The 264,524-nt window shown below is 42.1% G+C and overlaps 2 protein-coding genes across 3 annotated transcripts; one reads left to right on the top strand and one right to left on the bottom strand.

The window, feature by feature from the left end:
- Positions 1-30,653: 30,653 nt before the first annotated feature.
- Positions 30,654-203,760, bottom strand: TTC7A (tetratricopeptide repeat domain 7A). The gene is made up of 20 exons (XM_030235497.2): positions 203,586-203,760; positions 200,863-201,026; positions 199,153-199,321; positions 182,531-182,661; positions 180,380-180,501; positions 173,924-174,002; positions 170,743-170,903; positions 170,245-170,308; positions 160,285-160,422; positions 159,808-159,891; positions 148,963-149,067; positions 139,808-139,925; positions 133,798-133,855; positions 130,342-130,414; positions 123,840-124,000; positions 87,621-87,737; positions 83,766-83,863; positions 78,641-78,775; positions 67,629-67,831; positions 30,654-32,251 (listed from the first exon to the last, which is right to left on the bottom strand). Exons 1-20 carry the CDS (start codon positions 203,743-203,745, stop codon positions 32,030-32,032), a joined length of 2,562 nt encoding a protein of 853 aa, XP_030091357.1. The 5' UTR covers positions 203,746-203,760; the 3' UTR covers positions 30,654-32,029.
- A 1,610-nt stretch (positions 203,761-205,370) lies between these two features.
- Positions 205,371-210,522, top strand: MCFD2 (multiple coagulation factor deficiency 2, ER cargo receptor complex subunit). 2 transcript variants are annotated; one of them, XM_009091323.4, is made up of 4 exons: positions 205,371-205,511; positions 206,268-206,419; positions 207,101-207,260; positions 208,324-210,522. In XM_009091323.4, the coding sequence occupies exons 1-4, from the start codon at positions 205,440-205,442 to the stop codon at positions 208,453-208,455; spliced, it is 516 nt and encodes a 171-aa protein (XP_009089571.2). In that variant the 5' UTR covers positions 205,371-205,439; the 3' UTR covers positions 208,456-210,522. The 2 variants fall into 2 exon arrangements, with proteins under 2 accessions (XP_009089571.2, XP_018770882.2); XM_018915337.3 differs by lacking the exon at positions 206,268-206,419 and having other exon boundaries at positions 205,391-205,511.
- The last annotated feature ends 54,002 nt before the right edge of the window (positions 210,523-264,524 follow it).

The following is a 264,524-nucleotide window of genomic DNA, read 5'->3' as shown; positions in this document are numbered from 1 at the left end:
ACAGATATACAACTATTACTATAGAAACATGCACAATTTATTACAGCTGCTAATGTACTTTTTTAAACCAGAAACAGCAGTGATAATGCTTGTGTGCATTCTGCCTTGTGCCTGCCATACCTAACTCAGCCATGGTCTTGGCTGTATTTCTTACAGTAGACAGAGAGCCCTTTTACCTTTTTGGGCTAAATCTATTTGCTGATCAACTATCTTTAGGTGCCACTAACTTCTAGATATCGGATGAAAATGAGAAAAAGGGTTTTTTTATCCCGAGTTATCTATGCTTTGCCATATTTATAATTCTAGATAAAATAGTATTTTTAAGAAATGAAATAAGCATCACTACAGTTCCTCAGTGTTTGTTTGAAAGTATAGCAAAGGATTGTATTAATACCAATTATCGTGGGACATACTCTCTCATTTAAGTAAAAATTAACATTTTATTTGGAAATCATTTAGGATCTCATTAACTGCTCCATGCCAGGTAACCTATTTCAGTAGGAGAGCTGTTCTGAGTAAACAGCAACTTCCTAAATAAGTTACAGATACTGCTATTATACAATAATTTGCAGCAAACTATCTCTAACACTTCTAATGTTGTACTTTTAGCCTTGGAATTTCAGCCAGGATCTGGAGTGCTTTGTGGACAAACTAGAGCTGCTTGGCTGCTGATTTGGAGAACACATTTACACTTTGTGTTTATTTTGCTGTGTAGCTGTTTTGTGCCAGAAATGTTCTCATCTGACCTCAAGCTAACAACCAGTTATAAATGGCATCTGTGCTGAGGTTTTCCATCGTATACCCCAAGTAATCTCATAAGCAACTGCTCCCCTTCTAAATTTCATCATCATCACCATAATGACACAAACTGATGCACTAGTGCAGTGCCACTGTGTGTGGGAGCTAGCTTTTCAATTTCATAAATGCATGTCAGCATCCTGGGAATGGCTTAGAATACAGCTACGGTCAGTAAAAGGATTTTGTAAAAGCAATGGCTCTGTGTTCTATATTCATTCTGAATTATAAACATGGCAGAATATACACAAGTCCTACTTTCCAGATGTTTTCCTTATCCTGGTATTAACTGTTAGGAGAAAGCTCTGTGCTATTAACAGTCTCAGGTCTATTGCTAAATGTCAGCTGCTCCACGTGTAAGAACTTTTCTTTGTCACTTCAACATTTCCAATATTCTTTTAATTAACCCCTCCCTCCAAAACAGTCCTTTAACAGTCACGATCCCAAGGGTCTGTGACTCAGGATTAAGGGCTTCTGGGATTTCTTTCTGGGGTCCTGTGTCTGAAAGGACCTTTCTCACCAATCACCTTTACTTAATCATCCCCAGGTCAAATTTGCTGGACTTAAAAATGAAGGGCCCAATCTTCTGTCAGCTCTTACTCAACAAAGTCTCAGCACTCCTTGGTTTAGCTCAGGGAGAAAGATCATGGGCCTCCAAAGACCAGTCTGATTATGCTTTTCCCCTTCCCTCCTGCTCACCACTGAGAGCATAACCAGGTCTCTGAAGCTGACATGCAGTCCCCCTGCAGCTGCTGCTGAGGGTCAGATTGGTGCTGCCCCAGGGGCTCAGGCTGCCACCATGCAGCAGGGAAAGCCTGGAGCTTGGGCATTCAGCTGCCACTGTTGTGCTTGTCAAGCTCCTGCCTCAAGCACTCCAGCCCCTTTTCTGCAAGCCTCTGAAACTTGTTTTTGCAGAGCTTGGTCACCGCAGTGTTTGTTTCACCACTTGAGTGGCATCGTGGCCTGTGGATTATGTCCATGGCTGCCTTCCCTCAGTAGCTCTGCTGCTTGCTTTCCCCAGCACACCAGAAACTTGAGTTTAGCAGGAAACCTTACTCTTCCTTGTCCCAACAGCCGAAAGTAATCTCCCCCTTGACCTTGCTTGACCATTTGGCCTTTTCTTTGATGAAGGAGAAGGCGTATAATTTACAAACCATTCCCATGTGGCGTAAAAACATCCTCTAAGAGGATTTGTTCCTATCTCCCTCAGGGGACCAGTACATTTGAATATGCCAAATGTCTCTGTGAGTGTTGGAGAACCGTGGCAAGCCTTGCCACTTCTCTGGGAGGCTGCTGCAAGCTGGTTGCAGTTGGTGGCTATCAGGTGTGGTATTAAGATGCTTGTACTTTCTTATGTACTTCTCTTCTGAAGCACACATAACAGCTATTGCTAACCAGCAGCAATTGAACCCTTGTCCTGGAATCCCATCAATGAAGCAGTATTTGTAATGGCAGGATGCAACAGATGCTCACTAGCTTGTAGGCTGGCACATGCTCTACCTACTTCCACAGCCATCTAAGGTCAAAAGGCTTCAAGAGCCAAGAGAAATCTATTCATACCATTCTAAGTGTGGTGGCTAAGGTCCAGGTAAGGAGAGCCTCAAGCAGGTATCTTTAGACAAGCAAAATTCTCTGTTTCCCATCTATATTATGACAACTAATAATCTGCTTTTATGGGTAGTCATTAAACAAATGATGAATCAGTATCAATGTGGTTTACATGCCGTGCAAATAACAGTAATGGTGGATGTGAGATCTGCCAAAACTGGGGTCTATTTTGGACAGCTGACTTTTCCAAATTCTTTTCATTCATAAACCCGCTTTCTTTAGTCATCTGCAACCTCTGTCATGCTTTTCCCTTGTTGCTCATTCTTCTTTCCTCTTCTCTGTCTTGTCCATAGGATTACACTTGGCATCCTACCCACTTTTATTTCAAACATGCCAACTTTGATCTGTCTGATCTTTTATTCTAGCTGACCAACACAACAAAAATTATGGCTCAAAACTTAGGGAAAATGCTGCTGAAGTTTAAGAAAGAAATCCAGTAAGCTTCCTTCTTTTATAATTACTTACTGTATTTTGTGTTTACTATTTGTCAAAAGGTTGATCTTTAGAATGCAGGATTCTAAGCTTCCCATCCTAGATGACAGGAGTATTTGATGGCACATTCATTTATTCAGGATGATGAAGGCTAATTCTTTGTTAGACTGCAAAGGAAAGACATGATGCAGATTTTTTACTGTGCATCTCATGACATTTTATATTTAAATGGGACTTATGTGGTTCATGAATTGGCCTTAAATCATCTACATGCTGTCACTAAGCATTTTCTTAACAGCTGTTCTTTCCTTTAGTTAATTACTTATCAAATGTCAAAATGTGATGGCTGAGTGAAATGTCCTGTTATCTGAGCAAACCCTAACTTAACAATCATTTTCTGCAGACAAACAAAATTAAGTGCTACATGAAAAATCACGAGACATTGTGACTCCACAAAAGCTTCATTTTTATGCCTGACTAAACCTGACAATCAAAAAATGAGGGAGGGGAACAGGGAGAGTGAATAAATATACATTGCCCTACCTAATGGTTATGAATAGGCTCAGGATGGACCTCAGCTGTTGGAAGAGCAAGTTGTGGGTTTTTTTCTAGAGGCAAATATAAAATCCTTTTATGGAAGATTGTAATTCAGAATTGGCTGGTGAAAATTGTTGAGGGGTTTTTCAGATGAGTATTCAAAAATCTGCTCATATTCAACAAAATGTATGTTTTCATTCAAGATGGGACTAATTACTGAAACTTCTGGAAAAGCAGACATGACTGTAATTACTGACTAGCATTACCTATATCTTCTGTGTCTACAAAATTATTATTTGGATTTGGTTTCGAATGGGGTTGAGGATTGAATTATCTGTTCAAAAATGTAAGCTTCAGCTCATTTCCCAATAAAAAAAAATAGCATAGCCATTAGAAAGAAACATATAAATACAAAGCAAATGTATTGCATAATATGCTAAGGCTATTTTAGTGTGCTTTTCCTCTTCACAGAGTTGCAATGTATTTTCTTAATGGCAGAGATCAACTTCCAAATATAGCTAGGAATGCCTTTTCTGGATTGCTTTTGATTGCTTCGATTGCAACAATTTCAACTTTGGGCTTAAAATGAGGTAAGAATATGCAGAGGAAAGCTTGAGTTATGGTGCAGTTTGCTGTCAATGTCTACAAACAAGTGATATGGATAGGACTTCAGTTTCATATTAAGATGAACTTCCCTAAATAATGTTCCTTGTTAGTTCTCCTCTAACCCTGAAATGACAGGAGATGCTAAAATAACATGAGAATTTTATACCAGTGTCTATCAAGTCTAATCTAATCAGAAATAAGCCTTTAATGTGTCACTGACAAAAAAAAAAAAAAAAGAAAAAAGAAAAAAGTGAGGCCAGAATCTTGTTATATATAAACCAAAGCGCTTTAGCTCAATAGGATGAGTCTACATTTATTTTAAACCTTGCAGTTATTTCTGTGAATGAAGAGGGGGATCAGAGCATCTCAGGAATGAAATCTCCCTTTGCAGCTCTGCTCTGGAAAGTGTAGCTCTCATTTGCACATCTAAAGTCCTCCGGTTAAAAAGCTCTAGTGAAAGGAGCAGAGAGCCCTGGCTGAGCCCTGCAGCAGCTTGAGCTGTCCAGCAAACAAAGGCTGGAGGACCACGGTGAAAAAAAAATATGCCAGGCAGTGTTTGCTCTGAGGACTGGAAAAGCAGGTACCGGGATGTGCTGCCTTACTCTGGGACTGTGTTAACTCACAAAACGTGAGTGTGACTCCCTGGAGAGAGAAGAGCAAGAAAGTAGCATAAAAAGGGGTTAAATCCCTACCAGGCATCCACAACACCAGGCAGGGGAAACTGAGGCAAGGGTTGTTGCCTGCAGCGCTGTCAGCAGCTGTATTTTCCCTTCATTCTATATTTAAAAAGGAGTTTATTTAGCACTCTTCTGTCAGCTCCTTTCCCTCCCTTCTGTGCCTGTTAGGAGCGAAGTATGGCCTATCATGGCATTTCAGGGAAGACATTTTCTTTTCCAATGCCCTGAGCAAAAGGAAATCTTTCTCCTTTTTGTTGCTAATTGTACCTAAGAAAAGAGTTACATCTACTGTTTATAAGGAGCAAATTATTCTGTGAAATCTGACTGCAGTCTAAACAATGATGAAAAATTTAGGAATTAGTAGTGATGCACTGGAAGATAATGAAGTTCTCAACTTCTTGTTTATATTACAGTATCCATATGTAATGTTTGATAATGTATTTGCTGTGACATTGACACGATTATCTGCATCAGTCAAAATGAGTGGTAATTTATAAACAACTGTGATTGGAATACTGTTCCATGGCAATGAGTTATTCTCAACAAGAAATGTTCCATTAATCAATCTAAGAGACTAAAGGGCAGGGTTAAAAAAAAAAACAAAACATCTGCCTACAAGTGCTAATGATGTTTTTAAGCAATTTTTTTTCCTGGTATTTCTTCAAAATGCTCACTTACTTTGTAACAAGTATTCATAAGAAGTTTCTTCCTTGTGTATTGCTTTCCTTAAAAGCGCTTGCATCAATGAAAATATATATATATATATATATATATATATATATATATATATATATATATATAAAAATAGTATGGAGGACTCAAAAATTAAGACAGTTCTTTAAAGACCTCTTTGAAAATGGGAAAGAGCCCTGAACAGGAAAATAACTGTCTCCTTTTACTCTAGGGACTGATAATTTGGCATATGCTCTGCAGAATGTTTTTCCTTGGTTATGTGCTCATTGTATGAGCTGCACCAATGACTTGCAGGGTGTGTGGCACACTGCAAAGCCAGGCTGCTAGAAACCACTGTGTAAAGTGAATGTTCCTCATCAGCATCACTGCTCATTCTTCACTGCTTGATTGGGGTGATCTTGTGCTTTCCAAGTGCTGTTATGCATGCTGTTTGTTTAAAAAATCAAAGCAGCAGCAGCAGCAGCAAACTTTCAGTGCATCGAGATGATTCACATCACAGCTACTGGTGCTCAAAATATTGTGAGCTACATATGGTAAAGAATACACTTTAAAGGCATTTATCTCACACCAAAAATCTTCTGTTGTTGATGGGCAATGCAAGGTCTGTGAGTCACCCACCATGCTTCATCACCATGGCTAATACTTGGAGAACAGGAGCTCCCCACGGAAGCTGTTGTGTAAGGTTGATTTTAATAGCTCCTTGCTCAAGCCTACCTTTTTGCATAAGGTGAGGGCACCTGCTATCTCTGCCACTTGAATAACCCCAGTGACTTGACTGAGAGGGGAGCATGGGGTGTTGTGAAAGCCTGGCTCCACCAAAGCCAGCGGTAAAACCCGCCCTGCGTGCGGGGAGCACAAGATCTCACCTGCAAGGTCTCTCTGCTCAGCTCTGCCAAGGGAGAGACGAGAGTCAGGGGCCCAGGGTCCTCCTGTGTCCTCACTAGGTGAATAGGGTGAAATGCTTGGCAGCCATGCTGGCACCAGTCTTGAACTCAGAGGTATTCTTTCCTCTCCTTGAGTCTCAGGTGCTTTGTATTCACTTTTATGTAATCTGCCATTTTTGTGACTCAGGCTGAATCCTACTTTCAACCAAGCATTTCCACAAATTGGTGAGTTCCAAGCCCTGCTTCAAATCTATCAGTGCAGGAAGCAGATCTTGCAATCACTTTGCTGATGTGCAGAGGTGCCAGGTTTTGCTTAGCTGGCTGTCCCCTGGACAGGGAGGAGGCTGCGTGCTCCTCCTGGGAAGGCTGGCATCGATGGGGCAGAGCAACAGCCGGGGCAGGATCCCTGCTGCAGCTCATTTGTAAAATTGGCCTCGCAGTGCTGTGACTCAGCTGGTTTTATTTGTGGCAGAAATGCAAATGTCTGGCCTCCGAGGCAGCTGCTACACAAAAACTTTGTTCAGCAAGCTTAGGAACACAAGGCTGCCGTGCTGTTCAGGTGCATAAGTCCCTGAGTTTAATTCAGATTTTACTCCTAGCTGGGGCTGTTCATCCCCTCTGTAAATGAAGACATCTTATTTGGGTAGTCAGCACGGTTTTAGAGCAGATCCTCAGGTTAGAAAACTTTGACCTCAAGTTTTATTTACAGTGTAGGACTCTCACGCAAATTGCAACACAGAGTGGGGGCGGGGGGGAAATACAACATCTGGTGGGGTTTTATAGCTTCTACTCTAATGCATCATGGCAAATCCATTTAAGTAAGCTGCACAAAAACATCATCACTTCTGCTTAATTATAAATCTGTTGCATATAATTTCGGGTTTTGAAAATGAATATGAATAAAGAGACTTACCTCTAATCTATATTGATCTCTATCAAGAGATGAACAGATGATGAACTTAAACCATCCAGTTCTATTCCAGTGCATTTCCCATCTGCACAGAAATGGAAAAATGTTTACTGTAATTAAGACCTAACACTTCAAGTAAACAATTCTGGTGGTGAAGGATAAAAAAACCCCAAAGCAGTAAAAAGAAAAACCACATGTGAGAAAATGTCACTACAATTTGCCAAGGTCAGCTGGCACCAGAATACAGAAGGCAGGACATGTGCTCATCAGTCTGAGTAATGGGTGTGTTCTTCCTCTGGGCAAAATGCATAAAGGTGAGCATATTGCTTAACAGCTTTGTCTCCTCCAAAGTGGGGATAATAGCTTTCTAAAATGTGTCTGAGAACACTGGGTTGGTTTTTATGCTGATGCTGTATTAGTCAGAAGAAACAATCACTCATCTTCCAGGTCTATCACTGCATTGGGAAAGAGACACAACTGGAGTGCTGGGGAAGTGATAAAATTCCAACATATGAGTGCAAAAAGGCAAATGACATTCATCATAAACTGCAAAGGCCAAGAGGGCATTAACCTCTCTTCCTTGTGTGAAGATTCTTGCTGACTTAGGTTTATAAGTATCACAACATCTTGAAATTTCCATCTGCCAGGAAAGTATTTACTGCTTTTAGTGGATGAAGAATCCCTCAATGGAACAGTGGAACAGTATGTGACCTGGTTGCTACTTGTGAGTCCTGCAATCTGTCACTCTTGTCTGCCTGGATTTGGAGAAAAAAGATCTCCATTTCCTCTACTTTCAGCTCCTCATCACGTGTCTGATGTAACTTCTTTGTGAAGTATCTGAACAAACAACTTGATTAACATGATGACCACAGGGATGTACACCCAGAGATGGATCAGGATGTATATCCAGTCTTAGTGACTATGGACTTAGTCTACTTATCCAGCTGTGAGAAGGACTCATGGACAAGGATGAGACCATTTTCAGCTTAGCTAAGGATGAAGACATCCAAGACTTCCTTTTCAGCTGTGACTTGAATTATCACCAATGTCTGGATGCTCAAGGTGGCTCTGGGATCAATCAGCATGTGCTGTATGTATTCCATCCACACCTCTGAATGGCCCTTCCTTTGAGGAATGTATTTAGAAAACTGCAAATCACAATCCAATGATTCTTTCTCCAGAAACAACAATCATCACAGTACATTTATTTCTTCCTTGTAGAAGGATATATATACACAGCTATTTTTTATTCCTCACATCTGAAGCAGCAGAAGATAATTATCTTATTTCAATGTCCTATTTCAATGACATCCTGCTTTATGATCCTATAAAATTCAAAACAACATGAAAAATCCTTAGATGCCTATATCGTGTTATATGTAAAACTTTGTGCATTTAGAGCCAAAAAGTTTAAAAAGAAATCCAGTGTAATTTGTTTGTGCTTGCTTACTTGCATTACTTTTCAGCTTGAATAATGCCAATTAGATGGTTTCTGATTATTTCACATTGAATTTCACTGCAGGCTCCCTCTGCACCAGCACAGCTCTTCAGTGGTTCACTGGTTGCAGATCCTGTGGGGAGAAAAATTATTTCTTTGTTGAAAGATAAAGTTTAGTCTGGAATTGGTTTAAATTGCTGCTGCCTGTGGATCAATCCTGGATTTTATCAGAGACTCATTAACATGTCAGCCCTGATACTTTGGATGGTATGGATGCTGTGGCAAACCTCAAACACAGATTGGGAATCCTTGTAAAGTCAAATAATTAAATCCCTGACCCACTGAGTGCCAGGAGTGAGGAATAAGTAAAAGAGAGCAAGGTTAAAAATGTAAGTGAGTAACTGAAGGAAGAGTTTGGGAGCAGTGACTCAGCCAAGAGCCAGGGAATCCCACACTGGCTCATCTTCAGGGGGTGGCTTGAGTCCCACTGGCACACAGCACACCATGGCCTGGTCACTAGTTCCACCAGGGAGGTAACAAAGGGCTGATGCTTTTTAAAATGAGTTCACTCTCAGCCTGGGTCTCCTCCTGAGCCTGTTGCAGAGGTTGGTGCCCACGCTCCCCTCTAAGAACCTGAGTCGGTGAGTAGAAAACAGGACTGTGTGTGCTTGTCAGTGAGCAAAATCCAGAGATCTTCCTGGGCATGTTCTACTGCACTTTCTGTTGTTGGAGGCAGTGTGGCTCAGCAGTGGGGACTGAAGAGCTCTGGAGACCATGGGCAAGTAATTTCATCCTTATGTTTCTTTGACTTCCCTACACATCAGCAGAGATGGCTGCTGTGGAGGTCACAATGACAGTGGCTACTCAAGGCATTAGTGCCATCTAGACATGGCACAAGAGAGGCTGGGCTCTTATTTTGATCGTTCAGACCCTTTTGCAGCACAGCATTCTTAAAGGAAGTCCTTTTCTAATAGCCCTGGAAGTTGGCCACTCATTATTCCCTTCAATGCCTTTATTCCATTATACCATTATTCCATTAATACCTTCATCTGGTATTCCTTGGGTTTGGTTTGTGTGGGCAACAATAGGGCCTGGAAGCTGTGGTGGCTTCCCAAGCAGCAGGAACTCCTGCAGGCTGGTTGAGAGCATGTCATCTCCATCAGCTTGCAGAGCAGCACCAGGAATACAAAGGAGGAGGGCAATGCCACCTCTCTCCAGATTCCTGGGGGATTTCTCACCTGGGGGAACCCTGGAGGGGGTTCAGGGGAACTGCAGATGAAGAGGGAATTAGAGGGAGTTGTAGGCTCAGAGGAAGAAAAAAAATTCATGGCTGTGGGAGGAAAAGCAATTGAATAAGTTCTCTAGAAAACCTGAACAGCCCTCTGGCAGAACACGTAGAAATAAGCCTGAAAAGAAATTGCAAGAAGCTACAATTAGGTAAATGTTAATCAGAAAAGAAGGCTCTAAACTTCAGGTAATGTACTTGTTGATGGCAATAGAAGAAGGTGAAAACTCTGCACATTTTATTTTCTGGCCTGATTCTAGGATTGTACTTCAGTCTATGTATAATTTAAATTTTTGACCTCAGTGGGAATACTTGTGTTCTGAGAGCCCTGCGTGTGTGTTATGTGTCTGCTGGAGCCAAGGGCTCTGGTGGGAGCAGTGCTTTCTGTGCTGGTTAAGGTTGCTAAAGTGTTTTTAATGCTATTTTTGCTCTTTCTCTGGTTCTTACTATTGCTTGCAGCTTTCTGAAACTTTATGTACTGAGCTGAACTCTTCCAGATGGTTTCCTTTTGAAACTGGTTTCATGCATGTGGGCAAGAGAAAAACCAGTTCAGCCATTTTAAATCAGGAATGGCCTTTATTTCCATGCACTGGTTTTAAATAGTTCAGAAATGCCTTCTAACCCATACCGTTGTTTCCAATTAGAGGTCAAACTTGCAAGGTGTAAGAACCTTCTCTCCTGAGACCTAAAAAACTGAGAACTTCACTGATGTAAAGTTTACCTTTATTTGATTTGCTTTTTATTTTTAATAATTTTCTTGAAGTAGTCCTAAAAATGCAGAATGCATTGTTCATAAATTGATGCATTGTGTCATGTTCCCAGTGTTGGTGCAGTTTTAGATTTCTGTTTAGGTGAGTGAAATAAATAACTGGGTCCTAATACTCCAAGTGAAGTTGGACATGGCCAAGGGAAACTATGGAATAAGCTTTTGAAATTACAAAATGGTACATTAATATAGTTCTCCTCCATGGGAAACTGAGCAAAGTCCTGGAAAACTTTGTATTAACAGAGAGGGGTTGGTGATGCAGGGTGTGTGTTTGCCAATGGCAAGCAGAAGCAAGCAAGAACCTTCCTGAAGGTGTTTTATTTATGTGGCTCCTGGTGATCCCCAGGCAGGAAAAGCTTTCTACACAGTGCCATGGCTCAGACTCACTCAGAAAACACTGAACTGCTTTTAAAAGACAGTCAAATATTCTGCTCTTAATGTGGCAGTGGAGTCTGCAAGGTGGCTTTGGTGCCCCATGTGTGACTGCCTCATCTGCTGACCGCTGTTAGCAGCACCTGTGCCCTGCTCAGGCACCGTGCCAGGAAGGTGTCCAGCTGCTGAGAGAGGGAAAATCCCTTGGTTCAGCTGATGCTTCACATCCTTCTCTGGTGGCACAGTTTCCTTGGTAGCAGTGGAAAGGGTCACCCTGGTACTCTGGGTGAAATGGAAAGAAAAGGAGAGTGGGTGCTGAGGTGTGCCATGTGCTCAGGCCACCATCCAGAGGGTGGTGCTTCCTCAGGTGACTCCTTAGGCCAGGAGTTGTCACCCTGCACAGGGAACCTCTGTGAACGAGTTACAGCAACACAGAAACACTTCCCCCTCAATTCATTTGTCTCTCACAGCTGTACTAAATCTTCCTCCCTGTGGAGTTTCTCTTGGCTGGCGTGATGATTTCCATTTAGCCAGGAGAGGAGGTGGGTTCCCCTGGTACACCCAAAAGAAAAGAGATACTGTCGTGTGTCATTGCTTTTCCATGTGGAAAGACCCAGGAGAAGGAAGGTGGGGCAGATGGGTGTGACCTGCCTCGAAGGAGAGCAAGGCCAAGTGAAGAAATACGGGGGTGGGAGAGCCACCCTTATCAAACATCATAAATCGCTTTCCTTGTGACACATCAAAGCAGAAAGCTTTAATATCTTCTGGTATTTCTTGCTACAGGAAGGCTTCAGAACAGCTGGGGCAATCCTGAGCAGACCTCCCCCAGCATGAGGTGGGACTGGTATCTGCTCTTGTCCCTGGGATGAAGGATGCCTTTGCATCCCGTGAAGTATTTGTAGTGATGTGATAGGCTCTGGTAATCAGTACCTAGCTAAGGCTAAGAGATAAAATAGAGTGGCTTACTGCACCCAGCATGTGGGAGCCGTTTTAGACACTGGCAGGAGCGTGGTTGAGCACTTATCAACCACTCCTGCCTGTGCCCTGCTTCCCATTTCTGCAGCGCGGTGTTCCTCAAGGGGCAAGGGAAGGAACTTGCTGCTGGGTCTGTGTGCTGCCCAGCTTGCCTCCAGCTCTGCCTTGGTGTTAAGGAAATGCATTGTATTTCAGCCCCTGTGCCCTGGTGCTGATCTGTGGACAAATTGCATTGCCATTCTCTGTTAGCAAGCCCAGGCATTATCTGCTTCAGCTGTAAACACTGAGAGAAAGCTCCTTGTGGCTTTACAGCATCTAGTTCAGGGTGAATCCAGTCCTGAATCAGACTTTGGACTGTCTTGAAATTTGAATAATGCTAAAGGTCACTACTCTTGTGGAGATTGGGAGAAACTTGCTCCCAAAAGAAGAGGGCAGTTCAGGCAGCCATCTGCTGTGTTGTGAGCACTTGTAATAGGGAGACAGCCCGAGACTACCTTTTCTTGTCAGTCCCTGTAAGTAACAGATTCCTTTGTGCTCCATGTAAATGGCCGGGACAAAGTGTGTGTAGAAGAGCCTGGTTATGCCTACAAGCTGTGTGCCACTCCTTAGTGCCAGGAAGAGCAAAGGTTTCTTGACTTGCTTTACTGCCAGACCTGCCAGGACACATCTGCCTGGGAGATCTTTTGCTCTTCTAGTACACGGAGAACCTGGGAGATCTTTCAAGAGGCATTCAAAATGCTAGTTCAGAAAAGGAAATCAGGTGAGGATGCTGCAGACAGCCTGATCCTTTCCCTGTTTGCAGCGCTGTTAATTCGGTGTGTCTCCCTGTGGTCAGCAGGGTGCCAGCCCCGCAGAGTCAGCAACAGCCCTGCTGCGGCTCGGTGGCACATTCAACGGCCCAGGGAGCTGCTGTCCTTCCTGATAAGCGTCCTTGGCCTTTGTTCTCTAAGCGAGATCCCAAGATCCCAGTTCTGAAGCCCCCTCCCCCCTCCAACCTGCTTGCCCCAGGGTGGAGAAGTCAATGACTGTAGTTGCTCTTGTGTTGCCACCAACACTTCAGCTATTGTCAGCTGAAGACAGCCCTTGACTGGTGCCAGGTTAAAGGCTGGCCTTTGCTCTCAGGTTACCCCCATGTGAAAGGATCTGCCGTGCCTGATTTAATGAGTGTCCCTGAGAAGCGGCTACACTGTCCTCTCCTTCCCTGAATGGAAGGAAAAGACCGATGAATAACTCAAACCCGCAACCTGATCTGCGGCTTTGTTGCCACCAATTATGTTTTCTGCTACTGTAACCCTGGGGTTCCCCTTCCAGCGGGTGAGGTGGTTCTGCTGCTCCCTCCTCTCCCTCCTGCAAACAGCCCTCGTGGTCTGTGATACGGGTATTCCCACTGGGTAGGGAAAACACGTTCTCTGATGGGTTTAAAATCAACAGATACCTCTCTAAAATAGTGCTGAGTAGAAATTGATGCCTGTGAGCTGGGTACAATGAGCCTCCTTGTGTTGCTGTTTGTCTGAAGGCGGCTCCCATTGTCCGGACGTGGCTGCCGGGTAGGCAGCAGGGGATGCATGGCTGAGTTTTCTTTATAGTTGCTTTCAAATATTTATCTGCGGGAGGATAATGGGAGAGCCGTGTTTCCTCTTGTCGTCAGAATTTCAGAAAGGATTTTAATCCCCTGTGCTCCTGCTGCTCGTGGAGCCCTGACAAAAGTGGCTTGATGCTGCTGGTGCAGGACAACCCCTCCTCCTTGATGGCCCCCAGCAGGGATGTACTTGGACTTAGACTGAGCAGCACAGAGGGAAAGTTTTGGGAACTTGACTGAATCTGCGTTTCTGAGCCACAGGGTACAAGAGAGCAAATAGGGGCTCCTGCTCTTTATCCTCTTCTTTTCCCTGTGTTCCACCACTTCCCCTTTGTACTGGTGAGAAACTGAGGGAAGTTGGAGGATGCACAAGTCTTGACTTCAGTGTGAGATGCAGGTGTCCAGCACATCCCAGCAATGAGCACCGATTTCCCTCTTGCCAGCATGGCCATTAATGTGAGCTTGCCTTAAGAAGATGTGGACCTGACTGCAGTTTTTGTTCCAAATGCTTATGACTTATGAAGGGTTTCAAATGTATTGTTAAAACCTGGTTTAAAATCTCAAAAGCTGCCACAGGTCTGGTATACTGCTCAGTTTTAAATGAGATTACACTGCCTGATACTCCTTACAACAGGTCTGTCCACAGGGACTTCCTTAACTTGCTGTCTGCTGATCACTGCTAAGTGCCTCATATTTCCTTCAGTCTGAAAGTCTTCTCTTCCTTTGCTGTACCTCTGTGTGGGTAATTCAGGGTTTTATTGTGCCTTTGGAAGTAGGGAGCACTGCACCAGCTGGAGCATCAGTGTGCCTGGCCTTTGCCTTAATGATGGCGTTCTAGGCTGGGAATAACAGAGATAAGGATCATGTAAGGTTGCCTTCTGCCTCCCCAAGCCCTCCCAGTGACAATGTGAGCTCTTATAACACCATAAAACACAGTTCAGCAATTACTGTGCAGCTGGGGGCAGAACCTGCAAGCAGCCTGCCTCTGCTTCTCACTGTCCCTTTTGTGAGGCACAGGCACTGCAGTGATGCTGGGGCACGGAGCAGGGCATGCACAGTGGCAAGGAGCAGAGCTAAGTGTGTATTGCTGCCTTGTGACATGCTGCAGGGGCAGCCACGTTTCCACAGAGCAAGTGAGAGAAGGGGCTGCAGCCTCCTTCCACCATTCCAGGGTTTTCCAGAGCTGCTACTCCTCCTTTACTCAATGCATCCCACCCCTGTGCCAAGCAGGAAAGCCATTCTTCTCCCTGAGTCCAGACATGAAGTGAAATTCCTCTGACAGCCAAGGAAAGGCTCCTTTAGGTGCAGAAAGCTGCTGTGAGCTCTCCCCTCAGCCTTCTGCAAAGCAGCCGCCAGCTGCTGGGCTCAAGGGTGCGAGGAGGAGAGCAGGGCCCATGTGCTCACATCTCTCTCCAGGCCCAGCTACCATCTAGCTGGGTGCTACACTGCTCTGTGGCTCACTGGGCCAAAGTACAGCCCGGTGATGGGAAGGGAAAAAATTCCTCTGTGAGATAACTGGGCAGTAAAACCTTGGACTGTCAGGTGCAAGGCAGTTTGAGGTACAACACGGGGGTTAAGCTTTGCTCTATTGAGTGCTTGATAAAATAGTGGGTTGATAGATACCAAGATGGTATCTAAAATCATATAAAAGATTGTGTGGGGTTTTTTTTCAAAACAGGGCTGTTCATCAGTATGTGCACATGTAGCAGTGTGTCAGGGGAACACCTAAGGCTCTCTAGATAAACACATCACTCCTCTCCACGTGGGAGGAGCAGCCACAGAACTGCATCACACCGAGCCCTGCTGGGTGCTCCTCCATCTGCAGCCTACTTGGTATGCAAAGACACCTTTCCTGCAGAGAAAAGGCTTTGATTCACCCAGGTCCAGATCCCTTCATCAGCATTGCAAAGGTGCCCAGAGCCTACACAGCAGATGCCCTTCTGCTTGGTTTGATCATCAGCTACATTTGTGATCCTAGCAGAGATAATCTGCAAAGGTGTGTTTATTGCTTTGCACTTGGCAGATAGGGATATGCCTCACACTTGCACAAACATGCCCTTGGCTAAAGTCTGTTGCTAAGCAATAGTTTAAGATAAGGAATATATACAAATTCTCAAATGTTCAAATGTTAGGGCTTTAGGTACTCATAGGAGAGAGGCATAGCAGCATCTTGCCTTTGTCCACAGCCCCCAAAAGGAATGTTCATCTTTATTAGCCTGGGAGCAGCACTAAATTGTAAGGATCTGCTTTGTGTTCCCCCTCCTGCAGCCAGCTGCAGCGCACAGCAGAATAAACAGGTCAGATGAGTAACCACTGTACTCCTCGTCTGAGGTGACAAGGTACAGACAAAGGACAACTCCTTCTCCCTGTGCCTTTATCTATGGCAAACTTTTGCACATGGAGATCATAGAATCACAGAATAGTTTGGGTTGATAGGGACCTTTTAAAGTCTTTTAGTCCAACCCCTCCTGCAGGGAGCAGTGACATCTTCAACTGGATCAGGTTGATCAAAGCCCCTTCAGCCTGACCTTGAATGTTTCCAGGGATGGGGCATCCACAACCTCTCAGGGCAACCTGTTCAGTGTTTTACTGCCCTTGTTGTAAATAACCTTCTTCCTTATACCTAATCTAATCTAACCCTACCTCTCCTTCAGTTTAAAGCCATTCCCTTTGTCCTGTAACTCCATGCCTTGTAAAGACTGTCCCTCAGCTCTCTTGTACCCTGGAAGGTGCTGTAAGGTCTCCCTGGAGCCTTCTCTCCTCCAGGTTCAACGACCCCAACTCTCAGCCTGTTTCCATAGGAGAGGTGCTCCACCCCTCTGAGCATCTTTGTGGTCCTTCTCTGGACTTGTTTTGCTGGGTCAACATCTTTCTTGTGTTGTGGGTTCCAGGCAGAGCAGAGCAGAGGGGCAGAATCACCTCTCTTGGCCTGCTGCCCACACTGATTTTGATGCAGCCCAAAATACAACTGGCTTTCTGGACTACCAGTGCACATTGCCAGGTCATGTCCAACCTTTCATCCACCAAATGATGGGGAGGAGCCAGAGTCTTTCACTTCTTTTCTCTCTCTGTCTCTCTCTGCTTCAGTGCCTGCCGTCCATGTGGCCCTTGTAGCTACACCTCGGTAGCGTGTCTGTCACCCACACTCCTTGTTCCCCTCAGCCAGTGAGTCACTTCACAAGCAAAGGGGAACTCCTCTGCTGCTCTCATCTCATGGACTGTGTTGCCAACTTGGGCTGAGTGCATCTGAAACTGAACCTGCTTCTGCATTCTCCACCTGCCCACAGCTTTGAGTCACTCCCTTTCTCCTCATGCCCCCTGAACAGCTTTCTCTGCTTTATGGCCTGCTGTTGGTGGATCCAAGCAGAGCTGTGGGGTAGGAAGTGAGCCCCATCCCTGCCTTTCAGCAGGAGCCTCATGGAAAGCTGCCTTGTGCTCTGCTCTGCCTGTTTCTCCAGCGCATGTGAGGAAAAGCGAGTGGCTGCAGGAGCTTGGCAGCAGCAGTGGGCATGAGCTGGACCGACACGCAGGGTGCAAATAGAGTCATAAAGTATAAGTGGCAGTGTGATGCATATTAAAGCAATTTGCAGGGTAATGTTTCCCTGGCTATATTCTTAGTAACAGAGAGAAGTGATCTTCCCACCTTCGCTGTGGGCACGTTACCACGCCAGCTCAGAGGCTGCAGGGCTGGCTGCAGGGCTGGCTGCAATGCTGGCTGCAGGGCTGGCTGCAAGGCTGGTTGCAGAGCTGGCTGCAGGGCTGGCTGCAGGGCTGCAGAGCCCTTCAGAGCCTGGCTGTGCATGTGCCCCATCCCTCATGGCCAGCCTGTGCCCTGCAGCTCTGCAGTGTGCAGGGGCCCTGTGCCATAAAGCCACAAGTGGGCACATGCCATCTCCTGCTCCTGTCTCTCAGCTGCAAATATAAAAACATGCCCAAGAAATGACTGTGTTCCCTCAGGAATAAGGAAGGGCCAGCCTGGCTAAACTGAGAGGAGAAAACTGTATATCCATGAAGTTGCTAACTCTTTATTTGGGAAAAAAGAGCTGTTTGTCTGGTGCTTCTTGGACCTTTGGCTTAATATTTAAATGACCTTCTCACAAACCTTCTCCAGCTCCTTCCCAGAGAAGACAGCAGTTACCATTTCCTTTCATTGGCTCTTGCTTCAGAGCAGAGATTCAAAAGCTGGGCTGCAGCTGCCCTCTCCAGTGAGGCCACAAATGGAGCAACTGCACTTAAGCTCAGGAGATTTTAACCCCTCAGACTGCAGGGTGGGTCACTAAAATGCCAGCTGGCAAGAGGTCCAGTGAGCTTCCCTGCAAAATATCCTACAGCAGGTGAAAGGTCTTTCTCTCATCTGCTCTTTCCAGGTCTGAGACTCTGAAACTCTGGCCATGGGATTGCCTTTTTATCTCCTCTCTCCCTCTGTGCCAGCACAGAAGATTTGTATTGCAGCAGGGGTGGGCAGGCCAGTGGAACAAAGGAAAAGGAAGTCTTTTCTTTTGGTATATCCACATGGTTCCTCCAAAAGCTGTTGCCAAACACCACCACCATAATTTTCTGCCCATGGCCTTACTTGGCAAGCTTCCCTTTCCCAGAATCACAGCATGGTAGAGAGTTTATGTCTGGAAACCACCTAGCCCTATGCCCTTCTCCAACCAGAGCAGGTTGCTGATCTGGAGGGGTTTTGTCTGTTTCCAAGGGTATGGCCCACAGCCCCTCTGGGGAGCCCATCCTTGTGCTTGGCCACCCTCACTGAAAGAAGCTTGGTTTTATTTTTAAATGGAATTTCTGGTATTTCACTGTTGCCACCAACACAGCCTTGTGTGAGCTGGGCCAGGAGTTCCTGCCTTCACATATCTGCTCAAAGAAGGATTGCCCTCCTTTTTGTGCTGCTTCTGGGATGCTGCATTCGTTCCCTTGTCAACCACCTGCCCTCATCTCTCCCAAGCAGAAGGAGATGGCAATATTTCCTTTTGTTTTCCAATGGATTTAAAAGTCTGCTTACATGGTTCTTACAGGCATGTAAAGCTGGATGTGCAGAACATCATTTAAAACATGAGTTCATCTACTTGGTGTGTGCTTTACAGTCCCTGGCAGTGGTGTTCTGGACCACCTTCATGCTTTGCTGCCAATTTCAAGGCATTTTGAAACCATGCCCTACCTTTCCTGCAAGAAACTTGTTAACCTGCTAAGAACACTATTATTGCACAGCCTCTAAAGCCCAACAACACCTGTGTCTGGGTTGCTGTTAACCAACATGGCCAGACCTTTCCTGCATATTCTCCTGGGAGGGTTGATCATGGAAGTTACTTTTGTTATATCCAATTCCACTTAATATATCTCCAATTTTCCTGTCTCTACACCAAATGTTACATGTTAGGGAGCCTCGAATAACAGCTGCTGCCACTCATGTTAACTGAGAGGAGCACAAGACACTGAAGTGTCTAGTTTCTCATCACTTACAGGATGGATAAAAGTATCTGTTGTACTGACTAGTCCATCAAATATGAATGATGCAGATAGAGTGGCTGTTTACACACAGCGATCTATTTTAGTTAAATTGAAAACACACACAGGGGAGAGTTTCAGCTTTGAGGACAGAAAACACTGGAAACGTCAGGGTTTTTTTTTTGTTTGTTTCATCTTTTCTGTTTGCTGGTAACAATTAACTCTTAGGAGTGCCCAGTCCATGGCTAGGAGAGGATGAGCTCTGCTCTTCCAGGACAAAGATCCAGATATCATTAGCTAGCCAAAGAAATCTCACAAAATTGAGGGCAAGGTGCTTGTCTTCTTTTACCATTCTAATTTTACCACAATACTCAACTCTTTTGTACAGCATTAACATAAGCATTTACAAAGCCAGTCCCTCTGGAGGGTGACAGCAATTGTTTTGCTTAATGTTTAATGGCTTCCTCTCCCTCTGGACTCTGTGCCAGGGCATATTCTAATGAACAAGCTCTGGAAGAATATTATAGCCTCACTTGATCTATTAGGACACTTTACATGGAAATTTATTTTGCACTGCCATGGATTATAGAAACACAAATTAAAGATACATACGAAGTAATGCTTGCAGAGAGCATTGTCTGCAGCAAACTCATTAGGAGAATAAGTTACTCTGTAGAAAGTCACTTAACCTTTGTGGATTTCCTGGTACTGTGTTTATTAATGCCCTTGCTTTATTTTGAAATAATATCTCTGTGTCTGAAAACATGTTTCAGATTTGAAATTTAACGTACAGCATAAAAGTTTCCTATAAACATGCTAATGGAATTGAAAACAAAAAGTGAGGTCTCATTCTGCACTCCTGTGTCCATGCACAGAAGAGTATGGATGGGCTCATACACATCCCTGTTCAAAGACTTTTGAAAGCAAAGCTAGGCAATACAGGGCTAAACTCCCTCAGAGGAGGAAAAGGAAAACAACAGCAAGGCTTTGGTTTCCATGGGCAAACGTTAATTCCAGCGGAAGGCTTCTCTGAATAGCCTTTATCAGGATTTGTCCACCAGGCTCAGCGGCCAACGTTCTGCTGTGGAAAATATTTCTTCAACAGCAAATGGAGATGGAGGGAAATATCAGACTAACTGTTTGGCAAAAGGTCTGCTTCAGTAAGAAAAACAATGCTCAACATGCACGTGTTTCTGTCAGGAAGGCAGCTAGCAGGAACATGGCAGCTCTAGTAATTTCTCAAGCAGCAAAACCAGGATGTCTGGGTACAGAGGAACCCACATAGAAGCACTTGGCTGCAGGAAGCTGGGTGTGCAGAGAACTGCACCTGGAGATATTTTCAGTGCCAAAGCCTCGCTGAAGCTTTACGTAGTATTTTTGTGGTAAAAGAAGCAAACAATTAGTCACTGAAAATTGAAGTGACCTTGGTAACCTGACTGCTGACTCAGTCTGTGGCCCATCTTCCACAATGGTAGAGTTCCCAGGTAAGTGAGGAGAAGCTCTTGCAGATGCCTATCAGGGTGACTCACTTGCCATCATGTTTCTGACTGCACAGACATATGGGACTACAGAATGAAGGCAATGGAAAAATTTGGTTCAGTGGGGTTTAAGTCCATAGCCTTATTTCAGGGACAAACTATGGAAATGAAGGCAGGTGGTGATGCTGTTGTGTGTTGGAGCAGATCTGTTATTCCTTAAATCCTGTTGTGGTTTGGAGTTTGACCCTGCTTCTGTGGCACAAAGCTGCTTCTGCCTTTGCTGTGAGAAGGCCTGGCATTGTGTGCATGCTGCATCATCCTTGTATCTTCTACAGCTATAATTATAACCCTGCAGGCTAAGTCAGTAGAGAACAAAGATTCCTCACTTCCACTTGGAGCTTCCAGGTAATATTAATACAAATAATAAAACTTTGGCCTTCAGGGGAAAGCTCCAGCACAAGGCTACTTTGAATAATTACACCTATCATAAAAGCCATGGCGTTCTGAAATGAGCTGGCAAGCAATATTAACCTGATTGAAACTCCAGCCTCCTTACACATTGGAAGCCCTGGAAATGACTGCAAAGGCATTGGGGTGGGCTGCAGGTTGGTCCCAGAGCCGTGTATATTTGCTTCTGCCCATCAGCAGCTACTGCTCTACCCTTTGCACATTGTTGGGTCAATATGGAATGGTGGCTGGCAGGGGAAGGAGCTGCAGATACTGGAATGTGGATGTGGAAGGTGCTGCAGATACTGGAACGTGGATGTGGAAGGTGCTGCAGATACTGCCTGCAAAGTAAGGAGGAGCCCTGGGAGCTGGTGGGGGGAGGAATGGATGAGATGGAGAGAGGAAGATCCGAACTCCTGCAGCCTCTGTGCTCTGGTGTTCCATGTCCACCTTGGAAAAGGAAGCAGCTTGTAAGGAACTGCTAATGCAAGATGGAATATGGATCAACAGCCTTCAGTCTCCCAGGAATTACATGAACAGTCTTATTTATTGCTGGAGCTTACAGGAGGTTGCCCCTGCATATTGGGGCTGTTAGATTTCTTAAGAGCAATACCAAGCATTTCACACAAGGGCTGAAAAACTGAAATGCCAAGTCTATAAAAGGTCCTCACCTAAACACATTAATTTGCAAAGACAAGTGAAGCAAAGTTACATGTTTCTGGTGGAGACTTACAAGAGGAACATCCCTTGTAACTATTTAGATTTTTCTGCTCTAGGAGCAAAGGGAGAAGGTGATGGTGAAGTCAGTGAGAGGTAAGTTGTCCTTTTCTGAGGGAAAAGCCGGTGAATTTTAAAACAGTTCTTTCTAGTGAAACCAAAACTGCTCTGATTTTGAAAGCAACTTCATAGTCCTGGAGCTAGAGTAACAATGATTTGTATGTTGAAACAAAACATAACTTTAGTTTTAGTTATGTTTTAACTGACATAACTGATAATCTTACTAACATGATCTGATTACAAATGAGTGTTTTCTAACTGTAACAGTGAAATTCTACTCTTGAACAAAACCACTTGGTGGATATTGAGCATTTCTTTACACATTTTGCATATTGAAGTTACAGGACCCACTGGATGTGGATGAAAAATTCTGGTTTTGTAGTAGGTTGGTAACATGTTTCTCTGATGGTGGATGATGGAAGCACAGCTCTCAGCAATTTGGTTTTCCTGGTACAGTTATTACCATGACTGCAACTGTGCATACACAGGTTTGAGAAAATGGACAGACTGTCAAATCCATGGATCAAATGTTCAGAGAGATAAAAGTTAAAGACACTTTTCAATGCAATAAGACAGCTGTTAGTCTCTAAATCAGTAGTGAATGGTGAGCCCTATATGAAAAATCCTCTAATTGTTTGATGGCAAATTATTTATGTTCCTCATTTTTACAGATGTTTGGGGGTTTCTTTTTTTTTTTTCCCCTAAAGCTCTTCAACATGCACACATTCCCATCTTCCACCTCACTCTCCCAAATGCAATCATCTCTGTGCGTGATTGACCTAAGTGATCACCATGGTTTCCAATTCAATTCAGGTCCCCAAAGAGGCCTTTTAATTAAGAAGCTCTAATAGAATCTCAGAGAAAAGTTCTAAGTCCCCAGTCTTCAGGCTGTGAGCTACAGATCCCAGGGGTGTCTGTGGCCAACTAGTACGAGACCCTGAGCGTGTCCTTTGTGGAAAGGTCATATTCCAGGCAGAAATCTGTGTTAGTGAATCTTACAGATGTAGACATCCCATGGAAAATTCCTGGGGAGCACAGCAAGCTGAACATTTCTATAGCAGGCTGCTGTTGAGCAGTGGGTAGTGACCAGGAGAGAGGGGAGATGGAAGCAGGTGTGCATGGAAATGCCTTCATATGAAATTCCAAGTGCAGTTTGTGCTCAGCCCCTGTGAGGTGCTGAGCCTCACTGCCAGTGCTGCAGCCCAGGGGAGTGGCTGGTGCTGCACCCACAGACCTTGGCTGTGCTTTGCTACATGTAAAAGTGCCCATGTTTTGGTAGCAGGACCCAGTCTCTTTAAGAACCAATTTCTACCCAGAAAAAACCAGCTGCAGATTTTAATCACCATGACTGGCACTGCAGAAGTGTGATTTCCAAAACTGCTTGGGACTGGTCTCTGTTTATTTCAGTGGGGCCAATCCCAGCCTGTGTGCACAGGTGTGCAGAGCAGCACATGCTGATGTTTACTCAGCAGTTGGTACTGTTCTCCAGGAAACCACCTGTGCTTGCTGGACTGTGGATGCAGTGTTTGGTAATGTTATGCAGAAGCACTTGAGAACATTTTCACACCAGGAACTTCAGTATTAGGAGAACATGCAGGAGAACAAAAAGTGGAACTGGAAAACACTTCTAAACGCTTGCAAGCATGGCATTGGCTGAAAAGTAAAGTCCCAGAAAACAGAAGCCACATATAGAACTTGAGATAACTTTGATGAATAGTTCTTGGCTGGAAGACAAAAAGAAAAACTTAAATGTTTCTGTATAGATTGTTTCAGGATTAAACATCTTGAAGTTTTGTTTCAAAATGCTCTCCCTTCTGGCAATTCTCTCAAAACTTCTGGTCATATAAATCTCAGTTACTGAAGATACTGCTTGAGGAGTCCTGTCAGAACAATATTTTGTTTAATTGGAAGCTTTTTAAAGCTCTTTATTTAGTTGAAAATCTCTGAAGTTTTTCTTCAGGATGTAGCTTGAAATAATTTTTATTTTTTTCAGCTTACTACTACTCTGTTAGCCAGATGAACAGAAAGGACTTTGCAAGTACCTATGAGGGGATGATGGGAGAACAGAGAAAAAAAAAAAAAAAAAAAAGACAAAAGCTTTGGCTGTGATAACTCATCCCCTTGGCACAGCACTACTCCAAGGCCAGACCTGGACCACCTGTCCAGAGGAACCAAGGTGGTGTCCAAGGTACATTTCTGTACCTTGTAATTGCACCAACCTGTGCCTGATGTGGGCCTCTCTGATGATTTATAGAAGTCATTTACAGAGCATTAATATAACAAGTGAGTGGAAACTTCCATTAACTCCTCCTCCACAGAAGAGACCTTGAAAGAAAAAGGGGTTTGAAGGAGGGCTGTGCCATGCTGCGACTCGGGTATGGTAGTCAGGGGTGGGAGGCAGACTGCAGAGAGGAGCAAAGCCTGAGTCACAGTGAAGCAACCAGTTCTGCACAGAAAAACACCCCTCTGTCGGCTCCACTCCTGGCAGAGTTGGTCTTTCATCTGGTGAAAAATGGGGATGAAACGCCTGCCTTGCTACCCTTCGGAAAACACTCCAGTATCCTCAAAGGGGATTTAAAAGCAGCATCATTATAAGTGGGAAATGAATTGCTCTCTTGCTGGATTTAGCAGCTTCCTGTTTTGGAAACCCGAGATGCCATCTCAAATTTCTGTTTGTTGTCAGGCTGGAAGAAGAGACTCAGAGGCTGCAAAGCCTCTGGTGAGGCAGTGCTTCATTTGCTAATTGTCTCTGCTAGACAATGCCATTTACACTGGGCACAAAATCACCTCTAACCTCCACTGACCAGAAAATCGCCATATCCTTAACTCCCATCCTTTTGAAACAGCACCCAGCACGGCAAACCTGGACTGCCTGTGTCAGCCTCTCTCACTGGACAACAAAATACAGGGATAATTATTGCTGATTCATTCACAAACACCCTGGTTTCCAGACATAATTACAATATCATAAACAACTGCATTATAAATAAAGACATTTGACTTGTCATGCATAATGTAATGAAGCATTTGCTTTGAGGACCGTGCTCTTTGACAGGCACAGGATTGGCATCTGCCCTAAGCACGCTGTGGAGGGGTCTGGGTCCTGTGCTCTCTGGCTGGACTGGGGCCTCTGGTGCAGGGCAGGCAGAACTGAGGTTCAGAGAGGTCTTTGCAGTCAGGAGGCTGCTTGGCATCTGCTCTTACTGTCACAGACTGAGGTTTTTACATGTTTCTGTCAGAAAAGCTGGTGAAGCTGGGCTTGGCCTCTGTGAGAGCTCCTCAGCAAGGGAAACATCTCCTGTTTTACAGTTTTTATTGCTCTTCTGGTTTTTTAGGCCATGTTGCAATGCTTGCCACTTTTGCTGTATAAGATTCAGGTGTTCTGCCTACCTGCTCCTCCTCCTCCATTAGCCAGATGACCCCAGCAGCTGCACCAGCTCTAAATGGGATCAGACCTGAAAGTCGCAGCTCTGACACTCAGGACAATGACCTGCAAGGATCTTTTCCTCCACTGTTTAACACTTGCTTAAGTTGGAGCACTGAGAAAGCCCTTGAATCTTGCCCTTCAGCTGGTGGATCTGCGGGGATGTTTTGGCTGTGAGATGTTGCTCTTTTGGAGACAACACAGCACAAGAAACTGGCTTGACAGCCACAGCTCACCTAAATGCTCTCATGGCTGCTAATGGCAACACAGTAAGCCAGTGTTGCCCAAGTCTATTTTCTCTAACATCAGTCTTTAAAGAGCAGCAGGTTATTTTTCCTTTGTTGCAAAGACTGGTTCAGGCACGTCTGACTGGGATGTGACATTTCCTGAGGGATGTGGTTAAAGACAAAGTGGTGCTTTGGTGACTCCACAAAAATCTGATTGCCTGAGACTGTCATGGAAGAGAGCATCTGGGAAGCAGCAGTGCTTCTCATCTCTTCCCTTGGGAAGTTTATGGGACTGCTAAATATCAGGAACTCCTAAATATATGGACCTCACATGAAGCAGGAATATATTATATGTATCTGAACATTCTGGTGCAGAAAGAAATGGAGGTATGAATCAATTATTAAAAATGATATAAAATATATAATAAATTATTAAAATTTATTAAATTATTCTTAATGGCCTTTCAAGAGTATTGTGTCAAAATTATCACTGAAATGCAGCTTGGTTCTCTGCAAGGGAAGAAGTGATTCTGTATTAAAGGTGGAGCTCCCAACACAACTGGAGCTCCTTCCAGCAAAAATGGGGGGGGCAAAAAGGTCTATTTTCTTCCCATTTAAACAGAAAGGGAATATTAAATGTCTGTGTGATGCAGAGCAGGTACCAGGCAATGACCCAGCATAAGGTACCAGCAAAGATGAGTGGTCTCCTCAGAGGGCACTGAACAATGAAATTCTCCAGCCTTTGCTGGGGCTCAATTGCAGGCCTCCAGTTGGGCTCCAGCTTGGAGGGGACATGGAAGCCTTCTCCCTCCCTCCCTGCCTCACACCAGTGCTTTGCTCTCTCTCCATATCAAGAGAAAGATGGGGGAAAAGATAGAGCCAGTATTTCATTCACTTCAATTTTCAGTTTTTAAGACTGTATGAGCAGCTGAAGGACTTAAATCTGTTACTGCCACAGAGGAACCTCGTTCTGCTTGATTTATGCTGAGTACACTCATCAACCAAAGCAGCCACAGTTATGAAGAAATGTTCTTCAAAAACCTCATCCTTAATCTCATTTGAGTATGAAACTAAGGGATGGACTTTTTAAGCTAGGCCTCTTGAAACCTGCCCAAAAGATTAATGTGTAAATGCACAGAATGCTCTGGAAACTCTTGAATGGAGACATTTTATTTCCAAATAACCACAGGAGTAACTGTTTGTAGCAAAAAAGATGATTAATGGCATTGTGGCCAAAGTAAGGTAAGTCCCTCAACTTGACAGCACAGTATTTGCATGTTACCTCGATGTTAGAGTTTCTCACACTACCTTTGTTTATTTTTACTGGATGAAGCACAAGAAAAGCATGATGCTCGCTTAAATCTCCACAAATCCAAACATCTGAAGCTACATTGCTCCATTTTCCTGGCTCTGTTCCTCTCTGAAGGCACGCTGCTTGCATGCTCACTCTCGTTTTTCCCATGAACTACAGGGTGTAGGCCAAAATACCCTTTGCAAGCGGTAACTCCTAGGCACATTGGGTTCCAGTTAATAGAACAACTGGACATTTCATAATGCTTGAAGCATCTGTGGCATGATTAAAATCAGCAGGAAATATAAGGAGCAATTTTTGTTTTCCACAGGGTCAATTTTATTAAATTCGGTGGAAATATCATACAATGACCAAAGAAGTTACAAGGAAAACTGACTCTGCCACCTGTGACAACAGTATCAGAGTGGCATGTAGGACATGCTTGGATGTACAAAAGCTGAGCACCTCTCTATGCAGTGGCTCAGGGAGGTTCTTGTATCATCATGGGCTGCTATGCAATGGTGCAGTGTTGCATCCCCATCAGAGGCTTAAGCCACTGACTGGCATGTGTTTCTGTGGGAAAACCAGCTGGACCTTTTAGAAACCAGTCACTTGGGAACCTGCCTTGATTTCCTGGAGCTGAAGGCACAAGCCAGTTCATTAGAAGCAAAGCTGGAGAACCCATCTTGGCAACTGCTGGGTCAGTGGTTACCTCCCCTCCTGCCAACATGGACGATTCAGCTTTCCATTTCTGGGAAAACAGCCTTCTGTGTGATCATGCACGGACATCCTGCAGCACTGAGCAGCAACTCAGCAGCAAGGAAAGCGTCCCTGGGAGCCAGACTTAGGGAGCAGTCTGAGGGTCACTGGGCCAGCACCAGTGACAGGTGCTGGCGAACAAGACCCTCTGGGCTGGTGGCAGCAGCCACCCTGCAGGTGGCAGGCGCCAGGGCAGGGCTGACAGCACCCAGATGGGTGCCACAGCTGTCCCTCTGGGCACAAAGCAGCTCCCCTTAGCCAAATAAGGAGGGAGAGGCGTCTCAGCTCCACATGCCCATTGCATAATTGTCAAATATGCCCGTAATACAATTGAGTCAGAGGGAATTATTGCTGCAGCACAGTTGCTTTGGGAAGCCTTCCTCTTGTAGGCTGAACTGCAACTATCAAATCTCTGTTGGTTTGGCTGAAAAAAGATCATGGCAGTGATGTCTTTTCACTAAAAAGGACTGTTTCCCACTTTGCTGTCATTAAAAAGAAATACAAACTAGCCAAACTCATTCTTTACCAAGACTCTCTGAAAATGGAACATTTTTTGGACAAAATAACTCCAATTCAAACTGCAGCAGCCAGTGCTGTGCCTGCTTTGGTACCCAGCCAGTGAATTTTCCAGTAAACACCCTCCAGGACTGTTCTCCATTTGGATTTATTAGTCATTACCAAGAAAAGATAATTAGCACTTGTGAAGCATTGTGATAATCAGCAGCATGAAGTGTTTCCAATAGAAACGGACGGGGTCCGTGCGTGGCGCAGGATCCGCAGCTCCGCTGTACTCCCTGTACGGAATGAGCGCAGGCTGGGCAGACCTCAGCTGGGGAACGCTCGGAACCAACTGCTCCAGTGGCGCTAATGACACTTTACAGGGGATAAGGCAGGGAGGGGAGCTGTTCCCTGGCCTGTTGGGCTTCTCCTTCCGTTATCCTGGAGGCAGAGTCACTTTTGTTACAATATGCAATCCTCCTTGTTGGTCAAAGGCAACGGCACATACCACTCCTTTACTGCACACCAGGAAAATAGAAGGTAATGATTTTTTCTTTTTGCATGCACTCTGCCAAAAACCGGAAAAGAACCTTGTGGTGGAACAAGAGGACCATGATACTTTAGGCAATGATGTGGGCTTTTTATCTTCTTTCAAAACTATGAATAAGAAAACTCTGTTAAGACTCAAGTCAGTGCTAAAACTTGCAGAATTGGTTCCCCAAAGTTATTGTTCCCCAAACTTCCATTACTTATGGTCTGTAATAATCATATGAGACATGGGATATAAATCTTCTGTTCTTAAATCTCAAATCCTGAGCATTAAGCATGCCAGGCTTCCCTGCCACGCCTATTACAGAGCTCAGGAAAGTAAGTCTTTCAGATTTATCAACACTGCTATCTAAATAAATACTACAATACATAGGCTTGTCTGAAGCAGTTGTCTTTGGGTTTTTTTATCTGGAAGTGTGAAAAAAATCCATGCTGAGTGAGAGAGGTAGCATGTAAGTTTGGGAAGACTTTTGTTTTGATGAGCATGATTAACAAATATAGCTGGAGGATTCACCCCCAAAGTATTTGTAAGTCTGCAACAACCACTCTCTTTCCTGCATTGTACAGAGCATTTCAAACCAATACAATACCCTTCCAGCCAAGAGGTACTTTGCATCCTTTGGGAAGCATGCAGGAAATCTCAGGATTGAGTCCAGTATGTTCAGTATGTATGCAAAGTTCTCTATCTGCAATTGTTGCAGAGGCTGTGGTGTGGTGAGCTGGTAGAGGGTACCATAGCCCTCTGATTCCTGTTGATGATGGCCTTTACTTATGCACATCTTCCCTGCCACACGGGGAGCAGAGGCTCTTAGGACTGAGATTCCAATGCCAGCAACACTCATTAACGCACACAAGGTGGGACCACCCTGGCAACATCTGATTGTTGATGCACTCAAAGTATTCATTAATGTTTGCCCCTCTTCCAGGAAGATGAGCGCTGTGGCAAGTCTGATTATCATCAGGATGAAGTTTGCCTGATCGCAACAAACACGATGGGCTGGTGGCTGTTCACAAGCTACGTGCGCAGAAGCAAATGGATCTGTGAGTGTTTGCTTTTCAGCTGCTGCTGGGAAACAGGCACCCCCCTGCCAGGTCACAGCCCAGCTACGTTACAGACCTCTAAAAGCAGCTCCTGGGTGGCAGAGGTGGATGTGCAGCTTGCACTCCAATAGCTGCCCAGTACACAGAAGTTGCTATGGCAGTGCTTTGCAAATACACATCGCACAAGGGAGCGGCGAGGCGCGACCACGCGGGCAGGCTCTTGCTCTGTGCCTCACACAGAAGGTTCGCTCCTGCCCTGGGAACGGTGGGGCAGAACAAACACCAGAACATAATATTTATCTATATGTATCTCTGCTTAAGTCTATTGTCAGATTGCATCTGACTGTGAAACTGGGCTTAGAACACCTGGGTAACAATTTACATATTATGTCAACAACAGCATCTCTCCCCCTCCCCTTCCCTCTTTCCCCCCTGCAGTGCAGAGTGAGCTGACTTCAGAGCATCCTTCGCAGCAAAATGTGTCTCACTGCATCTTTTTGTCTTCTTGAAACTCCTTTAATTCTGCTACTTTAACACCTACTCTCTCCTCTGCTGCTAGTGCTATTGCAAACAAGGAATGTGGTTGGGAAACACCATCTCCTTGGAAACCTGCCCCAGGCCTAAAGAAGTCCTTCTGGGTGCCTGTGTGACACTGAAAAGCCAGAGGACTCATGGGCTGAGCACCTTTCACAGCTGGGCTGCTTTCACTTGGAGTGAAATCAGCCTACATCAGATCTGGAATCCCTCAGTGAACAGATAAATAAGCTGGGCTATTGCATCTGCATCATTTAAGGGGAAAAAATAAAAATATTGTCCTGGAGTGCACCAGGCTGCTGCGAGGAACCCGAGAGCAGTGTGCTTCCCTTGGTGCAGGCATCTTGAGGGAAGGCTGGGGGCGGGAGTTCTCCAATGGTGTGGGCTGGGAGCAGCACAAGGGCCCAGCTCTCCATTAGCCTGCAGATTTCCAAATAACTGTAAACAACACTGACTTCAAGTCTGCTGCCAGAGCCTCAGGCTCTGTAAGAAACAACGCCATCTTATTTATTGCCTGAGGATATTATTATTTCCAGAGTGAACTAGTTGTGGATCACAATACTGGGCAGAATTATAGTACAAAGTGTGCTTTAGTGCAAACTTACTTACTAAATAGTCAGAAATCTTTGGACAAAAATGGGCGCAAAGCCCCAACCTCTTTTTATTCTTTGTAGAAAAGTGCAGCAAATTGTTGCATCATATTTATCTTGGGACTGGTCTGGTCAGGGCTGGCTCTCATGCGACAACACAGTCCAGCTCCACCTCACTGCCAAGGCCCTGGGGAGGTCACACAGAGCTAAGGAGCAGCTCAGCAGGGGCTGTGCCAGCTGTGTCCCCTCCCTGGCCATGCCAGCCATGGGGAGGCTGTGTGGATCAGAAGCTCCTCACTATTACACCTGATAGGAGATGCAAAATGATGCCATTGAAGGCTCAACTCCGTACCTCTACTGTGGAATTTCTATGGACAATCCAAGGATTTAGTTTGAAGGAAGAAGCAGTCCATATACACACATACTGCCTTCAGCACGCTTTCTCTTAAAAGACCGCTGCCTTCTTTTGCATCATCAAAAGATGGACATGAAAATGGTTTGTGCCAGGAATGGTAACGTGGTAGAGCACAGAGTTCAGTCACTATATACTGGTAAACACTATATTCCTCGCTAAACTGATGCAATAGGTGATTAATAAGAATGAAGCTCAGAGCTTATAATTAGTTACTTCATGTAAGGCCTTTCAATAAATATGTAAGGGGAGATATTTATGTGTTTTTAATACTAGTTCAAGTGTGAACTGATCTGGTCTTTGGTCTTACTGCTTTTGTGAGTTATACTGCAATAGCAGCTATATTTTTAAAAAAGTATTTTTAATTTAAAACTAAAATTTAATTTTAAATTGATCTAGGCAAGTACTACACTAAATACAGTGAGCATATACAGTATATAAAAGCAAGGCAGGAAAAAGGATTATCAAAATAGATGAAATAATTTTGTAAACAGCATATATTGTATGTCTATTTGGTGCAAGTGTCATTCTTGTCCTGTCAGATCTGTGGGGAGACAGCCACATACTTAAACACAACTTGCTCAAGTTAGTTGGTGAATTTACTCCTATTTAGAGCATTTCTGGGCTACAGTTCAGGGCTTGGGGGTTCTATTTTCAACCAACACTGAAAGGTGCAAGTGCTTTGAACAGCTGTACCCTAGCACAATCTTTCTACAGTCACCTTGAACCAGCACTTTGAAATAAGCCTTGCTATTAACTTGAACAGGAGGTTAGCCAGGCACCTGGGAAGAAAAAGGCATTCTCTGTTCCTGCCTGTCGCAAATTCTTCTTCAGTTTGGCTTGTGTAAGCTAAGCCTGTAGACCTGAGTGCCGTCCTGGAATTACTTAGCCCAGTTCCAGGTTACAATGGCACTTTTTCTTGGGCTTTTTCTTTGTTTATCTGCTTGGTTTTGGTGTCTGTCCAGGCAATGCAAGTGCTTAGCTGCAGGGAGCAGCTTCAGAGCTCCCTGGGTATGACGGTGAATGGAATGACAGGACTGCTGGATTCAAGGTCCAGGGCAGTAAGGAAACATTCGATGGCTGCTTCGTTTTTCCCCTGAGCCTGCAAGACCTCTCCAAGGCTGTTCCAGGCAGTGTGGCTGGTGGTCTGGATCCGGATGGCATCTCTGAGGACTTTCTGGGCCAGCTCCCTCCGCCCAAGTCGGCTCAGCACCAGGCCCTGCCAACAAACAAGTGATGAGCAGTTAACAACAGCGCTGAAGAGAGGAAGAAATGGATCACCTCAAGCTCCCACCAAGCTGCCCTCTCAGAGCAGGCACAGGAGTCCTGTGAAGGGGGCATCTCCACCTATTTCTGAGGAATAAAAGTGACCAGTTGTTAAGTTCTGTGGTTATTGATAGTGATGTGCTCTTTAAATAGTAACTGTGAAAATAATTTTTTTAAAAAGCAGATTCAGAGTCAGCTGTGCAAGTGCTCCTGCTGTGTGTTACTGGGAGAATGTTTACTGGTGCTATACAGAAGAAAGGTTACAGGCCCTTTAAGCATCCCTCTCTCCTTGCCCAGAAAATATACACAGGTTTGACTACAGCCAGTCTCTGAATTCATTCCTGCACATCTGCAACACCCAGCTGAGGCTGAGGTAAAGTCTCTCATCTCCTGCATCCTGACCACACTCACATCTTTCTTCCCAACAAACAGGGGGCAGAGGGATGTGGTCTCCACCCAGCCTTCTATGGGCAGGCTGTATGTAACAGCTCTGTCCTCCTGCACTTCAGTGTAGATCCTAAAGCAGCGTGGGGGAGGAGAAGGATGGAGGAACCTTGTTTAAAAAGCTGTCCTTAGGGTAAGAAAAGACACAAGTGGGTGTAACCATCTGGAAGGAACGGGAGGGGGAGGATGAAAGAAGTGTTAAGAAGAACATGTTTTCCTATAGGGCTCTCATGGATGTGTCTGAACCCACAAAGCACCTAATTAGCCAGGATCCCTGTTAATTACACAGCAGTCAACCACACTGAGCCCAGATGGTCACATGGGCTTTGCAGGCCACAACATATCCACGGCATTTCTTTGCTTCCTCCTGAAGGTGCACACGCCAGGATGAACTTTCCACCAGCTTCATCCAGGTGTGGCCTCTGGAAGAAGCAGCCAGCACTGCCATTCACCTGCCAAGCTCTGCATGGCCTCTGCCCACATTCACCCATGGAAATGCTGGCGAATGAAATGACTGCCTGACTTCATGCTCTTCCTGGGACAACGTAGTAGGTGGATGCATATATATGAGGAAAAGCATTAGCTTAATCTTTAATCTGTCTAATTGCTTTTAGTGCATACAACAAGTAAATTTCTGATGAAAGAATAGTGAATAGTGAAGGGGTTTTTTTATTAGAAATAGTGAAGGTTTTTTTCTCTATTTTGTTTTGTTTGCTTTTACAAAAGTACCATTAAACACAGGGTGCATCAGCATCCTTAAGGGCAGTGATAGTACTAATACCTACAGAAACACATTAAACTGCCTGAAAGAAATATTAAGAAACAGCCATTTAATCAAATATTGGCGGTGCTATGAAAAACTTCACTGCCTCCTTCTTGCCCATAACCTTGACCTGAATAATCAACTCAGTATCAGATCTGATCATTTAGAGGTACAGTGGGGGTGTCCTTTCTTTAGGTTCCTCTCTATGCAGGAAAACGACAAGACAACAGGGTGTAATCTTAGGATCCCCCTGAGCGCAGGCATAGGTGGCCCAGAGGTTCCCTGGTGGGAGAGGCTGGTTCCCCTGGAGGTGGCTGTCTGGAGATGACTGCAGGCACTAATGGCAGACTGCAAGGAATTTGTGCAATTATAATTTGAGTCACCAGCTTGACAGGGATAATGAGGCATAGAAAGGGCAAGAAGTGTGGCCATAGCAAATCTGCTGCTGAGCCAAGAATAGACAGGAGTTATCTCAGCTCAAGTTTGTCCTCGACCACAAACCCACTCTTCCTAAAATCTCTTCCTGTTGTGCTGACCGAGCAGAGCTGACTGTGCTCTCTGGTGGCGGGGGAGGCAGCGCTGTCCTCACCCTGACACTAAGCAGCATCCAGCCTCTCAGTGCTCTCCGAGGGCTGCTGGCCCTGGAGGCACAGGAGCCAGCGAGCCCGAGCAGCTGCTGCCTGTCATCCCTCTCCAACGAGGAGGGGAATTCCCTGCCCGGCTGACATCTCGCGCCTCTCAACAATGCATGCAGTGAAATCCACCTCGTCGTAAACTGCTCGTGCAGCACAGCTCCCTCGCATGCCCCAGCACCCTTGCTGGTCAAGAACCACAGCCTGGTGTGGCTTCCCTGCCGTGGCTCCCCAGGCTTTGCTGTGCCTGTGCTGGAGGCCCAGGAGGAGCACTGTGCTCTGCACACCCAGCTGCTCTGCCTGCCCACCAGGAAGTGCAGCTCAGGTAAAAATTTCCTCTTTGGTATTCAGTGCTTTCAAGCTCGCCAGTTTGGCTGAGAAAACATCTGTGAACCCTCAGAGAGAGCTATTCCAGGCTCCCCAAAGCCAGGGGAAGGCCTCCTGTTGATGCTGCAATATACTGCACAGATGAAAAACTGCTCTGCTTTTGGAGGAAACATTTGCTAAAGTAGTTTGAGATTTTCACCTCCTCCTTGCTTGCATCACAACTGTTGGTGCCAAATGCTGCCCAGGCCTGTGGCCCTTCCCAGGCATGCCACCATCCTGCTTCCCCCTTCAGATGAGGAACAGCCCCATGCCGTCTTCCTGCACGCATGCCTGGACGTCCACGCAGCGTGGGCACATGACCCTGGGCTCCAGGCCTCAGCCCAGGTGGAGGCTGGGGTTTGGCCAAGCCAGGTCTGCCAAGGCTCTCCAGCCCAGCACAGAGCCAGTCCTCTGCCCAGAGTGAGCTGTGACAGATGGTGTCAGCCTTTTAGCGAGGCTTAACTGAAGCGGCACAAATACGCTGCTGATGTTTAAAGGACAGGTTGAACATCATTAATTCTGCGTGCAGGAGAGTTTCTGGTTTTGCATTTCCTCTCTCCCCTCCTCCCCACACCACTCCTTGCAAACCACAAGCATTTTGAGAGCTGGAGGCTGAACAAACCTCAAAGCCTCAGGAAGATGCAGCACTGAGCACTTGAGTTTTTGTTTCTCTGAGGTATTTGCACTTGAGAGCTTCTCCTTGCTACTGAATTTCTCATTTCCCCATGGAGTCTGGCTTGCTATAAACAATGCCTGCATGTTGTTGCTATGTAGGTCCAGCTGGAATCTGCCTACAGTGCAAAAGAAAAAAATTATATCTAAATTCAGAAAGCCACCCACTGACAGGCAATTTGCATTTTTATCTGGAAGATTTTTTTTTAAGAAGATTTTTCTAATGAAAGTTCAGCTCCTGAGTTTCTATGGAAACTCATCTGCTTGGTGTGCATGCATAATTTCATAAAGTCAGATCTCAGGAAGAGGAGCAATTAGTATAAATACAAGCAGGAATGTGATTAAGGGTTTCATCCTCTTATTCCTGAAGATGGAGGGTGGGACTGGGTTTGTTGTCTTTCCTCAGTTTCTATTTGTCTTTTTGCCAAAACAATGCAGAAACTGGTGTATAAGGTAGCCTGACTCCTCTGCCACCTCCTGGCTAACACTGGCACATCTCGTTTTGCCCAGTGATTTTCCTCCCAAAGATGACAAGTACCTCTAAGTATGGCTCTCTCTGTCAGTGGTGTTGGTACTGAGTCAGACTCTAAGGAGCAACGAGGACAGGCTTATTTTTAAAACTCAAGCATATTATAAATAGTAAAAAAATCCCAAACCAACTCAAAAGGTGAGTGGGAATAATTTTTCCCTCAAACTCCTCTGGGCAGCCCAGCCCCTTGTGAGCCACACACACAGGCATTTCATGTCCTGCTTGCACCAACACAGCTGCACAGTGCTGGGGTGAGAACTGACTGACTGACTGACTGACTCACTCACTCACTCACTCACTCGAGAAGGTCTGAGGGTAACCTCCACAAATCAATTTGATTTCTTCTTAAGGTCTAAAGATGTACCTTGGCTCTTGTAAACACAGGCAGAATGCTGAGGGCAGAGCTCAAGCCAGACTGTAAGAGACAGGGCTGAGAGCTCTGGCAGAAGCTCAGCTGAGGTGAAGGGCTCCGCACGGCGCGACCGGGACAGTCTAGCAGGGGACGAAGGCTGAGAGGGGACAGCGAATCTGGTCTGCTGATTTAGTGTGCCTTATGCTGACAGCTGGACTCCTGAATTGATGGTTTTTAATTTCAGGGAACAGAGGGTGCCTATGGGAAGCTTTTTCAAAAGTATTTTTGACCTCGTCTGCATGCAAAACAAACAAAACCTAAACCACTTCTATGGTGACACTGGGCTGGACTCCCTTGCCTTCAGTGATGTGATACTTAGTAACTGATACTTGAGTGAGGCTATTTTTGTTTTAGAATAGGAGAGCCATATTTCAATTTAAGTTAGATGAGAAAAAAGTGACTTATTTTCAATTTTCACTAATAAAGAAAACGCTCAATTTTCACTAATAAAGAACATAAGCCATACTTGAAGTCCCACTTCTAGAAGGTCATGAAATTTCTACCTGTGCCTTTATTTCCTTAGGGTTTGACAAAACCTCTTCAAATGTTAGCTCTTAAAATTCCCAGAAAATAGTGCAGGAAAGACATTATGGAAGACTACAAAATAAGCCTCATGTACAAGCTGAGTTTATTTTTAGTAAAGAAAATCAAAACTTCCTTTGCAAATGTTTAGTTCAAACACCTGTATGAGCTGCAGGGAGTTGTCTCCTTCCAAATAGGTGGCACAGATTAGCTCATTCTTTCCTTTAGGGCTTGTATTGGAAAGACATGTCCAGAAAAACACTTCATTTCATTCCTGGAAGGTTGCTTTTTGTTGTATTTGCAAGGTCATCTCATTTCTGGAGAATTTGTATAGGTGGACTAGACTCTATCCTTTACAAGTGGATTTTAATAATCACATTAAATGCAAATTCTCACTGTCTCTTTGCATAAGACTCTAATTCCAAAGTGAGGTTATTTCTGATGCTTGTCTCCATTTAGCACAGCATTTCTGCCTATTATTGTCTGAATACCCCAAGAAGTTTCCAGAATTAATCAGACTTTGCTGCTGGGCTTCCTTAAGTGCATTATTTAATTAATTTCAAGGTAAATGCAGTATCCTTACTGTTTACTCCAATCTGTAACATGGACATGTCCCTTGTGGTTAGTAGGAGGGTAATCAGCAGCTGGCAAAAGCAGGGCATGCTGCAGAAAAGTGATCATTCAGAAGTGTGCTTATTCAGCGGAACCCTACAAAAAGCCTTTCAAGATGCACTTGGCATTTGGAGATAACAGTCTATGTAACAGAAAAATCTGCACTGCTACAGGGCAGCACACGCTTCTGTAATTATTTAGCAATCAGAGCAAGTTGTAAGCAAAATCTCTTGCATTAACCATGAAATATCAGTGTCCTTTTAGAAAATGGCAAAGATTAACCCCGGAAATCCTAGGTCTCCTAGAATAAAGAAACACATATAAGCAGCCAATTGCTCTGTGATTCTTTCCCCTGACATTCACGACCTTTACATCTCTGAAGAGCCAGGATTTTTTTTTAGTTGTGAGCAATGAAGTGAGTTTTTGTTGCGCTGTCACTTAGTCACGCAGTGCCTGGCAGCGTGGAGTAGCTGATCACCCATTTTGCTGAATCAGCCCAGGTTATGGTGAACCTGAGCTATACATTTGAGCTCTGTTTCTGAGAAGACACTGTAGGAGTACAGGGAGCAGTCAGGGTCCTCTCACTGAACTGAGTTAGAGGCCACATCATAATTTGTTGCCCTAACAAAGGATGACTGGGATTGACTCTGGGAGAAAGCTTGTCTTTCAGTGTTTCTGCTGCCTCCTTTGTTGAGAGCAGCTTTTCCTCCTCTTCCTTCCCCCCCTCCATCTCCTCTGCCCAAGCTGCTGCATCCCCTGTCAGTCAGTGACGCTGAAGTGCTGCATTTGATAAAGCAGAGGAGGGGAAGGAGAAGGGAGGAGAGGGAAGGCAGGCAGGGCCACTGCAAAACACAGAATGTGGAAAGGAGAAACGAAGGAACGGCACTGGTGGGGGGCAACTGGCAAGCACCAGGAAAAGCAAAAAACCTGAGACTGCATCATGATTTGTAGGACTTGTACACTGCCCGTGGCTTTTAAATCGGTAGGCTCAGCCTGGAGACTTCAGCTCCGGTACTGCAGGCACCAAAAGGCAGCCGAGCCTTTGCTGCTTTAACTTCACTACAGCCTCTTTTTGTGCTACAGAGGAGTGTGAGGAAAGGGAAGAAATGAGACTGCAAGGAGGTATCAGGAGAGACAGACTACCTGAGTGTGAAAACAGCAACAACTAAAGCCCACCAGAGACCTGGGCACATGGATATGCTTTATCAATCACAGTGAGCTTGCAGGGAGAGAAGAAAAAGCAGAAGAAAGAAAAGACCAAAAGTGGTGAAGTCCTGAAAAGAGGGACATTCCCCCCCCACCCTTAGCTTGCCAGAGTGTTTTCCAAGGCAGTGAATAATTGCAAAGGCAGCATCTTGCCCAGGCCCCCTGTGAGGCCAAGGCACCCCCTGCCCTGCAGAAGGGAAGCATTGTGCCATGCTGCACACTGCCTTCTGCTCAGGCTTGCTGTCTCTATTGAGTTCATCAAATGTTAGCAGGGATGTTTCTACTGTGTTTGAAGCTTAAATGTGATAAAACATTTATTGACATAAAAAGCAAACCCTAAGGCAGCATTTCAAACCAGGAGGCTCTGATCTCTTCACAGGGAGGCTCATACAAGCCTAGGGAGAATGAAGAGTTTTTCTGCCTTGTTGGATTGTCGTCACTTAAGCTTCATGCAAAGCAGAATCATCTGCTGCATGCTGAATATTCTCTAGACAGTTCTTCCTTTGCTGAGACCGACATGGAGATGAAGCAGAAAGCAAGGAAACCTAACAGGATGCCTCAACCATGTATCTGAGAGTAACTAAATCCAGTATTTGTTTCACAGTCTCTTTTCCTAGGGAAGGAGAGATTTCTCCCAGCCCTGATCTTAGCAGTTGTCACAGTAATGTTGCAATAGGGAACACAGGAGATTCAACTACGACTCAGGCTCATGGTGTCATCTGTAAAAATACGCACCAAAAGAAGGTCCCAAACTAATCATAAATAACAATTTAGAACACATAATTTATAACATAAGGTTATACAATTCTGCACTGTACTGGCTTCCCTGGCAGAAAGCCTTGTTGAAATTAGTGAGATTCAGCCAAATATATCCAAGTGTTTTAAAATCTGTGCAGAATTGAAACTGATAACCATCAGCAAAGAGAGAAAAGGCATGTAACACACATGCAGGATGTTGAAGAGTGGCAGGTGACCTGCTGGCTAAAGCACTTGACTAGAAAGCAGTAGCTGTGCTCCATTGGCTGCTAATACATTTCACATTGAATAATTTGTCATTACTCAGAAACAATTCTGACAGCAGGGACAGAGTCAAGGGACAAGCTTTGGGAAGCAGAAGTCCTGGGTTTAAGTGTTCTCAGGCTAAGGAGGCTTGAGAACTTGCCTCTCCTGTGCCAGGGAATACATGCTAACTTCTAGCAAATGTTTTTAAGAGGGTAGGGCAGCTGTTAAGTGCTCCCATTGCCCCAGGGGAGTAAAAACTCTGCCTTTATTTTGGTAGTAAGCAGGTGCCTATGTTTTGTTGCACCTAACAAGATGTTGCTGCAGATAGCTGGGGAATGTCTAGGCTTAAGAATTGGACACCAAATTAATCTGAACGTCCACAGTGTGCTGTGGCTGAGGAACAGGGAACTTCTGCTTTCTTAGGTATGCCTCCAGTGCCAGTGCTGGATCTTTCCCCAGCTTTTAATGCCCTGCCTTGCAACAAAGGAGGGGCCTGATGCACACAGCTCCTATGCATGTTATCTTTCCCTCTGCATACAGAGTACATCTTGTCTGAATGTGTGAGTCATGAACAGGCTCTCACAGGCAACAGCCTCAGCTCTGCCGAGGGTCTCTGAGCCTCAGTCCCACAGAACTTATGGCCAGAGCAAGTGTTGCATTTGGTATGGCACTGGGGAGGGGCACAGTGCAGCGAAGACATGCTGACAGAAGCACACAGCATGCCAATGTAGATTACAGCAGATGTCTCCTGAAAAGAGAGCCGAGGTATTTAAAATATCTTAATTTGCTTAGTTTTCCACTACTGGCAGTCTCTGGGAAAGCGTGTGATTAATGATATCCTGCACACAACTACAGCCGGAGCCCCCGTGTGCAGTATCACAGCTGAGCGCTAAGCTTGGCCGAGCTGCTGGGAAACACAGCGAGCTGGGCAGGAACACACTGCTGTGCTCCAGCCAGTGCCTCCAAACTCTGCTCCAGTGCCTCTGATCCCACAAGGAGGATGTGTCCTTATCGTCTGTCAACACAGAATCTCTCCTAAATCACATACCTCTGTGTAAAAAGAGATGTTGCTGAATTACAGTTTGTTTTTTCTGTTACATGCTCAAAAGAGAATTAATGAAGACACTCCTTGAGAAAATAAAGACCTGATGAATACTACACATTACATTAGTGTAAATGGAAGCTCCAGCAACACCGGAGAGCTGTGGTGTTTCCATGTTTCCCATTTGTTTGGCAAGAAGGGACTTCTGCTTCCTTCTTTGACTGTGGCCAGCTTGGTATGTATCAGGATAGCTTGCTGAAAACCTGGAAGTCTTGCTAATTCCCACGCCCCTGTTTGTGCAGCTGTGTCTTATGTACCAGGAGGCAGAACACTGCTATTGTGCTGCACACTATTTTATTTACTGCATTACCACAGTCTATGACTCGGTTCTGTCCTGTGATAACAAGCAGCCTAAATAGCACAGAATTTAAACTAATTATAACCGGTTTCTTTGTTTATGAAAAATAGTTTTTGAAGGTTGAAGTATAAAGGGGATAGTCATTCCACCCCTTCTCCCTTCTGACACTTCCCTGAGCACTCTCTGAAATACCATTTATGAGTTCAGCTGCAGACCAACCTGACTACAACAATTTCTAGGTTTTCATTTGATCTTGGAGCAAAGCACAACAGGAGGACAATACTGCTTACTAAAAGTGCAGTGGTATCTTGAGGACTGTGTATAGGAAACCATACCTAACACTAGTAATTACCTAGAAGATCAGGTTGGAGCTCAGTTGAGAAGTATCTGCTGCAGGTTAAGATCAGGCCAAGGATAATGTCTTTAGACCTGCATGCAAGTTTTATTCTCCAGGGATGACTGAACTACCCCAGGATCTCAATGGGTTTAAGAAATGTATTGGGTTCTTCTCTCATAAGGTGTTACAAACACTTTGGAGAAGAGATCAGAGAAGAGCTGGGGAGTTCTGTCTTGCAGGATTTTACTGTGGTTTCTAAAATTATATAAACAGAGCCTGAATGTGATAATGAGCACCTCAGGGACACGGAGAATAACTTACCATAACAGCGGAAAGCAAATGATTGGCACAGATAAACAGGAGCTACAGATTCCCTGGAAACGGGGATAATCCACCTCTGAGAAGCAGAGCACCAGCCCTCCCGCTAATGGACTGAAATCTCTGCGCTGTGCACTGGATCAGATTTGCTCCTTTCAGCGACCCCAAATGCCCCAGCAGGGCTGCCTTTCGCTGGTCCGGAACTGCGCAGTTCCCCCCGGAGAGGAAACGGCCACTCCGAGTGTGTAAGTGACGGCTTCACTGTCAGGGAATCACTTATCACCCCGTTTGTGATGGCTTCACTGTCTCCCTGGATGGAGGAAGGAAGCCTGCTAAGTGCAGAGGAAGAGAACGGGCAACAAAGCAGCAAAACAACGCTGTCAGCTCCTGAGTGGTGCTCAGGAGCCCTGATCCTGCTGCACTACCAGGGATCCGCTCCGGTGGCTGGGCTACAGGAGCTGCCAGCTAACCAATGGATTTGCTGTGAGGATGGCAGTGGGGGAGGGCGGTTTCTGCAGCAAACAGAAATGAGGAGAACAAAGTGTTTGCAATTCCTTGGACAGTGAGTGAGCTGACACACAAACTTATTAACGTGAACATGCAAAATGCTCATTTCTCCTCTGGGAGCCAGTGACTAGAGGCAAAGCCAAGTTCTCTCCCACAAGCTCAGCGGCTTCAACACAAAAAATTTGAGTTAAGAGGCTGCTCTAAGGATTGCTTTTCCCCAAGGAGAGCTTAGAGCAGTTATTTTGGGATATCTAAAGCACAAGAACATTCCTGGGATTCTGCAGTAAGCTTCAGAGTTGGGAAAACAGAATTTGCTAACAAGCCATGGCTTGGAAGGAGACTACCAGTCACCTCCAAAAGCCAAATGTTGCTCTACTGTTGTCCTTCTTGGTGGAGATGCAAAAGGTATGTGCTGGACAGGCACCATATCCATCAGGTGAGCTTCTCTTCGTGTCAGATTAGAATTAGTGCTGGTGGCTCTCTGCAGCCCAGCCCATAACCCACCTGTGTGATTTTGCAAGGTACTGGTGCACTGACAGGCAGAAGGCAGCTGTCCTGAGTTCCCTCTGCATGACTGGGGATGTTTCCTGCCACCACAGCCTCACATACAACGAGCTGCAATCACCAGCTGGGGAATTCCAGTGGAGAGCACCATCCCACAGGAGACTGTGCTGATGGTCCACCAGCAAGTGCTGCGCTGCTGATGTGCCATTTTTGGAAAGAGGTGTAACTAGCTATGTCACCCTGCAGAGCAGGCTGAAAATAGGACTGCACTCACAGTGCCATGTGGCTCAGTGGTATGTCAGGACATGTATTTTTAGGAAATTCCTCCTTTGGGCAGAAAGGGTGAAGAGCTTGGCCTTGTTTGCAGGCTGCTGGCTTTGCCCAGATCTTTCATTCTAGAGTGTGGGAGCATGTCACTCACCAGTCAGTCTGTAGAGGCTTCTAGAGCCTGGATACAGTGCTAGTCCTGGTTACCTGCTGATCAAGGTGGCTGTGAAAGGGTAAAAGATGACTGGTCTGGGGCTGTGCTTTTATTTGTTTCAATGCATGCATGCTTGCTGTCTCTTTGCTGGTGCTTTCAGAGAGGGAACTGACCTCCAACAGAGCAGGGACAAAGAAAAAGGTAAGGAAGATCAATGTCTTGGGAAGAGTATGGTCCCTGAGGAGGAACAATAAAAAAGTGCCTTTCAGAATGAATGTGTGAGGGGAATAAGGAGCTCAGAGAAGATATCTCATGCAGAGAAGAAACAGAGGGAGAGAAGAGAGAGAGAGAAGCAGATGTTAAGTAGGGAATTTGCCTCTGGTGAGGTACTTTCTGGGTGCAGCATAATGAAAAAATGCAGTACACCTCCAGGCCAGCCAGTTACTGATGCACAGACAGTGCTGTGAAAAGGACAAGGCAAGGCAGGGCTGGATTCAGAATCAGCGTCTGACAGACACTTGCTGGCTTCCTCTTTTACCCAGAACATCATTCCTCTCAGGCAGCATGTGTTCAGCTCCAGCATCTGGGCTGTGATTTTTTGGCAGCTGCACAAAATCTCTGCTATTAAATCCCACCTGCCAGTCTCATGTCTGCTCCCAGAGACCTTTGCCTATTAGCAAATGTTTCAAAATCACACTGCCAGGCACAGCACATCATTCTACAATCCTACCTCAGGCAAAAACCCTCATGCAAGGACTTCCTTTAACTTCAGTGGGCTGCAGAAGGGAAAGGCTAGAGGACAGACCTCTAGATAACAAGCAGAAATATTCATTTAGGTCATGGCTTGCACTGCATTCCTTTCAGCACTAATGTGAAACAGCTATTTTCCCCCTGAATCATCTGAATAATACTATTTTGTCTGTGACATTCTAAGAAGCTTTCTTTTGAGACATGTTCCGTGCTACAGCTGCGCAGAGAGAATTTGTGAACTTTGCTCACTGGAATCTGTTCATGTGAAGTTGTTCTTCCTCTCTTTAAAATTCTTCCCTTCTCTTGCTTCTTAGTCCCAGATGAGCAATACTACCAGAATGATGTGTGCATACTCTATGTTGCTCCACTGGTCAAACAGTTCTTAGTAAAAAAAGGCAGAAATACAGCTTGCTCATCTATCTTGGGTAAGAAATCTACCCAGAGAAATAACTGCAGTTTTTAATTCTGCACAGGGAGAAAGGGCAGAATAAACTTCCACATAAATCATCTGCTGTTATATTTCACAATCTGATTTTCCCTGGCATGAGCCTAGGCAATGAGTCTGTGCTTCTGGTGCAAAGGACAACATCTCCTGGAGATGAAATAAGCTACTTGATTATGGTATCTCTAAAATTGCAAACAAAAGAGACAATCAGTGCTTTTTGATGTGGACATCTGTCAGCAGAGAAACAACTGCTAATTGTCATGTAATAAGCACACCAGACACTTCCATAGCAGTCATCTTTTTGGAAGTCAAGCATGAAAAAAATGTTACTCATCCAAGCACCAAGCATATTTCGTCTGAATCTGGCTGCATTTCTGCAACTGTTTAAAACTCCAAAGTGATACAATGCTTTTTTATAGACAGATACTTGAGATCAAAATACTTAGCCAAAATAAAGCAACCAGTAATGGTTTTTGTTGGCATGTGGTTATCTAGCTTTATATTCTAATATTTGCATTTTAGTTTTAGAAGCAATGTAGGTGTAGCAAGAAGAGGTGCTGCCATCTCACATAAATATAAGCACGTGGGATTTGTAGAGAATTGGTTCAGCAGCAGAACTATTCAGTTGCACTTCATTCACAGGAGTCCTTGCTCCCACAGAAGCACTGTAGGAGCTGTCAGTTTGGCAGCTCCATGGCTCTACATGAGCTCTGAGCAATGTTAAAGCAGTGCAATGCTGTCTAAAAGCCATGTGAGGGGAGGAATAGCTAATTCTCTTTGTATGAAAGGATTGACTCCAGACAGCCTGCCAACTATAGAATCCATACACGTCATTTCCTAAAGCATCTGCACACCTCCCTTGCAGGCATGGGCTCATCAGCCCATCGCTTATTTGAAGAGAATGGAAAAAATAGTTGAAACCTCTCCAGGAACAACAGGTAAGGGGATGTCTTCTAATGACTGAGCCAGGTTTGAACCCACCAAGAACTTCTTTGGGGTATCTGTTGTTTAGAAGGCACCCAAGCTGCCTGCACTACAGACTGGCTGTTTGGTGGTTCCGTAATTTGGCAGTAGTCTAATGATGGATACTGTATTTGGAACAAATTTTCTTGAGAGCTGCCAGAGAACTGCTTGATCATCAGTTAAGTGGGTAATACCAATCTCTCATGATTTTCAGCAAACCAGTAAAAAACCCAACTGCCTAGACTTAAGCTGCAATCACACAGAACCATACACATAAGATACATTTTAGCACTGCCCAGAGTCCTAAGCAAGAAAATCAAAATAACAAACACCATGAAACCTTTTTTACCGGTACAGAGTGAATATAACCCTTACTGAGCAATAAAACCTCCAGCACAGTATCCATTCCCTAGCCTAGCAAAGCCATTTCATTTTAATGAGCTTGGTTTGCCTTTGTCCCAGGAGGAATAGCCATGGGTATATTAAATGAACCAGCCTGCATTTTTGAGGTACCCAGGGAGGCAGCAACATGGAAAAGACCCATGGTGTCTGGGGAGCACAGGAGACAGAAAATGAAGAAAGGGGCATCTTCAGTTGCTGTTGTGTCAAAGGCTCAACAAAACACAGACTCCAGCAGCAGCAGCCCCTAATGGGGATGATGTACTTGTAAAACATTTACATTTTCAGCAGGATGTTTCTAATTAAATTCAATTGGTATGCACACCTGCTGGGAGTGACTGCTCTGCACCTCATCTCCTGCTTCTACTTGAGCACAGAGGACGCAACTGCTGAGGCTACCACACAGCACTGTGTTCCTTTTGTGCAGACAGTAATTGAGAAAATGGATGGCAACAGCCTGTTATGTGTTTGCTATCGTTCTAGGAAATGCTTTATTTATTTTTTTTTTTTTTTATTTTTCCCTCCAGAGCATCACAGGTTTTACAGCCCTTTTACAAGAGTGGGTGTCTGACAGTGCTTTGTGCAGTTTCCTGACTGCAGGATATGAGGATTGATGCTGGTATTAAATCCCCCAGGTCCAAGGAGGGTACTGGTACAGATCCTGACTACAATCAGATCACAAGGCAAAGGATGGTACTGAAGCATACCATGATTGGTAGTGCAAGACAGAACAGCCAGCTGTCACTAAACTCCTCTTAACCTGCTTTATGAGCACAGCCTGACTCAAACATTTTAGGAAAGGGTTTTATTGATACTGTGTTATATTGTCTGAGGCATTTATGGTTCTGCCCAGAAAAGTCTGAGACAACCAAACCTTCAGAGAAAGCTGCTAAAACTGTGGACAGTCAGCAGGACTTCTGGCTTATCACTGCTGTCCTCGGCTCCCTTTCTGCATGTTTAGGGAGCCAGCAGTTGTCAGTGAGATGTAAGTCATACCTCAAAAGAATACTTGAATGTAATGGCCTTGTTGTATTGCGGCATTGCCCTGCTGTGAAATGAGAAAAATGCATTTACTGTGCTGAGGCAGCAGGTCAGCATCCCAAATGTTCTCCCCTCCAATAGGCTCACTGGGTCAGAATAATTCTGTTTTGGATTGTACAGGACAGTCTCCTGGGTAACACGCTTCACAGCAATGCTTGGGGGGAACACGCCCTTGAATGCAAGGCAGTCAATGAGATTTATAATTACTGTGTTTTATAACCTCGTTCATTCAGGCAGGGAAGGATACTGCTGAAGAGAGCTCAAACAAGAGAAATCAGCAATCTGCAGCTAGGGAAATAACTGTTGTTAATGTGATTTGAATCCCAGATGGCAGAAGGCCCTCTTTTGTCAGCTGTGCTGTCCAGAGTCACACAAAAAAATGCACACATTAGTTTTAAACTCAGATGGCTGTAGGATGTGGAACTCTGACTTCAGCTACCCTCTCCCAGAGAAGGGGATGTAAAATCCACTCTGTATCACTGAAATCTTCTGACTTCATTAAGCAAGGTCTTGGCTCAAGGCCAGGTCCCAGCTGCCCCTGCAGTGATAATGACCACTCTCCCCCAGGGTGCTGGGCACAGGCAGAATCCAGCTGCATTTTCACACATGCACACATGTAAATTGTCTGAACATGGTGGTGTTAACGCTTTTGGGATGGCAGACTGAACCTATAGATGTCTCATCAACAGCGAGCCCCATGCAGAATGCATTTTATTTTTGGAAAAGCCTGGAGGTAAAAAAAAAAAAAAAATCTCCTGGTACAGTTTATCTCATGCTTTGTTTTTGAGTGTCCTTGATGCATAACAGCATGCTATCATCTCTAAAGATTAAAAACAATCCCTTCTTATTGCTCTGCTGGGTATTTTCAAAGAAATTCATGCACAGATGAAAACAAATAAAAACAATGCCCAGTGGCTCTGAAGAGATCCTGGGCCTCCAGTTTCAAGTAGTCTGGAGACAATTTTAAACATACACAGATCTACTAAATCCTTAACTATGGCTCCAGTGAGGACATGCAGGCAAAACTTCAGTAGCTTTAACAGGGTGAGGCTGGTTAAAGATTTTCAACATCATCTCCATTTCGTGGTTTTTAGGGTATAGTTTAACTAAGATCCAGAGTTTATCACATGCAACACTGGATTTTCATTAGTTCTTAAATTGGAGCTTCAAGTTATATAACACCAACTTTGTTCAGGCTTGGTTTAAACAAAAATTCAGAGTAACCAGGTTGGTTTTCATGATGTTAGTCTGGTGGTTTGGATGGACTATGGCAAGGGTGGAGAAAGTCACCCTCTTAACATCAGTGCAGGACTGGGGCCCAAAATGACTGAATTAAATGCAGTGTAAACTGAAAGGGCCTCAGGCACTGATGAAGGAACAGTTCAGCTCGCTTCAGTTAACATGTCTTTTGCTTTTACCCACTTGGCTTCATTGTTCTGAGGATCTGGCCCATTACAAGAATGAAATCCCACCCCCGGCCCCTGTTCTGCTTCCAGCTTTTGCTGCTGGCTATCTCTGATGGACAGTTGCAGGAATTTCTTAAGGAGAAATCGATGTGGCACTGCTGCACTTAGGAAAGTCTGAAAATAGGCTTTTTTCTTTACTTCTGCTTTTGCACTGGCCTTGCTCAGAGTGGAAAGCATTTTGCCAAGCTGTACTTGAGGGTTTGGTTTTTAATGGCTGGGCAAAATCATTCACAAGATCACCGTGAAGCAAAATAACTCCAGATGGAACTAACCTAAGATGTTTGGGCCAAACACACAAAGTTGAGTATAAGAATATTGATTTAGGGGTGTTTGTGGTATGGAGGATAACAGAGATAATGCTGAACATAAAACCATGATCTCTTGATGATAAACAGCCCCACAGTGCAGTGTATCACAATACACAGAAAGGAGGACACAGCAGGTCATGTTCAGATTATACCTACTGCAGACTTCCATTGCATTTTTAGAAAATCCCTCATTTATTTCTAAATTAACCTTATACCTGCTATGCATTGCCTACCTTCTTTACTGCAGGTGAAATTCCTTTGCTTTTAAGTCTGTATGCTGTCTGGGTGTTGAAGCCACCCTCATGTTTTAAATATAAAAAAGTGTCAGCAATATAAAAAAGTGCCCCCATAGCCTTCCTCACCCTCTTTAAGGCATTAGACTGGTTGCTTGGCTGTGTTTGTTAACCTTGGCCATCCCCAATGCTTTGCTGTGAGGCCAATGCTGCTGACCACACTGCTGTTAGTTGGATGCTTGTGGTGTAAAAGCACTACCAGCAGCATTTTAGATGTACAGCACTGCAGAGAGGCAGGTACTTTCAAGGCTTCTTTACCTCTTCTGCTTTGCATGGGGATTACTGGAAGCACAGTGGCTTTGGTTAGGGAGAGTTAGTTTTATCTTGTCCCTGGTTTACCTCTTGAAGTTTTCCCAGCATACCGGGAGAGTTGTGGAAGCATCAGATTCTTGTGTTGCATGCAGAGAGGGACAGCAATGTTCAAGCAAGGTTATTCAGGCCTGTCAAAGCTCTATGCAGCAGTCCTAGTCACCTGGGGAAGGGGGTGGCATCCACACCCACAGCTGTTTCTCTAACTCCTGTCCTTGAGAAAAACAACCCAAGCCTAGATAAGCGTTAAAGGCAAGCGACAGACTTTTATTCCTTGTCCCAAGCACTGAGATATTCTGCCACAGGTACCTAAAAGTCATCATAATTCCTTTTAATTTGAAAGGTTTCACCTTTCACCATCTATGGTATCTGAGCAAAGGAAGTCTCTCTTAAAGGGAGCTCTCTTCTAACTGGAGATGGGGAGAGGCAGTCCTGGTTCTTCTCAAACTGCGACAGGCTCCATGACCGCTGAGATGGAAAAAGTTTGCAAATTGTCTAGTTCAAAGTATGCAAAAATAGCAGGGCTGCAATTCCAACAAGGCTGCTCTTCTGAACCTGTTTGATGACAGCTTGTGAGAGTGAAAACGAGTAGTGCAAGACTATTGAGACTTAATCGATTGTAGAATTTCAGCTGTATGAATTGATTTGAAAGGATTGTGCTACGTGTATATATCATGTCTAGTCATTCCTGCCTGCACTGATACTACATTATATGAGCATTCTTATTCCAGAGACGAGCTGCATTGATAAAATCACTTAGTACAGCTGACCAAGCTAAAAATAAATACATAAAAAATAGGCTGTCTTTTGGCTCAAGGATCTCACATATACACACCATTTTTACTTTGTGATGCTGCTATTTTCGTTGCTTCTATTTTATATTTTCTGGCTTGGGAAAGCTAATTTCAAACAATAGGTTACTTGCATACCACTTCCTTTGATTGTTCTTCCTTCACTAGTCAAAGTGAGAGATAAGTTAAAATGATACATGCTTCAAGTTAGTCTGGCTTGCTGTGTCAGCCAGCAAATAATATAGAATATAGAATTTTTCAGAGAACACAAAACCTATGAGCTAAGAAAGTTTTCTAATCACTGGTGTCTATGGTGAGGTTAAAAAAATAATTTCAAGTTGAAGAAATGTGAAATTAACACCTATCTCAAATATTTCACAAACATTTATCATTAGAGGAAAGCAGTCTTGAGCTTTCGAGGTTGCTTGGTAAACATATTTGTTGTATTCCAGGAACTGCAAGGAATGCTAAGGTGAGCATTTCTGCTCCCGAAGCCTGGAATTCTCCAGGGCTTGTCTGTTTTATTGGCCTCTCTCCACATTTATTTACTTTTTTTGCTCTCAAGGCAAGGCAGTTTTCAGGCAAACAAGATACCAAATGGTCCATGAACCTAGTGCCGACAATACTGCAGGCAATTTTGCTCTTAATGTGCATGAAATATGTGTGGAATCTCTTACTCTCACTGAAGTCACAAGGAGAACTGGTATCTGCTTGTACTGCAAAAGCCTGTCCTGAACTATCCTCACATAAATAATCTCAGTTCAGAAAAGATATAAATGCTGTGGGGTCTGGTTGTGTGTTAGCAAATCTATAAGCTTTCCTACAACAGCAAGCTTTGAGCCTCACAATGCAGTGAGGGATTATACAGGACTTTAGAAATGCTTCACTCTGGCATTTGTTTAATGTGACCTAGCTTCATTTGTCTGTATTAGTGACTACTGTGCTCTGCTGAGCTGCAAGTGACAGCCTCAAAGACAAAACACCTCTGCTGGCCAATCTGCCGCAATAATTACTATAAAAAGGAATTATATGAAGTACAGTGACATCTTCAGAAGCTCTATATATTTTGCTAGATACAAGGGAATAATACTGCTTTCAATCCCATTAGAAGTGCCAAACCTGCTCACCATTAGCTGCTTTGGGAAACACTGGCCAGGGGAGTATTTACCTAAGGATGAAGCTAATCTTTCTCCAGGTTTAAAAAAACTGCCACAATGTCAGAGCAGCTTGAGAATTTATTTTAGATGCAATTCATAGCTTGTCCTTCACTACCAATTTGGTTTACCCAGATTGGTAAGTTATGCCAAATATGCTGAACAAGTGCTGTATTTTGCTTTGCAAGGCAAGAGACAGTGGGGGGGACCTGTACATTAGGGAGAGGTTTGACTGCTTAGGCTTGAATGATGGTGATGATAGGGTTGAGTGTTCAGGGTGAGAGTCAGAAGGAAGGCCAGCATGGCAGATATCCTGGTGGGAGTCTGTTATGGACCACCCAATCCAGATACAGAGGCACACAGAATATTCTATAAGCAACTGGAAGATTTAAACCTTACAATCACTATGTCCTTCTTGTGGGGACTTCAACTTACCAGATGTCCACTGGAAATACAACAAAGCAGACAGGAAACAGTCTAAAACAGTCTAGGAGTTCCTGAAGTAAGATTCCTGGGGTTATTCGGGCTGGAGAAATGGAGGCTCAGATAAGACCTTATTACTCTGAACAACTACCTGAAAGAAGGATGTAGCTAGGTGTCTCTTCTCCTGAGTAACAAGTGATAGGACAAGAGAGATTGCATCAAATTGTGCCAGGGCAGGTTTGGGTTAGATATAGGAAGAAATTCTTCAACAAAAGGGTTGCCAAGCATTGGAAGAGGCTGCCCAGAAGGCTGCAGTGCAGTCACCATCCCTGATATATTTAAAAGATGCATAGATGCAGCCCTCAGGGACAGGGTTTAGGGGTGGACTTGGCAGTGCTGCAGTAATGGTTGGACACAGGGATATCAGAGGTCTTTTCCAACCTAAAGAATTTCATGGTTCAGCTGTATTCTGCTTCTTTAGTGCTGGTTCATGTCATGTTCAATGGAGGTGTTAAAATCTGCAAGACACAGACAGACTTGGCAGGTTGTGGAGAAGGACAGGGACCTGTTGCTTGTAACACAAAGAGAGACAGACCACAAGACTAAGTTTACCACTGAACAGCAACAGCACGTGCTGTGCTGAGATATGGAACAGCAGCTTCTCCTGACCCTCAGGGGTAACAGGCCCAGACACACGAGAGCCAAAGCAAGGATGGCAGTCTCCCAGTGCCTGACAGTATTTGGGTTACATAGTGAGGTTTTGGTAGTGTGGGGGCTAAAGGGGTGGCTAAGGTCAACTCACCACACTCCATTTCAGGTACCCAGCACTGCCCTCACTCAGCCTCCAACTCTACTCACTTCAAGATCACAAACTGCTTACAAACAAAACGTCACACTTTCAACAAATGAGACTCCTCCCTCCTGCCCTCAACTGGCTAGTTCTGCAAGCAAAGTTTTCTTTGGAATCTGGCTCATACTTTCTTACTTTGCACTATCCTGGGGCACAGCCCACTTCCCAAACAGCCTTGGGGTCCTGTCCCCTTTTCAAAGCACCAGACCCCAACCACTCAAGTGTTTTCAGGTGATGCAAGAGATGCTCCTTTCAGTTAGGGTTTCATAACCAAATCTGAGCCTGCTAAAAGCAGCTGATATTATGCTTCATGTAGCTGTGATGTACACGAGTACATGTGTGTACACAGAGACACACACAATGACACCATGTAAGTTTTGGCCCTGCTGTAGGCCACAGAGGATGACAGAAGCATTCTAGCAGCTCACCTGATTATGAACAAACAACAAAAGCATAAAATCACATCAGGGAGTCTCCTACCAAAGGTGTCTTTCTCCAACAGCTTTACAATAACTGGTGAATTTTCAAAAGGCCTAACTTGTAAAAAACCCCAAACCTAAGCACTGTGTGGTTTCTGGTAGGAAGGGCACTGTGAGTTACTGAGAAATTCAGTCATGAAACTACAATCTCAGCATAACTCAGAGATGGCAGTTCTTTATCTTATTTAAGCATTGAAAAAATTTAATTTTCTACTTATTCTGAGTGTTTTACTTGCTGTAAGTGGTCATTATGTGTGATTCGTGTCTGGCCCTTAAGAACACAGGTCGTGCTTGTCATTTCTGTGCCCCAGTCTCCCTGCAGCTTTAGGAGGAACTGCATTTGCTGAACAGTGATGTTTTGCACATGGGATGCAATAGCCTCATGCAATTGTACAGGCTGGACACCACCTGGGGAGAAGTAGCTCTGCAGAAAACGACTTGGGGATGCTGGCAGACAAGTGAGCATGAGCCAGCACAGCACCCATGCAGTGCCCAAGGCTAATGGCTTACTGTTGCTGAATTAGGTAATGTACCACAGCAGGCTGAAATTAAGTATTTCTTTCTATTTGCCTCACATCTAGAGAGCTCTCACCAGTTTTGGGTTCCCCAGTGATGAAAAGAAGATGACAAACTGGAGAAGGATAGATGAGGGGCCACTGAGATGGCTCTGGAGCCATGATACTATGAAGAACTTGAGAGAGGAACATTTATTCAGCCTTTCCCTCTCCAGGCTAAGGAGAGATTCAAATGCCACCTTCACCTATCTAATGAATGACTGAAAGAAAGACAGGACCAAACTTTTCTGAGAGGTGCTCAGTGGCAACAGATTAAGGTTATGGCAAGAAAAATTCTGGTTGAGCAGCTATTAAGAAAAAATTCTTAAGGAGTAGAACTTCTCAAGCACCAGAACTTGTGCCCAGACCAGTGGAGGAATAGCCACCCTTGAAAATACTCAAGGCTCAGCTGGACACAGCCCTGAGCTACCTCTATCAAATACAGATATTTGAAGCTGACCCCACTGTGAGCAGGAGGTGGGACCAGATGACCTCCATAGCAAAGGTCCTTTCTCACCTGAATTCTTCTGTGATTCTAACGTGCCTCAGGACATGTGTGCTAAGATATTAAGAGCACTTAATATATCATCACTGGTGTCCGGTATCAGCAACACTTTCATCAGCTGGAACACTGCCGAGCTGACTCAAATACTGTACATCTTGTCTAAATGCAATTAAAAAAGGCACATGGCAGATTCTGTGTATCTCAATTAGCCTTTTACTGTGCACACTGACATTTAAACTCAGCTGAGTTGGGGGTCTGTTCCCCACTCAGTTCAGAGTTTATGTAGAGCTCACCTGGTTCATTGTAAATTTTACTAAGGCTCTCAAAATAAGGCTCTCCTTCAGAGTCATATTAACCACAGTTTAGACTTTGAGGGATCAGAGCAAAGCTCACAAAGTGCAAACCTAGCAAATCAACCCTGAAAGATTCATGTTTCTGCATAAAGCAGCAAACCTCACACACAGCTCCACAGACCTGATTCTTTTATTGCTCTGCTCTTAGGATGAAAGAGGAGCAACGGGGCAGTGATGTCTCTCCACTTTGGTAACTATTATTGCAACGCTAAGTGCTAGCTCCTATCACTCCTGGTATCTTGTCTGGGAAGTTCTGCTACAGCATTTACATTCTTATCTTTGTTTAGTCAATGCTGGCAAATAAAAGCATAAACAAATAATATCCACTGTACAGCCTGGCAGTACTGAGATGCTGCCATTTATGTTCCAGTTGATTTTTATTTGCAGTCTCTTATGCTGGTGACAATCTTGGAAAGCAGGTGCAGCCTGGTAAGCGAAGCAACTGAAAACGGATGTTTTTATGAGTCTGCCCTTTTTACTCAAATGCTGAACAGGTGAACACAAGCAAAGGGAGAACTGGGCTAATTATGAAAACATCAACGCAGTAATTTCTCTGAAACAAGTCCATGTATTTTACCTCATTTCCTGCCTTAGGCCATGCACTAGGGAGATACGCAACTGCCTCGTATAATTTAAAGAGGTATGTGATCTACACAAACATAGGCACCCTCTTTAATTGCACAAATCTCTCTCTGTACCTTCAGGGAAGAACAGAGGGAGATTTCCACAAAGCAATGCAGAGCAGCAGTCTTACAAAAGGAGCTCTGCCCCAATGCTGGAGAATCTCTCTCTGGATAACAGGTAGAAAGTGTGACCAACTCATCTACCTGAGCCAAAGGCTGACAACTAGGCAATGTGAATTTTCCCCACATAAATCAAAATTAGAACTTCAGACTCTCAGAATCAAAGAAGTACAAAAGTCTGCTGTTTAGTTTATTCCTTACCCAGCCAATGGCTATTAAGTGAAGTGTTACCCATCTCATCCATTACTAGTAATGAGGACTGACTTAGGCAAATGTATTTGGCAACGCCAGCGAACTGCAAAACTCCAGAGAGTAACCACAAGTTAAAGATGCTCCAGCCTGCTTCTGATTAAGAAGCTCCCAGTTGGTATGCTGTGCCCAATGATTGTCTCCAGTCCATGCCCTTCCAGATGGAAGAAAGGATCAGCTAACTGGTCATAAATCTCCCCACTGAAAGGTGATTAGCTTGAAAATCCCCTGTTGTTCTGTCAGAAAGCCATAGAGGAGAGGTGCAAATCTATTAAATTACATAAGGTAGAGACACATCTAAGAATACATGGCATTGGGTGATACATGGAAACTACCATGTTATACCTTCAGACAGCTCATATGAGTATTTCTTTCCAAATTACCATTCTTGCCATCTAATTCTCATTAGACTCACTCAACTGTTCCATTCATGTTGTATTTTTCCTCCCAAGGGATTAACATTGATTTTTTTTGTCTTGAGCACACACAGCAAGGTCATACTGTTTCCTACAGGGTGGACTCATTCAATGAAGAACTACACAATTAAACCCCACTTGATGTTATTGTCAATAGAGCTTAGTTACCACAATGCTATTTAAGAGAATTTCCATGCAGCTCTCCTGAGTCCAGCTACATCCATCATTCCACTTCACAACACACTAGACACTTGACAACTCATTAAAAATATATGTAAAAAATGGAAGTCAGGGCTGCATCCCAGGGAAGCCCTATTAACATTCAAACTCCACCTCTAATTTAAAAAATAAAAACCAGCAAAATAATGACAAAATGCTTCTGGGAATAGAAGTTCTCCAGCAGAAAACAAAAACAGGAAGGCAGGATAGCAAGTAGGCCTGTAAAACACTTTTAGCTGGATAGTCTGCACTTCAGGTCACAGGTACATTATTAATTCAGTCACTGGTAGGCTGGGCAGCCTGAATAGGCAACCACTAATTTGGGTTTGGTAAAGCCCTACTTTTGGGATGATGCAGTCTCTCCTTCATAACTTGATCAAGCTCCAGTGTCAGAGGGGTGAGACTGTTTTTCCCACATCATGACCTAGAAGGCTGCTTCAGAACCTCTCTGCACTGGTGGCTGGGAACCCTCTTCAATCTGCAGCAGCAACTTAGAGCAAACAAAGCTGCCTCCTCTGATGCAGCTTTCCTCTTCTCACAGCATTCCTCCTTTGTTCCCACATGGATCTGCAGAGAGCAGATGTATGCCTTCCCAGCCTTTGTTTTACTGTCTTGACAAGTCAATCTCTCTCTTGCCCATCTCTGATGATCACAGGTCTTTCATTTCCCTGTGGCTTCCCCCCTGCACTCCATCTTTTTCTAGCCAGAGAGTCTCTCAACTACCTTGGGGAAAACATAGGCAAAAGTCACATTAGCAATATTAAACAGCAGCTCATTGATAGACTGGAGCTTTATAGAAGCATGAGGAAGGACAAGAGGAAAAAAACAAGAGGAAAAAATGTTAAAAAAACTATAAAAAATGCACGATTTTACATGTTGCAAAGAGCAAACAGGAAACATATACTAAGTTTCTGACTCAGGAGTTGAGTTCTCCAAAGAGCTGAAGACTTCCTCCCAATTTCTTGGTCCTGGATTGCCTGTTCTGTTACTTTCAGATACTCCCTTAACACCACCGGAATAAGCTTCTGACCTAAGTTCACTTATGATTCTTAGTGAATTTTACCTTTCTTTGATAAAATAGTGAATGAAAAGCATTGAAAAAAGCCATCTGGGGCAAATCGAGGTTGGGTTCCTGTCCTGCAGAGATCTACAAGATGGAAAGAGATGAAAAAGGAAGAAACATCCTATGGGAACAGCTAATGAAAGAAGAAAAAAATGTTTTTAACTGTCTCTGAATGGTCAGTGCTTTACCCTGGTATTTTTAAAGTAAGCAGCAGTCTATGCTTTTTTCTGTCTCTTCTGTTCCTTCCAATTCTTTCCCCTCCCCTTCCCTCTTATGCACCTATATATCACCATCTGCCTGTTCTCCAAATGTTCTGGAGAAATGCAGTGCATTGAACAGAAAAAAAAAGCAGTGAGAAAAATTGCTCACAGCATATAGGGACTTACCCACACTGAGGGAAAACTTATGGGGTGGGCTGAAATGCTTAATTGTTCTGTACTATCAGAGCAGTCCAAAAATATCCTGCTGGATATTAGGACTTAGCAAATTCACCCTTGCAGTGTTTTCTTGTTCACTCCATATTAGGTAGACCTAAGAGAGTCCCAGTGTCCGTAGCTCTCAGAGCTGCAGGGCAGAAGACGTCACTGGTCTTCCTCTGGGTGGCTCAAATCTCCTGTTGACTGTCACTATTACTTACTTAAGGAAGGAAAAGGAAAAAAAAGGCACTTCATTCAAGGTTGCTCCATTTTTGGAATTGCTTGTAATGACTGTTATTCTAATGCTGCTTCTACCTTTAGGTCTGTCATCTCTCCCTTAAAAACCCAAACCCTTTCTCACCAGGGAAAAACTGCAGACCTGTACTGGTACAAGGATGGTCTGCTTGTACTGAATTTGCAGAGCAGGAGGATACATTCACTGCCAGAGAAAGGAAGCACCCTCCCTCCCCCTGCAAAAAGCTATTTTTTGCAGGCGTTGTCATATCTTATCCCCAGGAAGAGGAGAGGGCTGTGCTAGAAAGTCGTCAGAGTCACATTTGCTTCTGTTTTACTCTGTCCTTCACAGCACCAGTGTAGCAATGTATCCATACAGTTGAGGGCAAGGCACAACACACAGGCACAGCAGACTCCTCTAATGAAAAAAAATCCTTTCTAGAGGTAGGAAGAGTTTGCAGATCTGTCTCCTAAATCCCACTCCCACCAAAACGATGTTTTCACCACTACTTTACAGTTAGGGACATAAGGGTACTCAAAGCTGTAAAGCACATCATTTGTGCTGAACAGTTGCAGTACTTTGTCTAAAATAATTTGTGGTCCAAAATCCCCCATGAATAAAGGCATCTAGACATATAATTAGAATAAATAAGATTTTGCGCTTACAGCGTGTCTGTCATCTGAAAGTACGTGCAGATATTAATTAAGCTCCACAAACCCCAGATGAAGTAGATTAGTAGCTTCATCCCTGTTTTACAGAGGTTTAGAGTAAAGTGTGACACATAATCAGAGCTGAAAGTGCAGCAGGGATGGCTGTGCCAGCGATGGTGAGAGCCAGGGCTCCACCTCCTCTCCAGCCTCTCCACTGAATTGCCTTCAATGGAAAATGACGGAGTTGCAGCTCTTTGCTCTCTGGAAGTGAAAGGCACACCCTGTTGCACAACAGTAGCAAAGCCCCAGCCTGAAGTGCTTTGATAAATACCAGGAAACCGTGCTTAGTTTGGGAAGAGAAACCTGGAGCTCGCCTGCTCTCCAACATTTGCTTTGGGTGCTCTGTGTCTCTTTCGGAGACACCAAGAGATGCCCTCTGCAGCAGCACCCCCACACAGCCCCAGGAGCACAGCTCGTGGCTGCTCAGGCCTGGAAGATATGCTCTAGGGAGTATCTGAAGTACTTTAGTACATACAGTACATGTAGTATTGGTTGGCATATTTCTGTGTCTATGCATTCTTGCTACAACTCATAAGCCACACCAACCTAGAATCACACATACAGACTGTAATAAAAAACTGCAGTCAATACATACCTTCAAACCTTAAAATAACTGTCTCTTGAAGCAGGTGTTTCATTCTGTTTTACATTTTACATCTGACACCATACAAAAATATTTAAAGTAATGAATGTAAAGTATATGTGTATTAAGGAAAAAACCCCAGACCCTTAGAAAGTATTACAAGTAAATCTTCAGTGGTTTTGTATGCTGAAGAATACTTAAAAATTTATTTTGCAGGCATTACGTACTGCAATTCAAGTTCTTATGACAGCAGTTTCTCAAAGATTCCTCTTAAGTAGTAGCTGTGATAATGAAAACTATTTCTCAGTATCACAAAAGTAGTACAGCTGTCCAATTCCTCAAAATTGTCCAGTCCTTAACTCTGCTTACCACCTTTGCCTAAGCAGGAGCAAGGGGAGCAGCAGGAAGAAGTCTCTCCAGAACAGACAAAAACAGGTCATTCACTGTGTCTCTCCAGACACAATTATCCATCTAATTACACTCAGGACAAATGCACAGTGTCCTAGCGACCGGGGCATGCATTTTAATTGTCATGTTCAATTCTCTGTACACAAATATAAAAAACTGAGCAAGAAATGTCGCTAGAAAATGGAAACAGACCACAGCATACCTATTTTCAAAACAGGCAACAAACTGGGTACAACTACAGACACAAAGCAGCTCCTTAGCTAAATTACTCCATTAATGTGAAAACTAAGCTCTTTTGTTCTCACATTTAAACATAGAATGCATTCCAATTTCAGTATTCAAGGTAAAAATGGTTTTAATTAGCATGCTAGCTATCTTACAAGACATACAGACCTTGGTATGATGGAGCCATGATAATTTACCCATGCAGGGAATCTGCCCTGTGATTTATATCACTACTGCATGGCAGCATGAAACAAATCCCCAAGGAAGTAACACATGTCATCCTTGAAAATATTAAGCAATCAAGCCATGTTTTATTACGTGAATGGATGCCTTTGAAAACAAGGATGCATGCACCATACTGTGAGGCAAAACGAAATAAATGAACAGAAATAATTCATTTCCATGTACTAATCAGTAGAAACTGTAGTCTTCAAATTACCCTGATGCTACCAAATGCGAGTCTGGAGACAATGGGTTGACTCTTCTACTAAAACGAACATGAAATTGCATCCTAAGTACACAATGAAGGCCAAATTAAACAGTCCAAGACTTTGCAAAGTCTTTTTCTTTTTATTCAGCCCTTGCACCCAACTGAACAATTAAGAGCAGAATATTTAAATAAAGCATCATACAGTTTTTAAACACTCAAATCTAATCAAGAGCCATGCACTTGTCTTGGGCAAAAGGAACATAATCTATAAAAAAATCTGTTCTCAGTCAAGCTCTTCAGCTTCTAGCACTACCAGCAGAGCAAGATTTGTGTTCTGCCAGCTGAAAGGATGTCTCTGGCAAGCAAAATTAAGTTTGTATATATAGCTACCTAGCAAAGACTAGAGCTGCACACTTGCTGGCTGTGCTGTACTCACAGACTGGGACACCGACATCTCTGCAAGGACCTGAGACAGGTGTTACACTGCTTACTGCTATTATTTATAACCACACATTTATCAGAGATGCTGACCATTCAGAAAATAAAATCCAGCCCCTACAGGCATGAGGAGATAGAAACAGAGCTTTGATAAAAAATCAGGTTAATTCAAACCAGCTGAAATAGAACACTATTTCTAGTATTTCTATGAAAATGGATATAGATATAATTACATGAGTAAAAGACTAAGGGGTGGAGAGGGTTTTTTAAACACTGAATCTAAATCACTGCCTTTGAAGCTAAGCTATTTTTCTGTAAATCCATTATTTGCTCTAGCCTGCTCATCTTAAGAAGAACAGTAAGAAGTTCAGAGAGAGGTAAAAGCAATAATGAAAGGAATGGAACTGGTTCAGTGACAGATACCTGCAAAGTCAGTAATGGGAAGGGGATGAATAAGAATCAGCAGTAAGGTATGTCTTCCAAAGTGAGAATAAGGTCTAGAAGTGTGGCTAAGAAGAGCTGCATCAAGAACATAGAGAATTTGGCAGTTCTTTGTACAGCAGAAAAGACACCTGTGGGTCTCCTTGCCAAAGGGTATTGTGGATGATGAAAGCTCTAACACAGGCTCAAGACAAGCTCATGAAGGAAAAATCCACTGGGAATTACTATGCAAGTACAATCCACCTCTACTTTGGGATGTCCCCAAGCTAAATCCTAACCTTAGAAGTAGCACATATGCATGCCCTGGCCTCATTCTTTCCTAGGCACTTCTTTGCTGCTACTGGTGAGGAGTAGCAGCTGAACATCTGGCCTGACCTGATACAGTCATGCCAATGTTATGTTGAGTATGTTGAGAAAAAATTCCTGGTAATAGCTTCAGATTCACTTTGGGGAGGGGGGGTGATGGCTGGATGAAACACAGCTTTGCAGAAAAGGACTTGGTGAACAAGCAGCTGGCCACGGGCCAGCAATGTGCCCTTGCAGCAAAGGCAGCTCACAGTATCCTGGTTTGAATTAGGAAGAGTGTTGCCAAAAGGCTGAGGGAGTTCATCCTGCACCTCCACTCAGCATTGGTGAGGCCACACCCAGAGTACTGTGTCCAGTTCTGGGCTCTCCAGTACAAGACATGGACACACTGGAGAGAGTCCAGGCAAACAGATCAGGCATCGAGATCAGCAAGAAACTGGAGCATCTGTCATACAAGGAGAAGCTGAGAGCTGGGACTGCTCAGCCTTGTAGGAGAGAGGGGAGACCTTATCAGTACAGTTAAATATCTGGTGGTGAGGTTCAAAGAAGTGAAACCTCTTAGAACTTCTCAGAGATATCCCGTGACTGAAAGGGCACAAATGGAAACACGAGAAATTCCATTTAAACATTACTCAAAGGTTTGTTTACTGTAAGGGTGATCAAACACTGGAAGAGATCGCACAGAGGTTGATCCGTCCTTGGAGCAACTTGCCCAGCTGGACATGGTCCTGGTACCCTGCTCTAGCTGAACCTGTTAAGGAGGGAGCTGGAATAGGACTACAAGATCCCTTCCAGCCTCAACCATTCTGTGATTCTGGTATGTGCATACTATGTCCCCAACTGCATTTACCACTAATAACTTCTCCCATACAATAACCAGGTCTTCCTGTGGAAAGGCCACAATCTACACTAACCTTGGAAAACGATGGTCACCAAACAGCCTACAGTCAATTTGTTGGCCCAGCTTAGGTGACTTAAACCCAGTTTGTTTTCCCAACTTCAGTTGGAGAGTACTCTGTGACTGTGAACCCTTCCTGAATGGCTGCCAATCTTATGTTTCATGGTGCAGATGACAGCCAAAGAACAACTCTTATGATTAGCACAACCTTTGTTAGCTGTGTATTCCCTTTGATTTTGTTATGGAGCAAACCAAATGTGATCACAAGATTGTGTTTTCTACCCATTTAAGTGATCACAACAGACCACGTTATGAACAGGGACACATTAAGAACAAAACCCAAAATATAGCAGCTTTGTTTCGCTATCAAGGATAGGGATGAGGTAGTGCAGACAACTACACCACATTCTGGTACCAACCTTATTGCCCTTGCCCCAACCTTCAAGAGAAATAAATCATGACAGCTTTCCACTGCATTCAGTAATATCCAAGTATGAGTCAAGCAATTTTTTTGCTTTATTTTGATGGTATTTTTTTATTGTTTTCATTAAATCTGGGACAGCGATGGAGATGAGGGTGCCCATTTCCTTCCCTTTTAAAATTGACGATTCTTTCTCTTCCCTGAACTAAAACATGTTGAGAATTGCTGTGACTTGACAAAGCGCTATGTGAGCTGCACACTGGGCAGGAGTCTTCCAAGTATCTCAGTATGTGTTTAGTTTAACTTGCAATATCACATATAGAGCCTTCAGACTCAAATCCAATGTGCTGGCATTGATTTTCTCCTCCTCTGAATCAAAAACAAGAATGGTACTGAATGCACAATGGCTGGGAACTAACAAATTTCAGTGTCTTTCTCCAGTTACATACAGGTAGGTGGATTTGTGTATGGCTTTAAATGGAGGTGTCATCTGCCCCAGCTTATGTTATATTTTCTGACTTGGTTGAGCGCATGTCAGTTTTGTTATCACCATCCCAAAGCTGTGTATTGCATGATGTAATATAATCAAATTTGGTACATACTGAAGAAAGCCATAGCTACTTGGTTGTAGAAATGTGCTGTCACAGGTCACAGTGTGAAGGATATATGGACTAAGCCCTTGTTTCCAGACCAGCAAAGATACCTGCTCAATAGAAACTCCATCAGCCCCCAGGAGAGAGAAATGCTCCATGACCCTTGCAAGCAGCCCCCAGAAGGAGCCCATGAAAGGGAAGAAAGAAACAGAGCTGTTCTAGTAAAGGAAGGAATGATAGAAATTTTTGAGACAGCGTCAGGAGCAATGTGGAAAAAGAAGCCTAGCCAGTTGTATTTATTAAAGAAACGATGGTCTCATAGGATGTACAATTTTTAGGGGCCAACCCAAGCTAATTGTTTCTGGCAGCAAACAGCTATCTAACCAAAGGAGTAGCAGCCCACCTCACCAGGATTATGCTTCAAATAGCCCCGAAAACTGGTTCTGTGTGTCTCTTTCAAATGAAAACAAAATTCCTCAACAAATATACTTCCTTAGATTAGGTATTAGCCAGTAGTACTTCCTCTGTAAATGCCAATGGTGGATTCCTGATACTGGCTTAAGGATCCTGTGACATCACTCAGAAACTCTAAGTGTTACAGGAAGCAGCACAGCTGCTGTGTGTGGTATTTTCAAAGTGCCTGTGGTTTCCCATCCCCAGCACTGGACACAATGTGCCAAAGGCCCCTGGGACAAAGCAGAGCATGGCACCCACCCCCTGGGACATGGCTGGCACTGCAGTGCTGCTGCATGGTGCTGCTCTGCCAAGCTGCAGCGTGCTTTATATGGAAAGCACACTGATTTGACTGCTATTGTAAACACCCTACAGTCACAGCAAAACACAGCCATTTTCAGCTGCACAGAGACAACTTGTGCGTATTATGGTGGTGACTCTACCCCGAGTAAAGGTGAAGTTACTGACACCCAATGGACTCATTCATTGCTAGATCTATGCCCTTCATTTAAAGCCAGCAACACTCTTCAGGTTGGAATTTTCCAAATATAGCTTTGATAACCCAGTTCCAAGAGCCCAGGGGAAGAGACATGACTACTTTGCTAATTGATGCTGATACACCAGGGAGGCTCGGCACTGTCTACAGCAGAGCTCTCCCTTAAAGTGGACTAGGTCAGTTGGATGGCAATTGTACCAAGCCAAACAGTAATTCTCACAAGCAGATCTTCTTTCTCGAAATTATTACATATCCACAACAGTACTACCAGAGTGGGAAAACAATGTATTCAAACTGGGGGGACCAGCACAGAAACATGTGTGAATTCAATTACATCTGCCTGTGGACGTGTCTTGCATCATTTCAAACCCCTTGGATCTAGCTCATAATCTAGTTTGCCCTCTTGCATAATCCAAGACATATATTTCTCTCTGGTAGGGGACTGAACATACTGTGCTCAAGAACTTGTATTTTTAATAAAAGTACAGCTAGTACTTGGCTAATACATACATTTCAGAATGACATTCAGTTTTCTTCTGATGGCCTCGAGGAGATTCAGAATTTACCACTTGTCACAATACATTCTCAATTGCATAAACCCAGTCTTAAGTTCTCCATGGGGACAGTGTCTCATTCAGTACACAGGACAAAATCACTTAGCTAGCAGCCACTCAATATTTTATTTTCGCCCTTTTTATTTGATGTATAGCCCTGAAAGCCTTGTTTACTGCACATTATTCCTGCTCTATTCTGAAGGCAGAATGATTAATTTCTTTACAGACATTTCTATACTGCTCATCAGATGCTTCTAACTTGTTATGTGCAATTTCCTAGCTTTTGGAAAAGCACATAAAGGAATGCCATTATGTGGCACCATATAACTACTGCCATGATTCATATCAGCAGGGATAGACCAGACCTCTGCTATCTTAGCTAACAGGTGTGAACCACAGTCTGCCAGCAGGGCCAAGTTAAAGGAGGTGAGGTACATCTTAAGCAAGTTATTTTCATTGATATTTGCTGGCACCAGGATGGGAAGATTCAGAATCTTAAGGAGACTGAAGGGCATGAAAAGGAAGTACTCTTATGTGTTCCTGCCCCTTTGTCATTTTCCTTAGACTGACCCCTTTAATTCACTCTTTCCAGCATGCCCACCCCTCCATCCATGTGTCTTCTTACCTATCCAGTCCTATCTGGCATTATCTATCTTACCCTATTTTCTACCTATCTGTATTTCTCTCACGTTTTCAGTTTCTTTCCTCTTCCCTACTTGCTTACAGACTGGGTCTCTGTCCCCAAATTTCTCATCTTACTGTCTTTTTCAGCTCTTCTGAATTTTACATCCATCCCTTAAATAAAACCTTATAGAATACTCTGAACTGGAAGGGGCCCACAAGAATCTCTGAGACTGTCTCTTGGTCTCACACAAGACAGCCCCAAGAGTCACACCATGTGTCTGAGAGCATTGTCCAATTGCTTCCTGAACTCTCTCAGGCTCAGTGCTGTGACCGCTTCTCTGGGATGCCATTCCAGGGCCCAACCATCCTCTGGGTGAAGAATCTTTACCTTATATCCAAACTAACCTTCCCTGACACAACTTCAGGCCATTCCCTCAGGTCCTGTCACTGGTCACCACAGAGAGAGATCAGTGCCTGCCCCTCCTCTTCCCCTCATGAGGAAGGTGTAACTGCAAAGAAGTCTGTCCCCAGTCTCCTCTTCTCCAGGCTGAACAGACCAAGTGACCTCAGCTGCTCCTCATCTAGCTGCCCTTCAAGACCCTTCACTGTTTTGGCTGCCCTCCTTTGGACACTCTCTAACAGTTTAATACCCTTCTTACCCTGTGGCACCCCAAACTGCCCCCAGCACTTGAGAGGCCACCCCAGCTCAGAGCAGAGCAGGACAATCCCCTCCCTTGCCCAGCTGGGGATGCTGTGCCTGACGTCCCCCAGGACAGGGTTGGCCCTCCTGGCTGCCAGGGCCCTGCTGACTCGTGTTCACCTTGTCACTGACCAGGAGCCCAGGTCCCTTCCTGTGAAGCAGCTTTCCAGCCTCTCATGCCCCACGCTGTACGTACACCCAGGATGGCCCTGGGACAGGTGTCCTCATGAACCCATGCTGGCTGTGCCCAACAACTGCACTGCCTTTCAGGTGTTTTTCCAGATCTCCTGGAATAATGTCTATCATTTTACCAGTCACTGAAGTGAGACTGACAGGCCTGTAGTTACAAGAGTCATTCTCTTGCCCTACTTGAAAATTACTGAAGTTTGAGGGGAATAAGCACTCACAGACCACTTAAAACTTTCAGAAATACTTACCTGCTAAGCATATACGTGCTTTTTAAAGGTTACAACTTGGATAACCTAAGAAAGATTATGGTCAAAAGCACATTCACATGTTACCCATTCCTGACAAAACCTGGAGATAACAAGGCACCATAAAGAAGATACTGCAGAAGATTATAAGGTCTTTTCTTTATCCTCCTTTTCAGAAACAGCAAAGCCATGTTGGAATGACATTTTCTGAAGTAAACTGGGCCAGAACATCTGAGATGTACAACTTGGAAACTTTTATTCCAAGTTCCTATAGTTTCAGAAAATTGCAGACTTAGAATGTGGTTATGTCCATAAAATGAGACAAAAATGAGAGCTAGAAGTATCATGTTGGCATCTAATTTGATGGCCTCTCTGGTACCAGCAATTCTGTTAAATTATGACAGAGCAAAGAACACCATTCCATCTAGCTTGGTTTTTACTGAGTGAATTTGTGAAGGCTGTATCACAACAACAAAGTTATATTATTGCCCCATATAAGCCTGACATATGTACAGCAGTCTTGTAATGTTCTCCTGACATGCACCAGCTATTCATTTGCTATTTTTGTACTGAACATTTATTATTATCAAATATCTTGCCCTTTGCCTGTAGGTTCTACTAGTTTTGCTAATTGTAAATTCACTTAATGTTTGATCTCTTGTACACTGATACTCCTTCAGTTTTGGAGTTGCCAGCAAACCTCATCAGGACCAAATCTATGCCAGGAGACACAAATATGCTAGCAAAGACACAAAGCAGTCACATGGATATAGAATTCCTGTTAAAATTACGTTAGTCAAGACAAACTTCTAAAATTACTCAGAGACCTGTAAGGGCTACAGTTAACAAGAGACAGCACTGATGAAATATGATTAACTGCTCTGATTTCACATGAGAACTGGCTTTTGGTTTTCCACAAAGCTCCCTGTATAATTATTATTGTTATTAAGCTCTAGGCCCAGTGTCTGGAAAACAGTTTTGTGCTTGGTGCCACACAAAAAGAATACTTGCTAGGTAGGAGTGTTACCAAAAAAAACCCCACAAGTGTGGAGTCCCTGCCCCTACACAAGGCTGGAACTAAGCTGCAGCTTATAACAGTAACAGATTCATTTTATTGTAAACTCATAGTTTATCTTGATTTTAGCAGAGGCAAGAAACCAGCCCAAGTTTTACAAACCCCATATCTCTCTATCTGTAATGATTTAGTTCTGATCTTTCAACTTTCAAACATCAGTGTTTATTTAAAATGCATAACAGTTAGTAGGAAAAGCAGCAAAGACAATGTAAGTGAGCTGACTCCCAAAAGTATCAGCCTTTGTCAAACAAAAATATTTTCTTTTGACACAAGTTCTAATTAGTTTAAAAAAAAAATCAAACCAATCTTAAAATAGAGGTTCAAACTACCCACTTCATTCTTGGAATGGTCACTTGCTCTCAGGATTAGGAAGACAATGGCATCCAGAGCAAGCATAAGCCCTCTCCCCTCTTATTACAGTTAATCAGGAACATAAATACTATAATGGAGCTAAGCCCCTGCAAACTCACCAGGCTGTGCATAATTTCCACTCCAGCTGGATTCACGGTGAGAGCTTCATCATACAATTGCTTAGCCTCCTCCAAATTGCCTTTCATCTCTGCAAGCCTCCCACGCATGTACAGTACAGCATGAGATGTGGGGAAAAGACTAGCTGCCTCCTGGGTACAAAAGCCTGCTTCTTTGAGATGCTGCTGTTCCAGGAAGAGTTCAGCTGAAGGAAAAACAAAACACCAAGCCATAAAAATAAAGCAAAGAACACCCTGCCATTAGATGAAATGAAGCAGAGACCTTTCTTCATATTAATTATATATCATCTGACTTAAGCATATTAAAATATGAGGCCATGAACCTGCACAATGCTTAGTACTATGGTTAGTGCTTATTATCATGACTGGATTCACTGAATGTATCTTTTCCTAATGCTAAGGGATCTACACAGATGTTCATGGACAACTTTGGGTGGTGTCCTGACAAAGGCCTTAAGAATTCCTCCACTGGGAAGGTAAATAGTGCTGAACTGAGCCCTAAGGTGGCTACTTGGACTCATCACAGGTATTTCTAAATAAGCTGGGGGAGAAAAAAGAACAGAGGAAGCTATCACTGTCTACTGAGAACTTCAAAAATGTCAGAGTAGGACACATCTGAGCTGGACACTAGATAACTTAGGAGAGTACTTTCCCATTTAAAAAGACAACTAAAAGTGTTTTTCTCTTCTTATTTGGCAAGTTTATGAGACAACTGTCTCTTAATTTTTTAGAGACTGTTAAAATCAAAAGGCTCTTATAATATAAACTTATTTATATTGTGTATTCACCCATTTACATCCTCATCCATTACAGAAAAACAAAATACAGCTCTTGGAAGAGACTGCTCACTTACTCTCTTGAAGTACCAGCAACTATCTTAGTGGTTTGCTCAGAAAAAAATATGTAACAGTCATATTTACGTGTTTGAATGTCAACTTGTTAATAAAATAATGTCTCATGATAAATTTCATAACATATCTCATGGTTGAACTTTAACATTTCTCAGGATTTGGACTAGATAATTGTGGTGTTGGACTGGATAATTGTTGTAGATCCCTTCCAACTGAAATACTTTAATTCTTTCAAAAGGTCAAAAAGTGATCTCAGTTTTCACTGCCAGATGTAATTGAAAAGGGAAGCTGTTTTTATATATAAACACATACACACACATGTAAGCATGCATGTAGATAAAAGAATTCTCTTCATACAGGCAGACATTGCTCTTTGGTCCATAAACTGTGTTCTACATGCTCTCATTGCAAAAACTCAGTGTCTCTCTCTTTATTTTTTTTAACTGATGTCATGCAGTAAGTATTGACAGTTCAAGAGTCCAATTCAAAATTACTAATTCAGGCTCTAGATTTAGAATAACAATTCTGAAATTAGACACAACCTTAAATGTCCTGACTTTTTAAGGCAGTGAATATTCTTAGGAAGTCTCTGTGAGGGGGGAAATTAGAGTGAAAATTCCTCCTGAATATCTTTGAAACTGCAAATTTGAAACACTGGGAGACCCAGATGCCTGTGGGGACTTGGCTTGGTAACGTGGAGCTTGCTAGAGGTGAGCAGGGAAGCATCTCAAAGGCAGTCCCCTGACCACAGGAAGGCTGCACCTTGGCCTATGAGACTAGGATCATAAATGGCATTTCTACTGGCACACCAAAAATGATTCTGTAGTGAAATGACAGCATGGCTGAACACCCTTCCACTTCTAAGGTGACCTTTTTAGAAGAAGGGTGAGACACTGTTGAGAAAATGCTTGAATATTTCTCAGCCATTCCTAGGTTGTGGTACAAGATAAATGTCATTCTCCAAGGCTGTCAACATGAGCAAAATATTAGTTCCTTCAGAAGAGTTATACTCTTTCAGAATGACTCATCCACATTTCTTCCTGGTTAATCATAAAATCTCTGCATGCATCCCTTCCCTTGGCTCCAAGAGGCTGCAGCTATCTATAATAACAGAAGGCAAGGCCATGTACCTTGTCAAGCTGAATATGTGCACAGCCTTATGCAAAAATTGGTGGGAGGACAGTATTTTCCTTGCACTTCCAAGGAACAGAGTGTTTTCCTGCCAAGAGCTGCATAGCAGCTGACGCCATGCATGTGGCATTAATGAGCCTGGGGATGTGCAAAGTGACACTTCACAGCCTGAAGATGAACACTCTATCTCCAAAGTTTGCACAAACTTAGCAGCACAAAAGAAGGGGTGAAATCCTGACACTGTTTGAAGTCAGCAGAAGTTCTGGATACTGCCATACTTGAAGCTCTATTAGCAACTAAGAGCATCATGTGACTTGTTTCATTTCAGAAGAGAACTGGGAGCAAGCAGGTTTAGATGTGAAATCATGCATGGTGCTTCAATGCATGCAAAATAGAGAGGACTTAGTCTTTCTATGGTGTCTGTAAATCTTCTTCAGTAATAACAATTATTTGGAGGAAGTACAGCAACACAGAATCTAAATAAGAACTACAAATTGTATTTTATGGTATGGTAATGTAGCATATTAAAGTTCAGTCCATTTCTTTGCAGGCTCAATAGTCAATAAAAATGATTTAATGGTGTGGGAGTCCTAATTTGCATAAAAAAGAATGAGAGGGGTGCCTTTTGGTTATGAAAGGAAAGGAGTGCTAAAATTTTTAGCTATCTAGCTAAAAATAGACATGAAAGGACATCATTTAGGTCTGCATTAAAATGTGTTTTCTGTAAACTCATTTTTCACTTCTATTACACACTCATTTTATTTACAGATTAACAAGATATGCTTATGTAATGTGGAATAAAAACACAGCTAGAGGCAGAAATCAAACTCAAAAAACAAGGACCTATTAAATTTACTATGGTAAAACTCTCAGTGGTATTGAAAGTACTGAAACACCTGCTTTCATGTTACCTGGGTTAGCAGCTCCTGACCATTGGATTAATCAGCCATTTCCTTATATAACCTAATTTTGCTGTAAATAACATCTAACCAAATTTGCAGCCCTTGTGAGGAAATTCTGTTATAGAGACTTGGCATTCAGTTCCACTTCAAAGCAGAGAATACCTTCTCATGCTGACACAGGTATTTAGTATCTGTAATTCTTATCCTGTGAAAGGGTCAATGCTTCAGGGAAACCATTTATGAACCTCTCATCATTGTAGTAGATTGTTCTTGGTACTGACTTTCTTCAGAGCTTTGAATTTTAAACCAAGCTTCCTTGCTCTCTCTCACTTAACACCATCTCCATAAAAACTTCAATAAATTTACATTCTGTTTTGACCTAAAAGCTCTCTGAATGCCACTGAGCAGAGAGATGATGATCCTGCATGTACCACTCATCTACTATTCTCTCTGGAGTAATGATCGAAACTCTGAGTGTGAATGACATTAGGGAATATTTCACCACTCTCACCTACAGGAAAGAGACAGTGCACTGCATGGATGGGCCAAGACAGGTTAAATCTCTCCTTGCATTCAGTTTTTGAAGCCTGTGCCTGCCCTGAGACCATGGACAGCTGACTTCAAGGCTCAGCCTAGCGTGATTTTTTCAGATCCAATTTTGTTTCCCATTTGTGCTCTCTTTTGCAATACTGTGCAAACTATTCTGCTGCTCTTCCAAACAATTGCTGTCTTGTGGTTATGGCCTCTTCTGTCTGGACTTGCAGCTGGACTGATGCACCCGTTTTAATGCTGGGCCCAGTCCCTGAGAGCAGCATGCCTCTGCATTGAGAATATTATTAACTTCTATTACAAGCTCCTGGTTCTTTCAGCTATTTCTGCTAGCATTTAAGTTCATCTACAGTGGAGATCCTTAATCAAGTGAAAATTGCCAGAAGCATATCATCTACTTGCTCTCCAAACACCCCTAACAAACACACAGACCAAGAGCAATTCCCAGAACACTGACAAATCTGGGTGTCCTACAGTCAGCCCCTTTATTTTGTCCAAGATAAAATTATTTGCAGAATTTTGTTAGGGAGTCCACCAGGGATGTAACAACAGTGTAATCCAGTCATGTCTGCATCACACTGTTGTCTGAGAAACAGAGCTGTTCAACATCACCTTAAACACTGACTCTAATCCTCATTTCAAAGCAGTGTCAAGAGTGAGAGTGCTTGTCACTGCAGCAACAATTTTAACTCTAGCCTAAATAAATCAAACAGAATTGAAATGTTTTTCTGCAATGTGAACAATGCAAGAGTTAAAATTTTGTTACTTGTCAATTATGTTTGGTATTATCCAAGAGGTAGCACTTAACTCCCACAAAGCAGACTGCTCCACATCCCTTGGTTGTGTGTGCCTGATGCATCTTAAGCACTCTACTCTCATCCACCCCAAAAATGATACTGCATGGTGACACAGCCAGGGTAACAGCCAAATGCCCAGCAGGATGGTACAGTGCAGAACAGCCCTTCACACTCAAGAAGGTGAGAGCATCTGTGAGGGTGCTGGAAGGTGATTTCTGTTCCACATCATCTGCCTTCAGGAGGTATTAATGCTTGTCACTGCAGGAGCCCTCAGCCCGCTGGAAAGACCCACCCTGAGACAGCTCTGCCATCAGCAGTGACTACTGAGCTATTACCATGACAAAGGGTCCCCCTCTCGTTGCTGACAGATGAGGTTTAGTCATTGTTCCATGCTATGACACCACCCTGCATGCAGTAGCTTGACAATTCATGGCAGATTAGACAGAAGATTCCTCCAGGCATATCCTGACTACAATAATTTCATTTGATGCAAACGTTTGATACAGAAGTGAAGGACAGAAACTGCTGCTTGTTCCCATACACCTGAGCTCAGCCACTTGCTCTTTTGAATGAGGCAACAGATTTACACCCTCTCTTTGCCTGCAAATGGAATTCCAGGGACTGGCTTCAAGTTTCCAAGCTTCAGGTCTCACAGGGCCTGAAATGACCACCAAGCTTCTTTATTTACAAATGCAGTATTAGAGTGAAGGTTTTTGGAAGGAACACATTAAGTGCCACAAGCTACCTTCTACACTAAATGGTGCAGTCAAAACATGACTAACAGCCCAGTCAAGTAAAAATTCCTATTTTCTGTCTCTGGTATGAAGAAATGTCCTGCCTCCTTCATGACTGTGTACATTTTATCATTTGTCCAAACTTACTGAGCAGCTGAGAAAATGCTGCTTTTCGGTACCCTCAGTGCAGTGCAACAGGTTTCTCTCCATCTCTTGGCAAATTTTCTACAGAATGCTAAACAAAAGGTATTGGTAGCTGCTGCCTGTTTCCATCACAAGTGAGTGTTCAAGACACATGTGAATGTTTGCATGTCCCAGATTTTGAGAAAAGGTATGTGCTCTTTGACGACTGTCAATGCCAAAGAATTACCAGTCCACAAAGTTTCACATCCTGCCCCAGCAATGAGAAATAACCAAAAGGTTCAGGAATGGAGGAAGCAATCCCAAATGCCCTGTACTGACATAAGGCTGCAAGAATCCTTTTGACTTTTTAAATTTATTGTTGACAGAAAATAAAATAAATCAAACTGGAAAGTGTAGAACAAAACTTATTAATCCCTCTTGAGAATGTTCAGATGAAGGGAAATGGGGAATTTGGTGATCTTTAGTCTCTACCACAAGTCAAGAACAGACCTTGCTGAACCAGGAAGCTGAGCAGAATTGCTGCTGGCTTCTTAACTTCATTTTGAAGGGGACAAAACCAGTTCACTTTACCATTTCTATAACCAGCTGAAGTGCTCCTAATCCCTCCTAGTAAGTAAATACTGCAGGGGAGCCATCATTGCAGGACACTTTTATTCTCCTCAGAAATGGAAGTGTAGGACTCTCTCCTGTTCCCCCTCACCAGGTTCCAGCTTTTCACAGTACTTTGTGTCACGGTAAACACACAAAAATTAGCAACATTTATGGAGCTCAAGAACTCAAAAAGTGAATGGGGAAGTTCTAAACTTGAAATTCTAAAATTTGGAAGCACTTAAAAAAAAGAAATAAAAATAATAGAATTGGCTCAACAACCAGTGCTGCATTACAGGACAGTATCTGACCCAGCCATTCTGGCAATATCAATAAAGATGTCTCCCTCCCCTGATTAACACCTTTAATATTAGAGCTGGTAACTTGGGGGGGCTTAGGACTGCTAAAAGCTTGGAGAAGGAGAAACACTGAAGTGCCCATGTGCAGGCTGTGCAAACACAAGCTGTGCTGGGTGAGCAGGGGGCAGCAAGGGAGGGCCTGGCTGCACCCTTGGCTGCTGCCAGGATCTGGCTCCATGGCATGTCAGAGACTTCAGCCCACTGGCCTCAACAACACTTTCTCGTGGAACAAAGCCCATCTCCTCTAACACAGCTTTTTCCCAGGAACTGGCCCATATGGAATAAAATAAATAAATCACAAGTGTTTTGCGAAAGGGAAAAAAAAAGTTCCTGCTGTACATAACTCGGGGGAGCAGATGTTTTTCCATTAGCTCACTGTTCTCTGCTGCACTGGCTCTCTTTGCATTTCTTTTTTGTAGCATGTTCAGTAGAAACTATTTTTCCTAGGTTAAACTTTAGCATGTTACTGAGACAGCAGGTAGCCCACTCCAGCCCCACTGTGAGTACATGGAGTATCCTTGTCATTTTTCTCTAAATCCTCCTTTAAATTAGCCTTAGGGTCTACCTGGTGAGGTTCACAGGCTGAGCTTAGCAGGCATTTAGCCAAACTTAGATCAAATTACCAGACCTACTTTGCTGTGAGTGGCCATATTTGGTAAAGTATTGGGTTAGTCAAGAAGCTAAATTGTCAGATATAAACTACTAGTAAAGACAAACAAAGTGGACCTTGTAGTTAAAAGTAAAGCTTAAAATAATACAGTAACAGGAGCTAGAATATTAGAACTCTTATTAAAACTGGCTTGTAGCATTCTAAAATGCTCTGTATAAATAGAGCATATGGTAATTACTGCCTGGAAATATAATCACACATACTTTGGATAAAAAAATCATTCCAGTTACAAAGAGCTTAGAACTATTAACACTATTTCTTTCCAATACTGACATGCTTTGCTCTCTGGGTCAAAAGTGATCTTATAAAAATGCCGAATGAAGGTAAATTTTGGTCGTAAATTTGAAGGATTTCAAGTACATTTTCTTTAGCCAAACAGCATGACTCTATTTGCTAAACAAAACGGAGGAGTACTGGCATGACTGTTAGAAATACTAGCACTAGTAATCTCTAGGATTCCCCTTGCAGCTCTTCCTGCACGAAGAGGGAGGAGTTAACAAGCTTTACCAGGGCCACCGAAGTTCCTTGCCTCTTCTCAAACTTGAATTCAAGCTCTCAGCCAGGAAAAGCAGAACAAAGAGGAGAAATGAGCATAAGGATTGCATAATGAACACCTCTCCTGGAGCTGCACCACCACAGCATGTGCACTGTAGCACTGTTCCTAAGTACTCCCTGAAATGAGCTGTTTCTCAGACATGGGGCCAAGAATAATGTTTAGGCTCATAAATGTTAAAGTGTTCCGAGATGACTCTTTTTAAGCAGCCATTATATTCAAGAGGACTAAGGGGGTTATTGTTAAAAGGGACCAGACAAGCTGTGTTAACAATCTCTGCTGCAGAACACTTGGAAATAGAATATGCCTGTTAGTATTCCAAGCATGCCTGCTGCAGGGGACGTCTTTAGTCTTTGAGGACAGCACACTGCTCTTCCAAAGCTGTGACTACCTGTGCAGAAAACAGGAAGATGTGGAAGCCCACTAAGGCAATGTGCCAAGTTCTGTGCTGCAGATGACTGTACTCCCAGGTGGTCCTGTAAGAGATGGCTGGACATGAGATCAACAGTGAGAATTAAGAGTTTTATTTTGATGCTTGAAAGAGAAAGGACTCTTTCTAGAGACCACAGATCCATCAAGCAGCTCTTTGTTTACAGGAGGCTACCAAAAATTACCTTGCCAAAGATCACTAGGCATGCTGCAGGGAAAGACAAGGTACAGCATCTGTTACAGTGCAATGCATTTTGATTTAGCAGCTACACATCCAAAGATGGTGCTTTATTGTCTTCCCTACAAAACTATGCTGGTCACAAACCCCCAAAAAATTACAGATAAAGTCACTAAGTGTATGCTCTTTTATGGGTGAAATAAGTATCTTTATCACAGCACAAAAGGGATTAACTATTTGCACAGGGTTCACAGCCTTCCCTTCAGCCACTCTTAAGGGAACACACATATTCTCATAAGCTAATTGTGAAACCCGTTAGAGAACAAGGGGTCTCCAGCTTGGAGGGACTGAGGACACTTCTGCACAAGGCAGGAACTCCCAATGCAGCTGCAGCTGGAAGATGATACACTAAGGATACCCCTAGGTAAGCATCACTGGACAGGTACCGCCCCCTAACTTCCCTTTTGGAAGTATATGGGCTGGCAGTGTGGCCTGGCCTGGCTGCTGGAAGGCTGCAAGAGCAGCCCTGTGTAGCTGTGGAATAGCTGGTTTTGTGTGCCTCTTCCCAGAACTTCACTGCACAAAGTTCTAACTGGACCAGCTGGTTGGCACCATTACCTTTCAGGCCCTGGGATATGAGAAGGCATGGCAACTGCAATGGCTCTAATGGCACCCAGACACCACTGCAACCTGGCACTCTCCATCCCTACCATGCACAGAGACACAGCCAGCTGTGTCCTGTGAGGGTCTGAGAAGGACGGATGCTTCGTTATAAATTCACTGTAGTATGAGGTTAGGAAATTGTAATAACTTTATCTAAGAATTTATGAGTCACACTAAAAAGGTCCAGGTGTTAATGACAACAAAAACAACAACACACGAGTCATTTCCCAAAGGTGGATTAACGTTTTTTCCCTTTGGAGATAGGACACTGAGGTATGGAAAAGTTAGGCAACTTGCCTGGAGTCACAAGATGAGTCACTGATTGAAAAAGGACAAGTCCAAGCTAAACCTGATGAAAATCTACAGCATACTGATGCAGACCTTCCACGAATATCAACTGACTCCATAAGCAGGCATCAGAATATTACACTAATTGCCTGCTGCTTTCCACAGCCATTAATTTTGGGGTAAGCTGTAATGTAAAACCACTTGTAAAACTACCTCAACTTCCTCTAACCATGCACGTCTGTTTAATTTGTTGTCTATGAAATATCTGTTTTGGAAGGTACTTCTTACAAATATCCTTGTTCTTCCTTTCCCCTCCTTTCAGATGGGAAAGATCCTAGTAGTGAAGGTCAGTGACACCCTTTGGATTATTCCATTCACTGATCTCAGCATAAAGCCAACCCACTTCCAAGAAGTCCTCTAATTATTCAGGCACTGTGCCCTTCTCCACAGAGAGCAAAGACTACCCCAAATACCTGCACCTCTCTTCATCCCTCAGGATACCAGAATCCAGCAGCTTCCACACTACTGTGAGAAGAGAATGGCCAGTACCTCAGCAGGAGCTCATTAAGCTGCATCCATAACAATAACTGACTTTGGTAATGAAATTACAAAGCAGTCACAGCACATGTTTTCAAAATATCAACCCTGAATCGAGTCCAGCTAAAACTAAGCATGAAGCAAAACAAAGGCTTACATAGTGATAAGAGAGAAAAGTTACAGCTTATAAAAATAAATTCTATCTAAAAGAATTAATTAACACCTTTCACAAAGGCACTCTATTCACACTGAAAAGCAATCATAGCAATTCACAGCAAGCACTAGGTCTTTATTGCTTTTGTCTTTTCAGACAGCAGCAAAAACGTAAACTGCCTAGAGCAAGCTGCAGGATGATGGACAACAGACACCTGACTTCTCATCATAATAAACTCCACTCATTTTGCTCCCCACCAGCCCTCTCTGCAGCCTTAAATCAGGAGTATAAACTGAATAAAGCACGATCTTGCTGGTGATTTTGAAGCCCACAGCACATCACCGAAATTTACATCCACACAAGTCATTAAGGCGAACACATGTGATTAACTTAAAGGATGATGCATTCTGTAAGGTGACTTCTTTTGTTAATATTAATCAAATTGTAGCAAAAACAATGTCATATATTTTGTTCTAGAACTAAAGGCTAATTGGTAGGAAATTACCCACAAAACCAGCTATGAAAATCTTTGCTGCAAAGCAGGGTGAGACTGCCAGGTCTTATGTGAGAACTGTCAATTGCATAGATTAGAGAAATGAGAATTTGAAAGGTTCCCCTGCATGAAGAATAGAAAACTATCAGCAGCTTTCCAGGGGGTTCTGCTTTTCTTTCTGCATTGCAAATGGTGAGACATCTAATAAGCAATCACAGCACTCAAAGGTAATTTCAAGTGCACAACTGTGGGCCCAGTTATGGAAGAAAAACTGTGACTCCTAAAAACAAAATTACAGGGTTGGAACTCTTATCAGTTCTGAAACACTGGAATGCAAACAGCAGAATGTGCTGGGCAACTCTGCTCCTCAACAAATGTCCTACATAAAACCCCTCCATGGGTTTGGAGATTGCTTATGGGTAGAGTCTCTCTTCACTGTTTTCCCTTCATGTGCTCTGTTGTAGCATCTTTGCATTAGTGTCTCCAACTGCTACTCAACCTACAACACTCTGGGAGGTTCAGAGTGGAGGACAGAGTGGAGAACATGCTCTTTCTAATAATTTTCACTTAAACCTCAGCAAAGATTGGAATACTTAAATCACATTTAAGACATGGTTTGCCCAGTCTTATTACAGGGAAGCATTTAGTAAAAAGAGAATGAAAATAATTGTCCTTATGAACTACCATTTGTTAGTGAAGAACTACCTACCCTCTTTTTCAAAAAGTATATTATAGTGATGGCTAAAGTTTTCTGTGTGTTTTGGAAAAACAAAAGTGAGCTGAGAAATCACACTACTGCAGTTTTTTTTGGGTCAAAATTAAATAAGTGGTGTTTCAAAAACCATCTGGGATAGGCAGATTTTCTGCTGGAATAGAGTGATTTTCAATTCATAATTTCTACTACTCTGTTAAGACTTATGTAATTTGATTCATCACTGGAGGGAAAGAGGAACTCCAGGTAGCTCAGGACTTACCAGCTTGTAGCCAAATTTGTTCAAGAGTTGTCCAGAGCTTCACAGGTCCCTGCTTCATTGTGCTGCTCTGCATAGTTATTTCAGACATGGCCTGTTCCAGTCTTGATGCAGCAAGGGAAGAGGCTCGTTGTGATCCTACAAACCAAACAAACAATGATATTTTATACTTCTTTATGATATTTTCTTGACTTGTTAAGGCAGTGGGTCTGATCCTCCACTCACTGCATTGGTTTTATGTAATAAGAGCTCTGCTGAATTTTGGCATGGCAAACTGGAGAAGTATGTTTTATAAAAGGTTAATTTACTGAAAAAAACCCACTAAATTATCCAAAAGCTGCAGCTCAAACAAGCAAATTAAGAGACAGTAATTTTATAAAGGTCTGCTTAGCATTCATCAAGGAAGCAACCATATTTTCGTTGTTTAGAAAGAAGAAGTCTAGCATCAAATATGTTCCACAAATACCCATTTTATAAGCACAGTCATCATACAATTACCAAATGTGCCCCTCTAAGGTAAAAAATTCATGCAGCATTACAAGGTAGCTTAGCCCCATTCACAAAGCACACACATTTCAAGTGACATCAATATTGTTCTACTGATTTAGAGGCAGGGTTGTTTTTCATTTAACCCTGGGGAGCACAGAATTCACAGCTTTGACTATATTAACCTTTAGCATGCACTGTAACATTTACTCAAGAATAACATATTTGGTGCCCACACCTCTGGGACAAAACATCACATCAAAAGCTTATCCCAGGAGGGCTGCATGGGCAGAAATCACATTCTCCAGTAAAGCAAGTGGGATCATACTGGTGAGCCAACCTCTCAGAGGGGTATCAACATGGTGGTTACAAAATAAGAAACTACAAATTGAGATTTCAGAGTTGACTTTGAGAAATAAATATTTTAATATACATAGGTTTTAATGTGTTGTTATGGTTGATAAGCTCTTTCTCTGGAGTGCTGCTGGGACTGAAGCACTTGTGTTGATTAGCATTACTCTTGAATCTACCCTTGCAGGCTGACCTCATAAACCACAAGATCCTAGAGTTAAAATCCCGCTTTTTCTCTCCCACAGCCACGGGGCACATGCACTTAACGGTCTCTCTGAGAGGGACAGCATGCTTTTCCAGCTGGAGTGTGCTCAAGAGAGAGAGGGCTGCCAAACCACACCTCCTCACCAGCAGACCAACACATCACCCTGTGGTCCCCAACCATGGTCTCCCAGCCATCTCCACTCCAGCTGAGCAGGGACCCAGCCTGACGGCAGGCATGAGGGGAGGCTTTACTCTCCCGTGCCAAGCACCTGTGCTTTGCAAGGCAGGACATGGCTGCAGCTTCTACTTAACCCGAGGTGAGCATGTCACAGCTTGGGACAGACCACAAGTGCAATCCCAGGCTCAGAAGTGCAAAGGGAAATATTTGTCCTATTATCTCATCGCTAACTAATGTCATTCATTCAAAGCAGGAGAACTTCAAAACAGCCCTGCAGGCGCCTCCCACGGCTCCCTTGGAAAATGCAAATGTGTTCTTCCCAGATGCATTTCTTAAATTCCTACATATTTGCAAAGACATTCCTGATCTAATGTTCCAAGAGCTGACAGTGCAGTAATATAGCAATTACGGCTTTAAGGGTATGGGCAAACACCATTCAGCTTTGCAGGAAGAATTTATTGTATTTACCAGTTTATTTAATTGATCCACCTTCAGCCTGTTTCACTGCACGAGATTCCTCCCCGCCTTTCCCACTCACACTCCTCTCCCCCATCCCCATCTCCACTAGTGAGAATTTAACTGAAACTCCCAGAAATTTAAGTCAGACTAGAGCCATTTGACACAGGCAAAACTACCAAGCATTCATCCCCAGCCATCTAAAACACAGACAGCTTCTCTGCAGTGCAGAGACAAGAAAAAGGACACATGAACAGCTAGTGATGTTATTAGCAGAGCTTTGAAGCTAGGGCAGACTTCTTGCCTTCTAGATTGGCAAACCTGGAAAAAATTACATGAACTTTGTGGATTGTGCAGTCAGCCTAATGAGATTCTTATATTAGCATGCACTGAATGCAACTTTCAATACCACATTTTCCTGCCAAGGTTGCTCTCTCCCAGAGAAGCTTTGTGGAGCTGTGTTTCTTGCAAGCATCCAAATGTAATGCTGGGCTGTTTGCACTGGGTGGGCAGATAGGCTGGTGTCTTATTCACATCCTCACAGAGCTCAGGGAAATCCTCTTTTCCTTGCAAATCAATCCAAGAAAACTAAATCACCTTTGTGCAGTTTGGAGAGGTTCACACGCTGCCCAAGTAGATCCAGTTAGAGTCAACAAAAGCATCCTTCCCTCACAAAGCAGACTTCACAGGAATATAACAGCACAGTTGCTCTCAAAGAAACCCAAGTTAGCTGCTCCTCATCTTTATCTTCATTAGCCCAGTAGCTGCCAAGAGGGGAATTTGAGACTGATCCTGTCCAGTGCAGTGGGCATCTGCACAGCTGGACAAATGAGAGCCAAGTTACTTAGCAATTTACATGGAGGCTCTTTTCATTTAACATCCCTTGGCATTCCAATCCTTTGATGTTTACTTTGTTTTCCTTCTTTTCCAGCCTACAAGAGGAAGCAAAATATTTTAGGCAGAGACCATGCCATCCCTGCTCAGCCTCAGACACAGATACATTCCTTGCTCTGGACACATACATGCCAGATGATCAGGCACTCTCCAAACTAGCCCATACTCCACTTTTGCCACCACTGTTCTTGCCCATCTCTGCTGGGATGCTCACAACAGTTCTCCTTAAAGCTTGCCTGACCAAATAAACTCTGTAAAAGAAGATTTTTGCCAGCCTGGTCCTTCTGGACTGAAAGGGGCTCAGCCACACTCTGAATCTCAGGCAAGCAATACAGTGCCCCTGGGTGTGGGCTGATGGCTACTGCAGCCACAAAAGAGTTTACCTCTAACACACTATATCCTGAGAGGGGAGATCAGCATGTGTCACACTGGCAGGACTCTGACCTCAGGGTGGTGGGGGGAGATGGAAAAACTTCAAGCAACATTAAAAAATTATCTGAATGTCTCATTTTAAACTATCTCCTCCTAAAGAAACGTGCTAAAAAAACCTCTCCACAAAACCTGTCTCACAGAACTTTAATGTCATGCCTCAAAATACATGCAAATGTTGGCATACGAAGATATCATATCAATTTGTTATTTTAGTGCAGTCTCTTTCTCTATTTAACAGCTCTACCAGCCAGAATATAAATTTCACATTTTACAAAAAAACCCTCCAAACATTTTGGAAATAACTCACAAAATAACAAACTGATTTTGTTGTGATGAGGTCTGCACATAAGCCCTACAAAATCTATCTAAATAATTTGAAAGCACTGTTCTAGGGTGTTTGAAGACCAAAAAGACCAAGTTTAATATTTTGCATTTATGCGAAAACTGCTTTTAAAATAGAAATGTAGCTCATTAGATTTACTAGGCTTATAAGAAACACAGAACTCCCAAGCCTAAATCACTTCAGGCAAAAGCATTATAAGATAAGACTAAATCAGAGAAAGAATGAAACAGCAAGGCAGCTGACTGATATCAGTGAATTTAGTTAGGAATGCTGCTTCAGTTAGGAGAAGATGAAAATAAAGAGGAATTAATCTTTCTGGTAGCAAACCTAAAATTCTGGCACAGCAAATAATCTTATAGTGGTCTAGCTGAGGGAGAGGCCAGTGTCAAAGCCGGCCACAGTGAGTGCCACCCTTTAGTGATGAGCCCAGAGATGACAGAGCGCCTGCGCAGCGCAGCGATGCTGCTGCATGCTCCCAGGGGATTGCACAGCAGACAGCACTGCCTGCTCCACAGCAATGCAGAAATATCAGACCTCCTCCCTCCTTCAAAGCAGGCAGCCCCAGCCCCAGCTCTGGGGAAGCACAAGGGCAAGAGGGAGTAGAGCTGTACCCTCCAATCTCACCCACTACTCTCTTCAAAGAGGCTCCCAACAGGGACAGCAGACCCAGCTGCTTCCCTTCTGCAGATGGAGAACAGCAGAGCCTGCAGCAAAGGGAGCCACAGAGCCCTGCTGAAACCAGCCAGTGCCAGCCCCACACTTAGGTGGGTGGTGTAATTTCAGTACCAGCTCCTTTCTTGCACTCATTGTGGGGGCAACCACGTTAGCATGGAAACCTGGATTCTCAAAGTGGAGGAGGAATATATTTCTTGGCTAAAACCAAACTGCATTCAGTGCAAATCACTTAAGGTGCATGAAAAGCTGATTCAAAGCTTGTACTTTACATTAATTTGCCCTTTCTGGCAGGCAGCACCATGGCATACAGCACAATTAAGACTCAGACAAACCCTAATTCCCTAGAGATCCATGAGATTTATGTGTTAGTTTTTTTTCTTGTCCATTTTCTGAGTTTGAGGTTCGCTTTCTTTGCAAGTGTTTCACCCACATCCACAAGCATAAACATTTGATTCCCTAAAAAACCCTCCAAATTAAAAGGCAAGTTTCTCACATCATCATCTGATTTTGAGCTAGGGTTTTAAAGAAGTACCAAGTATCACGAGACTTAGAACAAAAATCACAAGTCAGCAGCGCTCTCTGAAAGCCTCCTTTCCCCTCTCCTGCCAAGATCAGCTTTGATGTCTCAGTTACTTCCATCTGACTGTATCTGGTACTGTGAATATGTATTTACCATACAATAAGCATCACAAGCTTTATGACAAATCCCAAAGCAAATCACCATCTAATAGGAATTGACACTCTCACTCAGCTTTCCAAAACCAACAATAGCTGCTGGCTTGATTAGGACATCTAAAAAGAATTAAATGAGGAGGCAGGCTGAGGGAGGGAAGGAAAAAAAATTAAAAAGAAGGACAGAATTATACATCTCAGAGAGCTTTGTGAAAGAAAGCAGGAACTCCTCTCTGTGTTATGCATGGGGAAGCCAAGGTACAGGCAAACCACAGGGACACATTTTACAGCAGAGTTGGCCACAGAGGCAGACCTGGATCTCCTGACCAGCAACACGGACGTGCACAGGCCCACCACCCTCTCCAAAGAGAACAAAATATTCATTTCTCACAAAAGCACGTGTTTAGGACAGGAAAGCACAAACCTTGTTTCCTTACCAGAATCAGTGTCATGAGCATCTGGGAGAGTGAGATGCAGTCCATTATGCTTTTTGATTACTGGCGTTTCGGTCACGCTACTTCCTTTCTCAGAGCCGCTGTAAAGAAACAAAATTGTGTAACCTGGACATGTCTCAGTGGAGAAACACTCCCCTCAAAGCAGGCAATAGTTTAGCTGCCATGGGAAATGAAAAATCAAGGTTTCCAGTTGTGAGAAATGAGCTTATTGAATGTATTAACACCTGCCCCACTGTCACTGGACAGGAAGCTCAGAGACTGCCCAGCAGGGGCTCCTGGGCACACACTGGTATTTACTTTATTTGGCAATAGGGAGTCTTTACAAACCACTGGACAAGAAACATGTTGGCAGCTAGAAGTCAGACCAGAAGAGGCCCACTAGCAGACCCAGACCCAGCAAGAACCACCATGGTCTTGGGCTTTTCTGCTGAATAAGTTGTTCACAGGTCTACTGTGCTGATCCTTTTGAAACAGACCAATTACCACCTTCTACCTGGGTGCTAATTTCTTCATATTTTCTTTTCAAAGGGCTTATTTTCTCCCCTTCCTCCTTTGTCCTGTTCAAATAGAGAAGGAAGATAAAAACTACCAGATAGCACTGCTTTATGAAACAGGTCTGCTTACGAAACTCTGGTCTGTTCTTCTACTGGACATCTGTCCTCACAAGACAGCCTTATAAACTCACCAAAAAAAAAAAAATCATGTGGCTAACAAAAAGTCACTTAACACAGGTCTCTTGAGCCTTCCTGTCACCACATAGTCTGCCATCCCCCAAGGATCAGTGATGATGATATCTCCTCTCATCATCCATTAAGGGATGAAATACCAAAAGGAAAAGTGACTGCCCTGGCTACTTTTTCTGGCACACTTCCAAGCCTGTAGCTCAGCCTTTGGACAATATTCCTTCCAGGAAGCAAGCTGTCAGAGAGATATGACTGGTGTGGATGCCCCCATCATTCAGTCTGAGGAGTCTTTGGTAAGGATTGCACAGAATTCCCTTGAATCTGCATTGATCTAGCAGAAGAATTAGCTTGGGACAGCTTTTTGGTTTTAAAAATAATTATTCTGTTATCCCAGAAAACAACAGCAAAAGACAAACCAAGTCTTGTCCTTCCCAGCTAACAACCTAAGACTGAAAGCCACTTACTGTCATTCATCATAATAGCAATCATATTTACAGCAGCTAAATAACCTTTTACTTGGGCTTTGGGAGCATGCATAATGGTTTCTGTTAATGCACTCTGAACTCTTGGGCACTGGACTGCACCAATCTCTGTCTTTGAGTGGGCCTCCCTTGTCTTCCATACTGGTTTCTACACTGATAATTCATTTGAGCCTATCACATAGTGACAGAGAAAAGAGAAAATTAAATTATCTATGCCTCAGCCTTACCTAGACAGGACTGACCCAAATGCAAGTGCCCTGGCCAGAAGTTGCTGGTGGAACTGTATGGACAGCTCAGTCTTACTTCTGTGGATACAGGAACAAGGCAGCTGTAGTTCCATATACTACTGCCATGAGGCAAGTGCTACCTTAATGCAGCAGCCACCACCATGTAATCACTGTTCAGGCACATGCTGAAACACTGGCTAATACACTGTACTCCTACTCCAAGGACAGGTGAAGAGATTGGAAAATCCCAGGGTGAAAACCCAGTGTAATGCATTGTGCAAAACAGCCATTCCCAATGGCTCTGTTATCCCAGAGAAGGGCTGAAAATGAACTACCCTTTAAAAGCTGCAGTACAAAGCCTTCGGCCAGGAAAACTTCAATGCACACGGAAAGGATAGGAGCCAGATGATCTGCTTTCTACATACAGCACTGGAAAGGCTGACAGCAGGACAGCAAGACATCTACTGCCCATGCTGTTGAAATGTAGCTGAGACAGTAGACAAACTGGTGACAAAAATTCTGAGTGGGACACTTGGTTGTGAGACTGCAGAGGCATCAGTTTGTCAGAGGGAAGACAGGGGACTTGAACAGGGCATATGAATAGCTGCTGGGGATAAAATACTGAGCCCTGAAAGACTTTTTGGTCTGTCAGTCACAGTAAGATTGTAAAGCCAACAAACAGGCCAGACAAATGCAACTGAAGTGCCATTTAATTGTGTAGGCAATTATCTACTGAGTGAACCAGTAAGGAGTACTGAGTGCAACAGCTCTCAACTTTGTGTAAATGCAACCTTCTCTTTTGCAAGAGGCCCTAAAAATGCCTTTGTCCAAGTCTCACTGATAAGAATTCCCCTTAAGTTCCTCTGCCAGCCCTACCCAGAATACTTTACATATTTGTTAGCTGATACTGCTGCAATTTGCTAAATACACGGGGCTTCCTGGGTCACTGAATCCAGTCTAAAACTGCAGGTACCAAGTTGATTCTTGTTACCTTTCCAGTAGCATTTCCTAATAAGAAATACTTTATTATGTGTTTTGTGAAAAAGAAAAAAAAAAGCCCTGCTGAGAATAGCAGTGAAATACATACTAGAGTTTTTAAAAGCAAAAGCAAAGCAATTTGTTTTGTTTAAGATTCTATGGCTAAAGCTTATCAGAAGCCTCTAAAGCTATCACATCTTGGGTTTTTAAGTATAAGAGCCAAAGCACAGCTTGGGATCCAAATGCAGTCCAAATGGCTGAACAAGTTATTTGTCTGTTTTCCAATGTACTCTCCACAGTCTCAGGCTTGCAGCCCCCCCCCTTGCAAGAGTAAATCTTCCTCAGTCATAATTGTTCAGTGTGGATTTGATCAGCTTCATGAGGACTACTCATGGGTATAAAGATTATTCATGTGAGAAGTACAGGATTGAATCCTTAGCTAAAGATACTAAGGCCTAAGGAAATCAATGATTCAAGTCTGTAAAAGACCACTGCTGCTATGTAAATATCTTGATTTTTTTCGTGTTTGGTTTGCTGTTCATTAGCTAAACCAACAGGAATTACTAATAACCCCTCAAGGACAACTTGTACATAGACATGCACCATTCTGTACATAAACTTCTGGTGTTTATAAAAATGCATACAGAAATTGGGGAACAACATCACCCTGTCGTCTTGACTGCTGCCATCAAGCATGTTGTCCTTCCCATCAAACACAATCCCTGTGGACACTATGGGCAAGGGATCTTGGTATAATATTGCCAAGACATTGTACACTGATACCTTGACTAGGGCAATATCCTAAGGGTGTGGGAAAGAAGAAAACCCAACTCAGTATCTTCCACACTTTTTCAATGTTACCTTTCAGGGGGGCAGCAGATGAAAGGGAGGAAGCAGGGAATGTAGCATTGTGTGAATGCAGATTTACTAGGAAAAGGGAAGGGGAAAGATCCTTCCTTTTTTTCCTTGCCCAGTTAGCACCAGGCTGTGCAACCAGTGTGCAACTGCAGCATATGAGTTTGGCACTGTGCCTTTCCTTGGCATACTCACTTCAGGACTGTGTCACCCCCACACATTCCTGGGTGGTGCCAACTACTGCAGACTTTGAACAATAGCTGATGAAAGCTCAGCACTATTGGGGAGAAAGAAAATCTGTCCTCCATTCTGGACATCCAAATATGGATAGAGATGTTTAGACATTTGGTTTAGAAACCTGTGGTTCAAACTGCTTCTTCAATATTAAAACACTGAGGTTTTGGTTTTGTTGTTTTTTATAATTTTTTTAATAATGGCCATTAAAATCTTCCCCCCTTTTTATTTTTTTAACGCTCCTAGAAATATTACTTATCTTTTAAACAGTACTGTTTATCACCCTTCTTGCAAAGTAACTCAAGTATCTAGAAAATTAAAAAAGATAACCACGTTACCAATTACAAATCTGAACTTGCTACAGTGGAGAAAGCCTACCTGTGCTGTAAAACACTGTATACCATCTGCCACATCTGCAACATATGTCTGCATGTCACCAGAGCCTCTTCAGGTCCTTTATGTATCCATTCCAGTTTTACTTTGGTGAAGAGTAAGCTGCAAGATGAAAAAGAATGACTCCTATTTTATTGGCATCTCATAAAAGTAGAGAATCAGTATCACTCCGGCAAGATCCTGGCAGGCAGCATTTTTACTTGCTTTGTACGCACAGTAATAAAAGAAAACACCATAGCACAAAACATTTTATTTGGCTCAAGTTTGATTCCCCACAAGGAGATGAGAGGATTAACAATATTCCTCAGCTGCAGACAAATTTGCGTCACAAAGCTGGCAGGACAGTGTTAAAAGCAAAGCATTGCAAAGCTAACAAGGTGAAACATAAACTGAATCTCATTTTATTTTGGACAGTATTAAAACCAAGAGAAACCAGAACTGCCATAATACATATGCTCAGGCTGTTTTCTTAGTCTGGCATCTCCTTATAGCACTGGCTTATATAATGAATTTCAGACAAAAACCCCAGCACACTTAACATACACAGATAATTATGTAATGCCTCACAGGAAGGAAACACTTTTTCTTAACCCCAGCTGGCAATCATCTCATGCCCCTAGGCAAGACAGCTGATAGCCTTGTACATTCTTGTTCTAGGTAGTGGAACTGCTGCTACTATTCTTATACTTACAGAAGACGTACTTGCACAGAGCACTGGAATTCAGCAGAATTGGGTCACACAGAGGTTAGAAGACAGATTTGGCAATGACACAAGCCACCACTTGCTTCCAGCATGGCTTTTAATACCATGCTTCGCTACACCCATTTTATCTATATTGTGAAGATGATATAATTTATTTCTTTCATATTAGTGAAAAACTTATCTTTCTGCTTTAAATGCTTTCATGAAGTCCAATATCAACACAATTTTAATTCACTTTATATGGCTAGCAATTAATCCCCTGGAAGCACATATGTGTACATACATGCATACAACAGCTGAATGTTAAAAATCCTAAAAACAGGTTTGTGAATGTGGCCTGCAGGCTCCTGAGGAATCCAAACTACTTCAGAAAGAGACAAGAGCAACTGCATATATGATGTTAGAGAAGATTTTGCAGCTGAGTAAGAGATCCTTCACTTGGAATAATTAGAACTCTATTGCCAAGACTGTGTAGGGCATATGTACAGGAATGTGCTAAAATGGCAATTCCATTTGACACTAACAAACATGAGGGTGGGCATTTTTGGTTTGGGCTTCTTGTTTGGTTGGTTGGCTTTTCCTTGGGGGCAGGGATGGCAGTAACCAAAATGTAGCCCAACTGTATCAACTGCTATAGTGAAGCCTGCTCATGGCTGCTGCTACAATTTGACCTGGTAGGACAAGCATTCCATGAAATTCCTCACATACAAACTTGACTGGCAAAGGCAGATCAAGATTCATAATCAAGGGAATTTGTCTTCACCCTTTACTATTTTACATCCCTACTCTGTATCTTTGATTTTCTTGTTACTGGTGTAAGCAAAACAAATTCTGGTAAGAACATAATCTGCTCTTAGACATGCTGACCCTCTAACTGGGAGGAAATTCCTTTATGATTCAAGTATTTGAGGCTAAAACACTGACTGATCAAAATTTTGCTGGGACAAAGATGTAACAGTGGATGGATGCAGTGTTAAAAAAATAAGTCTGACTTCAAAGGAGTGTTTAGCAATGGAACTGGCCAGTGACGCCTGCTGCTCTGTATTCCCTGTGAACAGGGCTCATAAGAACAAAGCCTGTATTAACACAATAGGATATAGAATCAATCACTTGGATATAAGGAATACATATCACACCAGAAAGATGGGAAGTTACATCCTGGAGTGCAGTGGTATTAAAGAAGACATCAAGTTCTTGAGCAACAAGGCAATTAAAAGGTCAAACAACCCTTAGCATCCATATACAGAAATATAATCGGGTAGGAAGTAGAAGACATGGCTATTCTTGATCAGAGCATCAGTAAGATAATTTATTACAATCCTGCTTCTAGTTCTTGCTCTTTGATTCCAGAAGATGACTAAAAATGGGATATGATTCAGAAAATGCTTATGCATGGTGAAGTGAGGGCTAGAAAAATATATTTCATCAGAGGCTTGATAAGCTCGGTTTATTTGCTTTAACCAAGAAGCAGCAAAGAAATTGTTTTGCCCCAGCCTGCAAAGAATCTACATGAAGTCTCTCATTGTGAGTCATTGATGTAAAAGAAAAGATACACAGAATCTAAGAATTTGTTGGAAGCTGAAATCAGTCAAATGGAAATTTCTAAGTAAATGCATTCACGTAACTATCAAGGAAAATAATCTTTGCAGCAACTACCTTGTGAGAACAGTAAATTCTGTAGTCATTAAAGCCTTTTCAGCTAGGCAGGATAACATCTGGAAAGCAATGGTAGTGTACAAACAGAAGCTGTGGGTTTGATGCATAGGCTCATGAGTGATTTTCTTTGGGCTGTACTGTGCAGAGGGGTGAGACTGCATCACCTTCCTTCCAGAAGTTACCCTATTCAAAGTTACCCTATTCTGCTAGTCCCAGAAGCAAGCACATTGAACAATCTATGCTATTTTAAACAAACAGGATAATTTTTAAACCACTACAAACTTTCAAAATGAAAGACCTTCTAAAGCACTGTACAGCCCTCCTTGCAGCAGAAGAACAGTGGTCAAGAAGACCAAGGCCCAGAGACCCGTTGTATTACATCCCAGAATAAAGTCACACTTCTCAACATGGTAAGATACTACTCTGTATTAATTAAATAGACAAACCTATTAACAGTCAAACTCCAGGACAGGATGGCTTTATTAAAGGGTCCTGCTCCTTCTTACATTAGATGGCTTATCAGCAAGCAAGTAAAATCACTACATAATATCCTTCTACATTGCAGTTTAACATTAAAAAGACAAAGCAAGCATTTCATCATTCTGCTGTTTACTGCTTACAGTGAGTATATGTCATCTGCTCTGGATGAAGATGCAATGCTCTATCTCAAGAGAGAGAACAACTAATGAAATCAGGGAAAAAAACAAGTCTCTCACAAAAACATAATGAAGCCTCAGCACAATACTATCATGAGTTGTAAGGCACAGGCACACTACAGGATCTTGGAGATACCATGCCCTACTAGCTGTTGTGGCAGTTCACCTTGGGAATAGTGTTATCCATGTTATTGTGTAGTCTTACAATGAACCAAACCAAAAGACAAATGGGAGAAATGCAAGAAGCAAAAGGAATCAATCATACCAGTGGCAGTAGCAAACAATGCAATCAAACACGCTAAGTAAAAGGTGGAAATACAATCAGGTCTCAGGCTGCATGTGCTATACACTGTTAGTATTTCTCAACTTCTAATAAGCTTTGTAACAGTGAAACCAGAGAAGTAAATACATAGAGAAAACAGTGAGGTAGTATCATGTATCTCAAGCTTATAATTTTATTACTGAGCTAGCCCTCCTACTACACATAAATCTAATGAGCATTGTGTCCTATCAGTGTCTGCACACAGTTTCAGGGGCATAAATAAGAATTACTTACGCACAGATCTCACCTTATTGTATTTCTTAATATCATTGTACATTTGTATGATGCTTGCAGTATTAGGCAGTGTAGACTTTTAAAAGGATTCAACATATAAAAATAGCCCCAAGATTATCAATATAGTCACTGGTAATTCTATTAGCCTGTGAATATGAGAACAGATTTTGGGCTAAAGCAAGTGTATAAATTGCTACTACACAAGCATAAGAAAACAGAGCTAAAAAATCCACAAATCATTTTTGTAACGTGTATGATTTCAGACACAGTAGCAATGGAAAATAACCAGAACTTAGTCTTGATATGAGACTCTAAGCTCCCTCTCAGAAGAGGTTTTCTTTTGTGGTGCATCTGGACAGTATGCAAAGGCTTTTTTTCTCTAATGGAACATCAGGTTACTGCCACAAAGCAAACACACCCATCTCTCACGCTATCACATTACTTCTGGCAAATTAAAATCCAGATACAGCTGAATTTGGTGAGACCTTAAGTCCTGAAAATTCAAAATGAATCCATAATGAGGTTTCCCAAGCATCAAAACTTCAACAAATTACCATACCACTGTAATATGTCACACCTTGACAAAAAAGGTAGAGACTGGAATCTTGGAAGACCTACAAAAATTTTCAGAAGCAAGCAAGCTACTTCGGTTGATTTCAGAAGGCATTCAACATTTGTTTTCATAAAGGCTGATTTCAATTGCTTATAGTCATGATGTCTCAAGGCCTGGCCAAATACACCTATCTAGCACTTCCAAAAGTCTTCTAATGTTACACAGCTAAGTGCTCAGCCTTTAAGCTCTTTAATATTACCCATGAAGAAAAGAGGCAATTCTTTCCCATCCCTGAAAATTTAATTACTGAGGTTTAATAGCTAATATTTATTATCAGAAGATCTCACAAGTGCATCTGTATACCATAAACGCTTATGAGCACATCTGTGGAAGTTATAAGCTGCTGTGTATAGCAATAATCAATTGAAGACTTTAGGGATGCTCTAGGACTTTATAAGATTTAATAATCAGTTAATTATTGGGATTTTTAAAACCTGCTTTAAAATGGAGTTCTTAGTATCAAATGTAGCCCTTGTAATACACATTTATACAGCATCACAGTGGGATCTGTGTCTCATCACTTGACAAGCAATAAATAATGCCAGTACTATAACAAACAAGAACACCTTCCACTCATTTCAAGGTTGAGAGACTAAATTAGGACTAATGAGTATTATGTAGTCATTTGTCTACATATTTTGCCATTCACTGTCTGCTTAAAACCCCTCCAGTTTTTGAGAGCTTGTCAGCAGCTTCTCAAAGATCTACACGTCTTTGAGCTTTACCAGATCGGTGCTGTCATTCCCCAAAATCTTTCATTATTCACCCAGATTTGTCTACCTACACACACAGCTGCTGGGTTATTTTGGATTCTGAATGCAAAAGAAACAAAACAAACCACCAAAACATGCAGCAGTGTATCTTAATTCACCAGACAACTTTGTACAGTAGCATGAAGCTCCTGACCTTCTGCAGCTAATGCATGTGCTTTGCTCCTCTATTAAAGGCTGGGATGCACGTGCCTGCTGGTTTGTACAGACATTTGCTCAAAGATGGAAACCAGTGACAGCTCCAAGAGCAGCAAATGCAATTCCAGTGTCTGAGTGATGGAGGTGGAACAGCAAAGTGCCATGGAACAGCAAAGACCAGCTCACCCTCTCACCTCTCTGAAGTCCAGATACATATTCCACACCAGAGACAATAAAAACAACAATGCCACAAACTGGATGGGTGGAGGACCCAAGCATCCCCTCTGACAAACTGCAAGGTGTGGATCTAAACCCCTGACACTTTGATCCTCTTGAATCAGTTTCTCCTCCTTTAAGGTAATGGATATAAGGGGAGGATGCAGGTGAATACAGGACACAAGCTGATCTAACAGAGCTTGAAATAGGATGAAAGAGACAAGAAAAATAATCAAAGTTTTGGAATGCTTTTGATATATAGAGATAGTAAACAGACTTCTCAGCCTGAAAAATAGACTGAAAGAAGAGATGACAGATTTATAAAATCATTAATATGAGAAGATCAGGAAGTCAAAGCAATCCGTGTTGTTTCAATGAAAGAAAGAATATCCAATAAAGCAATCAAACAGTGGATTTAAAATGGGCAAACAAAGTGCTTTTTCATACAACACAAAACTAAAGTGCAAAACCCATTGCTGCAGGATGTTCTGGAGCAGACACAAATATGTTCCAAAAGGGATTAGAGGAATTCACAGATGACAGCCCCATCAGGGGCATTAAAGACAATCTAATGCAACCTCTGGCTCCAAAAGCCTCTGAGCCAATGTGCTGACAGAAGCAGGGATCACATATGAGGGGTAGGATCATCCTACTCCTAGGTCTCTATATGCTTTTCCCTGTGCATTCACCAGATGCCCTGCTGAAGCCAGACAAACTCTAAGTTTGATCAAGAATGGCCACTCTTACATTTTGATTTGGCAGGAACATGACTGCAAATCCATATTCTTCTTATAACCCAGATTGTCTAGTCTTGTTTTATCTGTCAGTGGAACTGCAGTGTCTTCACAGAAAATCAGTTACTCAGTTTCCCAGTTACTGAGTTTAGCTTCAGTGGTGAGTCACCTAAACAACTCAATTAGATAATGGATATTCTTTCACCATAACTGTTATGGCTTCATTAACCTTCCTACAATTCCTGCTAATATCCTAGTCAAATTATGAATAAGTAAAAAGGAAGCAAAATTGGGGAGCTGCTTTTAATCTCCTGTATTTCTGTTGATAAAAATCAACATCAAAGTTGCTGTCTTCTCAAATAACTCTGTGCTTCTTGCAGTCTCCTGACATTTAAGGGCACATTCTCTACTTAAATTAATGCCAGCAACTCCGACTGCAACCTCCTTTTATAACTTCATGCTGGGCCATGTTATCTATCACTTTCCCAACAAAAATAAATTGATCCTATACTTCTACAGACATATGGTACTAATTTTTATGGCTCCCTGCCCAGTTAGCCCCCAATATGAACAAAAAAATAAAAACAAGAAATCTGTCACCATGCCCAAAGAATTACTGACTTCATCTTCCTAAGCCAGGGAAACTAGCGAAGTCAGAGCTGCCATCTCCTCCTTTAAAAGAATGCCCTGCTCTGAGACCAACCCTGCATGACAGCAGCAATTTGGCAGCTGTCATGCAGGACATGCTACAGCACAGGGTGGAAATAACTTCCAAGGTGGTAGATTCTAGGCTATTTAAAAGTTAACACAATGGAGACAATTTGCTATGTTCAGCCTCTTGGCACAAGGCACCTAGAAGGTTCTTGCTTATAGAGGAGGGAAACAGAAAAAGAAGTGATCAGGAAAGCCAAGATTGCAGCTGAAACTGTAGGAGGAGACTGCAAAGCAAAAGCAAGGGAGGAGCCACTGGATGTTTTTTCTTGTACTGCCTCCTCCTGCAAGCTGCAGCTTGCACCTGATGGCAGAAGGGACTCCTGTCTGTCAGGTGAAGGTCCTGCCTATGGACTATGCTGTGTAACTCTGCACAGACCCAAATGCCTCTTCCCAAGACAACCACGGGTGTAGCCAGTCCAGCAACCTCATGCACTTATTCAGCATTCAGGTCCATCAGATTCATTTCGGATACAGAGACCAAATATGATCCCAGGAATATTTATGTGATCCATTCAGAAAGTGCCCCTTACATCAAAAGGGCATCTTGTAGCAAACCTCCTTTATCTACTAAACCCAGGCTGGTTATCACTCAAATGAAAAGCAATAATTAACAAATAGTCTGTAAAAAGCAAGCTGATTTGCTTGGAAAGGAAAAAAAACAACCAAAAGACACTGAAATTCTTCTTTATCTTCACTTGTCTTCAGTATCAAACCATATCTAGTCATATCCAAGAAAAGAAGACAAAAAAAAGGGTGATAAGAATTATTGTCTGTGTTCCTATTACTTAAATCATTACTTTTGAATCCCAGACTTGTGGCATTTTTCTTTTAATAAGAATGTAGGAAGCAAATTGTTCGTAGAGCTGATGAAAATGCTTGTCTCACTCGGTTCATAGACTGCTTTGGGCAACACAACTGAAAAAGAGTTTTTATCTTCTTCTCACCCTGATGAGGAATTGCCGACAAAACAATTTTATACTATCACAAATCACCTGTATTTCAGTCCATATCTTGCCTGAATAAAAATGCAAAAATAATTTTCACAGTTTAAAGTTTTACAGCAAAACTTGAGGAAAAAGTTCCCAGTTTTTCTGTGAAGTGTATTGTCATCAAGTTTTTATTTGCAATATAAAAATAGGTATCCTCAGTACAAAGAGTGAATTAAATGTTATGTTGTAACACTTCAGAAGATTCACAGATTTATCCTGCAAGTCTCCCCCAGCATTGTTTTGTAAATTTTTTCTTCTCTGACAGTCTCCACCTACATGGAATATTCCCCATTGTGCTGGACACTTATGAACACATTTGAAAACCAGAGCCAGGTCTTGGGCATTCAAGGCTAGGAGCTTAGAGGTCCACCTCCTTATTTAATTTCAACCATGAATTCAGTAGGAGTTCAATGGATCCAGCAGACCCAAGCCCTCACACTTGAACTCAGGTGACTCTGTGGTGCAGAATCTCATTTCTGGGTGGAAACAGACACCGACATGGCAACGCCAAATGCCAGTGCGATCTCAGAGGTGTTCTAGGAACACAGTCCACTGTATTCCACCCACAGGCAGTGTGGCAAATATGCAATGGCTTGGGCTGGGGCCCTGGGAGAGCCAGGCTCCATGCCTTGCTGTCTCCCATGGCTTCTTGGCCAGTTTTGGGCAAGTCAATCCAGGCTGCTGTGCTTTGACTCTTCCAAAGGCAGAGCGGATAACGGGAATGACCTTTGCGAAGCATTCGGAGAACCAGGGCCTTCCCCACTGCCAGCCCCATATCCTTTACATTTAATCTCCTAATGTGGGTGCCTCTCAACTTCAGAGTTATTTGCGGACAGGAAGGAAAGCAGGTTGAGTTCCTCTGTAACTGACATCACTTTTAAAACATTTTCTCATCAGCTGGGCCTGATTCTTCAGAATTTCATCAGATGTGCCTCCTGAATAAATTCAGCCAGCCCTGATTAAATTGGAATTCATTTGGAATGGCAGAGCTGAGAACTATCATCCTGCCACAACCACTGGAACAACTCTTGATTTATAGAAACAAAAAAGGAAAGCAAGACTAGGGTGTTTGATTGCTGAGCAGAGATCCTTCCACATGAGAGAAGAGCATTAACAGACCAAGCTGAATATTTAACATGCTGACAATACTTCCTGTCCCTAAAGACTGCAGAACTGGATGCTTCACTTACACTTCTAAACTGTTGCATTTTCATAAAAGCTTCTATTATGTGTAGTTTAGGCTGCTTTTAGAGGAAAGGATACCAGGACTCTGGCTTGCAAAGTAACACTCAACATCAACCTCTAAGTCACATCAGTACAACCAATAACATAGCTTCCTTTTGGAAATGTGTGTCTGAATCTCGATCCATGTATTTAAAACAGAGTGAAATACCTCCTAATTAACCTAGTGTCAAGGTAATAAAAAGTGATAGTATGCTCTTACTATGGATCTATAAAGTGTGCAACAAAATACAGTAAAGCAGAACCCCGTAACGGATTAATAAAACATTTCTACCCAACTTGACATATTTATGAAATCTTAAAATGTTACTGATACTTGGAGGTCAAACACTCTGAAACTGCAACATGACCCCACTGTGTTAGTAAATTAGAACCACACAAAATTTGGCTTTGCTATATAGACAATAGGCATAAAATAAGCTTTTCTTTTTCAAACTGCATTATGCAATGTTGGTAAGACCTCAATCTTTTTATTATTTTAATCTGGAGCAATGTAATGTATGCCACCTTGGCACTACTACAGTAACACACATGTAAGAGGTCTTCTTTAAGCACAAGTCCTGCTGAAGTCAACAAGAAACCAATTATTCCTCTCTTTAAAATTTAGTGTGTCCTTAAGAACCTTGGTAGATCCAGCTCTTTATGAGGAGAACGATCTATGAGATTCTCTCCTAAGTGCTTAACTTTGCAGAGGACAAAGCATTAACATGAGTAACACAAGAAGGGCCAGAGTTTGCTGATATTTAGCACACACTGACTGCACATCTCAGCAGAGCTGACAAGCTGGAAATCAATCAGTCAAACAGCACTGAATTTCACTATAGAATACTGGTTCTGGGGCACATAGGGGCATGTTTCAACCTAGGTTCTGGCTAAGACAACCTACCATACTCTTATGACAGTTCAGAGGCAGTGCTTTTTACAAGATGAGCTTGTTCTGCAAGGTATTAAGGAGCAGGTTAATATATGCCAGCCTGAAAAAATATAGGGAAACACATGGTTAAAAGGTGGAAGAAGTGACAGAAATGAAGACAGACAAAAGCTCCTTCATTTCTGAAAAAAACCCTAACAAATCCAACCCCAAAAACAACCTCCAAGAAAATGCAAAAACCCAAACAAACCCACAGTATTTAGAACAAACCTGCATTTTGGTAAGTAGACAGAAAACTGCTGGCTTCACCAGAGAAAATTCCAGAGAAAGAAATAGCTATTTTGCTACTGCTACCATCAGGAATTATATTTGTCTAGGCCTGCAAAGCAAAACCACGACGTAACTGCAGCCTGTGTCAGCACCAGCTGAACATGGTGAGTGCAGGAATAGCAGCAGGGAGTCACAGGAGCACGACCTTTAATGCAGAGCAAGGAACCAGCATACAGACCCAGGTCTGCACTTCAACAGATGTGCTGAAGACCAGCTACTGCAGTTTCACTCAGTCCTTCACTTGCACAATTGAGCTAACCTAGCAAAACTGGTGTTACCATCTAGATCAACAGCACACTGACTTAGAAAAATCAGGCAGACAAAACTATATTCATAGTAGTGCTGGGCTGCATTTTCACCACAGAGAGTGTTTTGAAGATGCATTAAATCTCCTTATAAAGTTCTTACTTTATAGTTCCTTTTCACTTTGTACAAGGCTAATTGCAGAGTCAGGACTTGTAGCCCCTAATCCCTGTCAGGTTTGAGACCATGCAGATTGGCTTTGGCAATGGCAGCACTTTTTGTCACGTTGTTGCCTCCCCACCAGTAAAGATTCCCCACAGGTCTTAGGCCAGACAGCTCAACTGATACTGTGATAGCTCCCCTTTACCATTACTCTGAGATAAAAACTCAGAATATAACTGAACAGGTAGGTTTGTTTCCAGCCATTTTCATCCTAATAATTCCCCAACTACACACATCAACCCAAGGACATTGCTGACTTAGAGAATACAGTTCCACAGCTTGCATCCTTGACTACTATTCTAGTGTCATGTTTTCCTATCAGAAAGCTGTGCACAGTTTGGCTGAACATGAACATAATTCAGGATCTTGCATGCTGTATATTAAATGTGAAGCTTTATTCCTCAGCTTTGCTGTAAATTTGAACTGCACTGTTGCACATATGACTCCAGCAGGTACACCTTACACTGTATAAGTAAGCTGAGTCACTGCTCACGTCTAACAATCAGCAGTCTCAACCTGCCAGAGATACCTAACAGATTTTCAATTAGTGCTGCCAACAAAAAATAAAAGCCTTGAAAGGTGAGAAATATATATGCATAGTAAAGAAAAAAAGAATAAAACAAAACAAATCAAAGTAAAAAGAGAATCCACAGCAGACTGAACCTAAAATCAGATTAATGGATTATTTTTCTGCAATATAGTGCACCCCAGTGTGACAGATCTTCCAGATGTGCTGAGAGATGACGACACAATATTATACATCTAAAGCACTGCATATGTGATTAGAGAAAATCCTTTGAGAAAACATGCATAGTAATTACATTTTAAACATTCAAAAATATTTGGCCTTCTTTCAATAACAGTCTGAGAAAAACACCTTAGTGTAAAATTGCAAATACAATTTAAAAGCTAGCTGGAATTAACCCGGTCTGACTGCTGAAAAACAGGTTTCATTTTACAGCATAGTGCAGGTGACAGGATTACTGGTTTTTGGTTTACTTTTATGTTCTTCACCCACCCACAGAAGGCGGGTTTTTTTTTGAGACACAGTCCAGCACTTAGCAACCACTGACCTTTACAAATTTTTACACAACAGTGCTTCTAAAACTGAACTCTGTTCCAAAATTTAGAGCTAACAGCTGCAATGAAACAGGTAAAAAAACTAAACATTCAGAGTCTGACAGTCAGCTGAAGGTAATCAGCTCTGCTCAACTGAAATGAATGTTTTTTTTTTCTTTTTAAACTCGCTAAGGATCTGGCACTCAAGCTTCAAGTCAGAAAAGCTCAGGCAGCTTTAACTCTCCAGAAATGAGCATGCATCAGATAAACACAGAAATGAAGTCCAGGGTTAGTGCAGTTTGATCAGCTTGTATCAGCTGACTCCCTACTTTATGCCCACGTCGAACCCACGACCCTGAGATTAAGAGTCTCATGCTCTACCGACTGAGCTAGCCGGGCTGATGAGATCCCTGACTCAGGAATAGACCCAGGTGTGGAAAATCCTAAGTGGTGTGGGAAATGGGAGAATATGGGCCAAATCCTGAAGGAATTCTCTGACCCTATAGTCTGGGACTTTCCCCATGATCAAATTCAGAACCCAGTTGAGGTGGGGAAATATCTGAAAGAGAAGTACCAGGATGACCCTAAAGAGAAAAAGATCATTGCACTGAGCTGGGCCTTGGCATATGCTTATCGCACATTGCTAGATACAGTTGGCCAGCAGACAGAGGCAGCGGGGCAGGGAGACAAAACAGCCAAGCTAGATAGTGAGCCTAAGCCAGCAGCTAAACCAATGGCTGTAGCTACCAGCACTAGAAGTGGGAAATGCACGGGCAAGACCAATCGACCAGTGGATGATGATGAGGATGATGCAGGAGAAGGACCCTCAGCGCCTCCTGATGTAAAATCAGAAGTCAAAGCAGCAGGTGCCAGACCAGAAGCCCATATGGAGTCCTTTTCCCTGAAGGACCTCCGTGGCCTAAGGAAGGATTACACCCGGCGACCCGATGAATCCATAATTAGTTGGTTAGTCCGTCTCTGGGATGCTGCAGGTGAGGCCACAATCCTGGATGGCACTGAAGCCAGGCATTTGGGATCCCTGTCACATGATCCTGTCATCGACCAAGGAATGATGAGGGGGGTTAATCCTCACAGCCTCTGGGCACGGGTCTTGGACAGTGTTGCACAAAGATACCTGTGTGCAGATGATCTTTATATGCAGCAGACTCAGTGGAAGACCATAGAGCAAGGGATCCAACGCTTGAGAGAAATGGCAGTGGCAGAGATTATCTTCTCAGATGACGTAACAACTAGGAACCCAGACTTGGTACCATGCACGTCTGTGATGTGGCGGAAACTTGTACGACTCGGGCCACACGAATATGCTTCTGCCTTAGCCATAATGAAGCGGGATGAGAGGGATGAGACCGTGCTGGATATGGCGAAGAAGCTCCGAGCATATGCAGACGCTGTGCATGGCCCAACACATGCCAGGATCGCAGCAGTGGAAACACGTCTGCAGAAGTTAGAGGATAAGATAGAGGAGAATCACAAGAAGCTCAGGGAGGAAATTAAGGAAGACCTTCTCCAAATCTCAGCAGTACAGATCAGACGTCCTAGTGCCCAATACAGACGTTCCCCAGATGGAGAGAGAAGGTACACCCCACGAGCTGAGCTGTGGTTCTTCCTGCGTGATAGTGGAGAGAACATGAGGAGATGGGATGGGAAATCTACTGCTGCTCTGGCACGACGGGTACGTGAATTGAAGGAAGGCAGGACTCAGAGAGGGAGTTCCACCAAGAGGGAAGCAGCTCCAGTTGCCCATAGCCGAACTGCCAGATATGATGATGATATGTCTGATCCCCTTGAAGGAACATCCAAGACATATGCCCAGGGAAAGAAGGATGACCAGGCTTAGAGGGGCCCTGCCTCTAGCCAGGTAGAGGCTAGGGAAAACCGTGTTTTTTGGACTGTGTGGATTCGTTGGCCTGGCACATCTGAACCACAAGAATACAAAGCTTTGGTTGACACTGGTGCGCAGTGCACATTAATCCCATCGAGACATGTGGGGACGGAGTCTGTGTCTATTGCCGGTGTGACAGGGGGATCCCAGGATTTCACCTTGGTGGAAGCGGATGTGAGCCTGACGGGAAATGAGTGGAAGAAACACCCCATTGTGACTGGCCCGGAGGCCCCATGTATTTTGGGCATAGATTACCTTCGAAGTGGGTATTTCAAGGACCCAAAAGGACTCAGGTGGGCATTTGGGATAGCAGCTGTAGTGACTGAGGGCATCCAGCAATTGAACACTTTGCCTGGGCTGTCCGAAAACCCATCTGCAGTAGGACTTCTGAAGGGAGAAGAGCAACAGGTGCCAATTGCCACTTCCACAGTGCATCGCCGGCAGTATAGAACCACTCGAGATGCTGTGATCCCCATCCATAAGATGATCCGAGAGCTGGAGAGCCAAGGGGTGGTCAGCAAGACCCACTCACCCTTCAACAGCCCCATTTGGCCTGTGCGTAAATCGGAGGGGGAATGGAGATTGACGGTGGACTACCGTGCATTGAATGAAGTGACTCCGCCGCTGAGCGCTGCTGTGCCGGACATATTAGAGCTCCAGTACGAGCTAGAGTCCAAGGCAGCAAAGTGGTATGCCACTATTGACATTGCCAATGCATTTTTCTCCATTCCTCTGGCAGCAGAATGCAGGCCTCAGTTTGCTTTCACCTGGAGGGGAGTGCAGTACACCTGGAACCGACTGCCCCAGGGGTGGAAGCACAGTCCCACCATCTGCCATGGACTGATCCAGACTGCACTGGAAAAGGGTGAGGCTCCAGAACACCTCCAGTATATTGATGACATCATTGTGTGGGGGAACACAGCTGCGGAAGTGTTTGAGAAAGGGAAGAAAATCATCCAAATCCTCCTGGGAGCTGGTTTCGCCATTAAAAAGAGCAAAGTAAAGGGACCAGCTCGTGAGATTCAATTCCTAGGAGTGAAGTGGCAGGATGGACGGCGTCAGATCCCTACAGATGTCATTAACAAGATCACAGCTATGTCCCCACCAACCAATAAGAAGGAAACACAAGCTTTCCTAGGTGCCATAGGCTTTTGGAGAATGCACATTCCTGAGTACAGTCAGATCGTGAGCCCTCTTTACCTGGTCACCCGCAAGAAGAACAATTTCTACTGGGGCCCTGAGCAACAACAAGCTTTTGCCCAGATCAAGCAGGAGATTGCTCATGCAGTAGCCCTTGGTCCGGTCAGGACAGGACCAGATGTGAAGAACATGCTCTACTCTGCAGCCGGGAACCATGGCTTGTCCTGGAGCCTTTGGCAGAAGGTGCCTGGGGAGACTCGGGGTCGGCCACTAGGATTTTGGAGTCGAAGCTACAGAGGCTCTGAAGCCAACTATACTCCAACGGAGAAAGAAATCTTGGCTGCCTATGAAGGAGTCCAAGCTGCCTCAGAGGTGATTGGCACAGAAGCACAACTCCTCCTGGCACCCCGACTGCCGGTGCTGGGGTGGATGTTCAAAGGCAAGGTTCCTTCCACTCATCATGCCACTGACACTACATGGAGCAAGTGGATTGCCCTTATCACTCAGCGCGCCCGTATAGGTAAACTGAATCGCCCTGGGATTTTGGAGGTGATTACAACTTGGCCCGAAGGTGAAAATTTTGGTGTCACAGATGAAGAACCAGACCCAGTGACACGGGCTGAAGAGGCCCCTCCATATAACCAGCTGCCACCAGAGGAAACACGCTACGCTCTTTTCACAGACGGTTCCTGTCGCATTGTAGGGATGAACCGGAAGTGGAAAGCAGCCGTATGGAGCCCCACACGACAGGTCGCTCAAGCTACCGAAGGAGAAGGTGGATCAAGTCAACTTGCTGAACTCAAAGCTGTTCAGCTGGCCCTGGACATTGCTGAGAGAGAGAAATGGCCAAGGCTCTACCTTTACACTGATTCATGGATGGTAGCTAATGCTCTGTGGGGATGGCTGGAGAGGTGGAGAGAGGCCAATTGGCAGCGTAGGGGAAAACCAATTTGGGCTGCTGATGAGTGGAAAGACATCGCTGCTAGGGTAGGGAAGCTACCTGTCAAGGTCCGCCATGTAGATGCCCATGTCCCCAAGAGTAGAGCCAATGAGGAGCATCAACACAATGAGCAAGTAGACCGAGCTGCAAAGATAGGGGTGTCAAAGATAGACCTAGATTGGGAACACAAGGGAGAGTTATTCCTAGCTCGGTGGGCCCATGATGCCTCAGGTCACCAGGGTAGAGATGCCACCTATAAGTGGGCACGAGACCGAGGGGTGGATCTAACCATGGACAGTATTTCTCAGGTTATCCATGACTGTGAGACGTGTGCTGCCATCAAACAGGCCAAGCGAGTGAAGCCCCTGTGGTACGGTGGGCGGTGGTCCAAGTACAAGTATGGGGAGGCCTGGCAGATCGACTACATCACACTGCCCCAGACACGCCAAGGCAAGCGCTACGTGCTGACCATGGTAGAAGCCACCACGGGATGGTTGGAAACCTACCCTGTGTCTCATGCCACTGCCCGTAACACCATCCTAGGCCTTGAAAAGCAGGTCCTTTGGAGGCATGGTACCCCTGAGAGGATTGAGTCAGACAATGGGACTCATTTCAAGAACAGCCTCATCAACACCTGGGCTAGGGAACATGGTATTGAGTGGGTGTACCATATCCCCTACCATGCACCTGCTGCAGGGAAGGTAGAGAGGTACAATGGGCTACTAAAAACCCAACTGAAAGCCTTGGGTGGGGGATCCTTCAAAAATTGGGAGCAGCACTTAGCAAAGGCTACCTGGTTAGTTAACACTCGAGGTTCCACTAACCGAGCAGGTCCTGCCCAGTCTGAGTCCCTGAATATAATAGATGGAGATAAAGTCCCAGTGGTACATGTCAAAGGTTTGTTAGGGAGGACAGTGTGGATCAATTCTGCCTCAAGTACGGACAAACCCATCCGTGGGGTTGTTTTTGCTCAGGGACCAGGATGCACATGGTGGGTGATGCAGAGAGATGGAACAACACGATGTGTACCTCAGGGAGACCTGATTGTGGGGTGAGAATGAAATTGTTTGACGATATGGGGATAAGGGGTGGAATGTCCTAGGGTGACTGTTATCCCCATTCGTGTGTATGTAATTTATGCTGGATATTATGTTCTGTGCCTTTAAGACTGGCAGAGTGAGAGTTTTGTTTTGGGCCTCCTATCAGCTACTCGGCGGGACATACAGATAGCACCAGAGCATGTTGCGGCTTCTCTGCTTTTTGCCCTGCTTTTTGCTCTCGCTCTTGCTTCTGCTTCGCTTCTGCTTTGCTTGCTCTTGCTTCTTTCCCCCCTTCTCATTAGTTACCTTAGCTAAACAGTCCAAATTCCTTTCTGGACTGTTCTCCCCCCCCCCCCCCCCCCCCCCCGTTGGACCTGCTGACTGCTCCGGACTGGGATTCAGAACACCGAGAGAGAGAGGTTACACCTTGTGGCTGCAGCAGCTGCCTCAGCACCGGAGGGACTGACAACAGCAAACCCCCAGGAGAGACTTTTCTGAATTTGTCATCTTTCTCAGAGCAGTGACAGAGTGGTGTCATCCGGTATTGTTCATTGTGTGTGCTGGGGGGTGCTGTGCTTGTCAAATAAACAGGTTCTTTCCACCTCTCTCCGAGGAATTCTTCCTGAACCAATTGGGGAAGGGGCCTGTGGGTTTGCTTGTGGAGAAGCCCTTTTTGGGGATTCTCTCCAAATTTGCCCTAAACCAGGACATGCCCTTAAATAAATGGTTCATTTGCAGAATTCTAGCCTTTCATACATCCACAAGGATTCTGCAACTAAAAAGAAGAAAGGAACAGAAGTGGTGATGCATAGCAAGCTCCCAGCCTTTCAAAGAGAAGAGTCCTATGCTTTCCTTTCTCCACTTTGGGGAGAAAGCCAGTGCAGAAATACCTGGCTTGCAGGAGCTGCCAGTGTTGACTACAGAGAGCACAGCAGCCTGAGGCCAAATCCTGCACCTCAACATCTCAGCCAAGGGGAGGGACAGAAAGAGGCTGCAGAGAACTTATTGAAATCTGAACACAATGAAATCTCCATGTTTATCCAGCGTTACATATTCTGTTAACTCAGTGCAGAGCTCTCTGCAGAATTGCAGCACTCTAGGATAAATCAGAAGAGTATATTTATAATCTGTGCCTTCTGATAAATTAGCAGCATATACCAGTTTTTTATTGAAGTAAATCAGAAGGGAAAGAACAGCTATCAACCTGAAAGCATTGAGAATATTATAACTGTCCTGTATTATAACTCTTTACCATTTACCACTAGGCATAAAAACTGCTATGCATTTATGCATGCTTTTTTTTTCCCCTCTTAAAAGGCCACCACACAAACCAGCTGCAATTCAGAGCTCATAGTCTAATTTCTGTTTCTTTCCTTTTCTAAGCCAATATATCCAAAACACAGGTAGAGTGCTCTTCTCCCTTCACACCACACTGAGGGCATTGTATTTTCATTGATATGTCCACACCCTTCCTTAAGTATCTCACTGAAAGGGTATCCAAAAGCCACCGTGCAGAACTCAGTACTCCAAGGCAACTGCAAGTACTTGGGCTGTCTGCTGACCTGATTGACAGTTTTACCTCCAGAAAGCTTAACAGAACCTGTCACTATGTATGTGATATATCCCACCATAATTAATTCCTTCAGGGAATGACATCCAGAGGAAGCATGGCTCAAATACATAGCACACACCAGAAATTTGACATTTTGAAACAGATTACCGACACCAAGATGCACCCATGGAAGAGCTGGTATTTTTTTTTTCCTTGACTGTAGATATATGGCATAAACTAAATCTTGTCATGAAAAGACTGGCTTAAAAACTGTTGAACTATACAGATAAAAATTTGTGTCCTTTGCTCTTGAACAGATTTGATTTAATTCATTAGAAATACAAAAGGTGTTTAAAATTACCACATGCCATTTACTATACGATGAAGTTACAGATTCCTTCGGCCTTAGTCAAAAAGCTTCAGAGCTGTAATCCTTTTTTAAATAATTACCCTCTTCATCAGGCTTCAGCACAAGATGACTCCGAGAAGTAAAATGGCAAAACTGACTATGAAAGCCTCAGTATATACACATACCAAGCTGAATGGCAATGAGAGCAGTTTCCAAGTGTTTGTCAAGTCGCAGGCCCAAACTGGGCTAAAATTAGAACTGGGAGGGAAGGGCACATGAAAGTATCAAGCTCATTGCCATATAAAAGGGTCTTTGAAGAAGAAAATGTAGGAAGGGTGGGTAGGTATGCCAAGTGAATGAGGCAGCTATAGTGAATTACTGCTTTCACACACACAACCTGTGGTTTTGGCTCAGCTAAGAGCTGTGCTGTGTGGCTACCCAGGGAAGTGAAGCCACGTGCAGAAAAGGGAGAGTTAGTGGCTGACACCAAGAGCTAGGATAGCTTGCTGCTACCCTGCCTCAGGAGGCACACACAAGTATCCCGCCCGCGCAATTCCAGGAGACCGCAACGGGATCCTTCCTCAGGATAACGGCAGCGCTTCCTAGCCCAGCTCGAGGGTATCCTGCACCAGCTCGCATCAATGGTTCTTTCCAACAGAAACGGCAACATAAAACCCAACGTGCTACCAAATAGTACTGCAAATGACATCCTTAAGGTTAATTCCTGTACAGAGTTTTCAGAACAGCACTCAATAAACTTCTTGGACATCTTTTTCCTGGAGGCCCTAGGGACATTAGTAAAAGTAAAGGCATGTGAGTTGCACTGCACTTTTAACATAGATGAGACAGAAAGGGAATTACTTTGGAGAAACATCAGCTCTGTTGGAAGCTGACGAATTCCTAACGTATCAGATTTGTGACTGCTTATTTTTATCCCCCTGTGTTTTTCTTCCATTTTGTTCCTTATTTATAATGAGGTTCTACAGTAGTGACATGTGGCAGATTTGATAGAGATACTGACTTTGTCATTAAATTTTCCTCAATCCCTTTCTCCTCCTGTTCTAGGCCAAGATCACAGCTCTATCTGTCAGGTCTCTCCAGGTCCAAGTTTATTTTTCATGTAATACCTGCATTCAATCAGTGTCAATGCAGGGTTTTTCATGTGATTCCAGCTACCCAGACAGCTTCACTTCTCCACTGAAAACTAAATAATAATGTGATGTGCTTGATTGACCCAAATCTGCAGAAGGCTGCTTCAGTAATCCCTGCAGATTTATGTACTTCAAATTGCCATCTCTTCTGAGCAGTTTGCTCTTTCCAAAGGACACAAATTCTAGTATTTATGTTCAGGACTACAACCAATGGACAACTGAAGCCTCAAGTACAAAAATACTACTTTTGCAAAGCTGCTGCATCATAACCACCACAGAGCATATAATGCCCAAGTCCATAAAAGCTACCATGGAGACACTATTAATGTTGTAAAATACATCATCTACTTGGTTTGCTTCATAACACAGTTCTATAGGAGTTAACCCAGCAAAGACTACCCAGGGAAATGGATTAAACCACTGAAACATTTTGCCTCCATGTAAGCTGTGTGTTCCCTCTTGTTAAAGCAGCTAATTGCACTGACAGGGCAGCCTGATGTGGCTTGGTACAGCTCCACTCCAATTAAAGACACCACATTCCACTGTGGGCAGCATCTGCAGCAGCACACAGAGGCTCTGCTCACATATACAAGCCCTCCCTGGATAAACAACACAACTGTGACACTCCCTGTACAAGTGTGAAAAACCAGCCAGGGCACTGGACTCATCTCTTCCTCTCCTCTCCCACAGGCAGGGTGTCAGGACACATCCACTTACCACATTTTTCTTCTGCTGGCATAAATAAAAGTTAAACTTACCTTGTCAAATGAGTCATTCCATGGTTTATTATTGCTACTCAGGAAGCAGGCCTAAATTACAAGAGTGGAAGAAATACTATGACTGCTCTGAATTGTGTCTGCTTGGATGCTCAGACAATTTTTCTTCAGTTTAACAGCACAGACCAGTCCCCTGGTATGTATGAATGTATAAATACATTTTTTATGAGCATAGTGGACTGGCAGAAGGAGAAAGGAACAACCCTAAAAGCAGTGATTTCAGCATTTCAGGCCCTTGTACCCAGAGAATAGAGCCACACCAACTACTGTATTGCTATCTGCTTTCAACGCTACCATCATCCTACCAGGAACTGTGATCTACAGCTTTGGGAATTTTGTTCTAGAAAAACCCAAGGGATGAACCTGTCCAATCCACAAGCATTAGTTTGTTGACCACTGATTACAAGAACACTTATACAGAAGACACCATGCAGAAATTGCTGTACTCTTAGAGCTACTATACCACAACATAAAGTTAAATGCTCTTGGGAAAACAAAAAGGTAGAATGAAGCCTGAAACTTACTGCCTGCATGAACTCATCCTATAATTAATTTATTAAAACAGAGAGAAATGCAAAAGTTCTTCATTAATAACCCTAACAAGAACTGTGCAGCAGAGACAGAAAAGCCAGCCAGTTCTACTAATTTTAGAATGTTCTATTATGGGATTTAGTGCTGTAGCTGATTTAAAGGAAGCCAAAAAATTCTTTCCAACTGTCAAATGAAAGAGGTAGATTCCTTTATATATGGCCAGCTTTCCTTAACACTTTGAATTGATTTTATTTAGAGCTTTTAAGATTACATTTGTGCCCTAACAATTCAAACATCTTAATACCCATCCCATCCCTTGTTAGGACATTATTTTAAATTAAACCTAAAAGTCAAGTCTTAATTTATTGATGACATTAAGGAACCTAAGGCACATTGCTCACAGAGGTGCTAGCTTATATGACATGGTAAAACTCCAGCTCTGTTCTCTCTATTCTGCTTCTCTACAACCATCTTGTCAACTTCAATTTACAGCTTATTCTTCCTAACTTCACGGTCTGATCAGATACATACTTTGGTCCCTGTTACCCAGCTGTTCTACTCTTCCCCAGTCACAGCTGCATTTCACTGGTGTATAGATTGATTACAAAATGTTTGCTGCATCACAGGGCTCCTGGGAAATTCAGAGAGTATCACTGCAAGGAGTCTGGAGCTGAAATGCTTTACTACAGTTATACACCATCCAGGAAATGTACTTTTGCAAAAGAATAGCTTTTTGCTCCCTGTCTGCTGTTGGAAAAGCAACCTCTCACTATGCAGAAAAGGTGAATTACCCAATTTTCTGAGTTACAGGAACAGCACCAAAAAACTACATAAAAGCTTCCGATGTATTTTTCTACCTTCCCTCAACTCCAAAGAACAGATTTTCAGCTTTCTTTTACTCCTTCCTCTTCTATTTTCCTAACCTCCATTTCCTTACCTGGTGCTCCAAATACTCTGCCACCAAATGGCTAAAGAATTGGTAGGAGCAAGTAGCTGTTGCTGGAAGGAGGAAATACAGAGCAGGAACATATTTAGTTTTACTGGAGGCTCATAATGTAAATTGGTGTTTCACAAGCCATTTTAACAGAAAATGACCAAACTTTAGAAAAGACAATTCACAAAAAATAGAAGAGAGGATTAGGGACCACTTAAAAAGAACACTAATTTATGATGCAAGCATAAGGAAACCCACAGGCAGACAGTCCAAGCAATCCCAGCATTGGGGCCATTCATGTGCTTTCAGCTTGCTTCAGCAAATGCCATGCTTTCTTTAAAAACATCTTTCTGCTCCTCATAAAACAACTGTCCAAAAGCTCTCCACTGAAGTTTTACAAGACCTTTTTATTAATAGAATAATAATTCTTTCTGCTGTAATTTAACCAGACTGCCACTTTCAGGCTAGAATTTCTGTGAAAACCTAAGAAGTAGGTTCCCTGGTTTCCAAGAGAGGTGCATTCCTGCAGGCCTTGCTGAGACCCAACCTTTTACCTCACCTCCAACATGTAGAAGTTTTGTTAGGATGTGCTGATTACCACTTGTGCTGAGTACTCCTCCTTTCCTTCCTTACTCATTCTGCTATGATTTGTTACACATGCAAATGAGCAGATTAGACATAGAAACAAACAGTATGCACTTATATAGTCCTCACTTAAATGCCACAAACTGTCCTTTCCCAGGTGGTGTGCAACTTCCTACAGATTTGCATCCTCTGCCCCTGTCCCCAGTGCAATCTGTCTCTGTTTCCCCCAGCCATGCCTTCTCCCAGAGCCACCAGCCTCTGGCAGTGCTGCTGCCATGACCCCCTGTGTGTTGTCCCCGCTGTCCTGCTGGCTGCTGCTAACCCCGGTATCACATGGCTCAGCTCTGCCTGCCCCCTCCAGCCTTGACTCAGCAGGCTGCTTTTAGAAAACTTGCAGAAACTTATCTTCAGGACTTCCAACACACTGTCAAAACTTGTTTTAAATCAGCCAGTATTTCCAAAAGTGTTCAAAGTATAAAAAGCCCAACTGCATAATCCCTATTTCTTTAGGAAAACAAGTTAAAAAAGCAGGAATATAATTAGAACATTTCCATTTGAAGGCAAAAGGAGCAAGTCCCTCCATAGGTTTTAGGAAAAAGAGGGGAAAAAACCCACACCAAGAGCAAACAAATGAAAATTTCTAAATATGTTTGAAAATACAGTAGTAGCTATTAAAATAGCATTGCACACAAAACTGATAAATAAGCATATTTTAGGGGCTGGATCAGAAACTGATGTCCTGCTCACTGGAAATGCTTCTTCACTAGCTAGAAACTTTGTTTTGTTACTATAGTTACTGTCACTACAAGTGGCCCTGACTAAGGCATGAAGTATTTGTTATATAAAACCTCAACGCAACTGCAGCCTTAAACTTCAGAAAGTACCAGCTCTGTGCTCAGTCCCCTTTGCAAATTCTATTCCAAGCCCAAACTCAAAATGCTTTTGTGCCAAATAGGGCACACGCTTGAGCAGCAGTTTAACAGCACTATTTAAGTGCTGAGAATATAATCAACATTGTTCACGATACACAGTACAACTGTGAGGGAATTTAGATGGACTGTGCACTGTGCAAGGCAGCAGAGACTTCCTCCCTGGAAAATTAATGCTCTTAGCAGTGGCTGTGAGGTACAAGAGAAACTGGCAATCAACCTTAATAAAATTTGCTGACTGACCATTGAACTTGATGGGAAAAAATGCCTGGAGCCAGGAAGCACACCATGTAGAAAACACATCCTGCAGCACTGCAATTTTTTTTACTTCATTATATTTTTATCAGCTTAGTTTGATGAGGTTTAACATCTATAAGAAAAAAAAAATAAATATGCTCTCTTTCTTGGCCTTTAATATATCCAGGTTTCACATAATTTTCTTCTTGTTCTTGTGGGGGATATTTTCAGCCAGACAAACCGCTATTATGGATAATCTTGGAAAAGCAGCTTATGAGATCCCCAGTGAAAACAGGGAGATGACAGAACCTCACTTTTTAAGGTAGTCATCTGATGCTGATACTCCAGCACAATGTGCCAGTCTGCTTCAGGCCATCTGCACCATTCTCAGCTGTGCTTTTTTCCCCTACTTGGGTAGGGTGAAACAGCCTGGCTTTCCTTCTCTTCAGCTCGAAATCCAGACACTAAGCATTTTCTTAAAAGGCCAACAGCCCACACAGAACCTGCTTGCCAGTGACTGTAAGCACTAAACGAGTGCCAAGGTCAGAAAATACATCCGCTTGTACACTTGCTTTCCTGCAGTAAGCATTACTCAAGGTTTGGGTCAAGCCAATGATCAGGGATATTTCTACTACAGCACTATTTAGTTAACTTCTGAAATGCCAGATGTAGCCATTTATGTTACTTAGCTTAAGCTTTAAGCAATTTAAATGCTACAGAAGACTGGAAGAGAGTATCTTCTCTTTCCCTTCCGCCCTCAGAGCTGACACACTGTACTATTCTTAGTGTGGTGTTAATTTCAGAGTTCACACATCAGAGGAAGCATTTCAAATTTATTCATTCATTTGTGAGAACCTCTACAGGGCTTTGTCCTTAATGACTGAGCAACACTTTTTTTTTTTTTCTGCTGTGACATTATTTGCAACCAGTCTTACAGCTTATTACAGCCTCATAAGTGCTTAAGGGCAAATATGACCTACCCTGTAAGAAACATGATTTCCTTAAGGTGCTGTTTAGATACAGAATTGCTTCACTGGTTCTTCCCTGTAATAACAGTGCTTACAGTGACACCTAAAACCATGATTTCTGTCTCTTCTATCTCTGGCAGCTAATCCCAGACTAATGGCCCCGTCTCTGTAGGCAAATAATGAGTACCTGCTGGAATACATAATTTGTGAGTACTGCTTCTATCTTTTTGTGGCACTGCAACTTTATACTGTACTGTTGCTTAGACTGTCTTAGAGAAAAAAAAATGATAGTTCAACTATGATATTTTTAATGCCCAGAATTCCTGGGTTCAAGGTGCAAGCTGCTAAACCATATAAAATGAGACATTTGCTCTGCCATGTGCAGAGGCCAATTAGATGAGATCAGAAGTAGATACTTCCTTATCTCAAATATAGCTTTTGCACCAGAAGTTTGCAGGAGATCTAGGTGGAGAAATGAATAAAGTCTAAGTTAATAACTGATGAATATCAATTAAAAAAACCTTGCAAGGATTAGGCATGTTTTGAGCCAGTGAGGCATCTGAAGAAGTTATATTTTTCTTTTAAGACTAGACTGACCTCTAGAACATCAAAAATCTGTACTAGAATTCCCTATACACTTTTCAGTGTTGCTATCACAGCTAATGAGCTGAATAAAATCCCATTGCAACAGCTTATTTAGATACTGTCCTTCACAGTATCATCACAGGGCTTAAATAATAAACTAACATTGCAGAAGTGAAACATGTTTGTTTCTAAATCACCCCAGAAATTAAGTCAAAGGGTAAGCCTTAAATTAAGCTTGCTTTGCTCTCCTTCTTTCCCTGTGTATCAGTCAAACCTTTCAAAACAATGTCTTGATACAGATGTATTTTGCTTTTTCTTTCTTTTTTTCCCCAACTGGAAGAAATGTAATGGAGCTTCACTCAAAAGCAGTCTTACACGTGGGGGATAAAATCTGTCTGCCAAAACTAAGAAATACACCCTGCCTAGGGTAGTATGGAGAAGGAAAATAACACCAAAGATCACAGGCTTTCGAATGCCAGTTTTCCTGCCCTGCACAACACACACTTGGACATCATTATCCTGCAGGATCTCCCTTCCTGTTCCCCACAGGCATTTTGCACAGGACCATGCCCCTGCTGTGGAAACCCTGACGTTTGCAGGTGGCCAGTGAAGCAGCAGGCAATTGCTGGTTGCCACAGAAAAAGAAGCAACATAATTCCAGAGTTGCTAGTAGAGCAGGCTTCAATCCCTATTATGTTTGAAAATCATCTGGTGCGAAGGCTCCAAAGAGCCCATATATATTGAATATTTTTTCCTTAAGTGGACTTGAAAAACAAAAACCTTGTTTCAGCTGGCATTCCCAAACTGACAATGTGGAGCCTCTTGATTAAGATGGGACATAGTTTATACCCCTGGCAACAAAGGAGACTCCAGACATTTCCATCTGCTTTAACAGCAGAGCAATGAACAAGAAAATGTACCAACCAGTTTGGTTTCAATGAATGAAGAATGTTTTTCATGATAAGATAATTTAGTACATGCATCCTGACTTTTACGTATAAATGTATATGAAGTAGCACTAATTCATATAAGCACTCTGGATGCAAAGAAAACCAAACAAACCACAAATCCTTCCAAACAATAAACTCCCAATATTATTGTGCACAGCTTCTAACAAATCCTACTACAGAACAGCACTATAGTGGTAGCTCAAAGGCAGCTAAAGTCTCAGCACTCCCCCTCTCAGGAGCCATTCTTTCTGGAGATGTAGGAAGAGCACAGATTAAAGCAATCCCACATAGATTAAAAATCCTCCAGGGGTGAGATCAGCACAGCTGGATGGCAGCAACATGATCTACCCTAAATGAACACTGGCCCCATGCCACCTACCAGTGGCTTCCTGAGGCACACATTACTGCCAGCTTTATTTTAACACAGTACGTGGGGCATCTAAGCCTTGGAGACTGCTTTGTGCAGGCCAGGAAAATCCCTGATGCTCCTGCTCTCAGAGTCCTTGGCTGCTATGCAGTGCTATTTACCACCAGTGCTTTGCCTGCTGTGGTGGAGCATCCCCACCTCTTTTTGAGGCTGCACTGTGAAATCTGACTGAAATCAGACTGCATCTGAGAAATCTGGGTTGTACTGACACCCTTGCTGCTGCTTTTTTAAGCTGCCTCAAGTACTCATTCTTAACACCTGCCTTGCAAAAGCTCAGAGATCCAGGTTACTCAGTGCCCATCTGTCATTTCTGCATCTTTGTCTAGCACGGAGTCCCATTCCTGGTGGGGCCCCTGGCATGTGCACCTGAGGGTGGGAGGTGCTGTATATTCTTCTCCTCAAGTACTATTCTGCAATGCTGCATCACACTGGTCTCTCAAAGCACTTCTGCTGCAATGGTCTGTGCAGGGCTGGAGAAGACCTAAAGCTGCTCCTCACAGCTGTATTGTTGTATCTCTTTGGATCATGCTGGGTTACATCATTCCTACTGTGCACTACTACACACTTAAACATGACTGAAATGTCAAGAGGAAGAGTTTTCCTTTTTTCTTCCCAACACAGAAAGTGCCTACATTTTGAAGGTCATACAAAACGGCTGACTGATGAAACTCATGGGGCAGGAGGCAGAGCTTCCTCTTTCACTCAGGAACACAGCTCCTTGCCAACTGGTCATCTCTCCTGTTCATTACACAGAATGCAGAGGTATCTATATTCCCAGCTGGGTTCAGACCCCCACTGCACTACATACCCTATCATCAATGGAAAGACATTTACCTTGTCCTGAGAAAATACAAGAAAAACTACAGGAAAATCTCAAGTCATCACAAGCACTCAGATGGCAGATACAAATGGCCAGACTGCAGAAGAAAGAAATAAAATAAAAAAATAGTATTAAAAAATGTCCAGGAGTCTACTCACTATGAATTTCAATTCAACTGCTTACTGGTATGAACTTGACTTGAGGTGCTAGATATCAACCTCCTGACACTTCTCCAGTGATAGACATATGGAATAGAGTTCATTGCATTAATTTCCAACAGCTCACAAGTCTAGCCACAGTGCTCAAAAACACAATTCTATGTCATACTTGCATAATTCTAGGTTGAATTTTCTGTTGGTATATGTAGGAAAAAACTCTGCAAACGACTGCGCTGCTTGATTGGGACATTTAGCACTTCATCCTGATATTCCCTCTTCCTCCTAAAATACAGCCTTGTAACAAATTTAATGCCAACCTACATACATAACAGAAAGCTTCAATTCAAGGTAAAAGTGAATAAGGAAAAGTACAATTATTCATATTGTTTCTTTCCTGTTGTAAAAATGTTAGCATAATAGGAAATATGACATGATATTTTCTAAGACATGTTGGTAACACAGAACCTCTAGGTTACAATCTTCCTCTCCATGATAAGACCTGCATTCATCATTATCTTTCCTTTACAAACAGAGACTAAAATATTAAGTAACATCAGTAGTGACTAATATCAACTAGTATGACTGTGCCTGTTTACATATTTGGTTCTGCAGAAATTAATGACAATGGCAAGAGAAGCTGACTTACCATCTAAGATGCAATTATTGCCAATTACTGCAAATATTTCTATGACAGTGAAGAGCAAGGGCTTTCCCTGTTTTCAGAAGGTAAAAATCACATCTGTGTCTGAAAAATTACCATACTTAGTTTGTGCTCCCTGGTGAGTTCTTCAGAACATCTGAATAAATCCCCCTCCCTCTTCTTTTTGAAGAAAATACAAATCAAAACATTTTGTGCTCTTCTCATTAGATAAATAAATACTCCTAGGACATTAGAGCAGAAATCACTCAAGTCTGAAATTTCCAGCTGGAAATAAAAAGCCACCCTTTTCACTGAGTGATCAGAGCATTATACTCTACTCATCTCAAGACAAGATAGCTTGACTGCACTGCAGACTTCTTGGAAAGTCATTTCCTGCACTGAAAAACAATTTGCAAAGCATAACGTCCGTGCCTCTTTGTATTTCAGAATCTGTTTTTCAGTAATGATTATAAACAGTAATTCTCAGTGTATTCTAATTTTTATTCTCAAAAACCAATTCCAAACAGAAACAGCAACAAAAAAAAGACTCTTGATCATCCTTGCATTTGAGACTTTTTAAAGGTCTCAGAAAATTCAGAAAATATCTTCCCATACGTCCCTGGTAATCAGTTTCTGAGAGCCTCAGAAAACAATTTCAGATTATTGTATCTGTTTGTCTGACAGCAAACTTTTTGAAGCCTTCACCTTCACCAGATGTGAAGCAATGAAAAAACAAGACAAGCTGGGTATTCTGTTTATTGACAGTGCCTTGAAGGAGTTCAGGAAGGCTCCAAAATCCTGTTTTATGGCAGAACTGCTGTCTGAATTTGCTAACAAAAGCTGGCACCCCATTCAGCCTCACTGAATACCTGTGTAGCCCCACAGCAGGAGGGGAAAGTTTAGAGCTGGGTTTCCCACACCAGCACCACTTTTCTTCTTTGGTTCTCTTTTTGATTTCCAGGCAGCAAGCATGCCTTATGTTCTTCTTGGGATCTCCGTGACCCAGGTCTACCTTTGGAGGTCACAAAATCACCTGGTAGAAACACAGGGATCTCAATAACTAAGTCCCTTCTCACCCTGGATAACCCCTACATGCCCATACTATGGCTAAACTCCATTTCTAAAAGTTCCTACTGACAATGACTCTGCTGCCCAGATAATACACACATGCTACTTTTCAATGTACTCTGGTATCCAGGGTAGACTGTCAGGGCTCCTAAACACTTCCTTTGAATATAAAACAGAACATACTGTTCTGCTGTTCAAAAGAAAATGGTCCTTAGTAGGGAGCAAAGTGTGTGTTGGGGGGACTAACTCATTGGTAAGGCAGATATACAGAGCTCTGAAGAACGGAACCCTGGGGCTTCTAGCTCAAATGAACCATACTAGTCCTGCATTTTTGAATCTATTCTTAAATTCCTTATGTCTGTATTTGCATAACTAGTGTTACCTCTGCAATGCCAAAACAAACATCTAGAAGCACTGCTGCTCACTATAAAGGCCTTAAATGCATGGAGGCAGTAGCCATTTACTCAGACACTAGAGAAAAAGTTATTATGAAATAAAATTGTCTTTTCATCCAGAGGAGAGATTTGAACCATTACTGTAAAGGCTGGAAAACTGCTTATCTGTTCCTTCCTTTCATACCATACTAAGAAAATTAGTCTGCAGTAGGTTTCTTCTCTAAGCTCCATTTCACTCCCTTTATTCATATCCTGAACCCTATGCTATGAGGGAATGGAATTCTCTCCAGTTACCTTTGAATCCAGCCCTGTAATTTTTAAGATGGATTGATATGTACACTAACACAAATCCATTCCTGGCACAAACTGACATTATCTAGGGGGATATTTCTTTCCCCCACATCAAGCTGCTGAATAAAAAGCTACCATGCTCACCTGCTGAATTTTTGTCTTAGATCAGACTACGACTCTTAGAGAAGTGTGCTATGCCAATTTGGATCTGCCAAAAGAGGAATCCAATCTTGGATACTGTAACTCAAAATTTCATTTTGTTTCTTCATCATGGAGGGTGAGGGGGCCAGTGCCAGAAGTGTGAAAATAAGTCCAAACCAGAAAAAAGCATCCTAGAACTTCCTAAATTTTTTTTTTTAGCTCTAGGTTATCTGTGTTATCTTCAACAGAAGTCAGGAGACTACCTTAAAGCTCTTCCTTCATATATTTGCCATAAAAATACTCAATAGAATTACTAGTTCTACAGAGAATGGTCCCAATTATTGCAATATATCACCAAGGTTTTTTAAGGTTAATTCTATAAAAAACAGAGAATTGTAACATGCCAACAGAAGCAAACATCCATGGTTACTACAGCAAAAACCTCAGCTCAACCCTACCATCTCCACATCTCCCTTGCTTTAGTGAATCACAGAAGTCTTAACATATTTTGTATCCTTGTAGCACAGTACTGTTATATCAAGTACATTCTTCCATTTTTTATTACTTTGTATTATTGTCTGGGGCGTCAATAAAGAAATAAAAACATTTTTGGGTCACTCTCACCAGCCAGGGTGTGAACACACCACTACAAGAAGTCAGCTTACAAAAGCTCCACCCTTAAGAGTTTTGAATATCCTATTTATAAAAGTTGTCTAGCATGATCAAATGCTACAGCCAAAATATTAATCTGTCCTTGCTTTAGATCTTACACCCTTGAGGAATTCAAACAAAACAGTATTTGAGAATTTTAGCAAGCTGCTCTCTTACCAAGATGTACTGACTTCATTGCCTCCTGCCTAATGATGAACTGCAATCATATAAATGGGCTGATCTGATTCTCTAAGGCTAAGAGGCCACCACCACTTCCATGAAAAAAGTGGTAAAACCATTCCAGGGCATGCACAGCTGTAATACCAGGGGGTGAGGTGGGAGGGGGAGGGGGCACAACAATCTTCACTTAACAGTGGCAGTACAGATCAGCTATAACTCAAAGGTGGGCAATTCATTGACTGAGGGACAACTGATTCTGTGTTCTCCATGAAGATTATAGGCAAGAACACACATCTACTTTACTGCTGTCAACAGCACTGCTGGACTCTACCAGTGCCCAAAAAGATATGGCTCAAAGAAGGCACGAGTTTTTTATTTTCAACACACAAGAAAGAGCTTGACAAGCAATGGAAAGAGAACGCAAACCAGAAATTCGTTTAATCCTACATTTTGAGACCCTGATCAGGGTTGGAGGGGTTTTTTTGAGGCAAATGGAAGCACCTGGTAAATGGCATTGCTTTTATTCCTCAGAATAGCTCTCCCCACGGTAAGTCTGCACCAGACTATGACAAATAAATCTTGCCAGACGATTATTTCACATGGCCCTAATGAAATTAATGTGGCAGTGATGGAATCAAGGACATTTTCCGTCAGTAAACCACTTCTAATCTAGAAGAGAACTTTATATTTTGAGGGCTGGCTGTAACAAATAAACCATTTCTCCTAAAACAACACCAACACCAAAACAACATGCACAATTCCCCAAGCAGAATTTACTTCCTTTTTTATAAACACTTTCCAAGATACACATTTAATATTTATTGGCATTCTGAGCCCTTTTTTCCACTCCATTTACAGTAATTACTCTTGTGCTAGCTTTTTGTAGAACAAAAGCATCTGCATTTGACACCTACATTGCTCCAGAATACCAACCCACCTGTTTCTTTTTGAGTCTTTATGTGTAGAACAGCAGTGCTTCCCAGAAGTTTTGTTATTTCTCTTTGTAACTAGTTTACAGACTCTGAGAGCAACAGAATAGTGACTTACAGTCTAGAAAGAGAATGAATATTAACATCTGTTCATGTAAGAGAGTTACAACCCCTGTGCAACAAGCAGAACTACCACAGAGACAAGATCATTCAACAAAATATTCACCATCATATTGGACAGCAATTAGATGATGTGACATGTTATGCCAGAGGACTGTATTGTTCTAATATAATGGGGAGCCATCCAGGAGACAGGAAACTACCCAGTGAACAACAGAATAGGTTTGGATAAGCAGTCTGGGAGCAATAGAGTATCCATAAAATTGATATGCTATTTCCAACTTTATACTTGGTATAGGCATTCATTTTTTTCCACTGCTGGAAGCTAACCAATTAAAGCTAAAAGATGACCAGAGAGGAAAACAGTAATCTGGAAGAGGGACTGAATTAGGAAGGCAAAAACACTTTTATACAAGCAAAACTGGAAGGAGGAAATATTACTAGCTGAAAATAAAGGAGCATGTTAAGCTCTGTGGTGGATTTTGCAGGCTACTAGACCCACGGGACTTCTGCATGGAACAGTGAGGTGGATACAGACTTTAAAAAGCAAAATTCTTTCTAACAATGAATTACTTTAAGAAGATCATCTGGAGGGCAAAGGCGTGTTCACCAACATTATTTCCTCCCTGAGACAAGCCTGTGAAGGTAAACACTGCCAGACTCAAGTAGAACACTGCCCAAAGACTGCCCTTTGAGTTGGAAAAATATTACAGGAACCATCTTCAGAAAGGCTTATGATTAGCATTACTGACCTGGAGGGGAGACACCTGGTGCTAAAACAGGAGTCTTTGTACCCAAATGTGCTGAAAATAGTCCTTTCAAAAATATATACCAAAGCCAACTGTTGGTACTACATTCACTTGCTTCTTTTAAAAGCATACCATCATTGATAGGATGTAAAAATCACTAAGTTTTATCCTGGGCAGTCTCACCCCACAGAGAGGTGTCAGCAACTCTTCAGATGATACCTTTCATGTAAAGGCTGCTATTTCTATCTTTTATGGTCATGGCAAGACTGTATTTCTTCTGGCTCAGCCCAGCTCGCAATATGTTCAGCATAGGTGGCTCTCATTCTTCTTTTATGAAGTCTTCCTCTGTCATTGCTTGACAGTACATTCAAGTGTTCAAATTCAGTCAGTCATTCACTGGCTGGAATGCAATGAATCTGTTACTACATGCCACCTTTCAAGAAGTCATCTTCCTAGGTTCATTTTGTGCCTTTTGGATATCCAGCTCTTCAATAGTTCAGTCCAAACCAGTGCATCTTTCACAGTGCCTACACTTCACATCCCTGCTCCCTGAGCACCACATCAACCTCTGAAGTGTGCAGTAAAGGTTTAAACACATGAACAAGGGGCACTTTCAGACATATTTGAGTCAGTATCATGAAGTTCATGCCAAAGGATGTTTCTTGTGTGTTAGCTAAGCAATGCAGTATATTTTTTCCAACTGCTTCAGCCAACAGCCAACCACATGAGCTATCCTAAAAAAAATTCTTCTTTAAAATTTGTAATGAAAGGATTTAATATAAAACAAAAAAAGCAGCAACTAACTCATTTTAATTATATACAGATACTAGGGAAATAGTATGAGATGGCTGTAGTTTGGGTCAGTTAAGTCTCTAAGTCCTTAATTTTTTACATCTTATGCTTTCTTTTATTTAGGATATACATCTAGGTAATGCTTTTGGGGTTTTTTTCCTACAGTCTACAGAGCCGTAAGGTCTTTTAATGTAGCTTTCATCATCTTTTCTTGATACATGCCATCAAACTGTGCTTCCAAAAAGAGATGTCATTAGGAAGGGAGCCCCCAGGCACCACATTACACAGTTGCCTGGTTCATATAAATGTGAATTGGGAAAAATAATCAACCACTTTTAAATACAGCTTTGAAATCATGCAGTTGAACTTGCCTACACTACTTACATGAAACATCTTGTACTCATTCCATACAGTAGTAAAATTAGCATTTTTCTATAAGGCAGTAGCAACTGGAGATACACAATAGCATCAGGTCTTTGTCCCTTCAAAGAGGTTTCACAAAGCAGTAAAGCCCTTCTAGCATAAAATGCACTAAAAAGCCTAAAACGGTTTCAAATTTGATACAAACTATAGATGTACTCTTTTATTTTTGCTTTCCCCCTCCTTATTGGATTCCCATTCCTTTTTTTCAGAAACACTTGTTTAATTCTATTTTTTAAGCTTTTGTTTTTTTACTTGCCCTGCAACTCTGACATTCTCCATGCTCTCACTCACGAGTTATTTGCTGGCTGGTTAAGAGAAAGACCCACATGGAGACAGGGCAGTCACACAGCAGAGGCAAGAAGCCAGCCCCTACTCCTCCATCCATGCATACCTGTGAAGGAGTCTCACTGTCAGCCTTGTTACACACCCCTGTGCATGCAAGGAGCAAAGAGGGGCCCTTCAAAGGGCACACACTTTAGCAAGGCTGTGTCTAGGAGCAAGCATGAACCTGGGCCTTCCCTACCAATACCAATTGTTTCTATCAAAACCAACCAATTCTCCAATTCTGCTACTCCTTTGCAAAGGTCTTTGTGCACATCAAAATTCGCACCCACAGAAACATAAGAGATAATAGTCTTTTCAGCTTTGGGGAAATCAGATGACCAGACAGCACAAAGGAACCCACCCAGCAGCCCTCCAAGCTACTTTGCATACAATGCTTGCCATGTTTTGTCCTCCCCTGAAACATAAATCATCACTAACTGCTGGGGGAAAGATCCAGAACATGATGGACCAGTTGGTCAATCGGACAAGGCAAACACTCTTCTCCTGACATAAAGAACCTCTTCCTCTGTCTTGTGTATCTTATGTGTTTTTGTAGTCTTCAACAAACATCTGATCTCCAACTGTACAATGTGACCTTTGACTGTATGAGAGGTTTTTACTTTGTTTATTACTTTAAAACCCTAAAACACAATTCAGCAGACACTGGGCTATTTCCTGCTTCAGTCATACCTATGTTCACAATTTAAAGAGAAGAGCTGGCTTCATTTTAAGAGTGTTTCCATTACTAGTTTCCACTTCATTGTCAAAGAAGTGCAGTGAGTTAGAAGTAACTAACCTCAAAAACACAGGCAGCAAAGCTATTTTAAATGGCAACATGTAGTTTGCAATAAAAACATTATATGCTGATACAGCACTGAAAGATCCTAAAGCATTCACACTCACATTTACACAGCTTCAATCTTCCCATGACCTGCCTTTGCTCTGTTTAGACAATATTACACTCAGCTTCTGGACTAAAGCTGTGGAGGCTGCTCCCTCTTGCTATTGAGAATGCAGGCTATCTAAAGGCAATGATGAACAGGTTTAGAACTATTTAAGCACAGGCAATCCCAAATGAAAGTTGGTTTTTCAGCAATGCAATAGCATTTTCTGCAGTTTGGCTGAGAAACTCAGCTAGTATGAAATCACCAGAGAATACTACAGTAGTTTTAATTTTTGCACAGAACAGACAAATCCACTGTTTTGAAAGGTCATGACAGTAAATTGCATGGAATTCAATTTACCTCCCTCAGATGGATGAGGGTCTGAGTCAAACACAGAACAGTGGAAGCCTTTGGCTCCAAGAAGTCTGTGCTGATTCAAACCTACTCCTAGGCAGGCAAATTGTCCTTCCCCTCAGCTATACATTATCACAGCTTGTGATTTTCAACTGATCTTTTTCCCCAGCTGTCATATTGCAGCAAATTGTGTCATAGATGAGCATCAAAACAATGGTCATTGCAAGAAAAAAATTGTTTTTAACCAGGGAATGACCAAATATAAAATTACTTGTGATGCAGACATTGTCATAGTTGTCTCACCCTCATTTCTCCACATCTAAAGTGAAATACAAAAAATCTACAGGAAACAACACCCTCAGCACAACACAGAAAGACAAATACTGGAAAAGAAAGCAGGTGTAAGGATTACAGAAAGACTGTGAAGACAGAAAGTAATAGAATACCCTCCCCAGGAGGGGAGTGACACACCTGTAACACTTGTGATTTAACAGGCTCCTTGTGTATAACTGAGAACAACAGCTAGTGAGCAGTTCATTCCTGACTGGATGCTTGGCACCAGGCAACAGCTCTTACCTAAAGCTTTCTGGGTATTCAACAACAGCCATGTTGATAACATCCAGTGCATGCTGATAGTGCTTCTGAGCTGAAAAGAGGAGGGCCAGTAGATGAAGCGAATTCATGTCATCTTTGCACAGTTGCAGGGCTTCTTGAAGATGGTCTATAGCATCTGAAATCTAGAAGGAGATGGGGTAGAAATAACAAGAGAACACATCACTCTTTCAGTCCTACATTAAACCTCAAAATAAGAATAGAGTAAATAGAAATTCTGAAGAAGTTCTGCTTAGGCACCTTCTACTATCAAAACAGGCTGCCAAAATTAACAGACTGCACCGCCTGGAAAAAACCCACACATTCTAGAGAAAGAAGTCTGCAGCATTACTAAATCTCTGCTTATAAACAAGAGCAGCAGACCTGATCCCATCAACCCCCTCATCCTTTGGCATGGTGATTCTATGATGTAAACATATCCACCATAGATGCCCAACTCTCAGCTTCATTTTCTAGGATGAGTGGCTGTCTCTTTACCTAGGGGTGAGTATTGCACATGTCTGCTGCATTTTGTCTCTCATAATGGCTGCACAAAGCCTTTCATTATTTGGATCAAGAAAATAAAAATTAAGTTTGAATGTTCAAGGGTAAAAGAGTCAAGATTTAAAATGCTGTCAGAAAAATAAATATATTTGCAAGCAGTGATGTAAAAAGCAGTCCTGACAGTCACAGCAGCAGCATGTTATTAGAACCAAGTCTCACTTGGCAGAAAACTTAACATCTATAATGAATGCAAGTCTATCACACACTCTTTGTGATCCAGTACACTATGTTAGGCTATCTGTTCAAAAGGGAACTTCTTAGCAGATTTTCTTTCATTTGTTTACTGGTAAGTTTTATGTAGAGGATTTTCTCTAGTGTCTGAAATTACTACTATATAAATAATTGCATTTCTGTGGTTCTGGAAGTCTGCAGAAAACAAAGCATAAAAGTGTATAAATTTCTTTTCCTCGTGTATGCTTTCCTGCTCCTTTTCTTAATAGATGGAGAATGTAGTTCCTTCTTTTCTACTATGAAAACTTCCCACCTAGCAAAGCCTTACAGAAATTTTTCTACCCTGACATACCACCAGTGTCAAATTCCCACTGCCTCCACAGACCTCTCACAAAAACAAGTAGCACATAACTAAGCAAAGCAACAATGACACTGCCTGCAGCTGCTACAGAGGTTGTTGACTACCTAAAGCCCAGGTATCCTTCTGGGAGCAGTGTATATTCTGTTCATAGGAAAACTTCATCCAAATGTCCAAGTGACATTTCTCTCTTGCTGTGCACCCATGAGCCATGGCATACTTAACTACTGTATTACTGGTGACTCCATGCAAGCCTGGAGATCAGTGTGACTGCTCCAGACATAACCCCAAACTGGCATCTGGCCCACAGCGTCAAAACTGCTGAATGTCCTGGCTTGGATTCAGACTGGGATACATGACTGACTGCTCAGCTTTAATGAATTACTGCTTGTCAGTGGAGCTACTTTAACTACATGTGTTATTAAAGCCTACTGCAAAGGTAAACAAGTTGGCTTAATCACCCATGTTCCCTCAGCAGTTTACCGGAACACATTTTCATACAATATAAAAATTCTAGCAATGACAATACAAGTAGGAGCCAGGACCAGACAGTGGTAGGCCCAGATCTGCTTGTCCACAAAGTTCTTCAGTAGATATATCGAAGGTATATAAATTTGACTTCCTAAAACAAAGTTGCTGTCAAGACTTCTTGCACTCAGAACTAAAAACCCCTTCTATTTCTTTCTATTTCTCTATCTCAGAGCTGTACAAGTACTCATAAAGAAAATACAAGTTTGGGGAAAAGTTCATTAGAAGAAAACCTGCAAATCAAACAACTGGAGGAGATTTGGAGCAACCTGTTTCAGAGGATCCTGCTTTGAGCAGGGATTGAACTGGGTGATCTCTAAAGGTCCTCTTCAAACTATTCTATGATTAAGACTTGGGAAGGGGATCCTGATTTGCTAGTATGAATCAGACAAAGAATAACACTTGCAACTAATGCCTTTACTGAGGGACTTCAAAATTGTAGGGGCACTTGACCTTACTCGTGTGAGAATATGCAAACTGAGACTTCACTTTACATGTTGAAAATGACTTAGGATCAAACTGCAGGTAGGTCAACACCCCTAACAGAGGCTGGCCATCCAAGAAGCTCTCTGACTCTGTTGCAACATACATGAAACAGAGCAGCAAAAAAGTGAGTTGTGGTCACGCCTGCAAACCTGTGTCTGCTGGACAGGCAGCCACATATTGCTGAAGAAATGTCATTTAAAGTAATTCTGTTTGGTAGCATAGGCCCTGCAACAGCATCAGAGTCCCAGGCAATGGCTGGCTTTGAAAATTAATGATGCTTCCCTGGCACCTAATTTATTAACTTGAGTCCAAAAAGACTCCTTAGTGCTGTAACACCATTACTAGCCTACACAGTACTGCTGCATATACTTAGAAACAGTGGACAAAAATTATATGAACTCTATGCCTTTACAGAAAGCTTTATGTGAAACAACAACCTGCAAAAGACCAGATGAAATGAAATACAAACTAATTTTATAGCTCAACAAAAGCAAGATCTTTGGCAGCAGTCAACACAAAACTTCTTTTGAAAGATGTATTTTTATTTAAGTAACTATATAATTTGAGAAAGACGGAAGCTGGTGCCACCCCAGATGGCACCCTGAAATGTCAGGGCTTTATCAGAGGCAGGCTGCCAGTTTAAAATTCCCTACAAGTACTGCACTTGAAAATAATCTTATTTCAGCTGGACTGCAAGTCTAAGTAGGGCCTACAATTAGAAGAAGTTACAGTTTCCTGATTTATCATTGCGTTAACAAATATACCACATGTTTTGCATGGCACAGAGGTATCTTCACATCACACTGATTAGGAAGCAAAGATGCTGCAGTAGGCCAGAAATAGCATCTTGCAGCATTACCAAAATAATGCTACAATGTGGATTGTTTAGGCTGCCTCTTATATAGTAGGATTTATTTCAATTATGCTATGTGTCTCCTTAAAAACAATGCTGGTATGTCACAATTACAGGTATAAAAAGGAAAACATAGGGAAGATAAAAAATACTTCATAACAGTAGAATGAACTTGGATATTTTAAATGATAAATGAAGCAGGAACCCTTAAGAGGAGTTTTCAGGCCTTATAATTTCACATCAGTTGACAGTTACACTTAATTAACCATTACAGCTACCCACAACATCTCTTTTTATAGCATGCAAAGGAGAAACCTTTACTGACTGGCAAGAGTTTCCATTGAAAACAGACTCACTACAGTTCACCAGAACCTCAGGAAAGTAGGTATACACTTATGGGTTATTACTTAGTTCTTCCTACAAGCCATTCTTGGTCACCAGAAACAATCTAGGCTAGGATGTAGGCAGAAAAGCAGCATGTTGCTGTTCAGCAGAGGAGGCAGTTGGTGGTCTGGGAAAAAGACAGATCAGAATTATCTACATCCAAGGAGTCACTGAAAGAACCTTGACTACTTCTACTACTCTTGACTACTTCCTAAAACAGAGCTCCTCTCTTTGGGCAGACAGCAGCCTCTCCTCCTTGAAAACAAACAAAAACTGGGCAAAACAGGTGAAATATTTTCTCTGGTCTCTTAAACTGATGTTTATCGTAGCTGTACATCCAGACACTTGGGAAGGAAGTAGGTGTTTTCTGGATAGTGCCACTTGAAATTTGAGGTCTCTTAGAAGTCCACAGGAAACTGGTGAGACTTACAGTGTGCAGCTGCTGACCCTTAGCCATCTTTCCCTTCCCATTTTTATGAAAAGAAAGGTTAGATCTAAACAAGTATTAAAATGGCATGATGCCTATATATGTTGTTTTTACATATTCAATACTGATTTACATGGCAGTCAAGGTCACAAACACCACCACCCCCAAAAAAAACGGATTCAACACTTAAAATTAACAAGAGTGCTGCTGACTCTAGAGAGTTATTTCCATAGAAACTGGTCTGCTTTTTAAAAATCAAGGCAATGCATTAAAATCAGTGAGCTTTAAAATGTTCATTCTACCTCGTTTTTGCTGATCCAAGTGCTGTTACCACAGAAACAGGGGAAGCAGCCGAACCAGCCACTCTGAGTGGGGAGCTACAAGTCTCACTTGTCACTGGGCTCTGCCATCTGCCAGCCAGGCACTGCAGGTGGAGATATCCACTGCAGCAGGTACAGACCTTGGCCTCCAGGCACTTCAGCTCAGGGGGAAAACCAGACTGAGAGACCCTCCTCACAGAACAGGTTATTCTACACTGTGTTTGGCTGAAAAAGCCCCTAAAACACTCTGGGGCTGATGTAGGCACTCCAAGTCTTCCCAGTGACTCCAGTGGTCTTTAAGACACGCACACATACAAAGCTCATTATCATCATTTTTTATCTTGGTTGCTGGTGGTTTCAAATGCCAACTCTGCATGAACCTTTTATAACCATTCCTCCTCTGTCACATCCTCATCTCATGTCAGAGGGATGCCTATGTTTTTCCATTTCCCCTTTGCCTTACCCAGTGGTGACAGAGACAAGTGCTATTGGAAATATTTTACAGCCTTCCAAGGAAGATGAATTGCTCCAGCTTTGTTTGGCACTCTACTGGTCAGCTGCCTCTCTTGCTTTGTTCCATGAAAACACTCTCTTATCTATGCAAGCTGATACCTATATTTTTCAATGCTGGTTACAGTTACCTCATTTATTGACTCTGACTATGGAAACAAAAAGGCCTGATTTATTGGTATTATAGCATTGCCTGATGAAAGCCCTGTGATGTTCAATAGTTAATGCAATCTATCAAAAAAGGTATCATTTATCTCTCAGTTAATCAGAAAGAGAATATATTAGATACTTTAAATAATTAAGGATATTAAAAATGCATTACCAAATGTTTATCATTAAGTAAACTGGCAAAAGAAGAGTAGGGTATTTTACAGCAGTCTAAAAATAAAGACATCTCAGGTATCTCTTCTCTGTCCAAGCATGCATTAAAGATTTATATCTCATTGATGGGAGAAGAGCAGGAGCTCCATGGCAGGGGTCAGGCTGACACTACACAATACACAGAGAGCACACAGCTGGGAGCAGAGGCGACTGGCACAACATCAAGGATGAAAACACACAGGTGAGCTAGACAAAAGAGGAAAGTGAACACAGGGACAAGAGACTGAATGGAAAGAACAGGAGGGAAGGGAAATGAAGCAACAAGAGATGAAACAACATGGCAATGACAGGCTACAACCAGGAAAAAAAAAAAAAAGGTAATGAGTTAAAATGCCAGTAACAGTGAAAACAACAACAACAAAAAAATCAATGACCACAAAACCCTTCATTTTATTTTTCAGGATATTTCAGCTGAAAAGCTGTAATTCTTTACTCATGGCAAGCAGAAGAGGCAGCAAATCAGACCATGTCCCTATGAGGCAAAAGCTGTGAGAGAAAAAAGGGTATCTGGGTTTTTTAATGAAAGACCCTGAGCAAACTGCATCATAAAGCAGCTAGTAGGCAGATGAGAAAGTTAAATAAGCCATTTTAATGATCTTTTCTTAATGCAGGCTCACAGCACACTGCTCTCATTATGAAAGGGTTACAAAAGTGACATTATCAAGAGGGTGCTCTATTGGAACAATTAGTTTAACCTAATGAACACACAGCTCCCCTAATTAGCTCAGGAAAGTAAGAAATACCCAACTGTTCAACTCTGTAGTGTAGACTAAGGAGAGAAAACTGCAGCAAGCAGAAGGCCTGCCAAAGAAAGAAACTACAATGATGAAATTTCAAATTTAGCTAGAGAGGTATTTAAAAAACAGAAGCTGTTCCAATAAAGACTTTAGCTTTTAAACAGAAAGGACAGAGAAATACAACACCCCAATTTTAAGAAAAAGGGGCAGAAAAATAAAGCACAACCCAAGTGGTTGGGTTTTTTTTTTTTCTGAAAGGCAGTGCAGAGCATTTTGTGATCAGCTTCATTTTTATGAGTTAACACCTGCAGCAGCATTCAAATGCCAGCTAATCCCACTCGCTGCAGAGCTCCAGCACGCGTCAAAGCCTGGCGTCAAACGTGCCCAAGTTTGGAATAAAGCAATCCCAGCGCGCGATCTGGCACCACACGGAGCCGGGCACAACGGGACAGCCTCTGGAGCAGCCTGCAGCGGGACACCAGGGAGCAGCAACAAACACACCTCCTCATCCCACACACACAAGGCTGCCCCAAGACTGCTCGGGAGTTACAGCTGAACACATTCCCTAGGGAAGGCCATTCCATGTGCTACAGAATTATTATTTTTAGAGTAAGAATTAAAAAATATTTTACATAAACATATTCTGACTGCTTGTTACCGGTTACAATGCAGGAAGGAAGGGACCCTGTTTAGCAAGCCTGGGTCTTGTTCAACTGGACTGTCCTTCCATCCTCCCATGGCTCAGTGATTTCCAAATATTTGACATACCTGTCTGACAAGAGCCAGCTGCAGTGACAGGTAGAGGATGATCTGGTGATCTTCGGGGGCCAGGTCATGTGCTCTTTAAGGATGACCACATAAGACAAAAAGAAAAGTGACTGTCAGATTGCAGTTTGCAGAACTCCTTCACCATGAGTCACATAAGCACAGAAGAAAACCTGGTCTTCTCCCACAGAAAACTAGTCCAGTAATGGGAGAGCACACTGAAACTAGACAAAAAGCAGAACAGTGCTGGCCTGGCTAAGCCAGAATCCCAGGAAAAAGTATGAGAAACACAGCTTCCAGGATGTTATACAACTTACTTGGTCCTTTATTAAATGCCACTTAATATTTTGGAACTTAGATAACTAATATGGAAAAAAAGCTTCGAGTGCATAACAAACCTATCAAAGCATAATTTTAAGTAATTCAGGTGACAGACATAGTTGTCTAAGTTGTTGCTATACTGCCACTTATCAAACATTAAGAGATGGTTAGATTAGCACTGAAAAAGTAGTCACTATGAGCATGCAGAGGACTAAAGATCAGGACCCTGTGACACAAGCTGGTGCTCAAACATACAAAACATTCTCCACCCTGCAGCTTCCAGTTTAATTTTTTGACAGCAGACTCCTAATTTGGAAAGGGAAGACACTGAGGGAGGAATGATTTGATGACAGGAGCTGTGCCTGGACCAACACCAAGGCCCTTACTTGTCAAGTTTGGACTCTGAGATACTCCCTTCCAGCCCACCGCAGGCAGCAGGCCATACACTGAAGTGAAGCCTTGGCTAGAGAAGGCTGCAGTGTCTCCAGAACCGGATGTGCAGGCTTTTAACAAGTCTTGTGCAAGGCAGGGAACAGGGATGGACAACGTAGGCAGAACTGTCCCCTCGCAGACTATGCTAGGCATGAAACTGCAGTCTGAATTTGCTGGCCTGTGGAGAAGCCATTAACCAAGGCAATGCTGGGATGGTGTCTTGGGGAACCCAGCCTAGGAGGAGAGGTGGGGCAGCAGCTCATACCACCTGGCAGCCCACTCCAGGAACCAGTGGATTCTCCCCCTTGTGACTCACAGAGCTCACTCCCAGCTCTGCAGCACAGGGAAGTCATTTCACATGGGAGAAATGGGGAAGAGGAAGGTCCCTCATAGCCAATTAACATTTCCTGACCTCTTTCTGGGCTGCATTCCAGGACACCAGGGAAACCTGCACCTGCACTGCCAGGCCCAAAGTGAGCACAATTAATGTCCTTATGAGGGAGAAACGACAGGCTGACAATACTGCTGGTTAAAACCCATGCCAAAACTATTGATTTTCTAATAATGAACAAGTAGCAATGAAATAATTCCTTCAGGGAACAAACCACACACCATTTTAATGGCAGCCACTTTTCAAATACCATCTTGGCCTGTGAGCAAGAAGATTTTGAAGCTGATTTTTATAACTAATGGCTCTAGAACAAATTAATTTAGTATGGACTGAATATGTCCTGTAGCTCCATAAGTCAAGGTGGCACTAAAGTATTCTGAAGCAATGCCAAAGACATCAACATGCAATTAGTACAGACGAGTCACTAATTTCTCCTTCTTCAAAAAACACAAAAAAACACCCAAACCCAAATAGCGACAACCCCCCCAGCAAAAAAAATAATCCCCAACCTCCCAAAAAATGGCAACAAACAACAAAACTCCATGAGCTAGAACCCAGCTTTGCCCTCAGGTGTTATACAGGGTGAGCCACATCTTTACTAAGTGTCTCTTGTGAAACCTTCAGTAGCCTCTCCAGCAATAATTAATAGGAGAAAGTTCACAAGAGTAAAGCAGATGAAATTAAAGGTGTTTTTGGAAAGAAACAAAGGATTGTAACTTGACTGCTCATTTTCCTCAGAAGGAATTAGAAAAACATTTGGTGCAATCTTCCAGCTGAAAAGGCCCCTTACAAAGATGACTACAGGCCAAACTATGGCCTGAGAGATCATACAGGCTCTTAAAAAAAAAAAGGCTAAAAACAAGGAAGGTACAAAAAGGAAGGAAACCAAACTTAGGCATTTAGAAAACACTAGTAATCAGCTCACTGTCACATTCCTGTTGGCTGATGTCTGAATAATTAAAGATGGGCTAGAAGCTTGTCTGCCTCCTAGGTAGAGTTAAGATACCATGAATACAAGTCACAGCCAATGGGAAAGGCCAAAGGATAAAAAACAAGGAAGTTAAAAAGCAGTGCAGCACCACAATTCCTTAAAATTGGTCAGCAGTTAATGTACAACACTGGAATTCACAAACTGATGTGACTTAAAAGTACACTCCTCATCCAAATAGTGAATGAATAAATGGCTTTTAGAAGTTTTCTCTCTCAGACCTCCATAAGGTAAATACCCAGAATTCTATCTGTGGTTTCAGTTCTTGTACTCACTACAAAACCAGTGTAAGACAAACATGCTGGGCTCCTTCTTGGTCAGCATCAGCAAAATGCTAAGATCCTTTAACATTGTTCAAATTGTTAAACCTGTAGTATGAGATACCAGAGATCTCAAGTTTTCTTCACTTATGTCATTATGATCACAATAAACTCAGAATTAGACCCTTCAGCCCAAGACTCAGACCACATAAGCTTCCATTTAATTGCTATCTATAGTCTATAGGCATCTACATTTACAGTGTGTTGTAAATTGTGAATGTAATTATACAAATGTAAATAACTGCCTGAACACCACCTAGTGTATTTTGGGTAGAGTAATTTAACCATAACAGAGTCAGGCAGCTCACATCTTAATGCTCTACCCCACAGAATGAACAAAAAAGGGTTTTAAATCAAGCAGTTGAACTTGAGGTCTCATGTGTAGTTGCACAAGAGTATAATTCACAGTTGCTCCCAGAGTGGAGCCATTGTATCAGTTTTCCCCAGAAATATAGGGATGAAGGAGAGGTGAGTGGTGCCTGATTTGTACCACTAGCTCTGGAACCTCCTCTTCCAACAACAGCTGATGTAAACACTCATTAGGACAGCAATTATTCTCTCCCCTAGGTGCCCTGGTGCCAGGTCATCCCATAGCTGCCTACACCCTGATGGTGGAGGTACTTTCCCACCATGACGGAAATAGGATTTTAAGCCTGCTTCACACAGGAATTGAGACAAAATTAGCTTTCCATGTCTGCCAGCTGGCATCATGTGAGGAAGCTGCATCTCCCAGCACTGTGGATCTCACTGCAGCTAATTTGGGGCTAAGGTTTTTTTTCTATAAGGTGACAGAACAGTACTCTTACCTGGGATAGTCAATCAAATAATCACTGCATTTAGCCATCACAAAAATGGTTTTGACAGACTACTGCTGAAATCTAATGAACTGTTTTCAAACTTTCCAGCATGGAAGCCTTACACAGAGGAAAAAGAAACATAAAAAGAAAAATTTTTCTAAATTAATGAAAAAAATGCACAAAGCAAGTATCAGCAAAATTCCTACTCACCTCTCCAAAGTCTGAAGTGCTTTCTTGTTTAATTCATCCTGAGTGCTCTTCAGAGTAGCTGCAGGACAAGATACAATTGCCATTTAAGCATTAATTCAATGTTTCCGATCAAATAAATAAATGTATAGAGTATTCAAACTGGGAGCATAAACACTATGGAAATCTGTATGTTTGTGCATGTACTAATTTTTTTTTCATGACATGAATTTTCAAATTCATTTTTATTAAAGATTATTTTAAGTCCTTTGTTTGAAATACTGAAGCATTTTTTATTTACATATGCCATGAGGGGGGCTGGGAGAAGGGGTCAAACACCAACTAGATACTAAGAAGGTAACAGGCCCTCAGTCAGACTGCTGCATGCAAATGCTACAAGCAGTAACCTGAATCACATTCTGATTCAGATACAGAATGTGTACAGAATGTACACACCCACCACCATCTTTGTAGGAGGGTGCTGCAGGTTGAACAGGGAACACCAGCAGCCAAACTTACAGCTCTGTGACAAAACACCACCATCTCTGAGACCAAAACAGACTTTCAGGTTGCTTCAGATGTGGCATTAGCCACTAATGTCCTTCTTCCATGCCTCTAATTGCCTGACTAATGGATCCTGCCCAGAATACACATGTACCAATGTATAAATTAATTCCTACCTAAAACCAGAAAAGGAAGAGAAGAACTAAGCTCTTGTTATACTTGAGTTTCATAAGATATCATCATCAAGATCAACAGGAACAGAGGAAGAGCTTAAAGGAACATGGCTTTCTCAGATGCAAACATCTGGAAACCTAGGGGATGGTTTTTAGAAATGCAGTGGCTTGTTCTGGTTCTTAGGTTTTCCTATTTTGCATAGCAGTTGTTTCTTGTTCTGCCTGTCCTGAAATTGAGAGCTATTGATCAACAGCATAAGGAAGTGATGAGTAGTTAATCCATCAGCAAACATCACCCATGAATATATCTGAATTGATACATCAAGTCAGTGTATGCTCCAAAACAGAAAGTTACTAAGTAGTATATAATAATGCAACAAACCCAGCAAAATCCAAGTATTCTTAAAAGTTATTAAGAAGAGATGTGTTCTTCTGCAAGACCTGCAAAGGTAACCAGTTTCCTTGCACTCTGCAATATGCCAGTGAGTGAAGTTTTGTAAGTAAATTATTTATTGCAGTAGCTATAGCGATCAGACCTTTTGTATTTATTCCAACGGTTCTTTGGAATTCAGGTTCATTTGGGAGGAACAGCAATCTTCCAGATTGCCTAATCATAAAGATCAGCACTTGCTTAGGCCCCAAACCTACTCTAAGACAAAAAACTTATCCAAAAATTTGTATTTTAAATAATAAATTCTAAGACATTGACTTTCATGTAAAATGCAGCATCTATTAAAAATACATCACTCTCAGTAGCCTTACATCAGGCTGCAAAATACTGGATAAAGGTAACAAAGGACGAAAGTTTAGAAAAAAATTAAAGAACCAAGATTGATGTAAAAAAATTGCTTGAGGAGACATTGGAAAGGATTTGATCATACCTATAAACATCCCTACAGAAAAAAATCTGATATTCTGTTTCTCATGGAAACTACCATTCTTTAAGTTAGAGCAATTCTGAAGATATCACACAATAAGAAAGACTGAAAGAAATGTTACTATTTGTCCCTCAAATTAAACACCAAATGGAAAAGCTAGAATTTTGAGCTTCCACCTGTTAAGACATTTGACTAATGTTCAGTTTGTAGTCAGAAAGAACACAAAATATGTTGTGGAAATGATGCGATTACAACTAGTCAGCTTTGCCTCTGCATTACTGGGAAACAGCACGTGACTCCCACCTCCCACAATATGGACTGCATCTTCAACTACCACAAAGTTGGAATGCTGTGTGCAGCTTGGCATGCACAACAGAAGACATGGTTCCATTGGAACAAATCCAAAAAGGGCCATGAAAATGGCTGGAGGGCTGGAAGATGAGAGTCTCCTATACAGAAAAGTTGAGAGTTGGCATTCTTCAGCCTGGAGAAGGGTCAAGAGAAGCCCTCTTAATACTTCAAGGGGGATTTAAACAAAGACAGAGGGGTTTTTTTTACCAGGTCCTATAAAGACAGGACAAGGGGTAATGGTTTTAAACTAGAAGAGGGAAGATTTAGATTATACACAGGAAGAAATTCTGAACTAGGAGGGTGGCAAGACTCCGAAAAAGGCTGCCCAAAGATGTTTCAGATGCCCTACACCTGAATTATTCAAAGAAATCTGCAACCCATTTGAATCACTGAGAAGCTCTCACTTCAGACAAAGAAAAGTTTGCACTAAGGAAACAGAACCTGGTGGGTCTGACTGAACTTTTAAAATTTGTGCTCCATTCTCCCAGGTCAATGGTACCAAAGAGTTCCTATCCAACTTTACTTCCTGCAAGCATGGCTGCTGCAGTTCCATAAACTAAAACAAAGTATTACTTATTACTAAGATTAAAATAAGCTCCAAAAGCAGTCTGACCCATGGGAGAGTGGCACAGGGGGGGTTCTGAAACCCGTAAGAAACAGTACTTTTGCAAATGCCACTTGAGCAGCCCAAGATTTATTTTCTGAAGCAATCTGGGTTTTTAAAGCAGCTTCAGCCTTACTAAAAATCAATAGGTTCTTCAGCAGTATTTTGTACCTAAAGACAAAGCTCTAGATCCCATTTAAAAACAAAGGAGGACAAGTTCTGTCTTAGTAAAAGCAGCTAGTGCACAGGAGTAGTGAATGCATGGAATGAAACACAGTGCCAAGGATCAGAATCAACTCTACAAACATGGGGACAGGAATCTAGTTCTAATCTTGTCCAATGGATTGAGCACCCATTAGCAGCTGAAGCACAGTCAGGTCTATTTATGTAAAACATTTGTTTTGTGGGAAAGGATTCAGTTTGTAATGTGCAAAACTGTTCCTGTATGTGAATCACAATGTAAGAAGTGGGGATGACAGATAAATAGACTTAATAAATTAATTTCTGATCCAAACTAAAACACTGACATACGTGCACTCTTTTGCAATATGACTGAGTTTCAGAAATTATTCCCTTGTGTTAAGACACCTAATATGGCACAATATACAATTTTAGCACCCAGAATTATAATTACAGATTGCATGCACTGTTATTTCCAAAAGCAAAGACTAAGTTTTTTCACTAATAATTTATTCACTTCTTAGTGAACAAATTGGAGGGGGGAGGAGGCTTAACATTAACCAGTGCTGTCAGTACACGGACTGTAAAGTCCACAAAGACTGATAGCATGAGTTTCTAATTCAGTCCCTGATCCATGACCTTCTACCAAAATTCTAAATGAAAACAGAGATACAGCACACTCATCTCTGAAAAAAGAATGAGGGACTGTTATATCTACCAAGATTTCACAATCTGTGAGGTAAGAAGAGCACTTGTATTTCACAATACATTCTCAACCTAGTCTTTCCTCTTCAGCCTTTGGTAAATTCATGTCACCTTTCCCTGTCTTCAGTGAATTCTTCACCAGACCTAAGGGAGGAAAAGTTGACAATACATCTAGAAGTATGGGAGGAAGAGGAATGGTTTGCTGTTGGCATTGAAAACTGACATTGGAAACTGATCTGCAGAAAATGGACATTAACTATGCACAGGAGGCTTGGGCTTCTAAGACTGAGGCAAAAGTGTAAAAGTGTCAATGACTTCCTCTGAGGACACATCTTTCAGCTACTTCAATGAGACTTATTTCAAGAAACATGTAATTAAACATTAAGAATAAGGAAGCTTTCCAGCATAAGTTTCAGGAAATCTTACTTCCTACAGAGCTTTTTGCAAATCACAAAGAAAAGGCTTTAATATGACTCCTCAGTGCCTTTGTCACACAGGAGGAGAAATAATTACTAGAAGGTTTCATTAAATAAGAAAGTCTAACTTGGATGGAAGGCTGAAATCTTTTGAAGGCAATTGGTCAAATGTCTCTGAAACACTTAGCTACTATTGAAAATACTGATTGACTGAAAGTCATCTCAACTAGAAAGTGACAGGAATCTCATATATACACACACATAGATGTTTGACTTGTCTGCATATATCAGTAAGGACTGGTATAAACACAATCATGAACAAGATTGACAACATGAGGCAGGATTACACCACAGAACTGCTGTCTTTCAGCATGTTCTAGCTTTGCTTCCTCACTGTCAGATGCTATTTTTTAACAATGTTAATGAAAAATGTCTTGCTAGTGCAAATTTGACATTTTCTAGTGAAACACAGTTCCATATTCATGACCATCATATGTATGCTTTTGAAGAACTTAATCCATTTTATTAAAATATAATGTGCAGAATGGAAATATTATCTTCCTACTTCCCTCCAATAATTGAGTGACTTGTCCTGTTGCCTTAAAGGCTAGAGATATGAGAAGGCAGATATATTCCACTGTTTCAAAACATAAATCAGAGGCTAATCTGAAAATAATCCAAGGCAGTTGTTGTGAAGACTGTTTGTTTTACATTAAAAAGGACACAATATTGAACTAGTCTCTTGAAAACTCAGGAGGTTTCCAGAAAAAGAGTTTCCAACTCATATTTTGCTGAGCCAAAATATTTTTAGAGCTAGAGTACAGTACATGCCTCTCCATTCTTTAGAAACCACCTTCTTTTCATACTGAAGTTTACAAAGAGATCATAAGGGGCTGACACGGAAAACCTTCTATCCCTGAAAATAGTCTATGGGATCTTGTATAGCTTTACAACAGTTTAAACAACATCTAGGCAAAATGCCTTAAAAACTAGGCTGTTAAGTAGAACTTTATTCCTAGTGGACTTAAAATATATATGTAAGACAAAGTTCAGGCTAGGAAGGACATATTTTTGACATGAACTTTCTAGGGAGAACTACTCTGAGACAAAGAAATGGAGAACTGGAGACAGTTGCAGTGCCTGTTAGCCTCCAAGATGAAAAGCAGTTCTCAGAACAGCTGATCAGATATGGCTGGCTGAAAAACTACACCAACTTGTGCTACTGAAGAGAACAAGAACACTTTCTCAGACACATGCCTTGCAGAATTTTGGTGTAAGTTGCAAGGCCTGCATATTCCATAATAACATGATAGAGTAATTTTAGCTTTGATTCAGGTTTCTTTGCTGAATCAACTTTGAAGAAGTTGTTTTTTTCCTGTGGAACATCTATGACAGAAAAGCCATTGCTTGCATGAGGCCAGGACTGCCAAAATGATTAGGAAACACACCAGCTCAGCCATTATTCAAAGAAAATGTGTTAGAACATATGTTCTACCCATGTTAGAAGTCACAGAATGAACAAAGACTGTTCCCACCTGTGAGCTTCATGAAGGTCAGAGCTAGAACTCTCCCAAACACTTCAAGCCCTTCTAACTACAAAGCACCAAATCTGCAGGAGCCCCTTGTTCACTCATTCAAGATCCAAGCAAGCAGAGTTAAAATAAAATACTTCTTACATTCAGTGGTCAATTTCTAGTCAACATCCACATGTACCAGTGAGGTAGATATTTTTATCTTTTTTACTTCTAAGTAAAAGAAACGACATCACAGAGAGGTTGAATCTCTGTGGGGAATCAGTATCATGCCAGGAACTGAAGTGAGGCATTTCTGACTTCAGTTCTTGGATTGTATTTCTTTATGATTTATGAGTGGGTGACAAAAATATGAAAACAGATGGAAAGTTTGATTTTTTGTTGTGTAAATTAAGTGAAAAAAATGTATTACAAATATTCATGTAAAACACACCAAGCATTGTCAGCTACACTCAGATTATCACCCATTAAGTAATGACCTGCATTTCTTCCTTCACCTAATAACTTCACTTTTATTACCACAGAAGAAGCTCTCTGAGCATGTGAACAGTTCCCATTTATCTTGTGATCTGATTGCTTTTCATGTCTAGTCACCACTGAAGGCAGATTTTCTAATAAATTCCCATTGCTTGCACTGATGACTTTGAACAAATACTCTCCATATAGCACACTTGACAAAGAAGTAACTCACCATCAGTAGCTTGAAGGCTGTAGGTCAGGCCCAGCGCCAGGTAACCCTTTGCTAGGGACTCTCCAGCAGCCTCACCCAGCTCTATCACCATTTTAGCAAAGTGTTCTCCTTCTTCCAGCTGCAAAAGAGGTAGGTTGAGACTTATAGGCATTTCCTCTATATTTGCTCCCATAAAATTCACCATTAGCCTTACGTGCAAGTGATCTGAGAGCCATTCACACAAGGGCTTTCAGTGATCCCAGTGAACACTCATAAAAAGGACAATGTAGAAGGTCAGATTAGCAGACCTTGGTGCACATGCGTAGTTTTAAGAAAAGTTTGGGTTTTGCACCCCGAACTCTTTCCTGATCTTTAAGATTAATCAAGGACACGATCTTATTTTATAGTTTCCTTCAGGCACACTTCAATCATGCAGCCTAAAATGCAAACGGTGGATCAGCTGGACTACTTATATGATATCCTAGTAGGGCATTGAAAGGTCTAACAGGTTTCTTCCTTCAAAGGAAAACCATTCAGTTTTGCTCTCTGATTTTTTTAAACCTTAGCAAATTTTACTTTCTTTTGAAACATTAGAATAAACCAAGAAACCACTAACTTCATTGAAAGCTCTCAGCTGCTGCTTGAAGTTCTGCTGCTACAGGAAAGCAGAAATTTCAGGACACAAATTTTGATCTGAACTAACATACTACCTTGGCAGCTCTGGCTGCCCTAACCACTTTCTGCATCTTTTGCAAAGACACAATTTCCTTGAAGTTGTGTTATATATTATAGCTAGAAATTGGAGGAGAGAGCAGTCACAATCTCTCAGGATCAGCCTCCAAAGTGATGAAATATGTAAGCTGGTCTCTTCCACTACATCACAGACTTCCACTCTCCACAGCCTTCCTTTCGACACATATCTATCAGCAACTGTAAAATCTGAATTACTGCCAATTTCAAATAAAAAGACTAAGTTAAATATTACTACAGAATGGAGTGTTTCTAACTTTACACTCTCATTAGTATCACTCACCCATTTAAGCGGAAAAGACAAAGACCTGTACACTGTATATACATTGAAAGGTGTAGGTTAGAGAGACACTGGCAAAACTTCTAAGTAATGCCTGAAAGATAGAGCCTACAGGAAGATCTCATTTCTGTACAAGACAGTATGCAGATCCTGTCAACCATAATCAGAGTCATCCCTAATCAAGAAGCAGACAACATTACACTATCTGACAAATCCTCCCTTTGGAAACTTTATTACATCACAACTGACTTTATGGTAGGGGGTTGTTTAATTTTGAGAAGGTACTTTTTTTGTTGGAAATCCAGCTAGTTTAGACACAAGTAGTGTGGATGTGTGCCTCCTTTATACTCAGCATTGTCAGACTTCAGCATCTCATGGCTCCTTAACATCTAAAATGACTCACCCATAACAATCTGGAATTAAAATGCACCATTAGACAAGAAATTCGCCTTCTGCAGTGATCTGTTAATACTCTACCTAGGAACAAAATCTACTTGACTTGATATAGCATCCTGTCAATGAGCTTCCTAATCCCATAACTTGAAAACATTTAGGTGACAACATCAACAAATGGCTTCATAAACAAATAACCTGGGTTTATTAGAAGATATCAAACATTAGAAGAAAATTACTTTTAACATAAACCTGAAGAAAGGCTGAAAAGTGCAAGTGAAGAAGCAAATCTCCACTGCTTGGATTTCTTCCCACTGGTGTAACTCCGAGGCCACAGAATTCAAACTAGATATAGACCAATTATACCCCACTTTCTGAAACCTCAGATCAGTCAGTCCAACGACCAACACGTATGTTACCATCAAACCCTTTCCTGAAAGCACTGTGAAAGCATTAGAGCTGCTCATTGCCCCATCAGCTGTGACTGGAAGCCACTAAGCGACACAGGAACACCTCCTGCGGAATACTGGGACTTGCCAACTAAACTGCAAGACCTGTCTTTGAGGGCATAATCCAAAGCCTACCAAATAGTCCCACCTACTTCAGCAATGCTGAGATAACACCCTTAAAGTCTGATCAACATCAGCAAGACTGAGATTTATTTCTGATTTCTTAACCTGTCAGTAGCCCTACCAGCTTCCCTGCCAAATACTGAAATGTGTCCTGGACCAGAGCCTAGGACAATGGAAGAAATGGGCAATGACTTGCCACATGGAAAAAACCCAAAAAAACCCAAACCAAAAAACCCCAAAAAACAAAAAAAACCCCACAAATGAACAACAAAAACCCCTCCTATATTATAACTAAATTCTTCATCTCTCAGAAACTTTTACATAAGACATGAAACCTCTGCAGCTTGAAAATTCATTATGCACCTCTTTGCCACCATGAACAGCTACATTCCCACTCTCTTTCTTTATTGTTTCTCCTCTTCTCCCCACACACACTTTCATCCAAGAAGTCTCCATTAGATAAAGAAAAGAACTCTACAAGGTATTCTAATGACTAGTGAACAAGAGTAGGGGCGGGTAGAGTGTATGGAAAAAAAGACTGAATGAAAATTTTGAAGCTGAAATGAAGACATGTAAAATTGGAGAGATTTTGTTCCATTGTTTCTCTGAATGGTCACCTGATAGTAATTCCAGTTTCTGACTGGAAGTACCTATACTGCACGAATTAGTAGTGCACCATTCAGCCTTCCTGCCTGCCAGTTACCAGGGCCACCTGTCAGTATCAGAATAATCTAGTGAATGAATAATTAAAACCATAACTTTTCAGAGTGGCTGAAACAGCACTTCTAGAACATTCTTGTGACCATTTATTCAAACTAAACACTAATGGCACTTTGACCAGCCACAAAGATTCTTATGAATGCAAACCTAGGTCAGCTGAAGACTGCTTTGAAAATAAGGGGCCTCACAAACTCCAGCACAGCTGGTTCTGTTTATGAGAACATTTACTTTTCCTTCTTACAGCACTCAGACACTTCTCCTGCCAGCCCTGCTGTGGCAGCTATCTGCCCCCTCTTCTACCATTCTCCTACTCTTCAGTCATTCAGGGCAAGTGTGAAAAGCCAAACCTTTCACTCACATCACCCAATGTGAGGTTTCAGCTCCCCAGTGCATCAGCCTTGCAGATGGCCTAGTCAACTGTGAATCTGGAAAGTACTACCTGAAACAGGAACAACCCCCTAGGGACACACTTGGGGTAACCAACTAAACTGCAAGGACTACCAGACTGCGTCTGGATAAAAGCTCCCTCTCCATGCACGCAAGTGAGGGACCAGCAGTGAGCCTGAGCTGTGATCTGCCAGTAAAGCTGTGTCTGTGAGGTCCTTAAGGATATGGGGTGTCTTCAGTCTGTTCTGTGGAGATGAGAAAGGGAGGAGGGAAGGCCTACTATGTTATTATCTTAGAAGCAACAAAAAATGAAGTCTCAAAGCCCTCCCTCCAATCTGGCCCTTACTGTTCTAACATTTTTCTACATACTTTGCACAGAAAAGCTGGTGGAGACAAAGCTCCCTGCCTCCAAAACTTGCATGGAAGAAAGACAACCTGGGGGAAAAACAACCTAAGAAGAACTTTCTGCATTTTGAACTCCAGCTATATGAAGTGTCAGGAGGCACCTGGAACCACTAGCTAAGCAACCCTTCTACCACAGCAGAAAGCAAACACCTGGCACCTGGAGAGAGACAGGCTGCCAAACTGTGAACTGACACCAATGAGATGACAATACTCTGGGGTTGGTTCGGCTTTTTTTCCCCTTTCACTTCCTTCTTCATATTTGAAAGAAAAAGAACAGTTGCTAGCTGTGCCATCCCTGAGGGATGATTCCCCTGGTACAGAGAGTGGCTGTTCCAGCCACCACTGTTATTTGGCCACAGGTTTTGGTGTGTGCTCAAGCCAAGCCCGGAGGCATACTGACAAGGGAGTGGAGAACAGCAGGTGCTGTCCCCTGGCTTAATGCCACCCAGCTGGTGTCCAACTGCCACCCAGATTGTTTTTAGAAAAGCTCAAGCCCTACCCCACTGAATCAACAGCTTGCAGGACTAAGCAGAAATTGCACTTCCAACCTGCACACATTTAGAGTAACTAAGGACAAACAAATCAATGATGAACGCAGGATGAAAACAGCGTTTCATTGTGCCAAAAAGAGGAGCACACCAAGGAAGAGGCAGGAAATACATCAAATGACACTGGACTTAGGACAGCAGACAAGGTTCATGAAGCAGGTGAATTTGGACACCCATGACACAGAACAATACCCAAGCACTTAAGAGATCAAAATCCCACAGAATGGGTATGTATACAAAATTACACATGATGTTATTTAGTTGAATCGACCCCTTAGCATTTTAATTACACTGGGTTGTAGCTATAGAGACTAATTCAGAGAGAAGAATATAAATATAGTGAAATGAGAATGATGTGAGGAAAAATGCATAGGAAGAAAGTGGTCCATAAGGCATAGTCTAATGAAAGGTTTTGTCCCAGAGCTGTTTACAGCACACAAAGCCAATCATGTTATGTACGTCAGTAAAAAAAAACCTCCTGTGCTTTCTATTGCTGGTCTAGTCAGCATTTGCTCTCTCTGTCACCATTGTTAAGCCCACCAATTTAGCCTGTAAACTCAGCCCCCAGCACTTAGGAATACTCAGGCCTTTCCTCCACTGTAGCTAAAGTGGTTTGTTTACAAAGGCGATGTATTGAAGACAAAATTATTGGTCATTTTTAATGTCGAAAACCCATGGGATTGCCCCAGAACAGAAGTGGTGATGTAATCAAGAATATCTTTTAAAAGACATAAGAAATACCTAGTAGCTCCTTGCCCTTCCCTGCTTTCTCAGCAGCCTCTCACTCTGATGATGCTGATCCTCTCAGATGTCTGTCAGCAGGCAGAGTAACTCCAGTAATTAGGACTAATATCATCTTTTAATATTATTCATACTGCACTATGACCTATGCATTTCCAGGTGACTCCAGAGCTCCTACATGACTGGGTACCAGCACATGCACAGCATTTATTATCTATAGTGGCAGGGTCAACATCAGACAGAAGGGGAGAGGAGCACTCTCTGATTAAGTGCTCTGTGAAAGTAATGAATGGTAAGCTGTTACCTCAAAAGTATGCAGCTCTAAATCTACATCCTGCCAACCCCCCTCACACAAACACATACCATGACGTCCTGACCTCATGGCATGTCCCACTCAGTTTTTGTGACTCCATGCACAGTCTGCCCTGGCCTACCACTTCTCCCTATCCCTGACTGATGGCATGATCTCTGTCTTCCCAGCAAAGTGCTGCAGTAGAGCACTTGGCTGCGCATACTAGTTCAAAGAAATTAGGGAGATATGAGGTACAGCACCATCCTGTGCTGCAGCTTTTGTCATGGGACAAAGTCCTTTGAAAAGCTTGTATTAGCTGATAATACTGGCATCATTTGATGCTACACAAGTTTAGCACACCACCACTATTGCTATTATATCAGCTGCAGACTATTATATCAACTGTGGAGTAATTAAAATGATAGACATGCCTCATGTCTTCCTGCTTTTTGTCACAGCAAAGTTCTAGAAGATTCAAGCCTATCCTAGGACTACAGTCCATTTTGCTCTATGTGCATTTACAATATTTTCAACATGCCTCCATTGAAATCAATTGAGTAAAGGATAAAAGAAAGCATCAGAACCCTAAATACCTCAAATAAGGCTCCAAAAAATGGAGAAATTCCATATTTAAGGCTTGTGTGTAGGAAGTTCCATTTTTAGTATTTTCATAATACCTGCCATAACAGCATCCTGGAGAACCTAGATTAGTAGTGAAATTCACAGAACTGTACTATTAAAATATTAAAACCATCAACTCATACTGCAACTCAAAGTCATTGCCAAAATAGGCAAGTGAGCATTCAGCTGAGACCATGCCAGGGAAGGCTGAGTGAAAGAGGAAATTGCAGCAAGCCTTTTAGTGAGCAGAACTCTGAATTTACAGTGGAGCAAGGCAAAGCAACCTCAGTACGGACATATTCCAGCGCAAGCTACCTCAACTCTTCTATGGAAATTTAAAACAATACTCTGACCTACAATAGTCAAAGACTTCACAGTGCATTCTGGAAAGCTAAAAGACAGCTGGCTAAACACAAATGGGTTTTGTGATTGCTTGATAGAATCATCCATGTGCAAGTCCAGCAAACTGCTGTGCTGAAACCCCAGCAAGCTGGAAGGCTTAGCAGCATATTGCCTCAAAAGGAATTCTGAGCCTACTACAAAAACATTTAAAGCACCTGTGTAATGGTTTAGATACAATACAGAAGTTCCAACTTTGCTGTACAGGCTTGACTGCATCCTGACCATACAAATGTAGTTTACATATGTGCATTCATTTTGAAGCTTTTCCAGTCCTTCAAGTCTACTGGCTCAAGCTATAGAATTAATGAAGTTCTGATTGTTTACAGTGGATTTTTTTTATTTTTGTTTTTGAAAATGTCTAATTCTGAAAAAGGTAGCCTAAACACTGCTTATACCACTCAGTGGTTTACTGCAGGCCCAATCCTAAAAGCTAGCAGTTGATGGGGCAGATCATCTGATGTAAGCCAGCATAGTACCCCTAACATGCCAGCAGAGTACTGCCAACTAACATCAGTTAATGATCTAGTCATACTGCCACAACAGAAGCTGGGGGAGGCTCAGCTCTTTTCTGCATCAGACTCTGCTGTATATTGATTTGCATGGCACTGGATGAATGCATCCACATTTTCACTTTGATTTGTTCTGCACTGAGAGATTATTTCATAGATGTGATCAGAGCATCCTCAATGTTGTAAATCACTATAGTACATTTCAATTAATTTTCTGTTTTCCCTGCTCTTAAAGTATGCTGAAACACTATGTACAAAGCCAGCAAAATGACTTAAGTGATCAGTAAATTAATCATGAAAGAAACTGCTCTGTGCTGCTCATGACATTCTGTAATTATCCATTTGCATAAATGTTGTATTTTGGGGTTTTTTTTTATTGCTAGTAGCTGCAAGAAGACTAAAGTACTGCTTGCCCATGGGCTATAAACAAACTGGCTACAATACTGCACCACACAGTAGACAGATGCAGGATATAAATTAGCTGTTTCATTTGAATAAATGGTGATCTGAGTTCACCCTTTTCCTACTCAGCCAGCAATCAAGTACACAGATATATTTCCTAATTGAAAAATTAAACATATTTTATATGTTCTGAAAAGGAAGATATATTTGAATATTTGTAACTGCTAATATTTGTCCATTAGACTGTTCCTGTCCCATGTCGATCTTGCTTTCTATTTATACTGGCATTGATCAGCCTGTTAACTTCCAGTTTAAATTATTCAATTCTGATTTGATTGCCATGTAATTTAAATGCAAATAATTACTATAAGGATGACATTTAGAAAAAGAGCTCTGCTAAGCAGGAAGGTCTTTATTAGGCACAGGAGTCTGCCAGTAATATCAAAAGCACCCCTTTGACTGAGAGATGTGGGAACCTATCATTTCATTTCTTTTAAAAGATGATCTGATTTCCCTCAGACTCCCCTTAATTAAAACCCTTCTATACTATCATCAAGTTTGCTATGAGGGTAAAGCATAGGCCACTGACTGAAAGGAATGGAAAAAGGAATATTTTTTAATTTGGTTTTAGTTCATAAGGCTATGCTCTAGATAACTGCAGTAAAATTGCCCTATTGTGAAATCATGATTTTATTTCATAATACCCCCAGTTTTGAGCCAGGGTCTGACTGAATAACACTGAAAAGCATTTCACACAATAAAAAAGCAGTACATTGAAGAAAAAATCCTCTTGTTTTGAAATAATCAAAACCAGCTCATTTTTCCCTTCTTCCCTTGCCTTTCCTACTTTTTAGGGTTAGCCAGTTGTTTTATCAGCTCTGTCATGTATGAGAAGTCTGGACATACTGTATTGCCCAAGGTGGAATTGAGTTACAGTCTCATTGTCTTTTCAAAGTAACGAGGTATTTTTATATTATAGCTGTGCGTTGAAAACTTCATCAGACATGCTAAGAACAACACTCAACACAGCTGTAATGCCTCCCTTTCACACTGCTTTAACATCTCTAAGAATCCAAAATAACCTTATTTACTTTATTTTAAAAAATAACATTCACTGTGAATCTTTTTATACATCACTGAATGACTTTCAGCCTTCAGAATTTAGAGACTGAGCTGTGGGTACAAGAGAGTTAAATTGCTCCAAATGTAGAGCAGAAGTAGGTTGGGCAGTTCAGCAAGGATTCCCTGAAGGTCCTCAGACTTGAAGGTTTTTCCTATAAAAAGATGCTGCCCAGCTTTTGCTGACTCACATATACACTTAACCATTACAGTTTGAACAGTGTCGTTCTTTCAAAAACTTCCATAACCAGACACCCTCCCTGATGGTGGTGTAAACTGATACACAAGTTTAGCTGAACAGCAGCTTTCATCAGACAGGGATGCAGAAAGTGGGAAGGTGGAGTAAGGGAACAACACAACAGCAAGCTGGCTTCTACAACTTTTCTCCAAGATCTGTGCAGATTATTCTGGTATTTTCTTTCATGTTTTCTTGAATCTTGTTCTACTTCAGTTCAGCAATTGTAATCCTTCACTGACTGCAGGGACACCTCGTGGTGAGGACAGGTGAGAACAGCAGGCTGCCATTCAGTTAATTAAACTAAGTAGAAAAAGAGTGACAGATGTTTCTGCTCCTTTGGATAACAAGAATTTCACGGGCACAACTTCCACTCCCACTCTGCTTCTGGGGCGTACATTAACACATCCAGAACACAAAACATTGACACAGCAACTTCAAGAACAAAGGACTGAGTTGTCCAGCAGAGCTGAACTATCTAACAGTCTACTTATAACTATTAACTTGTGTCCTGCAGGGGCTACAAGAGTGGCTGATTCAATGTGACACTCAGTTGAAGCAGCAGTCCTCAGAATGGCTGTTATGTCTTTCTCCCCTCCTCCTTTCTTCAATGTGCCAGCAAAATACATTTTAATGACTCACTGCAAAATTTCTTGCAGAGATTTTCATTTTTTATAAAGGGCACATGTGTGTGTATGATTTTAGCAGGGATTCCCTTTCTCCCCACTGCAACTACACTGTGGCACTGTCACTGCAGCACCTAATCTGTTACATAATAAGAATTGCATCAGCTTGCTTACCCAGTGCAGTGACCCAATGCAGACCTTGGCAGCCAGAAGAGGAACGGTGGGATCTGTAGGTCGCAGTTTAGCACACTCTCTGAGCACTGACACAGCATATGCCGACTGGAGGAGTGGGGGAGAGGAGGAGGAAATAAAAAAGGCTGATTAGACAATGCTGTTGAGAGTCCACGCAGAACACTGCAGTGGCATGTAGAAAGAAGTGCTATGGAGAAAAGAATCCCATGTCAGCAACAAGTCAGCAACTTTATTCCCACCTCCACACGCAGACATGTGTACACACACGCACGCAAACCACAAACACACTCTTCCCACGCTCAGAGGAAACACGCCAAAGAGGCAGCCCTGTCTGTGCACTTCATAAGACACTGTTTTCTTAGCTATCAATGCACTGGTTATTTTCACTCTGCCCTCCCAATACACAAGAATTCTGCTGTAGTTTTCCTTGCATATAATCATCTCCCAGTAAGCCAGAAGAGAACATAAAGAGCTTATCCTCCAGTACATTCGCATTTTAGACCAACTTCATTTAGAGAGGTTTGTTCAGCTAAAGTAATCTGCTCAGCAGGTTGTTTTGTGTCTTCTCCAGTTCCAGAGCATACAAGAAACCAACTGGGACCCCACCATACAAAGGGCGGATGCAGCTCAATACACTGTTCACTGGGTGGTCCAAGCACATGCTAGAAAGAAAGCCCATAAAACTCTTGCTATCTGGTGTTAGGTTTCCATTAATGAGGATGTTTTCCAAAATTAGCACTTGCATATCGCTTTGGATCTGATGTGCTCTCCAAACATTGTGTTTTACAGCACACATTCACAGCTGACACATTTCAGGTGCTTTAAAGAGGAATGAAGAAAGCTCTGGTCTGAGGCAGTGATGAAAAGGCCACCTCAGACAGTAAGAAGGTGACAGGAGCTGCCCTACCAGAGACTCCCAGCCCATTCCACCCAAATCACAGTTGGTCTTACGTTTAAACCTTCCTCACTACTGACCCTAATCCACTCAAATTTTTTCATACTTAAGCTCAGGAGGCATCTTGAAATTTCTCCTTGCATGCCTGTTTCCTCCCAAAGTCTTCCACACAGTCCCAAGACACAATGTTCCTGCTCAGAAGCACGTTAAATAGTCATGGCCTTTCTATATTACAGAAGAACAGCAACAGAAGCTTGCAAAGTCCAACAATCTGCTATTCCCATCAGGTCCTGGGCATCTCCTCCTGACTCCCAGGGGCTCTCCCTACCAGAGCTCTGATCTACACACAGCCTCTTGCTGCAATCCCATGCAGCAACACTACAGCTTCACATTCCCACTGTCCATCAGCATTTTCCCCCCTGCCACCACATCAAAGTGGGCTGCACCTGCCACCACCTTCCTCCACAGAATTGAAGGTCCACTTCTTGCTACTGAATTAAAAAGCTTGATTAGCAATTTGCTTGGAAGGGAATCTGGAAAAATGGAAAGCCAGATGTTCACCAGCCATGCCCACCTTAAGGCAAAGAGGGGTTTCATAACCAATGCAGCAGGGAGCAAATCCTCCTGCTTGGAAAGCTTGGGTACCCAGCTTGCGGTCTGAACAAGAGCAGCAGCACACCCTATGTTCTTCAGGTTGCTCCCACTTACGTAGAGCATCAGGCATGATCACTAAAAGTGAGGAAGCACTTGCTAATTTAAAATTCAAAATGCACAATTTGCCTAAAGTCAGAAGAAAGCTTGTCTCAGACCAAGAATAGAAATCAATAAACTTTGTCCTAGAGCTTGAACCATTACTTCATCCCTCTGAGAAAGAATGATGTGTAATTCAACCCTGAGGTCTAGGAACAGACTCCTGTGCTCTGTTGCCACAAGGTGACTAGCATCCCTCAGAATGAACCTCCCTGACACCTATTTGTTTGGAACAAGTGGTGTCTCAGGTTTTAGTGGCATCTTATTCCTCTCTTTCACAAAACGTACTGAAAGCAGCTGGTATTCCCAGCAGCATGATGGATTTGTTGGAAATCCAAGCATAACCCCATAAGGGACCTAGGCTGGATATCATCTTCTTGCCCTCCTACCTGTATTCCAGCCCCACAGGTGTTTCCAGAAAATAAAGAAACATGACAGCAGGACAATGTGCACCATGACAGCCATTATATCTGCAGTTGAACCCCACCAACCCTTGTCATCTCAGCATGCAAAAGTGAACTGCAAAGGCCAGATATGTAAAAGCCCATACACTGTCCAGAGCCAATGCTTGCAAAAACAGACACAAGCTCAACCCAGCAGTCATTTCTCAGCTTCGCTCCAGCACTGCAGCTGCAGGGAAAGCAGGAGGCACCTGGGAGCTAGTGGCAGCTCTCCTGTGGATCAGCAAAACCAGCATTAGCACAAACCAAAGCAGTGACAGGCCTGTCCTAATCTGGGCCACAGCTGTAGGACCTACAGCAGAAGAAAAGTGACACAACCCATTCCTTGCCAGCTCCTCTTGAACTCTGCTCCCTCCCTGTCTGCAAGACAAGCCAACACCACAGCCTCCAATGGCCTCAAACCACAGAGCCCTTGCCATGTCTGTCCTGCCCCAGGCCTGTTCAGGAGGCCACTGCAAAGCAGTGACTACTGAATGCTGCACAGGAGAAGGTGCCAACACCCAAACACCTCAGGTGTCAAGTCACTTTATTACATATGCACTTGAGAGCTTCTGAACATGGATTTACAGAGCAACAGGCACATTTTCTGCACTGCTCCTAAAACATTTACAAAGCAGTTTATAAAATTTGCAACTAAACATATGGAGTAGAAGTGGTTTTGGAAACAGGGTGACATGAAGCCTTTCTCCCCAGCTGCATTTTAAAAATTCAAGAGATATTATATAATTTCACCTTGAAAAATTTACTCAGCAGAGATTTTATACAGATGATGAAAACATTAGTCAAGGAATGACAGGAGAAATAATATCCCACTCCCACAGTGACCTTACTTAGAGGAGTCTGGCATGACATGTAATATCAAGGTTTCTTAAAGATACTAATTACAGACATTAATAGCCAGGGAAAAAAATATCAAGCACTCATTATTGAATATCATTGGTTTGTAAAAATATTTAATATGAAACAGTGTTTGTGCAACATTGAAATAATCTGGTAATTAATATTCTTTCACTTAGTGTGGGTGGACCAGGCAGCCAAGTGCATTGTTTGTGAGATTCACTGCAAGGCAATAATAATTTGATTTATTGGTGAGGCATGTTTTGAGAAGAGCAGAAATTGAATTCCAAGTGAGCACATGCTTCCCACTCATGATTCTGAGCTTCAGAGGGGCTCACATAATGATTCAAGCCAGGATTTATTGCGTTTCTATTTAACTTGCTAATTGCTGGCTTATAACGACTGCACTAGCATCAGTTCCCTAGGACTTCAGAAAGCTAGGTCTCATTTGGCCTCTCATCTAGAGCAAGGAATCACAAGGAAGCTATTGGAGAAGAATGGAGAGGAAACCTCCCCTTGCATAATTATGGCAGCCATGGTTTTGAATCCTGTAAGGGAGTAAAATGTAAAGAAAAACAACTATCCAAACACAGAACACAACTCCCATTCCCTATTTACTAATTCAATAATGAAGCATGGAGGCATACTCCTCAAAGATGCTTGCACATGAGCAGAAGTGAACCAAGAGCTTCCTACAGTAAATCTTCTGTCTTCCTTTTCCAAATGGCTTGAGAGAATTTGCCATCGGTTATGGTGAACCTATAAATGCTGCCCAAACGGTTTTTCTGGGTTACTCCAGTACAATTCCCATTCTTTCCCCTCCTTTGCTCTCTCACCCTATCAAAGCAACCAAAGAAGGAAATAAGAGAGCCATTTAATATTTAGCAGATAAAGAAAACACAGATAAGTAAAAGGAAGAATAATTTCCAGACAATAAATAATGCCTGACAGACTTTTGACATGCCATGAACATGCATGGCATGTCAAGTCTGTCTTGCACAGGTTCCGTAAACCTCCCTAGTTTTCTGCTTCTTTGCTACTTTTCAGCCAGAAGGAAAAATATTCCTCAAGATGGTGGGTTGGTAGACAGACTCCTTCCCAATTTACCTGGCAGTTTAGTACATAAATGAATTTCCACAGCTAGTGCTGCTGTATTTCTTGCATCATCCTGTCTAAGAATTGCACTATTTCAAAGGGATTGTGGGGAAATGGAGGAAATATTTCATCCCAATGCAAGAATTATTATTCCCTGTGTCCTGGGATTCACAGCCATTTAGATATAAATGACCTTGAACTGACATAGAAAGATGGCAGAATGAGCAAGCAATTGAGAACTCTGGAATCAGTAGTTTTGCTGTTAGCTTTCCATTGAATTTAGAGATTTCTGTGAATCTCAGCATGAACATTACTCCCCTAAGACATTTACTTCTCTTTACACAGGAACTGATTCCCTCCCTTTTCTTTTACCTTGTGTTTATCAAACTGGGGCACTGGAGTTAAGCAGCATCAAATACTTCCTCTTAAAAGTACCTCTTACATTCTAAGATCTATAAGCACACATTTGTACTTGCTAATGTGACAAACACCTCACTTCACACTTTCTGTCAAGAAAAGAGAGTTAAGCCTGAAGGCAATTATATAGCCCACCTAGGTATTCTGCTCAACAGTCAGGCATCTTAGGAAATTTCCATTTTTTGTACTATCTACAGCACACAGACAAACTCCCTTCTAATCTTTCCTTTGCACCAAAGGAAACCAAACTATTGAATATCCCCAAGATAGCTGACCTTTGTAACAGGATCTTTAACCAATGAATGTTCAATATTTTAACTTTCATTCCCCAGCAATGCTATTTAAGGAGCCATCCGAGGCCTCTGCTGCTCCCAAGGTTCCTGCCTGCAACACAAAGAGAAATGTACTTTTTTTTTTTTTAATGTCAGTTGCCTAGCAACCAGCCTAAGCTTTTGCAAGGATACCAACAGAAGGAACAGCCTAAATCATAAAATTTGTCTGCTGTTGCTGCAGAATTATGTATTAAATATATTTTTAACTTTCCTTCTAACCTTCTGGAAAGCTGTATGTTGGCAATACAGGCATGGCTGAGCCAAACTTGAAGCTCCTTGAAGCACTTAAGAGACATCTGCTTTTGCTGCACTGCTTAAATAAGGTGAAGGATTCCTTTTTTTGGGTGCAGCACAGATAGGAGCAGCTCAGACATTAGCTTGTCATTATTTGGCTATGACCAGTGTGTATCAGCAACTTGCTAAGGGCTCCAAAATCAGAGTTCATGTCTGTGTAAGACTGGTTTCAAAACCTTAAAAATGCTGCCAGCACAAGCTTTGGGCAAGACTGCAGTATCTCCAATTGCTGAGCAGCCAAAGGGAGCACAGTGACACTGCAAGATGAGCTCTGGGAAGAGCTGGAGTCCCTCAAAAACACAGCTGAATGACAGATACCAAAAAGGATTTGATTACTTCCCTTTGTATAACACTAGACACCTCCTGAAGCATTACATGATTAAGAAAACCATTCAGGTAGACATGCATGACGTTTTCTTCCTTGTTGCCTTAAAAAGGAAGAAACATAATGGCTAAGAGCAGAAAGGAGCATTTTGTGTGGTTGAAAGCAGCTTTAGCTGCCTCATTTTGCAAGGTATCATGCTTGGAGCATCCCTTACTGCCAGGTCTATCCATCTACATGGCAATCCTGACCATTGCTCCTGTGTTGCCCTCAGTATGGGCTTGAGGGGGCTGGGGAGGGTCAGCAATAATGCACCAGTCTCTGAAGTCACACAATTGCTGTCTTCAAGGCAAGCACTGAGCTGCCCATGTTCTGCAGGGCTGGAGAGCTTTGTGGCAGGCACCAGAGGAACATATAACCCCCATCAGCAACCCCAGCACAAGGCCTGCCTCCCAGCACAGTCCTTGCCTCCAGGTAGTTGCTTCCAGCTCCACTGAACTCTCACAGAGGCTTTTCCCCACAGACCCTTCAGTTGCTCCCAAGCTCCTCCTTTACTCACTCCTGAGGTACTTCAGCCTCTCAGTGAGTACACAGCTGAGGGGTGAGAGCAATTATCCTCTTCTAGCAGATACTCCAGCCTTCCATCAGCTGGCCTAAGGCTGTATTACCACTCACTCCTCCTCTCCAGCAACACACATCCTAAAGCACTTCACTCACCAACCAAGTTGTGTTGTGGGGTTTTTTCAGGCAGAGACATTGAACACGACTGTGAAAATGTTCCCATGCATTGCATACACTAACAACAATAAACATCCAGTGTACTTTAAAGATAAAGACTCATGAGAGTTGAATGGCTCAATTAGGGCACCCAGCACTTTTAGACTACAAAGACTCTGTTCAGTGTTCACAGAATAATTTCACTGCTATCCTTGAAGAATCCCTCCCTCACTACCATTAGGAAAATGGCAAGTTAGTATCACTAATCCCAAATCTTGTCTCCTTGTATGGTAGGCAGAAGACAGGCATCAATGTTGCTTCATGCTGCCCAAGGCATGTATTTTAACACTCACAATGCAGATCTAGGAGACTTCCTTAAGTACCATAAATTTAAGCTAGAGCCTACTCACTATGCACTTCTTCTCTACTATCAGGGAGCTCCAGCGCCACTTTGGGACACCCAGGCTCTGCCCTGTGTGAGGGCAGTAGGTGTGGAAGGGGACAGAAACCTGAAAAAGGAGCATGTAACTGATCCAACTGGTCCAAGTCCAAGGAAATGCTTGCAAGTGCACAAGGACCCTATTACACATCCCTTGTGCTTGTAATATATCATCTAGACACTATGATAATTTTGCCTCCAAGTTCAGAAATGCTGGTAGAGCTACCCTAGTCTGCAGGAGAGCTGTGTGCTGGTAACCTCCATGACCTCCAGGGAAAACTGTTTAGCCGGAAAGCAGCAGCAGAGAACAAATATACCCCAAGCAGCTCCCTCTCTTCTCTGCTGCAAAGACTACAAAGTCTTTTCCACTCTGTAAAAGCGAGTTTGGTCCTTCCTTTCCCCATGTTGCTCAATACTGGTCACTTTTTCAAAATCTTGAGACGAGCAGATGCAACTGTCTGCACTGGTTTGACTCTGGCAGCAGGACAGTGGCTTGTCTCACTGCCTGAGGACTCTGCCAGATGGCACCCAGCTATTATACCACTTGCCACTCAGCCTCCAGCCTGGCCACGCATGGCAGCTGAGGCAGGGAGCTGCGATGCCCGCTCAGCCTCCAGCTGATATTACCACACAGCCGAGGTTATTACCAGCAGAAGCAACTCAAAGCATCTGTGAAGAATTCAGCATTCAGCACCACAGGAACAGGGCTACTGCATTAGAATGATTTAAACCTCTCTAGCCTATTCAGAACTGCACTAGGTGACAAAAGACATCTCCCACCACATCTTTGCCATTGTCTAGGTTTGCCCAGCGCTTCCTTTCCTTTCCCATCTAAATTTGCCTACAAAAGTATTTCAAATGTAATGGTAGATTTTTGTCATTTAGATATACATGCCTCTCTTGTTCAGTGAATAGAGCTCAATATAAAAGGCATTCCTAAAAATGGGTTAAAAAACAACCAGACCACACCATCTCTCTTATGATGCAAGTTTCTGAGAAACACAGGAAAGTGAAAATGCTACCACTCCATTATTTCCACCACTTAAGTGGATAAAAGACAGACAGAAAGGTTATGCTTCCCTGAGTTTTTTCATTTACCGTTTTAGGAAGCCCCAAGGCCTGTAGGAACTCACTGAACTGATGTGCCTATTTTTGTTAAGACACATGCTTTTCAGAATAATGTGTAAACTCAAGCCTACGTGTGGTAATGAGCCAAGGTGGCTGGCCTGACATTCAGATTGATCACTTGTGAAAAATGACAATCACTATTTGGCAATTTTTTGTCTGGCAGAAGAAGAAATTACACTGAAGTTTGACTTGATTGACTTAATCAGAATATACAAATAAAACATATCTCTAGTCAAATTCAGTGTAGAAGAGAGGGCAAGATAGGATTTTATGGCACTTTGAAGAAGGTCAGAATTGAAAATCCTAAAAACATGTTTAAAAGAAAAGGAGAAACCAAAGTTTCCAGTATTTACAGGTTGATAAAAGTGTTCCTGTCATGCCCAGGATTTATGAGTGCAATTTGCTGTACTGCAGAACAAGTAATGCTGCAGGATGTGAGGTTTCATTACCAAGAAATGAGATCATGAATTGGCTGTGACTGAGACAGGTGAAAATAGATCTTCACCTATAAAAGCTCAAGTGTACTCTGCATTTTGCAGTCTAGACTGACCATACTGTTTTCTCATTAGCTCTTTCTGCTACACTGGAGCACTTGCTTGTAAATGAACTCTGTCCTGCTATCAAGCTGCAAAGCAATATAAAAATGTATGCCACATTTCCCATTAGCAAGATGATGCATTGCAGAGTATATGACAGGAATCCTCAGGGAATACTTTGGAATTAGAAGTGAAATACTGCACAGATGGGATTGTTGGGTAAGGGAATTCCCTCTGACCCATATAGGGCTCAGAACATTTAGCACTTTTACATCAATAAGCAAGATCAGGACATTTTACCTTGTAAATATTTAAAGTACAGGCAAAAAGACATGATGTACTTAAAAACCTGAAAAGATAGGACAGCTATAAAGATAAAAAACATTAAAAAGAGCAACACAAATATCTAAGAAACAAATATTCTGTAACATGTGGGGAAGGTGAAGAGCCATGCAAACACAGAATGGACAAGAATGGAATTGCCATTCAGCTTGTTATAAGCTAAAGAACAGGCCCCACTTCTCCTAACCTATGTTAACCTAAGACTGAAGCACAATTATTCTCTGCATATGCTCACTCTCAAACATCAGCAGTTAAAAATCTTCATTTGCTCTCCAGCAGATTACTAGAGCTATAGCACTGTCTGCTGTTGATAACCAGGTGACAAGACTTGTAAAGCCTCTAGAACTCCCAGATAAACCGCAGGTTCATTGTAAAATTTAGTGCCTTTCTGTCATGGCCTGTGCATCACTGTTGTCCTCAGTATCAAGGATTCAGGTACTGCAGGATTTGCAAAGACACAGAGGGCAGGACTGTGCTAACTCCAGCTGAATTCCAAGGTGAGCTGGACACAACATGCAGGCCCCCAGTTGACACAGGTCAATGCAAAATATTGGCACCATTGGCACCAAGCTTGTTATTTAAGTATTCCACCAGTACCTTTGGGTTTCCTTACACATTACTGAATCTAGCCATTGTTTTCAAGCTTGGAATTGGATTTTGAAATGCTTGCAATGAACTTCTGTAGCAATCTGTGAGGCCTCCCTGCTGATCTAATATGCATTGCCAAAGCTTTGGTATCTCATAAATCAGCCAGATGTGCTATATTTAAAGGGAGACAATGATGGAGTCCCAGAACAGAATCAGAGTTTGCAAGGTCCCACAGAAGACAGCCCTGGTGCCTCACAGAGGGGTCACTACAGCTTTGCCTAGGGTGTTCCACAGATCCCCAGTGATTTAGGCTCCACACAATCTCCACAGGGCACTCTTTTTCCAGTGTTCCGCTATCCTTATTTTTTTGCCTCTTAATAAGAAACATGAACTTGTGTTGTTGCAATTAGATGCCATCACATCTTGTCCTAACCACCACAGACAAGATTAACCCCTCCTTTTAAAAGCTTTCACAGACTTCTCTCAGACTTTTTCCTCCCCTTTAAGGTGAAAAAATAATTTCAGTCTTTCCATAGTACTACTTACTATACCCTTAGTTACATCTGATGCTCCTTACTAGACTTTCTCTCCTTGTTCTACCATTTTTTTTGAAATAGAATGCTGAACAACAGTCTTCCAAGATAAGGCTTTACTTATGCTCACAAAAGTGAAGGAATTCCTTCAGACCACTTCCAAGCTTTGCAGCCACTTATACATCACAAGACAATCTCTTTGCAAGGGCAGAGATTCATCTTGTGTTTCATGCCAAGGCCACTATTTCCAGCTCAGCCTACAGCAATAAAAGTCCAGTAGTAGCTGGAATTTGGCAAAGGAGTGCTAGTTGGTGGTCTCCACTCAGGTCCACATGGATTCCTGGACATTGCATGGACACAGAATATAGGACCATATTAAGTGGCCTACTACTGCACAGCATCAATTTGCTCATACCTCCCAAACGAGTAGGTGGGGACTCCAGAATGTACAGGCTACATTTTGTACCATCTATGTTTCTACAGGATGTCCACTCTTTTAAGACTAATAAAGAAAAGCTCCTGTTACCTTTGCCTACTTTTCACAACCACATTTCAGCCATCTCAGTGGTTTACTGATGACTTTCACAAATACCACACTAATTTAAAAAACCCACTTATGCTGAAACACATGACCATGCCAACATTCACTTTTTTTTTTCCTAGTGCACATTTTACACAAAGCACTTAAAAAATATTAAGCTTTTCAAGTTCTCTACGAAAAAACACTTACATTTCCTTTAACAGGTGGAAAAAGCACAGCTTAACTCAACTGCCCAGAGACACAGAGTGAACTGATGGCAGTTTCAGACATCACTCCTTTCTTATACTGAGCCCATTAATGTTGAACCTGCAGACAATGGACAGCTGTATAATGTTTTTCAACCCACAGCTATGCACAAAATCCATTTTTCTCCTTGGTAATATGAAAAAAAATCTACACAGAAAGAACAGTACTCGATACCAAACGCACACCCCTCATCACCAAGTGCAATCAGAGATTAAAAGGAGAGCACCGTCCTTTCACAGACCTGCCTGCTGGTACCTACTCCCACACATGACTCTACACATTCAAACAAGTAATCCAGATTCACTCTTCCAGAGGAAAATTTGCTCTTCCTGAGCCCTATGGTTTGAACCTTACCTTTCCACAAGCTACCATGGACAGGGCAAGCTGGTACCAGAGGTGAAATTCATCAAATGCAAACTTCATGGCTCTCTCCAAGCACTGAGAAAGAAATTATGAAAGGAATATCAGACTTTATTTATTTTCCTCCTTATACTTTTATCAAGACTGCTGCTTTGGTCAGCAAACAATCTGTTGTGGCCCTGGAGACCTAGGTGATTTTTTATTTTTTTTTAATGACACCATTTACACTTCTCAGCTAATGGGACTTGCTAGTGTTACATCATCACTTCAAAAGGCAGCCACTTTTTCCAAGTGCCCACACATAAATTACGTTAATGTCTCAAACAGTTCTTTGTGCCTTTCCGGCCTGTGCAGCCACAGCTCTGTAGCTGTTTCTGCTGATAGCACACTCCATTTTCACTTTCCCCGACAAGCCACCACAAAGAGGGGCTTTGCCAGCATGTTTGGAGGGGCAGAGGCCAAGGGAGGTACCTCAGACAGCATCACATACTGCCCTCTTCTGCCCAGAGTGATGCTGAGGAGGTCGTAGACTGCAGAAGCATCGCGGAGGCTGACAGCTCGGTCATCCTGCTGCTCTGGGGCTCGGCTGATCACTGCGTCCCGGTTTGCCTGCGCACACACGAGAGAGGCATCAACAACCAAGAGAGAAAAACAAAACTAACTCCTCCATAGGAAGCTACACCCACCACTCATTGCATTTTGTTTAAAATCATCTCAAGATTTTGTTTCTTTTAAAAGTGTATCCCAACATAATGAAGGTGCTTCCACAGAGCTGGTTTCTACCCACATTAAGGAAACTCAAGAAGATAGCTGTATCTACAGGAAGGAACTGCTACACTTATCTCATCTGGATTTGTGTCACAGAATTAGAGCATTATGAAACAGACCTACCAGATCCCATTTCCTCAATAATTAGAAATGCAAGGCCATTCTTAAACCATCTTCCTTGTTGTCTCATTAATTAGAAATTCAAGGCCATTGTTAAAGCATCTTCCTTATTACTTCAATTGCCTGCAACTGTGATAACTGCTTCCAAGGTTGATAATTTATCTTTTGTGTCTACACTAGATTTCTTCACAGTATAACCTATTTTTGTTGTTCTTTTTTGCTACTGACCTTTCATTGTTTAATTTGAGCAGGTTGCTTAAGTAATCAGATTTGCCTGTCATCAACTCAAAGCAAATAAAGATTTGGGCAATGCAATAACAAATTGGGTTTTTCAAATATATAAAAGATGTCTTAATTTTGCTAATCTATCAGTACATTGCTAGGCCTAGATCAGGAAGAAACATTACTCTTGACAGAAACAATCAATTAGGCAATTTCTGAGCATGTACCAAAATACCACATGCCACAGATTCAGATTTACCTCCAAATCCCAGCCCTCTGTGCTTTTCTGAGCACAAAGAGGGACACTACAATTCCAGAGTAAATGGAAAAGTCCTTCTGATTTCCAAACACAGAGGGCCTCACCCAGACTACCCAGCCTCTGGGAGAGGCAGTGCTGGATGCCACTGAGCCTGAGCACCATCTGATAGCACAGACACACTGCCCTGGGCTCCTCAGCTGAAAGGGGTGCAACATCAGACACTCAAGTCTAGACATCTGAAACATCAGAAAAATTAAGAAAATTGCCAGCAAATTCACCCTGAGCAAAGGCAAACAAAATGTTCCCTTCCTTGAAACAGGGAGGTTATGAGATTTATTTTACAATACAACTATAATCTTACACCTATTTCTTTCTAATTGTGGGGAGATTTTTTTTTTTCCGTTAAAAGGTTAAACATGGGAATTAAACGCAATAAAAATTTCCAGAATATGCAGCCCTTAAAGCCCACGCATACTTCATTGTGATTAAGCTGCAGCTGTTTCATCATGATTTTATCTGTGTAATGCCCCAGTTCCAAGCATTCTTCAACACAGCCTCCAGCCAAGACTGCAAACAAAATTACTGACAACTAACACAATCTCATCTGAGAGCTAAATGGTGACTGCAGTTGAAGGCAAGCTGACAGATCAGACTCAGTTGTGTTTGCACAAATAAACTTACAGCAATTCCTGCAGCCACAAAGGCATTTTTCTTTTTCATTCTACTGCAAAAGATGCAATTTGCGATTAAAAAAATAGTTCAGAACAACAGAATGCATGACAGAATGAAAACTACTTGAAAAATTCTGCAAGAGTACAGAGGCATAGCTTATCTATCTTTATTAGCAGAAATAAAAAAAATTTAAAAATACATGTTTAAGCTCTGTTTGGATTTAACATAAGACTGCTACTTTAAAAGGAAAAAAGGAGTTAAGTAAAGTCATATACTGTATAATCTCTATTGCCAAGTGAATCCTCCCACATATATACAATAGCATTAACACTTTTTTTCTGCACCAGTTACATTGTTATGACAATTGTTTGTAGCAAACAGCTACTGAGATAGCATCCCCATGCTCTGTAATCTCATCAACAACCTCCCATTACAATCAGCTACAGCCTGATGCTTTTTTGAGTATCCATGAAACACCAAGCTATGATTTTTAAGTGGATGCATTAGCACAGATACGAAATTAATCAAAACTCATGACTGTCCATCACGTTTTGTCACAGATACTGGTACTAGAATGAAGAACACACCCCAATCCTGCAAAAGCAGGAATACAGGGCATATTGCAAGGATGCAACATTTTAAAATTGCAGTATGATATACTGTATATATCATACTTTAACCAAGCAGACAGCAGTTAAATGCAACATATGCATAGGCATGATGAATATTCTTTCCAAGAAGGTCATAAACCTGCTGATTTTGTTCAAGCTTTTAAATCTCAAAGCCACAGAAGGTCTTTGCAATCTATCACTCTCTATGCTTTCATGCATAAAAGTTGCCACTATCAAATTCATTGTTACTTCTATCTCAACAATTTCTTCAAGACTGAACCTATACCCAATTGCTAATTCCAGCTGCTCTAAAAAAATAAATCAAGAGCCCACATTATAGTAAAGACATAAAAACCCCACAAACCCCAAAACCAAAAGGCACGAACCTCATAAAAAACCTGACTGAACAGTAGCAAGAATATGGATTGTGCCTAACACAATAAGGTAAATCACTGTCCTAAGTAAGGCTCAAGGTACTACTGCAGTGTACAGACAGAGCTCAGAGAAGGGAATGTGAATCACTATTTCCTGAAACCCACTCAGGAAACTGGCATGTTTCTATGGCCTGCCTTTCACAGAAGGCAGGCTGCTGTCCCTCAGATAATCATCAACATTTTTTTTTCTTTGCCTTTGTTTATGTTTTTGTAAATATTAATTTCTCAGTGAAAAATCCTGACAGTCACTGGCAAGTACAAGGACAAAACAGTTGTCATAAAAAATACACCCATTCTGTGGGATGGGGAATTTTACCTATTGAAATGTACACAGAGAGACACTTCATTTTGCATTTGAGAATGCAAAAAAATTCAAAGCTATTAACACCAACATTTTTTCAATACCTGTATTTCTGTTGTTTCAGGCCACTAGTTTTCCTGAACATAATCAGGAAAAATACTGGTCCCAAGCAGTGTATCCATAACATAAGCAGCAATTTCAATTTGTCCTACTGCATTATTTCCTCCCTCTCCACTATTAGCAGGAACAAAACATAACTACAAATACATTTTCAATACCCCCCACCACGACTATTCCCTTTAAGCTATTCCCATTGCCACACAGACATGCCTCACAGCATACAAGCAGGATGGAGAGAGATGAAAAGTCACACCTAGAGAAGCTCTGTTCAAGGCGGTTTTGTGGGATGGGGAAGGTCACCAGTGCTACTAAAACAAGTTTCACCACTGGGAATTAGCATAATTTGCATTATAAAGACAAAAATATACAGTAAATGCCCCTTTTTTTGAAGTATTCCAAGGTACTTGAGCAACCCAGAGATGCACCACATTTGGAAATTGTGAGATGCATAAGGCATTATTAGCTGTGCATGTAGGTGGCTCAGACATGACACCAGTCCTATCTGGGGAGATTGGACACATTCTGCAGTCAGCCCAGACCTAGGACACTGAGAATCTTCAGCCCCACTTTCCACAGCCCAGCGACACAGCCCGTCTGCAGTCCCACATACACCCAAGGGGCTCCAGCCCAGGCTGGCAGCCCTGAGCTAACCCAGCATTCAGCCCCTGTGGTGCCTCTGAACGTGACAGGGCACAGAGCCTGGGGGTCAGCAGGGCTTTTCAATCTAGCTCCAAAGACAGCAATGCCACCGCAGGGGACTTTCAGACCCATGCTGGTTCTGCCAGCCGGGAACAGCTCTGCCTTTCCGAGCACCTGCAGTGCTGAGCTGCACACAACTTGGGCCTTCCTATCCACACACACAGGACACTCACCTGCAAACCAGATAAGCCCCCCATCCACAGAGGATTTGCTGTACATCAGTGATGCTTATTTATGGCTTGTTTATTTCAGGAAGGAAGGAAAAGAGCCACAGCAAATCCAAACAACCATTACCTCAGCAGTTATTACGCACACAGTTACACTGCAGAAAATTAAATTTACCACAGCACAAAGATGTGTTTCTTAATAAAATGTCAAGTAATCATATGAATTACAATGGAGTATATTCCATGGAGCAGCCCCTTCTCACAGCAATTAGCTATGAAGTATCCTTTAATTGCTCACTTTGAAACATGGCTTCCCCTGCTTTTTTCCAAAGAAGAAAAAGAAAGCAATTAAAATCTTTAATGAGTGCCTGCTGCCTGCCCCCTAATTCATGGGCATTCGAATGTTCAACTTGTGTCTTTTCATAATAGACATAATTGCCAGATCCACTGCAACCCATCTATACAGAACAGCAGCATGTTTTACACAGTGTACTGTAATAATGTAATTGGTGTGATTCAATACTACCATTAAGAGAGAAAAACAAATGCCGTGTGTGCAAGATTGACAACAGGCCTTGAAAATCATGCAATTGATGCCTTTTCTGCTAAGAGCTGGGGAATATTTAGCCTATATCCTTTGGGTCTCCTTTCTGGCTGTTTTGCCTGTACTGCCAACAAAATAAATTAAATCTTCACAATGGCAAGAGCCTGTTCAATGCAAGAGGCTACAGACTTTTTGCCTAAGTTATTGATCATCTCTACATAGCACCTGAAGGTTTCCCTCACTAACATACACAAAGAAAATATTAAGGGTTGACTGCACAGCTGCTGTGAAAGTGGCATGTGGGTAGAACAGGGAGGACAAACCATGCCCCAGGAACTCACAAAACTTCTCTCAGAGAGACACTACAACTCATTCCACTTCAGACCAGAAGCACAGCAAAAAAAATCTTATTCCCTCGTGAACCACATGGCATCTGTCTCATTTCTGGTAAGCAGCAGACCACAAGTTACTGGTGCCCAATTCAGATATCAATTCATCAAAACAGCCCCTTATAATTGCCTATTAGCTATGACCTCATAGATAATATATTAAATGTTTCAGGTGCATTCTAACACCTTGTACTGTAGCAGAACTAATTCTGGAAACATCACTGAAAGCAAGACAGACATACACCCCCATCCAAAACAGCCAAACAACCCTACACAACGGGAAGACAGAGAAGCAGAAAGTAAGCAAATTTGTTTATGGATATTATCTTGGGTAACAAAGTCATCCATTTGCTAACAGTTATCTGGATTTAGAAAGCTATCTTCCAAGAATTTACATCCTCCTTGCAAGTTTGGAAACAAGACTTACTACTGCAAAGCAGAAGAAAAAAGCTTTCATACCCTGTTCTCTAGCAACTCATATTAGAACCATTTAGTCAAGAGGTAATTAGCAGAGCCAGTGTATTTCCCACTAGAAACATTCTGCAGTCCATCTTTGCAGGTCCCAAACACCAAACAGTTTTGCCTTGCAAACCAGTTAAGAGACAGCCAGATTTGCTACTGAAAATGCACAACTGATTTGGCAGGAACCAACAGAGCAGGCAACCTTGCCCCCAGTTGTCTCTCTCAGCTGCCACAGTCCAATGGCTGTCAGTAAAATAGTCATGATGGTCATCCAGCTGTTGTATCATCACTGGGCTTGGTGCCATTAAAAAAAAAAGGGAAAAAGGAAAAACCAACCTACAAAAGCAACAAGACCAACCCATTTGTTGGACAGCATTATTTTATAAAACTAGGAACTGAAGAGCTAACAGGTTTTATTTATTTCTGTGTTTAAAAATACACGGTGTGCTCTCAGCCAGGAGTTTGTTCTCCCCAGTAAAAAGAACAGGACAAGTCCCAGTATCTTCCTTCCCCCTCACCATCTGTTTCATGCTCTCAGGCCCTCCAAGGTCAAATCGCCTTTAGGGATTCAAATCAGAGATAAGATATGGATGACATTTCTAATCTTTGTTACACAGGCACAGAGTTTATTAGTTTTGGATATGAGGAGCTTTATTTCCAGTATGAATGAATACAGAGCCAAAAAAAAATAAACCATGTTACCTGGTTTGTTTGGCAGACCACATCAGCCAAAAACCCCAGTTGTAAGAGCCAGCATTGCCAGCACTGAATAAAGGCATTTCAGACTATGTTGGACCTCAGATTCAAGAAGGGAAGGTTTCTAAATGCAAACAAAGAACTTTTTCTTTTTTTTTTTAACCTCAAAAGTAAACACAAAAAGTAATACTAAGTGTTCCATTCCTGGCTCTGAGAAGCTTCTGGCTAACTGGCTAACTTTAAGGGCAATGCAGTCAACTCTGCACACTCTTGACAAAAGCTATTAAAATAAACAAAACTGCAGCTAAGGGTTAGTCATGCCAAACCTCTGTCTACACCCTGCAGCTCAAAGCACCAAAGTCCCTGATGGCAGAACCAGTTCTGTTCCCATTGGTAGGTGAAGCAGAAAAATCACTGCAGCAAGTGACAATATGTCTTCAGTTCTCCTCACAATCACTGTCACTGATTTAGATGGGTTAAATGCAGTAAAAGAGAGGACTAGTGGTTTAAAAATAGGCAAGGCCATGTTTCTCCAACATGTGATAGGAACACATTATTCTGCCACAGCCTGAGCTTGTAAAGGCTGTCACCAACTGGCCTTCTTGGTCTGAAGGAGAGCATTTTTGTACTCTCAGAAACACAGCCCATCCATACCATAACTTAGGCAATACAAAAGGAATGACAGAGTAGCCAGGAGGCCACAAACACCCATAAAAACAGCTTTGACTGTGGCAATCTTCAGGCTGCCTGATTTGTTTCACTAGATTCCTTCATGAGAACTCTACGGCCAAAGGCTGTGACTAAATAACAGCTGGCACAGAGAAGGAACATTTGCCAAGCTCAACAACCAGGATTCTTTTCATTGTTTGCTGAGATACCTCAGCTTATGAAAATACATTCCCATTTTTAACAGGACATAAAGAACACAGGAGGCAGTTCATAAGATGCCAGGGCAAAGCAGGCTACAAGCTTTCACTGAAAGTGTTAATATATCCACAGAAGCATCTTCAGAGCCATGAAAGAGGATACCATGTTATTTAGCCATTTGAAAACCTTTTACATTCTTAGGCTCAATGGCAGAGTGAAATAGTGAAGGAACTGTTAGTTGCCCCTTTCAAATATATTCTCATTTCATGCCCCCAGAATATGCAAACTGAGTCCCTTGCAATGCAAGGGAAAGGGATAAGTAACCACAAGCCAGAACTGTCCACTATTAAGAGCCATGGAAGGTTTGGTGAGAAACAGGCTCTGGCTTTTAAGAATCTCAAGGCAATTTCTTGCTCTCTCCTTCACAGGAACAATTCTACTCCCCCATAATATCTTCTTGGAAGTCACACAGATCCTGGCAAAGCAGATGTCAGCTTCACCTTCGGAAGGCAAGTCAAATATAAAAACAAAGTCGATTTCTGCAGCAAAGGTGTTCCAGGTGTATACTTCTTGAAAAAGTACCACATCCCCTTTTCAGCAAATATTTACTTTGAGGTTATCTAAAGATTTATGCTCCTCCCCAGTTCATCTCTACTCTGTGTCCCCTCCACAAGCTGAAATTCTTTTCTGTGTCTCCTTCCCCTAATTCTGTCCCTCTTCAAGGTAATTTTAGAGTCGTAGGAGTCAGGAACAGGTATGTGAAGAAGCTGTTTGGCTTTACAGTCCTGTAAGAGAGTGACAATGGCCTGACTGCTTTTGTCTCTTTAAAAATCAAACAAGTAACACCTTTCTGGTCAGCTTTGCTTTGACAGACTGAAGCATCAGAGAAGCCAATGTAATTGCTTACGTCTGCTTCATTTTAAGGGGTTCATAATTGTAAATACTAGAAGAACACCTAATCCAGGTAATATCTGGGAACACCAACTATGCTGCTTACTAGCCTAGAGAAACACCATTGGCATTGTCTCCAGGAAGTAAAGTATGTTTTATTCAGTTGTTAACATTGTATCATTAGGGAGAGACCTCAATTACAAATTTGCTTTCCATTAGCTCATTTCATGCGCTTCTGTAAGTTATTTTTTTAAAGAAAAAAAATACACAAAACTAAAAACCGAAACTTCAAACAAACAACAAACCTGTACATGATAAAACTCACTAGCCTAGAGCAATGCTGTTAGGGAAACACGTCATGTTGTAAGTTAAACTAAATTTCCCCTTCTAAGTATCATAATAAAAATGTACAGGAAAGTATTTATGGGTTACAAACATATGTAAGAATTAGATTGCTCCCTCTGTGCCTTCACTTAGGAAGAACATTCATGTGATTCCTAAGTGTATTTCTATACACTTGTCCTGAATTTTAGTTAGAACAAACTCGTGGCAAGGCTGATGCAAGATGAAGGTTCAGATGTTCCATTTCCCCAAAATCAGAAATAGTTATGTGGCTCCTACAGTGCTCTGCTAAAAGAGCTCCTTTTGTTTGTTTTATATGTAGCAAATCAAAGTGCCTTGCATCTTCCTCCAGGAAGTTCTTATATATCAGAAGCAGCATTTAAGCACACACCAAGCTTACTTATTTAACCTGGAACTCAGCACAGCAGTCCTGTTTCTACCAATACGATTTTCACACTGCTTCATCCATAACTTAGCTACAGGATCAGTTAGTTCACTATTTTACAGGCTATTAGATAGGGATAACTTTTTCCTGATCAGCAGAACAAGATTGTGGAGTTTGACATCCCACATGGCCTCTCTAACAGCCAGTCCAGTCCCAGAAAGGCTGGAGCAGCCAGTTTTGTCACTACTCCAGACCCCAATCCTCCTCCTGCTTGGATCAGCCCCAACAAGCCCCACTGACATGAGTACTTCTGATTTTAACAGAAGTGCACATGATATTCTACAAGCCCTCACTCCTGTAGTCTCCACTTCTAATTATGAAAAGCCATTCTGACTACAGAAAAATCCTTGAAAACACAAAGCAGATGTGCTGAAGAGGTTTAATCTAGAAAGCACTGAAAAGCACAGAGCAACACTCAGATGTACATGATTTTTAAGTCAATTTAATATTTTGGGGTGGTTCCACCTCTTCAATTTTTCCCTGAATTTTAAAAGCAGACATTAAATTGCCCTCTTCTGAAGAACTTTGTGGGAAAGGGAAAGAACTTGTGCCAGAAGAACCAGACAAGAAAAACTGAAGGAAGCAAAAACCAAAGTTTCCACAGTATCTTTTTTCACTTTGTCCGAAAGTTATTAAAAATTTTCTAAGAAGGTTGTTGATATTCCAAGGTTCTGAATCTCACTTTGAGGTACAAGTGACCACCCTGTACTTAAAGCAAAATAGACATTACTTACACATTTTCAGAAAGCATTTCTTACATGTTTTATGTGCATTTGCATCTTCTCAGAACATGAAAAATTACTGAAGGTCACCATACAGTTATTTTTCTTAAAATTTTCTGCCTGCCTCTTAAATGGATTTTTTAAAGCCACCAATGTTATAAATAGAAGAAATCTAATTATTTCACTGCAGCTTATTATGAATGTTTCTGCATGTCACAAGATTTCCTGTATCACTGCATCAGAAACTGTCAAAGATCACTCCAGACTGAAAAAACCAATGACTGCAGACTAAGGCATGAAAGCAGAGTACTGCATCCGGCAGTTCCAAACAGCAGGTACCACCATCATGCCTGGCTTTAGGCAAGGCTCTCTTCCTCTCATTCTTGGTCCATAAATCCACACAGATGTTATGAATGGAAACATCTGTACACTGACAATGTATCTGGATGCCAGAACCTGCATAAAGCTATGGTGAATGCAATCAATGTCTCTTGTTGACAATTCCCAAAACTCTTCACCGAAATTCTACTTTAAAAAAGTGGTGCCTCTAATAAAAGAATAGATAGCATTTTCCACTCAGCATCTGAACTTTTGCTTCTGTTTATCTAGGGAAGATTCTGTAAACAAAACCAACCAGGAGACATGGAAATGCTAGATATCCCTTTGCACTATTAATACTACAAACTCATTTTTGGCTTACCATGGATTCACTGATTAGGAGGAGGAGAAGAGCCTCTTCTACATTGTCTTGAGGGCAGTACACACTGAAAGACAGAACACATTTTTCTAAGGAAGATCAAGAGTTATCCTACCAGCCTCTTTCTCATTTCACAAGAGAAGCAGTAACTTGAAACATCTCATGCATAATTCATTTGCTAGGCAATACTGTCTTTGCAGGTTCACACAATTAAAAGCTCTGCAATATATCTTAGATGAGCTATGCTGAACCCTAAATAGATTATTTCAATTTCATAGCAAAGACAGCCCTTTGGCTGGACTTGCTTCTTCCTTGGGGAGGGGGGGGTGAGCCACTCAAAGTTTAATGTTTTATTTTTTCAGCAGACTTTTTAGTGGGAAGTTGAAAAACAAGAAGGCACAAAACTACTACATGAATCAATGACATAATTAGTAGTACTGAAGAGTGTTCAAATACACTCCTTCCTCCTTCCAATAAACTGAAATAAAAATGAACACTTACTTCTCTTCTGAGTACAGCTCAGGCCTCCGACAAAGAAGATTGCTAACATAAGACTGATATTCCTTGTTCATGAACTCAGGAAGTGGATCAGATAAAGGGCTCCAGTAACAGTCTTCACTGAGGGAATGGAGAAGTACTTGAGCTAACTGTTTGGCTGCAGTCTAGAGATCAGTACAGAAAAAAGACATATCAGTGAAACCATCTCAACACAAGATTCACCCCTCACCATGTTCCACACTGGGAAGGAGATGTACCAATGTGACAGCACCACTCTTCAGAAAGCTGGAGTAGCAAAATCAGCTGCTACGGTCTACAAAAGGGTCAATTTCTTCCCTCCTGAGAAAAGACCAAACTTCTGCATTTACATGGTCTTGTTGCAATGCTCTAGGAAGAAAGTTATCAAAAAGGCCTGACAGCAAGGGATGCTTTGGTGAACAAGGACAACTGATTGCCACATGGACTGCTGAGACAATCTCACAGTAGTTACTATATAGGAGTAGGAGGACACGACACTGCGTTCTCAGACTCAGAATTTTGTATGCAAGTCTCAAGACCAGAGGCAACTTTTGTGTTAGCTTTAAAAGATCAACCTTTTATCTGTTAATGTCACTCTCCTTTATAGACTCATAGTTTCATCTTGGTACTGCTTCTCTCTTTCTGTTGCAGTAAAGGAGGGAGGAGAGAAGATGTTTAGGAACTTTGTAGTGGGACAGCAACATCACGCGTAATTTTTTTTACCATCAAGCAGCCAAAGACCCTTCAATAGCTGCTTTCCACTTCATATCCACAGCTGGCAAGCTGGGCCCAACAGAAGGCAAGTTAACTCCACTTAGCAAAAGTATCTTTGGCACTTACCCTTGCCTGATACCCATCAAATCTCAAATTTCTTGCACTGTACATAGATGAGCCTGCAAACAAGCTCAGAGACATCACAATGTGTGGTGTCCTCTGTGAATTCTAAGCAGCACACCACTCTATGCTGTAAAGTATATCCTGCACAAAACAGAGGGCGGGCTGAAACTTCAGCTAATACATGCAAACAATATTTTGCAATTTCTCTGACTACTGGATATGTATTTTACATGAAATGTACACTTAGAGATGTGTTATGAGCCCACCAACAGTAATTTTCTTTTAAATATCAGGACACATGTTATAGATCTCATACCCCAAAATCTACGGGATCAAATAAGCCACACGTAGGTTAAAGTTCCTACTCCCAACTACAGCAAAATAATTTGTTTTGATGCAAGGCTCCTGTTTTTCACCCCCCTCACCACACATGAATTCACTGAATTAGTCTAAAATGCAACCACAGTACCACCTCTTAAACATCATAAAAGGAGACTTCATTGATGGCAGTGGTCTGAGTGTACAATGGTGTCTCAAAGAAAAGTCACCACGTGCAACTCCCTGGAAACCGTAAGACCTTCCCTGCCTTGCTACTGACAGGTTACAGAAAGCTCTGTTTCTAACTAAGCTTTTCTATGCTTTTTATAGCAAGTAACTATGAGCAAAATGGCCTAGGGCCCTGCAACATTAGCCAGTATCATTTTATGATCTCAGTGTGTAATTATTTAGTCAGTTTTACCCTGAGGAGTCAACTCTCCTATATTTTTTCCTACAGTCTTAGAGTGGAGGGAAAATAATTTGCCAGCAATACAAAGATCTCTACTGGTTCACACAGAAGTAGGAGGACAGTTTGTGGTAAGCCATTCAGAAAGCAAGCAACAAATACTTCTAATGTCTTTAATTTTAACATACAGTACAGTAGCTGAGTAAATTAGCTTCACTCTTGTTTTGAATAAGACCAAACAAACCAGAAAAGGCCAAGACTGTGATTTATGTTATTACTGCCTTTGGCTGAAAAAAGCATCATTATGCTTGAAGAACACTGCGATCCCACAAATTAGAGGGAAAAAAAAAATCATGTGTTTTACTTTCATGCTTGAAAAGCTTGTTTAATTAAGCACAATCCTCTTGCCCTCTTGACTTCTCTTTAAAAATAAATAAGAAAATGAAAATGCAATTTCTCAATCTCAAGAAAAGCTATTGAATGAACACCTTGGGAGTGTCCCTAAGGGACAAATCAATCCTCCAGGGGTGTTGTACAGCTGTCCCCAGTTGCACAGGGACAGGAGCAATCGAGCCACGTTCTGTCACAGTCTAGGAGCAGCAGATGGTCAGACTCATTTTGGCAAAATGATAAAACAAGCGAGCACAAAAATACTGCTGAACCCTGATCTCAGTTTGGAAAAGGATGCAACCATTTGAGTGGACAATTATTTAAGTCATCTCTTCTAATTTGCTGGACAAGATTCCACATGCATCTGTAGTCTCAAAAATAGTATACAAACCCATGCCCACCTCCCCTGCCCAAGTTCTCTGGAATGACACAAAACACAAAGCAGAATCAAGTACAAGTTTAGCTGTAAGAGTACCAATGCTTTTAGGGCTGCAAAGGTTTCATTCCCAAAACTGTTATTCTGCAAGCTGTTGACCTTGTCACCTCCTGAGTAACTTCAGGACAAGATTTCTCCAGGGAAGAACCAGATAAAGGTCCAAGAAGTTAAACAGGCACATAAATATTTTTTTACCTGAGACATTCAGGATAAAATGATGCAAAGATGCAGAATGCCAACACCAAAAAAAAATTTAAAACAATTAAAATCACTCTGTATTGAAGAAGGTTTTTACAGAAGGAACACTGAAAGATGTCAGTCTAAAAAAGCACTGCTTGTTGCAAGAGACAGAAGTACTCAATGCTTCGCATGCAAAGGCAGAAAGGTGTGCATGCACACTGAAACTGAGAAAGAAAACAAGACAGCTTCACCTGAGGACAGCACGGTCAAACTAATAACATCTCTGTTTCTACTAAGGCTAGAAAATGCACTGAAACCAAGAAAGCAAAACAAGCAAGAAAAAAAACACAAACCCAACAAAAGTAACCTATATGCTCAGGTCCAAAAGCCTGGAGGTTTCAATTAGGCAGGTTTTTGAATTAAGGGGATCACTTGACATATCACTTCCAAAAGTTGAAAAAAGAAAAAAAAAAAGTAAAAAAAATAAAGCCAGCAATCAAACAAGTGAGGACAAATACACTTTTGCGCTACAGCACTGGTCAATTAAGAGAAGTCCTGCATGCCAGACTGCCCCACCCTCCAATCTCCCATTCCCTTACCATTTTGAAGGTCTGAGTAGCTTTTGTTTCTACAGTCCGTAGTATTTCTCGCAGACTTCTCATTCCTTTCACAATATTTCTATGGGGAAGACAGAAAAAAAAAAAAAGAGAAACCCCCAAAATCAGCATGCTGGAGACAGAATATTTTTATGATGTGCCAAAGCTCAGCAACACACCTGAAGTTCAACCAACCCCTGAAACAATCACTAACACTGAGTGTGCAGTAGCGAGACAAGTCACTCGGAGGCACAGACAGGACAATGGCACAGAGCAAGGCAGTGACTGTAGCATTGCCTACTCCAGATGGCTTCCTAAGAGAAGATCACATTCACATTTGATGAACAGAGGGGACATTTGGAAGCCTTTCATAGCTCATATTTATAAAGCAGATGCTGCTCCTTAAAAGCATCCACATCTCCTCTTCATACACACAGATTGTACTTGTTTAAATTATACTGAGCTTACGTGACGCTTTTAAATGACGATTTCTTCTAGGTGGTGCTTAAACGCTTTGTGTCTGATGGTCCAGGCACATGATGAAATTACAGTGGTTTAAACAGTTAATTATCAGGCAGCAAAGTTGCAGTAACTATTTGCAAGCACAGCTTAACCCACAGTAAAAGGGTTAGACTAAAAAAACCCTAATTTAAAAAAAAAATCATATTATTCTGCACACACCATGAGCAATTAAAGCTGACTAGTTGCCAAATGCTATCTTAATCGTGGCTGTGCACTCAGAGAGATGTAGAGAAAAGATTAAACACTGTACATATCAGTTAACACACTGGCAGCCTATCAGCTGTTCAAGGCTAAGGACATGGCCCCACCACCACAGTAACTGCAAAATGGTTCAATGCACATTCATTGCAGGGTCAAAGCTACCCAAAGACATACAAGCTAGCAGAAAAGAAGCAATGTTGTACAAGACAACAAAATAAGCAGTTGTACTGGTACATTAACTGTCACTTCAGCTTATCCAGGAGAATTTTCTGTGCAGACAAAAGCTAAATTTCATTTATAAACAAAGCCATAAAAACCTTTTCTGTCAAACTGATTAAATTTTGAAGGTAAGCAGTACAAACTGCACTTGTGCCTGCTTGCATGCACTGCAAACCTTCTTGCACTCCAGAATCAACAGCAAACATTTGATGACAACAACAACAAAAAAATGGCAATTATTTTGGAGGTGCACAGATAAAAATGTCATCACGTTTACTATGAATATTGGCTACAGAAAATGCCACTACTAAAGCTTGTAGTCACCATGGCACAGAATGCAAATGCATATGGCTCTACTTCCAAGCAATACCCATCTCAGTTTCAAATTGTGAGGTAATCTGTAGACTGTCTAATCACGGGCACTGTAGAGGCAGGCAAAAAAGTAAGATAAGAGCAAAAATACAAGAACAAAAAAGCTGAAGACTTGTAGAGAAAAGTCAAATGCTGTCTTTTTTCCTTCCACTTTCTCCAAAGTAAAAAATGTGCTTTGAGTTTATCAAGAGGAAAAAAGGTCAAGAATGTTTTTTTTAAGTTGGACCTAAATACTTCAGCAAGCACTCCAAAGACAGGGCCAAGACAGCAGGAGCTTTTTTGTGGTTCTAGAACAGAATATACCCATGCAGAAGCAGTTCTGGACCTTATGCACAAGTAGTAACCAAATCCAACAGAACTGTTTACATGGTATTTATTATCAGATAGAAAAAATTAATAAATTCCCCCATCAAAACACAATGCAGCTGCCCAACTGCTCTTCCTGATTACTGAAAACTACCAGCATTTTCTGTTATTCCATGGTCTCCTTAGGAGGCTGGAGAGAAGAGTTATGGAGTATAACAGTTCTACAGCATTTTCAAAAATGCTTTTATTTAGGTCTCTTGTTAGCATAATGATATTTGTTTTAATAAAGTGCCAATGAATTGCATTAACCAACATCAGTAAGAAGACTAGTGACCTTCTGCAAAGCCAATTAATTTAACATTTGGTACATCCGAGAAGAAAAACCTACCAAATGTGATAAAATGAGACAGTTTTGCTCCTAGAAAACTAAGGCACCCTTACAGTTCAATGCTTTAGACCATAAAGGCCATAAAAAAAGTTAAGTCTTCTGGCAGAAACACCTTGCTCTGGGGTGGGGGGAAGGGGAGGGGAGAAGAAAAACAAGGAACAGACACACTGAAGTGAATGAAAGAATAAATGTCAAATTGCTGCCCATCTGTCAGTAGTCAGGGCTGGAACCATGCAGCACATGACAAATGCTTAGGAACACCTTTAACAGATGGCAGGAGTGCAAAATGGGTGGCACAGGAGGAGCACCCAACACTCACCACCTCCCAGACAGCTGCCTGTGTGGTCAGGATGTATCAAAGAGCACCCACTCCATCCCCTGAGCTCTCAGCAATACCTGTTCTACAGGACTGAGGATTTGGTTTGGCAGCTTTTGTTTTTTGAACTTTATCAAACATTACTGAGCTGTGACAGGAGACAGAGCACACCTGCCTGCAAACACAGAAGTTTGTCTTTCCACTCTACTGTTCCAAGCCAGGAGAGCATCTGAGCACATTTCATTTTGAGCATATAAATTGCTCTGTTCATAACAATAAAGAACTCACTGTTCCATTAATATGTGCCCTTCATATACTAAATGTGCAATTGAAGGGATTTTTTTAAAATTAGGATCTTTAGAAATTAACAAAAAGAAAAGTATGTATTTGGAACAGAAATACCTGCTATGTAGGTGACTAGATGAGGATGCAGTCATAAAGCCTCTGGCAATCGATGGTGCAAACACTTGATCTTACTTAGATTAGAGACTAAACAATATTAAGCCTCTGCAGGAGTTGGATAGAGGACTACCTGGAAATCCCAGGTGATATTGCCTCAAGCCATGGCATCATAAGTGAACATTAGATCATGGAAATGAGTTGGAAGAGTCCATAGGCCCCTAATGTATTGCTAAGAGGCCAGAAAAAGAAATGAGGAAAAACAGGAAGGGAAAAGGACATGATCATTCAACTGCCTTGGTTTTAGTTTAGCCACAGTAGTGGTCAGAGCACCATTTGAAAATAAAAATGATGAAGAGCAGTTCAGGATTGTTACAGCTAATCTAATAAAAATGAACACAGACAACCAAGGGCACAAACTGTGACAAAGAGCAACTTTAGAGTCCAGTCAGTCCAGCTTGGCATAAAAATTTGTTTTGTGCATGTACCATGTCAATATAGATTAATTACCAGCCCATGAATCAAAGCAGTCAAGAAGTCATATCAGAGTTATGTCACAGATTGGTTAACATTACATACAATTCTAAGACACTAGAAAATAAAGAAGTACACTGTTTTCTATGCAAATTGCTGGGAAAAATACTGACAAAGGAGTGGACTGAGGATACAGAGGTTTGCAAAGACAGTCCCCCAACAACATGGTCACCAGCAGATCATGTTCTTATCCCTACTCATTTACTGCTAAAACAATCAGTTGCTGACAGATAGAACAGACCATCTTGAGATAATTACTTGGTGGTTTGCAGCATCACCTCTCCAGAGTAAAGCAGTACCCAGAGCACAGAAACAGCAGCAACATCACTGCCTCTGCCCATCTCCTTCTCCATCTTTGCATCTCACCTGGGTTTCTAACAAACCACATCCTCTCCTTAAATAGCTGTTTATGCATAGACGCAAGAAGAAAAGGCAAAAAGAAATGAGCCTAATATTCATATATATGCATCAGAGAAAAACCAAAACAAATAAATCAAAACACAAAACCTAGTGGAGATGATAACCTTAAGACAACTGGCTGCCTCTTACAGTATGACAGCATCTGCCTTCCTATGTTCTGCATCCACAGCATCAACACTCCTCACTGGAGGACCAAAAGAAAGTTTTCTTGGGTTCCAGCATGGCGAACAACTGCAGGAAATGTGTCTTCAGCAACACAATGTTTTCAGATAGCATCTCGTTAAAAGCACCTGTGACTTCTACAGCTGCAAGACTTGCTGTTCCTTACAGCTGGCAGTTCAACACCTAAAGGGGAGACTGGACCTTTCTTTTATATTGGTGTCTTCTTTTCACTGCACACTGCAAAAGAAAAGGGCATCCCTGACAACACTCCGAGAAGAGCATTTCTGATCCTACCAGCAGGAACAAAAGCATAACAACAGCACTTGTATCCCTGAGCTCTTCTGCCTGTTTTATGCTGAGACATAAAACACTCACTATTGCTTTTGTACACATGTAGCACTGGGGAAGGACATACCACCTGATGGAACCTACACCCTGAGAGCTTGAGCAGTCATCATCCAAGGCTTATTTCTACCTGAACACACTGGAAGAAATAAGGGGAACAAAAGTATTTCTTTGAGCTGTTCAGCATCAGTTGGAGTAATCTACTATAATAATGAAGCATCCGAAAAAGCTTCTTCCCATATCCCTCCCCTTTCCATAATATATTCCAGTGCTGCTTATGCCCTCTCGTGGCAGAAACTACACATTAGTATCAGCTGCGGGGGCAGACCAGTTGCCACATCCACCAGGCTCCTTTTATTCCAGCAGACTTTCTAAGCCTGGCTGATGTTTCTCACTTGCTCTGCAGGAGGTAAGGAGCCCGTGGGATTCCACTCCCATCCCAGCTGCAGAAGCTCCATTGCTCTTTCATTAGAAGACAGCTACAGAGAACATGCTGCTGCTATTGCAGCAATTCAGCTTATACCCAAGCATGGCTTAATTCACATATGGATTTTGCTTCAAATTGTGTTACTGTAGCGTTTTTTGTTTGGGATTTGGTTTTTGTTTTTAAGGCTATCATTAAAATAACATGGGAAGGGAGCACGCAGGGCCCACAGTAATGGCCAAAATATCCTGCTAGATATCATGAACTCATCACTGATGAAGACTGAATTTACAATGTTGTTGAATAAAATGAACATGAGTTTGATATTCAAAAGGTGCCTGGAGGACATCAATGCCGTATGTTCTAAATGGGACTTTATTTTACTACATAGTTAATGAGCTGACTGGCAAGACCTGAGCTTTTTGTTTGCCCTGAGAAGGGCAGAAGGTTAGGAAAGCACATACTGTGCCACAGCTGGCCAACCCCCAGCTCACCTCGGAAAACCACATACCAAGCAGATACTGAGGCTATGCTTTACAAGTTCATACTTTGCTTTATGCATAAACTCATACTTGCCTAACTAAAGGGGTCATTTTACAACATCTGAGCTATGTGGTTTTGAAGCCTCCAGGTAAAAACAAGGCTTACCTGAAGGCACATCTCATGGATATGCTTACAAGTACAGCTTTGTGCTACACGCTTGGAGAACAGCAGCTGTTCACAGTTGCATTTAAAGTCATCCTTGGGGGATAAAAAGGGAGCAAAAAAGCCCTAAAGAAGAAGCAAGCTCCTCCTCCAGCAGAATCAAAAAATAGTATCTGTTTTCTACAGAAGGATTTAAACTGATTTCTGCTGGGATTTTTTTTCCTAGTTTTCTTCTTTTCAATCTTCCCTATTTTTTTAATTTCTTTCTTTTCCATTCTATTCAGCAGGAAAAGAAGTGAAAAAAATGAGAGAAAGTATCTTTCACTGGGGGGGAAGGCAAAAAAAGGACAAAATTAAATATCTGTGAACACAGTTTGTAGTGAGAAACCCAGAATCTGATTCCTAGATAATAAACAGGAAAATATGGTGCAAGAAGAGGACTAAGGACAGAGTCTTAAAAGTACTGTTTGCACACACTGAAGAGACTCTCCTACATAACAAAATCTCTCCATTGGATAACCAGAGTTAATTATATGTTGAAGATATGGCCTGGTTTAGGGAACGTCATGTCCTCACCAATGGCCTTTGGAAGTGGGCATTCACAGCATCTTTTCTGCTGATCTTGAGAAGTTTTTCACTGTAGGCTCATAAAATTCACTGTAGACTTGAAGATATTAAATCCTCCTGCCCTTCTGAAGTTCACTGGGAGCTGTATTTCAGAGGCATAATAAATACCGTGGGAGTAGCACCATTCCTGCATACATTCTCCAGAGTAAAAACACACAGATTTGGAGCATTGATTGGCATATTTAAGACCTTACACAAACAAAGAAATAAATAAATGAAAGAAACTACCTGTAAAGACTTTACTGAACTCTAGACCAGGTGCTGAAAATTTTAAGGGCACACAGCAGTGTAAATTCCACTCTCCCTCTACAGTCAAACTCCCCTTGTCTCCACAGGGAGCAAAGCTGAGTCAGGACAAGAATATTGTTCTACCCCACCTACTTGTAGGTCTGGAAAAATGATGTTTAAGACTCTAAAGAAAGACAGAGAGACACAAACAGAAGAAAGGGAAGGACACTGGGGAGACTTGAGGTGAGCCAGCAACCAAAAGTCATAACAGAACATATGAAAAAAATTAGTCTTCATCTGAGACAAAACATGTGATATTATCTAATTTTATTAATACCTGCATCCACCTACCCTTTTTTTAACTGAGTCACGTAGGCACTCTGTAGAGCTGCTTCCAGAAAGTAGGAAAGTTCAAACTCAGAGTAAGTCACATTGCTGCCCTTGATAATCCTTGAATGTGTGTTGTTTAAGGTCTGTGAGGGGAAAAAAAGAAATATCTTGGAATACAGATAACTGTAGGAACTAGCCAGGTCCTTGTGAGCAAGTAATACCTTCAACAACATTATCAGCTATTCAAAAACGTTATAAAATCAATTTTAAAATAAATTACACAATCACTTCCATGAGATATTCTGCACGCAATATGAGTTTTGAAACATTTCTAACCTTTAATAAAATAAGCAGAAAGCTGCATATTAACACCAACAGCTTGGGAAATACCACACAAACTACAAAGATCCAATATGTTGCACAGAAATACCAATGCAATATTTGAGTAGGTTTATCTAGTTCAATATAACATAAATATTTGTTAAGAGTCAGCAAGCCATCAGGACTCCTGATGGAAGAATCTTAATCTTTCCTCTATTTGTCCTATCAAATCTTCCTTGGTTTTGCTTCCTTACTGGTAGCAAGCCGCTTCCATTGCTGAAAGCTGCCTCTCCAAAGCAGGGTTTTTTATCTAGGACTGGAGAATGAACTTCTCCTGTGTCTGTCATCAACCCTGCATTTTTGTCTCTGTGTCCAGAGACAACTATGCAAAAGAAGGTTGTAGAGAGGTGGGGGTTTGGCGTCCTTCCAAGTAACAAGTGACAGGACGAGAGGAAATGGCCTCAAGTTGCGACATACGGAAAAATTTCTTCACTGAGAGAGTGGTCCAGCATCGGAACAAGCTGTCCAGGGAAGCGTTCAAAAAGCCATGTGGTTTGGCACCTGGCAACATGGTTTAGTGGCAAACATGGCAGTGCTGAATTCATAGCTGTCCTCAGTAAATTCAGAGGTCTTTTCCAACCTTACTGATTCTATGATTTTAAGTGAATGAATTACAGGTCAGACCTTTTCCTTCTCTGCAGACCCAAACTGTCAGTAAAAAGAAATTTACAGCATCCAGCACTGGCAGGAACTCATCTTTCAACAACAGAAGGACAGTAATAATTTCAATTTAAAGACTATTCCATTTTTTTTCTGCAGAGAAACAGAGCAGGCCTCTTCTCAGTTGGCTTTTTTAATGAATTTTTAAATGAATTTTTATACATGCACTAAGTTTATTTTTTTCTTGTTTCAATGCAATTAAAAACAAGACCTGACACAAAAATACACCTTTGTTACTGAGAAGAGCAGAAATATCTGGTCAGAAGGTCAAAGGCCTTTCTTTAGGTTACAGGACAGATAACAATGCTGTTAACAATCAGTACTGCTGATGTCAAGCATAATGTGTGGCATAGGAAGGGTATGGAAGCATGTGGTATGTCCTAGCTAGGCAAAGCTTGCATGTGCCCAGCAAGTCAGTGGCACTTATTACCTGCATGGCTCAGTGGAAAGCTCCCAGTATCCATCCTACCAACCACTGGCTAAGCAGCTACTTACTACTAATCACAGAACGGTTTGGTTTGGAAGGGACCTTAAAAGATCATCTAGCTTCAACCTCCCTACCATGGGCAGGGACACCCTTCCACTATACCAGGCAGCTCTGAGCCTCACCCACCCTGGCATTGACCACTTCCAGGGATGGAGGACCTAGGTGCTAATGATCTGGATTCCTCAAGGTTCACTTGGAGAAGGCGAAGCACAGGTAATTAAATTGCTATGGCTGACCCAAAAAGGTTTCTTTCAGCTCATTAGGGATCTCAATAGCCACTGCTGTGTGTCATTTACACAGCAGGTATGTAAAATGTCTTGACTTCCTTCATACCAGCACTTGCCATGCAAAGTTCATAGCTGCTCTTTAGTAAGGGCTAAACTTGAGATGCAACTTGTGCATCTCAAAGTATTTGGTACTTTACCACAGGCAGAACTTATTTCCAGACTTCATTCTCAGAAGAAATAGGTAGAGACCAGCTAAACTGCTGTTTTGCAAATGATTTTACTGAGACATCTCACTTCTTCCAATTTGTTCTCAGACTCCTTGCTATGATCACTTGAGATTTCTCCATTTTTTTATTTTTTGCCATTAAACCCCTACAAATTTCACCCAGACCATACCCTATGCACATTTCTTCTTACCTTCTCAAGCTCCTGCAAGTACACCTGGGCAATAACACACGCTCTCTCAAAACAAGCCATGACTTCCTCCTCCCTCTCACACAGTCGAGCACGTGAGGCAATTGAGTTGGTTGAGCGCTCCAGTGACAAACCTGCAAAATGGCAACATTTTCTTTAACTGAAGCCTACCAACAGGAGTATGGCCATATTATTCTTAATTTACCAGCTGTCAGGAAGGCTTTTCCACATGTGGTTTCCCTCTTGATTTGACGACTTTTAGGACACTACCCTCATGAAAATACAACTCCTACACATGCAAGGCATCTTTGTCATGCTGCTCTAACACACAGTGCCACTGCACACTCCTACCATGCCTTTCAAACACTTTATGAAGGTAGGACACAAAATCCCTCAGGCAGGAATCAGCAAACAGAGAAATTAAGGCCTGTATTTCCAGAGACGGCTACAGATTTTGGGTGCTTCAATTCAGTACCAGCTTGGCACTGAATTTGATCATTTCTAGGCATCTGCTGCTTCAAGTAAAGCTTTCAATAAGCAGCAGTGTTGAGGGGAAAAAACAAACAAAAAAATCCCTAACTGGAAAATTATACAGAAACAAAGTAGGAAAATCTGAGGCCTCTCTTGGAAAATCTGAGCACATGCAGATTGCTCGGGGACACACAGCAAACTCTTGGCAAGGCACAAGAGACTCTTAACCACAAGATCATTCCCTTTCCAAAAGAAGGAAAAAACCCAGGGTTTTGTACTACTGAACTTCTTTCTTGTATCATTATCCAGCACCACCAATAAACACAGAGCATGCTAATTGAAGATGCACAGTTACTGGTCCTTACATTAAAAATTTCTATCAGACCCTTGTCTGGCATCCCACTATGACCATCCTTTATACCCTTAAATCTAATTGGATGGGCTACACATCCATATACCAGTTTTATTCTGATTGATACAGGTTCTTATGCCACACTGGATCTCTACAAGACACCACTGCTCAAAAACTTGCATCTTCACCTATCACAACTGCACCGACAGCTCATAGCCCAACATATGTTACAGAAAGTTCAGCACATGCTTTCCAATGGATTTTATATAGAACAACATTCCCTAATAACAATGACAAATATGTAAGATGCAATACAAAATTCTAGTGTTCCTGACACAGATCTACAGAGGTGACAAAAGAAGAAAAGAATTCAGCTATCCAGATAGCTCTCCAATGAAGTCATTTCAACTGCTGCAGTATATGGCAAGGGATTTGGGAGGACCCACCACAGGCACTAGCCATGCTTTCCTGGACTTCCACAGTTCGAGACACACAGCACCTCAGTCTGCTCATTCCAGGAGTCTTGGCAACAAACTGCTGTAAGGCAGCAACAGGCAGCCAGACTTCCCCATGATGTATGATACACTCTGGGCATTCATGCTGGAGGAGCCTGAGGTTCCTAGGCAGTCTTAGCTTTGTTTACTTCTAATGTTCAACATTTGTTCTGTCCCCTTGGTTACTCTGTGAGGAGTTTCCTTATCTCATGTCTTACATTTGAGCCAGACATAAGCAGTTAGTTCAGTGGGTTGGGAAAAGGCCTCCCTCATTCAAGCTCAGGAGGTGGCCCCCACTCCTTCTGTCCTCTCCCAAGACAGAAGCACACAGTGTGTTCCCTCAAAGATCTGTTTCTTGAAGGAACACACATTCATACCTTTCACCTCTGAAAATACAGACCAGAGTAGAACAGGAGGACTGAATTTACTTCAGACTGACAGGGTGTGTGGGATGGGGATGACAATCATTTTGCTGCTTTTAACTAATACCCAATCTGTGTTTTCTTCTTCCTTCTGGAGAACACCTTGTACAGCATCCAGATATAACAGATTTTGTCTCTAGTTCATCTATGAAGTCTGTCTTTATATCATGGGTTGTTTTCCTATTATTTTGAACGCTTCCATTTTCCAACCCTCTAACTTTGTAATGAGTGAAGGAAAAAAAATGCTCATTAACTCTCTCTACAGTAAAAAAAACAAACCAAAAGTACCCAGCACTGCAGTCAGAACAAATAACCTACAAATATTCTTCTTACACCTGTCTCAGTTTTATCTACCTCTGAATTTCTAGTCATTTCCCTTAAGTGAAAAAAAATTTTAAGAAGTCTGCACTTCAGAGCCATTTCCCTTAAGTGCAAAGTAGGGCTGAGGGCCCTGCAAAAAACAATCCAGTACAATCCACTGGCATTCATATACAAGCAGCATTTAATCAAACTGCAAGAGCCATCCTAACACAGTCTGTATGGGGGCGTTTATCGTGGGAGATGTCACACAGATAGAAGAGGCTGATAAAAAGCCATTTATATACATGCTACAGCCCACTGCAAGGAGCTAATACCTCTAAGCTCTGACATGGGGGAAGAAAGCAAGCAGCCTCTGCCAGCATCAGGTACTGACAACAAACATGCCCATCCATGCAAGTCAGAAAAACAGAGCTGGGGCTGATCAGAGACAGGGGAAGGAACATCTCCAGAAGGATTCTTGCCACAGTAACTATCCAGCAATACACAGTGAGTTAAAACAGATACTATGCTACACTGCACTACTTGTAAAGGGCTAGAAGGAAAAATGACCCACATGATGCGACATTAGTCATGGTTCTCTCTCTGTTACTGTATGCACTGACCTGATGTCATTCAAGTACAAAATCTACAGAATCCAAACAGGGCTATTCTTTCCTACCACAGAAATGCAATGAAAAGAAAAATTAGAGCAAGCAGACTGCAAATCCAGTATACAAGGGGAAGAACAGAAGAAAAACAACGTAAGTTCCCTACTCTTGCAGCCACCAATTCTGTTCCCACAGTACAAAGTACCAACAAAAAGATTTGCTTAAGATGAAGCTGGATAAGACTTGACAAGCCCACCAGCACAAAGAGCACAAATTCCACTAACTCTTGTCCATCCTCCAGTTACCAGCACAGAAAAGACTTTGTAGCACAACACACAATAAATTCAATTCAGTTTCCACAACGTGTCAGAAAGCCAATAAAGTGCATGTTACTTCCACACTGGATTTAGCAAGAAAAGTAGAGCAATTGACAAGACAGAATTAGCTTCCAAGTAAATCATAAGGCTACATGCTTTCTTGTTAGCTGGGTAACATAAAGGGACTCAAGTATTTTTCACAATCAGCTGTGGTAAGAGAATACCAACTTAAAGCTTATCTATACTATGATTTTTCTCATATGAATCAGGTGCCCAAGTTTAAATAGATACATACCTATATACTGTAGTAGTTTATCATACAGTGCAGACAGTTTTCTAATAGAGTATGACCCAGGCTCAAGATTTCAAGACCTGTTTCTAGATTATACTTCTTTAAAAGAACAAATTCTACCCACTTCAGAGGAAGTAACTTTCTATGTACAGAAATGCTGCTTTTCTCTCCTGCATAAAGGCAAAGCTTCCATTCACCTCCTCTAGTTCTCTCAATGATCCATCTCTGGCTCTTCACCTTTCTATAATTTTTGCCCCTTCTTCCCTGCCCCCAAAATCTAAGCTGCATTTACATAAGAAAAATCCCAAATCCATAAGGTTTGTAAGAAGTACCACTGAAGTAATCTCTTCCTTGAGTTGAATGCACTGCCCTCATATATGGAAATCTGAAAGGGGGAATTTTATGAAGGTGTATTTCCACTTTCATCTTAGTCATGCCTTGCCAAGGAAAGACATTGATATTATATGGCTCCTATGCTCTGAGGTGATATTATTACCAGAACTGGAACATCTATGTGCACATAGACATGTGGTGTCAGAGTCTCAGCAACATAAATGGGATGAAAATTCATGCTGAAAGGAATCCTTGAAGGAATATGGTCTGACTTGCCACACAAAGGAGGGCCAGCTCAGGCTGTTACCCAGCTTGGTCTTGAAAGCCTCAGTGCACAGATGGAGACTGCACATGGACTAGGGAGGAGATTAAGGTGGCTTTACATTTCTGTGGTTCATAAACTAGCTCTCCAAATAGCAGCACTCCTCCTTCCAAGTACGAACAATGTATTAATCCTTTCCTTTTTACACAGATTTCAAGCTTCCTATACTTGGGTGAATTTAAACAACCAGGGAATAGGTGCAAGAATTCGGGGTCATCACTTTCACCAACAGTGCTAACCTGCAGCTGCTAAAATCCCATGGCCCAGGAGCATCAGAGCTACCTGGCAAGCTGAAAAAGAAATCAAAGAAAAGCAACAGCATGAAGAACAAACAACAGCATGAACCCAAACTCATGTGTTGCATCCCAGTGCTACGTGTTGAACACACCTATGGCAACCTGAAACAAAAGATATCTTAGTGTGGCACTTACAGCCCTGCCAACAGCACCAGCCCCAGTCTGCAGAGCAAGGTTCCACTGTCTGTGCTCCTGGGCCACACAGATGGGCTAGCCTGGCCAGAAGACAGTGTGATGCTAAGATAAGTGCATGCAACAGTTTTACTCTATGTACACGAAGATAAGTCACTTTTCTTGAGGTAAGCCATGTATGATGATACTGCATGGCAACAGCTGCTGCAAGGAAACTGGTTGTGTGCACATTTCCATCCTGGAGAATGCCAGGTCATTCTGGGTCACTGTCCCCAGGCAGAGGATGCACTTCACTTCTACCACGTGGCCTTCAGTCTAGTTCAGAAATGTGGCTCCAGGAAATTAATTAGCATTGAAACAAGACTATTTTTAAGACTCAAACATATACATGTGCATGCTGACTAATCAACATTCATCAGAATACCAAATACTTTTCAGAGACAAAATTCAAAAGCACAACCAAACCACTCTAGAGATGGTATTACAAGCAGTTTGCCCTGCCAGCTAAGGTTTGAACTTAAGAGCACAGTCCTCAACTAACCTATTCCATTACATTCCATTATCTTGGAAAGCAAACTAGCCCAAACCTCAACAAGCAAGAGTTGGGATTAGTTAGACATAAGCAAGACCCAGCACCATGCATTATTTCTGCCACAGTCCACAGCAGTTTAAATAACTCACAACCTGGTCTGGACACTTCTCTCTAGCAACTAAGCTATGATTTTTTTTTCAGCAAGACTAATTTGCAATGGAAATAGAAGAGGGGGGAAGAAAGGCATAGAAGCCCTTGATTTTGAACACATTGATTCATACTGCAGCCCTTGAAAGGTGGGGACAAAGAGACAAGTTTTACTGTTCAAGAAAGCTGCATGTACTTCTTTGACTGCTGCTTCCTATTATACAGTATTATTGTAAATTGCTGACAATCTGTTACAGTCTTGAGGTATCTTTCATGTAAAAGTCTCAAAGGTAAAAAGGCAGAAAATTTCAGTAACCCCATGTACAATTATCTGAAGACCTTTCTAACTATAAGCTGGGAATGAAGCTTAAAATTTAAGCAACCTATGAAGGCTGCTCAGTTGCATCAATGCAGAACACAAGACCTCCTTCTCCCCACTTTCCTAGTTACTCCAATTATTTTCAAAGCAAGAACTCTATCTGGTTAGACTTGTAATAACAGCTCAGGTTTGTTGCTAAAATCAGGACAGCTTTTTGATCAAGTGGCTGTGAAGCCAGAAGGCAGCAAGCACTCCCCTGAGATGCAACCTCAGTGCCCTGCCCTCAATCAATACTTCATAGGCTCTGCATCACACCATATACCCTACGCATAGCAGAAATCAGCAACTTAAATCCACAGACACTAGTTCTTTGGAGCATATCCAGACCTGCTCAACTGGCTGTTCTTAACTTCCACGGCATGTCTTTTAATCTTTGCTTTAACCCATAATACAGAGGATTCCAAAATTCCATGATCATATTGAGAAAAAAAAATTGAGCATGCATACTCAACATATGCATGTAGCTATATACAGACATTGCTTCACAAACTGTTTATTATACATTTACATGCTTATTTTTTCAAAAATATCTGCTAGATAACATGCTACTGACTAGCTACCTGTCAGCAGAGAAAAGCCCTGAAAATTCAGAACACTTGACTTTTAGTAAAAGCAAAAAGGCATTAACTCATCTAAGTCTGACAACTATTTTAACCATTTTGCCATGAAAGAACTACTGAGCTGCAGTGTGTACAGATTTTCATGGTCATTCCCCATCTCATTACAAACTAGATTCTATTTAAGTCTTGTGTTTATAAAGTCAACCTCACTGATGCCATCCTACAGCACTTTGTGCATTTCTGGGCCAAACTGTGCTCCTAAGTAGCTCTTAATGTGTTTCATTCTTGAATCAGAATGTAGCAAGCTCCTTAAGATGAGGTATGTTAGAAACATTTATACTTCCATGCTACTACATACCAAGCCTCCCACACTGTCCAATTTCTTCTAATACCTATTTTTTCAAGTCTCTGGCAATGTCTTCTGTGTCTCTTACAAAGAAAAGCATTTTAGTTTGCTGTCATATAGGGGGTTTTTTTCCGTATTACTTCAGCCATTTTTCCACAGCAGGAAGAACAAGTGTTTCTCCAATGGTATATCTTTTTCATATTTTGCTTTTACATAAGAAAGCTCAAGAGAGGCTTTAAAAATTTAAGTACTTAATTGAGTGTTATTAGACCTCATTGATTAGATCCAATCCAACTGTCACTGCTTTTACCTGAGTGAAGAGCTCATGCTATAATGTAAGCTCTGACATTCTTACCATTACTTGTGCTCCTATTTCTAGCATTACCCAAAATCTATAGGTTTTTGAGGGAACCTTTAAGCTTCATGTCTATTTCATAAGAGTTAGTTTAATTAAAACTAGACAATATACTACATAAATCCACAGAAGTAGGCACAAGTGAGCTGCAACATATGAAAGTGAATGAACTAGTGAGGATGCCCTTCTACAGTGTGAAACATCCTGTTTTGCAAGACACTTTTGTAGGCTCTACATGACGCAAGACCCTCTGGCACACAGAGGGAAGTCAGGGAACCACTTTCAATAAAATATTTCAATAAAATACTAAAGATTTATTTCAATGTGAGGTGCCTTTTTTTTTTTTTTTTTTTTTGCTGGTGGATTTTTTAAGGAAAAAATAAATACAAGTTATAGTACTTTCCTTCTACACCACAGCAGATCACCTTGCTCAACCCCTGGGGCACATGCACCACTTTGGGGATCACTGCTATAACGTATTGATTGTCCTGGTAAAAAAGGCCACCTCCATTCTGTGATATCAAGATACATCTACTGGAGCAGTGCTCTGAGGCACAGCAAACACAGGGGTGATCAGCAGTCTCTTACAGCCTCACATCTAAAGACTTTGTCAACACCATCCACATCTATAAATTGTCATGGCATACTGCAGAATTTACTCTTTTTCTCTGGTCTAACTACAACAGGAAGAAGCAGAACAGAAAAAATGCTAAGTTGAAGGGGCACAAGGGAGAGTAGATGGTACTGATGAACAAATACTGGAATTTATTCAGCTGGAGTTCAGCTGCACAACAGTTAAGCAGCATCTCCAGCAAGAAAGTTCTCTTCTAGTCTGAATCAGACTAGCCCTAGAATCCTGTTTTCAATTTTTTTTGGCACCTCATTACAAGAAAGACCCTGAGGTGCTGGAGCATGTCCAGAGAAGGGCAACAGAGCAGGTGAAGGGTCTGGAGTACAAGTGCTATGAGGAGCAGCTGAGGGAGCTGGGGGTGCTTAGCCTGGAGAAAAGGTATCTCTCTACAATTACCTGAAAGGAGGGTATAGCAAAGTGGGGGTCAGTCTCTTCTACAAGTACATACCAAGTAACAGGACAAGAGAAAATGGCCTCAAGGTGTGCACGACGGGTCTCAACTGGCTATCGTGAAAAATTTATTCACTGAAAGCGCAGTCAGGCACTGGAACAGGTTGCCCAGGAGCCACCATCTCTGGAGGTATTTCAAAGATGTGTAGATGTAGTGCTTAGGGACACAGTTGATTACTGGATTTGGCAGAGCTGGGTTAATGGTTGCACTTCATGATCTTACAGGTCTTCTCCAATCTAAATATTTCTATGTGCAGAAGTGAGAGAAAGGAAGGGTAATTCATATTTTACTATGCTGATTTGTATCAAGCACTCAACACAATTTTACTTAAAGTTACTAGAGTGGACAGAGCCTGCAAGGACTAACAGCCTTGTAGCCTGGCCGCTTGAAAGTCAGTCAGAAGCATTTGAAGCTTACTCCAGGGCAAACCACCACATGGAAATCTTCCCATAGCCACTGGACACATACCATGCTACACAACACAGCTAAAAGCTACCTCTAGCTTAGGCCATCTGCAAGTACATTTGTATTCATTCTCTTCTAGTGAGAGTAAGTGCAGAACGTTTCTTCATTTAACCCTAGAAACCTTGTTTCTTTTTCCTCAGAAAAGCATGGGCAAATACTCTTCCACTTCCTGCTGCTGCTAATCCCACAGCTCTAGAGAACTAAGTCACAGTGCAGAAGGTAGAGAAGGTTTCATGCATGTGTGCAATAACCATCTTCAACTGTGTGTGGGGAAGTGAGCAGAATAACTAAACTTTACCATTGCAGAAACCAAGTCACATTAACAAAAGGAACCAGAAGTTATTTGCTTTTTCCACTTCCCAAATTTCAGTGATCTGCATTTAGTGGCCTGCATCTAACTCCTTGAAAGTCTAAAGTAACACCCATGCTGCATGTGTGCATAGCCTACTGTGCAAGAAGTGCAAACTAATTCTAGAATGGTAAACCATTGGATCCAACACAGAGAAAAGCTCATGGAGCACAAAGGGAAAGCCTTTGTGCATCAAAGGCTTAGAAAAGCCTAAGTGCATCAAGAACACCAAGGCTGGACTTGGCAACTCTTTCACACCCAAACAGGAAAGCAGTGGCACAAAGGCACACAATTCACCAACATGCAATAGGTTCAAAGGCATTGTCACAACGTAAGGGCAACTCTAGACTCTTAAAAATGGTTTTCTGAAACCTCAAATAAAACATACTAATAATAGGTCCTTTTATCAAGACATCAACTCCTACTAAGTGGGGCTTTTGCCCATCAGACAGCTACTCTGATGCCAGCATGAATTAACAGCAAGCTTCCTGTCTTGCTGTCAGAATTGTGAAAACCAGCACCCTGAAGTGCGTACCAGGTATAGAAAAAAGTCTTTCTCTCTTTTCCCTTTGATGTGGATTAACATTTAAAAGATGCATCTTTTGCCAAGCAAAAGTGAAAATAAGTTCTGCCGATAAAATGTCTTAATTTTAATGTCCTGTTGTATCATACATCCTTTTGGTTGGGACTCAATTCTTCTAATGGTCAGGGCAAAGAAACTAATTTTATTATTTAGGTTCTGTTTAAAGGAACCCATCTCCCACAGATCTCAGTTCTCAGAAAGACAAATCTCAACCTTTTGTAGTCATGAGAGGATTCCAACAAAGGAATTTGTGCCCTGACCCTGCCAGACCCTTTAAAAAAACAAACAAACAAAACACATACAAAAAAACCCCATACACGGACAAAAAAAAACCACCAAAAAACCCATCCCAAAACAAAAAAACCCAACACAAATTCTACTTTTCTATTGTGTCCCACTAAGCTCTACTTAGTCAGGTCAGGAGATTAAATTACTGACAACACTAACCTCACCAAGGAGCTGGTAACAGAGGCAACAGCAGTTAAGTAACAGAGAGAATTGCAGGCAAATATATCATCTTAGAAGCAGCATGAAGGTTAACAGTTGCATGCTGGCAAGTGTTCATCATCCTCATGAAGCCTATTATCACTGAAAACCTAAATCTGTATATGAAAAAATTAAATCAAAGTTTTAGGTAACTCTCCCCTGAACTATCACCCAAACCTATGCTCTTCTCATCTCAACTTTGTGCCCAGTATAATGCTGGCTCTTCATAATAACCTTTCCTAAAGCCAATTAAAAACAGTGGTGTTGTCTTTAGGAAGGTTCTAGATACCCTTCCCAACACTTCAATGAACTCAAGTGCCTCAGTCAGCATCATCATTTCCAAGGAAGGCAGGTTCCAAGCAGTAGTGAATTGGGATCCCTGGGAAATCAAAACACATTAAGGTAACAACCCTTCTGGTTTAAATGAGATTATTAAAGTATAGAAGATTTAGACTTTCAAGTAAAAGCCTAAGACACACATGCCATAATGTCACCAGTCCCTAAGCAATATGATACTTGACACTGAAATTAATGGAGAGAGACAGAGACGAAATTCAGGCTCAGGATTTTTTCCCCTGTACCTTACAACCTGCTGCTCATTTCTGCTAAATGCACATCATAGTACACTGCCCTCAGGTCAGACAGGAACAGCAATGCAGGCAGGAAGAAAACTCAGCTTCTAGGGAGGGTGGGGCCAGCTGTGCTGCAAGGAGGCGAAGATCTGAGTTCCCTCTGCTTTTACCACTCGCAGATTTGAGTACTTCCCTTGTAGCCATGTGGCTCCTAAACAACAATACAGAAATGGAACAACTTTATCTTGACATAAGCAATTGCAATATGCTTTTACTTTTCTCCACTAGTGCTTAGAGAAAATATAAAGCAAACTACTTAGTTGAACATGGAAAAAATGTCTTCAATCTTCCATTAATCCATTTTCTGTGCTTGTCTCGGTGGACTAGACAAGGTATTTTCCTACATAGTAAGATATACACACACTCACAATCTCTTTTTAGGTATTACAGGAAAGTTTTCTTAAGAAACTTCAAATGCTCTTAAAAATTGTTCTGTAGTAAAAATCTCAAGCACAAGGGTATATATAACCACTAGGAGGGGGTTTTTGTCATACAAGAAGTGGAACAGTATTCCAAACACTGTCTGCAAAAAGACGACATCCTGAAAAGTGCTATGCCCTCTGAAATGAGGGACAGACTCAGAAAGTACATGTACTGTCCATTAAGAGGTTTATAAAACATTACCTGAATTAAAAATGCTTCTGGCAAAAAGAAGCTAGAAGTGTAAGCTCACCTTCAAAATAAGCTTATGAATTAAATTATGACCCTACAAAACTCTATGATATTTCTAAACTCAATTGATTTACACTTGAAATTGTTCAAACTAATGGTACTCAAAATCACTCCACACAGTTTGTATTCCAGAACCCTCCACAGTTTTGATACTATGATCTCATTTACCAAAAACTAAGTGGACAAAAATCTCATTCCAGAGAAGCTAACAGCAAACTCTAATTAAAAGTAAGGCTGCATAAGTTAAGATGATAACACACAATAACCCATTAATGTTACTTGAGTGGAATACATCTTTGCACCATGGATTGGTAGCATTTCGTAAAGAACTGAACTAGAAAAATTAGTAGCTTAGGATCTGAAATAAGAGTTTGATGAAGTACTGGAATAGTCTTTAAAACAGAGATATTCTCTTGTGAAGAGCACCAAAAAACCCCACCAAAACAAAACAAAAACAAACTAACAAAATAAAAAACCCCAAACCTGCAAACCTTACCTTCCTCCTTTCAATTCTCTATATTATTTAGTTCAATGAAACAACAATGAATGAAACAAAACCAAACAGGAAAGCTTATTTTTGCCATTTTAATCGATGAATTTCTAGAAACACACACATGACAAGAAATTTATCAGCTTATCAGAAACAATGAGCTAAATAAATTCATGTAGTAAACTAAAAATCTTAATCAAATTCTTTAGAGAGAAGGGAAAAATAGATTTATCAGAACACAGCTTTGCAGTAAAGCTATCTTTAACTCTACATTTTATTCTCATTTTCAAACTGAAAATTAGCAACTCAATACAAATCTCACCTACGAAATTATTCATCATGTAGAAAACCATACTAGAAAAATGGATGACACACAAGCAAATGTCAAAATTAAAGACTCCAATTAAGCATATAAACAAGTGTGTGATACATGCTCTGATTAGCTAGAATGAACAACTTTTAATACCAAGCTCTCATTTACTGTATGCAAACTTACTGTTTTTAACAGTAGTACAAGCCAACAAAATAAAAAAGTAATTAAGAGAAGAACCACTAAGAAGTTTAAACCAGTTTATTCAAACTTTGAGGCTCCACTTGGTCAATTCAAAACCATGATTAAAACCAAGCAAATAGTTTTCAAACCTGCTGAGTAAAAGGTCAGGTTTTCTGTTTATCTCTGTGTGATATCACCATTCTCCTTTCAGAACACCACCAAAATCTCCAAACAGCCACTTCCAGTATTGGAAACCCAAGACAATCATTTCACATGGGCAGAAAGCAGAACAATATAGTTCAAAGTATACAGACCTCACTATCACTGAATTTTTAGAAGATACAACCACAAGAGAAACAGGAACACACATAAGTTCAGTAATTTGTTCTAAGACTGAACAAAAACAAAATAATCCAAAACAAGATGTGCTGAACTCAGTATGCTGGAAGCAGGTTCCAGTCTTTTTGTCATTATCAAACTCAGGAAAAACCCCTGTGTGGTAGCTTCAAGGTTTTACTTTGAAAACTACCACTCACAGATCTTAGCAGAGCTCTAAAGCTCAGTGGCTCAATCCAGCAATGTTTGTTTCAAGATTTTATCTTTGTTTTTTCAAATGTGTCACACCACAGATCTTAAGCATGTTTAGATGACTAAAATGGGTCCAAGAATAAAATATAGATAGCTCTGAAAAACTAACAGTCTAATTTCCTTGTAGATATGACTTGTGGTTGGATTTGTTACAATAAAATGCAGGCTATGACCAAGGCTTCTTACAGGCACATTATCACCTTGTTTTCTTCCACACCTTTCCGGAGCTCTCAAAAGACCAAGCTCACATTGCAGCCTTTCGATAAAATGGATGTCTTTTCTAAAGCTAAAAAAAAACCCCAAAAAACTAAAGAACAAAACCACTTAGAAACAAAATTACAAGCAATAAATCTCAATTTAGTCTGCAGTCCTCTCTCACAGTCACCAGAGGCTCTATGTATACCACCATTCACATCAACTGTGTCAGATGCCATTTGAAGAGGTGATGAATCACCCCAGAACAGCCAACTTCTGACTCTACAGAGAGTTCAGACTGAAGCCACACAAATTAAACCCACCCTGAGCTACCAAATGGCCAATAATAACACAAAAAATGACTAAATTACAAAAATTACAGATGGACTGGGAGAAAAGGAGAAAAGCAAGCAGCAGGACTTTTAAAGCTTTAACTCCCTAGAAATCCATTTAGAAACTAGATACCATGTGCAATCCTATGGCATTGCTGCACAACTATAGACAGGCAGCTATCTCCAGGCTACCCACTCGAGGTGGAAGAAGTCCAGTGCTTGGCCTGACAGACACAGGGAGCCCCTCAGCACAGGGCTAACTGCAGCAGCTCTGACACATCCCTGACCACAAGCTAAAACCCCTCTCAGTCATTACAAAGACAGGACCCACAGAACACATGAGCGCTGTCTGACTCTCCACCACCCAGGCTGGCAACAGCCTGCCTCAGTTAAAGCAGTTCTCGTCCTCTCTCAGCAGCACAGTAAACATTGCCACATCACAGAAGTCTCTTTCTTGGAGCTCAGGTGTGCTGAAGCCCTGGCTAGAGCTACACAGTGCTTTGTAAGGGTTAGATAGTAGCCTAACCTAGCACCAGGAAGATTTACTCCTTTCAAAGAGGGATATGTGCAGAGTTTCTGCACCAAGCACAAACAGAGGGAAACCAGTGAGCTCTAGCAGCTATACAGTTTGTTCTGAAGTCTTTTTTGCTTGCTGTTTCAAATGGACACCACCAGGTAACAAAGCCAGAGTGTGTCCCAACTGAATTAGAAGCAAAGTTTGCTTACTCAATACTGTTTTATGCAACACAGAGCTGGCTTGCATCAGAGATTACCAGCAGTAATATGAACTGAGCAGAAGTAAAATTTTAAGGAGGGATTAACTTCATGGAGGATGGGGAGGAAGGAGACAAGTACAAACCAACCACCTATTAACTAACCAGAGAGGTTAAAATTAGTCATAATGAAAAATCAAACAATCATCAGTGCTCCACTCACAACGCCCACAAAACTTGTCTCCTCACAATGCAGGGATTTAGAAACAGAACAGGAAGCAGCAGTCAGATGAGACACCGGAGGATCCTGCTCTCTGCCATTTCTCCTGTGACTTGTCAATTGCACAAGCCCTCATACTGATAAAAGACTTCAAAGTTTACTTCTTGAAACTCACCTTGTGTGGAAGTTCGGTGAGAAGACAAGCAAGAAATTTTTTCCCTGCTCAACTTCTTCAATTCAAACATAAGGGTACAAATCCATACTGCTTCTTATCATAATATGAACAACTACATGCCGTGGACCTTCAGAGACTTAGTTCAACATTCACCTTCAGTGTTGCAGAGGTAAAAGGTGCTCTAAGGAAGGAAACTTGGTTTTGCTGAATTTCTACAACTGGTTTTATCTGTGCAACTCCTCCCACATATCCCACGTTTCTTGTTACATTTTTGTTAATTTCCAATATTAAAAGGATAGGTGTCAACATTAAAAAAATAAGCCTTTTATCTGACTGTTCTTTGTCCCATGACCTTTCCAGCCTAATCCTGAGTGCTTGAGAACCTATGCTGCCATTCTACATACAGGCATTACTCAGCAGTATTACCTACACAAAACTGAGGCAGTTTCAATTTCACACTACGAGGTGATACAAAGTTCTGCTGCTTTTAACTAATGCTGGATGAACGGGGATATTCTATGAAACCAACGGCTTTCTCCCACTTCTGAAAATGTGAACAAGAAATTGACTCGGGAACATAACTTCTGTCCTGAAATAGACAGGACTGTGGCTTTCCTGGATATTTGCCTAAAAGGTCCCGGCAAAATTCTACTACAAGCAACATTCAAGAGCATCTTTAAAGAAGGCTTCAGATTGCATAAACAACCAATAGTTCAACCAAAGGCAGTAATATAATATGAATGAACAGAATTTCTGGAGAGATACCAAATTAAAAAGGGGAATTAGAAAAATATATGGCATAAAGTATCAATGAATCTTAAATAATTCAACTCCATATTGTTACTTGCCCTGCAGAAGCAGCCTGCACACAGGCTGCTTGCCACTGCTATTGCCATAGCTACCTGCATAAAGTGCTAACGTAAGAGTGGCTGAGGGAACACGACATGAGGGAACAGTGATCCTAGCAGCAAGTGCCCTCTCCAAACTCAGCTGGACAAGCTCCACCCTGCTGGACTTCTTTCTGCCAGCAACTTTGGTAGAACACTGAATGATTTACTACACTCTTGATATCTTAGCTGATATGAAAATAATCATCATGGAGTATAAAAACTGCAGAAACATAGCACAGAGGTTTCTCTGCAACAGCAGAGACTCCATATGGTTTACAGGGTAACACAGCATTCACATTCCATGTTAAACCACATGGGGAAAGAAACCAGAAACATTGCCTGATGCTCTGAGGCAAACACCTCCAACATCTCCATATATAAGTTAGTAGTCAACACAATACAAGGGGTCTTATAACAACAGGGTTACTCCATCAGTTTCCACACACACATTATCATTACACTCACACCTCACCAAGGGTAATATCTGGTTCCTAATAAGGACAGTGCATCTCCTTCAGATTCTGGGGTGCACCAGGAGTTGCTCTCAAATACACTTGCTGAGAATGCACTGGCAACTACCTGCTCCTCTGCGCCATGCAAGTGTCAGCGTGAGGCACAAGTAAATTAGTCCTGCTCCACAAAAGCTCATTAATGAAGCAGATTCAATCAGTACCACAGGAAACAAAACTCATAGCAAGCAAAGCAGCACAAACAGGGTTTCAAAAAAAGCAGAATGACTTAAATTATCAGTAATACTAGCAGCCCAGTCAAACAGTATTTTGGGTTGATTTGGTTTCACTCTTTTACATACCAGTTGAAGGTATCTGATCATCAGAGCTCTCATTCACCTAATTAGCTGGTGGACATGCTGAAAAGAGTAGAAAGCAGTAGATAGGTAGCAGTACTTGAGCAACATTTATAAAGGAACTGAAAGCAAATGAAGGAGAAGATTACCGATCTTTTTCTCCCCCCAAGTCAAAAACTGACAAGGGTCTTTCCCCCACTCAAAAAGGAAATGCAATTTCACTACCCACAGAGGTAGTTTTTATTAGAATCTCTCAAACAGTGCAATGTCAACAGAGTTACAAGGGGGAGGAGAGATTCCTGTTTGTACATAAGATCTGATACTGTGTGACATGCATTGCAAAAATATACTATCTGCTCTGAAAGCACATATTCTGTTAGTCCAAAGTTTAAAACTTGGAGACATCATCGTTGTTTAATTCACAGAAATCACAGAAATGTACAAGTAGATGAACTCTTCCTAACCCAAAGCATAGGCCCCAATTCAGCCAAGAGCTTGATTCTTGATTTAGATTTTCCCAAAATGGACACACAAGCTCAAGCATGTCGCTGACTTACAGCCAAGAGTTACCACAAGATTTCCAATTTCAAGCTTTTCTTTACAAGCCAGCCAAGTTTAAAAACCATGGACTAAGACTCCATAATGCCTTCAAGTTTGAAACTACACAGACCATACCATGTAGGACCTTCTACAGCACACATCTTTGCCTAATCCTGCTCCAGCCAAACCATTTGGAGAAATAGCTTCAACCTAAAACCATTATATATTATATTAAATATACATACATGGTCATTTACCTTTAATAACAAAGGCTTCAGTGATCAAACGCAGCATGTACAGAGGTTCCTCTTTGGTTGAAAGGTCATCAATTCCTGCTTTTGCATACATGCTGATGGCATCTCTGTAGCATCCCTCCACATAATGAAGCTTTCCTAGGATCAGCATAGCTTCTGTCATATACTTCGGCTGAAATGGAACAGAAAGAGTAAAAGTGTTCACAGGGTGAAACATCAGTCAGGAAGAGTTAAGTACTCCACAGCAAATTAGGCAGGTTCAGAATGCCTTCCTCTCACAGCTGCAAAGGCTAACCTCATGAGAGCAGTAGCCAGTGAAGGTCAGGCAACCACTTTGGAGCTCAGTTGTGAAATACAGTTTGTAAGCCAACTCTTTGGTCTCAGCTGACCTGCTCTATCGATTCACCAGCCACAAAGAGCACATAAAATGTCAGCACTGTCAGAATTACCTATACACACAAAGAAAAACATCTGCATTTAAACTAGACAGTAAACATCATTTTTTAGCCAAGTGCTCCCCTCTCCTCTGTATATTTAATTAAAGAGTGAGAAAAGTCTCAAATTTTCTTTAGTTGTCAAAGAATTTTCATAAACAGTGGAAAAAACAGAAGGCACACCTGCTATTTCTAAGATTCATTTTGTTTAAGGATTGAAAACAAATGTAACAGAGCCTCAGTAAAACACATCTGTTCAGACCCTCTGGAAAGCATGAAAACGTTCCTAAGCCTTCATACCCATTTTTTTGATACATGCAATCAACACAAGGCTAATACTGCATCAGTAGCTAAGACATCATTAGCTAAGAAACAGTAATGCCAATTCATGCAGCCAAACTAAACACAAGGAACTGGAAGAATTCAGTAGTTCTGACTGTTAATGGGGTTAAACTATAAAGAGGGTTGGACAGATTTCCCTTCCCCCCCTTCCTAACTCTCTCCATTTTATGCTCTAAATAGGCTGACCTTGCTAATTGGAAATTAACATGGTGAAAGTATAATATACTTTTCTGACCTAACTAAACTAGCCTGGCAATTTCAGGGACAAAAGTAATAGGAGTCTAGAGCAGACTGTTTTAATTCATTTACATCTAAATACAGCTATGCAACTGTGTGTCAAAGGACACCCATGCAGCAGCAGCCATCAAAGCAGAGTATTAAAACCCACCTGAAGCTCTGCAACGGAGTCGACAAGAAGCTACTGGCCACACACCCAGATCACAAAACAAAATAAGAGCATTACTTCTCTAATAGACACCAAAGGCAGTGCAAGGCTGCAGTCCTCCCAACACATCCCTAAGTTCCTGAAAGCAGCTTGTGGCACATTTTTCTCCAATCAGAAGCTACCAGTTGTGCAAAATTCCCTCAGATCTGGAGCAGCAGGAGGTCACTCCGCTGCACTGGGCTGACAGCACTGGTATGTGCCCACACCCGACCACCCGAGAGCAATTCTAAGTATTTATCTTGCTTCTTTCCAATTAAAAAAAAAACAAAACCAGGATATGTCCTTGTAGCACATAATTTCTTTGCATATGAAAAAGCAAGTCTCACAACATAAAACCCTGGCTAGGGGAATTACCAGTCTCTTAGTATCACCTACAATACAGCACTGTATATCCATGGACATGAGCAGGCAACACCCACACCTTGTATCAGACTAATAATCATATGAAAGAAGTACCAGTTGGCAGGAATTATGATGATAGAGCCCACTTACCCTTAGTTTCCCTCTGCTTAAGATATTGGTCAGATACTGTTTAGCTTCACTCAGTCTGGGCTCACTCTTCTCTGATAGTGGAATGGAGTCCTTCAGTTTGGCAAAATTTTCCTTCAAACATTCCTCCAGCAGAGCCTCTGCAAGCAGCAAACTCCCATGGTCCTCTGAAAGCACACACCAACCAACAAGAAACATTGCTTATTGCCATACTGATGATAAACAGAATTACAAAAACAAAACAACACACCTTTGAGACAGACAAACTCAAATGAGGGGATGAGGAAGAACTTAGAGACAAAAAAAAAGTTCCATTAACTTTTATCTAGTGGAAACAGTATGTTTTGTATGGAAAAATGAAACAACACTTTGTTGTAACTTGAAGATTTTCCCTCCTTAATCCTTTAATTTTGGCAGCACCATTCCTTCTTACATTGACACTAATATAACAGTTAAGAATTTTTATCACAAAACTCACTTTCAAAAGTGTAAGAACAAACTTTGCAAACATTTCAGTGGATGATTTTTATTTACAAAGGCAGCATGATATGAATGCTTTAGACTACAGAGAAGTGATAGCAGTAACTGCATCAAAAACTTTTAACAATTTTTCTGAAAGTATACAGAAAAAAAATTTAAAAGATAAATTATACAGATTTTACACATCTATTACTAAAGATACACAAGTATGGATCCTCTGCTGTAATTAACATGCCACATAAAACTCTTTCTACATTAAAATCCATCCCTGTTCACAGCTCTACAGAAGAGACACTTAAACACAGGTAGCAGCAATGGATACAGCATGAAGCATCATGCAATAAGGCAATCGTGCTGAAAAAAAAGTTTAATCTGCCAGAGTACCCAAGAGTTTTTACACGACAGGCCCATTTCTGCAGTTCCTTCATTCATAACAACAGTACCTCCATCAGCAGACTAGTGGGTCAAGCCAGGTAAGGAAATCTTTGAATACCAAAAAACCCAGCCCTACATTTCATATATATTCCATGTTTCAAAGTCTGAAATTTGAGAATGAGTGGAACACAGTAGTGTATCTATTTTTGGATTTTCAGTCCAGGAGACACCTTATGCCCACTTTCCAGCTATACACCACCACATATAGCATATAATAACTGTGTGGTGGTTTAGATTTTTTGTTGTTGTGGCCTAAGTATTCAGCTACATATCAAATTATAACCATAGCTCTTCCTGCTCATTTACAGGTCTGCAACTAAACAAGTACAGATACATAAAATGGGAAATGTAAGTGTTCAAGTATGTTTCCCCCAAAACTTGTATGCCATCATTTCTACACACTAAAGTGCTTTCAGGTAGCCAATAATCTCTTAATCAAACTTAAGGAATTAGTTAAGATCATAGATCATTAAGAAATAAATATACACAACCTCACAAAGCAAATACTACTGTTAAATCCCATCCAAACACACAATCATTTCTAGAAGCACAAAACCTGCTGAAAGAAGTTCTGTAGCAGTAACAAAGCATTACTCTTTCGTAACTAGCAAGTTATGATGACATGGCAGCAAATTAACAAATCATGTTTTTACAGCAATCATACTGTTGTTATACCTCTTAATTACAAGGGAAGAAACTACTGCGAACTCTTCAACTACTAATGCCCCCAAAGTTTATAGTGATCTCTGCACCTGGGAAAACACAGCTGAAACCGGACTAAAGTTCAAAGGTTGACCGTATGATTGTCAGCACAGGATTCAATCTGCACCATGTAAACACTAGGAAAGCCTCAAAAAAACCCATGTATTAAACTACCAGCATCTCCCCCATCATGGTTGCCACTTGGAAGTTTAAGGCACCCCAAAAAGCTTTAACGCTAGGGCTATATTCTGGTCACAATCCCCTAAAGAAGGGGGTTTACTCCCAGAAGTAGCTCTTCTGACTTCAGTGGCAGAAACCTTTGTACCACTATTGCGGGTTGGATCAGGTCCTGTTCACAACTTACTTGCTGACCTCAGATTGAGTTATGCTGCCTCCCTCGTTACAAAAGATTTCATTAAAAAAAAAAAAAAAAGGCACCAAATCAGTGTGTTGTAACAGGCAAAAAAAAACCAAACAACCAAAACTAATATACTTGCTATTTAGGAAATCTGTTTTACATGTAAAAGCCTTTCAGTAATGCAGTGCCCCTCGGAAACGGGGAGAGAGAACACAAGGGCACCCACCCAAGAACATCACTAAGCAGGGGGCAGGAGGGAAGCAGCATGGCACGTATCGAGAAGCTGAAGAGACCTTTCCAAACGGGGGCGGCCCGGCCGCAGCCCAAACGGGCCGGCGGCACCCAGGGCGGGCTCGGAACCGGGCAGCCGCCACCTGCGCCCGGCGCTGACCGCGGCAGGGGCGGCATCCCGAGCGCTCGGCAGCCGCCCCTCGCTTCCCGGCGGGCTCGGCTGCGCTGACACGAAAAGGAAGCGCAGCGTGATCCTCCTGAGCGCCGCTTTCTGAGCTACCGCCGCCTCTCCAGGCATCCCTCCTTCCCGAGCGCTGCGGAGCCGGGACGCAGGCACGGGACGGCAAACGACGCCCCGCAAGCCGGGGCGGCCGCAGCCCCCGCCCACGCCAGCCCACCGGCGCGGGGCTGCCGAGACCGGGCGGCGGCAGGGAGCGAGCAGCCGGCCCCGCCGCCGCCCCACGCCCGGACGGGTCGGTACCGGCGGCCGCCCCGCCCGCCCCCTGCCACCGCCGCTTACCCGCGTCCTGCGCGCCCCTCGCCGCCTTCGCCTTTCGCGGGGGCCGCGGCGGCAGCAGCTGCTGTGCGAGGTGGCGGAGCCGCCCCCAGTGCCCCTCCGCCCGGCACCGCTCGATCTCCGCCTCCAGCTTCACGTGCGAGTGCGAGGCCTTGGCCGCCATCTTAGCGCCGGGAGAGACCCGCCCCGCCCCGGCCCGCGGGGAGTCCCCGGCGGCGCCTCCCGAGCTCTGCGGCCGGGGCTGCGGATCCGCCAGGTGCTGGGAGGCGGGGGCGGCCGGGACGTCCTGCCCGAGGGCTGCGGTCGGGGACAGCGCATCCGCCATGGCCGCCACTCCCTGACGCCTCTCGCCTGACACCCGGGCACGGAGCCGCGTCCTGCACCAGCGGCCGCTGTCCCGGCGCCGCGGGTGTGGCCCCTCGTTCCCTTCCTGGGCGAGACTGGCCGGGAGTGCCGTTCCCCCACCGACGCCCTCAGAAGTCACCCGAAGCCCAGGGCTCTCAGCCGGTTGATCCCCACGGCCACCGGCCCCCTGCAGCAGCCGCTTCCGCACGCGACCCTGGGGTGGTGCGTGAGGAACGGGCCAAAATCCGCCCTGGGGCCCAGGTTTGTTCGAGGACTGTGACCCCCAAGAGGCCGAAGCTGTGGTGTGTAGGTGTCGAGTATGGAAACAGCGGGACCCGTGGTGTGAGGGGAAGCACAGAGCACGGTCAGCAGCGGGTACTGCGGAGAGGGTACAGCGGTTCCCCACTGGAGCAGCAGGACAGGAACCATGACGGTCCTTCATGGATCGGGCTGGAGGAAGCACCCAGAACTGGGGCAGCCGGGGACTGCCCTAGGAGTGGGAGACGTGCTGGCCCTCAGTGCCACCAGCTCTGCCATTGCAGTCCTTCTAGGTTTTGCCTAGGGTATCACTAGTGGGATCCCTCCAATGTGTCCTCTAGGAAGGAGCTCTCTGCATCAAAGGCTGTGGTTGTCAACACCCTACAGTGCCCAGAATGGGCCAGGTTGCAAGTGGGTCATCTGATCCAAGCTCCCTAGCTCAAGGAAGGTCATTCTAGAGCACGTGGCACAGGATTGTGTCCAGGCAGTTTCTGAATACCTTCATTGATGGAGACTCCACAATGTCTCTGGACAATCTGCTTCTGTGCTCAGTCTCAGTCACACTCACAGCAAAATTGTTCTTGATCACGTTCAGGTAGAATTTTCTGTGCATTAGTTTCCTATTGCTTCTTGTCCTTTTGCTCAGCATCACTGCCTGACTTCATCCTCTTGGCACCCCCCCCCCCTTGTAGACACTATACATATAGATATACAGAAACTTGTATACATTGATGAGCTCCCTTCTCAGTTGTCTCTTCTTGAGGCTGACCAGGCCCAGCTCCCTCAGCCTTTCCTGGTAAGAGAGATGTTCCAGTCCCTTAATCATCTTTGTTACCCTCCACTGGACCCACTCAGGAGGTTCTCAACTCTCTTGTACTGAGAAGCCCAGAACTGGACCCAGCACTCCAGACGTGGCCTCACCAGGGCTGAGTAGAAGGGCAGGACCACCTTCCTCGACCTGCTGGCAACGCTCCTCCCAATGCACCGCAGGACAGCAGCACTGCTCTCCCTAGCCACAGGACACACTGGGGCCTCATGGACGGCTTATCAACCACCTGGGCGCGCGCGCCCCGCCCCGCCCCCCCACGCCCCCCGGTGGGCGCGGCCTCGCCGCACCTGCGCCGCCGCGAGGGCTCCACGTGGAGCTCCGGGAACGGTGACGTCACCCGCGAGGCGGGGCGGGGCGGGGCCGAGCGGAGCGGCCAATGGGCGGCGGAGGGGGCGGGGTAGCACCGGGTCAGGGGTGATCCCGGGATGGTGTCCCGGGAATGGTGTCCAGCCCGCGCCCAGCCCGGAGCCTGCAGCACGGCGGAGACCCGCCCGAGGGTACGTAGTCTGGCGGCGGTGGGGCCTCTCCGCCCACCCCGAGAGCCGCTGCCGGAGTAGGGGTGCTGGGGCCTGGGCGGGGTGCCGTGGGCCCACTTCCATCCCGCAGTGGGGGCGCTTTCTCGGGCATCCAGCCGGGGGTGGAAGCCTGGCGGGTTGCTAGCGCCGTGCCGGTGCAACCGCGGGTAGCTTCAGCTGGGGCCGGGAGAAGAACAGGAGCGGAAGCCGCCAGCCCGCGCCTTGTTTGCCCTCGGCAGCGCGCCCGGCCTCTCTGAAGCTCTGTGCCCTGTCACTTGCCCGTGAAGTGCGTCCATGCCCGGCTGCATGGCGGCTTCCCCGCTGTGTGCCCCTTAGGGAATCCAGTCTTACCAGAGCTGCTCATTATATGGAGCCGCTTCGGTGCCGTAAGCGACCTTTGCTCCCACAGCTGTGGGGTAGGTCTGCCTGAGGCAGAGGGCATGGTTGCTTGTTTGTCTGGAAGGTATGTGAAAACCCAAGCATGGCTAAGGTGTGCAAATAGCTATGAGGGGAAAAAAAAGAGAATAATTATCTGAAAATTACTGCATAATTTAGTAAAATAGGGACCCTCATAAAAACTCCAAATTGGAACTCTCTGGTTCTCTCCTTGCCCAGAGTTTCCAATGCAACAAGTTCTTCTATGCTGAAGCTTAATGGGGTTGTTTAGCACTACATCTGCTGAAAGTAGATCACATTTTTCACCTGGTTTTTTTGGGGGGTATGTTTTCCTTTTTGTAGGAGATCACAATGGCCCAAAGGATGTTTAGAACACATTTGCTATTCTGCTTTGCTTTGGCTGCATTCTTCATCTCTGCCCTAGCTGAGGAACACGTAGGAGAGAGTCAACATCCAAATATTCGCCTTGATAAGAATTTGGTACAAGATAAAGAGTACGTGTTCCATGTTCTAAAAGTGTAAACTTTACTTCTTAATTATTTTCTTATCTCTAGAGTGTTACGCGAGTTGGACTTAAGCCTAGAGCACCCTGTTTTCTCAGAATGTTGTATAGTGAGTTAAAGCCAGATATGAGACATGCTTGATAAATTTGTAGAGATATGAGACCTAGAAAGGCTCTCTCTGGAGCCTTTAGCCCAACTTATGCTATAAAATATTTCTTACAGAAATCCTGCTTATCCAAATCAGCATACTTTAGACAAAATCATATTCCTAACAGGTAGAGTTTATTTTCTCATTTGCTTCTTCATAAATGCAGAACAGTTCTAGCAGCAAATAAAACTCCCTAGAACACTTCATGGTTGACTGGGGAAGATCTTCCTCCAGTTCCTGTGCTTTGGAAGACAGCCAAAAAGAGATTTTGGGCTCTGCTTCAGTTGTTTTGATAGCTTGTTAAGTAGGCCAGAAGAAATAGAAATAGTTATCTAAGGTTTTAGAGGCCTCTACAGCCCCTCTAACAAGCAATCTTTGTGTTCCCTTTACCTTGATAACAAACTGTAGCTTTTAGTTGTCCAGAGTGCTTTTAGAGGTACAATTTTTGATCAAAGATGAAATTTGCTGTAAACAGAGCATTAAATATTAACTGATGGAAATGTTGTGGGTTTTGTTTTTCTTAGACACATCATGGAACACCTGGAAGGTGTTATTGAGAAACCAGAATCTGAGATGTCTCCACAAGAGTTGCAGCTCCATTACTTCAAAATGCATGATTATGATGGCAATAATTTGCTAGATGGGTTAGAACTTGCTACTGCTATCTCACATGTCCACAAAGAGGTTGGTGTAGTTTTGTAAGGGCATATGTGCTTGGAAACAGTTCTGACTTTAAAAGCAGCAGAGTAGTTACGACACATCCTCAGTGCGGTTACAGTTTTTCCTTAAAATGAAACTATTTTTCTTTTGATAGTTCTGGTTGAATTTATAAATGTACATTATCACTGCTTTTCATGTCTCATTGCTGTTTTTCAGAAGTTTCCATTTTAGTTTAAACTCTAGAATCAGGAAGGGCTCGAGAGTGAAAATCATTTTTCAGAGGGCTTACTTTGGCAGGTAGGAATGGGAGAAAGGGAAATCAGCCAAAATGGGGCATGAGAATTTGTAGAAATGTGATACAGCTGTGAGTGCTGTGATACAGCACTCTTTCCAACTTCAGACTGTTACTGCTGTGTATACACAAACTGTAAAAAACCTCTTGCACAAAATTTGTACTAGAAGAACCTGCTATGGTCTGTCTCTTCCTAAACTGAATTTCTCTTTCCAGTCATTAGGAACACAATAGAAACACATTATCTCGTATTGACCTTCTGGAAGTTACAATTCAGAATAGTACTTCCTGCTAATAACCTGTGGCAAAAAATAGTGAGCCAAGAACAGAATATGAGTGACTGTTTCTTGTTCAAAGGCACCTCTTTGTGTTCCCATAAGGAGTGTTACTAAGAATTTTACTGACTAAAGCTACACTGCTGAATTTTTTCACTTCTGTGTAAGGTATTTCTGTAGTATATAGAAACTACTGTGTCTATACTACATCAACATCCTAATTAAGAATACATTTATTAGATGATTGTCCATCATTATACATTGTGCTATTCAGCTTTTGGAACTTCTGACCAAGAATGTTGACTCTAGAATGCTTGTTCTGAATCCAAAGAACTTTGACTTCAAAGCTTCCATCTGATGAAATTTGCTTACATTGTTATAAATGATTACATAAAACTTATTACCAAATTAGGCCCCAAACATGAACACCTTTGTAAAAAATCAGTTGTCAGTAATCTGTCACACGTGCCACTAGATGAGAAAGACTGCTAAACTGTTCACTGTGGTTTTGCTTTTGTAGGAAGGTGGTGAACATACTCAAGCAATGAAGGAAGAAGAGCTGATTAGTCTAATAGATGATGTCTTGAGAGATGATGACAAGAACAATGACGGATACATTGACTATGCAGAATTTGCAAAATCACTGGAATAAGGATCTGTTTCTCCTTCTAACCACATGAAAATGTGAACCAGTATAATGTGATTCATTACTGTCTTGTATCAACCTCTGTGCTGTGAGAAGCAGAGGTGTACCAGTTCCACCTAAATTTATTTGAAAGTTGTATGTGTCAAGAGTTTTGATAACTTGGAGTGAGAGCCATGTTTGACTAAACATAATACACATTTGAATCATGAAGCATGGAAGTGCCAGCAGTACTCAGACAGGGTGCAATGGCAAACTCCCACGTAGCTTTGTATGAATACTAAATAGAGTCATTAGCACCTAAATTTCAGGTTTTCAGTCATTGGGTTTTATAGTTCTTATTTGCTTACATCTTCTGTTTAAAATTATACCTAGAAAGCAAGAAATGATTACTGCATATAGTTATATTCCAAGGGGGAATGCCTTTACCTTCTCTCTAATTTACAAGAAAATCTGTAGATAAGTACAGGTGCTTGAAACAGCAATTGTAGAGGGAAAGCATTTGAGTGTGGGTTATGTTTGAGTTCCACATGACACCATATGAACTTTAAAAGCCTTTGAATAAATTGAGTATTTTTAAATATATGTACTTCCTAGCATACCATTACATATAAACATATATACATGTGGTTTTCAATTTTTTGTCCTCTACAAATTTACTTTTTATATCTTAATTTACTGGGTTTTTTTAATCTACCTTCCATGGTTTTTTAAGAAAATTGAAGTATTTTTATTACATGTTGTGTTAATGCTGTATAACATTTGCTATAATAGTGTCTGCTATCTGGTTTTGAGTCACAGAATGGCCTCGGTTGGAAGGGACCTTACAGATCATTCAGTTCCAAAAGCCCTGACATGATTAGGGAGACATTTCCACTAGACCACGTTGCTCAGGTGTTCCCTCTGCAGGGTTAGGGCATCTACAACTTCTCTGTGCAGCCTGTTCCAGTGCCTTTCCACCCACACAGTAAATAATTTCTTCCTAACATCTAATCTAAACCTAGCCTCTGTCACTACATACTCTTTTTGTAAAGAGTCCCACTCCATCTTTTTTGTAGGCTCCCTTCATCTACTCGATGGCTGCAAATAAGTCACCCCAAAGCCTTTTCTTTTCCAGGTGGAACAATTCCAATTCTCTCAGCATTTCCTCACAGGAGAGGTGCTCCAGCCCTCTGATCATCTTGTTGGCCTCCTCTGGACTGTCTCCAACAGGTCCATGTCTCTCCTGTGCTGGGCCCCCAGAGCTGGATGCAGGGTTCCAGGAGGGAACAGCAGAGCAGAGGGACAGAATCCCCTCCCTGGCCCTGGTGGCCACACTGCTTTGGCTGCAGCCCTGGACACCTTTGGCTTTCTGGGCTGTGAGAGCACATTTCCAGCTCATGTCCAGCCTCTCACCTAGCAGCACCCCCAAGTCCTTCTCCTCGGGGCTGCTCTTGATCATCCCCCAGCCTGTGTTGATAGCAGGGTTGCTCCATCCAGGTGCAGCAACTTGTATTTGGTCTTGTTAAACTTCATGAGATTCCTGTGGGCCCACTTCTCAGCTTGTCCAGCTTCTGGATAGAGTCCTGCCCTTCAGGACTGTTTTGAAGGTCACATTAAGAGTAAACCAGTTTTAATATTAAAGCTTTTGTTCATTTGGGGTTTTACAGTATTAGCCAGCAGGAGTGAGCAAGTAATGCTGCCTTGTTAAGGTTTAAGTTTATATTCCTTGACACTTAAATTACGGTATTACTTTCAGGAAGTATTTCATAATTTAACAGTTTCAAGCTACTAGAGTGTTTTCAAATTATCATGGCTCTAGGAATGTTTTCACTGTCTTGACTCAATATTTGATATGTCAAGCAATTTAAGGATATTAGAGCTGTGATATATTGCTGTGTTATTGATGTTTGGTGGCTGAAACATAACTGAAATCCTAAATTGCATTCAATGAGTTTTCATTAATAAAGAATCTAAATGTTAGCCTATTTCTGTAAAATGTATAAAGAGCTATTTTCTATACAAAATTATTCTTATACAAGAGAAACACAGTTGTAAAAGAAATTATTTCCTCTCTTTAAATGTTTGTGCAATGAAGCCTGAGTGTTGGATTTTTTTTCTTGTACTAATTATTTATTTTGAAACCTTTGTGGCCAGGTTTGTGCTGGTTGTACCAGCAACAAAATTAAACTGGGGTTTGTGCATGCTGATAGTTATACAAGGCTGGAAGTGCTAGTAAGGAATGTACCTCATTTGTTGATTGTCTCTCTTACAGTCATCTTAAAAGAAAATTCTTTCACTTACAGTTAGGGTTTTTTTCAGGGGGGTTTTGGTGGTTTTTTTTTATTTTAATCTCTTCTGAGGCTCTGAATGATCTGGAGCAAATGTTGAATTGGAAAAAAGTGTAGGAAATGCTTGTGGCTACAAGGGCAGAAGAGGTTAAGCTGCTCAGCTTGAGCACTTAAAGCAGGTTGCCTGTAGCCCTGTCAACTCTTATGTGCTTATTGCTCTTGTGGTTTAACCCCAGCTGGCAGCAAGGGACCACAGAGCCGCCTATTACTCCTGGTCAGATGGCAGAGAGAATCAGAAGGGCAAAAGTGAGTAAGTTTGGGGGTTGAAATGAAGATAGTTTAAAGCAAAAGCCCTGAGTGCAAGCAAAGCAAAATAGGGAATTCCTTCACCCCTGTCCATGGGCAGATGAGTGTCAGGAGAGCAAGGCTCCATCACATATAATGAGTGTTTGGGAAGACAAATGCCATCACTCCAAATAGACCCCCCCCCTTCTCTTTCTTCATCCCCCTTAGCTTTAGATGCTAAGCATGACACCATATGCTCAGGAACATCCCTTTGGTCATTTGGGGTCAGCTATCTTGGCTCTGGCCTTTCTCAGCTCCTTGTTCACCTTTCACTGGTGCAGTGGGATGAGAGGCAGAAAAAAAGACTCTGTGTAAGCTCTGCTCATCAATAATGAAAAATCCCTGTGTTACCAACTCTACTTTCAGCACAAATCCAAAACATAGCTCCATACTAGCCACTGTGAAGCAAATGAATTCTTTGCCAGCCAAAATTTGCACAATACTTAAGGCTCTAAGTTTTGGGTTTATTTGAGATTAAAGGGCATGACTCTTACAAACTGTTTTCTCATCCTATGCAACCACCTGTAAGTTTATTTATATACATCTGTTGTATTCATGTGCATATTTATTAACTGCTATTATTGTATGTGGCAAAAGACATATGCCATAGAAGCTTCATATTGGAAATCATAAATGCTGGTAATATGAACATTATTTGCCAGCTATTTAAAATTTGTTTTAAGGGTTCAAAAGTATAAATATAAAAATTATTTACTAAAAGGGGAAAACAAAATTGGCACCTTTAATATGCATGAAGAACAAAATAAAATTTCTCCTTTCCTATAAAAATAGTTCAAGAAAAATTGCCCAAGCTGAAACCTGCATTGTCATGTCTTTACTCAGCCTCCTAAAACAAATACAGATATGTAATTAGTGCAATTAAAGATAAGTGTTTTAAGAGCTGTCTAGGGAGCTTTCTCAGTTATTAAGTAGAAAGTGCAAAATTGCTGAGAGTGATGGTGAATCAGACTTCTTTTTTTCTCAAATATAACTGATTTGTGTGCTAGTTGTAGCTCAGATAATACCCCTAAATGTGCTGGCACAGGCATATGGCATATAAATACAATATTTTCTGTTTCATATATATAATGAAACAGAAAATATTGTATTTATATGTTTATATATATATATATATATATATAAACATGTAAAGGCCCTATTTTCTATATCTTATATATATCTTTCTATATATATAAGATATAGAAAATAGGGCCTTTACAACAGTAGTACTCATTTATAAAGCGGTTCTAGCTTCCATAAGACAGTTCAATCTCCATTTACAGGTAAATAACAAAACAGAAGGGCTATTTGTTTTGCTGAAGATCCATCACATCCCTGGCAGAAACAGAAGATCAGGAGAATGCTGTTGTGTGTGATCTTCACGACTTCCTAGTCCACGATCTCAAGGGATAAAGATTAGCATTCCCCATTGGAGAGAGCACATCTACCCTTGCATTACTGTCTACTGTGTGCTCAGTTTAAAATGTTTGGATTATTTGCTTTTACCTCACAAAATATTGCAGAATCTAGCAACCAAAGAAGATACATAAACTTTTTCTTTAAGTACTCCTAAACTGACTGGGTTTTTTAGTTATAAGTCTAGAACAAAGTGTGTACAGAAAAGAGAAAGATCTTAGCAGCTTGACTAGTGCTTGTCATAGTTCTGTTAATGACAGAACTGACCCCCTAGAAGCCCATTCCACCAAGAGTTTTGCCTGCACGTTCTCACAAGCTTTATGACCTTTTTGGTTTTCTTCATATATCACTTAGGACATCAAAATGCCTTAGATTCATTAGGGAATGGTTATAGACTCACAAATTCCAGTTTTGTCTAAAGTATTTTTTAATCCTGCAATTCACAGGTGAAAGAAGAGTAATTTAGGGGCAATGTCATAATCGACAGAGCCACTAGATAGCGTATGGACCCTGCACATCAGTTCCCTGCAGTTTGGAACAGTGATTCAACAACCTGCATTTCCCTAAAGCGTCACCACTACTCTGACTACAGGCACGGCTTGCTGCTCTGTCTTAGACCACCACATTGACTGCATGATGCCTGCATTTTTATTGGTTTATGGCTGTCATAAAAGTTGACTACAGATGGGACTGGTTACTGGTAATTAATCTTCGTTATTTACAGAACCCAAATTAACTTGAAGTGATAGTAAAGGAACTCTTATTGTAATTTTGTCAGTAAAAATAATTGTGTAATCGGAAGGCTTTCTAATATAAACTTCAAGCTTGGTCTGACTTCTTGACCATCTCTAGTTTACCTGAGAGGAGCCATGATGTATCTATCTACAGTGGTCTCAACCAACATTAAATTATGTTGGAGGGTTTTAGTAGCACGTGAAGTTTTACTGCTTTTGCATTAGTTATAAGAGCTTTTTGTCACTGTCCTTAAAAGGCAGAGGTCCAGTATGGTCTGATCAGCCATTTCTGCTTAAGGTAAAGTTTATTGCCTTTTTTCCTCCTCTCCCCTATTACATGTAAGTTTCACTGTCTGTCCATTGCAACATGAAATCACCACATAATTGTCTAAACTTTTTTTAAACTAGATAGAGTGAGCATCCTGCATACCTTAGTCTGGAGTATTTCTTATCACAAGGAATTTGTGTTCTAAACACTTCATTAGCACAGATCCTCTGTCCACATTGACTAAGATTCGTTACAAGGAAAGTTATTAATACCTTACAGAAAGTTTCTCTGGAGTTATATTTTTCTTCTCATTCGCTCTGATAAATTCTGAAGAGCAGCCTAAATCTTAAGCCCTAATACACTCTGTAATTGTCACAATGTTCCTCAGCTGCACCGCAGCTTTGCACATAGGTAGAGGGCAGTGTAACATGCAACTCAAAGTCTGCTGCTACACCGGACATTTTACAAGAAATCAGCACTGCAGTGAACATAGTGTCACCTTCTGCCATCTCATCCAAGTGACCAACAGCACTGGATTTCAAGAAGGCTAATGCCAATAAACTCAGAGAATGGGTAGGGGAGATCTAATAAGAAGTAACTCTAAAGGAAAAACAGATTATGGACCACTTCAATTCATTCAAGAAATGCTAGTAAGAAACCAAGTGCAACTATGGCATTTTACAGGAAAGTAAGGAAATGCAGCAGAAGTCAGCTAACTCACAACCTTTTAATAGAAATCAGCGTTAAGAGAGATATCTGTATAATAGACACTAGTACAGGTGCTTGAGAACCCAGCACAATACTCCATTCATGGGAAGGTGTAGAGGGGGTGTAAACAGTTACTAAAGATAAAATGGACTAGATACAACTAGCAAAACTTATCAGAAGTAAAATAAATTTTACAGCTAAGAAGAGGAAAAAAGGGAAATTTGGACCAGTACTCTATGACAGGTAAGTGCAGAGGATGTTAAGGAAGTGGAAGTGTTTAATGCCTTTTTTTTCCTCCCTTTTTTATCAATCTTACTTAAAAGATCAAAAGCAACTAGAGAGTGCAATTATTTAAGGGGCAAAATTTCAGCCTAAAATATGCAAAACTTGCCTTAGAGAATAACATATCACATTACATGTCTTCCAGTTCCCTAAGCAATTTCACTCTAGGAGTCTTAAAGAGAAGTTGAAGTACTAGCTAGAGATGTCACATAGCTTGAATTTATTTTATATCATTTTTTGCAAGGCCTGTAGTGGTATTTCCTATAATATCCTCGTGGACACACTAGTGAATAGTGTTCTGAATGAAACTGCTGTTGGAAGGGGCAGGAGGTCAAGTCTAGTTGGATAATTTTACCCACAGAGTAATTCCATCCTAACATCAAAATGTGTATGTTTTGTAAGGAATTCTGTGGGCCTTGGTCCTATAGAAGGTTTTATGTTTTCAATGAAGGCATAGAAGATTGAATATGAACTATGAATATGAATCTTGCAGATGGAACAAGGAAGGACTGCAGATGTTATAGATACTAAAAAAATCAGAAACTAAAATGTTCTTCATATGACTTAGAGAGATCATCTAAAATGGACGGAATACAAGAGTGCAAAATGCTTACACAGAATTACTCATCTGTTCTTGCAAAACTATCTAGGTTCACAAGAAAAAATACCAGGGATTATGTTGGAACAATCTGAGCATGAAGGGCAAGCCCCTCACATCAGAATGTTTAAAGGGTCTTAAAGATGTAAAGACTTTAAGTAGAAAGAGCCCATGGGGGTTGATTCCCATAGGAAAAGATTCACCTGGAAGACCACAACCTGTTTAGTGCACTGTATTTCAAGTAAGAGATGAAATAGCATGGGAGATCAGCAAAAATTGACAGAGGTCCAGAAAACACGAGGAAAGACTGCAAGAAATATGTTTTTTTTCTCTGAAGTAACAACATGTTAGTTCCTTATTCTTTGCAACTAAAAAGTTGTTGCAAAGAATAAGGAACTAACATGTTCCTGATGGAAAGATCAGGAAGAATAAACCATGAAGAAGCATAAACCAAACAGCTTGGGAGATTTAGATTAGACATTGTACAAAACTTCTGTATCAACAATAAGGTATTGCAGCTTGGGGTGACATGATTGCAACTTGGTCGTGGGATAGAAAGGTTGAGTTAATAACTTCTCCAGATTTCCTCCAGTGAAAGCCTATCTCTGAGTGAGTCAATGACTCCCAATATCTGTGTGGACTTGATTTGGGAGGAGAAATCCCTTAAGATGGGATCCACAGCTAAGAGCTGAACCCAGGACCCGAACAGAGGGAGCCTGTGCTGAGCTTTAGGTCTCAGAGAAATCTTCCCCAAGATCACACAGACTGTCCCACTCTCTCTCTCTGTTGTAAGGCCTTCCGCTTCTCTTTATCATCTTTGCAGACTATCATGGATCCAGCCATACTTCAGTTTTCAACTAATCTATCTTGATACCAGTTTTTGCATCTCTTCTTACCATCATAACCCATTTTCCTTCTTGAAAATTTTCTCCAGTAAACTTACTCAGTACTTCTGCCTTCCAGTCAGGCCATTTTTCAATCCCAGAAGACAATGGCCAGTGAGACAATCCTGCTGCACTCAGTTCCTGTGCTGCATGGCAGAGCAGTCTGCAACCAGCAGCCCCCTGCTCAGTCCTGTCAGGGTATAATCACTGTCACCGGCATCTAGGTGCAAAACCCTTCCCAGTTTCTACTGAGCACATTCAAAATGTGACTGTCAAGAGCCAGAAGTGAACACTTTGATTACAAGGAATGCTTCATGTGGGATTCAAGTCCTAGCTCCAGAGCACAGAGAGAAAAACCAGAAACCCCTAAACAAAACAGTTAAGACTGTTAAGTCTTTAAAATTATGAAGAAAATTCCTAGACCTGTTTTCAACAAATAGTCACTATTTTTGTTGACACTGAGAATATAGTGTAAGAACATCCATACTGAGTCAAAACCAAGGTCCATCTAGCCCTGGAGCTTACTTCAAATAGTGGTCAATAATAGACACTGATGGAATAATAAATAGAGAAAGAATGATGTCATACTTTTCCCAAATACTTACAAGGCTCCAGCACTTTGTAGATTAGGGACTTGGTTTCAACAATAGTGAAACCAACTGAGGTCCAGAGTCCAGAACAATCAAGGCTTAAATGTCAAAGTCTGGGAACATCATTAAGCAAACCCAAGGTCTCATGGAACATGTTCCGTGTCCCATTGTCAATGGTAGGTGCTGGGCAGACTTTACTGTTCACATTGCCCTGCTATAACTTTCAGTGCAAGCTAAGGGAGTCATCCAGGGAGACCACATCAGTGCAGTGGTATAGCAGAACTGTACTGTTTGCAGATGTCACACTCTTCTTAACATGAGAGATGCTGAAAATAGTCTAATGAATGTTTGCCTGTGGTTTTGGTCATTCTTCAAAAACCATATTTAAAAATTTCACAATTAAGAGAAAGTTCTAAGCACATATTTTGCAATGAATTCTCTTGAAGAATAGAATATTATGCCTCAGAACTTACTTTGTCATAAAACCACAAATAAGTCCCAAAACACTTATGCTAAAAAATAATATTGGCTTAAGTCTCATCACGTGTGGCTTGCAGCCATATTGGCACAAATCATTGCAGGTATTAATTTTTTGACCCAGTAAAAACCACGGAGATGAGTAGACTGAACTTTGAATTCTGTTCCCTTTCAAAAAGGCCTCTAGGGAGTGTGCAGAAGGGTGTCAAAACCACGCTGTCAATTTCAGGTGGATTGCAGTGGGAATCAGGAAACACACCTGAGGATTTTAGACCGCAGTAGCTGCAGACAGGAGCAGCCTCAGATAAGGAATGTGTCTGTTCAGGATAGATGCAGAGTTGTTTATAAACCTTCTATTGCTCCCATGAATTTATAAGCATATTGGTACTGACTAGTTGAATTAAGATCTCCAAAAAGCACATAATGTCTCAGTGAGGGAAGTTGGGACGCTCAATATGAGAGTTCAGCAAGCTTCGTTTATTGATTAGAGCATCAGACATTTAAGCACAACAAGTAATAAGCTCATGCATATTCTGTAAGCTAAGCAATCTCTTGGTTATTCTTACTTCCTCATTCTTTACATCTCCTTCTTCTCATGTCTCTCTCTCTCAGCTACAGCATCTTGTTATCATACTACAGCTATACTCAAGGCCACTGCGGCCTTGCAGGTGCAGGAACTCAGATTAGCTGGGTCCGGTACTTTTCCAATTCTCAGCTATCCAGAGCATGTCTACGTGGCCTTTGTCATGTAACCATCATCCCCTCACAACATAACACATGGAGGCAGGGACCTCTTTCAGTAACCAAATCATTCTGTCACCAGACAGCCTAAAACTATTCAAAGGCACCATTTTTAGCCAAGAGCAACAAATCTGAAAATTTTTTTGAATCTCTAGGCAAATGAATTTTCAGTATGTTACAAGCCAAAAAGTCTTTAGGAAAATCTCCAAGCAGATGAACTCATTTTTTTTAGCCATCATTTCTCTTAAACACCTTGACCAGTTTCCTTCAACTCTTCCAAAAAATCTGTCCCATAATAAGATTATTCCTGTGAAGCTGTAGGTGGATAGGGCTAATTTTGGCAAAGGGAGGAATAGGAATAAAGTCAAGTTTGTAATGGAAACTTAAAGACATTTGCAGCATGCTGGATACTGTTCTGTGGGATCTATATAATACATGATCTTTCCATTGCAGCAAAAGTATAAAGTGCTTTTATTGTCACTAAGGGAAAGGACCACTTCCTCCATATGCAGTCCTACCTAGGAGACAAAAAGACCTGTCACGTCATGCAAGTATTTTTGCTTCCATCCATTAAAATGTTTATAGGATCCAGATTAATTTTCTAAAATCTTGGCTTGAGGATCTGTGCAGTGTATTACACCATGCTGTCAGTGTAGAATGATGACAATTTCTCACTGCAGATGTGCCTCTACCACAGACCTTATTTAAACTGCAGCATGGCATTGACACACCAAACTAAAGCATTAAATTAGCCAAGGTACTGCCATTACAGATCACACCATGCTGCAAAACCCACTCTGAAAACAGAGTTCGGTCAATGGCCAGCTGCTGTTGGCAGGCCACCCTAAACCATCTTCCTGGGAAAATGGACCCAAGCTATCTAGTTTAATGGGAGTTCGGGTTTGTCAGAGGTCTAAATCATATGATGGTCCAGTAGTGCAGGTAGTTAAATGAAAATATTCTTTGTGGTTATAAAGTCTCCCTCTAGATAGTTCCTAGGCAATAGCTTCTACAATTCAAATTGCCCAGTTTGGGAAAACATAGCCCACACGGTTTTTACAGAGATCTGAAAAATTTCTGGTTTATGTAATGGTTAAGGGAAAACTCCCCTTAGGGACCTTACACTGCCCTTTTCAGATTTCTGTGACAGGTAGAGGCCCTTTCTAGGTCCTTGTAAAGCTCAAAATAACTCTGTAGGGAATGGGAAAGGGTTATGTAGGCTGCAAGCAAGACAGCACATTTCCACCTAGTGTGCAATGGAGCTGTTAGGTGCAGATATTACAGAAATACAGACAATTCTCAAAGATATTTTAGGACCTCTAACCTCAACCCACCCCTGACCCACACCCATCCCACTTATTTCTGGTGACCAACTGTCCTCCCAATGGCCACCTCACTAGGGACTATTCATTCTGAAAGCTCTTCCTCTTGACCTTCACAGTACTGTTTGGAAATGCAGAGGAAAATGTACCAGCATTGATTCAGTGAGTCAAATAAAAGTCATTCTAAAAACTGCTAAGCTAAATCATGTCTAGTAACTTGCAACTTCAGATTGGTACTCAGAGCAGCACGGAGATTTGAAAATCTGTTCTTAATCCTATATGACAGGGATTGCTGGTCAGAAATACAGCAACTGGACCGCAGTAAAGAACAAAAAGAACGAGCAGAGGGGAGCTATAAAGCCATCACACATACACAAACCTGATATGTGCTCAAAAGTAAACCATTAGATCTCCTCCCTGGTACCATAACCTCCTGTCAAAAACACAGAAACATTATGGAGCTAAGTATGTCAGTGGAAAAAGTACAGACACAAAAGACATTGCAAAAGGTTAAAAGAGTCAAAAATATCTAGCAAGTTGAAAGCATTTGACATGGAAATTCTAGCATTCAGGCATTTTAGATGCAGTGCAAAGGACCAAAGAGGCAAAAAGTAACTTCGCAGATATTGCAAAACCAGGGGGAAAAAAAAAGGAGGAATAAAAAACTTGGAGGGAAAGTTATAAACGACATGACAAGGATACTAAAAAAAGGTAATAAAAAAATCATGGCTATAGTGAAAGGCATCAAAAGGCAAGGCCTGCCATCAAGTGCAGCAACAAGCTTGCCCAATTAATCCTCATTGAAATGGCAAGATTCCATTTCCCTTCCCCAAAGGAAATTTCATTTCCTTTGGGGAAGGGAAATGGCAGCCTACCAAAGAGAAAAGAAAGGCTCTGGAAAGGAGATATGATCAAATGAAACGCAATTGAAAAAAACCCCAAAAACCAGAAAATCCAGCGATTTTGTCACTACAAGAAAGTGGTCTGGGAGCTCCAACTTCACCCTGAACACACACACCCCTGGGGAGCATATAACTCCCAATATTTTTTCTTCTCCCTGAAGTGTATACAAATGTTTAGCTACTCTCTAAAAATTTCTGTTCAAGTGAGTTTTCAGTCATACACCAGCTCTGCATCCCCATGACTATTTATCTAGGCCTTCCACACACAAACCTTCAGTTTCTGGGGACACATGTCATGGGAAAATCCAGCTCGAGCAGCTGAAGTCTGGCACAAGTATAAACCATCAGAAACAAGGCCTTCTGATGGAGGCTGTTAGACAGCATTAGCTATTTGGCCACTCTCATCTTCATAGCCAGAGAGTGATTTAATCTGTCAGTTATGTGAGCACTAAGAGTGATGAATAGGTCTTTGTATTCATTCACATGAAGTATGTACCCAGACTGGCATACAATGTGAGGGTTCTTTTGTCTGATAGTCGACTGGATCTCTAAAGAGCTGGGAATTTGCACAAAACAGCAAAGCAATGCCATGAAAGATACCACCCATGTTCAGAAAGAGGGATTCCCAAAGTGGCTGACTACTGCCCTTCCTCCATGACTTAACTTGTCCATCATTACCTACACAACTTAAAAGTCACATTTGAAAAAAGTATTCCAGTTTTTCACGTCAGTTTTAGCCATCCCAGGTGGCCACATTTAAAATCAGGGTTGCATAGGGGCACAAGTGCAGCTTGTCCAAATTGCCAGCAGCTGGTAAGACAGCAGCCACAGGGCTCCTCTGCAGAGCCAAGCCACTTTGTCCCTGCCAGCAGCCCAGAGCCTTTGGGTGACCACACTCCCAGAGGCACTCAGCTATGCTGTCAGCATGAGGAGCAGAGCAGGGGCCTGGGGCTGCCCAAGCTAAGCTGCTCCTTTACAGAATAACTTCAGACATTATTGGTGAGAGCATTTCCTGACACCTTTCCTTTGCTGCAACAGCACAAAAGGACAAGAATTGGGCTAACAACTCATATCGTGTTTTTACCTGGTATAAATGAGAGCAGAGTATGCTCTATCACAAGCCTTTATAAAGAAAGCTGGTCACAGCTCTGCCGATTGGAGATGGCAGTTTACTCTGCTCCAGCAGCTGCTTGGGCTGGAAACTGACTGGAACAGGACCACAGGGGGATGAGAGTGAGGTGTGTCTTCTGATCAAGGTCATTTATTATCTTGGCTTTATAATTCTTGGGAAGCCAGTGGCAGCTAGTCTTAAGCCAAACTCCTTCTGCATTGCCATAAAAAAAAAATGTTAACGCATACAAATTCCGGTAAAATTAATCATCATAAAGCTTCCAAAGATATTTCCATATTCCAGCTAAAAACTCTCTGAAAAGTCTCAGTTTGATACTGATTATTAGATACTTCCTCACAACCCCTCCTGCCAGGACAGGTACAGCTTCTCAACTTCCCTCTGTTGTAACCAGAGTGAAAATCTGGAGTCTATCACTGGCCACATTTCAACACATCCCATTACATTTTGCCATCACCCACAAAGGTTATTTCTACCATTCAGATAAATATGGCCTATTTATTTTTCTCTTATCCTTGTGATCAGTTATTTCTTATGCCCTTATCCCACTGTGGACAAAGTGCTCAGACTTTGTTAGCTCTGTCACATCATAAACAAGATGAATTATGCCTTCCCTCTCTTTTCACTTTCTGAGCTGCCCTTAAACATACTTTTAAGGGTGAGCTGATCCTGGGAGGAGACACAGCAGAGAAGAGGAGACACACCCACAGTGGGTGTGGGTGACTAGAGATGATGGCATGGGATTTGGAAAGGATGTGCTGGCACATTGATTTATTATGGCCACAGAATAAAGGCTTAACACCTATCGTGCTACTGGGGTGACCTGCTCTAGCAGAGCATGGTGCTACCAGTAGCCACAACTAAAGAAAGTAGGGGAATCTTTCCCTCTCCTATTTCCCTGTAGGTCAGACCTAGGAGAGCACCTTTCCTTAATCCTCAGCGAGCAGCTGGACCTCGGGCTCCATCAGTCTCTATGTGGGATTATCATGAAAGGCTTGAATGGCATCACTACCAGAAAGCAAACCATACCCCCAGGCACAGGACTGTCAGGGCTGGCTCCTAACTTTTATCTGGCCACTGCAAAAGAAACTGTTAAAGTGCTGGCAAGCCATGAACTATAAGTAGGCACTGAAATCCATCCCTGTGCCATGAAACTATAGGAAATAAGGTGCTTAGAGCTAAGTGTGTGTTTAAGTTCTCCACTGAAAGGCATAAACCTTGAACTGAGACGGTTTTCAGAGAATGTGAGATAAGGGGAAGATGAAACATTCACCTACAGCCATTTCATCTGCAGCTGTCCAATGAGAACATAGCCAGCTGCACTTGGAACCAGCAGGCCAGAGATAAAGTTAAACCAGGACACGACACAGGAGTAGCATCTGCCATTTAAGCACAGCAAAGAAAGACAATAGAGTCTCATACCTGTAAAGATACAAGTCACTCCAGGCAGTTAATAGTTTCACTGAACAACCATCAACCCAGATAACTAGAGAGAAGGTACCAGCTTCACAGAGTGTTGTGCTCTCTCCTTTTGATAGATGAGTCCCAGAAGCCATGCATAATTTTCATAAGGTGAGATAATAAGCTGTCAGTTGTAGGAAGCCTAGAGTTAACCACACAGAAAATCAGCAGTCTGAAAACAAGAAACATGTCAAACTGCAAAACAGGTTTTTTTTTTTAAAATAAAATAAGGGAGTGATTTGAACATGAAAGCTTTGGCTTAGAAGTAATATTCTAGCCATCAACAAAATAGGAGTAAAGAAGTAAATTTTTGTGATTCCTGAGTGATTTGATATGAAACATGCTGAAATTAACTCCTGATATGGATTTGCCTGTCTTCCTTGCTTTACAAGCTGCCTCACTTCACCCCCAGCTTCTCTTCTTCCCTGTAGCTACCAAACTAGAGGGGAAAGGGAAATTGCAGGACAGGGAGGTAACCTTAGAGTGACAATATAGAATACTTCTGTGTGCTTTATCCCATATTTCATGCACACGGCTTGACTCTCTGTAAGTATACTTATGCGTGTACTCATGCAAATGACAGAGAAGACTTAGGTGGTCATGGCATCCTGTGAGCAAAGGACATCATCTTGAACAGAAAGCATGTGGGAAAACTCCTGTAACCTACAGCCATTGCCAGGGCACCACATGAGCTATGGTGACAGGATGGGATGTGTGTCCCTCTCTGTGGGGCCCTGGCCAGGCAGGACTGTGGGCAGCTGGAGCCTTTCCCTGCAGCAGCATCACTGAGGTAGGTGGGCTCAGGGAGCTGACATGGGCAGCAGGTCCTTGGGCAGGTTGAGCAGGGGGCTGGCTGGGACATTGTGCCTCTGAAGCACTGGCAGCCATGGATAAATGCCAAAGATATCCCAAGGCCTACATAAGGACACATGAGTTAGAGGCAGGTTGTGCAGATACAGCTACCTCCAGCTGTTTTGGGTCAAATTCAATAATGTCAGCAAAGGGCAGACATAAAACTCCATTATTCTGATGTACATGGCAGAGCAGCTCCAAGCACCTCTGTTCCTACCAATGGCAAAGGACGTTTTTTCATAGCCAAGACTGCCAAGAGAAGAAAGGACCAACCTGAGGCAAGTGCTGCCATCCTCCCCTGCCCACTCTGGGGCTGCCCATGACAGCACTTCAGAAAGGTGTAGAGGAGAAGGAGGCTGGAAAAGCAAGGCTTTTGCTGCCTTCTCACACCATATTTGCATTGAGGAGGACCTAAACAGACACCCAGGTTTATTCAGGTGGAATACTTTGTTTGAGGCATTCAGGGTTTTTTTTGTTTGTTTGTTTTTTAGCAGAGAGACTAAAAAACTTGTCAGCAAGTGGCAGTCTGTGCTGCTGGGCTTTAGTGGTTTTTAATTTTCTCCTTTTGGTGATTTGTGCCAACTGTTACTTCATGCATATGGAATATACAACTTCCATCCTTTTCTCGCTGGTGTGAAGTAAGAGTTTGGCACGTGCTGAAAACAACAAGCAGAAATTAACTTGCTCTCTCTCACCTTTAATGTCAATACACACCAGTAATTATTTGGAGAATTAAACATGTAGTCGTCTTGCCATCACCTTAATTCTCCACATTAAAAAGGGATTATATAACAAATTAGTCTGATTTTGTCTATCTTCTACAGACTTACCCACTGGTTCACTCTTCTTTATTAACTTAGCAAAGAAGCTTTTGGCTTTCAAACATGTTAGGAACTCCTTCCCAAAATAAGACCACCAGTGCTAGGAATTGTTGAAGTGCTTAAACTGCTCTGGAATCACCTCCTTGGAGTTTACAGAGCCTGAACTCCAGATGACCCACTACACAGTGAAAACACACAGGTAGACACTTGTAATCTGATCTTCTGACATTGACCCTCCAGTTTAGAAAAACCAATCCCCCAATTCACAGGGGTCATAGAGTCTTCGGTCTCTTTCCTGTGCTCATTTAAATATAGCCCAGGGTTCAGGTTGGAGGTATGTGACAATGGAATCTCTGCTAATTCTTTCTCTGGTGATGGCTTAGCAGGAAGCAGCACTCGCAAAGAGAGGCATCTAGCTCTGCTTTGCTCCACTTGCAAAGCAGAGCTAGATGCCTCTCCACCAGTTGTGCAAGAACATCCACATCGCCTGCAGTGACAGGGATGTCTGCTGGCCAGAAGGGTGAGTTGCAAAGACACAGCATGTCTTATTCCTCCTCACCTGACTGTATGTTGGAGAACTAGTGCTTCTTTCATACAGAATTACACAGTATGAAGTCTGCTGATTTCAGTCATCTGAAGGCCTGATGCAATGCCCACTGGAGCCAAAGGCTGTTTTTCTTCTGCCTTGATAGACTTTGGATTATTGCCTTACTCAAAACACTAAAACTTTGAGTATTTCAAGCTGTAGGGTCAAACCCCTTTACTTTCTGCATTCTTCTCTCTTAGCTGTGACAGCCCATGTCACCACCACAATGACAGCATTGATGGCAAACAGATCTGTGAAGCAATGCAGAAACAATCATGTACTCCTGGGTTTTCCCTCAACTTTCTCCAGCCTCTCCCTTGAGGATATAAACCCAGCTGCTCCGGATATACCATTCTCATAGGAATTGTAGCTTATTGATTTTAAGCATTAATTTTCAGGTTTCTTATTAAAAGTAATAAAAAATCTTATCTATTTTAAAGAAAAAAAAATCCTGATGAAAACAGATTAAAAAATTATTCTGATTTTTCCAAGATTAGACAGTAAATCTGATCTCCTGTACCCACCTTCTCATTAGTTTGAGCTGTATGCCTTTGAAGCCTCAATAATCATCAAAGTAATTAGGTCACCCAAATCAGAGACTGAAATCTGAGATCAAAACTCTACTTCTTAAGGAGTGATGGCTTACAAGCAGTTAGGCCAGATAAACAAAACTTTAAAATCCCAGCCCTCAAGTGACAAAACACACAGGTAACAATAGTGATTCCTGCTGCCTCTGGAGATCTTCACACCGAGAAATTAAAGCATTGCAGTAATTGTCCTCCTAATCATGCTATTACATGCAGTGTGAAAATAGTGTATTTCAACATCCCTCCCATCAAAACTAAAAGCTTCTATGCACTCTGAGTGGATCTATAAAAAATTAGTCTTTCAGAAATTGACAGGGATGAAGAATGTATGTAGAAAGGATTTCTACACATACCAAAGTAATGACTCAGTATTTTGATAATGCAATTTTTTTTTTCTCATTTATTAACACATTTTCAGGATTTTACCATGCTGACTTAAACATCTTCAATTCTCCAGCCGGGTTTAATGTGATCTGTATGTAACATATCCCACTGGTGATATGAACTACATGCTTCCTCTTTCCAATACACACAGCTTCAGCTCCAAGTGCAGCAGCTTGTACTTTTCCATATAGTGTTTCTGCTTTGGTCCCCTGTGTTATGCAGTATTGTAAAAGCTAAATGTAATATTGCTAATATTACACTAAAAACTTCTCCTGCTCTATAGAATGTGCTAGTCCTGTGGATGTGAAACTCTGCTGGAATATTGATCACTCAGCAGAAGGCCAAACAATCAGACATAGGCAGTTTCTGCAGAATATTTGCAAGCTTTGTTTTTTCAGTCCAGCAGCATGGACAGAGTAAAATTGCATTGGCAAGCACACAAACTTGTCAAAAAATTTCAATCCCCCTCCCAGTGCAGTTCCATGGGATTCAAAACACCACAAACAACTTCTGACCTCTCTGAGCAATGATCACCCCCAAACATGATATTCTGCAAACTGGAAAACTATACAAAGAAAACTAAACTAAAAGAAATTGGTATTATTAAAAAACAGAAAAAACAAAAAACAACCAAAACCAACAAAACCAAAACAAACAAACAAACAAAGCAAACCATGCATTCATTATCCACTTAAATATCTTTTCTGCAATATTTCACTTTAAAAAAAGAGGGGAGAGGAGGTGGAGATTAAAAAACAAAAAGCATCCTAAAGGGTTGAAGTACATATTGTTCAGTGAGAGATGTACTCACTGAGGTTTCATGGAAGTTCCTCACATTATCTCTATTGGCAGCAGAAATTTTGTTGCAGGGTTTCTGGGCTTGGGTCTGTGGGATGACTACAGAACACCAGAGCAATGTCTGTAGCAAGAACATCAAAATCACCCTAGAGAACATAAAAACGAAATGAAAGAGAATTACAAGCAGATTTTAAGAGCAAGACATCAAAAAGAAGACAAGGATGCTGAAAAAATGGAAATAGAAAAACCCTTCAAATTTATAAAAACCTAAAAGAGTCATTTAGAATTGTCTCCTCCAAAGCCAAATATTCCTACTGCCTCACTTAATTGACAATGACATTTCCATGGGGCCTGGAATCTGATCTGGCACATAGAATTTACAGAAGCCAATAAAATTTATTTACTGTAACAGCACACTAACAATGATATACTATGGATTTTAGATGAGTATTTTATATTTCCAAAGAAGTCAGTAAAGTTGTGCCAGCAGAAAACTTGGCTTTACATGCTTATAAAATATTTTATCTCAAAGAACAATAGAAACTCTAATCAAATTGAATCACTTCATATTGTTACAAACCGCAATTAATCTGCTCAGACTGAAAAGCCATATGAATTTTTGACTGAAAGGCATGTCATTAAATTTCTCTGTTGTTTACATGTAATGCAACATGACAGGAATTTGTATGGAGATGAGAGAAAATGAGCTATTTGACATTAACTGTTTGGAACCCTGTCTATGGCTGTTTGCAGTCTGCAGTGGATTGGCAGGGCTGATCACATACATAAGTGCAGGATTTGGGGGAGGATTTCTCAGACTGAGTTGTTTGAGGAACATTTGGTGAACACTTTGGGCATTCAAGCCTAGGGAGGAAGTGAATATTAACATCATTTTCTAGCAAGAGTAAATAATAAATCTACAAAAAGGAAATACTTGATTTATATTAAGCAGGACAGGTAAAAATTAATGTAGTTGGTACCTCATATGTGAAGCATGGAAGTTACCTCCCCCAGTCCTTTTCCCATGGAATGTTGAGACAAATGATGGAGACCTGCAGAATGCCTGGGCAAAAATGAGCAGCTGGGCACCACAGGGACTGAGTCTTGATCACAGGAGATGCTGTGCAGAAAGATGAAGATTTGCATAAGGCAGGTACCTCACTTGTACAGAGACTAGCTGGTGCTGGCTGGGATGTAGAGTCAAGGTGAGTGTAAGCTCTGGTCTCTGTGCTTAGGCCAAGGCTGTAGGCAGAGTTATCTTGTTTAGTCAGGTTCCTTCTGTTACTAGCTGGTTAGTTAGAAAGCCAGGGGAGACAGAAGTCTCTCTGCGAAAAGAATTACATTGAAAACACAAATCTGCAAAGTTCAGAGAACAAGAAGCAGTTAAAAAGAGCCAAGTATTTATTTATCTGTTTGTTTAAACTTTATGCTTGGCAACAGTCAGACAGCCTTCTGAACTGGGGCAGAATTAGAAGTTTGAATGTCTGAGACATATTTTGGGAAAAAAATGAATGATGGTCTTTTTTGCTAATTTAGGACACCTCAAATAAATAGCATCAGGGAATAGAGGGCAGCTAATCAGCATTTGCTGTCACTTTACAATGTTTTGAACTGAGTACCTGAAATATTGAAAACCCCATAATCATCAGGCGTTTCCAAAATCTTCATTTAAAAATTTGTCACAGAATAATAATTTTCCTTCAGAGATGAACTGTCCCATCCTCCAGAAAAGTGCATTTGATGACAGGAAAAGAGGAAAATTCATTAGACTAATCAAGAAGGCAGTTGAAAAACCTGACTTCATTCTAAAAAAATGAATATGTTTGTGGAAAACCAGCCTCAAGTTAGGGCTTCAAATGAATCAATTTTGAAAGAGGAAGAAATGACATTACTGGCATTAAAAAGACAAGTCTTGAGACACGTATCATAATTTCTTCCACTGGCAAAGAGATGATGCTGAGCAGCGGTGAGAGCAGTCACCCTTGGCGGGTCCCACTCCCCTGGAAAGTTTTGTGACTGTTCTCAAGCACAGAAGGATGTTGTGGTGTCTCTGCCCATCCCAGCATCTCAGCTGCCTTTTACACAGGTGCCATAGTGCCTAAACTGCTGGTGGACTGTGCCTAGCAGCTTTGCTGCGAGACTGGACCAGTCATCAGCACACTCATGGATTTGCTCAAGACACAAGCACTGCCTGCCCTCATCTGGGAACCCTCATGGCACAGGGGCTGAAGGGTGACATCTACTTACTTTCATTGGTTGCTCTTGGAGAACTGGATTAGCTACTGGATTTTTTCATGGATCTGCTTTTATTGACACACAGCAGCTCTTGCTCACCATGCTCAGCAAATGGACTCCAAAGCACACAGTCAACTTCCTTAGAAGATGGATAACCTCATTAAGAAAAAATACAGAAATCTCAGAAGGCACCAAAGAAAGAAACAAACCACAGAGCAAAAATTCTGTTCATCTCTAAACTAGTGGTCCCTCAATTAGGTAATTAGATCTGTAAGAGACTGAAAAGGTCTCGACAAAGTGCAATAACTTTTCACTTTGTCTGAGATGATAAAGAAGACAGCTTCATTAAAGCCAGTGGAAAATTATTAATAAAAGAGTTGATTTATGTGCTACTTCTGTTTCTCTAGTTTATTCTTGCTGTTCAACTAACCTGAGCTACAACAATTGGATCTGTAAGTATAAGTATTGCATTTCTAGCTTTCATGCCCATTTTAAAGACTGAGTCCAGCAAGTGAGGACCAGTGAATCTATAAGGGATATTCAGGTTAGCCTGTAAGACAAATTTATGATGCTCTGAACCTCTGGCAAGCATCTACACCTCTTCTATTTACTCAGGTAACACAAGAGAGGCCACACTACTAAAACACATCATGAATGAGTTACTAAATTAGGTCATTCAGCCCCAGCATTAACACTGGTAATGATTATAAATTGGTTTATTTTATTAATGTGGGCAGTTACCTCTCTAATGGGACTCAGATGAGGATGCTCTTACCAATAAGGAGAAAAATAATCTTTTTTAGTTCTTACTGTCTGCTCCCTTCTCACTATGTATCTAAAATGACTGAAATCCAGTGGCTTCAGAAAATGTAATCTCTAAAGTAGCGCTTTCTTGAAAACAAATTAAAAAAAAAAATGAAACAAAAAAAATAACCCCTGACAAATTAAAAACACTTGAATTTTGCAAAATACCATGAGAAAGCTTCTCACTAAATAGTTCCTCTGGCAAATACAATAATGGAAGGAAACAGAGTACACTGAATGAAATCTATCCCATGTTAATTATGTTGCTTTTTTCCCCTAGGAAAGACTGTTGGGTATATGGCAGAATACAAACTGCTGAAAATTAAAATGTGCTGCAGAACTGAAATCTTGTTAAGCTCTGCTTAATATTTAGCCTTTCACTTGTGAGCTGGGAAGATATGGCAGTTCATGCAGGAAACAGCACATCTCTGCCTGGCTTTGCATGACAGGAGTAATCAAAGTGTCTGCACACAGGGCACACACATGCACTTACTCATGACAAGACAATGAAATGTTTTTTGGGGTACAAACATTAAGGCAGCTGCTGCAGCAGTCTGATGTACTGCTGCTGGTGCCTCCAGCCTCCTTTCTATGCTATGGAAATGCAAACGAAAACATCTCCATTAAATTCTGTATTTTGAATATAACTGAAACTGGGATTTTTGACCAAATTAAACTTCTTTTGCTCTTTTGTTGGTGGCACTTATCAAGCTAGGTAATGAAAAGTTGTTTTGTTCTTCACTTACAAAAAGCTGCTGTAAGTACATAATATGGTTAACAAAACACATGCATAACTAAGCTTAAATTTAGAAGTTGTCAGTCTCAGTTTTGAAATGCTCTGTGACTTACCAGAGTCCTAGTCATACCATAGTATGAGTTATGGACAACACTGGCCGTGTTCCCACAAAAATAAGATAAAATACCAGAGCTGCTCCTTGAATTTTGCTTTTCAGCAGAAAATATTAATGTAAACAGCAATGCATCAACCCACCCACTGCAACCTAAAGCATTACCATTGTGATGAAGTACCAACAGACATCTTTGTCCCCAGAGCATCCCTCAAGAGCAGGGTGTAGCCCAGAGCATTTGCTTTGATCCATCCCACTGCCATTTGCTCAACGTTTTTTCCCTGCAGACCAAGCTTTAGATGAGGAACAGGAGGGTTTGAAAATTTGGCCAAAGAACACCGTTGCCTTTTCACAGGAGCTGGGCTCTTTGCCCTGGTCCAAAGCATCGTGATAAGTTCAAAGGGATCATCTGACAGCGTTGGATAGAATAACTCCCAGCATTTATTAGTGATAATAAGTCATATTATAAGAGTCATACGATAGGAGTCAGCAAATAATCTCTAGCCTTGGAAAGTCAAAGTTTGTAGCTGTTGGTTCCCCACAGAATTTGACATTCTGTCATGAAATACACTGAATTCATGAGTGACTCCAACCTAATAATGAGTCAGACACACACACTGCTCCATCCTCATGCATGATAGCCATTATCCTTCTATCACAAGCTGTAGGATGCAACCCAGAATCTCAGAATAATTCAGGCTGGAAGGGACCTCCATATGTTATTTTGGAAAACTACTTGCTCAGAGTAAGGCCTGCTGAGGTCACTTTTGTCCAGTGAAAAAAAAATAGTAACAACAAGCAAGGATTTCCCACATTGTGTTTGGTGTCTCTTGTCCTGTCCTATCACTGTTTTTCTCTTAAAAGAACTTGGATTCAACTTTATACAGATGCTATTTTCTCTCACTGCTACCAAGTCTCCCGACATCTTCATTCTCAGAAAAAACCTCTTCCTCCAAAATATTCAGGGAAGATGACCAGATTCATCCTTGCCCCCATCCTCGTTCATGATTTGCAGACTTTCTTCATCCCTCTTTGGAGCCACTCCATTGCCTAGACCAGTGAGTGAGTTCAGTGCTGAAACAGAGCCACCCTTGTCTTCTTTTAAAGAAGTCAGAGAGCCAGCAGTGCTCTACAACTAGGCAAGGCTTTCTGAAACAAGGCTTTCTGAAACAAATGCATGTGGCCAGTCCTTCAGGCAGCAGGATCCAAAATTCCTCAAGCCAGAAGGCTCAGGCCAAAGTTGATTAAGCCTTCAGCAGGAGAGGACTTACTGTTTTCTTGGTATTTTCTTCTCCAGGTATTTTAAATTCACTCTTTTCTCTCTTGTGATCCCTGTAAACTTTTCCTCAGCCTCTGTTTCCTAGGCAGCTCATGCATGTGGAAATAATTTCTGCAATGTCAATATTCATTTTTTGAGTCTGCCTCAGTTCAAGACAAAAGAGCGTGGCTCTATTCAATTCTGAAAGGGTATTCTGCACCACATTAGACCAATACAAATAATTTCATGTTTTCTTGTCTTTCAGCATAATGCAAGGCTCTTATCATTTCCTCCTGTTATAAAAATATATATACAAATGCTGCCAAAGAAAAGCAAGCCCAGCAGTATGAAAGAACTACAAAATATCCTCATATTCTGTGTATTGACAGTCTGGTCATGGTCAGGTTTTGATGTACACAACAGGGAATTTATATGTATCATAAAAATTTATTTGTGGTGAAGTTAGAATGATTGAATTTGTATGTCTTAAGGCAACAAGCTACTGCAGTAATCTACTCTGAGATTGGAGTGTCACATCTAGCAAGTTCAGGCCTAGTAGAGACATCAATATACGGTGAGATGAGCAATAGCTACCCAAAGGGCTGCTACCAGTCACTCTATCACAGGTTTACTTTGTATCTAAGCCACTAAGATTATGTTTACTTTATTGCATTTTACATAGTGACTTCATATTTTTTAAATAATTTTTCAAGAAGTAGAATTTTCCATTCTCTTATTTTTAGAACTAGCCTAACTCATATTTTGGTTCAAGAATGGTAGGGCTTTTTTATTTTCTATCCTGTCATTAGAAAAATATTTGGAAAAAAAAAAGTTTGGTCATTTCTAGCAGCTAGGAATTGATGACAGTAATCAACCAGCTTCTTCTTATTATTATTACTGGAAATACCAATTTAGACTATAAGTCAAAGCACACAGTACAGTCATGAGGATGCTTCCATGCAGCAAAAATTCTGGAAAGCTTTTAGGCTTAGTCAATTTTCCATATGGCTCTGGGGAGTAGATATTAAGGAGATTTTACAACCTTTTGAAAGAATATTGCATGTTCGCCCTTCTCCTCAGAGTTCCAGTCTGTGAGGTTCCATGATTTAAGCCTCAAGTCACCCCAAATTATAAGGGAATCACATGCCACTCTACACTGACATCAAGAACTCATTTCACACAGAGGTTTTGGCTGGTGGCTGGACAGAGATACAAGGGCATTGCAGAAATCTAGTTTGAACCTTCTCCCACTTCAGCAAAGTCCATTTATGTGCTTTACTGAATTCTGTGAGTTCAGAATCATCAGACTGGAAAGTACATGGAAACCCACAGGACCCAGAACATCCACTCACCATAACTAACCACTGAAAAGCTCACAAAGGACTGGAGCTCCTAGGCTCTTGTCTAGGCTCTGCCTGCCAGAGGGCACATAAGGGTGCTCTGAAGTTGAAAATCTCCAGCAACTGAAGTTCAGGTTCCCTTCACCTCAGCTTGGGCTGACTATCAATTCAGTTGGCTCTTGACCAGGTCAGAGCCCTGTGGAAAGTCCCAAGATCCTTACAAGGCAGGATCTGCATAATGCTTTCAGCTAGACATTGGCACTAGAAGATCAGGAGGGCGGTGGGAAACTGCTCAAAGTATCAGGAGCTCATAACACCACAGGGCAGCCTTCAGGTAGTAGTGTGAGCAAACTGCTGAGCCCTGAATCTACCAGAGGCACAAAACCCAGACAGACTTGAGATAATCTCCTCCACCTTCACTTTCCAATCAGGTAGATTTCTTCTTCCTGTTTATCCCACTGGCTTGTAACTGCTTCAGCAATTAGAAACCTCCTACTTGTCAATATTCTTGTATTCCTTTTGTGTGTATGCTCTTTGCTTAATTAGGTCTGCTGCAGGGAGGTTGGACCAAGTGACCACTGTGGTCTGTTCCATACCCATTCTGTGATTCTTCCCCTCAGATGATACCTCTCTAATATTCTCTTAGAGAGCATCTGACCTTGACTTAGGCAGCTAATCCTGATCCTCTCACTCTGCTGTAGACAGAGTAGAAATTCCTCTTTTCCTGTGGTCTCCTCAATCCCTGATATTGATTCTGGCTCTGCTGCCCTCTGCAGTGGAGACATCCCTCCAGGAAGAAAAAGAGAGATTCAGTGTCGCAAAGGCCAACATTTTCCTGTCCACTAGCCCCATTAGGCTGAGATCCTCATTGCAGTGCTATGATGTTTGACTGGTGACATTTCTTCCCTTCCCTGGGAAGAACAGTTTCTTCTTGGATTCTTCCTTCTTGCCTAAATAGAACACACATCACCAAATGTTGCTTATTCAGGGAAAATTGCTATTATTCCTTTAATATGAAACAGATCGATATACCAAAGACTTGGAGCAACTGAATTAGAAATTAATAGGAAAAGAAACCAGAAGATGGAGAGAAAAAACCCCACACAAGTCACAAATTAGGCAACCCCTGCCCTCAATTTTATACTTAAGCCAAGAAATATATTAAAACTTGGTTTTAACTTGTAACAATTGGCAAGCAAAGGCAATCCTAGAGCAATCACAGAGGAATAAAATAGCAGCTATAAAAACCAGACTGGATACTCAGAGATAAAATCCTGCACATCCATTTTCACAATAAATGCCAGAATTACTGCAATTCATTAAGGAGTTGAAATCAAATAATAAATCAGTCCACAGCCACATGTTAAACAAAAATACCAGTTTTAAAACATAATTGCTGAGTGTGGCATTAGTAATTGTAAATTACTAATTGCATGTTGTAGGTACAGATGCTTATCCCTTTGGGTTGCTCATGGTTCTGCATGCACATTTTGCACCACCATTTGGTCCCCAAAGGTGTCACATTCCATGTTACTTATTCCCAGTTGTATTACAACTTGCTGATTCCCATGTACCTACTTGGCCTGTTTGCTCAATGGACTTGAACTGTATCATTTGCCCAGCAGTCACATACACTGCTAGCAGTCCTTCTTGGAGTCTTAACAGAAAGAGAAGGTTTTCCAGGCTGCAGCAGTCAGGTTCTGTGCTGATAGAACAACTTACAAATACCATTGGTTATTACAATGACAAAGCAAAACACATGATTCCTGTTCACAGGGCATTAGTATGTGCAGCTGTAAAACTCAACCTTTGCTAAAGGTTTTACTTACATTGCACTATTTCATGCTTACAGTTTGTTCCACAAGAGAAGGAATGTGTTGCATCCAAGACAGACATGCAGTTGCTGACTGTCTGTGATAATTTGCTGCTCCTGAACAGATGTGGTAAGGATGGGGCAAGGACCCATTCCTGTTTCCCTCTCTGGTTGCTCATGGCAGGTCTTGCATATGGACTTCTTATCTTCATCTCTTGTAACTTAGTGTAGACCTTGGATGTGACTCAAGAAATTGTTCAAGAAGTTAACTCTGTCACACATTCACCTTGAGAGAAAAAGCAGCTCCTTCCTCCCTTCTTATCCATTGTAACCCTCATGCAGAATAAGACTGAGGTTTAGTGGAATTCTCGTGTCCCTGCATTTGAGGTAATCCTGCTTCAAAAAAAGGAAGTCCCATAACACATGCAATATTCATGCACCATGGGGGATTTTCTTCAGCTTCACTGAGCTTTGGATTAAGCTTCATATAACTTGAAACTTTCCCCAGTCTCAGACCTCATTGGTTTTGGCCTTTCTGCAAGCCTGCAAGGGACCCAGCAGCACACACACACCACACATCCCTCCCTCCCCACCTCAGCAGGACTTCACTTAGCTCCATCTCCATCTTAATTCACCAGCTGACCTAATGATATTTTGACTGAGGCCAATTCCACATTTGCTCATCAATACTGTATCTCATATCTCAGTCCTAGAGATTTCTATATTTATCTTGCCTGGAGGACATAAGGAGACTGTAAGTAGCTTGCACTATTCTCCTTGACTTATCAAAGGCTTCTGGTATGGAAACAGTGCTAGCTGCTTGTAAATGAATTTGCAAAACAAGCAGACATACAGACAGACACATCAAGTTCACATACAGTATAACATAACATATGATGATATATGATTGATATGATATGATGATAAATTACTGCAAAATATTCTGCTTACATTTCTTTACATAGCATGTAGTATTAAGATTCCTGCCCATGGCAAAGTGGGAAGTATCTTTCTACAGGATTTTCCTGATGAAAATATGAAGGTACATCTTCTTCAGTGCACATCTACCATGAGGAACTCTTCACGCATGCCATACAATTATCTCTGTTTCAGGTGAAATCTATGGGACACTGCTGAGGGCTTGAAACAATTCTACCTCCATTTCCTTTGGGATCATTCTGGATTATGCTATCTAGTTACTTTGCCTTTATGATTCAATTTTTAAGCACTTACTTGGACAGCTATCAAGTATCCTTTAGGACTCCCACAGGCAGAGAAGCAGACTCACTGTAACCATCTGGGGCCAGAACTATGATTAACTTTCAACTCAATGTGCCTGTAGGAAAGGACTGTGAATTCGATATGGTTCTTCCACTTCAACCAGAAAAACAAAACAAAGTTTAAAAGCGGCCTCTGGACTTGGGCACCCAGCATGAGACATTCTTTCCTGCTAGGCATGCAAAAATCACTGACACAATTTTGGAAGCTGGTGGTCTTCTGTCCCTAAACCAACAGTGATCCTCCTTCCCTTCCTGGCAATTGAGTTCCATTCACAACTCTTATGGACAATATTCATTTGACACAGGGCAATAGGGTCTAAAATCACAATGTCCTTTTGTAATGCTATGACCAGCCCTTCCTTCTGTTTTTTGCATCATTACCCTTCAGGTTTTGGTTTCATTGACTTTCTTTCATGTTTCAATTTACAAGGAAATGACACCAAGACAAGCACCTCAGTTGGAGAGTTTGGGATGGGTAATTGCTCCTCATTTGCCTGAGAAATTCTCTAGCTGTTTCTGTCACTCTGTAAGACTGTCTGGAGACATCCAGGATGGTGACCTATACCTGAAACCTTTCCTGATCCCATGAGCCAACAGCTCCTTGACTCCAAAAAACCAGGACTTCTTCATTGCTTGACAGAGCATCTCCTAGAGTGGCAGTCTGCATGCGTTCACCCCTGAACACATCACTGCTCACACCTCACAGACATCCCTCTGGACCTACCAATACTCTACCACCAGCAACCACATCCACTTTAACCTTCAGCAAAGCACCAAAGGCACCTCCTTCCCTACTTCCCCCTGCCTGATTATCACATTTCATTGCCTTTTTTCTTCCTGGTGCATTCAGAGGAAAATAAGCTTCACCAATAGACGGCGAGCAGTCCATGAACAAAAATAAGTCCAAAAATTTGGACTTATTTGAAGTCCAAATCATGGCTATGTAGTCACAGGTAGACCAACCTGTGGTTCTTTGGGCTGTCTCTGGCAGAAATTGGGATAAAGGACTTCAGTTAACACGAAGTAGATGAGCTTGTAGATACATACCTTCTCTTGCAGAGACTCTGGCAAAAGTATCAGAGTGTGTAGAGTATCATATTTTTCTCTGTAGAATCTGCAGCCAACAATGTCAGATGCTTTGTAATCTTTAACTAGTGAATCTGAATTATTTCTGTAGAAAAGAAAGACTACACAGACATTGATCACTTCACCCCAGCCTTGGAGCATAGTCACCACTGGAGTACAGCATCAGCTGGGTAGTAAGATGCAATGACATCTTCTCAAATTCAAAAGAAAGTGAAGATAATCACCTGTAGTTCATTTTCATGAGGAGAGCGGGAGACTCAAGTGCAAACCTAAAAGTGAAGCTGTGTGCAAACACTCAAAGTGGACCTGGTGGGGCCAAGACTTGCTTTGCAAAGCAGTTGTCATTCTGTCACAACAATACTGCTCAGGACTGGAGTGATCAGGGTAGCAAGGCAGTCTACACATTGTAAGAGTTTTGTTTTTTCTGTCAATAACCGAATCAGCCTGGAAATAAATCTTGAGAAAAAATCCCCAGCAACCTTCTAGGTTGCTGGAAGCCCACATAGGCCCAAGAAGCCCTTGTTTGCACTGTTCTCCATCCCTTCCAGTACATCTCTGAAGATTTCCAGGGTAGGAGCAATCTCTGGTCAGCTCTTCCCTATCTAGGGTAGTATCTAATCCCGTGTTTACCTGAAAGCCAGTTCTGATGCTTGTCCTTGGGTCAATAATTTCTGTAACAGCAAGAGATGGAAACACACAAAAACATTAATGAAATCAGCATTCATCAATTCACATGATTGATAATGTTTCCTTTTCAACAGTCAGCAGGTGAAGAAACTCAGCAGTAAAATTCTTCAGCACATAAGGACCCAGAATAAGACAACTCCTGCCTTAACAAGAGAGCATATGTATTGAATCAATTACTTTCAGTGCAGGCAGAAGGGAAAGTGTTAATTGTTCTTTGTGGGATGAATGAAATGCACTGTACAATTAGCACCTTCTGTGCTCCTGCCTAATGACAGGCTTAACTTAAGAGAATTCTCTGTACTGTCCTACGTATCACCTTTCCTCTGACATTATCTTCCTTTTCTTGGCTCTCTACGTAGAATTTTAATGAGACTTAATTGTTTTTCCATCAGCTGCAAGGATTTCAATCCCAAGTCATATGTTGGTTGTCATTCTACAGAAGGTGGTGTGGGGAGCTGTAGAGATGTTCTCCTGCTAAAACGGAGCAGGAGGCAGCCCCCACACCTCCCACTGCATCCCAGGGAAGGGCTGTCTCTGCATTTCCAGTGCAGGCCCGGAGACTACAGCTTTGTATTCCTGAAGTTACACAGTGGGGACAGGAAAAATCAGTCACACAAATGACTGCCACCACCTCCCTGCAACTCCACTCGTTGCAAGGAGGCTTGAGGTGTTGGTTTCTGCCTCACAAGGGTTTGCACTCAACACAGAGGACTTGCAGGTGCCAAATGAGCTGTACCTCAGCCTATTTTATGTCCTTGGCCATTTACTGGTCACCTGCTCACTTTTGTCTTTTGTTTCATCATTCAGATCCTCTTCAGTAGTACGGCATATTTAAAACTGATTTACTTACTTCTCTTAAACCATTACTAGGGCACTTCTGAAGCTTTCAGAGATTCCCTGAAGCATCATGAGGAAAACAGGATGTTGCAGGAGCAGCTGGGTAGAGCTCACTGTATCTGCTGACAACAGGGAGCACAAGGGGCTCCTTGATACACAGACCCATGATGTGGTGCCATTGCAGAGAAAGATGCTACGTGCTAGGATTGCTCTGCATGGTCATCAGATTGCATAAGATAAATTCCAGATTTGAAGAGGTGCTGTCCTATAGTTCATTACTAAGCCTGTGGGATCCTGGCACGAGGTGTGAGGGTGCAGGGCCTGGGAGCAGGGGTGGCACCACAGCAGGCAAACCCTGAGCACCAGGGCTCTGAGGCTGATGGGAGAAGTCCCAGACACAGAAAGGGAATCTTGGTCTCTATACAGGGCTCCCACAGGGCTGCAAAGTCTGCTATCACTCAGCAAAGGGCCAGCAACCTAAAACCAATGATGATTAATTAATATCTCAGACTTCCATAATACTCAGTCCTGGGTCCCATATATAGCTAATAATCAGTGGTCTGGGATTATGTTAGCAAACAGCAGCATTTATGAAATGAGGAAGCTGAGGCACTTGTTGCTGGTCTGAAGGATATGAAATCAGAGGAAAATACAATTTGAGGCCTTAGAAAATAGTAGTTTCAGGTCCAGGAAGACAACCTCACCTTCCCACTATGAATTTTGTGCTCCTCAACTGGACAATGTGGCATAGGCTAGCCAGACATGTTTAATCAATACTTACATATTTTTGTTAGTCATCCATGGACTTGATATTTATTAAAATGTTTCTCACAGCCTTGTTCCTGCACACTATTTCAGCATGTGGAGCATCCAGTGACAGTTTCCATGTAGCTGTCTTCTGTAATCACATCTTCTGCCCTCCCAAAATATCTCTTTCCCTTATGGGAAACAGCATGGAAGAAATAGCATCTTTTATGTCATAGCTGCTGTATGACAACTGTGTGGTTTCCATCTACACCTTACACTCATTATAAATATTCTCTTTTTGACAGCTAGAATCTTCCCTTTGGGGCTTTGGTGCCAATCCAAATCCCAGGAAAGTGTAAGAAAACAAATTAATTAGCAGGCACTGGAGAGCGTGAATGTTGCCCAAAGGTATACATTGGCAACTAAATATGAGAAGCCCATGATGCTTATTAAGTGACTTGAGCTTGGCTGGCTGGCAAGAACACAGCTCCTGCCCCAGAGAGCAGTGGGCAGCTCTGCAGCTGGAAGCATTGCCAGAGCCCTGAACTGCTTCTTCCTAGCTGGGGCTGTCTCCTGCTCCACTTAGGGGGGACATCAGGAAGCCACCTTGGATTTGAGGTAGGTGCTTTTCATTTGATCAGTTGGTATAAACAAGACAGGCCAGAGTCTCCACATTAACGTGCAAGGCTGCAAGATAACCATACAAAGTGACATCCCCTCAGCAATGAGCAGCTTCCCACGCTGGCATCCACAGAGCATGGTAGCCACTCAAACAGGGCTCTAATTTTGGCCACTAATAAGAAGATGCAAAAAACTTTCAGACCCAAAAAACTTTGTTTACTCCCTCTTTCTCAGGCTATTTTTCATTAACCATGAAAAATATTCAAATTAAAGTAAACATTGCAGATATGAGGGAATCTTTAATTCACTGACAAGAAATGCTGCCTTCAGGACCTCTTTCATGACCACTATAAATAGAAAGCCATAGCACTGCAAAACTAAAATCAGTGCTGACAGTTCAGCTCTTGCCTTCTTTAAAGAAGTTGCCAAAATGTGCAGAAATTGAAGCATTTGGAGAGATAACACACTGTTTGCTCAGTGCACCTCATCTATAATTTACAGATTGTGAATGCTGGCATCACTTGAACACTCTACTCTTCTTTTAAAAATGTGTCTCTTGCCTAGAGCTTCAGACAAATCATCTAATTTCCCAACAAGCCAGTAACACTCAATTGAGTGCTGCTACTAGAGCAGAACAAAATATGTTCCTGTTGTGTCATAAATGGAGAACTTTTGTGTTGAGAACTCACATGTCAAGGTGCAGGCAGGGGCTGATGCATTTGTCATACCTTACATTTCTGGATGAACTCCTCCTTCAAAAGCATAACTATACCTCTGAGTATGGGAGATATGCAAAAGCAAGCAAAAAGATGTCTATTCCAGCTCTGATACTTCCATCCCTCGCTGCACTAGCTAAATGTAAGACTCATGTAATAAGCAAAGTCCAAAGAATGTAAATTAAAAAATTCCTCTGAATGTCATATGTCAACTGTGTCTTATGTCAACATGTTCCCCATTCTCCTCTGTGCTTCTAGCTCCCTCTCCCAATTACATTTTCTGGTGTCATGTATCTTTTAACCAGGAGGAAAGTTTAACTTTTGTTTAACTTTCTCTACATAAAAAACTCTCAGCAATATTCTGAAAGCAGATACCTTTAACAAACAAATTAAGTTGCAAAAGAGTCCCAGTTAAAAAGCAAAGCATGCAAACAAAAAATCCATAAAAGACCCTGAACAAGCCCTATCTTGAGAGAGAACCCTGCACTGGGCTGAGGGTGTGATTAAGCACTGATAACCCCAGAAACTGGAAAGTTTCCCAAGGGCCTAAGAGATCTTTAAACATAATTCCCTCTGCAACCAAAATTTGAACTCAGTTCCTTGGAAGTGAAACTGGAGCCTATTCATCCTGGTAACCCCATGTTAAGGCACCATGTGAAGTGCCTGGCTTTCCAGGCTAAGGCTCTCCACCTCTGCTGGTGGAGAGCTGCAGCACAGCCAGTGGAAGGAGGCAATCAGCACCAGGCTGATGCCTGCTGATGCCTGCATGCTGTGTGAAGGTGAAAATGCAGGGAAAGTGAGTAGAGCAAGAGCCCACACACATAAGAAGGGGCTGTGAGCTACTGAGGCATGGACAGCTGATGGAAATACCCTCTGCAGTGCCATGAAACACCACCAAGGCACCCATCCAGCTGGCAGGGCTTTTGGGCCCCTAGGAGAATCCATCCTCAGGAAACAGAGACAGATGATGTGTGTTTAATGACACAACAGAAATCTTTCTGGCCATGCACATGGATGTGTGGAGTCCCCTGACTGGGAAGGAAACTGGCATCTATGAATCTCATGACCAAACAGGGTCATGTAACATATATAAATGCACAAAAGGTCACTTGTGCTTTCCTCATGGTCTGTGCCTTTGTCTTCCCTGGATTTGAGAGGTGACATCAATCAGTTTGAGAAAATGCTTGGGATCCTCATCTTTCAAGAAAGGAATGGATAAAATCTCCAACAGATCTGGGATTTTGGAAAGCTGCTAGACTCACCTGAAGTAAAACACAGAAAGTATATAATGAAACACTGAATATGGTACTTTTCTTCTATTATTTCTGAAAAGGGTAATTAATGTCTTTGCCTGTGCTGTAGAAAACTGAGACAAATCTGTCCTTCAGGTCACAGGAAGTGGTGATATACAAGCAAAAATAAAATCAATGTCGCATTCAGTTTACATCTGTGTGGTTCCCACTTCTAGAGCCAAGATTATTTTTTTTCCTTTCATTTTAATCATGCCTGCAGAAATGAGAACCACGTAGCACACTCCTTCAAGCCAGAGTGCAGATACCCTAACTCCTCTTCCCTACCAACAACCTTTTGGGGCCACACCATCCCTGACCATTCCAGAGCACAGCTTCACTGACAGCATATACAGCTTGACAAGTAAAAAGTACAAGATGGTGAAGGAATTTTCTTCTCTCCCCACTCCCACTTTCTAGTAGCACAGAATCTATATAAACAAATGATATCACTGACTTTGCCAGTAGATTAGCCTTTTCATCTGGGAATACTACTTCATTTAAAATAAGGGATTGGAAACTCTTCACAAGGGACAGGTAAAACTAGCATAGACACATCATTCCCAAAAATAGCTAAAAAAAAGAAAAGAAAAAAATCGCAAGAACCAGAGATTAAACAAGGGACCTACAAGGGCTTCTTTTTTTTTTTTTCATTTCTAGCTGCTGTAGGCTTTCTTGGAGAGAAATAGTTGCTCCCAGAAGTGATGGAAACCCTGTCTTTGTCCTACCTTGAAGCTGAGCTTAACTTGAGGGGTGAAACAACTTAGAAGAAATACTGATTGCTCTCCCTGTTAATTCAAGTAATATGCTGGCCTGCAGGGGCCCTCTGCTGCTCCTCAGCAGCCAGGGCCAGGCAGAGACATAAGTGAGGGGAGCAGAGTCAGGGCAGTGCTTGACTTTCCCTAGGGGTCCCACACTGGCCAAACCAGCTGCTGAGGAGAAGCAACACCTCACGTTATCCCCATTGTGTCTCTTGGAAGGAGCACAGTAGGCAAGCAAGCAGCCTCCAGTGGGAGGGAGGGAGAGAGGGAAGCTGCCTTAGTCAGCGTAGCAGGAGTCAGTGTTGTTCCCTGCACTATGAGAGGATGGAGGGAGATGTGTCCCCATTCTGTCTTGGAAATAAAATGCTTCTCTTAATGATTCCAGTATAATAATAAAACTTTCCACTCAGGCAGAGCATACAAGACCTCTCATCCGCTCTTGAAACTTCCTTAGATTTGTTGTGCAAAAAGGCACTAAAAACTACAGGTAAATCCACAGGTTTTCCCTTGGTGCTGGGAGCCCTCACCTCAGTGATTCCCACTTGTACCTTACAAACTGTAAGGTACAGTTGTTTTCTTTTGTTTTTTCCCAATGATGCCATGAAACCAAGACACCACAAAAGGGCAACTAACTGCAAATATCAAGCTTCAAAAGATAACAGCTTATATGACCTCTGACAAGTTTCTATAGATGTTTTCTTTTCCTACTGTTTAAACCCACTGCAGAGTCCCTATGCATCCATAGAGGTAGTCCTGGAGTGGATTTTATGGGGTAAGACAAGATCCTCAAGACAGACATGGGCCACCTTGGGCTGACAACAGAAAGGGGAATATAAAAGAAGATTTCAAAGTCATTTCCAAGCCACTAGTAATTTTTTTCTGCTTGCTGAGATACACTGATTAAATAGTACATCTTGATACAAACATGACAAAATTTTCCGTTCATAGCGTATAAACTTCTATTAAAGCTCAGCAAAAATTTATGTGGATTCAATCAATGACCTGGAGAATAAGGGGAAATGAGTATTAATTTTTTTTTTCCACCAGTATTTTGTATAAATTCAGCAAAAAATTGCATTTTACTGTCAGTCAGTATACAAGTCCTTTGTATGACTGAGGTGGTATGACACTCAAATTGCCTAATTTCACTGATTCAATGCAGCTTCTGCCAGTCAACAAGAGCTTTCAGCCTAGACAAAGACTAAAATAAAGCATACCAAATAAAAGCCATGGACATATAATTGTCGTTTCCCAAAAGCTTCTTTCAGATCCAGCTTCTCAGAAAACTACCCAAGCATTAACGCCACTGCCTCTCAGGGAAACTAATTATAATTAAAAAAAAAAAGGGTTGGGGGGGCAGATGGGACAACAGGATGCAGCCCACATGTCTAACTGAATATATAAAGGATAATTGTGTCATTAAAACTAACAACATTTGAGATGGCAAAAGAACCACAAGGCAAGAATGGATGTGTTGGACACCATCAGGCTCCCATCAGATTATTCACATAAAAACGCAGCCATCACCAAAAGAATGTAATCCTTGCGTGCTTCCAGTGATACGGCTCAGATGTGCACGCTGGTATTTCTGAGCTCTTGCAGAGCTGAAAGTGTCAGCAATTCATTGTTTACTGTCTGGACTGAATTGACTCTTGGAGCTCCCTAACGATACACAGGCAGCCAGGGCTTCATCCATCCACCAAGGCACGCTGATTGCCATCCAAGCAACACAAGCTTCCCCAGAGTCCTAAAGCAGGGTCCTCCTCACATCATCCAAGGAGCTGCTCACAAAAACTCCTTTAATCACTGCAGCTCCACCTTTGTGGCATAGCAGGACAATTGTCCTTTTATGAAGAAAGAGTTCTGGAAACAAGGAAAGCCAGTGGGTGTTGCCAGGAAGGCAGCAGCAGAGGGTAGTTATGCTTTCTGGCCATCATTTATCATGAAAAAGAGTTGCTATCTCTATCAGTGCAATTGCACAGCCCCAAAGAAATCATGAGAGCATATTTTCTGAATAACTTCAGTCATTCCCTCGTCCCTGCCAACAAAAAGCTCACTCAGACAAGTTTTTCTGTCAGCAGTTGAGCTAATGAAACTCAGCTTCCTATGGATTTGTTACATAACCCCACAACACTGCTGAAACCGGCTTCCTACCACCCTATTACACATTTGGGTTTACTCTGTACCCCTCACTGACAACACTCAAGTTTTCTGATGTTTACTCATCCTTCAAAAATGGTCATGTCCATTAAAACTGACAGTGAATGACACCTTATAGGCACCCCTCCCTTACTGCTGTCACCTAGTCACCCTGGTGGTCTCAATTATTTCTATTTCCCATTTGACACCCTGTAGTTACCTGGCTCCAGTGACATCTTTGGCTCCCAAAACCTTTACTTTTCCATTGCTTTGAGGCAAGCAAGAAGCACCTTATGCTCTAACTGGTTTAAAATCTTTCACACTATGAGAGGGCAGATGGCTTTTGTACATTTGGGACAAAATGGAAGGACAATGGCTGAACGATCACAGCTTTACCTTGAGGTGGCATTAATCAAGCCTTTGGAAAATTTCCACCAGACTTCATGAAAATCATAAAAATGGTAATGTCTTTGAGAGGTTTTCCTTTCTTTCCAGATTGGCTGAAATTTGCTGACAGTTTGAAAAGTTACATGAAAGAGTGGGGGGGGACCAACAGATGGACAGACAACCATGGCAACTGTAAAAGCCTCATTTCTTCAAAAAACCACACTAAAAATAGAAGAAAAATACTGTGGCTGACAGATTTCATTAACATAAACATACAAGGTTTTTATTCCACTTGCATTCTGACTGGTCTAACTATTGCACGAGAGGTTTAGTTGCCATTTCTGATACAAAATAACTCAGCTGTGCAACATCCTCCCTGGAAAGAGTCCCTCAGACTCCGAATTCCTAGGCCAAAGACACCCTCTCCTACTGCTTCTTCACATTAGTCAAGGGTTGCCTCTAGCAGACACAAAGCAATCTCTTGAACTTGTCTTGTGGATTTTTTCCTTCTCTCTGTTTATTGGTATTTAACTTGGAAGAGCTGCAGACTGAATGAGGATATTAAGACTCACATTTGAAACAATGTGTTATGTACTAAGGGAATAAATCAAAGTCATGATGTCAGTGGAAAAACTCTCATTAAATTCAATCAGTTTGGAGTGCCAGCTAAAAGAGAGTAGAAACTCCTGGTGAGAAAGTATCAGAGCATCTCATGTGACTGAGGTCCTCCAGGCAGCAGAGTTGGGCCACCCTTTGTGTGCTGGTGCCAGGCAAAGTAAATCCAAGCAGCACAATGCAGTGACTTGCAGAAATGCTAACCTGAAAAAGCCCTCCAGCAATACAGCTGTTAGGGCTGTTTCTAGCATTAGTGCAGATTGTGACACCTCTTCTTTTGAGGGATACAGGCTAAAAAGGCATGCCCTCATAACACCTAAAAATTAATAAAAATACTCCTTTGCTCAATCTCTAATTTTGGGATTAAAGTTCCTGAGTTATCCATTCAGCCTAGCCTGTAGCTAGGATGTTTTGTCTGAATGCTGCCTTTGATTTGTAACACCTTGACCCCAGATTAGATACATTTTTCTTCAATAATTCAACACAGCCTTTAGTACAGTACTAGATGAAATCACTTGAGTTAGACAGACTTGTGCAAATACAGTAGAATTTACCTGAAGGAAAAGCCACTACAAGTTCCATCTAAAATTCGCCTTGGATCATCTTTGATAAGTGGGGAGCAGATCTTGTTTGGGTAGGAGTATGAAATTAATTCTATCTAAATATCAGAGGTGCTCATTCCACGGGATACTGATCTATCAGACACAAACACAGGATAAGCAGGTTTTGGTTGAACCATTATTAAATTTTTCAGCTCTGTGATGGCAGCAGGGCAACTAAGAGACCGTGCAGGTAATTGCAGCAATATGCAAGGGTAGCAGAAACTAAAATCATTACAATTCATTTAAATCTTCTGCCTAAGGAAATCAATGCAATATAAAAAGATTATCTGAGATAGGATACTGTTAGGAGAGTTCAGATCTTTTTTTATCTGCTGCTCTGTTCCAGGCAGGCTTTTTTTTCTCTCTCCACTCATGCAGTGCAATCATGGTGAGGAGTTCTTGAACATTGAGTGACCCTAAAATTTTCCCCTTATTTGGCTTTGCAGATTCTATCCCTTTACAGGGGCCCTAGCCTTCCCCAGAGGTATGGACAGACCTACAACCCTACAGAGACTGTGAGATTCACTCTTGCAGCCTCTCTGGTGCCCTCAGAGATGTGCCACCCCAAAAGCTCCCGGACAAAGCTCTGTAACTATTCAGGAGCCAGAAAATACTAAAGCTGAAGCAGAAGACAGCATGGGAGAAGGGAGACCTTGGCACTGTATGGAAGTAGACACCAGATGATTTCACCAGAAACCTCACTACATTTCTCCCTCATAAATGCACAGACCAGCTCTACAGGAAATACTGTAAAATGAGGCAGCCTCTAATTTTAAATGATTTTTACATCAAAATGTTATCTTAGCATGGGTTCTAACATCATTATAGGGCAAGGATTTTATAACCCCAGAGCTACATACCTCCTCAATGTTTCTCGCAGGCAGCTCCTCTAAGCACTGACCGTTCCTGGTCCTTGCAGCAGTCCTCCAGCTCCTCTTACTCCAGATCCCACCAATCAACTCTTTTATACCTCTTGTGCTAATTGGATACAGGTGTGGCCTGTTAAGATCACACCTGCTTCTAATCTTTAGTAATTGGTCCAGCTGCAACTCATTAGGGAATAAGATTACCTTCTATACCACCTTCATTTACCCATGCTGTATCCCCCTACATCAAAATCTCAGGGGAATGTTGCAGGACTACAAAGCCTCTTTGAGAGCCCTTGCTGAAGCAGAAATTTTCACCTCACAAGAAAGCCAAGAACAGGAGTTCCTGAAAAACAGGCCAAAAATCAGTTACCTTGTAAATAACACCAATATCAAAAAGTCTCCTGGACCTCAAAGAGAAACCAGTGGCCCAAGGACCTGGTCACTGGGCTGTACTGGTCCAAGAGATGCTGCTCAGAACATGAATCATAGAGGCAGGACAGTCACATCCTGTTCTAAGTGTGCTGTTTATTTTTCCTCCTCCTTCATTCCCAGACATCTCTGCTGTGCCTGCCACCAATGCTGCCAGCTGCAGAGGTTATAAGGTGCACGACTGTCAACAGGAACTGAACTATAATCACAGCAGCTCCTGAAGCAGCCATCAACTGGCAGCCAAGTTCAGAGAGGAGCCAGAAATCTATCGGTCAAAAACTTTTCCTAAAACTGACTGGTTTTTTTCTGTCAATGGGAGTGCAAATCATGGAAAAGTACTGTTCTGACTCGGTTATCTCTCCATAACCCCTTGCCTTACACAGAGGTAAATCACTGGCCAAAGCCAGCAGCTGAGGAAAAGCAGGCTCCCTACCTGGCACACACCAGCCTCGAGGCAGTTTTGGTGTGTAAGATCATTTAATAGAGAAGACCAGCTCTGCCTCCATATCAGTCCTTAAGACTGTGTGATAGACTCTGAAGCAACAAACATATTCATTTTACACTGAGGAACTTTGACTTTCATGTCAAAGACAAGAGGGCAGTGACAAGCACAGTATTTAAACTGCATGACTCAAGGTGTTGTGGTGTGTGTTCAGTTCCCAATTGAGTTATCTCCCCCGTTTTGTATTGTTTTGTGATGCTTCCCCCAGTTACACCCCTATACCCAGTTCGATGGTTCAGTCCTGGTCCCCCCTTTCCCTCCAATGGTGTCCTCCCTGTCTGGGCTCGCTGCCAAGCCCTTGTCTCCACCCCCGTTCCCCTGGCAACTGCCCCTTTCCCCTCCTCCAGAGCCCCGTTCATCTCCTGAAACCCCCCCATCCTTCCAGAAACTTCTCCCTTCCACAGGGGGTGATTGGGCAGGTGCCCCCAGCCCCTCCTTCGTTCGTGTATCACTTGTTGCCACCGGTGTCAGTCATGTTGAATTCCCCTCCTCAGTTTCCCCCGATTGGTTCTTGTACACCCCTTTATATACTGCTTCTTCCCCTTTTGTCCGGGTCTTTTCCCGCTGGATTCGTTGGAAACAATGTTACATTAAAAACTCTGGACTGCCCCAGGCGAGTTAAGACCCTCTTTTCTCTCCGGCTTCTCCGCCTTGCCGCTTCTTTTCGATACTGTTGCTGCTGTCCTGCCGAGGAAGGCGCAGCCCGGAGGTCCCTGACGGATCTGGGTAGTGCCCCCTTAGCTGCTAGCTGCTGCTGTGCTCTGAGCTAGCCCCGGCCGCCTTCCCCCCTGCTCGGACGGGAGTGAAGTGCATTCGACGCAGCAGCTCGGCATCAAGGGTAGAACTGTGGCCCCCCCAGTGCTGCTCATCTCATGCCCCTCCATGAAAGCCTAAGCAAGGAAGCCCTGGCTAATTTAAGCACAGTAGGAACTTTACCACTGCCTTCCATGGGAGGAGAGTCTCCTTGCAGTTATACTGACACCTACCCAGCCACAGCATTTTTATAGGATGCCAGCAGACCTAACATGGGTGATACTATTTTTCCAATGAGTGCCCTTATTAACAGTGACAACATGGCTTGTCCAGACAACACACGACTGTGCAAAGGTCACCTTGAAAGGAATTGTACGGCAGATCCCAGCTAGAGGATGCAATTAGAAGTGTATTACTTTAAATAACTCCCAAAGTCATGCCCTCGTTGCTGCAGGATGTTGGGAAGGCAGATATTTAAGGGACTCCTTCATTTGTTGAGCTCATCACAAGAAATTTTATTAATGCTTAAAAAGGTTTCCTTTGTGAAATCAGCCATTTAGAGCAGAAAGGCAGTGGAACTTACACAAGCAAGTATGTTCCATCAAAAGCAAACCTTGGGTTAATTGGCACCCACAGCACAGTGCCCAATAAGACCAGAGCTTCTGGCTGAAAATAATTGTACAAGATAGCCCCTCCGAAGCACATTAATATTCAGTCTTCCTGCCATTAGTGTAATTTTCCCTGGCCTCAGCAGCCTTGAGCCCAGAGGATGCACACCTTCCAAAGCCCTTTTCCTCCCCTTTCTGCTTAGAATACAATCAGCCTAGGTGTTCAGGGAGCTCCTGTGACAGCTGTGGCTTCCCACAGGATCTGGGTAGCCAGGAGGCAAGGAAGTGGCATAACAAAATACTACATTTGTAGTAATCACCTTGCCACCACCGGAGACTTCACAAGCATTTTATAGAGGGTGACTTTTCTTTTTGTCACTCTTGCTGTCTCTCATGCTAGAGCTACCTTCTGGAGCTAAGGCAAATATACCAGTCCTCTGGGAACACTCTGCCCTTTACAGGATGAGACCATAACACAAGCTGGAAGAATGGTGAGTTGAAGAAAAGAGTTGTTTTTCCTACACACTCCAGAGAATGCTCTTGAGCATAAGTCAGGGTTGAGCATCAGTTTCTAAAATCGTAGGGCTGCCTGTGTCAGGAACAGCACCTTCACCCACACTGTCAGCTTTTTCAGGCCAGTTATGGTTTGTAACACTGTAAGCAGAGCAGCAAAATTTTCCTAGCCCCGTCAGTATCCCGACAAAAAAGCCCCAGTGACTTTGGTCAGGTCACCTTCACGTCACTTGAAGAGTTGACCCAGGATGGAGTGAGACACTTCCATTCCCCCAGCTGAGCACTGGTCCAGCCATTCCCAAATTCATGGTTATGACCCCATCTGGGCTTCAGGAATTATGAGAGTATTTACAACTAAAGGTCAGTTGCACCTAATATCTATGCTAGTGCTACAGACCCAGAGTCATTCACACCCACTTCTGCTTACCACCCCAGGGTTCCTTCATCTTAGTCTTCTTGCTGGCTTTTCAGCAAGGAAGAAGAAACTGGCACAATAATATTGCATTTCTAGCATCTATTCTCAAAATTTTAGTTACTATGAAAAAATTCCCCAGTTAGTCTAGATTCACATCAGTATTGCCTTCATTTGAGCAAGTGCTTTACCTAAGAAAAGAGAGTGAAAATGAGAAAATTTGGCTCCCTTGGTACTGTTAATATAGTTGAAAAACTTGGGTGGTGAAAAAATAGTACCTCTGTCAGTGGCTTCATAAAGTAGCCTCTCTCAAATTACAAGAAGTATACATGTTATTAGCAAAAAAGAAATACAATTTCCTTCTCAAGGAACTATAGAACTCCTCTCTGAAGCAACTTGTCTGGGGCCATATGACAGCAATCTACTAATATACTAGCAGTATGCTCCAGTGGGAAGCAGGTAAAACAAACATTAGACAAAGGATCAACATGTCCCTGCAGGAACTTTCAGATTCAACCAGAAATTCTTTATGTACCAGGCCTGTGAAGAAAACACTTCTTCTTTAAAAACACGTCCTGATAACAGCTTCATGCTAAATAATCCCAAAGCCTGTAGACCTGCCCTTCACACCCTGCCCTAGTAAAATCTCTTTATTCAGTCTATACAGTACAGGTATATGGGTGGTATAGAGAAATGCAGAAATGGGGAACAGAAAGGAAAAAAAAACAGAAAAAAAAAAAAAGAAGGATATTTATGCCAGCTGGATCTGATATTCCCTCTGATTAGGGAGTCACAGCACTGCAGGAACAACATTGACAACAAGTCCCCAAGTCCTTCTATCTTTTGCTGTGTGCTTCAAAAAATTGTCATTGACTTTAACAAACACAGGTCCAAAATGTTTAAAGAAAATTGTCCTTAAAACTATTCACCCACTTTTCTATGTCAGCAAAATAGCTATCTATGCTAGTCAGTTCTTTCTGCTCAAGGATCTACCTGGAAGACAGGCAAGTTTGATTTGCATCTGTTTCATGGATGCCTGAAACCACTAGGATGCTTCCATGTGGCCGTGCAAAAGGGATTTTACTGTGCTCCTTGGAGGGGAAGCAATAAGGAAGCCTTGGTTCAGCACTTTGTGTTTATGAAGGGATTTGTCCATGAAATTGGTGATCATGTTGACACTACAGCTAAGAGTCATCATTCCTCACTTTCTTCTCTAATTTGAAATAATTCAGAGCAATTATACATCCTAGACCGTTTCCACCATGCTTATAATTTTAAATAATTTCAAGTATGTAAATAACTAAATTAGAGCCAGAAAAAGGGCAGAATGCTACAGTGAAAGAAATGCTCTTGCTACTCAAACAGGCAAAGACCATCCTCTCCATTCGCAATGGTGAATGACACAAATTTGATGCCTCGTCTGCTAAAAACATAGATTTAAAGTAAATTTAGGAACAGTGGCTGGAGCTCGACATGAGCCTCAGCACAAGATTCAGACACAATTCTAATGTCCTTTTTAGTTCTAAAATTCACTCATAACAGGGCAAGACAAAAGGAGAACTGCAGCCTCTTTGAGATTATATAGGACAAACCATCCTGGAATTACCCTGGAAAGAGACTGCTGTGATCAGAGCCAAGGCAGGCAAGAGTTTGATGGTACTAGCTAGCCCAAAAATGAAAATATAGAAGATATAAATCAAAGATCAGTGACAGCTTTGGAAATCAGCTAGTACATTACATCCTGCCAGCCCAAAAAACTGCATCTCTTCAAACTCAGAGGAACTGTCAAAGTCATTACTGAATAACTGAGGGGAACAAAATATTGACTCAAAGTCCTTTGTGCTCATAAACCGCAGGTTTCATTTTTCAAGCCACAAGTTTCCTCACCTATGCAAATGCAGTACCTCAGGAAGTCTTTCCCCACAGTTTGTTCCTATCCATGTCAAAACAAATTATGCCTGTTATTTAAGCTTTCTTTGGCAAAGCCCAATTATTTTTCTTTACTATTGTATCCACTCTCCAAAAAATAATCAGCCATAACAATTATCTTCCCATTCATTTTGATTAATTCTGATCTTCATACTCATTTCTGGCACAAACACTCACAGTGAACAAATGATAGCAAAGTACTTAAAATCCAGGGTCATATAAACACTGGTGCAAATCTTGAGCCCAAAGGCTAAAGTATTGCTCTAGCAAAAACCTCCTGGGATTTTATTGCTGGTTTGAAGCACAGTCTGCAGCATGAAGGTGACAACATTGGTAGGGGAGACTTGGACAAAATTTATCTCTGAGGAACCACAGATGAAATCTTAGAAATGCAAAAGGTCTTCTCGTACTTATGGTAAATTTAATCTGTGATACTGATTTGATTTCCCTTGGAGGTTCAGGTAACCATCTGGAATAAATCAGACTGATTCCTTTGACTTCACCTGGATTATAATGCTCCAAGCCAGTTACGGATCTCACCCAGTGGCTAAGGAATAACTGCTCATTTTCACTTAAAGCTGGCAAATACTGATAGCTTTAAGTTTCAAACAAAGGCAAAGATGAACTAAACAAAAAATATTCTCTCTAAACAATGCAAAACAGAAAACTAGACATTATTTCAGGCCAGTCTTAAACATTTAATTAAAATTAAATAAATGGGTTTAGACTTAAAAATGACAAACAAAAATTAAAAACTTTTCTTCAAAAGACACCCCAGCAAATAGATGCAGGGCAGGGGCCACAAATATCTATGCTTCACAGTAGAGAGTCAAAACAGAGAGGCAGTTTTCGGTCAAAAAAATTAGAATTATTTATTTTAGGAAACAAGAAAGAAAACTTTAGTTTTAAAACATAACAGGGCAAGTTCTACTCTATATGATGCATAATCCTTCAAAATCTCACTTTTTTTCAGGCTCTGTATGACCTGATCAGGGGAGCAGAAGTCTGTCCTTTCAAGCAGTGGCTAGTTTGTCTTTTTGTGACAACAGCAGTAGAATAGGAACCTCACAATCTCATTTATCTCTTCTGTTGTCTTTTCAGAGTCTGGCCTATGCCTTCAATACCTTTCTAATGTGAATAGTCTGGCACAAGCTAACATTAGCAAATGTAAGAACTTGGAGAGACCTGGTTTGCTGCTGCTGGGCTGTGTTGGCACAAGGGAGAGACCAGTTCTAAGGTAACTGCACAGGAGCACGTGTGCTGAGCTGTTGCACTCCCCTCTTACATCACCACCTGGTTCACCAGGGGATGCAACAGCCCTGGCACAGTGGTGTACAGCTGGCACCAGGAGTGGGGCTCAGTTTGCACACCTGGACATGCAGGTCCAAGACACAGGAGGTCCAGCATCAAAACACAGCCCCTTCTAGTTTGGTACTTCTGGGAACAGACCATTATGTCTGCCTAAAGGCTATCCCAAACCATTTAGTAGCTGAGAGAGACCTGAATGCCTGGCTCTTTCTGATGCCTGATGTCCAGAAAGAAGGTGCTGCTCCTGAGCAAGTCTGCCTTTGAAAAATCTGTGTAGAAATTGCAGCCATTCATTCAGCCTCTGTGCTGTGCTCTCAGTTTCTGCTGCCTCCTCTCCCCTGTGCCACAGTCAACACAGCTCATTTTCCCCTCCCTGCCTCCCCATGTACCTCCTCAGGACACAGCCAGATGCTTCTTCAAAAACAGCTCCTGCCTGCTCCCCAGTCTTCCCCTTGCTGCTCCTTCCCTCTGTCAACTAATATCTGAAGGATTGGGTGTCCCTATACACATCATGGTTAATACAGTTTGTCAGTGTAAAAATGCAACAACTGCAGTTGTTTAAAATGAGGCAAAATTTGGGAAAGACAATCTCTCGCCTTGCAGAGACTGCTATGGATTCTCTTGCAGAGTGAGCTCTTGTCTCCAGGGAAAATGTATCCAGTGCTCAAATGACTTGCAGATACTCCTTGGCATTGCTTGACAAAAGTTTCACTCCTACCAAAATAACATTTCTTTCAGTACATGCTACATAGTCTGATGGCAATCAGGATGAGGATACTGCGCGGTCCCTGGGTGCGTGTGGCCCTTAAAACCCACTGAATTCGGCAGACAAAAAACCCCAACTTTACAAATGGCAGCTTGGCACTGCCTATTTCTTTTTAAAAGTAGAGTTTATTACCTTCTCACAGCTGGTGCCTGGGTGGCATCAGCCATCTGGAATTTAAGTTTCTCTCTAGGAACTTTGTTTTACCAGTTACATTTTCATTTGCTCTTCAGTGCTAGAAAGCAAGTGAAAATTAAGAGCAAGTACACTCCAGGATCCTCTGAACTGTATTTTCCAGCTGACTGCTGGACTCTAATCTCTAGTTTTGTTGCCAGGCATTTATCTTCATAATGGATGGATTTGCTGTTACCTTTCCAGAGCTGTTTTCTGACAAGGAATTTTAATTTGAGGTGACTTGTGCAGAGTCCCAGCAGGACTGATTCTGAGAAGCACTCATTATGGGTGTGGTCAACTCTCCTGGAAGAACAAGACTATCATATTTAATATGTGAGGCAGGAAAGGACAACAGCACCAGCCACTTGGCCTGAGGAGACTGATTTTCAGTAGAAAACCAGTAAAACTCAGCATCAGCCTTGAGACATAAAAGTAATATCTATTAATTCATTAAATACATTTCACATTAAAATAAATGGGAATTGCCTCAAGGCTAACAGATTTGTGTCAGCTGGACAGTTAGGAGAGACCCTAAATTTCCCTTTCCTTTTTTGTTTCCTGGGCTGGATTTTGGTTTTGGTTTTCTTTACCTATAAACTTCAGACAATGGCTCACTTGTGGCCCAATCCATTCTTTAAAATTATCTTCCAACATAAAGAGGTATTTCAAATCCTGAATGTAGGGACTGGAAAGGAAAGGAAATCTGAGAGCACTAGAATTAAAAAAAACCAAGGGGGTTGTCATCTAACAAACCTTTCAGATAGATAAACAAGCCTCAAAAGCAATATAAATTCCAAGTCTGTCCTGGCCTTGTAAGATATACCCGGATTGGGAGCATTAGTTTTACTACCCAGCCTTCAGGCACAGGTGGTTATTCCAGCAGTTTGCAAAGGTTACCGAGCAAACATCTGCTCACCTGGGGAATAACATCCCCAAACTGCCTGATCTCTGTGTGCACCGTACACTGAACAGCTGCAGTCAGTCCTTTTCCAAATGGCTGAAGCAATGAAACTCCCTGTCTAGTTCTCCTACCTTCAAATCTCATGTCTGTAGTGTTTCTGGTCTTTTTTTACCATAGTCTTACACTTTATTTCTTCTGAGAAAGCTGCCTTGTAAGTTTTCTTACCACCCATTTATGCAAAGGGAGACAAATGTAATTCCCTTGCAGTTGCATAATTTCATCTGTATTCATAGCTATATGAATATTGATGCAAGATTTTCCCTATCCCTTTGCTTTTCCCAATACAAGGATCCTGTAAGGAAGAATCCCAAGGAAAATCTGAAAATTTGTTGTAGTGATTCACATTTATTATGCCCCAGCCAGACTTTTCTTATATAAGGCTGAGTCACTCATTAGCTGAACCTTTGCAAAGAAAGAAAAAAAATAGGGACTTTTTTTCCAATACTCTAGTCTCATTTTTTTATGTTACAGCAATATGGATTATGGCTTCACCAGAATTTTTATTAAATTTCCTGTGACTTTCCTGTTTTTGTTTTTAGTATTTTTTTCATACAGCAGCATCCTTATGACACTTGAACTGACTTGAGTCTTGGGTTGCCAGGCAATACATTTCCAGGTGAAATTGGTTCTCTTGAAACCTCTTCTTCCATTTCACATGCTCTGGGTGTTTCATATTTACTTTTCAAAGCCCCAACAACACACCTGTGACCGAGATGTATTTGTCTCCCGGTGCCTACAAATGCAGTTGTTGAGAGGTCATTCCTAGTTTATACCTTAGAATTGCATTGCCTTACACACAGCCCTCATCCCACTGGCTGCCCAGCCTGCCTGCTTTGGGGAAACAGAGCACACCTGTGTGTCTGCTAATTTGTTGTCAACCTGAACAAGCCTCCTGGTGACTGTGATTCCTGCAAAACTCCTCCCCAGATCTTTCCCGCCGGTCTCTGTGAATCCAACACATTTGAAACAAAATGCCAGGACAACTCTCTTTCTGACCAAACATTAATGTGGTCAATTACTTTAAGTGAAATTAGAGGAAATTGGCATCTTCACATAACTCTAAATATTTTTTTTGTCTCTCAGGTACAAAGTACCCATATTTTCACATTTGAACAGAAAAACTGTGGTCCACATCCAGTTTCCTAGGCTTCACTGGCAAATCTTGACTATGATGTTGGTGGGTACTGTCTAGATGGCAAAAAAACTAAAAGAGATTTGCCAGATTTTCCCCAGAACAAGCCTAGGAAACCCATGTGGCTTCAGCTACCCTTAAAAAGATAAAAACAACCTGCCTTGACCTTTTATAATTACATATAAAAACCAATGCAGTGCTTTTGTCCAGTAGGAAAACAAAGTGAACTAAGGTATGCTGGTCAGTGACTGACAACTCAACAATACCTGGAAAAATGTAGCTTGTATCTTGTAGGGATTTGATGCCCATGTTTGTACATTTACTGCCCAGCAGACAGGAGCATAACCACAAACTTTTATGTATAGCAGCTGCCAATGGGCTTCAGATTATTTGGAGGGGAAAGTCTCTGAAGTTAAGGAGAGAGTCCAAGCCCCATATTTGGTTTGAACCTTGCCCTGTGGATGGCTCCCACACCTCTGAGATTTCCAAGTATCACATCAGATCCATCTTTCTCCAAATAAAATTGTCCCAAAGTGGCTAATCACTGTCACGTCCTTTCTCCATCAAGAGCCAGTCAGGGATTACACATCTAACTCATTTAGACAACTGTATCAAATATCTCTGCTGATAGATTGACACCAAATAGTTGGCTTCAAACACAGAGATGCTTCAGGCAGAAACACAGTGAGGCCACAATTTCACAGAGACCTTAAACCACCCCAGCTCAGCCCAGCAGACACCTCTCATTCCTACCCCTCCCCTGCCCCTTTGCTGGCATTGCCTCAAGTATTCCTACAGCTCCACAGGGTGAAAGAAGTGATCCAGTGAAAGAAAAACTCAGAACAACAAAAAATAAGGCAAGTCTTAACATGGATGGGTGGTCTAGCCCCCACCAGTACATGACCCCACAGCATGTCCAAGGCCACCAGAAAGGAGGAGATAAAAGGGGGATAGACTGTGAGTAAGCACAGATTGTTCTTTGTGGTGACCTGTGGTCACAGTTAAGGAAGGAAAGCAAAGCCCCCAGCAAGGGATGAGTCAGGAGAGCATCAGCCAGGTGGTACAACAAAAAGAATTCTCAAAGGTCCAAGCATGTGTGCTGTTTTTTTTCCATTTAAGACTGATGCAAAGAACTGTGACTGATTTTCCTACTGTGCATGCTGTAAATAACTACTTCTGCTTACATCATGCTATAGTCTAACTGAAATGACAGTGATTTCCACCACAGATAGCTGACATTTCTTGTCCAGAAAGGATAGTGAGGTGTAGTGGACCTGAAAACTCTGGATGTGAAAGCTCACCTTCAGAAGTGCCCCAGCCCTGCAGGGTGTTTTCCAGGGTATGCAAAGGGTACAGGAGGGTGTCTCAACTGAGTTTCAGGAGATAGCCTGAGAGATAGCATTGTGGGTCAGAAGAAGAAATGTGGGTGGTGCCTGTCAGGATCCTGAGCATCCCAGAGAATCTGACGTGTCACTGATGTCTTGCACAGAGGCAAATGCAGCAGGAGGGATTCCAGTCTCTTAGCACCTACATATCAAATTGTGCTGAAAGCAGAAAGAATACATCAAATGTTGATTTTGAAAATGAAATTTGATCTGCCCACGGCCAGTTTTTGTACTTCCTTTTCTGTTGACAAAGGAGAGGATCAATATCTGCTATTCTCAGGCTCTTATGTGCTTGCTACAAATACATATTTGCATGAAGCTCAGCACTACCAAGGCTTTTTGATGCTAAGTTAAAAGAGCAAAACTTAACTTAGCAGTGTTAAAAATAAGAGGGAAACCTCTCCTCAGACTACTAATTCTTGTGGACAATGTTTCAAGGTACTTGCCACAGTTAAGTACTCTATGAATATGACTTCCAAGAAAAAAATTGCTGTATTTCAGCTCTAGACTAACCTGAGCCACACCATAGCTCAGCTGTTGAAACCAACTTCTGAAATGATCCCTGTGAATACAATTTTGTCAAGCAGAGTTGGTGCTGCAAGCCAGGATCAGCTGAAGAAATGTGGATTACATCTGCCTCATTGAATCCTGTTATTATCATTATTACTTCACAGCTCATATTTTCTTCCCAACGCGAGGCTCTCCAAGCACAGGAATTCGCTGAGCTCCTGGTAACTTGCCACACACACTAACAAAGCTGGCATTTATCACGGCCTGTCAGAGCAGCATTGCAGCTGCTGTATTCCTGATCCCTGCTCCTGCATGAAAAGCCCTGGGCCCTGCAGGCAGGCATGGTGAATCCACACATTCAGCATTGCACAGTTCCACACTGCCCATTTCCCACTAGCCCAGAACCCGCCACCTGCGCTTTGCCCATTTCTCTCACCCCCAGCTTTAAAACAACTCACTTCACCTCAAAGGCTGATGGCTGCTCTCCCCTCCTTCTGCCCATTTTCCACCAGCACAGCTCTGTTTCCCTGGCTGGGCTTTTCCACACATTTCCATACCTTGCAGTGGCAAATATTGATGCTGTGACTGGACCCACTGCTGATGGTCGGGGCTGGCACCAAAGGCAATTGTAATACTGTTAAAAATGTTTTGACAAGCACCAAAAGAATCATGTCCTACAGTAGAAATTCCCCATGGCTACCAGTTTTGGTGCAGGTATGGATGAAAAGGAAATCGTGGAGGCCCTGTCAGCTCTGCCTCCTGGCTCAGCTGTCAAACCCTGCGTGATGTTAGTGTATAAAAGAACAGTCCAGCTTCTCAATAGCTTCACCAGCAGCTTCTTCAGTTCATTTTTCCATTTATGAAACATATGTTTTTTAAAGGTCATAATATTGTAGGCTCTTGGTGTTTGCAGCACATTTATCTTCACAGAAGTGGCATTTGGTTTGATGGGCTGTCTCTGCCCATCACAGACTTTGCTAATTCTTTTATTTTCTCCTGGCAGAAATAATGAGCTCATGGCCCACCTTTGTATTTTTAGTGCTTTTGTATTACCATACTTTGGATGGAACGACACAGCTCCCAAAAAGTGTTAGAGACCTAAACAAGTCATGAAAGGGACAAAAAACTCAAAATCAACTTCCTCTTCTTTGCCTCCTTAAGAGCTTCTTCAGTGAGCCCTGAACAAAATGCCCCTGCTCCCACTTGCAACATGTTGAGCTTCCTTTTTTAGGCATCCAATATTGGGAAACAAACACTCAAAACTACCATGTCCTGTTGCCCAGCCTTCATTCTTCTGTTCAAATGAAGAGTGAAGTGTGGGGGAAGACAATAATTATTATTAGTATAAGCAATTCTTATACAAAGACTAAGATCTACTAACTATCATGAAAGTAAAACCTGACTCCAGACAGCAACTATTCCCAATACTTAATATATTTGTGTATGTTAAATGAGAAATGAAAAAAAAAAAAACCACAGATGAGGGAAAGAAGGGGGTCTTTTCTTTTTCCTTCATTTTACTCCTCACTGCAACACAATTGTTGAAGGTGTTTAAAGACATTCTCATCCTTTTCAACTCTTTCTTTCCCACAGCTCCACATGGGCTATGGTGTTAGTGTGAAAGTGGGGAGACCAGTTCACAGAATCCATGAACAGATATCTTATTTCTTTCTCTTGGCAACTCCGGGGACTACTTCCTCTTTTTCTGTTTATTTTTTAGTTTTACCTCAAAAATTTTGGATACACAAAATACACAGGACAGCTCTTTTCACCTTTGTCTATCCCTGTACCAGGCAATGTTTTTACTACTCTCTGTATCTTTAGCAATGTTTAAGTTTCCATCCCACCTTTTCTTTCAGATGGGGCATGCTAAAGCTCACATATCCTCATGGGCCAGGGTTAGAAGGTCCCACCACCCACCCCATCAGCCAGAGGAAGAATATGCCCCAGTGTGGGCTCTCCTGTAGCCAACTCTGCATTCTCCTCTGCCTGCAGCTCCTCTGAGGTGCAAACTTCACAAAATTTCTCAGTGGGAGATTGTGGATGTCCAAAAGTACACCAAAAAGACAACCAACGGGATTTTCAAATATTTTCAATGGGCCTATTTCCAAAATCAGATTCCTTCAGAAAATTGCTCTGTTGTCACCTGCACTACTTGGCTTTTTGAAAAGCTTTGAACTCTGAAGCATAAGCTCTTTGTAAAACCTGCTGCAATTTTTCCCTTTTCTGCCAGCCCTAAGACCGGGTCTCAAAGGCTCTGAAAGGAGTGACATTTCCAGGCCCTTTTCTCATCACACAACCTACCCTGTGCTTTCACTGTGCTTTTCAATTTGTCAGATCTAAACCACCCTCCTTACATCCTTACAGCTTACCCAAACCATGCACAGCATTGGGTAGCATCCCACAGCACGGTGAGCACCTCATCCCTGGGCTGGCTGTATGTGGAACAATTATTGCATGAATAAACTTGATGTGTGGTGTGGTTTGTGTTAGCATGGGCAGGGCAAAGGCAAACCTTTGCCTACAAGAAGTCTATTAGCCCAAGAAAGGGCTGAGGTCCTACAGGAATTTTTTTCCATGGCTCCAGACAAGCCTGAGAAAGCACTGCTTTCTGCTCAGGTGAGATCAAGTATCATCACTGCAATATGCTTGTTGCAAAGGCCAGGGGTGTTTCCCACCACCTCTGCCTGCTTTAGGGTACCTGGCAGCACCTGGGGGCTGCACCAGGCTGGAAACATCAGCAGGATCCAGTTCCTTGCACGTGCAGCTCCCTGCTCCTGCCCTTTGCCGCTGCACTGGCAGCACCTCTGTCAGCTCTTGTTTCAGACATGTTTCTGCCAAACAGAAAGGCTCAACCCTCTCCATGCCAGGGCAGCCTCCAGGCTCCTCTTATCAATGGCTGCTGCCACTGGTGAGCACATCTGCAGCTCTTAGGCCACATGGAAACTCCCATAAATACCGTGAAGAATAGGCTGGTTTTATCCTGTAGGCATTAACAGAGCACCCAACACACCTGTGGGACAGAAGAGAGGGAGATGCCTTGCAGCCTGGCTGGATTTACACACAATGCAATATGAAGCTGTAGATAGCTTTTGCAGCAGACATCCCATCCAGGGCAAATCCATCTGCATGCATCCTAACTGGAGCCTAAGGTGTCCAGAACAACAGGGTTTTTTCATTTTTCAGCGAGAGAGGATCAAAGAAGTGTTAATCAAAGTATATCTCCATCCCACTAAGCAAGTCTACCCCAAAATATATCCTCTTCATGTAGAAAAAACACTTATTCTGAGGACTGGAAATTGCTTCTAGACCTTTAGCCTTCACAGACTGCTGTACTTTTAGGTTTCTCTTTACACCATGAACTTAACTTTCTTGTTAGACTTTGGCTTTTTTTTTTGTTTTTAGTATCTGTTGGAGAAACCCCATGAAGTAAAGTTGCTGATTAGATGCACCCAGTAATCCATACCCAGCTGCCTGTGATATGTACAAAACACTACTAACATTAGTAGGGCCATAGATTCCTGTGGAGTTTACCCACCCTGTGAACACAAGCAGCATGGTGGTGGGGTGTACAGTCTCAAGCTGAGGAACTTCAGAGGGACTACATGCATTCTGACCTATTTATGAAACCTTTAACTCAGAAGCTTTCAGTTAACTTCAGATACATGTTGTGTGTGTCAGAAAAGAACAACCCATCCCTGCCTTATAACCCGTGACTTGAAAAGATGGAGTTGTAACAGACTCCTCTGCTGGAAAGGCAAAAGGCTAAATTGGACCTAGTGGGTGGAATTTAACACAATACTCTCTGCTCTGACAGTCCTTTTGTAACACCAAAGCTGGAAAGCAATATTCTTGGCTCTCTGATGTTCAGCTTTCTCCATCTGTAAAAAGGGTTTAATAGTACTTACCTAGCCCACAGACATGTTGAGACAATTTGCCTACCACGTTTTGAAGTCTGCATCTGAGAGATGCTCTACAAAAGCAGGCTATTATTTAAAGCACAGTCCTTTTGGAAAAGCAGTCAAAAATAATTAGTTGCATTTTCAAGAGTGTTCTGTAGTCCTTTTTCTTTTCATTGATGGTCTTCACTAAATATTTCTTGCATATTTTAAGAATGACATGGCTGAAAACAAAGTAATACCTGCCTGAGAAATCATCTTTCGAACAATACTAAAAAACTGGGCAGCTGGAAAAGAAGGAGGTCACTGCCATCTCTTGGAATTTTCCTTTCTTATCAGGTGAAAGCCTAGAAGACAATAGGACAGAGCACCATAAATCCCAGAAATCTGCACAGAAATCTGTCTCCCTCGGTGCTTACTGCATAGAACATGTATTTTGCTGGGTTTAGTCATCACCTTCATGTGAGCTATGATCCATTTTGTTACAAAGAATCTCTATTGGTGGCAAATTAATATAAGTGGATTCATTAAACATGTTTTCCTTTGAATGTGTGACTGTGTTTCACCCTCCTCAGAATACAAATGCATCACTGCCGTGTGAATCAATAGGGTTTTTCTAATTTTACAGGCACAGACAAAACAAAAATGGCACCAGTTTATTCTTTTACCACAAGTTAAAAGTATCTCAAAATAAACTTCTTTGTCACACAGGGATTGATTTTTAGCTTAGGAAAAGCATGAAGTAGGAGTATGTCCACAGAAGAGAAAGAAAGTATTCTGTACATTCCCTAGAAGTAGTGAGAACTTTAGTTGTCTGAAGATATAGATATATATATATGTATGTAGAATATATAAATGAACCTCCCACAGCATCTGCCTCTTCCCTGTATTACCCCACCACCAGCCCAGGCCCCACTGGCTCCCACCTGATGCTTCTCCAAACCAACAGCTGCTGCTTCTCAGCTGCCATCTCTTTGATGTCTTTTCACCTCATTTTCCCTGGGCACACTCATGATCTCAAGTAAAGAGATCTTAACTGGGTACAAGAGCACTATGGACTTCTCTCCTCCAAAGGAAAACTAGAAAACATAACTGGTATCTCTGCCTCTGCCCCCAAATTAATATTGAAAATGTCTTTCAAATGACCTGACAGTACAACCAAAAGCAGCTCCTTCCAAACAATTTTAAGTTACTCTGTGCCTGACACAGATTTTACTTTTTTAAGTAGAAGGACAAACCATGCCCATGAGCTGATAGCTCATGGTCATGGATAGCTTTCAATATCCTGGGTGAACTCTTCTAGCTTCTGTCAGAATTTCAGTACTTAAAATGAAAAAAAACAAATTAAAAAAAAAAAACCCTCGAACAAATCCGAACAAGCTCCTCCCCAAAAAATAAACCAAAAAAACCCCAAAACAAGCCCCAAACCTGTGTGTTAAGAATCAGGAGAGTTCATTGTGTAAGTTTATACTTAGAAAGTTTTACAATTGCATTTTACTTACTTCAGAGACAAGAGCATCTCCACCAGAGCTCTTCTGGCCTGTCAACTGCAATAATTCATTCAATTAGATTTCTTCTTTTTACTAGACATGGAATCCACTGGAAAAGATCAGTCCCAGCTTTAGTCAATTCATTTGCTGCTTATGTAGTATGCCATTAATATTTTGAAATTATTAGATCTCAGATCTTTTCATGAACAAAAGACAAATGT

Source organism: Serinus canaria, chromosome 3 (assembly GCF_022539315.1).
Source record: "Serinus canaria isolate serCan28SL12 chromosome 3, serCan2020, whole genome shotgun sequence".
NCBI classification, from domain to species: domain Eukaryota; kingdom Metazoa; phylum Chordata; class Aves; order Passeriformes; family Fringillidae; genus Serinus; species Serinus canaria.
Note: the sequence above shows the minus strand (reverse complement) of the source record. Positions and strands in the feature narration are given on the sequence as shown.

Excerpts from the sequence above, each read along its gene's own strand:
- TTC7A (XM_030235497.2), bottom strand. The coding sequence starts at position 203,745 with ATGGCGGCCAAGGCCTCGCACTCGCACGTGAAGCTGGAGGCGGAGATC. Across the intron at positions 133,856-139,807 it reads CAGCCTTCAAGCTACTGATG|CTACTCTGAAGAGCACTCAG; the intron begins GTGAGTTACTTC and ends CTTGTCCTGCAG. Across the intron at positions 32,252-67,628 it reads TGGAAATTATGCACAGCCTG|GGCCTGGTGCTGAGCCGACT; the intron begins GTGAGTTTGCAG and ends GTTTGTTGGCAG.
- MCFD2 (XM_009091323.4), top strand. The coding sequence starts at position 205,440 with ATGGTGTCCCGGGAATGGTGTCCAGCCCGCGCCCAGCCCGGAGCCTGC. Across the intron at positions 206,420-207,100 it reads AATTTGGTACAAGATAAAGA|ACACATCATGGAACACCTGG; the intron begins GTACGTGTTCCA and ends TGTTTTTCTTAG. Across the intron at positions 207,261-208,323 it reads TCTCACATGTCCACAAAGAG|GAAGGTGGTGAACATACTCA; the intron begins GTTGGTGTAGTT and ends TTGCTTTTGTAG.